Source organism: Peromyscus californicus, unplaced genomic scaffold (genome assembly GCF_007827085.1).
Source record: "Peromyscus californicus insignis strain IS unplaced genomic scaffold, ASM782708v3 Scaffold_22__1_contigs__length_63687245, whole genome shotgun sequence".
NCBI lineage: Eukaryota > Metazoa > Chordata > Mammalia > Rodentia > Cricetidae > Peromyscus > Peromyscus californicus.
In genome coordinates this window covers 35,875,106-36,163,463 of record NW_026294525.1, presented here as the reverse complement: position 1 = coordinate 36,163,463, position 288,358 = coordinate 35,875,106, and the positions used below count along the sequence as shown (strand labels likewise).

Genomic DNA, 288,358 nt, shown 5'->3' with positions numbered 1-288,358 from the left:
AGGATTTCTATTGCTTCCATGAAGCACCATGACCAAATTAACTTGGGGAGAAAAGGGGTTAATTATCCACAGCACTGTTCATCATCACAGAAGTTAGAAGGGGAACTCAAACAGGTTCTGATCCTGGAGGCAGGAGCTGATGCAGAGGCCATGGAGAGGTGCTGCTTACTGGCTTGCTTCCCATGACTTGCCCAGCCTTCTTTTTTACTTAGAACACCAGCCCACAGATGGCACCACCCATAATGGGCTGGGACCTCTCCCATCAATCACGAATTAAGAAAATGACTTACAGGCTTGCCTAAAGCCCTGATCTTATGGAGGCATTTTCTCAATTGAGGTTCCCTCCTCTCAGATGACTGTAGTTTGTGTTAAGTTCAAATAAAAACTAGACAGCAGAATATCTAAATCTGAAATAGTAAAATGGACATTTGGGCAAAAGAAATTAAGAAAATGAAGACAGAAATAAATAATGTACAATATATTTATTTGTAACTCAGGAATTCAATAGAATTAATTAGACTTCAGTTAGGTGTATAGTTATTCAGCTGAAATCATTAGTGGCCAATAAATCAAAATGCAAAGGCACAAAATGGATAGAAAGAACCAGAAAAAATTATAAAATAGTGACTATAACATTTAATTGATTTTTAATATGGAATTATAATTTCCAACATGTAATGAAATAATTTTAGGTTACTTAGTAATGGGTATTAACAGTAAAGTATTAATAAAGAAACTTCCTAAAGCATGATGTAGTTCTGAAGATTCCACAGTCAACTTCCAAGCAACTAAGAACCAACCACCTGCAAAAATGGAAATGCATATATTTGAGGATAATTAAGAAAGTATAAATACTATCAGAATATCAAAATACATAAATGAATTATTTTTTCTAATTGTGAAATTTACAATACATTAGTAGTTATTAATGACTTAGATTTGGCAAAGTATGTAAGAAAATATATTGTGTTGGGAAGTCTGACAGTACAATGAAAAGCCCCTTAACTGAGAATCATAATGATTATAAATTTATCAAGTAATACTTCAGCTATACCATTAAACAGACAAAAATGAATAATTTCTAAGTATTATTTAATTTCAAAAAAATAAGATACAGGGTGAAATTCTTTCTATTCCTACTTAGGACATTGGCTTATTGTTTGAATATTTTCTGAGAGGAAGACTTGTTTCTATCGGACTGATGTCAAAACGGAGTTCTAGCAACTCAATGTCCTTGAGATTCAGAGTCAGTCTGTGAAAAAAATGAACAGAAAATCATAGCTCTACTCTACTCAGCTGTCTCTAATAGTAAATCTATTTAAAAATGTTTAAATGCACAATAGTAATGAAATCAGTAGGTTAATATTTTGGTATTTATATGTATTTGTGTTCCTGCCTGAATTTGTGTATACTGTGTGCATGCAGGATCCTGCAGAGGCTAGAAAAGAGCTTTTGGTCTCCTGGAACTAGAGCTAAAAGTATTTATGAGCTTGCGTCTTCACAGGTATAGTGAGTCTTCTCAACTAGTGTGCCTTCTTTCTAGTCCCAGTAGTTTAGTATGTTTAAGGAAGGCAATATTACATGGTAGAAACACAACACCCAGAGAGATTAAAGTTAGAGAATTCTTGAATCTGCTTTGGCATTAATAGGAGGTTTATAATTTGGAGACAATTTCAATGATCCTTTCAAAACAAAGTGATGACAGTGTCACTTGTTTCACACAGATGCTATGGACATCACATGAAATTATGTGTGACTGTATTTAATTTTCATCCTATAGCTGACACAATAAACATTCTGTGACCACCATTCTCTGTCCCTGCTCTAGTTCATCTCAACAATGTCTACTACTTCTTTTTATACTCAAATCGTTGTACATGAACACTAAGTTACACACCTTCAACTAAACAGCAGATGGGAACACCATGAGGTAGTGGGGAGATTCTAAGAGCCAGAGGAACAGTGAATTTGCTGTGAGACCGCATCCCCAAGGAACGTTAGATGTTACATGCGTGAAGTCTCACCAACATGACTGTCTAAACATGAGCTGAACAAGGACAACAGCAATAGATGTGCTGATGTTGATGGAGGGGGTGGAATGAAGCCCAGGAAGTCTCAATCCTACATAAGGAATAGGTAATGCGAGAAAATGGAGAACTACTCTTCTTTAGCGATGGCTATCCAATACCAACCAAACAGCCCTGACAACATACATATGAGTATATTCTTTTTTTTTTTTTCAAGTTTTTGTTTGTTTGGTTGGTTTTTTATTAGTAGTAGTAAGAAATTTTCTGTTCATTTTACATACCAACTACAAATTCCCCTCTTCTCCTCCTCCCGCCCCTCAGCCTTCTCCCCCACCAACCTACCTCCCATCCTCACCTCCTCCAAGGCAAGGTCTCTCACGGGGGGAATCAGAAGAGCCTGGTACATTCAGTTGAGGCAGGTCCAAGTCCCTCACCCCTGTACCAAGGCTGCACAAGGTGTCCCACCATAGGCACTGGGCTCCAAGAAGCCTGCTCATGCATCAGCTTTGTGTAGCTTTGGAGCCTGTCCTGGAACTCACTCTGTAGACCAGGCTGGTCTCGAACTTACGGAGATCCACCTGTCTCTGCCTCCCGAGGGCTGGGATCAAAGGCGTTTGCCACCACTGCCCAGCTTAGTATATTATTACTGACAGGTTCTACTTATATATTTAGAATATATATATATATATATATATATATATATATATATATATATATATATGCCCATATGTATGTAACAACAATTAATGAATATAAAAAAAGCATAGGAGGTATGTAGGAGACTTTGAAGAGAGGAAGTAGGGGAGGAGTTATTTAATGGTATTAGCCTCAAAAATAAATAAATGGTTATACAAACATTAAAAAACTAAGAGAGTGTGGGGAAAAACTTGAATAATCAAAATAAACATTCTATCACTTACTTATCTGGAATGTAGAATAAAAATTATCCACTTGCCTCCTGCATTTGTATGCAGTATTGCTGTTGGGGGAGCAAACACGCCACATCATGTGCGTGGAGGTTAAAGGAAATTCCAGGAATTGGTTCTCTCTTTCCATCATGAGATCTTGAGCTTGAGCTCAGATCATCAGGCTTACACAGCACACACTTATACACACCTGTGGATCCTCCTTTCCACCCTTACCTTAAATCTTCTCAGAGGTGTGCACATTTTAAGTACATTTACATTATTAAATTATATATAATGCATTATTATATTACAGTGAAAATGCAGTAATTATTTATACAACTATTCTATTGCTCATTTAATGGCATGCTAAGTTTCTTCAATTTTTATAACTATATTCAGTTTATCGAAAATATAGTAGACACGTAATAATCCCTGTTGAGCAAGTTATTAGATATTCAGATCTCATGTGACTTTGACTCACTTAGTTTTCACTTATACTTCAAAATCATACCTGTGATTTTATTTAGGTTAGAAATAAACTTTGTTGAAGTAAGAAATGCTTTTTCCCGCATTTTGAAGTCGGTGTTTGAAATTTTATCTTCTCCTTCTTTGAGTTGCCTGTGTGGGAAACCCACAAGAAAGGCTTTTGAATTCTTATAATTTGTGCGGTATATTGCGGTTTCACAAAACTCCATGAGGGTTAGAGTGTCCATAGTGAATTTTCTTTCAGGTGCTGAAGAATACCAGGACCTAAAGAACACAATTAAGCAGCATGGTTTTTTTTTAAATCCTTTCTAAATAAAAATTAAATTCCAAATGTTTGTTTCCCTCCCATGTTCTATTCCTCAGAACTATTATGTAATTTGATGTTAGTTTATTCATCAAAATCTATAGTTTTAATATAGAAGGTTATATCCCATGACAACTTTCACATTGTGCTTGTATGGAAAATCTCATGTGTGAATGAATACAGTTGCTCGGGGAAACCGGAAGAAGACAGTAAATCTCCCGGAGCTGGAGTTACAAGCAGTTGTGAACTGTGGGGTGTTGGGAATTGAATTCTCGTCTTCTGCAAGAACAGTATGTGCTCTTAACTACTGAGCCATCTCCCCAGCTCCTCAAATTTAGCCTCCATGGTTCCCCATTGAGTATCTTCTCTAATTTCTATATATTCACTTTTGCAGTATCAATTATTTTCTACACAAGAGGCTTGGTTATAATATGAATATAATAAAGTTAACCAGCGTAATGAGCAAACATCCAAATATAAGAGAAATGTTCATTAGAATCATGGAAAAGGGGAACAAAACATGTGGTTAATGGCAATATAAATATGATATATCACAATACACATTCTAGGATTTCATTTGAGACTACCAAAGATGAAAGTAGGCTTAAGAGTGAATAAATATTTTTAAAAGAGTGTGAACAAATATCAACTAACCATCATAAAGTCTTGAAACCTATCTTTATTTTAAATTTGGGCATATTCATCAGAAATAATTATTAGTTCCGCACAGATTTTTTTCATTGAGATGAATCATGTATAAACTCATCTTTCAATAATCATAATCCAGTTGGCAATAAGAATACATAGGTGGGGGTTGGGGATTTAGCTCAGTGGTAGAGCGCTTGCCTAGAAAGCGCAAGGCTCTGGGTTCTGTCCTCAGCTCCAGAAAAAAAAAAAAGAATGCATAGGTGGGATTCTAATATGACTGTCAGTAAAAAGGATAAATCTTCCTATAACTAAATAGTATCAGAAGTTATCACTACAAATATCTCTTGTATTGTCCAGCACATAATCCAAAATATTCAAAACAATTAAAAAATAACAATTAGATGAAAATCAAAAAGATACAAAGATTCAATGAATATTCTATTCCAGTGCTGTCAGACATGAACTTTAAAGTAGTTTCAGTAATAAAAACCCCAAACCATAATATATTAGATCAATATCTATCAAGATATGGAGCTATAATTTTTAAAAAAGGATTTTTTCATGAGAAAGAACTAGAAACAAGAAATTGTTGAATAAAAGGCAATGAGTTCTAACAGAAAAAAACAGCTTTGTGAATAATTCTAGCTTTCAAATTTAGCATGTAGAAAAATAATTATTTTAAACTGATTATTTAAAGATAACTTTTCTGAAATGCATCTATATTTCTGACATTTATTTGATGCTCAATATTTTTTGTTTATGAATATCAACAAATTCCTAACTTTGTAAGAAAAATCAAAGGAGTAAGAATTAATAAAAATATCTCAAAAAACATGCAACAAACTCAGACACATGAGACTTCCAAATATCAGACATCATTATAAGCAAAAATAATGTAACAAATGGGGAAAAATCAGCAAAAATAAGTTTGCACAAACAACTACCAAATAAAAAGAGATTTATAGTTTCCATAATCTTCACATGGAATTAATTCCTACTGAAGAACAAAAAATATACAGCAATAAAAGTACTTTAAAAAATTGTCAACATTAAATGTTTTCTCTAGAAAGGAATCATTAAAGAATGAACTAGAGACCAAAAACAAAGAGAAATCAGTATTTCAAAGTTAATGTTTTAGACCAGGTTTGGATTTGGGCTACAGGATAGTGCACCAATTTGAAATGTGGCTCAGAATCTTACTACTTTTCTCCTGTCAATTACCTTACACAGATAGTCATCTGTAACTGTGGGTTCTGCGTGCACATGTTCAACCAGGTAACAGTAAAAATAAAATCAGGGGGAAAATGCAGTTCTATTGAACGTGCATAGATATTTCCCCTATATATTTCTTAAATGATACAGAGTAACTATTTCTACACCATAGCTGAACTGGAAATTATATAAAGCACTCAAAAAAAAAAAACACACGTAAGTTACATGTAAAGTTACATGTAAATACTATTGATTTTACAAATTATTTAAATATCTATTGCTTTATTTTCTCCTGTTGTTTTGAGACAGACTTTTTCATATAGCCCAGGCTGAACTCATGGTCTTCCTGTCTGAGTTATGTAAGTGCTAGTCACAGCTATGTGTCACAATACCCAACCATGTGGATATGTGTAATTATAGAGTCTAGAACCAACTTTCTATGGATAGTAAGAGAAAGTGTGTTTGCATGTGTGTGTGCCTGTGCAGGTGTGTGTGTGTGTGTGTGTGTGTGTGTGTGTGTGTATGAAATCAGAAATCCAACAACAAAAATGATTTCATGCTGCATCCATAAAACATTGCTTATGTCTAGTGAGCTATTTTATTTTAAATGATACTTTCAGAGAATGTTATGAACCTTTTTTGGAAAGATGTGAATATATTCAATCAATCTTTCATTTTATTTTTTGCTGGTGTACCAAATGATTCTTAACTGAATAGCAGATTAAATGGAAATGATGCTTCCTCAGACATTCTAGAAAAGAGGAGAACTGAATACTATGACAAAAATTTTATACACTATTGTTTACAGTGCCAGGAAGAAATAGAAAGGAGGTTGTATCACCAAAAGCAGTTATCTTACACATCAGTGAACTTTGCTAATCCAATTTCGACAGCTGCCTGATAGGCCTTCCACACTAGAAGGGTTGCTCTGTCTTCACTTGTGTTATAAACAGAAACACTGTTGAGAGTAGAAGCTGGCTTCATGGACTTCAAATACTGCAGAACAAACAACAGGATTTATGAGAATAGAACTCATATTAAACCAAAATAAATTGAGTAACTGAGCTCACAAACTGCTAAAACAGATTTACTTTGAAATACTACTGTAGTTAATGGTATAGAAATAGGTTTACTATCAAAATAAATTTAGCACTTGAAAGTGTCATTTAATTTTCTTGTTTTACATTTATATTTTTGTTAATTTACTTGCATAGACAAAAAGAATTTGAAAGTTACTATATCAATTTTTAGTTTTTTATGAACACAGTCATGCTAATTTACTGCTAATTATCCATTTAGCAACATTTCAGAATACCAACCTGAATTCCAGAAAAAAAGATATATCATTCTATACTTGTAGTTTATCTCCTACATAAACATTAGGTTCAATAATTTTCCAATTTTAACTGCAGTAGATGCTCTGCTCTGTCTTCATACATGCCACTCAGATGAAAAAGCTGAAAGTAATTGCATTGCTTTACCTGATAAAACTCTTTGGCTGCATCCATAGCATGTGGGAATGATTTCCTGCATTCCTCTACGGAATAACAGAAGTCATGCTTGTGTTTCTCTGGAGATAGCAGCAGTATCTCATATGGTATATTCTTCAAAAACTTTGATTCTACTGCAGCAAGGAAATTCATAACAATCACAAAGAAGTTGATGCCTGCAATGTAACAGAGGAAAAGCATCTGAATTACCCACTGCCTATTCAAAATAGCAATTAACAAAATAATTAAGAATCTGCCTAAATAATTTAGTCACTTGCACCACAAGCCATTCTATTGAAACTGTTGGTCCTAGGAAACACAAGCGACTAGGAGAGCTTAAGGAACTTTGGTAGAGGTAATTAGCACACAAATCATATCTGTTTTATGCTGTTATTATGCTATTTTTAAAATTATTTATTTTATTTCGTGTGTGAGAGTACATTGCTTGTATTCACGTAAGGGCACTGTGTGAATGCCTGGTGCCTGTGGAGGCTAGAAGAGGGCACTGGATGCCCTGGCATTGATATTACAGATGGTTATAAGGCACCACATTGGTGCTGGAAATGGAATCTGCAAGAACAAGTGCTCTTGCTGAGCTACCTCTCCAGCGTAAGATGAATTGCTAAACAGTCTTATTAATAAAAACCAGGAGCCAGATATTGGGGTGAAAGCCGAGAGATCAGGGAACAGGAAAAGCCACAGCCAACCTCATCTCACAACTCCTCAGCTTCCAAAGAGACCTACTTCCTGTCTACTCACACCTATTTGCCTTTCTGTTCTGCCATCTCACTTCCTCTCTCTGCCCAGCTACATCACTTTCTCTTTCTGCCCAGCTCTGCACTTCCTGTCTGTCTGTACAGACCTCCAGACTTTTATGGTTAACTAGTGTTGGAATTTAGGGTGTATGTCACCACACCTGGCTCTGTTCCCAGTGTGGCCTTGAACTCACAGAGATCCAGATGAATCTCTGCCTCCCAAATGCTAGGATTAAAGGTATGTGTTACCATTGTCTGACATCTGTGTTTAATATAGTGGCTGGCTTTTCCCTCTGATCCTTAGATAAGCTTTATTGGGGTGTATAATATATTGGGGACATAATATATCATCACACTCCAGCACTATTATATTGGTTTCATTACTATCATTTTATAACATAGCTTGAAATCTGGTATGGTAGTAATTTTAGCATTGCTTATCTTGGTCAGGATTGCTTTGTCTATCCAGTGTCATGGAGACTTGGATTGGGAATCTATAAATTTCTAGTGGTGGGTTGGTCATTTTCACAGTAATAATTCTACCAGTCCATGAGCATGGGAGGTCTTTCCATCTTCTTATTTCCCCCTCAATCACTTTCTTCAGAGATTTAAATGTTTCATTGGAGAGATTCTTCGCTTCCTTGCTTAGGTTTTTCCCTAGACATTGGATTGTTTTGAGGCTATTGTGAATGAGATATGAATTTTACTTTGAGTACACTGTAATAGAACTAAAATAATTTTTTTTCTTATAAAGCATGACCATCATTTTGAAATGAGCATCTATACTATTCACCTTTAGAACTTAGTCTTCAGTGAGTTTTACTTGTGAAGGGGTCTCTGACGGCCATTAGGTCTATCAGAATCATGCTATAGTGACGTACTTCTGTAAAGCCCCAAAATGACTGAGCTAGTGTGAATGTGAACTCACAAGCAACCTTTTTTGTTTATTCATTTTAGCAGAAGAAAGGTTTAGCAGAGGAAGGAGCTGACAGAAGCTAAATTTAGAAATCAACGTATAAGAAAAAGGATTTTACATCAGGAGGATAAAGAAGTAAATTGTTCAGCTGCTTTCAACATCTGGCTGTGCTGTGGAAATTCTAATGCTGTAGTCAGGACTGATTTGAAACATGCCTTTGAAGGGGTTAAATATGGCTATGGAGTATAAGTAGAAATAGAACACACAGTCATTGGTAGAAATAGTGTTGAAAGGATGTAGAACAAGCAACTCAAATCCTGAGTACTTAAAGAGAAATAAACCTATCATTTTTAACACTCAAGGCAGCAATGGGCTCTGCATCATAATTCAGAAAAGGCTACAGTAAGAATGACCTTTATATTTTTTCTTCATTTGTTTAGTAACCAAAGGAAACTGGAGAGAAATTTGTGCATCTTCACCAAGGAAGTGACAGTATTTACCTCAGCTAATCCATCCCACACCATAAAGAAGCAAGCTTCAGTAAAAACGCATAGGGCAAATGGAACACTTACCTCCCCAGCCACTGTTGAATGCTATACAGCTAGGAGATGCAGCATCATAAGCACATACTGAAATATTGGAAGGGTCTGAAAATCTACCTGCAGAACAAAAAGAGTAGGTAAAAATGTCCAGCATGAATGTTCGGGCTTTTGATAGACACTCATGAGAAAGGGTAGAACAGAAAAAAGCAAATGTAGGAAGGAAGGGTCCTTGCTGTAAAAGGGGCCACATGGGATTCCATCTGCTTCCAGGGGCTTTGGGAGTCGGAAAGCAGACTGAGACTCATCTGTAAATATCCTTGTTGATACCACAAGAAAACTCACAGAATCAACTAACCTGGGCTCATAGAGGCTCGCAGAGACTGAACCTACAGCCAGAGAGCCTATGTGGGATTGACCTAGGCACTCTGTATGTATGTTACAGTTGTATAACTTGGGCCTCTTGCGGAACTCCTGACAGTGAGAAAAGGAGCTGTCTCTAGCTCTTTTAGTGGCTTTTGGGACCCCACCCTTCTTACCAGGTCACCTAGCCCAGCCTTAATACAATGGGGAGGTATTTAGCCTTCCTGCAACTTGACATGCCATGTTTTGTTGATACTCACAGGAGACCTGCCCTTTCCTAAACAGAAATGGAGGAGTGGACTGGGGGATGGGAACAGAGTCAGTGGAAGGGACTGGGAGGAGAGGAGGGAGGGAAAACTGCTGCCTGAATGTGAAATAAATAAATAAAGAAACTTATTAAAAAGAAATCTCTGTGCAGAAGCTCACACTTCCCAGGTGTCCTCTGAGAGTCAAGTCACTCTTCCCACAAAGGCTGAGTGCTTCGTGAAGCAACTGTAATCAACAGAAACCGACTTTCTGTAACCATGTGTGACATTCTAGCATTGTCTCACTCTGTGCTTGTCCTGGGTCTACTCACAGCCAATGAAGACGAGTTGGGAAAGAATATTATGAACTGGGAAAGCTACTAAATTGAGAAAGCCTCAGTGATAAGAAAACCAATTCAAGGACTTTAGAAAATAAGCACTGGATAGAAAAATATGACTAAACATAGGGGGGGGGGGGGGGGAAAGAAAAGAATTTTCCGGAAACACAGTTCCCAAGTGAAGCCTCCCATCTCTAAGTGGTTACCCCATCTTTCTTGTTTCAGTATAAGAAGTGAGTGACTCAGTCAATGTCTTCCACACTTCCCTTTCAAGGACACCATGCAGGAAGTGTCAGGTCTTAGCTTTTCTTCCTGTTCATATGAGGCAAAAATCCAGGCATTTCAGGAAAAGTATATTCTTGGTTTAATTTGTAAGAAATTTCACTCTGATTTCTTAGTGAACTAGTGTTTTGTAATATTTTCTGTAATAATCATAACTCACAAGACAGGAGTATTTGTAGTGCCAATTTCTCCAAGAAGATGGTCAAGCTAGGGCATGATGTCTGGGGATTGTTGATTTAGAGGGGATATTTCTTCTCCATGTTGTGTACACCTGTAGCTTATAGAACAAGGATTTACAATAAAGACTCTACGTCTTCTCATACCAGAAAGTTTATGAAATGTAGAGACAAGTATACTACGTAATAGTACCCACAGACATCATTGACCTAAAACCATAGAAAATTCTTCACACTGGTAGAAAAAAGGTTGTAATAGAGGTAACACTTAAACATATTTCAGAACTTAGTAATGAAAAAGAAAAGTATTGGAAAGTATTAAAAATGTACATACCTGTTTTATATAGCTTTCCGTAAGTTAAGGCGAGAACCCACAGTACATTGCCTGTACCATTTGCTCCAAACTGCACAAAATATTTGTTAGTTTGTGTTATGAGAATCTTATACATCCGTAGTCGATCCGCATAATCCCACATATTAATAATGGTCTTGTTATCCTTTACTGGAAATTCTGTTATTTCTCCACTAACCTGATCCCAAAAAGGAGGATAGATGTTTTTTGTAGCTATAGCTAATTTTGGATTCGGGACCAATCCTACTAAAAAAAGACTCAGGAACAACAAACTGGGGATTGTAAAAGCAGACTGCATCTTGTCACCGTTCCTTGAGTTAGATGCTATGGGTGACAGAGAAACCCATTATATAGCAGGAGTCCCATAATCCTCTCGCTGCTTGGAGGCTGGCAAATCCCTAAGCAAAGCATTTAGAGAGCCACTGAGCCAAGAAAGGGCATTTGCCAATACAGAGTTAATAAATGACTAAGGCTTACTGCAGAATGCCTTAGGTAAATAGTCTCATTATGTTTATAGCAAATAACGAATTGGTCCATTATTCCTCATAATGTAAACTATCCGAGTATGGCCAGTTCTCCAAAGCAATGTCTTCCCTATTCACTCAGCAAAAATAAATATACTCAATATTTTATAAATGTTGTCTTCCAGCTAATACTAACCAATAAATAAAGAAAATAAACGTAAAGAAAGCCACTTTGGATTTGGCAGAGAGTAAAGACGAAAGTATTCTCTATGCCTATGCTGTTGGCTTGACAATCTAAAGGTAAGAAAGGAAGGGAATTAGTGTTTAAATTTGCTTAACCAACTTTTTTAAATGGTTATTTCATGAGAGTTCTAAGTCATTCTACGGGATATACATTGATACTAGTACTTTCAATGTCATGAAACATAGAAGACAGCAAAGAGATTTAAGTACTATTTCCTGATGCTTCTACAGGCTTATAAGTCATGGCTATGCCTAAAAGGTAGATGTGAAAATGTTATAAGTGAAAGGCCATGGTGTATCTGGAGCAATTTTGCATACCTTCTATGTGATGAACGCAAGGCTCAGTTTTTTAAGTTTTAATTTTATTGCATTACATTCATATATAGGTGCATGTGTAATTTAAAATACTAGTTAAATAAATACTGTCAAAACAAAGCTACATTCATGTATATAATATTTATGTGAGGGAGGACAAATACACTTACCATCCAAACAGTACAACTGTCCTTCTCTGATATCCCACCAGAAGTTTCTGCATCATAAAATTCAGCGCATTTTACACAGGGATCACCCAATGACAGAGAAATGGAATGAGATCTACATGAACAGCCTGGACATGAGTGGGGGTAATGAAAGGCGAGGGTTGAGGGAAAGAGAGCTTGGGGGAGCGGGAGATCCCAGCTGGATCAACAACAGAGAGGGAGAACAAGGAATAGGAGACCATGGTAAATAAAGACCACATGAGAATAGGAAGAAGCAAAGTGCTAGAGAGGCCCACAGAAATCCACAAAGATACCCACACAACAGACTGCTGGCAGAGGTCGAGAGACAGCCTGAACTGACCTACTCTGGTGATGGGATGGCCAAACACCCTAATTGTTGTGCTAGAAACCTCATCCAACTACTGAGGGATCTGGATGCAGAGATCCATGACTAGGCCCCGGGTGGATCTCTGGGAGTCCAATTAGCGAGAATGAGGAGGGTTTATATGAGCGAGAATTGTTGAGACCAAGGTTGGATAAAGCACAGGGACAAATAGCCAAATGAATGGAAACACATGAACTATGAACCAATGGCTGAGGGGTCCCCACTGGATCAGGCCCTCTGAATGGATGAGACAGTTGATTGGCTTGATCTGTTTGGGAGGTACCCAGGCAGTGGGACCAGATCTTGTGCTCATTGCATGAGTTGGCTGTTTGAAACCTGGGGCCTATGCAGGATTGTTTGGCTCGGCCTGGGAGGAGGGGACTAGACCTACCTGGACTGAGTCTACCAGGTTGACCTCAGTCTGTGGGGAAGGCTTTGCCCTGGAGGAGATGGGAATGGGGGGGGGGGGGTTGGGGGGAAGGTGAGGGGGACGGGAGGGGGGAGAACAAGGGAATCCGTGGCTGATATGTAGAACTGAATTGTATTGCAAAATAAATTAATAAAAAAAAAAAAAATTCAGCGCATTTTGTGAAAAAAAAGTCACTGAATAAAAAAATCAGTAGCAAACGATAGCAGTGAGCCATTTACCATCATTTAGTAATTCAGGACTACCAGGATGGTTTTCTAATAATGAAAACTAAAATTCTAGATGCAAGAACCTACAAGTTATAAAGCATAAACACACTGCACAAATTGAAGAACAGTTCCACATTGTGAGGCAAACGTGAATATGCTTTTGAAGAGGTAAGAATAGAAGCTAACAACAACAACAACAACAGCAAAAAGGGAAGTGCTTAAATAATGTGAAGATAATGTTTATCTGAAGGGCAATTAAAGCAATTTACTATATATATATATATATATATATATATATATATATATATATATACACTTACAATCTTTAAAACAAAGTATAATGGGGAATGAATAAGAAAAAATATTTTGAGAAACAATACCCAACACACTTTCAATTTTGTTTTAAGTTCCACACTCACAGATTTATTAAATTCAACAAAATCTAAAGACAAGATTATTATAAATAATATTAATTAAAATTCTTTAAAAGATAATTTAATGTTTAATAAAACAACATCATACAGGGTTCTAGCTAAAGGAAAAGTTATATGTAAAATAAATAAACAAGCAAAACAAAACAGAATGTAGAGGATAAATAGTCACGCTGTTTCTTGCACCTGAACAAGGAATTGTATCTATAGAAAAAAACGATGAATGGACGTCTGCTTTGATTATTGCCACTCAGTCTAATTGTAGCAGCTCAGGATGGAAAAATGAGGGAAGAAAAACAAGAGTAATCTAGCAGAAGAACAAGTAATTCTGGTTGTGGGGCTGTTTTTGTTTCCTCTCTGGATTTTCCAAGAGTGCTCTGGTTGAGCTTTGTCTGTTTTACCAGCTTGCATGACTGGTGTGTTCATGGGGAGTGCTTGCTGGTATTGCAGGCTGGACAAGGAGAAGCCAGGGGAAAGACAGTCTGAGCGATCCACAGGGGTGTGGACAGAGAGGGAAGGGTCAACTGCGGCTGGTGTTCTGTCTGCAATGGTAGGGGTATAGGGGAGACCCTGAGAACTGAGTTTGGGGTAGCAGGGAGACAGTGGAGAAGGTCCCAGAGCAGCCTACCTGGTCTGCTAATTCTGTTCATATTGACATGACCTTTGCAGAAAATAATACACACACACACACACACACACACACACACACACACACACACATACACACACATACCCCAAATCCTAGCTGGTCATCTGGCAGACCTGGTCTGTGGTTCAGCAGGGGGTGTCTGCTTGGGTTTGGGGCTTGGACACAGAGATGAGGTGGGAAGGAATGGAAGGCAGGGTTAGAGAAGGTAGGGAGGGTGTTCTGTGGAATCCATAAGAGGTCTGGACATCAGGGAGGGGAAGCTGCAGCTGGTATTCTGTTGCAGCACTAGGGAGGACTCTTGATAATTGGGTCTAGAGTAACAGAGAGCATGGGGAAAGTCCATTGGCAGCCTACTTGGTTTCCTGCTAATTCTCTTCATACCAGCATAACCTTTGTTGTAGAAAATAATCAACACCCCCCAAAAAAAACTGTCAAAAATATTTTTAAAAATTACCAAAGTTATAGAATTCAAAATCACTAGACAAATCAGGTGCATTTGTCCAAAACTTAGGCTGAGAAAAACTTCAGAAAGCTATTAAGCTATTAGCATGCACTAACATTTGAAATGTATAGAATACTGTGAGCATACTTAACCAAGGAGGCAAGCCTTCCTACACTATAAACTATAACGCAGACAAAAAAAAAGAGTCCATATTCATAGACAAGAAGATTTCAATATAGATATGCTACCAGCATTGCACAAAGCTAATTATAGCTTTAATACCACCTAACAAACATTCCAAATCTATTTATTATAAACACACAAGCAAAGCTATTCTAGAATTCAATGCAATTTTAAAAGACTTGGAATAAACAAACAAACAACAACAACAAAAACAAACAAAAAGCAAAATTAGAGAACTCAAGTTTCTTACTCTTAAAAAAACTCATTACAAGGCTATCATAATCAAAACTTTGAGGTACCAATGTAATGGTTGACACTGAACACAGTGGTATAGAAATAGGTTTTTACCTATCTGTTTAATGATGCCTTCCAAGGAAATACAACCCATTTACGAAAGAAAGGTGTCTGTGCTGTGGAATAATCCTCTTGCACACTGTAAAGATTTGTCACTCAAATTGGTTTAATAAAATGCTGATTTGCCAGTAGCCAGGCAGGAAGAATAGGCAGGGTGACCAAACTAAGGATGATGGGAAGGAGAAGGGCAGAGTTAGGAATTGCCAGCAGATGCAGAGGGAGCAGGAAATTAATGTGTCATGCTAATAAAGGAAACGCCATGTGGCAGACCATAGATAAGGAATATGGGGTAACTTAAAATGTAAGAGCTAGTTAGTAATAAGCCTGAGCTACTGACCAAGCATTTACAATTACTATTAAGCTTCTAAGTGGTTATTCAGAGCTGGTGGGCAGGAGAGAAACATTTGCTTACATATGATGTTTCAATGTAGGGTTGAAATTTCCACATAAAACCTGAAAAAGCTTCAAAAAGGATTCTAGACACACAAGAACAGAGTGAATCCACAGCTTCTTGGTAACCACCTTTTCTCTGGTGGGCTCTGTTTGCTGACAGTGAGCAGAGGTGCTGCTCCTTTAAGAGAAGGCTTTTTGGCTCACTGCTAATGGCAAAAACGGATGGCTCTTTTAAGAGGCCCTGCTACCAAACACTTATATGATGTTTATGAGCACTAATGGTGGTAGCATGGACCTAGAAACTTCCCAGAGTTGGAGTAGTAAACATGGCTCCCAGACCTGGCAGTAAACATGCTCCAGCCATGAGACTAGACTCTCAGGGAACCAAGGGGGAATAGTCAGCACCAACATGCCATGATCTAAGTTGCATAGCAGTTTTTTTGCTCATACAGACAGAAAAGTTTACAGATACTCAATAAAGACAGATGCAGACAGAAAAAAAAAAAAAAAAACCTCTAAAAGTGTCACACTGTATTTAAAGATACATGTAGGCTTGGGAGAGAAAAGAAAAGGGATGGGTCTGGATACTGTATGTTATTGTATTGTCTTTAAATTTTTTGACTGGTAATGAACAAATGATAACTGCTGAGAGACATTTGATTATGAAAGTTGATTAGATTGAAACAACCTATGTATTTTTAAAATATCTTGACTTCAAAATTTAAGTCAAAAAATTTGTTACTTTGGGGAAGAGGTTTTGCTTTTATTTCTACAGAAATAAAATATGTGTTCATTCTGGGTTAAGAAAAAAACAGAATTGATCAAGGAAGACACCCTGAAAAGTCTCTGATGCAAACAGATGGCCCAGATGATCCAATGTTTCAGAGCACCTCTGTTATAATTTCCTCTGAGTTCTGCATCCAGAACATCTTCAAGGCTGCTGGCTGAGATGATCCAGCCTCAGAGCATACTCCAGTCAGGACTTGACCATAATCCTAAATTTTCTCAGTGTCCTCCAAAGATGACAATCACCCCCAATCAACAGGAAGTAGTCTAGACAACTATGCCCACATTCCCAACAATAAATTACGGATATCTGTCATTGTTTAGGGGGTTGGTTACAAGTTATTATTGGTAATGGTCATAAAAAATTCTGAACAAAGGAAATTAGATTCAGGTATCTCATTGTAAAAAGAAAAGGGGGATATAGAAATGTTAAGATGAAAGGGTATTGAATCTACTTTAATAAAAAAAAACAACTGTTAATTTTACATAGTTTACATTGGTATGCATTTTAGTTTACTGATACAAATTTAAAATTAATTTTATTATACTATATGTGTATTTCTACTCTTGTTAAAGATATTGTGCTTATGTAGCTCATTTAAAAATACATGTAATTAAAAAATACAGATTAATAGGCAAGTTCAGTTGACTAGGGTGTGGATGTTGGCAGCATTGCTGTAGCAGTTCACTATGGTCTTTTGTCTCTACAGCAATCATGGGGCTCCATTGCATTTCATTGCATCAGTTTGAAGAACTTTCTTGCTTAGCTTTTCTCAGATAGGAATTCAAACAGGATTTGACAGATGAGCAGGAGGAAGAGAAAAAGAAGCCTCATTCTTCTTGGTAGATCTGATCAGACATCTTGGTGAAAGGTACATAAGGTTTGAATAAGATTTCATAAACCCTCCTCCATGAAACATGCTTCAATACTAAAGGCACCTGAGGGTCTGGGTATCATTTCCCCGTATTTGTAATCTATCTGACATTCAGCACTGCTCACTGTATTAACTTTTAGGATAGAATCCATTTTAAATAAGAAATACCAACTCTACTGTCAGTTATGGAGTCAAAGAATAAATGGCTACGGATACAAGGAAGCAGGTTTCTTTTCTCTTGCTTTGTATCACTGTAGTCTAGAGTGCAGATACAACACCCAAAGTGACTTTTTACAGTAGTGTTTATAGTCCATCTCGCAGGAACGAAAAAACAAAGCATATTTAAGTTCCAAGTATCTCTCGACTCACTCACTGTTTCATGCAGCACAGGGACAAAGCTGTGTGAATGGGGTGACAGAGTACAATTCTAGAATAGAATGGCAGTGGAATTCTTGAAAGAAAGAAAGAAAGAGAGAGAGAGAGAGGGAGGGAGGGAGGGGGGGAGAAAAGGAGGGAAGGATGGAGAGAGAGGGGGGGAGGCAGGGAGGGAAGGAGGGAGAGAGAAAGATTTCAAAAATTATTGAGGGCTGGCTTCTTAGTTTCCTTCCCCAGGGGCCCAGAAGAGATGCTACTAGTGGCGGGGTAATCTGCAGGAAAATAATCTAAGTATACCAGGTTCTTTCGTCTGCCCACTTTATTCCTCTGAGATTAAATTCTATACAGCTTCAATTCTGTTCTCATACTTAGCTCCTCTCTGTCCCTTCTCTTCCTGTCCTCTCATAACTCTAACTCTTTTCCATCTCCTTCTTCATCTTCATCCTCATTCTTCTCCATCATGGTTCCTTCCCCTCTCTCCCCCAAACCTGTCTCTCTCTTACCAGCAGCCTGACCCTTATAATACCAAGCAAGCAAAAGCTTCCAAGCTTCCTACCAGAGCCCTGATAGCCAGCTTCATTTGCAACCCACAAAGGGAGTGAATAGAGGAGGTGGGGGTCAGATAAGGCCTGGAATAAGTCAGAAAGGGAATTTATGTGCTCAAAAGATACTGTTATAAGTAGTTTGGTGAAGCGTTACGAGTCTATCGTAAATGTGCTCAAACTATAATCTTACAGGTGGTTAGGTAAAGGAGTCTATAAGTCACTAAAATAAAACTGACTCTATTTTCCTATGCTGCCATATACTGGCAGGGCAGGGTAACTCTGCTATGAGCTAGGAGACCTGCCTTTACAAATACTTCTCTATATCTGGTACTCAAAAAAGTCCTTTTGTTCTGAGTCAATTGCTCTGGAATGACATTTGGGCTGGAGAGAAAGGAGGGTCTGAGCTTCATTTGCACAAGAAATAAAGCTATGCCTAGGAGACAGGAAGTGTCTCAATTCAGGAGACAGCATTTGATCTGTTTGCCATTTTGGCCTAGGATGTGTGAGAAGTATATCAGATAAATGCACTGTTAGGAGTTCTTGGAAGCATACATAGCATACAAGAAAATCATTGCAGGAACTGGATAAAATATATACAAAAGCTAAAATATCACAAAGACTTCTTAAGCCATGGCTTGACCTTCAGAAAAGTTCTTGACCCTTCCAAGTAATAGCTTTTGTCATAGTAGGTGAATTCCATTATATTTTCCTGTGGCTTGCAGCAGAAAGAGAAAGAGAAGAAGAAAAAAATAAAAGAAAGAAAAGGAGTTACATTTCCTGACAAGGAAGAGAATGTGAATATTGGTACCAGATAGTTTTGAAACAGATTATACCTCTCCAAGTATTTTGTACAAACTTTCCAGAGGGAAAACACCCACTCATTCCCTCTTCAAAGAAGCTGATCTCAAAATCCCTCCACCTCCTGTTTAGCCAAAATTCACAATCTCTGGTAATTGTGCACTGTTAACAAGAAGATCCAGATGGAACTCCTCATGATGAATCAGAAATCTCTTCCCCCAGAGTGCCAAGAACAAGAAACCTGGAATGGTGATGTTCCTGTGTAATCCCCCCATGATCACGCATGCCCGGGTGGGACACTTAGTCATTTCCGTGCCATATATCCTATGTAATCCAGAGCATGCGTGGAGTAGCCAAGTGAGCCTATGTGCACATGTGCAGGGTGGTCCTTAAAAAGTTGGCCCCATGTGTCCATCCCACCCACCCTTTTTCCCTCACATGGCCTTCAGCAGGCCTAATCACATCCATCCCTTTCCTTTCTTTAATAAAACTCATGTTAGTGGATTCTGTTGTGTTTCTTGACTTTTCCCTGCAGGGTAAGAGTGCCCTAAAAACCATCAGATACCGGAAGATCTTTTGTTCCAAGTGAAGGGTACAGGACTATAGAAATATAAAATTAGAAGCTTGAGAGATTAAAAACTGACAATCATCAGCTGTAAAGGTTAACTGCTAACAATGGCTGTCTCCTTTACAGCCAGCTCCTTTGTTAACAGCCAGGGGTTAACTTTTAACCCCCTTACCCCTTATAGCCTGTGAGACCAAAATGAACCATCTTAGAAATAAGACCAAAATGCCTTCACCCAAAAACTAAGGCCTAAGATTTTTCCTTCTAGGAATAGGCCAATAGTTACTGAAACAAGTCAGTTCAGATTCCAGAAACCAGGAAGTATAAAAGTACAGAGTCACAAGATAGTCACGAGGTAATGCCTGCCAGACTATGGAATGTCCTCTCCCTGGTTTCCAAGGTAACTGACCATAAAAATGCCCCCACCTGAGGGCAGCCAATAAGAAATGGTGGCAGGCAACCACTCCCTTAGAAGTAAGATTAAGCCATGATTTCTAGAAAGCCCCTAGAAGCGAGCCAATCAGAATTGTACCCGTACTAGCACCCCTAGACGATGTAACCTTGTGATTTTTCCCTTTAAAAACTGAGCTTGCGCTGGGCGGTGGTGGCGCACACCTTTAATCCCAGCACTCGGGAGGCAGAGGCAGGCGGATCTTTGTGAGTTCGAGGCCAGCCTGGTCTACAGCGTGAGATCCAGGAAAAGGCGCAAAGCTACACAGAGAAACCCTGTCTCGAAAAACAAAAAAAAACAAAAAAAAAACTGAGCTTGCAGACACTGCGTTGGATGTATTGGACGAAGTCCCTGCCTAGGCTTGTATTGCTTTTGGATATCCAGAATTAAACCTTGCTTTTGCATTCCGGCATGCTCGTCTTTGGTGGTCTCTCTGGGGGTCACGATCTGGGCACAATAAGCCAACAACTGCCTGGACCAAGGTTAACTTTTAATAGTTGTTTCTACGTGACTTCTAGCATGCACCCCATGCCTGACACTCTGGAAGAGGGCCAGTACCTGCCTCCATTGCCACAGCCTCAGAATTCCAACATTGGCTGTGGTCTCAGCTAGCTGAAAAGCTTTTGTGCACCACGGTGTTTTATTTTTATTTTAATTTTTTATTTTTATTTTTCTGAAATAAACTTTGCTTCTGGTTTAATAGACTTTGGTGGTCTGTCCCCCATTATTGTGTGACCCTGGACCCAACACAAGGAAGTCAAAGAAACAGAGTTTGAAACCAATGTAGACACAAGGTGACATTCTATGTCAAACACACACACACACACACACACACACGACTCCACAGATACAAAAGTGGAGACCAGGAGAGAGTGAGAGAGAGAAGTGAGGGAGACTGAGGAAGGCAAGGAGCGGGGATAGAAAATGGATAGAGGTAAGATCAGATACACACAGGCAGAGTTCTATAACATTTTGAACATTAAATTACATATACCAGCCTGAATCTTATCATGAACATTATTTAATATTTTTAACAGCAGTATACAATAGGTGGAATTGTCCTTATTGTTGAACACAAAGAACTCTTGAAAAAAAGTCATGTATCATACACAAGTTAATTACACCTAACAATTACCTAAAATAGATATAAACTTAGAACTTTCAATCTTCTATGCTTAGAGTGGTTAACATCTGTATAGGATAGTATTGCCAAAGCAATACTGTATTAATTACAATTCCTCATTTGAACCTCAAGGTCCTGGGATAAGAGAACTGACTAGAGTCATTAGCTTTATCTTTCTACTGAAAGCTCAAAGTCCTGAATGAATAAACTATCAGTCAACACTCAGTTTCAGTGACAGATGTGTAACAAGGTCTGTATCCTCTGAGGAGTGGTGAGAAGTTCCAGTCCCAAGGGTAGGAGAAAGCCTGTGTGCAAGCTCAGGCAGTTTGACTATCTAATGTTAGCTGCGTCCTTTGAGACTCAGCCAGAAATAATGCTTAAATAGTATACGAACACCTTGTGCAGTTACTGAAGTCGATTAAACTAATCCTTATGTGAGTTTAAGATTCTAGGAGAGCCTCATTCTTGCATATTGCTGTAGAAAGCTCAAAATAGAGGACTCTGGGTGTGAAGTGAAGATTTTTGTGATAGTGTGATAAATTATTTTACATGAAAGACACTTCAAAATTAAAAAAAAAATGCAATAGGGGGCATGCAGGGTCTTCTGCAAACAAAAGAAAAATATTTTACCATGAAAGGGAAGTCAAATGGTATTTCCCAGTGTAGATTTGCACAAGTCTCAAAGAAGGGGGTCTTTCCTGTGAATTCTGTTTGTGCCCCAGATATGCACTACTGACATACAGTACTAGGTAGCAGGTGTTGGGGGCAGACAGTAGAAGGAGCCACTGAAACTGAAAACTGAAAAGGAAAACAAAGCTGTGTCCTACATCCATTCTCACCAAAGTGCTCATGGAGTTACTAATACATACTGACCCAAGCCGAAATTCTTGACTCTGTTAAAAAGGAACTATTTTTCATACTTTCAATATGCAATTAATTTTGTGTAAATATCACTATGAGGAAATTCAAGTTGATTGTGTAAGCCTATCAAAATTATCCTAGTGTCTTTGGATGCTGGTATTTTGTATTTGGAAAAAAGAAATCATCAATTAAGAAAGTCATTGACATCCTTTGTACCCCAACCAAACTCTGTGTGTGTGTGTGTGTGTGTACACATGTATACATATCCCTAGATCAATGGTTAGAGTTGTCAAAATTATGTGAGCTTATTTAGAGTCATAAAATTGTGTTTGATTATGCTTTTTGCAATTCGTGGTTGTACTTTAACATTAACATATTAAATGTATATTTCATTTTGTACTCTTTGCTGTCCTTTTATGCTCTTATTGGAAGATTTTTACTACTATGAGATTATGTGTAGGTAGTTTGCATTTCCCAAGGATTAAACTCCGTGAAACAGTGATCATAAAATACTTGTTTTAACAAGAGGATTTTGAAACCCATACTATGAGAGGAAGCCCATGCCTGACATTGCCCAGTGTGCCAGGACCCAGAGGCTGCATAGCCCAGAGGCCTTGGATAAAAACAAACTGGACTGGCAGAAAAAAAGTCAATGAAATGATGCCTAATGATATTCTGCTACACTCATAGGTTGGTGCCTAGCCCAATTGTTATCAGAGACGTTTCATCCAGCAACTGATGGAAACAGATGCAGAGACCCACAGCCAAACATTAGGTGGAGCTCTGGGAATTCTGGGGAAGAGGGGAAGGAAGGATTGTAGGAGTCAGAGAGCTTGAGGACATCATAAGAAAACCCACAGAATCAACTAACCTGGCTTCATATGGGCTCACGGAGACTGAACTGTCAACCAGGGAGCCTGCATGGGACTGACCTAGGCCCTCTGCACATGTGTGGCAGTTGTGTGGCATTCTATGTCTTATTGTAAGACTCCTAAACAGAGAGAGCAGGGACTGTCTCTGACTCTGTTGCCTGCTTTTTTGGACCCTTTCCTCCTACTGAGTTGCCTACTCCAGCTTTAATAGGAGAAGAGGTTCCTAGTCTCACTGCAACTTGATATGCCAGGGCTATCTGATATCCATGGGAGGCTTGCCCCGCCCCCTTTTTTAAGAGAAATGGAGGAGGAGTGGATGGGATGGGGTATTGGTCGTAGTATTAAGGCAACTCCACATAGTTAAAAAGGAAGTTTATTTTGTGGGGTAACTTACAAGTAAAGGGATAGGTTACAGTGTCTGGAAAATGTGTAGCATAGTCCAGCATTGTTCTCTGGAAAACTCTGCTCAGTCTACCTCCAGCGTCCAGGATCCAGGAACCAAGAGAGCCATCACATCCGGATCTCGGGTCTTAAGGGCTCCTGTCTCGGCCCCACCTTGAAAGCATGACAGTTACTGAAACCTCAATGGGAGTAGTACTTCCAGGTCAAAGCTAGAACAGCTACCCAGTACAGTGGGGAGAGGGACTGGGAGGAGAGAAGAGAGGGGAAACTGTGGTCAGGATGTAAAAACAAACAAACAAATAATATCTCAGCAAAGCTGTTTCTAGGAGAAAGTGCATTGCATTAGGGATATTGAGCCTCAAAAAAATAAAATAAAACAAGTAAATATACAAACAAATTGTTGGATTTATAAAAGCAAACAGTGAAACCTACTAAGGATTTTACAATAGGGCAGAAAGAAACAATGTCATTAAGATCTTTGCTACCAGGAGAAGAAAATTTAATTCTAATTAACATCACCTACCCTTCTGGATTACTCATGAGTCTGTCTCGATGATGATGGTGCTGCTACTGGTTCACATGAACTCTCATTGCTGAGTTGATGGTGGTATCACTGGGTCTGTAGATAATCCAAACTGAATCATACATAAAGCTCACACACTATTAGTGATGGACTCAGGCGGACAATTTAATAGAAAATGTAGATTAAGTTCTTATAAAGAGACAGTTGAGCCGGGCGGTGGTGGTGCACACCCTTAATCCCAGCACTCGGGAGGCAGAGCCAGGCAGATCTCTGTGAGTTCAAGGCCAGCCTGGTCTACAGAGCGAGATCCAGGAAAGGCACAAAGCTACACAGAGAAACCCTGTCTTGAAGAACCAAAAAAAAAAAAAAAGAGAGAGAGACAGAGAGACAGAGAGACAGACAGTTGAACTCCATCACAAACAACCTTATTTACATTATACTTCAATTTGGGCCAACCATCTTAAAGATGGGACGTTTTTTGTTGAACTTAGGGGTCAAAACCTGTGTTCCAAGTTGGATTCACGCCCCCCTCCTCTGACTCCACTGCCTCAAAAGCCAAATTAAAAGTAGAATGGAAAAAGATTTTGGGAAGAGGGCCAAAAGACTCTAGAAACGCTTCAAGTCTGTCTTTATAGTCCTGAAGTGGGATCAAAGATTAAATAGAGTACCGAGGACCTGTACAGCTAAGCAGAATCCTCAAGTTGTGGTCTGCCAGTCCACCATTAACCCTGTTGTCTGGGATTTCGTCTTAACCTGCAAGGTAGTCTGACAAGCTGTTGGAACTGTGTAAAGCCTCTTTCCAGGAGACAAGTTCTCCCTCTGAAGATTCCTGGAGAAGTTCCCCTCTCTCTAGGGTCCATTGTTACAACTGTCTGATAGTCAGACTGAAGGGTGGCCTGAGAAGATTTTCGTTTCCACCAGGCAGGTTGCAGCTTCATCATCTCAGAATTGTCCAGTGCAATGGTAAGGGATGCTGCCAGGAACAGAAGGGAGGCTAGAGCAGTGTGAAGAACTGTGTAGCAAAAGGTGAATAGAAGGATGAAAAACGACAAAATAATTAGGGTCTTTTATTCCAAATAAGTCAAAGGAATTTAACAATCCTTTAAAAATCTGTATTTAAAGAGCTGAAAGTGAATTAGAACATCCTTGATTAGTTACCCAAGCTCCAAAGCTTGGATATTTTGTTATCACAAAGGCTTGTGCCCCAAGATTAATTTCCCTTCTTCGTAAATCCATGGGAAGAAAATATCACTTCCAGAGGGAGGGACTGTGCAGACATTTACAATGTCTCTCTATTGTAAATAAGTGAGTTTATTCTGACCTAAAATGAGTTTATTTTGAGCTTAGTGAGTATGAGTGAGTCTTCCAGAGTTCTGTCAATGCTGGGCACAAAACACAAAAGTAAATATGTCTACAGAGATGAACATCAGAGCCCAGGATGAGAGTGTTAATTGGGGGCTGCAAGGGGTTGATTGAATAACCTGTCTGCATCATGGTAGATTATAACAGCTTGCTGGACACTAAATTTTCCAGAAATTCACCTGACACTTATGGAGCAGTCATACGAGCTAAGCATCATGCTAGGTGTTACTACCATTTATTTATTGATATTTATTGCAAGCCTGCTCTCATATCAAGAGTGTGACAAACTGTTGGGAGAAATTTATCGTGTTTTTCATGCATTCTGCTTTGAAGAGTCCCATTTTGATCCAAGTGTCACGAGTCCATAGCACCCAAATATTGTGAAAATATATTAGCCATGTCTTGTGAATAACTCGAGATTGGCTTCACTGGGGAAAGAATGGGAGATGCATTATGCCTTTGGAAAAGTGTGAACACAAATATTTGAGTAGAAACATAAGGCATAAGCCATGGTCATGAACCATGCCTGTTCCCAGTATTCACTGTGCCCTTCTGTCACAGCAGTGTACCTCATTTTTATTCTAGTATTTCTTTCTTAGAAATGCATAACACACTTTTCAGATCCATAAACAAATACTTTGCAAATGACACACTTTTTAGCATCTCTTTCACCTAGATGTTACTCTGTGGTATCTGAAATAGGAAGTGGGAGGAGAGAGACACAGGGAATCTATAAATGTATTATTCAATATTTCAGAGGCATACAATCATTTAACTCTAGTTAGATGAAACATAAATGTCAGGTTTTTTAAAGTCATGTAGGGTTATGGGCACTAGCAGTGGACTCTAGGGTTATGGGCACTAGCAGTGGACTCTGGGGCTATGAAGCATAAGGAAGCAAACACGGATCTGTGGCATACAGAGACTTCTTTGATTATAAATCTTACAAGTTGCACACTGGGCCACCTTACTCCAGAAGCTATAGCAAGGCCTACTGTTGGAGTCCAACTCCAGTGGGGTTCAGGCTCCAAAGAGGATGTGTGGCATCATCGAGGGAAGGTGACCAACAGGATCTGAGGGTCAATCAGGATGGCTGCCAGTTTATTGAAAATGGGCTACACCTTGTGTATTCTATAATTGCATTGTGGCTTAACCACAAGCAATATTGAAAGCATACTTCATGATTCTGGGATGAAAGGGGTCATCAATGTCACTACAGTACTTTTCTTGAAGCATAAAACAGTAAATTTTGCAAGAGTCTAAATGCCTTTTGTTCTCTAAGGTTCAGTGACCCCGCCAGCTGTCCTCTTAGACTTCCTTTTGCACAGTCGCAGCCCACACTTCCTCCTGCATGGTCTCAACCCTTGTGGTCAGGAGGTGTCGGACAATGAGTCCTGTGAAACAAACCCGTAAGAGCAATTTTCATTCCTCGAGGGGCATGATGTAGTGCTTGTACTGTGTAGCACAACAAGCATTGAGATGTTTCTTAATTGCATTCCTTTGTGCCTTAGTCTTACAATATGAGCCTGTTCTCCTCATATGCTCCCCGAAGGGAAGGTCCTGGTATCTTTTTTGTTTATTTTTTTTATATATCATTATTTTTGCTCTGTGTTCATTGGTGTTTTTCCTGCATGTATGTCTGTATGAGGGTGTCAGAAGCCCTGGAACTGGAGTTACAGACAGCTGTGAGCTGCCATATGGGTGCTGGGAATTGAACCCGGGTCCTCTAGAAGAACAGTCAGTGCTCTCAACCGTTGAACCATCTCTCTAGCCCCAGGTCCTGGTATCTACTCCTCTTCCATTATACTATACCATTATGATTCCTACAATGTATGTTCCTGTATATGGTCGAGGCAGATCAGGCCAGTCTAATGTCTTAATGGAACCTGTTCCCATGGGGCATACCAGATCTTGTCACTCATCCACTAATCCTGGGCACTATTCTATATTTATTAACTGAACTCTTGCCCTTAATGGCCTCAGGCTTTGGTGAAGTGTTTATTTAATTATTCTTTATCAATAAAAAGATTAGGAGTCAGATATCGGGTAAGAACCTGAATGATCAGAGAAACTGTGGAGAAGCCACTAGTGACCTCCTATCTCTTCTGTTCCTCCATCCAAAAAGGGTTGAGATCCTCTCTCGGCCCTGCCTTACTACTTCCTGTCTCCTATCTGTCCTCAGTCCTCAAAATCCTCTATGGTTAATTTTGGTCAACCAGTGGCTAGCTCCGCACTCTGACTCAAACCAAACTTTATTGTCAGAATGTTATCAAAATATCACACAACACTCTGGATCCGGGCCCACTGATTCTCTTGATTGTATGTTTTTGTTTTTTTTTTTTTTTTTGGTTTTTTCGAGACAGGGTTTCTCTGTGTAGCTTTGCGCCTTTTCCTGGAACTCGCTTTGGAGACCAGGCTGGCCTCGAACTCACAGAGATCCGCCTGGCTCTGCCTCCCGAGTGCTGGGATTAAAGGCGTGCGCCACCACCGCCCGGCTCGATTGTATGTTTTTCATCCTAGGGTTCAGGTGTGTCCAGTTAGTAAATCTATTCCTGGTGAAATCGGGGGGTGGGGGTAGGGGCTGGGGGAGGCCACACAGGGGAGTCCTGTGTGGGGAGTAGGCAGAGTTATCCTATCTAGTTCCTCCATGGTGGTGGGGAGTTTTTCCAAAAAAATGGTTTTGTTTAAAGAGACTGCCATTGCATATATTTTCATCCTTCACCAAAGCTCATACAAAATTTCCCAAAGGACAAACATAAGGAAACTGCCATAACACATCGTGAGAATAATTAAAAATATAAGTAAAAAGATGATGGAGAGTTGTGATCCGCAATGTCAAATGTGGGAACTTTGTCAAGCAGCAGTGGTCGCCATGTGGTCCATGCCAGCCAATCTTATTCCACTAATATATACAAATTTGGGGTTTCCAGTTATCTGCTTCAGTAAATCCCATAACACCATTTGGTGTGAGGCAGCTACCTTTTTAAAATTTCCCATAATATTTTTATTTTTTATTTTGTAAATTAAAGCACCCCCTCCACACACACACACACACACACACACACACACACACACACACACACACACACTCAACAAAGCTATGCCTATATAAAGATTCCAAACTCCACAAGACTGATGGATTAGACCATGACAATTTTGAAGAACTAGAATGTTTTTGATCCAGAAACAAATGATCTTGAGCAAACTTTAATTTGTCTTAACAGCCATCCATTACCCACGTGTGACTGACCTAACATCACTGTGACTATCCCATGAAACTTTGAGGCTATATTAGCAGACCACAAACCCCCAAACCAAGAGTGCCATTGTCATCCGACAGCTACAGCAGAGGTCACCTGCTTTGTTGCTCCCATCAAAGTGCTTGAAAAATGTTCCAATTTGTGATTTCCTCATAGTACACAGCTGTTAAAGCTTCACAAACTGTTACCAGACTGAAACACAGAACCTAAGTTAAACAGCATTTCTGTTTCTGGGTCAACTGAGACTAGAATTCTGTCTTCTATTTTACCCTGTTGGTCTTGGTGTCTATTTCTGTGCTGGTATCATGTTGTCTTTATGACTATGGCTCTATAAAGTATCTTCAAATCAGGAATAACTGTCCATCCACTATTATTTTTGCTCAGGATTGCTTTGGTCATGTGGGACCTTTCTGGTTTCCCTATGAATTTCAGGAATTTAATTTCTAGTTCTGTAAATAATGTAATGGGTATGTTGATTGAGATTGTATTGAAGCTGTACGTTTTTGGAAGAATGATCATTTTCACATATTAATTCTCCCAATCCACAAACACAGTATGACTTTCCATTTCTAGTGTCTTTCCCCATTTCTGCTTTTTGAGATATGAAGTTTTCGTTGTAGAAGTATTTCACCTCCTGGGTTGTGTTTATTCCAAGATATTTGATTGTCTTTGATGCTACTGTAAATAGCAGTGTGCCTATGACCTCTTTCCCAGCATATTTGTGGTTGGTGTATAGCAAGGCTAATGATTTTTGTAAGTTGATTTTTGTGGTGATGCCCCCGCAGGCAGGCAGGGAAAAATGATTCAGGAAGAGAGAAGAATGAAACTCAGCTCAGCCTGATTTTATTATAACTGGTGCTGGACCAAGACTTCTAGACTCTGGCGCAGACCATTCTACTTTAGTCATATTTAAGTACAACAGCAAGAATTCAGATAACAATTAACTCAGTCCCAGGTGCACAACAGTTTAAGACATGTTTACATTGAGATGCCTTACAAAGTACATCTGGTTTCTTTCACAAGAATGGGTACTGTTGACTCAGAGATAGTGCTCAAGATCTAGGGTCTAGAGAGCTTGATTGAGATAAACACATTGTCTGTGGGTGTCGGGGTTGGCCTGGCTATAAGATAACATAGAAGTCACTTAGGCTGTTGTAATGCACAAGTGACATCACTCATAGAGTGGGTTTTATGCTCTAAAAGCAGTGCTCAAGGTTTAGGGGGAAAGGTCATGGATAAGTAAAAACATAGTCTGGGGGATAAGGCAGAGCCTGCCTCATTAGACAGCAAAGGATGGCCAGGTGGCAAAACTACATCATTCCTAGCATCCCAGGAAGAGCAGCTCCACATCTCATTCCATTGGTAAGTTGTATGTTTAACATTCCAAAAGGTAAGTTGTATGTTTAACTTCCTGGCTTCTCCAGTGCTTAGTTGTGTGCGCAAGGCCTTTCTGCCCACTATAGATTTTGTACCATGTCACTTTGCTGAAATTGTCAATTGTTTCTTGATAGTTCTGGCAATTTTTTTCCAATCTCTTATTATAATATCATATCATCTGAAAATACGGATAATTTAACTTCTGTTCCTGTTTGTATCTCTTTAACTTCTCTCTTTTCCCTTAGCTAGGATATTTTTCTTTTGTTTTTGAGATTATAAATACATCATTTCTTCCATCCCTTTCCTCTCTCCAAACCTTCTCATACACCTCTCCTTGCCCTATTTCAAATTAATGGACTCTCTCTTGTTGTTACATGCATGTGTGTGAGCATGTGTGTGTGTTCATAAATATAACCTGCTTGGTCCATATAATGTTACTTGTATGTTGGTTTTGGGGCCTGATCATTTGGCACTGGACAGCCAATTGGGACTCTTTTCTGGAGAAAACTGTAGGCAAATTTCTAAACAATCTTATTAAATAAGAAATACAGAGCCAAATACAGAGGTAATAGCCGGAGAGATCAGATCAATAGCCATGACTAGCCTTAGCTTACCACCAGCAGTAGCTTCCACAGAGAGAGCTTCGTCCTGTGTAACCTGTATTTTTATTGCCTTCCTATTCTGCCTTCTCATTGGTTCTAAGCCCAGCCACATGACTTCCTCGTCACTGCCTGTCTATACAGACCTCCAGGTCTCTATGGTTGGTACTGGGATTAAAGGCTTGTGTCACCACTCTTGGCTGTGTCCTTGACCACACAGAGACTCTGCCTGCCATGTGATCAGATTAAGGGCATGGGCTACCACCATCTGACTTCTGTTATGGCTATTTGAACTCTGATCTCCAGGCAACTTTATTTATTAACATACAAATAAAATATCACATTTTAGCACAAATAAAGTATCACCACAGGAAACTCTTTTTTCCATTCAGCATTCCTTAAATGCCTGTAGTTCTTTGTGTAGGGTTAAGTCTTGAAAGTATTTCCCCCATCCATTTGATATGTCTATTCTTGTTGTCCTTTTTCAGCTCATGTTTAGGCACTCACGTTGATGAGATGTTATGGGTGACATTACTAGGAGTCATTGCTCCAGCTAGTGCCTCTAGCAGAATATTGAAAAGGATCAAGATAGTGGACAGCCATGTACTCATTCCTGATTTTCATGAGATTCCATTGAGATTTTCTCTATTTAGGATGATATTGGCTGTGGGTTTGTTATATATAGACTTTATTATGTTGGATTTTTGAATTCTGTCAAAGGCCTTTTCTGTACCTACTGAGTTGATCATGTGTTTTCTTGTTTGTTTGTTTGATTTTTGTCTTTAAGAACTGCATTTTGCATTAGTAAAATACTTTGATCATTGTTTATATAATAGTAGATTTTATTTGAATACTATTATAATTGGCAAGAAAGTTGGGATTCATTTTGAAGTGGATTCTATAATAACAGTTAACATAGAGAGACATTGTTCTGTACAATACTGAAATAAGATTGCAAATATGTGGAAATGCTACCCATGCCCTCAGATGTCCTCAGCTGCCCTCAGTACTGAAGCAATATTTTCACAGAAACATCTCTAGAGTGTGTCTTAGAGCTCCATCTACAAACCACCCTGTTGTCTACTCTTTTCTTCCAGAGAAGAACAAGGGCTTCTCCTAGTTACTGGGCAAACATAACCCAGAACTTTCTCCAAACCCAATAACATATTCTGATGCAACAAAATGCAGATCCAGTGTAGACAGACACACTGAAGGGAGTAGTGGACTACCATGCCTGCCATATCCATATCCTTATCAAATGATGGAATGTAGACATCCTCTTTTCCTTATTTCAATCTCAAGTGCCAGGAAAAGGAACAAACAAACAAAGGTCATCAAGGTGAGTGTGGAGGCCATTTGTACACGGCATCCATTTCCATTTCTCTAGGGTGATTATTTCCCTCTAGATAATCTCAGTTCCCTTTTGACACCCTGCAAACCTCCCCAAATGCATTAGAATCAATCATAAAACAACAAAAGAGAGAATATCAAAGAATGTCCTTAAAAATACAAGTCCGTAAATAGCCAAGAAAATACCCCATCTTTGAAGGTGGCCATTTTTGTAATTGGTCATAAGAGGCTTGTCATCTCTACTCCTATTCTGGCCTTTGAGGACTATGCCAAGAGATTATTTCCAAAGTGTGTGAGCTAACATACACCTCTGTTGAATAACTTCAGACTCTCAGCACTTTCTCTTTCTTTTTCAATTGTAACTGTTGAGTTTAGGAACTGGTGAGATAATTCTCTGGATGTCAGGCATGTTTTCCCAACCTCCTTTGTGGAGAATGCATCCTAACCAATGTGCTTCACCCAAGCCCCACAGCTCCTCTCATATTTCCTGCAGATGTATTATAAGAAGCTTCAGAAGGTAATTGCTCTGGTTCTTGTTCAGTGGAAACACCTTTGTGATTCCAAGGAAGTATGGCACTTGTATTAGCAGATCACAGTATGAAGCAGAAACCAACAGAAGAAACCGTGAGTGGCCCACTCCAGTGAAGGGAAACAGTCGCCTCAATTCACTCCCTTGATTCACATGAAGCCAGGTTAGAAAGAGAGAAATCAACATGTACTGTGCTGTTGTCAAAGAATACGGAGCAAATCTTACAAGAGAGTGCACATGAGTTCCTACAGGCCTTTCCACATGGCAAGACCAGAGCCTTTGACAGTTCTTCCATTGTGCTATTGAGTATCCTGATGAGGAGCTGGTATTATATAATATGACCAAAGTACTGCCATAAAATTAGACAGGTGGGAGCTGGAGATATGGCTCAGTGCTTAGGAGGGTCTATAGAGAAAAAAAAAAAAAAAGAAAGAAAGTTCCCAGCACCCATGTCCAGTGTTTACAACTTCATCTAAATCCAGAGGATTCTATGCCCCCTTCTGGGTTCTTTGTGATTATAAACCCACAAATATACATATAATTAAAATATTTCTTTTAACTCAGGCAAGTGTCTTGTAAATAGGTAAGTAAATCCACAGCTTATATGTCAACCTTAGCTCATGGTTGAGTCCTCCTGAGCCACCAAATTCCAGCAAATTTCATTGTACTCACTGTGTTCTTTGCATAGATATCACAAGCCTTGGTGAGAGGAGTTTTTAGAAGAAGAACAACAACAAAAAAAGAAAAAACAAAAAAACCTTGGTGCTCCAGTAGTTCCAATAGCATAGGGTAAGCCTCCAATCCCAACATGCCAATTTAAGAGATGAGTAATGATGAAAAATAGAGAGGATATTTAGCCAATGTGGCCACACTGTGAAGATGAACAGATACAGAGTGCCAGTTACCCCAAGTGGATCTTTGGGAAGGGATCAAGAAGCATACATAAGTAAGTAGACCTGATCATCAAAATGTGCTCTGGTTGACCTTTGCCACAGTTCTGGTTCTGAAAGGAGGTCGTGAACATGTTATCATGATTATTGCTTCAGGGAAATCATCTGTTTTTCCTGGCTTCAACTGGGTATAGTCTGTCCTGCAGGCACATTCTTTGTCTAGGGGTTGTGTGAGTCTCTTGTCATGAAAATGGTTTTTAGTTCTGCCTATAGATCCTCAGGAAGGAGTGGAGTCTTGTGAGCCCTTCACCTCTACAGGGGGCATTCCTTGACAGATAAAGGACAAATGCATTCTCTCCTAGACTCCCTGACCACTTAGAGAGCCCTTTGTAAATAGAGTGGGTAGGTGGATATTCCAAGGCAGTCTCCTACTTCAGAGGAAGCAGCTTCCCACCCACCCAGCAAACTCAAGGTTCCACCATAGAAAGCACAAGAGTTCAGTCTGCAAACACAATAGACTATATCTGATTTTGACTGAGGAAAAAGTGAAGAAAGCAGAGTGGTAACAATGTCTAATGTGCTTATCTAAGCTTTCTTGTCTGGATCCAGCCCTTTGAAGTATCCTAAGAGTTTATTCTTGGTTCCATAGAGGGGTAGGAGGTTTGCTTGTTTGTTTGTTTGTTTGTTTGTTTGTTTTGTTGTTGTTGTTGTTTTGGTGGGAGGGGAGGAAATCATTATTTTACTCTCTTTACTTGGGTTTGATAGATCCATAGCTTGATACTTGTCAAGTTTTAAAGAAGTATGTGAGTAGTTAAAAATACATCCCACTTTTCTATTAGCTGGTCATCCGGGCCTTGTTTTCTCTTTAACAAGATCCAGTCTTGGCTGAAAGGTGCTAGTGGGTTCTCAGGATGCAGTCTTGTCCTAGAGAAAAAAGACCAAACATACAGACTAGATCGTAGTCGAGCTGTTACACATAATGCGTCCTTCTACTTTCATATTCAAAGCACGTGGAAAGTATCCCCATTGCAAAAATATTTTTCAAATTCTCCATAAATAATTCCATAGGAACTTAATTGCAGTCCACTTCTAAGAGCAAAGAAGGGAGACAGGCAGAATCGTTTTCCATGTTTTGTTTGTCTCTTGATGAGTATTTTGTACTAAATCATTGTTAGGGTATGGTTCATTTCCATCTTACCAGTAGACTGAAGGCTCCAGGCTGCATATAGTTTCCTGTGGTGATATTTTATTTGTGCTGAAATGTGATATTTTATTTATATGTTAATAAATAAAGCCTGCCTAGAGATCAGAGGAAATGGCCAGCTATTTTTAAATAAACATAGATGTCAGGCAATGGTAGCCCTTAATTCGATCACGTGACAGGCAGGGCTCTGTGTGTTCAAGGCCACACTAGGGAACAGCAAGCATGGTGACACACGCCTTTAATCCCAGTACCAACCATAGAGACCTGGAGGTCTGTACAGACAGGCAATGACAAGGAAAGGAAGTAGCTGAGCTAAGAGCCAATGAGAGGGCAGAACAGCAAGGCAGTAAAAGCATGGGTAAGACGTTTTTTGGTAGATGCAGAGCTGGAGAGGTAAGATGGTGGCTATCATTATTTCCCTGATCTCTAAGACTTTCACCCCTATATTTGGCTCTGTGTTTCTTATTTAATAAGGCTGTTTAGAAATTTGTCTATAGTTTCCAGTAGATTCCTGGAGCTTTTCACCCTCTGTGCTACTGTGAGAGCCAAAGTTATGTCTTAAGTTTTAATCACTGTGCCTACAAGATCCATGAAACAAAAATGCCTCTGAACTGCAAGCCCCTTGTCCAAGGACAGATAGTTCCTGAAATGCTGGAGGCTATTGTTTATGGGAGATAGCAACAGCCACGTGTTCACTCCCCTAAACAAGTTGCTTGACCCATCTACACTGAATGTACTTGGTCACATGTGGGCAGGCACTATGTCAGGATATACCCTTGCCTCTGACTGGATATAGGTAGAAGGTGTACAGGCAGAAAGGACGTCAGAAAATATGCTTGCCCCTGACTGGACCTCATGGGAAATGAGGTGAATTATGGGTTTTGCCTTCTTAAGTCCCTCAAAATGTGACTTGGGGGCGTTTTCTGGAAAGTTAGAGATGGACCTGGCCGAAGAGTCTGTCATCTTTGATAGTATTTAATCAAAGTTTGCTTCAAATTTGACTTTAAACTGTAGTGATGCTCTTATTCTTGGCCAGTGGGGTTAACATTACCTTGCAGTCAAAGATGAGGCTATTGTCTTTTGAATGGAGTTAGATATGTCATACTAGAAAATTATGTGTTTTAGCAAAACCCATGTCATTACAGAAGATTTTCTCTCCCACTGGAATGTGCTTCAACCCAACTGAATATGCATGAATTAAAAACTAGTCAATACTGGAAGTTTGTAGTAGCCTTTAGTGTCCTGGAAAAGTGAGCTTGTCAATCTTCAAAGCCAGTAATATTGGATTCCTGGAATGCTTGGTGACTTTTCCTGATTTTGAGTTGTTCTTGACACAAAGTTGTCACCTCTGAATTACTTCTTTATTTTTTTGCTTAATATAATTCTAGTCCTCTGAGATATGACCTGACAAAATGTTCACCACCCATCATGAAAGCTTTGAAGGATATAGTTAGCTATATAGCAAGCACGAGCTTCTCAGACAGGACCACCACTCGGTGAATGTTTACTTTCTAGTAAGAAGAAGGGTTCTGGTCTTTGAAAGCCTATTATTGGTTACAGAGATGAGTAGTTATGGAAAGTGCTTGCTGGTCAAACGTGAAGATGTCACTTTGGACTCCCAACAGCTGTATGGAAGCCAGATGTGGATGTACACCCATAGCTCTAGTGCGGTATAACCGTCATGCCTGGAAGAAATGAGGGTATTCTAAAGAAACACTTGTGTCCTTCACTCTGGCTTTCTGAACTGTGGAAAGAAGGCACCCTAAGAACCTGTAACACCCCACCCTTTCCTTGTGCCAGGAATCTCATGCTAAGAGAAAGAGAAAGCTAAAGCCTGGTAGCATAGCTATATCTGCTAGAAACAGCCAGATTAATGAAGCCAGCACAGCTGTTTGACAGAATTCCAGCAAAGCTGAGACAAATAAATGCTGCTATGGTTGTCAAGCTGTTTCTCACTTTCAGTTCTGGTATCTGTGTGTCGCATTCCAGGGTGGGGGTGGGTGGGGGTGGGTGAGGGGTGCCCTTTTTGTATTACAATTCATTTTATGTCTTGTCCCGAAAAAATTATGTCTGAGTCTCTTTAGGAAAGTCCTGAACATACTACCCTTCTGCTTGCAGGGAAATAACCTTATCTGGTCCTACTCAGAAGTCTTCCTCATTCCCTGGAGATTGTGATAAGCACAAAGACGCTAGCAATTTTTTTTTATGAGTCCAAGGCTCCAGGAACTTCTTGGTACATCTGCCCCTAAGCAAACTCAGAAACAATGCAATCCAAACAGCTTAGAAGAAGCTGACAGGCTCCACTGGTTAGGAGAATTGGCAACAGATCAGAGTCCTCCTCCGCCAGTATGCTCAGAGTTTCCTGAAAATGTAGCTTCCAAGATAGAGAAAAGAACTCCGTACAAAGTTAGATTGGCTAAAATAACCTGTTCCCTACATACTACTATGGATAGCTGATGTAAGGATATAAGAAAAGGAGTTAGGTGCCTGAGAAATTTCTCAGACTCAGCCTGACCCTCAAATAGCACTTGGACTACCAAACGGTTAATAATACATTACTCAAAGCATGATGATTCACCTGAACTGGCTCAGATATTTTCCATTAGTCTAGTGTCTTGAAACCGCAAATGCTGTCAGCCTGAGAACAGACTGCCGTTGGTTAAGTATGCGTGCTGTGGCAGAAGTATCCTATAGAGTCTTTGAAGTGGGGTTATGGCGGTGACAGTGAAAACAAAGTCTGTTCTCTCTGTATTTGCTAACTGTAACTGAACCTGCGACCTCAGACATGTAATAGAAAGTCACACACGGATCCAGATGAAATGATATGATCTGTATCTCTTGGAAAATCATGTGTCTGTCTTTGTTTTATGAGATCTGTATACAGAAGCAATCTGATTGCTAGTCAGCCAGAGTTGCAAGATTTTTCTCACTCAATCCTCCCTCTCCAACTCTTTACCTTCTTTCTGGGACCTGGCCATTTCTGGGGCTGGCCTGCAGCAGCCTGGTGCCAGTCAAAGGAAGAAATTGTCTTCTGGGTAGGGGGAGGAATTGGGATTTCACACAGTACCCATGTTGTGACTTGAACTTGTCAAACTATCTTACAGGGAAGACTAGAACTCACACAACAATGGGTTGATGACCATCTCAGTAAGACCACACCTTGACTAGAACTGCTCAGTTATTTATGCTTCTTCTCCTCAACTTAAACTTAAACTGTGTGTCAATACCTAGAAGATGAAATTCTGAGGTCACTGAATCTCATTGTCCGTTTCTCAATGTGTCCATATTGAATATGATAATGAGTAGCCAGATCTGGCTTGTGAGGGTGGCAGGGGCACTGGGTTCACCCTAACTCCTCTATCATTAGGAGACTGGGGTAGGTGGAGAGTTTAAATCCTGTTCGATATGATGATATTTTACATTGACAAGCCATCTACTTGCAAAGTCTATCAGTTTCCGTTGTGAAGTTTCCACAGTCTGGAGGCTATAATTTGGTGTCGGCTTAATTTTCAAAGTTTTTTCATTGCTCCAGAGCTATTTGAATTGGTGCTATGTGACCACTCTGTGGTCAGTCTGGGACATGCACAAGGACTATTCATTTACTCAGTTCTCACAACTGTTATAACACCAATTATAACCAACTTTATGTATCCCCACCCAGAAGTCAGCCCAGACATTTTTAAACAACTTTGTGAGTGACTTTCTGAGTTCCTCCATCTTTCAGCATCTGTAGTTTATTTTTAACAGTTTGGTAACTTATGGCCTATTGGACTCAACAGAATAATTAAAAACATAACAAAAATCATTTGTAAAATTATCTATTCAGCTAAAATATATAACCAAAAATATAGAAGCAAAAAAGAATCAAACATGGAAAGCATGAATTTTTTTGAAATCTGAACTGTCCTAGTTTTTAGTCTTGTGTGATGACACCACCCTGTGGGGGTTAAGATTTACTCTAGGATTTAATAACAGTGTAAACCAAGTTTTCCACTAAGGTTTTTCTTGGTTCTCTCTTGTCAAAAACATGGTGATGGTGACTGTGATGATGATGATGATGATGATGATGATGATGATGATGATGCAACTAGTTTAAATGGGCAGCATTTCATTCTACAAAGTACAGTAGATGGTAGACATGGCTCGCTAGTTGATTCAAGTTACATAGAGACAAGAAAAAAACCACTGTAGTAAAAAAAGTGGCTTGGTGAAAACTGGGATATTTCACGTCATTAATACTTTAAAGGATAAGGCAGAGCCAGCTTTTTAAAGATCCTGCTTCTGGCAGAATAGGTCCTTTCCAATTGGTGGCTGTAAACAAGTTTTCAGGAAAACAGTCTTTAGAATCAACCCGGTACATGTCTAACCTCATAAGAGCAAAAATGTATACCAATTATTACAAAAAGCATATCATTAATCTTAGTTTTTATATTTGAGATTTTAATTATATGTTAATTACATTTCTCCCTTCCCTTTCTTCCCTCCAAACACTCCCATATACCTTTCTACACTCTTCTTCATTTTCATGGCCCCTTTCTTCACCAATTGTTGTTACACACACACACACACACACACACACACACACACACACACACATTTGTATATCTGTTGTGGACCACATGGCAACCATTGCTGCTTGATAAAGTTCCAGCATTTCAATTTTGTGGATCACAGTTCTCCAGCGCCCTCTCACTTTGATTTTTAATGATTCTCACTATTATGCCTTTCCTGTGGACTTCATAGAGGATGAGTTTATACACAATGGTAGCTTCTTTAAACAAAATAATTCTTTGGAAGAAATCCCCACCATCATGGAACCATATAGTGTGATAACTCTCCTTACTCCCATACAAGTTAACTCCAGAATGCTGGAAATTTTAGATAAATAGCATATGCTTGATAAATAAGGTGTATTTGATAATCAAGATTTATAAATTCCTCAGGTCTACTCAGGTTCAAAGTAATATTTGTCTAGCTTCGTCTTTGTTCACTCTAAGCTATAACTATTTGGATAAACTAAGCCATATAAGAAACTACAATACTCTATTAGGAGTGTCTGATTCCCCCAGGAAAGTCTTTTTCCCAAGGTCAGGCATTTAGACAAAAGTCCTCATTCCTTCAGGGGCTGAAGAAAGTTCCTGCTTGCTAAAAAGGGAGTCATTTTTGTCTTTGGCAAGAGGAAATTGTGGCCTTTCCATTAATATATGACTGGTGCCTATTAACTTGTCAAGATCAATGCTAGCTTCTTCAATGCCTGCTCATGAGCCACACCCCAGATCACATGCCCCCTTTCTCTTATTTAATCCTTTGTGCAATTATAGAGTATAAAAGGTGTATTCTTTTCCCAATACATGGACAGCCATCCCAATTACCCTCAGATCATGTCAGTACCTCCTTCACTTCGCCGACAACACCTCCTCTTTGGGACCTGAACCCTGCTGGAGCTGGACTTTAGCACATATACATATATACCCAAATATAATATAATTTGGTAAGTCCATATAATGTTACTTATATGCGTGTGGTCAGGGCTGATCATTTGGCCCTGGACTATCAGCTGGTATGCTCTTCCCTGGGGAGGGTCACCTCTCCGGGTCAGTTGCCTTCAATACTTTGTATATGGTTGAGGTCTTCATGGTACCAGAAGGCACCATGCAAGTTTCCAAAGGAGAGCAGTAAGCAACAGTTCCACCCGGCTATGATGTCACATATATGAATCACATACCACTAATCTTACAAGACAGCTGTAGTCACTTGTGTTGGCATTTCACTGATGTGTCAACAGGCACTTTTTCATCCAAGTGCAGGGAAAGTCCAGAAGCACATTGACATTTCTTCAGCTATGAAGGAAGTATCCTCCTCAGAGATAGTATTGTGTAAAATACCTAAAGAACAATTGAGACATTGAAAAATCTATAAAAGCAGGCAGGGATCTTGTAAACAGGTAGAGCAAATACCTATTGAAAATGTTATCTCCCTAAGTACACATTTCTGCTCTTTCAGTAGAAGCGGAGAGCTCTAGAATCCACCTACCAGTAAACTGCCCAGTAACCTCAAGACTTTGTGCTGTTGGATGCTCACAGTTGTCTGTTGTATACAGATTGGGTCAGCCTTGGAGTGGGGAAACTTGAGCTTTCAACCCCCACGAACAGTCTCCCTCATATAAGCACTGACATTTGTGCCCTTCTAAGTGTGTCTGCTCATCAACATGAAACTTAACAGACTTGTAGCTTTGTCATACCCCTTTCTGAATAAAATCAGTGATGAGACCCAGTGTTGAAGATTTTTAATGGAATATTAGTATTATCATTTTCCTTCAGTACCACATCTCAGTATGGCATAGATTTCACGGATATTTAGTGCTGATTGCTATTGGCCTGCTGTGCATAAAGTTTCTTTAATAGCCCATTTCCTTCCTTCCTCCTTCCTTCCTTCCTGCCTTCCTTCCTTCCTTCCTTCCTTCCTTCCTTCCTTCCTTCTTTCCTCCCTTCCTTTCTTACTTCTGTTCTTGCTTGTTTTTTGAGATAGGGTCTCACTGGAACTTGCTATATAGGCCAGGCTGGCCTTGAACTCATACGGTTGATCTTCCTGCCTCCATTTCCTAAGTACTGGATTAAAGGCATGCCCCCAATGTCCAGGAATATAAAGGATTTGTTTTTATTATTTTATTTATATCTAAATAGCTGCGAGTGCATGAATTAATGGTCACCATGTATGTGAAGATACCTACAGCTGTTTCTTTTCCTTACTCACCAGTTTGTAATAACAAATTCCCTTGGGGCCATAGGAAACTCTGAGGAGGGGCTGGAATGCAGCTTAAGTAATCCTAATTCTATGCTTTCCAAGGTATTTAACAATATCATGACCCAGCCTTTGTGGAAACTACTTATAAATGAGTTATTGCATGGGCAGTAACATTTGAACATGTGTCAACTAGATATGTGTATTCAATTCAGTTTTAGACACATAGATAAGGAAGGTTTGCCTAGTTATTGCACAGTTCCTAAATAGCCACTTCTAATCCATTCTTAATGAAACTACATGCAACTCATATAGATAGATACATGTTTTATTTGCTTTAATGAAGGATGGACAAAAAGAAATAGTAGCATTACCTTACTGTAATCACAATGCTCTTTTTTTTTTTAATATATGAAGGGGGTCATGGCTTTCCCTTGTTTCTAGTTCATTTTTACTTTGACTCATGAAGAAGAAAATAAGATAATTTGGTTTTTGGAAATTAATAAAAAAAATGCCCTGCTTTACAAATTTATTGAAATGATGGGGACACACACACACACACAGACACACATACACACACACACACACACACACACACACACACACACACACACACACCGCTAGATATCCCAGGCTAACAGGAAACTTGCCATGTAACTCAGGCTAGCACACTAGTCTGAAACTTTTGATGGTCCTATTCAATCTGCAGGGGTACCTGAGATTAAAGGTAAAAACTACCCACCATGCATGACTGTCTCCTACAAAACATTCTAGTCAATAGCTTTAGAATACAGATTCTTCTCATCAGCACAGGAATATTCTCCAGGATGATGCACACCCTTGGTCACACCAGTCTCTTTCAGGACTTACTATAAAGCTGTGGAATCAGTAAGACAATAAACATATTGAACAGTGGGACCGAACCAAAAAGCAAGGAGCAGAGCCACACAGTGAAGACTCTTGACCTTTGATGGAGGAACCACGGGACAAATGTCTTTTTAACAAACAAACAGCTTTGAAACAAGTAGCATCTACATGCAGTAGAAGTAAACCCAGACATAGACCTTAACAAAAATTCATCAAGAAAATCGTTGACCAAAGTATAAAACACAAGATGATGGGGAAAGAGATCGATAAATGGGCAGAACACAGGGGACTTTGAAGTCTGTGGACCATTTTGCAGGTGATACAAATGATAATAGTGGTAGATGTAGTGGGAGATTCTCAGAGCTTTGCTGCTGGCTTGATTCTGGAGTGTTAGCACCTGGGCCTTTGATCTGCCTTTTGTGAACTGTTATCTTTTGTGTTCTGTTTGAAGTATGTGAATCTTACATGAGTACTTCCTAAAAGATTCAAAGCCTTTGCAAAACATGGTTGCGAGGTGCTTGGAACACCAAGATGCCACATGACTGAGAAATGCTTTGGCATTTGTCTCACTGGGGAGCTTCAGATAAGAGGTTTTGGTCTATGGAAATTGACTTGCTAAGGTGTAAATTGTATAACAATAAAAAAAGCCTTTTGCAAAGCAACATGCAGTCAGTTTACCAGAAGCTGGCTCCCCTGCCTGTGGCTGCAAAAGCCAAAATTCATTCTAGAGTGACCCTTCTTCTAAGGACCTGCGTGAAACTGAACACCCAACACTATACTTGGCTTCCACATCACAGGCCTTGAAGAAAAAAGGGACCCAGAAACTCTAGGACTAGAGGTTAAAAAAAAGTATGCTCTCAGGGTCAGAGGACTCAGGATTTGAGCAGGGTCAGGGGGAATTTAAACTCCCCATCTTAGGAACAATGAAGTGTACAGTTGCTAAAATGCCTGTTAAAAGAAAAAGCATTGCCGGGCGGTGGTGGCGCACGCCTTTAATCCCAGCACTTGGGAGGCAGAGGCAGGAGGATCTTTGTGAGTTCGAGGCCAGCCTGGTCTAGAGAGCGAGATCCAGGAAAGGCGCAAAGCTACAGAGAAACCCTGTCTCGAAAAATCTAAAAAAAAAAAGAAAAAGCATTAACTGCACAATTAACATAAATATTAAAGTCAGAAATAGAATGATTCCTGAGACAAAAAATAAATGAAGGTAAAAGGCCCTTCTCAGTAGAGAAGAGGGAAGGAAAGGAAATATAAAAAGGAAATTTCTCAAGAAAAAAGGATTTTCCTGGTAGGAAAAGGGAAAATGTTGAATCAAGGCCTACAGATTAAAAGGCCCTATAAATGAAAGCTAAAGGTAAAAATAGAAAGATCTCTTCCCAGTAGATATAGAGAAAGAAAAAAGGCTCTTTCTGATAAAAGAAAGAAATTTATGTGGAACTCAGAGTGCTGCACACTGTTTCAGCTAAGAGCCCACCACCACAGAGCTGTGGCATATGAATTTCAGAGATTGACAGGTGGGGTCTTACTGCTAAGCCTGAACTAGCACAGCTGGACCAGAGCTCAGAATTTTCTTGTTGTTTATTTGCTTAATTTTGGGTTAAATGTTTTGTTTTGTTTTGTTTTCCCTCAGAGTGGAAATAACTCAATATTAACAGTCCCTTTATAGGAAATGTTTTCTTTTTTTCTTTAGTAGTGAGAATAACTCATTATCTATGGTCCATTCATGGGAGAAAGAAAAAAAATGAAAACAAGCCCAACTTCTAATTAAAAACAGTTGTGGTCGGGGCATAAAGTACTAAGCCAAGGCTGTTTTAATTTCCAGAGGTATTAATCATTCACTGTATGGAGGATGTACTCTACTCTTGACTGTCTAATTAATGTTTAAATGAACGTTTAATTTTCATAGTGAATGAGCTAACAGAGCAAAAATTATGATTTTAAATTATATTCTTGGGTATGCTCTTGTCTGTTTATCATTACTGAGAATTTGGCTCTGCTCTTTAAGTTGCTTTCTGGAAATTCTTGGTTTAATTCTGTAAAACCTGAAACAGAACAGGTTGTTAGCTTATTAAATAATGTGTCTACTAAGGCAAAAGCTCATAAAAAAATAGTCTCTTACTGATAAAGAGCTTACAAAGTTGTTTTTCCACTAAATAAAATGCAGGTAAATTGTTTGTTCCACACTGCTAATAATTGGCAAGCTGCATTAACTTGCTCCTTGGAATCTATTAAAAAGGATACTTTTTTTAAAGATTTTATAAAAATATCAATGGGCATACCTGTTGAAATCCCATAGAGATTACCTTTAATGTTTTCTAGACGGTTTACGTTAAAAAGGACTATACAGACAAAAGCTGGTGATAAAATTGCTCAATTGTTATTATTCCCATATTTTAAACATAAAGCAGCTCCAATATGTAAGACAGGAGGTCTTGAATATACTGGAAAGAAAGTATCTTGGCAAACTGTTACTAATGATGAGAGGCCAAAGCTAAAATCACAAGTAAAGAACAGTGAGATTAAAAGTTTTAGTGGACACTGAAGCTGATATATCTATAATTTATCAAGAATCTTGAAATCCCAACTGGCCTTTATAAAAAGTCTCCGCTCAGTTTTGAGGCATTGGAACATTATCTCAGGTGAAACGTTGTGTAGAGTGGATTAAATGTATAGGACCTGAAGGGCAAGTAGGGATATTAAAGCCTTATGTGGCTGATATAGCAATAGATTTATGGGGGGAGAAATTTGTTACAATGGGAAGCTCAAATTAATATTCCTATGATTTTAAAAATATAAAGTGATATTAAAAATGGGATACATTCCTGGAAAAGGTATTGGAAAATCACAGGCTGTACAGGTTGTCTAACAGCAGGACAAAATAGAATTGTCTATCCAAATTTGGAGTAAGGGCCACTGTCATTAACCCAACTGCTCTGCCTTTAAAATGGCTAACTCATATGGGTAGAGAAATGGCCCTTAACTGAAAAAAAATTATGGGTGCTTGAAGAACTAGCAAAACAACAATTAGATGTCTAAGCACATTGAGGAAACTATTGGTCCTTAAAATTCTCCTGTATTTATAATAAAAATGGAATCTGAAAAATAGAGACTATTAACTGGTTTGAGAGGTAATTCAACATGTGGAATCTTTACAGCCTGGAATTCCTTTACCTTCTCTATTACCTAAAGATTGGCCTTTTATAGTTATTGATTTGCAAGATTGTCCCATCACTATCCCTTTACAAGAACAAGATAGAAAAGAAATTTCCTTTCACAGTGCCTACTTATAATAATGCCCAACCTGTAAAGAGATATCAATGGAAGGTCTTTCCTCAAGGAATGTTAAACAGTCCAAGTTTATGTCAATATTTTGTGCATCAACCACTAGAAATGGTTCATAAACAATTTCCTCAATCCATTATTTACCTTTATGGGTGATATTTTATTGACTGTTACTGATACAGATATCTTAGAAAGAATGTTTAATGTAGTACAAGAAATTTTACCCTGTTGGAGATTACAAATTTTTTCTGAAAAAAAAATACAAAATGGAAATTCTCTTTATAATTTAGGATTTAAATTAAGTAAAAGAGAATCTAGCCATAAAAGATACAGATCAGACAAGATCAATTGCACATTCTTAATAATTTCCAAAAATTATTGGCTGATGTTAACTAATTACAGTCTACCTTTAGATTGTCTACTGAAGAATTAAGTAATTAGTTTCAAATTTTGCAAGATGACTCAGACTTAGTAGTCTAAGACAATTAACAGTTGAAACTGAAAAGAAATTGGCCCAAGTAGAACAAAAATTGCAAAATGCTTATGTGAATTGATTAGATCTTACAATTGAATGTATTTTAATTATTTTGCCTTCTACCCATTCCCCTACAAAACACATTATACAAAGGGAGGATAATATTTTTAGAATGGATTTTCCTACCTCACAAACAGAGTAAAAAGTTAAAAACCTACATAGAAAACATTTCTAAATTAATTATAAAGGGAAGAATAAGGCTTTTTCAACTGTCAGAATGGATCCAGCTGAGTTGTAGTACCCTATACTAACGCTAAAATTATGTAATTGTGGTTGATTAATGGTGATTGGCAAAGAGTTTGTAGCAATTTCTCAGGAGAAATTAACAACAAATATCCAAAAGGAAATCGACTTCAATTTATAAAAAGAACTGAATGGCTTCTTCCCCACATAGTGAAAAAAGCACCTATTTGGGGTTCTTATATTGTATACTGATGCCGATAAATTAGGAATGGCTAGTTATAAAGCAGGAAACATAAGTAAAATAATTCAAACTTTATATGCTTCAGTTAAAAAATCAGAGTTATATGCCATTTTAATGGTTTTATTAGGCTTCAATGAATCTCTTAAAATAATTACTGATTCTCAATCTGCAGAAGGGGTTATATTGCATATAGAAACTGCTGAAGTTATTACTGATAATTCAGAATTAATTTTGCTATTCATGCAACTGAAACAAACAAACAGAAATTATCTACTCTATATCACTCATATTTGGTCTCATACTGGATTGCCTGTGCCATTAGCAAAAGGAAATGTAGAAACTGACCAATTACTGATAGGAAATATGTTGGTAGCTTCGAAATTTCATAAGAAACATCATGTTAATAGTGAAGGCTTAAAGAAAAAAAATTTCATACCTGGCAGCAAGCTAAGGAAACTATAAAAAATTGTCCTGCTTATTCTTTGCATATTCAAGTTTCTTCTCTTGCAGGAAGTAATACTAAAAGGTACATACACAAAGAAATGAAATTTGGCAAATTAATGTATTTCATTTAACAGAATTTGAAAAATTGAAATGTATTCATCATATCATTGATACATACATACTCTGGATTTTAATGGGCATCCCCCTTTATTTCTGAAAAAGCTGAATCTATAATTACACATTTATTAGAAGCAATGGCTGTAATGGTCATACCAATACAAATTAAAACTGATAATGCCCCAGCTGATGTTTCCAGTAAAATGAACCAATTTTTTTGCACATCACAACATAAAACATATTACTACAGGGATACCTGTGATGTGCAAAAAATGCCCATTACAGCTGCTGAAAGGCATTGGATGGTTGGGAAAAAACTGCTACATTGAGTCAGCCCATGTATTATAAAGAAGTTTTAACATCAGAATGAAAACAAGGGAAGATGAGGCCAAGGGTATGCTCATGTTTCTGTAGGAGATGAGAAGTTATGGATACCATCAAAGTTGATAAAAGTTTGACAGAAGCTTTAAATGCTATAACCCTGTTCCTTGATATGCTATTTGTGGTAACTTTACAGGTAACGGGGACCAACCATATATTGGGCCTCTGTTCCTAATCTTCGAATTAACATAGGAGTAAGTTGGAGAGATATGGATATCCCTGTGGTAGTTAACGAATCTTCTTGGCTACCTGGTCCTTATGACAACCAAGGACCTGCTAAGCCTATAGAGGATCTATATGCTTCATATATCTGGTTTTAGAGGACAAGAGATTAATGCTACTAGTTCCACAAAATCTATTGTTCTGTGAGATGTGGGTTACCAACAAGGAATCTGACTGGGTATATTGGCAACCATGTAAGAGGGAGAAATCTTGAGTGCTAATTAGTATCTCCCATGGGGACAACATTGATTGGAGCCCTATGGCTTCTATTTCCTTCTTCATGGAAAATATTTTCACTCAGAATTAAGGTTGCACAAATAAAGTTCAATGGAAGTGTAGAAATTATTTCTACTGTTAATGAGCTTATTCAATGGGATGGAGTTGGAATGTTGAGTCCTACAAATTGCAATTTGACAATTCAGTTCAGATTAATTTGTGGAAATTAGCAACTCCTTTCCACTCTCTTAAAGCATGGGAAGGAAAGTTAAACATCAAGGATGATAAGTATACTTTGTCTTTTAGGTAAAAATCAAAGTCATCCTTTATAGCATGTGTTGTTACTGAAGGGCCTGTACAGTGCCACCCAAATAATTATAGTATCACTGTGGATACTGTACTCTTCATACCTGTGTTAATTCTAATATGTCTTTAAATGTAACCTCTGATAGTTTACACATTCTTAGAGCAAGGCCAGCAGTCTGGATACCAGTGAGATTGTCCAGGCCATGGCAAGACTCACCTGTGATGATCACAGTGCAGAAGCTCACTAAAAGAATATTAAGATGAACACATTGAATTGTTGGAGTGGTCATTACTATAGTTATGGAAATTACTGCATTGACTGCTACTGCTACAGCAGCTGGATTGGCACTTCCTAACAAAATTAAACCTGCTGAGTTCATTAGAGACTGGCATAAGCATTCTACAGAACTTTGGACTCAACAAAACAAAATAGTGAGATAGTTAATTTGAGACAAGCTGTTATACTATTCTGAGATCAGTTGGACATAGTGGGGGAACAGATAAAATTAAAATGGGATTGAAATGTTACATCCTATTGTATTATACCTTTAAGTTTCAATAATAGCAGGTATGACTGGAAAAAGGTTAAGGTGCATTTGATGGGTCACCCCAATTCCTCTCAAATGATTTATGATTTACAGCAAGAAATTAAGAATACTTTCACAAAAAAAGCTACCTGATATGGCATGAATGGATGTCATGGAAAGCCTTGCAGATACGTTAGCCTTGTTCAATCCTATAAATCACTTTAATAGATTTCTTGTTCTAGAGATTGTTCTCCTTGTTCTAGCAGTAATAACTTTATTGACTTTAAAATGTATTTTGGCTTACTTGCACAAGATTGTAAAACAAAATGATAGAGAAAAAGCTGTATTTACTGTAAGGCTGCATAATCTTCAACATAATTAATTGTAGCCTAAAGAGAAGGGGGAAATGTAGCAGGAGATCCCACAGAACATTGCACTGGCTTGATTCTGGAGTGTTATTAGCACCTGGGCTTTTGATCGACCTTTTGTGAACTGTTACCTTTTGTGTTCCCTACCTTCCATTTGGAGTATGTAAATCTTCTATGAGTGCTTCCTAAAAGGTTCAAAGCCTTTGCAAAACTTGGTTGTGAGGGGTCTTGGAACACCAAAATGTCACGTAACTTAGAATTACTTTGGCATTTGTCTCTTTGGGGCGCTTCAGATAAGAAGTTTTGGTATGTGGACATTGACTTGCTAAGGTGTAAACTGTATACCAATAAAGAAGTGTTTTGTGAAGCAACAGGCAGTCAGTTCACCTGAAGCTGGCTCCCCTGCCTGTGGCTGCAAAAGCCAAAATTCATCCTAGAGTGACACCTTTTTCTCATGGACCGAACCCCTGACACTGCGGGTAGTAAGACTTTACCTAGTGCGCTCTGTAAGAAAGGAACTCAGTAGAATGACAGCACACAAGCCCTTTAAAGGGCAAGTTCCTGTTGCAGACCTGAGCAATTAAAAAGCCTAAGGAGAGAGAATACAGCAGCAGTAATACTGTGCATTGAGCAATCACATACATATACTCATACACACGTATGTGCACATATACATACATATACACATATACATACAAATACACTTGGTCCCTTGTGGGGGGCATTGTTTTAGCCTTGCTAGAGGGAATACAGTGTGTGTGTGTGTGTGTGTGTGTGTGTGTGTGTGTGTGTGTGTGTGTTTCTCTTGAAGAAATCTAGTGCCTTGAGTAGGAAAAGGGTAGCTTTCTAAGACTGCCCCTAGAAAACTAACATGCTTTCTTAAAGAAAATATGCTTCTCTTTCATTAACATTTCCTAACTATAAACACCTAATTTTAGGAAAACAGCTTCACATAACAGATTCCAAGAACCTGGCCAAAACATTGTCCCTGCTTCTTTGGTTTTTAACTGTATTTCTGAGTGGTGTTATTTTACCATGGTTATTGATGGTGCCGTGTGATATTCCACTGTATTGGATATGTGTAGTGGTTTAAATCAGTAATGTCTCTCTCAGGGTCACCTGTTCGATCACTTGGTTCCTAGTAGGTGGTGTTTTGGGTGGTAGTGAAGCCTTGCTGGAGGGAACACGTCAGTGTAAATTGTCTTTGAGAGTCTACAGCTTTAACCCACCTCCAGTTTCTTCTTCCTCTTCCTGCATGTGGATGGTAATGCAATCTCTCAGTTTCACATTCCATGAGACTGACACTTGCTGCCATGTGCCAGCCACCAAAGATGGATTCTTATCCCTCTGGAAATTTAAGCCAAAATAAATTCCTTCTTTCATAAGTCACTTTGGGTCACAGTGTTTTATCAAAGCAATAGAAAAGTAACTACTATCATATTATTACGTCAAGGAAAATAAGTGAGAAATTAGACATCTGATGAGATAATCAATATAATGTTTACAAATAGGGCTTAACATTTCCTTAGAATAAAGGTCAATGTTACTTCCATCTCCCAATGTATATATTTTATTGAACAAATTTATGAATTTAGCTGGAAGGGTATGAAAATAGCCACCTAGTCATATTTCTTAAGAATTATGAAACATGAGGCTTAACAAAAATTAAATCAGTTTGGATTTCCACTATCTTTAAGGTTTGAATATCATAAAGCAGAATTTGTGAAAGGATAATGTAAAAGGTTAATGTTGTGTGTCACTGTGATGGTATCTAGACTCACCTAGGAGACAAGTCTACTAGTATACCTGTGATAAACTGTCCAGGTTATGTTAATTAAGGTGGAAAGACCCACCTTCACTGTGGTGGTACCGGTCCACTGAATAAACAGGAGAAAGAGAACTGAGAACTAGCATTATCAATGTTCTACTTTCTGGCTGTGGACACAAGGTAACAAGCTGCCTCAAGCTCTTGCCACCATGAATTCCTCTCTACGATTTGTGGTACCACAAACTGTGAGCCCAAACAAATCTCTCCCATTATAAGTTTGTTTCCTGTCAGACATTTCCTCCCAAGAACGAGACAAGAAACTATCATACTGTGTGTCTTTGAGGACTATAACTATCATAGGTATCATGAACCCTCTATTCATTTTCTGAGGCTTAGATTTATTTCCTTGTTGACAGAGACCCCTGCAAAAGGAAAAAGGGAGCCTACTTTTGTGTCTTTGTCCAGGGACAGACTTAGCAAGGTCCGGTCTGTGGCTGGAGCCAGGGTTTGAAAGGAGTTCAGCTTCGAGTTCCAGGTAACTTGGCTTTTGCCATTGAAGACACTGGAGTTATCAGTCCCAAGGCTACTGTGCGCATGCTCTCTGATGCACTTGAGATGTCCTGTGTTCCCCTCATACAGCACTGCTTGATAAGCTTCCTGCTGACTTGTCCCACTGCATGATCATTTTCTTCTGACTTTTTCCCATTTCTTCCCTTAGAACTGTATGTACAGTGCTGTGCTGCATTTCTTAATAAACCTGCTTGACATAAGAATCAGCTTGTGCCAAGATTTCCTGACCCCTTTATCTTCTCACTCCCTGGTCCTTCCTCTTAGGATCCTGTCACTGAATAACCACACCAACTGGTCCAGGTGACTTCCTCCATTGTTATTCAACAGAAAAAAAAAAAAAGTGAAAACATAGAATCATGCCTGATTAATGGAAGCAGTCATCAAAATGGATTTAACATAATTTGCCAGTTCTATAGATACTAAATATAAGCAAGAGATGCCTTGTAGCCTAGCGCTATGCCTTAGACTGTCCCAACTCTTAGGATATGTAGCAAAGGAAAACAGAAGCAAGTGGAAGTTTAGACATTCCCCACTTAGCCCAATGCCAGAACATTCTTGTCTGAGCCATTTATAATCAAATAATATGTAACGTTATAGAAAAAAATAAAAATCAACCAAGATATAGAAGAAGGCAAATGATCAATTCTTAAATTATATTTTAGGTATTATAACTATATTGTAGATAAAGAAAAATGGTTTTGTGAAGAGTTAAAAGGACTTTAAACTTGGATATTACACATTTTATCTCTTTGTATGATCCACATTTACTTAAAGTTAGTACTGCATTAGATAATTTTGCTTAGGAGGGTTTTTCATGATGCACACATTTACTTTTTATCAAATTCATTAACGTTGCAGAGTTCTTAAACTGCCAAACCATGCCTGAGAACCTGAAACAATGAAATGGTGCAAATGACAACCCCACTGACCCGTCATACAGCCCATTCAATCTTGATTCATGTGTGCTTTTACGATTTTACCATCTTAAGAAATTTTCAGGGTTGGAACCTCCATCTGCCCGCCGCAGTCTTCAGAACTCCAGGACTGTGTGGCTGTAAACAAACCTCTTCACGCTTCTCTCACGTCACCTCTTGATGCCCCGACCACTTGGGACTTACTTCTCCACTCTGTTTGGAAAGCTTCAGTGGAGAAAAGGGAGAAGGCATCTTTTGAGACACACAACTGCTGAGATTTACAAACTAGATAACTAGCTCCCTCTAGTGGCCATTTCTGTGACCACCTCCTGTCTGGATTTTCATCCTTAAAAAGTTACACGCCAAAGGGACTGGCAGTTTGAATTAAGCAAAACAAAATTTCTAAAAAGCCCAACCAACAAACAAAAGCTTCAGAAAACTAAAACCAAGCATTTGTTTTCATGTATATGAAATACAAATAGACAGCACACAAATTTATTTGCAACTGTTTGTGATTAATAGTTTTTAATATTTGAAAAAAAAAAAGCCATTGAGAAGGCCTGTAATTTTGCTATATACCAAGGACAGGAATTGATTTTACCAACTTTAATTTTAGCAGTCAAGTGGATATTTAGCACCCCAGTTATGAAGAACTCTCACTGCTTTAACTGGTAGGATGAGTATGAATTTTGGATCATTTATTTTTTCAATTGTTTGAATTGAGCTAAGACCACAACAGGTTTCAGTCTTCCATCAGGTAATGAATTGATTCACATGTTGTGAGGATTAATCTTGATCGTCAGCTTTTTTGTGCGGAGAAAAGATTAGGAAAGTGCACCATTTCCGGGTGTGTCCATGAGGGTGCTTCTGGACCGAAGAACTGGCCTGTGGGGAGAACCATGCCACAAGCTGTGGCCCATATGGAAGAGGGGCGATGGAAAAACACCCAGGTCCCTCCTCTCCCCGCTCTTCCTCCGTGGTCCCCTCTCTCCCTGATCTTGGCTGCCATCTTGGGAACTGCTCGTTCCTTCTCCGCAGCCCCCTCCACACCACGATGATCTGAAATTGAGAGCAAGCTAAATCCTTCCTCTCTGATTTGCTCAGGTCTTATAACATAGACAAAAGGGCTAACCTATTAAGAAATAGTAGTAGCTAAAAATTATCTGATGGCAAAAAAGATTATAGCCAGGGTTTTCATGTTTTTCATGGCGAATCTGGAAATAAACAAGCAAAAGTTGAAAATATTAAGAATCTGTCATAAAATGTATGATTCTATTATTAATTGCAGTACCCTCAATTGCATCTTACTAATAAGTCTCATTGATATTACTAACTGATAATAATTGTAATTTTGGAATTACAATCCAAGAGGAAATGACAGGAATAGAGTAACAACCATTCTGCATATTTTGAAGGCTGAGCATGGGGGAAGGTGTATAGGGTGCTTCATGTACATTCATGTCTTCTTTCGACCACACAGAACTCGGTAAGCACGGGTCTCTGTCCCCGATTCAATAGACGAAGAACTAAAAGAGCCTCATTCCTGTGATGTACAAATGTAGATCTAAATTCAGACTAATATGATGAAAATCACATTGTTCACACAATGTATCAACTCATAGACACCCAACTTATAGCTGGACAAAAGGTAGTGTCAGTATTTCTTTTAACACTGCCATGGTTCACATGCCCTGAAAATGATAGATCCAGCATCACATATTGTTGTGAAAGATGCTCCAAAGGTCAAAGCTGACTTCCTTCCATCAATGAGCAAAGCGTTTGACTTCACATACTCACTCAGCTATTGTGTCATTCATGGGACTAGAGAGGGAAATAGACTGAGCCCTGTCTTTATGAACCTTTATGAACTTATTGGGACAGACAGACACACATGATTAAAAGGTAACTTAACTCTGCTAAACCTGAAAAAGGCAAATATGCAATGTTTGGAGCTGTTATTAGTGGAACAAAACTCCCACTAATAACATATCTTGAGGCTGGAGAGATGCTTGCACAGTTAAGAACATTTGTTGCTCTCACAGAAGACCCTAGTTGAGCTCCCAGCACCCACAAAGTGGCTCACAACCATCTGAAACTCCAGTTCCAAGGGTTCTGGAACTCTTCTTAATGTTTACTGTTTGCCTGCCCAGATATACTGGCAGGCAAACAGTTATAATTTGTCTTTGGAATTATCTATTTATGTTTTTCATATGTATAACTGTTTCTTCTGTCAGTAGGCCATCTATTGCATGCATCAAGAGTGGGTGTCAGAAATCCCGAAGCTACGGTTACAGATAATTGTGAGCTGCCACGTGGGTGCCTGGATCTCAACTTTAAATTTAAATTAGAGATAGAAAAGTAAAGTAATTTAATTTGTACATCGTTTAGAGGTGTATTTGTAAAAAAAAAATTAATTACATTGTGTATCTACAGCATGTCACGGAAGACACAAGGTTGTGATATAAAGAGCATGAGTGCCAGGAAGTCATTGAAAATACAGCATCTAAGTAGATGTTCAAAATTATGAAGAGATGTAGTTCTGTAATACATTTTACAGTAGTAGAGAAGAAGAAACTGTAGCTGTCTACTAAGGCAAGCAAGGGCCTAAGGGAAAATGTTTGAACTCCACAGCCTGCTGCTGCAATAGATTTGAGATGACAGACCACAGTGGCTAGGAAGCACAATACATACAAAAACAAGAAAGAAATGAGAAGTAGATGGATTGGAGCTCTGTTTACCAGGGCAATGGTACGTCAAGGGTAACAACTCCTCATGGTGAAAAGATCATCTATCATCGCCCAACTGGAGAGCCTGGTGTCAGAGACAAAGCTCTCCAGACAGGGGTGTATTTACTAGTTCAGACTGACATGTCTCATTTCCTGATAACATTCCCAAGCACTTGGTAATTGCATTTGTTTTCTGTTTTAGTAAAACTCTCTGTTAATACAGGGGTGATATGTTCATCAGTAATTTTTAAAAATACAGCACACCTATCATCAAAAAGTTAAAGTACATGCCTCCATAATCTAGGCTCTCCAAAACAATAGTGATCTATTTGAAGTTTGATCACATGTTAATTGTGTAAATTACTGGGTTTCAGGGCCATATTTTCATCATATACTTAGAGCAGTGACAGATGTCACAGATCAAATTCAACCTGCCTTTCCCACCCCTACCCACAGTACTTCTTTTTCATATGTTTTTCTCATGTGCCACCACCACCCAGCTCCCACAGTACTTCTTAATGTCTGCTACTCTCGATTCCACTTTCAGGCTGACTAGGAAGGGGCACTTTTGCACATGTACTTTATGTTTTGAAAATAAAACTTGAATAACTGTACACTGTTTTCATGTACACATACTGTCTACAACTGTCTCTGAATCCATTTCATATTTGTGTGACTGGTAGATCATGGTGGATACATGAATTGTTCATAATTTTGTATACTTGGAAGAGTGCTCATCCGGGTTCCCTTTCCTTGGTCTAATTTCTGATTTTAGTCTGGAGTATATCGTTCAAGTAATCTGGTGAGAGAAAAGACATTTAATTGATTTTGTCAAATAATATTCTAAATTTTTGTTATTATGTACTCACCAAATGGTTCTCTACAACTCACTCAATACAGGGGTGTTTCAATCTAGGCTTTTGTGTGGCTGGAGAAATGATTCAGTGGTTAAGAGCTCTTGCAGAGGGCCTGAGTTTGGTTCCTAGCACCCATATCTGGTGGTTCATAACCACCTGTAACTCCAGCTCCACAGTCTCTAAAACCCTCTTCTGGCCTCTGAGGGCACTTTGCACTCACATGTGCGCATATCTACACACAGACACACACATACGTAATTCAAAAAATAAATCTATGCCTTTGCAATAGGTGAAAGGTGGTATTCGAATGTTCGTATAATATGCTTCTAGCTTATGAGTTTACATAATTTGCCAATTTTTTCCTTCACTATTTATTTATTTAGACAAAAGATCTCACTGTGCAACCTTGCCTGGCCTGGAACTTGCTATCTACATAGCAGACTGGCCTCAAACTCACAGAAATACTCCTGCCTCTGCTTCCTCGGTACTGGAATGAAAGGTGTACACCACCACACCCAGTTTATTTTACTGTTTATGTTAATCATTATTGGGCCCCCATAAGGCCCAGGCATGAGGCCCAGTGTAACTTCCCAAGCCTCACTCGAGTTTGGTGACCTGTCCTGGGACATGACGTCCGCATGAGTGACTCAGCACTACCTGACCTAGAATCGGCCTCTGCTTAGTAACTGCTGAGATAGCATCATCTCATTGGCCCGCTATCCTCACCCCATCCCCCATCACCCCAACCTATATAAGTTCACTCCTGATACAATAAAGCGAGTTCCTGCTTCCACAAGACTCCTGGCCCAGTGTGTTTCTCTCCGGCGGACAGGAGGAGGCTTGAACTCATCATCCCGCTCAGCCCCAGGGAGAGACTGGCTGGCCCAGTCCTGCCTCCACCCTACCTGTAGGTCAGACCGACAAATCGACAAATCGTTTGTTTTTCAAACTCAGAAGCAGGGAGGAGAAAGGTAGTTGGTGCACAGCAGGCAGGGTGGGGGGATTTTGATCTGTGGATTTAACATTTCCACAACCCAGTGAACATCTCTGGAGATCAGGCCAATGTACAGCATGGGAGGCTGAGCTGAAGATCATGCACCGGACATCTGAAAACTGCCAGCAGCAAGTGGGTCTAAAATGTTCTTACTTTAGAAAAACAGATACTTACATGATGTGAAGACTTGTTAGTTAGCCTGATCTTGGATACATATATCCTTAAGTGTATAGCTTTTATATCTCAACTATAAATAAATTTGGGAGGAATAAAAAAGTGAGAAATAATTCTGATTTGAGGAACTCCCGAGACTTCTCAGAAATTCTAATTTTTTTTAATGCTGAAATCCCCAGTCTTACTATCTTTGAGAAATTTGAGAACAAATTTTAGCAATTTTTATTTATTGTTCACTTTAGCAGTCATCGACTTCTAAATTAACTTAAAGTCTACTTTTGCTTCTAATTAAATCTAATTGATTCTTAGTGTTCTGGAATTAGGTTTCTATTGGACCCAAACACCCTTCTGTTCCAGGACACTGTCACCCTGTCTAAGGTTCTCTTTACAGGAAAATTGTTGTGGGGATGGGTTACATTATTATTTTGAGTACAACTGGCCCTGTGTACCACTGGCTTGAACCTATCTCAAAACTGTTTTCAATTATGTCTCTACTGAACATTTTCTATTCTTTTCTATTGCCATTATTCACCAAACAAGAAAGCATAATAAATACTAAATGTTTACATAGCATTAATATTGTATTTAGTTTTATAAATAATAGATTATTTAAAGTATAACCTAGAGCACAGAGAGTTCTTCTGTAAAAAATAATACCATTTTATTTAAAGGACTTGCACATCATGGATATTGACATTCTCATGGGTCCTAAAGGCAATCTTCTATAGATACCACAGGAAGATTGTACATCTTTTATACATATGACAAAAACTGAATAAGTTATTCAAGTATATGCCACAATATACATGTGAACAAGAGAAATGTGATTAACATATGTGGTCTATTTTCTACTTTTTATAAAAGAAACTTATTTTTCATGGACTGTTCTAAAGTAAATTTATTTTTAAGTTTTGTAATTTAAATGTGAGATTCATGTGGGTGCACTTTGCACAATACTTTTCAACTATAAACCAGAACTCTCCATGTTTGAGGGAGGGAGATATAGAAGAGCTCCTCTGATACTATACTATTCTATAATCAAGCAGGTGGATGCTTGGGGCCTCTTCCTACGAACTTACTATGAATCTTTAACATAGAAAAACAACTCTACTTGTACCTTTTCATGCATTAGAAAAACTCACACCAAGTTTGGTGCTTTCTCAAAATGCACAAAGGCAATTTTAAAAAAGGCTCAAAGTTACCTCCAACTTGTGTATAAATATCATGTACATTAAGTACCATGAGTACTTTGATTGTACTGACTGAAGAGTATAGTTTTTGCTCTTCAATACTAAAGAAGATAAGATTTTTGACATACAGTGTGGAAAACATTTATTTTCAACAAAATATTTCAGACATTTTAAGGAACATGCTGAAGAAAATGTACTCCTTATCTTTCATTAGCATGTGGGATAAATACAAGAAAATATTTATGAGATCATCCTAGTGGAAAAATACATCTCAGCCAGAGGAGAGCAACAGACTATGCCAGAAAATGTTAGAATGTGTTCAAATAAATTGTATACAAAGGACTCTATTTTGTATTTTGCAGGTTTGTGGAACATTGGCCCCTCTGTTAATCAGGGCAAATAATAATGCTATTCTTGTGTCATTGTTTTCCCCCATTATGACATAATTCACATGCACAAAACATCATCCATATACAATAAATAAGAAACAAAACACTGTTAATTCACTGTTAGTCCCATAGGCTCCCTAACCAACCTCTCTTTTCCCTTTACATCAGGTGAATTCTAGTCTGAGATTTGTGTCCCCCATGTTTTTGCTTTATCACATACACGCAGTGATGTTCACTATTCTAAAGGTTAAAGTTGAATGAATTTAAATCTGTTTCCATAGAACCATAGCAAGGACTAGTAAGTGGCATTACCAGCCCACCAGGAAGCACTAGGGTGCCCTCTCACAGTACCAGAACAAGTAAAGAGCATACCCCGGTTTTCACCTTGAAGCGGTGTTATCTGCTCCCCAAATTCACCTGCATCCAGTCACCTGTCATGTGTTGTTGTTCTGTCCATTTCTATCATTGACACCTATAGGTCTGAAATATACTCAAGTTGCTGCATATCTCGGTGGTTTACCCTTCACTGCTGCATCCTAACCATTGTGTGATTTCACTACACTTCCCTTGTCGATTACATTGCTCTGAGGCATGGGCTATTTGCAGTTTGGAGATGTTTTAAATAACGTGTCTAAAAACATATTCCTTCATAGTTTTCAAGGGCACTGCTTTTAAAAAAAATCGAATTTCTGGAGTAAAAATTGGGGCCATAATACAGGTCTATATTTAGCTTCAGTATATCTATACCTACAGTAATAGATCTATATTTAAACTCCTCTCAGGAACACTTGATCTATCTGGTTGCTCCTTACTTTCTTCCAAACTTATCCATATCTTTTCCTTCTTCTTTAAATTTAAGCTGTCTGCTGGTCTCGCAATGCTGTATCTCACTGTGGTTTTAATCTGCGGTTCCTTAGACTGCCTTTGACTCTGAATACATTGTTGCTGCCATCTAGGGGTGCAGAATGGGTTTGTTTTCTCCACCAGCTAAAAACTTATAAAGCAAGAAAGAGGTGTTTCCCTAAATCTTGGGATGTCCCAGCAGAGCCACCATACTCCTCCATACCAGGGAAGAAATTGGAGACACTCTTGGTGGTCTCTCTGTCATTAATGAAAACCATAATAAACAGACTCAAATGGAAGCTCAGTTTGAGTTTAAAAGAAAAATCCTGTCTATAGTGACATGTCAATTTGTATCATTATGCTAATCTTGTTCAGGCATGTTGTTGAGAGTCGTAGCTGAGGCTTCCCTTTCATATAGAGGACACTACCTCACTGCAGACTTCCTGGTCTTCTGGCCATGACAATCTTTCTTCTCCCTCTTCTGTGACTTTCTGTGAGCGCCAAGTCCTTTTCACAGCTCACAGGAACGTGGCCTAGCTGGGGAAGAAAGAGAATGAAGAAAATAGACACACATACACACAGAGAGAAGGCTGGCAGCAGGTGGTCTGGGCTCCCTGATAGAGAAACCACAGCACCCGGGAAGCTCAGGTTGTTCATTATACAGAGTTGAACAGAGAGCTAGGGTCATCACATATTGCTGAACAAGGAGGTGGGGTTATCACATACAAATAAGCAGGCAGGCAGAGGTTATGGTATACAGCTGGATCAATGGAACAGGTTTAGCTAATATCCATCAAACAGTTGTGTAGGAGAGCAATCTTCAGGCAGTAAGCATCACAGAGGTGGTGAAAGCTATGGTGGATGTTTTCTGTACACACTATTAACATACACACATGGACCAGAGGAAGGTGTTGCCATTTTCCTCTAAGCCACATTGGGGGAGAATGCATTTCCATTCTTTCATGGGTCTGAGGCTCTGAGGTCTTTGATGTGGTCATCTCCATGCCAACAAGTACACAAATATTTACTTGGGATGTCATTCACTCAATGCTTCCTCTGCTCCCCACTGTCGTTTTAAAAATATAAGTGGCTCTGTTACCGGGTGAAAAGGTCATAAGACACGACAAAACCCAGTATCAGAGCTTTGTTAGGAGGAAGTAGGAGGGACAGAAGAAATTGTAGCCAGGCCTGGGGGAGACATACATGCAGGAGAGAGAGAGAGTGGGGGGAGGAGAGAACAGAGAGAAGAAAGGAGAGGAGTCTGTGTCCAGATTTTTAAGGATTCCCCTGCACATGTGTAGGTGGGTTTACAGAGCTATGCCACACATGCACTGATTGTGTGACTGTGCTGCTGTGCATTTGCTCGATCACGCAGCAGCAGACTGATGACGTAAGACGTAAGACCCCTTACTTAGCTACTGAACTGCGCATGTACGGTCACACAGCTGGAGGAGTGGCAGAATCCTAACACCCACATCTGAGCCTGATGTGTAGGGTTTGAACAAATTCCACATGGTTCCACTCTTAGATGAAAATCTAGAGGTGGTCAACACCTACAGAGAGGTATGGAGTCAGCATTCTCCTGGATGAACTCCCATATAGACTGTCCAATCCCAAGTGGTTAGCCATAGACACATTAACATATAAGCAAAGCTAAACAGACTCAGTAAGTTTATATTATGTGTGTGTGTATGTGTGTGAGTGTGTGTATGTACTTGTATGTTATGTATGTATGTATGTATGAATATATGTATTATGTATGTGTATGTGTGTATACATACACATTTAAAGAATGGAGGAGTCAAGGAGGTTGGGGAGATGGGAGTGAGTCAGTGCAACACTAATATAGAATGTTGTCAAAGAATTTATATTAGTAGAGAGCTATTAATCTTTGTATATGGGTTCTATTAATTATTCTTGAATAATCTTTTATAAAATAAAAAAGTGAAAGAAAGAATAAAACCCCAGGGCAGGCAAGCTGTCAATCTGGAGGAGAATGGAGAAAATAAACCAGCATGGAGACCAACTACAACAGGAAAGGAATTTTTAGAGAAAGGACAAAGAAGTACAAAGTGTTGAAGAATTTACTGCTTACTTAGGTTCTGGACAGAATCGGAGAGAATAGGACAGAAGAGAGGAAAACAGGAAGGTTCTGTGGATTCAGAAAGACGGAATCTCCCAGTGGCTTAAAGGGACTGCAATGGTGAGTTGGAATCCTGGGAAGGAAAAGCACATTATCTGAAGGTGAACCCACTTTTCTAGGTCCCTTAGCCAGGTCCTTGACCTGCCCAACTGAATTAACTCTTAAGCGGTGAGACAAGAGCATACCTCCACCTTGAGGTAGATTCCATTTTTTCTATTACATTCTCATATGTTCATTTTCATTGTTTCGATAGAATCATTGGCGAAGTGGCTGCATAAGCCCTTTGTCCTTTCTTAAAATTAGCTTGTCTGCAATTAACAATCTATCAGAATTAACTTACAATCTATGAGTTTTTCTTACATATTCTAGATAAAATTGTTTGCTTGAATTCTGTATTACAAATGCCTTCTCCTAGTCAGTGAGTCCTATTTCAATACCCTGTTCCTTTTCAATTCTCAAATCATTGCTAGATTTATTTTTTTTTAGAGTACATGTGCTAGATACTTTTGTACTAAGAAGTTTTAACTGATTGTAAACTGTGTTTTTTTTTTTTTTTTGCTTATTAACAAAGCTTTTTTATTCCCATTTTTGAAGATTATTTAATGGGAGTCACAGTTCCCACTTGAGATTTCCCCAGCACACAGACCCCCAGATGTTGTATATTTTGCTTGTGTTCTGACAAATAAAGCTTGCCTGGAGATCAGAGGGCAGAGCTAGCCACTAATTAACCATAGAGGGCAGGCAGTGGTGGCACACACCTTTAATCCCAGCACTTGGGAGGAGGAAGCAGGAAGATTAGGAGGCCAAGGCCACCCTGGGTTACATGAGATTGAACCAGTCTAAAAGAGAAACGGCCAGTTGGTGGTGGCTTACACCTTTAATCCCAGCACTTGGGAGGATCCTGCCTTTGATCCTAGCACGTGGAAGGCTCATGCCCTTAATCCCAGCACTAGGGAGGTAGAGACAGGTATATAAAGGAGGTGGAGACAGGATCTCTGCCCATTCAGTCTGAGGATTGGTAGAGACAGGATCCACCATTTGGTGTGAGATTTTGTAGAGGTAAGAAGTCTTCAGTGGCTGACTGCTCCGCTTCTGTGATATCCCGGCAAGCTTTACTTGTCAGAACACAAACAAAATATCACACAGCACCTAGCTTTTGTTGTGAGTTAAGGAAAACATCTTGTGTGCCCAGCTGATACCCTAGTTTTACCTTTGTGTCTGTCTTCTCCAATCTCACTGACATGGTGGGGGGATGACTTTTTCACATTTCCTGACATATGCTTGTGTTTCTAAATGTTCCCAGGCATCATTCTTTTGAAACTGCTTTGCCTCTACTTCTACTATCTCTCCAGTTTCTCCCACAAACTCGAACTAAACACATTACAGGCTTTCATACAGTCTCCTTAATGTCTTCCCATGTTTCTTGTGTATTTCTCAAAGTTCCATCTTTCTTTATTACATGCTGAACAACTACATAAGTCTCCTAGGTCATAAACTTTAGCTTACTATGCCTAACCTGGGTTGGTTTGTTTTCAGTTATTATATTTATAATTTAAAATACCTCCATGTTTTTTCCCACACTACGTTACTGCAGGATAAGCTAAAGCGAATCCCCTGAAACTCTGTTCATTTATCTCTGACCAAGATAAGAAACATAAAATAATATCACAATCTATGTGTATTGGCATAAATCCATGCTACTTTAGAGACTCGAAGAATATAGGGTATGGAGTCTCTATAATATATTATTTATTTACCAGTTCCATCCCCACAATAGAGAGGTCTCTGGCAATGAACTAGGTCATACAGCAATCCTAATTATGGCCACTATATCTTTATTAGACCAGCTTTCCAAATCTTTATTATTTACTATGTGAACTTTGATCTGGTGAATACATAAATTTTAGCACCTAAGGAAAGATGAAAACACGTCTGCCAGTTTTACCACCAGGAAAACACTGACTTTCCTCCTTTTTGTCATAACAGAGTCCAAACAGCCATAACCACCCAGAAATATCACAGTAGTCCACTATTTGGAAAATATACTATTTAACATGATTTTAAAAGTGGATTCCATGATAAGATATATACAATTTGGGTACTGGTTGATTCAATCAATCTACAGCGGTCCAAAGTGCTGCTTATCAGGATTTTAAGTTTCCTATGATCTGGGAATGCCAGGGAACCTCCTCTTTCTTAGGGTTTTATTGCTGTGCAGAGACACCATGACCATGGTAATGCTTATAAAGGAAAACATTTAATTGGGGCTGGCTTATAGTTCAGAAGTTTAGTCCATTATTGTCACAGAGGGAAGCATGGTAGGATTCAGACAGACATGGAGCTGGAAAGGTACTTGAGAAGTCTACATCTGGATCGTGGGCAGCAGGAAGAGACAGTGACACTGGGCCTGGGTTAAACATTTGAATCCTCGAAGCTCTCCCCCAGTGACACATTTCCTCAAAGGCCACATCTCCTAATCCCTGTCAGGTAGCACCACTGTGAGCCTATAGCGTCCATATTCATTCAAACCTCCACGTCCTCTAAGGGAAAACAATTAGGTATTGGACTGTTAGTTAGTTCATCCTGGGATGCGACATAAGCTACCTTGGACTGGGTAATTTTCAGATCAGGTGTGTGGTTAGCAGAATTCCATTTCTAGTATGTGACTGACAACTCTGTGGTACTAAAACTCTCTGTGGCAAATAGAGAGAGCACATGGAGTCTTCAGTAAGTCCTAATAGACAAATCCCTGTAGAGTCCCTGGAACACGGTCACAACATTTCATGACAGAACTGTGCGTTATTTGAAAGCAGTTGTCACCATGCTACTGAGCTATGAGAGACACCGAGTATATGACAACAGTGCATTGAGTTATGTCTGACTGAAGAAGACTTCATGGTTGTTGCCATACACACCAATTCATAAAAATCAGGTAAGCCTAACTGCAATCTACCATAAGATACAAGTGGTACATGAGGTACATATGAGCTTAGAAGTGAATGAGCCAAAATGATGCAAGTGAGCTGTATGAACGGGGGATCCAGACTTTTACCATGTGTCCATACTCCCGCTCAGCTCATGAGGAAATTCTCTCTAAGCAACTAATAAAATGAATCACACTGTTATATGGATCAGTAAACATGCTAGATTAATAGAGGCCCTAAGTGGATTATTGATACCCTAATTTCCCATTGGAGGTGAACCTGAAAGGCAATGGTAAGGAGAAATCCTCCCAGTGGGCAAAGCTCCAGGCATTAACCAGTATACTCTTGTCAGGTCTGGCCACAGAGAAAAATTATCTACAGTAAGAATGTGAATAAATTCAGGTAAGTTTATTTATCTCTTTCTGTTTCAGAGTCCTTTGCAGGTAAAACATGGTTTGAAATAAAATCTTTATTATAGGCTTTTAATACACATAAACTGCTTAAAGCTTTCTCAAATAGGAATGAACTCATTAACTTTATCTGTTATGCTTTCAGAATATATATGTATATATATATACACACACATATACATGTAATATATGCATATATACATGTAATAAAATGTAAATATATACACACACACATGCACTGACACACACATATTAGTTCAAATAACTGTAGCCATAAGTTTTCTCAGGTCTCACCTGGCCCAGTGGTCCCATGTTCCTCAGCCACTTATAAAATAATTATTTAGAGGCTTGATATAATTATCAGCTGTGTGGCCTCTTGCTAGCTAGCTATTATAGTTTAACTCAACCCATAACTATTAATCTATGTATCACCACATGTTCTGTGACTTTACCTGCATCCCATTACATGTTGCTCCTAGGACAACTGGAGCCTCCCTCACTCTGCCTTTTTCTTTCCTGTCTCTCTTTGGATTTCCCGCCTGCCTCTAAGCTGCCTTGCCATAGTCCAAAGCAGCTTATTTATTAACCCATGGGAACAACACATATTTGCAGTGTACAGAAAGACTTCCCCCAGCAAATAACATGTGAAATATTAATTCAATTTGGGGAAAATATGTAAGATTACACTTGGGCACTGATCTCATTTCTTAATTTTCATCAATTCCTTCAGTAAAAATACATTGAGAACCAAATACTCCTTTTAAGTATTTAGTTAGTGGTTCACAAACAAAACAGAAATTCCTGTCCTCTTGAAGTTTACATTTGTGTGCCAGGGAGATTAAAATAAACTGGATGTATGAAATAGGTAACAGGTAGACCCAATTATGGAAAAACTAAAACAGGGAAGAAAATGGGAAGGGCCAGGATGAGTTGAGGGTAAAATCTCAGACAAGTGATGGGGAAGGCTGCAGAGAGAATGTCATAGGCAGATAGAAACTTAAAGAAGTGAGGTAGTGACCTTCATGGAGAGCTGAGTAGAAGACTTTCAAAACAGGGAGAAGAACAACCACAAAGGCTTTGTGGTGATTTGAAAGAAAATGGCCCCCAAAGGGAGTGGCAATATTAGGAGGTGTAGCCTTGTTGAAATGGGTGTGGTCTTGTTGGAGGAACTCTGTCACTCACTGTGGAGGTGGATTTTGAGGTCTCCTATATGCTCAAGATACCACTCAGTGTGACAGACCACTTCCTGTTGCCTCTGCAAGATATAGAACTCTCAGCTGCCTCTCTGGCACCATGTCTGCCTACACACTGCCATTTACCACCATAATGATAGTGGACTGAACCTCTGAAACTATAAACAAGCCACCACAATGAAATGTTTTCTTTATAAGAGTTGCCGTGATCATGGTGTCTCTTCATAGCAATAGAAACCGTTAACTAAGACAGGTCTCAAGCCAGGGCTGGTCTTGGCATAGCTGATGGACCATGGGAAGGCTAGAGGGATACTCGCAGGCAGGTGAGAAAAGTATCAGAGAAGTATAAGGGACTAGACCATGGGCGACAGTGTAAATAATTTTAGACATTTTGACTTTTATTCTGAGTGAAGTGGGAAGCTTGTGTGACACATGGTGTGATATGCCTGTTCCGAATACTGCAGTGGAACAGCTTGATCTGTATCAAGAACAAGAATGGGGAGGATATTGCAGGGTTATCAAAATAGACCAAAGGAGTCGGTTGACATTTGAATAATGATAACAGAAGTGGAAGCAGAAAGTGGTAAAAATCCTACAAATATTTTGATGGTAAAACTTTAAAAAATATATTCAATCTCTTGGATTCCAATTTTAGTATTCTAAATTATCAAGGTCCATGTATAGTCTAGTTCCAGGTCTTTCTTCCCACAAATTCATACATTCTCTCCAATTTAGCAGCCACTTCACTACACTGTGATGTAACAACCCAAAAGACACATTAAATGTTGACTTTCAGCTTAAAACAATTTTTACAGTAAAGTCTTGTTGTGAGAATCTAGCCAGTCTGTTTCAAAGAAATTTCTTTTCTTTTTTTTTTTTTTTTTTTTTTTTCACCTTCATAGTTCCTTTCTGTCTTAGGTATTTTTTCTGTTGCTATGAAAAACAAAAAAACAAAAAAAAAACCTCCCTTAAAAAAATCAGTGTAAGGAAGGATGGGTTTATTTGGGCACAGGTTCCAGGTGTAGTTCCTGAAGTCAGGGAAGTTGTGGGGTGCAGCGTTGGAGCAGTGAGGCTCTTGGTCCCACTGCACCTGCAGTCAGGAAGCAGCAGGAGTTGCATGCTGGTGCTCGGCTAGCTCCCTCCTTATTTGCATCCAAGCTCAGGGGATGTTATTGCCTCCCTTTAAGGTGGTCATTCTCACCTCCATCAACCCAATCAACACAATCCCTCACAGGCTTGCTCAGAGGCTAACCTGGTCTAAACAATCCCTCACAGGTGTTACCAGCGGCTTGTCTCCCAGGTGATTCTAGATCATGTCAAGTGGACAAGTCAAGACTAACCTTCCCAGGTGCCATCTGTCCTGGCTACTCAACACTAACCTTCCCAGGTGCCATCTGTCCTGGCTACTCAACACTAGCCTTCTTAGGTGCCATCTGTTCTGTCTAGTTTTATGTCAACTTGAGACAAGTCAGAGTCATTTGAAAGTAGGGAACCTCAATTGAGAGAAAATGCTCCCGTAGGATCCATTTGTAAGGCATTTTCTTAATTACCGACTGATAGGGTAGAGGGTAGCCCATTATGAGTGATGCCTCCCTTGGGCTGGTGGTCCTGGGTTCTCTAAGAAAGCAAGGTGAGCAAGCCACGGGGAGCAAGTCAGTAAGCAGCACCCCTCCGTGGCCTCTGTATCAGCTCCTGCTTCCAGGTTCCTGCCCTGCCTGAGTTTCTGCCCTCGCTGCTTTTGATGATAAACTGTTATATGGAGCTGTGAGTGAAATAAACGCTTTCCTCTTCAAGTTGCTTTTAGTCATGGTGTTTTATCAGAGCAGTAGTAGCCCTAACTGAGACACCATCCCTCAAACATTTCAAATTTCAATATTGAAAATGATTCAATATTAGGGAAGGCAGCTTTTTAACTAGTAGGATTAGTAACTAGGAGCTCTGACACCTATTTTTGCAACATGACTATGCTGTGAAATTAGGTCATCACGACTGGGCCCAACATTGCAAACCCACAGTGGGTAGGAATGTAGGGGGAACTCTTTCTTCCCGACTTCTTTAAAACAGGCAGCCCCCTCAGTGGTGAAAAACTGGTTTCAGTTCTAGTTAAAGAATATTTTTGCTTAATTGTTGGAGAAGGTAAGTTGTTTCACAGTTAATCATGGCCAGAAACACGTACAAGTTAAAAAACAGAAATTTTATTTCCAACTTTTCAAGGTCATGGACAGGTCATAAAGTTTATTACATTTTTGATATCAGAACAACTAGAAGCAGAGTTTGCAGAGGGACTTACATTAAGTTAGAAATGTTAGACATGATTTCCAGTGGAAAGCCCTCGATGATTCACAACCAAAGGAAGAGAGTTCATTTTCTTATTTTAGTCAAACACATGGACTTACAAAAAGTACAAGTTCAATTGTGCTCATATATCAAACAAAATATTCAGTGCTCAATGTTACCTGAAAAATGACAAATTTTATTGGTCCCAGATCACCCATAGTATAGCTTTCCCAGACTGTGTGATTCTCTATGATTTTCAAATACTAAAATGAAGAGACATAAACTTTATAATTTTCCTGCTCAAACAGGTATAAACTGGAAAAAACAGGTAAAAGTTAAACAATCTCCTAAAATTTTAGAAATTGCAGACAACACACGATATTATAACATTATTATTATTATTAAATCATTAAGCAATCTTCAAAGCACTGAAACCAGCATTTGTTATTACTTAAAGAGAAAAAAGAGGAGATAAGAAATCAAAATATAAACATTGTATGAAAGATCTCTAGCTTCGATTATTTATATAATGAAAATTACCTCATGATTTATTATTTTTAGAGACTCTTAAGTACTAAATCATCAAGTTAAGTTCTCCCAACTTATAAATTAATTATGAGACCAGAATCAAGTTCTGCAAAAAGTCTGACCTATGAACAAAACCTAAGACTTCTCACTATTCTCTCTGTAACCTAACTAGAAAAATTCTCAATCTCTTTGTGTTGTTAGAGACAAAGTAATATTATTCCTGTATGTTTAATACATAATAAGAAAACTTATAAAAATGTGTTTGCCCTTAATTCTTACAGACATATAACTATAAGTACTATTCTATTATTTATTCATTAAGAATCATTTTGGCTTCTGTCAACTATATTTATATGGCTCATTACAATTATATTGCCTTTTTCTTCCCATCAAATATTATGGTTAACTAAATGGTTTGCTACAATCTTAATAAGCATCCATTTAAAGCATTGTCAAGAATATAGTTCATAAAATACAAGGTAGATTACTAGAACCTGGGTGATACTTCAGTCAGGGACTCTTCCTTTTAGAAGTAGAAGGAGGAGGTCAGAAAAGGTTCTGTGATTCATGATGGCTTTGGCTGCTGAGATCTGACATTTATTTACAGTGTATTTATAAAACAAATTGAAAATGTGAGGTCAAACTCATTTCGCAGTTCCCAGGGAACCCGAGAAGAAACTTGGGCACTCTAAGTCATTCTCAGATGTAATTAATTTTCCTTGAGTCTTAGTAGAAATGATGATAACACTAGAAAAATGGGAAGAAAATCGCTAGAAAAAAAGGTGAAAATTCAGTGAGAGTTTAGACTTGTAAAATAGGATTTTGCTTAATAATTGAAGTGTAAAATTATTTCCAATTGTTAATTACTGATAGCAAAAGTAAGAGACATAAAAATATTCACATTAAATAAATATGTCTTAAACAAAAAGGAGACAGCACGTGTGGGTTTTAGGAAACAGAAAATTTCAATTCCATATCATGGGTCTCCCTTTGAGCTTTATGTGTTAAAACTTCTAAGGTTGTTTTTGTCTTTGCAGTGGCCAGTCCAGATGCTTCTAGAGTCCGTTGGGGAATTGTTGTTTTTCAGCTAGAAGGCTACGTTTCCTTTTCCATTGCAACATTTATGTTCACTCTCCCAGTGGCTTCCATCATGTCTTGTTACTTTTGATGTTTTTCAGTTTTGAAGAGTTCTATAAGTGAAGAAAAAAGTAAGAGGAATCTATCAGGAGGCAGCCTGCTTGCAAATACTATTTATAGGATCCCTGCATACCTATTTCTTTTGAGAAATAATGGGTGGAGGTGGGGCAAAGCAAGAAGAACCACAAAGTAAAATAAATAGAAAACATGTAAATTATTCAAGAACAAAGTCGAGGTTTATGATACAGAATACAATACTGCAGATTCGTAATGTGCTTGCAGTTGAAAAACATGGTTTCGCATACAATTTTTTTCAGCATCATAACACATCTATTTTAGGACAACATAAAGTGGGAAACTAAGGCCATAGTAAAGTTATGGCCTGGACAACTAGACACGGGATTCTAGATCCAGTCTTCTTTGACTGTGGAACTCACCCTACAGGACAGAACACAAGCAGAGTGTCATTCAAAGAGTAAAGGGGCACCTGCAGACCTTAAACTGAAACAAATACTACAGTTCTCAAGGAACAGCCAGACGACCTAATGCTCCAATTCACATGTAAACAAGCCCAGGTTGGCACAACATCCTACCAAACTCCAAAGAAAAGCAGAGAGAGAGAGAGAGAACTGTCTGTTCTCAGACAAGATATGTCATTCCTTCCCACTAATGCCGTGTTAAATGTGAGAGATAGGATGACTAGCCAAACAAACAACCAACCAAACAAAAACAGACAAAACCAAAAAACAGGAAGTAGGGAGTGCTGCACTAAAATGGTCAAGAGTTACCCAAATCCCAAATTCCTCCGGCTTGCTTGTGCCCAGATTGTAGGTACAATCTTAAATTAATCGCTAGATCTGGACAGAACCCTAAGTAGGCTTTTGCTCCTGAGTGGTCATTATCCTGTGGTGTCTCTTCTCCCTCCTCACCTCCTTTGTCTTCCTATTTCCTCCTTTTGTTCCTTCCCTTCTCTCTCTCTCTCAAACTCCCCCTCTTTTTCCCCTCCTCCCACTCCTTTCCTTCTTCCCGTTCTTAGAGTCCCTTTCTGTCATTTCCTAATTTATGGGATCATTTCTTCATCTGTAAAAACAAGAGGGAGTGAGATACAATAATACAATTGTACAGGATTCTTAACAAAAATTAAATGAGCGACTATCAAGAACCTAAAACTGTCTCATCGGTTGTTACCAATGTTTATAATGTGAGTGGAACAGAAAGACAAAACCTACAGTTTCCTGACCTCTAAGGAGTTTGCAGTTTGATTGGGAGAGAAACAGGATTTCAAATTAGAAAGTTATACAATTTCTCTACACATCATGTTACTTCCCATAATGGTTCAAAAGTGTTTCCTTTGGTTAATATCTCCATTCAGTGCTGGCATGGACTGGTGGATGCGATAGTAAGTGTCCTGATGCAGAATGTGCCAATGTCCCATATTCTCTTGGGTATTATTCCCTCTCTTCCTCATCAACTGTAGTCCCCATGAGCAGCCTTTAGACTCTTTGATCTTTCTCATATCACGAATAGCAACATATCACCCCCTGTAGAATATGCATTAAAGTTTTTAGCCTGTATGCCCAGATTTAATGTCCACTCCCATCACTTACTACCTTTCAGACATTATCTCAAAAAAGGGTTAGCAACATTATTTCTCCCTCCTAGTGTTTCTTTTCATGGTGGTGGAGAAAAAGTAAAATTAAATAATTATACTACAGAAAGGATGGAGACTGAAGAGTTAAGCCTGAGCTCTGAGAATACAACTACGGGCTGCATGTCTTGACAAAACTTTATATTCTATTTCCTTATCAGTGAATGATTTTTGATGATAATTGCTGAGACATAGAGTTGAGAAATATCAAATGAAATAATGTGTCTCAAGGGCTTTGTAAAACATAAAATGCAATAGAAATATTATCCGCTATTACAGTCCTATCGTCACATAAAATGATCACAAGTCTGTGGTGGGGGAATTCAGTCTATCGTCTTGACAGGGATTTGTCTCACTCTCCCCTGTCAATAAACTGATTTAAGGTAGTACATCGTAAAGCAGAAAAGTGGGGGGTGAGGCTATTAGAATAATTACATTATCTCAAACTGAAATAATGACTGTAAGTCAGGTTCATTTCAAAGGGACTTGCTAGGTCACTTCAGACAGCCTGATCTCATTCATTCTTGCCCCGGCTCACCACTCTGGTGAGAACTCTAGTGGACAGAGATGAGTTCACATTGAACAGAAGTCTGTTCCTATCACACTCTCACTTTCCAGAAATCTGAAAGTGTACAGGAACCATTTTGTTTTCTGAAAATTACTTAGGCATTAGAATGCAAATTGATATGAAAACATTTACTTTGAGGCATTTATCACCCATTCTTTTAGAAATAAAAATTCTTATTAATGCAGAGGGGATTGTTTTTACATTGAATTGAAGATCCGCTGAGCCAATTGTTTAGCTGATGAAATGAACTGAGGAATTTGGACTCATACAAAGGAAGTTCCTTGGAGGGTAAAACAAATCATTCATCATTTGAACAGACATTTTTCTTTCTAAAAGGCATAAACTAAGCAAATGACCTTCACTAGAAGGAATACACATCTCCAAAACTAACCTGCCATTCCAGCTAAAAAAATAAAGATAAAGCCAGAAAGTTGGACAAGCAACTCTTTGAACAAGAAGATTAAAATGAAGGAAAATCTCCATTTTTTCATATTTTACAGAAATCAGGCTCAAATATATCTAAAACTGATTCACATTCTTTTATAAAACTGAAATTTCCTAAAGCAGTCATTTAAATCAAGACTATATACACCCCACTTTCCTTGAGAACTGAGAGACAACGTCCTAACACCAAGTCTGAAGCTGAGCAGCCAAATTGTCAGTGAGCATCTTTTAGGGAGGAGTCTCATCACGGCTTCAGTCTCTCTGAGTCTTCTATGGAATCCCTCCTGAACATTTTCAACTGGATTTTCATCCCTATTTTCAATTATGTGCCAATTTTTTTGCTCTCCTTTCTTTGGCCCATTTTGAAATTTAACTATGGGCTGAAAAACCAAGTACCAAATGACATGTAAATAGCTGCTGCATCTCTCTCATTTGTGGTGATTAATTCATCATCCATTATTTTTCAGAGATAAGGCTTATGTTTACGCTCTTGGAGGATGTTTTTACCTAGAGGAAATGTTTGAGAGGTGCCACACATTGTCTATGAAGTATGGAACAGCCATCTGTAGGTCATTTCTTTATTCAAGAAATATTTATCAAGAGTTCATCACACACCCAGTAGTTTCTTAGTGTCTAAAATTAGAACAAAGTGGAATTGTATAAAAAAAATCCCTGTAATCATGGTACTCATCTGTGGTGCAGGTAGCTAATAATCAAAATTTAAAAGGAAAGCATATGTTATTTTATCCGAAAGAAAGAAGCAGTGTCAGCTAAGAGGTTATCATTTCAGGCAAGGTGGTATAGAAGAGACCACCAAAATAGCTCAAGGCTGGTCTATAGGAGGTAACAGGGAGGGCCATGGTAATCTCTGGAACAAAGAATATGACTGGAATTCCTCTTGAGTCTTTGAGAAACAGGAATTCAATGGAGCTTGAACATGGAGAGGAGTAAAATGGGACATCATTGTGGGATATTCTGGACAGGGTTTCTGGGATTGGCATAGCGTTCGGCACCTTACACCTGCCTATTGGTTTGAGAATAAGCATCATGGAAAAATGGTAGAAGAATATGAGTTAGTTAGCCTATTCAAGAATCACAGTGGTCCGTGTGGACCACCAATTGATATGCCTTCAATTCCAGCCCTCAGTAGACACAGACTGAAGGATTATGAGTTCAAGGCCAGCCTGGACAATCTAGTAAGACACTATTTCAGAAGGAAAAAAGTCCTGAAACAATGATTGATAATAGCAGATATTTGGACTAACATGATAACAACAGCTATAGAAGAGAAGTAGTGATATTCCAGAGACTAAAGATAAGACCAATAGAATTTGCTGATACTGTAGGTATGATAAATGAATGAGAATAAGGAAACTACTTTTCTCAGTTTTTCTTCTGTGTCTCTGTTTAAAATGTGGTTCCTAAACATCTCCTACAAAAGAATCACCAGAAAAAATGTGTTTCAGTGGATTATTGATATAACCAAGAACCAATAATTCTTTTTCTACTGCACAGATAAGTTATAGAATATTAGTTGAAGATATTTTACATTTGTTTATGCTGTGGAACATTTGTTTAATGATGCAAATATGAGTTGCATTCCTTTACTTTACATTTGTTTAACTCTGTGAAGTGGTGTCACTTTGCTTGTATAAAACACCTGATTGGTCTAATAAAGAGCTGAATGGCCAATAGCTAGGTAGGAGAGGGATAGGCAGGGCTGGCAGACAGAGAGAAAAAACTAGGAGGAAAAATCTAGGAAGAGAAGACAGAGGAGCAAGAACAAGAGGAGAAGTAAAGGGGTCACCAGGGACCAGCCACACAGCTACACAGCAAGCCACAGAGTAAGAAGTAAAAAATATAGAATAGATATAAGATAAAAGATAAAAGCACAGAGGCAAAAGGTAGATTGGATAATTTAAGTTAAAAAAAAAAAGCTGGCTAGAAACAAACCAAGTTAAGGCCAGACATTCATAAGAAAAAGTAAGTCTTTGTGTGATTATTTGGGAGCTTAGTGGTGGGCCCCCCAAAAAGTAAAGAGTTAAAAAAAATAACCAACAATATTTTGGTGTACCATTGTGAGGTTCAAACTTCCATAGGGCCTAAGAAAGCTAAATAAATAAATAAATAAATAAATAAATAAATAAATAAATGAAAACCAGACACAGCTCCATTAAAAGTTTCTGCTTTACTGCAAGCCCTTGAGCAGCTCATACATGAAGTAGAAAAAAAAAAAGTCAAAAACACCTTCTGTAGCACAAACATCAGCATTCTAGAGCACAGGGGGTTGACTGCAGTTCCTGGTCAAATGTACCTCCAACCAGGCTGAAAGCTTTAGACCTCGGCTTTCACAATCGCAGAAGGGGGCAGAGTCAGCTGATAGAGCTGTGTGAAGGACTCAGCTGTAGCTTAGCAGTTTAAAATTTGCTCACATGGTCAAAAAAGGCTAAAAGATATGCAGTAAAAGAGGTCCAGATGGAAAAAACTCTAAATAGGTTCCAGTGTGTTTTATAATGTACATAGGCTTAAGAAAGAAAGAAAAATGTTATAGACAGTCATAGTAAGAAATAAATAGTTTAAAAATAATAAGGCAAAGTCTTTAAAAAGAGAAGAAAAGTAATATAAAAAATGCCATGTAATGGTGGGAAATACTCAGGGAGTTCGAATCCTCTATAGTATTGTGTTGATTTTGAATTTTGTGATTGCTGCTAAAAGACCTGTAATTAAAAGAGGGACTGATGAAATAAACCAACCTAGATATTTTAAGAATGCCTTAAGTTTAAAATGAAACTCTAAAAATGCATTGCTTTGGAGAAGAGGTTTTGCTTTTGTTCCTACAGGAGACAAGAGGCTGTGGATTCTTTTAGGATTGATGTGGATCAGGTTTGATTAGGGAAGATCTACTGAATCTTGACAGGTGATCTATATCAACAATGGTTGTAGCTGGTCTTCCCAGGACCTGGCTATTATCTCAGTTTTCTTAGTGACCCTTAAAGTTGCCTTTGCCCACAGACAACAGGAAGCAGTCTGGAGAACATGACGCCCAAATTCCCAAGAGATGGAGTTGATGGTCTTTGGTTATTTGGTGGGTTATGGATATTTGTTATCCTTAAGGGGAACATAGGAACATAGAATAAAAAGACAACTATTAGTCTCAGGTGTTTTGCATTAGCATGGATTTTGGTATATTGATACAAATTTAAAGTTATTTTTGTCACACTGTATATGTATTTCTACTCTTGTTTGGGGTATTGTGTTTATGAAACACACTTAAAAATGCAATGTATAATTAAGAAATGAGGTTAGTAGTTAATCTGTAATAGTCAAATTTAGAGTCACATTAGGTATGTTTTCAAGGTTAAACAAGGTATATTTTAGATAGATAGATGGTTTTCAAACACTTCAAAGACCTACAGAATATGGCACTTAAGATGTTTAATAACCTAACATGTTCATGACTGTGATGCACATCTGCTCCTGGCAGCATCAATTTCCCTCATTAAAGGATGATGGGCATTGAAGAAACTACAAATGGAGTTTACTTTCATTGTAGCAAAGCCAGCCATTTGGGCAAGAAACTGCTCTTGCCTGGACTGCTTGACAGTATGCTATACAGACTGCACAAGCAGGACACAAGGAATAGACTGTTGAACTTTGCCAAGACAAGGCAGGACAGTTCTTTCATATTCTTGTACCACAGAAGAGTCTGCCTGATATTTTGTAGGACACAGAGGAATGTGACTGATGAACTTTGTCAGTACAAGGTGGGACAGTCCTTCAAATTTCCTGTTTCATAGAAGAGTCTCCCAGAAACTCTAGGCCTATAGGCTGAAAATGAATACCCCAATGTTGCAGAGGAACTTTGGGTGAATGTTCAGGCAGCCAGATGTCCCTGTTATTAAGTAATATTACATCCTCCTGGAGTCTTTGATGGAGTTAAAGACTAAATAGAGTTAATTTTTCCTTAGCTATGATAGAAAGTAAATTATGTATAAAACTTTGGATTCACTAAGATAGGATAGATAATGGAGTATTTTCCATGAATTTGCTAAATATAAATGGATTGAATATTGTAAATGTAATTCTTAATTGGTAACTGTTTTTGTTGTATAAAGTTTTACTATGTTAAAGTTAAAACCTTTCATTTTTATTTAGACGAAAAGGGGAAAATGTTGTGGCATATTAGTTGAAGATGTGTTACATTCATTTATGCTGTGGAACGTCTGTTTAATGATGCAAATATGTGTTGCATTCTTTTATGTTGCACTTGTGTAACTCTGTGAAGCTGTGTTACTTTGCCTGTATAAAACACCTGATGGTCTAATAAAGAGCTGAACGGCCAATAGCGAGGCAGGAAAAGGATAGGTGGGGCTGGCAGGCAGAGAGAATAAGTAGAAGGAGAAGAAGAGAAGAGGGAGGAGAAACAGGAGAATGAAAGGAGGACATCTAGCGTCAGCCACCCAGCTACACAGCCAGCCATGGAACAAGAAGTAAAGAAAGGTATACAGAATAGAAAAGGCTGGAAGCACAGAGGCAGAAGGTAGATGGGATAAGTTGGGTTAAGAAAAGCTGGCTAAAAACAAGTCAACCTAAGGGCAGGCATTCATGTAAGAAAGAATAAGTCTTTGTGTGATTATTTGGGAGCTAGGTGGCAGGCTCCCAATGAGTGAAGATTAAAAAGAGTTTAAAAAAAATCAACTACACAGATTAGGTAATCTTTTCTCTATAATGTCAGATAGTAAATATCTGTCACAGCTACTTGGCTTTGCTCATATAACACCAAAGCTGCCATAGACCACATATAAACGTACCAATGTGGCTATGTTTTAATACAATTTTACTTATAGGCATTAAAATTTCAATTTCATTTTATTTTTTACCATGCCAGAAAATTCTATCTTGGCTTTCATTTTTAAGGTCTTAGAAGTGAGAACAAACATTTGTTAATTCCTGAGCTACACAGAAACAGGCATTAGGATAGATCTCACCCACAGGCCATAGTTTGCCAATTGTGCTTTCCAGAATAGATGCCCTGCATCTATATTTCAATGTTCATGTAAGTGACTTCCTTTGTGCATAAGAGTATTCATGTGATATGGGCATTTATATGTAAATTTAGATATTAGAGGTGAAGACATGGCATTCTTTCAGGTAGAGTTCTACTCTGTTTGCAAAGCCTGCTCGCTTTCCACAATACTCCACTATTATGAGGACTATTTTGTTAGTAGTTCTTGGTCTTGTGCAGACATGGGCGAAGGAGGAGGTAAAGTGAAAGTGAAAGAAAAACATTGCTTTGCCTAGAAAGCTGTTGTTTCTTACCCATACAGTACATGGTGCTGCTCTGGTAATTACCAGTCTGCTGATGAGAAATCCCCATTGGTGAGGGCAGACGAGTGAAACTCTCTACAAAGAGCAAGCCCTGCAGAAAATAAATTCATCTCTAGGCGGGAAGAGGGGCAAGGTGGTCAGTGCTCACCAACTGCTAATAGCAAATGATATCTCAGAATTTGTCAAAGGATGAAATGACTCTGCTTTTCCTCCTGGCACACCCATAAACATTTAAATTGGAATTCAAACAATCACCAAGTGAAGAATCTTACAACACTCTACCATGTTTATGCTTTCAAAGTAAAAGATCATTTCTCAGAACTATGGGGGGAGTTTTGACAATATTGTGGTTTTGTTTGCATTTTGATGATAACTTTCCTTTAAGATTAAGCATAAAGTGAAATGCCAATCTTTTATAATAGTTTATGTAGAATATGACGTGAAGAGGTTGAAGGCTTAAAGCATAAAAAGGATAAGGTAGCAAAGGCTAGTTATTCTGGTTTAATCACTATGTGTGTGCCTGTACTGAAATACCACACTGTACCTATGATCATGTCTATAAGACTTTAAACAAGTAAAAATAGAATTGTATTTAGCATACAACCCAGCAATAAGAGGAACTAGATGTTGTTTGCCAGTTTTAAATGATCTAATATTTTAAATGATAGGTTTTATAGTTTGGGGATTAAACACTCTTACTGAGCTTAGAACACTCTTGAGCAGCACTGAATCACAGAGCTGATCTTTTATTAGAATTAAAAAACAAAAATACATTTCATCACAGGAGGAGTGGATGGAAGGGCAGAGGGGAGGTGAGGGAGGGACTGGGAGAAAAGGAGGGGGGAAACTGTGGTCAGGATGTAAAACAAATAACTAAGTATAAAAAATATGTTTCATGATGGTAATAGCTGAAGTAACACCTTCAGACATAGTATAACCAAGTGGTCAATCAAGGTTTTAAATATAGAACCCCTACTTTACCCAGCCCTTAAAATAATCCTTATGAGGAACTCATTTATGCCCTATTTCTCATCATACAAGGGAAACTTAGTTTAGGCTGCACATTTAGGTCAAACTAAACTCCATAAAAACACTGCTTTAGATTTTTTCTTGTCCTGTCTATTCTTTCGGTTCCACCTTGGCTTTGGAGGAAAACTTTCCCATAGGGCATCATTTTTTTTTTCACCCACGAAAGTGAGAACTAGATGTAAGGAACAACCTAAATGAGTCTTCCTCAGATATGGGACTCTTTAGGACCAACCACCTCAACGTTCTATCAGGAGGGGGCATTGCATCAGAATATCTCAGAACTGACAGGAATGAAGGTTGCCTTCTAGGTTGACGAAGAAAGTGAAACTCAGAGACAGGAACTACCACATATACAAGCTATTCATTTAGGTTTGGGAGAGGCTTAGACGAGAAAGCAAAGCACTCAGATTTTGTTTTCTGGCTTAGTACTCCTCTCACTGGTTCAACTAGTCTAATTTATAAAGGGCAAGTGATGGCAGATTTTGTCTAAACATTTGGGATAATACAAGGAACATAGCTGAGGAATAAAAAGGAAAAAAATCCATTAGAGATCATGAATCGAGAAAGTATAACATTTATTTAACAGGTAACACCTATGTATTCTGACAAAGATTTCAGCTCCCAGAGGGACACATAAGGAGGAAGGGGGAAGTAGATCCCTGTTTATCCAGGGAATTCACCAGAAGCAATCATAGTAATTAACGAGTAATGCACATAATAAGTCCTTTCTCCCAGATAAATATTAATTCTCTTATCCTGAATGACTTTGCTTTGGGCCCAAAGAAGCCTCCTTATCCATAGTCACAGCCAGTGGCAGGGACAGCTGCATGCAATGACTGGTGGGTACAGGAAGGACAGATGACTGCCCCAACTCAGGGCACCTTCAAAGAGTCACGCCCATTCCCGAGCTCCCTGAGACATTCCCTGAAGCCTTTTAGTGATTGTATGATTGTATCAGAACTCATCTTCTCCCTCTGCCCAAGCCTGTTTTGAGTCCCCCGCCTGGGGTATTTTTCCTGAGATCACTTCCCAATCAACTTGCATTGTGCAAATCAACCCAGGGATCTGGGTGTAAAAAAAAAAAAAAAAACCCTGCTTAATGCAAATATTTCCGCTTAACACCTGTCAGCTACTTTAAATAGCTCTTGAGCTGATTGAACAGCGGGGCACTGTACTCTTGTTTACTCATCATTGCCAAGGAGGAAGAGGACAACACTGGGATCAGATCACCCAGGCAATGCCATGGTAGCAATGCTTTTTAGACTCAGGAACTAGTGACTTAGCCAAGGAGGGATTCTCATCCCCTCCCTTGTCCATAGCTATAAAAATCCCAAGATGGCACAATTCTCAAAGGAAAAAAAAAATGCAAACTAAGCCTCAATGCCCACAAGAGCCACAACCTCAAGACATAGTTGGAGTCTACTATGTGTTAAATTAACTTTCAGCCTATGGTGTAGCGCTCTTATGGATCCAATTTGACAAATACAGAGAATTTAACAAATTGCTCATGGCACACTATGAGCAAGTGGAGGAGCAAGTTTTTAAAACGAGCAGTCATCACTAAGACTGCAGAGGTCTGAACTTTACCCTCATACCACATACATATGGCACTTTCAGAGAGCTGTGCTCTTATTTATAGACAAAACATGCAGAGTTAATGATGATGTTACTAAAAGATGACGTGAGAATCATCAAGCTATTAGAGCAAATTAAGGGCCCATGGAAGGTCATCTATGGGGTCAGTGAAATGCCTTCAGCAGTGTCTTAGAGAAAAGAAATGGGGCTGGCAATACTGTTCAGAGTTAGTTTCTCTGAATCTGACTATGGTAGATCCCATTGCCATTGCCTAGTTTCTGTTTGGCTTCTTAGCAAAATCTCTCTATTTACAATGACTGACTAGCTCAATAATTTTCTACACTTTTATCATCAGATATGTATCAGTAAAGGTTCCATCTCCTACATCTGATGAACAAAGCTGGGTATTCTGGAGACACAAAATCAGAAAAGTAGCACCTCTGTCCTAATGATGACTTGTAATTTTTCACCTGAGATATGCTAAACAGTTCAACAGCTACCACATTCACACACAAAAGAAGCTAGGAATTTATTAACAAATATCTAGGTATTTGGGGGAAGAAGTCACTGTGGTAGTTCATATTTATAGTTCTAGGACTGGAGTGGTGAGGCAAAAGGTTTTTGTAAGTTCAAAGCCAGCCTGGGCTATATAGCAAGATCCTGTCTCAAAGAAAAAGGAGTTGGGAAAACAGCTTAGGAAGGGTTTCATTTGCTCCTCTTGAACTCAAGAGGAGGCTACTGGATATTCAAAAAAAAAAAGCATTCCATACCAAGCATAGTGAGTGCGAGTCAAATTCACCAGTTTATTTTTTTTTAAATAAAGCTCTATATACTACATGAAATAAAACAAAGTTGGCAAAATTTTCTTTCTGCTCTACTTTGCTCCTTTATTTTTATGTATAGGACTGTCAGGCCATGATAGCTCATACTGAAGATTCTAACCTGATTGTCTTTGAAGATGGGAAAGCAAATAAAAATACTCTGTGGACACTCATAGTGGGTAATTTTCAAGCTGATACATGTTGAAATTAACCTACAAAGGGAAATTTCACTTTACTCTCTTGTAGGAAGCTAAGAAGTCTCAATAGTCTAGACCTATTATTTTAATCCGAGGCTCCTTTTGTCCTTAAAGCCATCCATTATGGGTACTGTGTAAGATTGGGTGCTTCCCTGGTCTATGAAATACTCTGCATTATTCACTCAGGGCACAGCTGGGGCAGCCGCTGTACTATCCTAGAAATGCACACGCTGGGAAGATTAGATACCCAAGTTCCCTGTGATTGAAACAAAAAACTTTGATCTCAGGAATTGTGTTATCTGGTACTTTGTAGGATCCATAATCTTAAAGAAAAAATAGTTTCCAATGAATTAATAATGGCTTGAGTCTCAACCCGCTCCGGCAATTTTCACTGCAGTGGTTGGTTCTTTTATAGTCACACTTGATTAGTGTTTGAAATGTGGAGGAATTGCAATATGCATGGTTTTCAAAGCCCTTTACAGAATTTCATTTTATCACTCGGAGAGAGTCAATGAAAACGTAATAAGAAAAGCTCTATGGGATATTTTTATAGAAGTGTCAGAAGCTAGTAAGCTAACTACTTGAAAGAACTCAGATTGTACAGACAGGGTTGGGAGCAGAAGCACTTCAGAGACTCTAGATCTAGTATTTTGACTTTTATATGTCCTTGGAGAAAAAAAAAATCATATGCACTACAAAATCAAATAAGGAGAGGGGGAGGGAACAAACCATATGCTTAAGAATAATTAATTTCAATTTTCCTACAAACCAAATGTGAAGTTTTGAAGATAAGTGTCACAGGAATTGAGCTGATTTGGTGTGTCTAAAATATTGCCAAAAAAGAGAAAAATCCTCATTTCTCTTGCAAGGGAATGCCAGATTCCCACCATATGGAAGTTAGTCTGGTAGCTTAATTGATTCTAATCAGTCCCCTGCAAGTTCATTTGAACTTGTTTTGTCTTCAGTAGAGATGGAAAATGCCACAGCACCTTCTCTACAAACTAAACCACCAGAATTCAAGTCCGCATTTGATTAGCTTGTACTTTTTAATATTTTTATTAATTCTTTATGAATTTTATATTACATATTTTTACCACATTCACCCACAATTCTTTCCCTTAATTCTTCACAGATCATCTCTACCTAAATCTACCTCCTTACTCACCCCAAACTGGTGTCCTCCTGTTTTTTCTGTTTTTAAATTTATTTGCATAGTAATCCATTGACTCCAATTTGTGCTGTGCATACAGTCCTGGGTGTGGAGTCACACACTGGAGTGTGGTTGACCTGCCAGGAGCCACACCCGTAAAGAAAATTAACTCTTCCTCCTCCAGAAGTTATCATCTGTCCAAGGCTCGATGAACCTCTTCCCACTCCACTAAAGTGATGCTTAGCTTGGTCTTGTGCTGGCATGTACAGGCAACAACAACCACTGTGGGTTTATTTGCACAGTAATGCTGTCATGTCCAGAAGACAGTTTAGCTCTGATCCTCCCCAACCTCTGGGTCTTACCATCCTCACACTCCATCTCCCATGATGATCCCTGAGCTTCTTTTGTAGGGATACATGATATAGATATCCCATTTGTGGCTAATCACTTATCAATCACTTATTCTCTGCACTTGGACTATGAGTTTCTGTGTTAACCATTATCCACTGAATAAAGAAACTTCTCTGTGATAAGGTCTGAGGGCTGGTTAAAACTCAGTTATCATAACCTCTTTAAATCCATTAAAACTTTCTTATTCATCTAGTATAAATATAAAAATATTATGATTAGGGCCAGGGCCGAGTCAGAAGAATGTCTTCTGTGAGGCACGAGGTCCTGAGTTTAGACTCCTGGCACCTACATAGAGAGGCAAGAACACTGACCCGCATGAGGAACTCCAGAGCTGGAGGAGGCAGAGACAGGAAGGTCCCTTGCTAGCCTGTCAGCCTGGCTGAATTGATGAGCTCCAGGTTTAGTGAGAGACCCTGCCTCAAAAAATAAAGTGGAATACCATCTTACAAGGACTCCAATTTGCAGTAAGGCTCATTAAGGAAGGGAATGGCTCAGTTGCCTTTAGCCTACTGGCTATGGGTGGGTTAGGACTTCTGTTGGTCTTTTATGTGTTGAACACACAGATTGCAAGCCCAGCGCCACTTTGAGATCTTTGGCAGCAGTTAACTCTGCAGCTCACACAGGATTGAGCCTGTGTGATAATGAGTATTCAGAGACAGGTAATATCTGGGGGGCACTCACCAACCTAAGACAGAGCACCTGTGTGGCCTGGGCAGGCATCTCCATGATGGGTAAGGTGACCTGCTGACGTCCCATGCAACCTAAGTCAGAAGCTCATTTTTTAGTAAAAGGGGGACCTGTAGGGCTCTGGCCCCTTTTTTGGGTAACTGTTGCCTTGCTTGCTGACCTTGACCTTGATATCCTCCCTATGCTAATTCCCTGCTGGGTTCCACCATTCTGAATGCTTAACGGAAGTTCCTTGTCTGTGTATCCTGCATAATGGGCGTTAACAGCTTAGATGCAAGATTGTAAAACATTGGTAGCGAACTTCTGGCCTCTGGAGTTGTCCCATTGTGCTGTAAGCCTGTATTTAAGACCTCCTCCCTCCTTCAATAAATGGCATTCGGCATTAAAAAAATAAAAAAATAAAGTGGAGAGCTTCAAAGATTTTTTTTCAGTGGTTGAGTACTTGAGTGTTGCTCTCACAGAGGACTCAGGTTCTCTAAGTACCCACAGGGTAATTATTATCCTCTGCATTTCCAATCTTTCAAGATCTGACTTCTTCTTGTAGCCTTCCAGGGTACTGCATGCATGTAGTACATAGATATAAACACAGGCAAAACACTCATTCGCAAGCTATGTCTCAAAAAAGGAAAGGTGAAGAGCCCCAAGGAAGATTCCCAACACTGACCTCTGACTTCTACACATATGCTCTGTATTCCAAACAATATGGAAGCAAGAAATTGTGCACTGTACCCTTGTCAGAGAGGTAGTTGAAACACTACCGTACATTGAACTGACCTGAAGTCACATCGGTGCCTGCTACTGCAGTGGCTCATGCTTGCTCTTTGGTCTCTCCACATCAGCCAAATCTTTCCGAAAACCAACCGGCATTCTTGAATGTGGGCCACCTTGATCTGGGTGAAGTTTCTTGGCTCTGTCCGCATGGTGACTCTGAAATGGCAAGGACAAGTAAATTATCAGTCCCAAATAATTGCCTTCTAGAGATACACCAAGGGTAAACATTTATCACATGGCAAGTTCTTTCTGTATGTCTGAAAGAGAACATTCTATATGCCAAATCAAGCTATAAATCAGATGTTTCTCGATGTATTTTAGTAATCTAAGTGTGGGAGTTCTGGGGTAGCCAAGTGACTAGAATAAAAAGATCATTTAGCTTGGGGTTTTGTGGGACTTCTAGCAGTGGGAGTGAGGGTGTTTCTGACTCTTTTGCCTGCTCTTAGGATCCATTTCCTCCTCCTGGGTTGCCTCAACCAGCCTTGATATGAGGGTATTTGCCTATTCTTATTACATCTTGTTATGCCGTGTTTGGTAGATATTGTTGGGCTGCTGTTTTCTGAACGAAATGCAGGAGGAGTGGATATGGGGGAGAGGGAAGGTGGGAGGGGGTGGGAGGGGATAGGAGGGGAGGCTGCAGTCAGGTAAATTGTATGAGAGAAGAATAAATAAAAGGGAAAAAAGTTGCTCTAGATAAGAAAATAATCTTCAGAAACTATTTTCCTTATGAAGTTTATAAAATACTTTACATTTAGAACATTCTTACCTAGTTGTTATCTTTATAGCCAGGCAATGCAGTACTCTGTCATGTATTACATAAGTACAGATCAATCCTGCATTAGCTTTACTCTTTTTTAAAATTTATTTTTATTTTAAAATTTTATGTGTATGAGTGTTTTGCCTGTGTGTGTGTGTGTGTGTGTGTGTGTGTGTGTGTGTGTGTGTGTGTATATCACCTGCATGCCTGGTACTGAAGAAAGCCAGAAGGTGGCATTGGATCCCCTGGAACTAGAGTTACAAACAGTTGTGAGATTTTATGTGGGTTCTGGGTTTCAAACCCAGGTTCTCTTGAAGAGTAACAAGTGCTCTTAACAACTAAGCCATCTTTCCAGCCCCATTTATCTCTATGCTTTATTTAGAAGAAATTTTAATATCTGCTCTAAATTTATACTCATTTCAATCAGAAGTTTGAAAATTTGACAAAGTCCTCTGGCCAATTTGAGAATAATAATTCGTCATAATGAATTCATCACAATGAATTATTAAGGCACACATCAATGGTCTTTGGTAACTCACATAGGACATGTCATAATGTTTGACATTATACTGACACATTGCACAGTTCAAAAGATACTTCAGTTATAATCCCACACTCAAGACCTAAGGGGGAAATTAAACTCCAGCCCTTTGTTTTATAATCAAATCCAGACTAGAAACTTACTAGTTTGAATGTGATTATAAAACATTAACAGATTTATGGTTAAAATTAGCCAGCTAGTTTTGGCCATTTACATTAGCAAATTTGGCACTGAGGATAAGACAATGAACTTGTCTCTAAAGTTCCTCATACAGATTATGTATAGAATTTTACACATTAAATCTTGGTTTTATAGAACAAAAGGCTTATACATCTTGGGAAGTATATATAAAAAAATAAGAGTCCAGTATGATGACCTGATTCATCCAGGTTAACAAAACAAATGGTGTGGCTATAACTGCTGGTCACCAGTACAGTACTCTGGTTGTCATTCTGTAAGTGATTTGTTCTGCTGTCTGTACAGAATAATGATCACACTAAAGGCTACAAATCTGTTGCATCCTTTTTAATCAATGTCCATTGCATGTAATTTTACAATACCCTGTTGCTTTAACTTTTGACTTGCCCACACAGCTTCTTTTTGAACCAACAGGCTATTGACACATCTGGAGGCTGAACAATCCACACTATTGTTTATTTGTTCAGGCCTGCATTTCCATGAAGTGATGAAAATATGTGCAGGATAGTGTGAGGGAAGCTGACCATGAGCTGCAGTTTAGTTAGGGTACCAAACTGCCTAAGCTGAGATAGGAGTCCATGATACTTTGTATACACCAGTTTAGACCAACAGAAACCAACTCAAGTTGGCTCAACCTTAGAGCTTCATGAACCCATTAAATGTGGTTTGAATTCAATGCCATGATGTTTTTTCAGGTAGTCATGTAATATTGTGTGGTAATGACTGTTTCATTCAACAAACATCTATCCCTGATACTGCTGTGTGACCATGTAAATATATGACAGCCTCGGACTGTGAAATACAATGTCTCAAAAGGTTTATGAAGAGGATTAAAATAATGTGGTAAGTCATTTATAGACAATTCTCAAATCCCCTTCCCAAAATCAAAGGATGGCAACTTAGTAATACTACCAGAGAAAACTCAAAGGATCGTTTTGAATATTGATAGTAGATGGAACTATTCACAATCACATTGTTTACATTCGATTCACTCACAAGCCACAAAATGTATGTCAATAACGTATTATGAAATTTTCAATCTGTTGTCAAGCCAGTATCAACACACAGTTTTTGAAATGATGAAGATTCAATATCTACATAGACTCTTGATTTTTAATTACATACTTTTGGAAAATATATGGATGCCAAGATAGATGTTAAATCATAGTTTCTCAGTAGTGATAAATAAACAAGATTAATGGAAAAAGGTAGCTTAATGACTTTTTTCATACCAAATTCAACTGACAACATCAAAACACTGAGGGACCCCTGAGATGACAGTGATAAAGGCACTTGCTGCCAAGCCTGATGAGCTGACCTGAGTTTGGTCCCTGGGACCTATAAGCTCATATTTGACTGCTTTACATTTGACTCATCCACACACCACAAAAGAACTAGGAAGCCTGATCCCTGTAAGTTGTCTTCTGACCTCCGTGTGTACACTGTGGTATGATCCATTCCCTCTCCCTCTCTCACATCCACAAAAAACAAATAAACAAATGTCTTCAATTCTTTAAACAAATGAGTAAATTAAAAATATTTGTGAAAATCTAGCAGTTTGTGGAAATTATGAATACTATACTATACTGCAAATTCTAAAGGAGAAACTTCAGACACTCTTACTTTGAGACCTTTGTCATGAAGTCACAGTGGGAGGAAATAGTCACCCAGTCATAATGGGCCAGTGTTGACAAAGCCCTGTGTTTCCTGGTGCAAGCATTCATAGAAATCGATATTTTAGAAACACGTTAGCATTTCATAAATTAAAACTCCCTTCTACTAGAAGCACTTCCTAAGCAGGGCATCCTCTGGTTGAGCTCTGTGGGGTTTTCTAAGGCTTTACTTCACTCTTAGCCAGGTCCTGTCCTCAGCACCTAACCTCAAAGGTCCCTAAAGTCACTGACCCAACCACATCCTCTCATCCCTTTTCACTGAGTTTTGGTGCCATGAGTCTGGGTTCCCATATCATAAATGACCAATGTCCTGCCACAATAAAATTCCCATGGTGTTATTTCTTCATTGCCCACTTGCCTTCCATTAACCTTCTACTCTCTCATTTCTCTTTCCCTTCTCATGGCTCTCAAATTCTTCTACTCGGAATTTCCCTTTTGCTCCAAGGATGGCAAGCTTCACTACATATTAAACTTTCTTTGAGAACACTGCTTCTACCTTCATACATCGACTAGAAGTGGCACTGGAGACCCACTCACTGTAAATGATGAGAACTGCAATCCAGTTATCCTTGGCTTGATGGTCCACTTGCCCCGAGTTCTGGGCACTGCATCCCTACTTCTTGCTGTTTGTTTTTATGCTCACCATATAGCTATATACTGTTGCTGGAGAGCTTCTCTCCAGGTCCCACCAAGCCCCGCAGTCCCACAACCCACGTATAAAATAATCACTCAGACGCTTATATTACTTATAAACTGTATGGCTGTGGCAGGCTTCTTGCTAACTGTTCTTATATCTTAAATTAACCCATTTCTGTAAATCTATACCTTGCCACGTGGCTCGTGGCTTACTGGCATCTTTACATGCTGCTTGTCCTGGTGGTGGCTGGCAGTGTCTCCTTCCGCCTTCCTGTTCTTTCTTTTCTCCTCTTTGTTAGTCCCGCCTATACTTCCTGCCTAGCCACTGGCCAATCAGTGTTTTATTTATTGACGAATCAGAGCAGTTTGACATACAGACCATCCCACAGCTTGTTGCTATCATTTGTCTGCTAATTTGTCATTACCATGAATCCTGGATTGATGTTGTCCCATCCAGTCTTAGTGTGGACATAATTCTGGGTGACATTCACATCTAGAAGAACACCTCATTCAACATCTCAACTGTATTCCCTCATTACACTCAAACTTTTTTCTACAGACAGCCATTCATTTTATCCATCAAATATGTATTTCAAATCTTGTGCTTTTAAATACACTAATTATTGAAATTATTGAAGACATAATTATATAGTATCCTATATATCTCTGATTCAAACTGTACTGGCCTACTACCTATAGAATTTATAAGTGAAAATTATGATCTTATGAGATAAACTGAGAATCAAGAACTGAGTGTGAACACAGAACCTTGGGCATGAGAAAATTGCCTGATAGCTGACATAAACAGGGGGTCACTGTTTGGCACTACTTGGGCATTGAACCTTCAAACTGAAGGTGGGGGTCCAGAGGAAACTGATACAATAAAAATGTGTGCAAAAATGGATGAAATGACACAGATTTGGAATGCATAGAATTTGGAATTGACGGATAGGTCATGCATCAGGCCTTTGTTACAACGCTATAGTTACATAATCAAAAATACATAATTTGTTCTGTGGGATTTCCAGTGAACCAGCCATAAGAATCCTGACCAATGATATTAAGGGACCATTACATCACTTCTGATGCTATTCTTCGTATGTTTTAGAGACTTGTTTTTAGTTTTAATTGTGTGTATGTAGGCAGGTTGTAGGTCCATGCAATCTCCTCAGGGGCCAGCAGGGAGTACCCTGCATTAGACATTTTACTTTGTCAGTGAGCAATCCTTTCCAACCTGATTTGTTTTTTAAAGAAATCAGATTCTCAGCTTTCGTAAACAACTGCTCTGTCCCAACATCTAAACTATTTCTCTTCAGAACGTAAATTTAAGTGGTAACTTGGAGGAAATGTCCAGGGATATTCGGGGATTTCTTTGCTAGCTTTCTTCCCATGGTTTCTCAGCCTTTGTGCTCTGATAGAGTATAACCACCTTCCTGAGAAATCCTAGGACTTAGCACAGTGACACTAACTAATTCTGGGACTGAGCATTACAATGCTCCAAAACCAACGACAAGAGAGCGAGCTCGCAGTTCATGTCCTGACTGCCATGGAATTTTCGAGAAGTGAATGCAGGCCTCATTGCAAACTTTCTTCATTCCCTGTATGTGAGGGCTTCTTTTTGTTTAACTTATGCTTGAATAGGGATAAATAATTTAATGATCAGAGATATTATTAATTTAAACAGACTAGTAAGAATGTGGAAGTCCTGAAAGTAATTTTTCTTCTTTGTCCTGTGCCTTTATTTGTGCGTTCTCTTTGGTCACATGGCCTCAGCACAATAAATAATTTAGATCACCAAATGGATTAAAAAAGCAAGAAATTTCTCACTATGCATTATAAGACTCTAATTTGATTTTTCTAGGGGAAGTACTTAAGCAAGAAAGAACACAAACTGTGAAACGAATCTAAATCTGACCATTCCTACTGTCCTCGATTCCAGACAATATTCTAAGGTTTCACACAGTTATCCACATAGAGTCACAGGACCCCTTTTCTGCCCAGAATATATCCCTTCTCATATTCGTGGAGGAGGGGTACATTTGCTTCTACTGATTTTAAAAACAACCTTTCAGCTCTTCACTGCCTTATATTGTTATGGAAAGTCTGTTCAGGTCCACACGTTACAGGCCTTGCTCCATCGGCACACCAGAAGCTGATTTCTACCTTTCCCTATAGCCTCAGTTTATAGCTTCCCCAGGTGGACTCTGTGCTGCCATCAGTCTGCTGCCATCAGTCACTCCCCAGGACTCCTCACTTGGACCACACCAGCTGGGTTCTGATGCATACCTAGTTAGGAACGTCATCAGCAGCCATGGCTGCATCGATCTTGACACTGAGCTCTTCTTGGGCCCAGTTTGCTGGACAGACAGTCCGGATTGTCTGTTTGGTCAGGCATGAATAAAGCTTCTAACTATCCACTCCTTTCTCTTGGATCTAAGAATCAACAGTCAATCTTTAGAAAATGAAGATCTAGGGACCTACTTACTGGTATTGCCCTAATAAGAGATAACAGCCCAAATTCCATCCCGCCAAACCACCTCTTCCTCTCACACTGACTGCCACAATATCCAAGCAAAGCCATCTCTATTGAAGCTGTGATTAGAAAACCTTATCATGAATCATATATTAAACATCTTACCACGCTCTCTTGGATAAAACGTTTCAAGTTGCTATTAGACTGTTTTAAATCCTCACTTTCAGAGATATATTTCAAGAGTATATTATAGATCTGACCACCTCAATTCATTCCTCCTTGCTTCTCTAAAGTCCTGTGAAATTGGCTGAGGATGGTATAAGTATTAGAAGCACTGCTTAACCAAAATATTTTTTGATGTAAAAGGAGACTAGAATGGATAGCTAATTTATTCAATTTTTATTCTGAGGAGATGAACTAGAAGTCCTGCAGTTTTCAAAGATGTTTGTCCTGTCGCACCACGTATTAGAAAAGCTTGCAAAAGAATTTACTGTTTTCTGGCTAATGTGTTAAGCACCTATCCTGCAGATGCCAAGGTCGACTTACTTAAGATGTTGATGTCATGAACACTGCAATAGCTCTTGGTGCACAGGCAAATCTTTTCCCTTCTTCCTTGTTTTGCTATCCTGCAAACCTTACAGTAATTACTTTGCATGGTTATGGTCCACAAGTTTCATAGTTTCTGTGTTAATGGAAAAAAATCATAACTCTCAGGTTCTGGGAGGGTAATTGGTGGCTAAAGGGTAGGCAAATCATTTTATTTAGAAATCAAGAAACAGAAACTACAATGGTATGAAAACAATGTGACACAGTTTTGGTGAAATTAGTTTTGAAATAGGGCATGTATGATGAGTGTTTAAACAGGGTCCAGAGGAGCTGTCCTCACTGCAGATGTCAGATGGGACCTGCTGTGTGCTATACAGGAGGTCTGTAATCAGTAAAATTATTTTGAATTTGTTCTTTAAAAGTTACATCTTACATCAGTTCCATTTTCTGAGGACTAAAACACATGCTTTCACAGGAACCTTTAAAAAGTAGAGAACATGACAACTTGATTTAAAACAGTGTCACTTAGTCGTTTGAGCTAGGAACAGTTCTGAAGAGTATGATTCATCCCACTCAAGCATCCACATTATAGAAATGTTAAGCAGCATCCTTGCGCCAAAATGTTGCCAAAACCCAAAAGCTTGCGTGTCTGTGAATAAGTGGCCAACCCAGGGTAAAGTCTTTGCAAGCTGCTGTCTGTCATCTCAGACTGACTCAGTCATGACAACATCCTAACACATGCTGCTCTTCTAACTGCTTTGTGCTCATGGTGGTTGTTATTGTCTTCATTGTTTGTGTGACAGGGTTTCACATATCCCAGTCTGGTTTTGAATTCACTATGGAACCATAGATGACCTTGAACTCCCAATCCTCCTGACTCTATCTTGCAGGTGCTTAGATCATGGACGTGCACCACAACGCTTGGTTCCTGTAGTCCTGTGGACCAGCCTGGGGCTTCCTATGGGCTAGGCAAGAACTCTACCAACTGAGTAACATCTCCACCCTACAAACAGATTCTTGATAATATCTATAAATGTTTTAAAGTGAAATTTATTTCTAATGGACAGGAAAACACAAAAGTTGTCTATAGTGACAGAATAATATGTGATGTTCCATACATGTTATATATTGTGAGTTGTTTGAAGGGTTGCCAGGCACCTGTATGAAACACCTTCTCCGAGTTATGGCTGAATCCCAGGCATAACCTTTCTTCTCCAGGCCACCCCTGCACTGTGTCCCTGACATCCTCCTCAGCTCTTGACTGTCCTTTCCCGTTTTTCTCCCAGTGCAATTTGAAAGGACCCTGCATTGGTATCTCTGTTCGACTATTTTTCTTGTTCATTTTTAACCTCTTCTATCTATGAAATGTAGTCTTTATTGCTTTCTAGACTCTCCCAAGCCTTAAAATCTCAACTCTATTGCTCTCCTCTGCTCTTACACACTCCTGTTCACACTGTACTTGCCCCTCCATCGTCCATTCTTATCTGCCTTCTCCTGGCCTCACTTCTCCCAGACTCCCTTTGAAGCCACATGCCAACAGCTGAATTGTGGTGGTTACAAGACCCTCGGTTCCCACTCATCCATTATTTGCCAGCCCCTAAATTTTTCTCTCACCAACCCCCAATGTTCTGCAATTGACTGCTTGTCTCTGATGTAAATTCATGTTCCCGTTGACAACTCAGTTATCTCAGGATCTGTTTTATGTCAGGTCCTTTCCTCTTATCAGACATGTGATCTCTGCAGTCCAGAAATCCTCGGACTTATGAAGCTCCCTAACCACTTAATCAACTGTGACGGGGCTAGCTGAAATCAATTCCACCTTATTCTCCATCTCTTATCTTCTCTACTGTTGTGTAGATCTGTCTTCTGGCCAGTCGTGGCCTCTTGAACTGTCAGCAGCTCTGATACTAAAAGGAGTTCTGCCCAAAAATGAGCCTAGTATCTTTCTGTCATGGGAGGTGGTGGTGGGGGCTCTCAAGGCTGGTCCCTTCCTCAAGATTTATAATTGTTCATGGTGACTAGGGGAGAGGTGTTCCCAAGACCTCTACCCTCCACAACAATATACAGACAGTTAACTCTTGCTGGAGAGATAGAGCTTTTTCGTTCAGTCCTGCAGCCGCCCATAAATCGCCCTTGTTCCTGCAAACAATCCCTCGCTCCCCTTCATGTAAGTAACCCTCGGAAGACTCATAACTTCACCCAGCTAACATGAGGAGAATTGCTTTCTATTTCTATCCTGGGTGCTTTGTCTGGGGTGAGCAGCGGACATTTTGTTGATTTCTCAGAGAAAGGACACCCAACTACTGGCTTACAAAGTGCTCTGTTTCCTTTTTTTAGTGACTGCCTCCTCCCAGCAATGTGGTCCCTTTCCCTTCCTCCCTTACCCTGACTTTCCCAATCGATGACTCCTCTTACAGGTTTTGTATCCACGGACTCTCCTTCTCTAACACCCCACCGGCTTGGTCCTGACTTCAGTAACACCACTCTACTCTTGCTGCGTCTGTCCCGTCCTTCCCACTCTCCTGGGTCTGCAGAGTGATAATCCGTTTCCTACTAGCCGGCTACACCGAGAGCTATACCTTCACCAGTAACTTTCCACATCACACAGGCTTTTCGAAGACCTTGTGGTTCCTCCTCTCCCTTCAGCGGGACACGGCCCTGCTAAGCACCTCATCAATTCTGAAAATCCTTTGCCCTCAGCCTGCCATCACATTGTTCTCTTCTGTTACCTGGACCCTTGTGCACTAACCTCTTCTTGTATGTATTTTGTTGTTCTTCTGTTTTTCTTTTCTAATAACTTCTAAATCAATCATCTGTACAGCACTGAGTCTATATTTTTTGTTTTGTTGTTTGGTTTTTGTTTGTTTGTTTTGTTTTGTTTTTTGTTTTGTTTTGAGACAGGTTTCTTTGTGTAACAATCCTGGCTGTCCTGGAACTCCCTTGGCAGATCAGGTTGGTCTTGAACTCACAGAGATCCACCTGCTTCTGCCTCTGCCTCTCAAGTGTTGGGATAAATAAAAGCCATGAGCCACCACCCTGGCAGTCTGATTCTATATTCTCTGCAAGGAAAGTTTTGAATATAAAGCACCCATATTTGTACATTAAGTTCTATTTACATTCTCCACAAACAAACATGTAGTATATGTGTTTGCTCTACCAACAGCCCACATGCATTTTTTAAAAAACTCAGTTGAAACTTTGAAAGAAAAACGTTCAAACAAAAGCATTCCAAGTAAAAGATTTATTTTACTTAGTGATATGTTTAGGATATAATAGATTGTCATCAACTTTTAAGTCTAAATTTAGTACTTTATAGTATATAAATTCAACTATTTGCTTGTAGTTCAGATGATTTGTACACTGAGAAAGAATGACTTTCCCTAATAGAAATGAGTCCTCACAAAAATACATGGATCTGAACAGAAAAAGCGTCTCATTGGTTGCTTCCGTGTAGGCTGGGAATCTGGATTCAGTTCCTCAGGCTCACAGAGCAAACACCTGGCTGACTCCATCACCTCCTCAAGCCGGTTTTCACATTTTTAATGTTTGAAATAGCGCAGGTTTTAAAGATTACCCCCTGTTTTCAGCAGTGAAGGAACACAAAATCAGAACTAGGCCTAACAATCTGTCTTCAAAATGATCTCTGCAGGACAGTTCTTTCATGACAGTAATTTCTTAGTCTTTTCCATCAGTGGCTAACTTGAGTATGTACATATGTATTCTCACTACTTGCAGACACTTAGTATAGATTAGGTGAACTTGTGAAAGGTGTTTGAGCACTAATAGAATGCATCTGTAATTTTAAATAGACTGTTTGGCCATCATGACAACGAGCAAATCTTTAAAAGGTGCAGATGAATACTAGAGACAGTCCCCCTATTTAGGTGATCCTACTATATTTTATAGCTTTGTTCTGTAAATTAATAATATTCAAAACACCATGCAGAAAGAACTTTAGAAATTCCTGGCTACAATTTCTTTGCCTTAGTAACCTGTCTATAATGAAGCTGTAAATATATTCCAAAAGTAGACTCATTTTTAGTCATCTTTTAGTATAATTTTAAAAAATTCTAGACAGTGGTTGTATTTATTCAGTTCACCCAGAAAGCAATGTTTTCCTTAAGAAGTCATCAGGGAAAGAATAATGGCATAATGCATAAAAAATACTTCTTCATGTGTTTCATTATTGAAATATAATCTAGACATACAGGAAACAGATTTGTCAGTGAAGAACCTGGATTTTCATGCTGCTATGTAGATAGCCTCCCTTGATGAGTTACATTTTCATACAAATAATAATGGCTTGCACTTATTTTGAGCTTATTAAGTATTAAATGTCATTCTAGGCTTGTTACAAGTATTTGCATAGTGAGATCTTCAGCATTTTGTAAACATCTATCAAGGACATTTTAAAAAAAAACAAATGTTCTTAATTTGTCACTACAGTGCTTATTTTTAGGAATCACCAGCATGCCCAATAATATATGACATTTTTAACTTGAATTTTCAAAGTCAGAAGAGTTAATATTATTTTTCTGAATTTTAAATGTAATAAAACATTGGACTGACAACAATTTTAAACAATAGAAAATTACAATTATCTTCATATTGCTATTGCTTAGTTTCAAAATATATCATTAATTATAATAACCTATTTTTTTCCTCAAAGGATAATATCAAGTAACACAGAATAAAATATGGTGAAGTTCATTGTCACATAAAGGTGTTTGAAAACTTCATTTCATTCTTCTTTATAACTTCAAATTTTGGCTGAAATCTTGATGAACACAATAAATTCATGTTTTTTTCCTCTTGATGTAACTGAAAGGAAAATACCAGAAGTGTGGGGAAACTGCTAATTTTACCTTTTCTTTCTTTTTTTAAAAGAAGCTTTATTTTGCTTATAAGTACAATTTATCAATTTATTGACTGTAGCATATAGTACTTTCAATGAATTAATAAAAGTAACACACTTCAATACAAATTCATCCATGGAACGACCACCTCAGGAAACAGAGTACTAAGGCCCTGGTATTTCTCTCCTGCCTCAATGCAATTGCATTTCAATCTCTTCTCCAAAGCCAACCATCACCCTTACCTGGTTTATTTTCATTACTATTTAGAGCTCCATGCACTTTGAATCACACAGTATGTTCTATTTTCTGGTTGGGTTTTTTCATTATGTATATGTAAAGCAAAGGATAGTCCATGAATGAATATACCAAACATGAATTAAAGAGTTTTTGGATTGATTTTAACTTTTGGATATTATAAAAGATAGTCTATAAATAGTTATAAATATTTAATACTTCTCTGCTTCTTTTTAATTTTTTTTTTACACATTTCTGTTAGATGAACATACATGCAGATTCCTGTAAAGATGCACAATGGTGAAGTTCAATTATCAACTCAGAGTATCAATAAGACACATGTTTGCATTTCTGTGAGGGGTTTTCCAGAGAAGATTAGGTGGGTACCCACTGTGAATGTGGGTGGCATTGTCCCATGGCTTGGGCTCCCAGACAGAATTAAAGTAGCTGAGCACCAGCTGTCCCCTTTCTCTGCTTCCTGATGTGCCATGATATGAGCAAACAGCCTCCCACAGCCATTCCTGCCCCATGATGGATTTTATTCACTCAGACTAAAAAAATTAAATAAAGTGCCCTTCCTTAGGGTTGCTTTCTGATGGTTATTTTTCATGTCAGTGAGCAAAGTAACAAATACAAACATGTTTTCAATGGGTGCATATACATCCAGCTTGGTAGACGCTGCAAAATATTTTCTTAGAAAAATACATTGAGGAGGGTGTGAAATTTTATTATTATTATTATTATTATTATTATTATTATTATTATTATTATTTTGGTTTTTCCAGACAGGGTTTCTCTGTGCAGTTTTGCGCCTTTCCTGGAACTCACTTTGTAGACCAGGCTGGCCTAGAACTCACAGAGATCTGCCTGGCTCTGCCTCCCGAGGGCTGGGATTAAAGGCGTGCACCACCACCACCACCACCACCACCACCACCACCACCACCGCCGCCCGGCCTAATTTTCCATTTTTATGCTGTCCTGGCCCCTAGTCAATGAAACGTCATTGCTACTGAAGGGAGGTCATTGTCTCCTGTTATTCTTCTCTGGAAACATCTGTGCTCACTTCCTAGACTGTTTCAATACACTGAGAGTGACAATCCAAACTAAATATCACACTTATTTGTACAGTAAGTAGTTGAGTATCTTGGCCACTTTTTCTATCACACTGTCCATGTTATTGTTACTGGTTAATATAAATTATATATAGAGAGATATTGAAAATTTTCTGAGGAACCACCATACTGATTTCCAGAGTGGCTGTACAAGTTTGCACTCCCACCAGCAGTGGAGGAGTGTTCCCCTTGTTCCACATCCTCTCCAACATAAGCTGTGAGCAGTGTTTTAATCTTAGCCATTCTGACAGGTATAAGATGGTATCTCAGAGTCATTTTGATTTGCATTTCCCTGATGGCTACGGATGTTGAGCACTTCTTTAAATATCTTTCTGTCATTTGAGATTCTGTTGAGAATTCTCTGTTTAGATCTACACTCCATTTTTTAATTGGATTATTTGGTATTTTGATGTTTAGTTTCTTGAGTTCTTTATATATTTTGGAGGTCAGCCCTCTGTCAGATGGGGGTTGGTAAAGATCTTTTCCCATTCTGTAGGTTGTGGTTTTGTCTTCTTTACCATGTCATTTGCCTTACAGAAGCTTCTCAGTTTCAGGAGGTCCCATTTATTAATTGTTGTTATTTGTCTAACCTAGAGCTAGGGAAATCACCAGGCCCCCACAAGGATGTCCCCAGCTAAGACTCCTAGCAATGGTGGAGAGGGTGTCTGAACTAGCCTTTCTCTGTACTCAGATTGGTGATTACCCTAATTGTCATCATAGAACCTACATCCAGTGACTGATGGAAGCAGATGCAGAGACCCACAGCCAAGCACTTGGCCAAGATCCTGGAGTTCAGTTGAGAGAGAGGAGTCACTATAAGAGCAAGGGAGATCAAGATCATGATGGAAAAAAACCACAGAGACAGCTGACTCAAGCTAGTGGGAGCTCATGGACTCTTAACTGACAGCTGGGGAGTCTGCATGGGACCAAACTAGGCCCTCTGAATGTGGGTGACAGTTGTGTGGCTTGATCTATTTGTAGGGTCCCTGGCAATGGGACCAGGAGCTAATCCTGGGTACATGAACTGGCTTTTTAGAGTCCATTTGTTATGGTGAGATTCCTTAGTCAGCCTTGATGTGGTGGGGGTGGGGTGGGTTTAGTCCTGCCCCAACTTGGTATGTCATCCTGTGCTGACTACTCAAGGGAGGCCTTACCCCCTATGTGGAGTGAATGAGGGGTGGGATGGGGGGGCATGGCAGGGACGGGAGAAGGGGAGGGAAGGGGAACAGTGGTTAGTATGTAAAATGAAAAAAATCTTGTTCATTTTATTTGGCTTAATTTCATTTAAACCAGAAAATATAATCTTTACTTCATTAGATTCATTGAGTCAGTAATAAAATGTAATTCCTTGAAGTCAAAAGAGGATGTCATTTTATGTCCTGGCTTGAGAGACCCTGGCTATCTGGAAACAAAACCAAAACCTAGTAACCAGAACTCTCCTATAACTTTGAAATAACAGTCAGTAGCTGCTAACTTAAAAAAAGAAAGAAGGAAACAAGACATTTTACATCCCCCACGGAAATGCACAAGACAAAGACACTTTGTGAAGACGCTTGCTCAGAAGCAGGTCTTTGAATACATGCTGTCTCAGTATATGATATCTGACCTGGGGTAGCAAGGAAGGAAGCAGACAGACTAAGTAAGAAGTGAAGTGAAGGAATTGAGAATGCTTGGCAAACAATAAAAGGTCCTACCTGCCTGGACTGAGTCTACCAGGTTGATCTCAGTCCTCGGGGGAGGCTTTGCCCTGGAGGAGGTGGGAATGGGGGGTAGGCTGGGGGGAAGGGGAGGGGCACGGGAGGGGGGAGAACAAGGGAATCTGTGGCTGATATGTAGAACTGAATTGTATTGTAAAATAAAATTTAAAAAAAAGGTCCTAAAAAAAAAAACACCCCACCAGTTAATCCAAGTTTCTCCATGAGTCACTGTGTGACTGCCATTCTGAATCATGTTCACTTGCAGCCACAGGAATACAACCAACAAAATCCACACTGTGGGCTGCTTTACAGAAAACATCCTCTTTCCTTCAACATACTGAGAAAAAAAAATAGAAGGAAATACACATCTGAGAAGACATAAAATCAGGTGCCAGTAAGATGGTGGAAAGCCTCTCACTACCAAACTCACACACCTAGGTTTGATTCCAGGAACTCACATGATGGAGAGGACCAACTCCCACAAACTGTCCTTTTACCTCCCCATGTACACAGTGACACATGCGATCCACTCCCCCCAAAATAAAGATTTAAAATGATAAGACATAAATATATGCCAGTCAATTGCAATATATGACTATTATTTAGAGCATGACTTAAACTATAAGAAACATTTTGTGAGACAGCTAGGCAAATTTATGTCTTTACCTGATTCATAATGACTTTGATAAGGAATTACTCCTAATGTTTCAAGTGTGGTATTGAATTGCTTGTTTTAAATATCTCTATCTCTTAGAGTTAGCCCTAAAAGAAGAATTCACAAATGAAACTAAATGAAATGATGTCTGATTTATTTCTTATACACTCCAGTTACAGTAAAGAATAAAGGATACAGATGGGACAAAATTGGCTTTCAGCTGATGGTTGGTGAAGTCAGGGGAGAGTATGTGGAGGTTCATCATGCTATTCCAGTTACTTTTGGAGTGTATTTTTTTCCATTTTAAGTAAAAACTATATAGTTTTTCCTAAGACATGCGATCAAGACAATAATATACTTATATACAATGTACGAAAACATCTACTGGATTTCAGAAAATTTTGTTTCTTAACTCTTTTTTTTAAAAAACATAAAAACAGGCTATAATTCAAAAGTCCAGGGTTATTTTAAACAGTAAAATATTTTCTCTGTAGAAAATAGTAAAAATGATAATATTTTCCAATAAGCCCTTTTAAGCCAAATGATAGCCGGATTATACATATAAATATCGATTAGATTCTGTGATACAGAAGAGACCTATCTTAATCTGTTCAGAGAGCTATGTTTTACTTAAGTGAGATTCCTATTCATTTTCCCCTTCACTGTTTGATTTACAGCAGATATTTTTTCTATAGGCTAATCCATAATCTAAAAAGATTTTAGCCTCCCCTCCTGAAAGTATGGCCAGCATTTTCTTTCATCAGCTTGATACAGTACAAATTCTTATCCTAATAGTGAAATGGTTCACTAAAGCTTGCCCAGTGATTGGGCAAAACCAAAACTTATTATAAGCCTCAGTCATCCTAGGGTTTCCCCAACCCCCCACTCTCCACCCCCCGCTAGGTAGCCTCCCTGGATCTGTGGGTTGCAGTCTGATTGTCCTTTGCTTTGTCCAATCATACCACAAAGATACATGCTCAACTATGTTCATAACAGCATTATTCATAATAGCCAGAACCTGGAAACAACCTAGATGCCCGTCAACTGAAGAATGGATTAAGAAAATGTGGCACATATACACAATGGAGTACTACTCAGCAGAGAAAAACAATGACATCATGAAATTTGCAGGAAAATGGATGGAACTAGAAACTATCATCCTGAGTGAGGTAACCCAGACTCAGAAGGACAAACATGGTATGTACTCACTCATAAGTGGATAGTAGATATAAAGCAAAGGACAATCAGACTGTTTCTTAACTCTTAAGGTGAATGTTGGTGATTAGTATAAGGATGGGGTGAAAATGCGAGATTGTCTATGTCCTTAGAGAATATGACTCAGTATTTCTCCAGAAGGACAAAAGAAGCCACGGGATGGAAGCTTGCAAAGAAAGGGTAGAGCTAAGGTTGTAAACTAGACAGCTGGACTTGGTGTTTGTTTTTTAAGGAAGGGTTTACATTCTCTCACAATTTAAGAAGGGTATAGTCCATTGCAACAAGAAGGCATGGTAGTGGGAGTGTGGGGTGGCTGGTCACCATTATATCTGTAGTTAGAAAGCAGATAAAGATAAATATTGGTGTTCAGTTCATCACCCCCCCCCCCTTTTTAGCTTGGGACCTTAGTGCCACCACACCCAATATGAATAATTCTTCCTTGATTTAACCATTTTGGAGAAATCTTTCACAGACACAACCATAGATGTGACTCTTAGATGAATTCGAATGCCTTCAAATTACAAAGAATATTAACCATCACAAGTTCACTCCCTGTCAACTGGATATCTGAATACATCTCTTTGAAATCATAGCATGCTATCATGACCTCACAAAGGTTCATGTCTTTCTCATATCCAAAACATATTCAGTCCAACTTCATAAGTCTCTGTTGTCTTTAACAGTCCCAGTATTGACAAAAGTCCCTTCTGAGACTCAAGATGAAAATCTTAACTACGGGCCTCCATAAAATCAAAATATAAGTGTCATACTAAGATAGGATAAACATTCCCATTCCAAAATGGAAGAATGGAGGGATAGAAGGGAAGACAGGACCGAAGCAAGAATCATTTAAAAGATATTTCAAGACAGCATGTGTTTCAGAAAATCCCAGTTCCAAGATATGAAACTCTGCTGCAAGACCAAGAAAAGGTGCTAGACCAAGGACTGTCCAAGCATGTCCTGGACAAAAGAAGTAAGACTGGCCGGGCGGTGGTGGCGCACGCCTTTAATCCCAGCACTCGGGAGGCAGAGCCAGGCGGATCTCTGTGAGTTCGAGGCCAGCCTGGGCTACCAAGTGAGTCCCAGGAAAGGCGCAAAGCTACACAGAGAAACCCTGTCTTGAAAAACCAAAAAAAAAAAAAAAAAAAAAAAAAAGAAGTAAGACTGGAAATTGTCTATTTCAAATCAAGAAGAAGGTGTTTACATGCTAAGTTAAGCAGAGGTGGGCAGTGAATAATCAATCAAGTATGTATACCTTCTCAAAAACGATTAGCATGTTCAGAATTAGGAAGATGTAAGCCCTGGAACAAAATGCTCAACTGACCTTCTTAATGACTTTGTTATATAGGGTTGGATGTGTGCCAGGGTCATTGAAAGGCAAAATAACATAACCAAGATGGCTATAGTTCTACCAAGTTAGACCCATACAACATGCTATGGAATTTGTTCAAAAGTGTGTATATCTTGAGAGAAAATGTCAGTCAATATTGTTTGTAGTAACTTTGTCTTCTTTTTGTTTAAACTTCAAATTGGATCTGAAGGGAGCAGTGCCTCTCAGTGAAAAAGAAATCTGTGGCCAGCAGGTGATACAAATACATGGTGTGTGTTTTTCTTCAAAACTGACTGTTCATTAGATGATTTTTTTTTCAAATACAGATAGCACAAGAATTCTTTTATATTCTCAACATACTGAGGCCATCCCATTTTATCAGTCTCAAATGTCATGTTTCTAAATGAATTTTCTGCTTTCCTTTTACTCGCTTATTCAAAATAATCAGGTCTGTCCTTCTCCAGCTGTGTGTAATGCATTTAGAGCTTCAAGCCTTTGAATAAAGGGGAGACAGTGTTTTCAGAATTCACATTTGCAGATCACGAGAGGCTTTGGGAAGAACAAGCCCGCCATGTGGACCCTGTGATCAAGGGGCTCTGGGCTGGAATGACAATAACAGATCATTTGCCATGGTGACTGAGAGCCTCTGCATATTAACCATCACAAGTTCACTCCCTGTCAACTGGATATCTGAATACATCTCTTTGAAATCATAGCATGCCATCATGACCTCACAAAGGTTCATGTCTTTCTCATATCCAAAACACATTCAGTTCAACTTCATAAGTTGAACTGAATTACAATTGCCAGGGCGGTTCCTCCAAACCACAGGTGTCAGCGGGTGCGAACATTCTTCACCGGAGCGCCCTGCATTGTTTGCTTTGGGATTTGGAATACTAGTGTTAGTTTATTTAATGAAAGGTCAACAGTTCTCCCAAGGAATGCTGGAGAAGTCAGCTAGCATGAGTGCCTCCTGAAGACCTTCAGCTACTAAACTTCAAAGACGCCATTAAACTACTATATTCCTCGTTAAGGAAATCAGTACTCCAGCGGAGGGGTTTGACAAATGCAGCCCCCATGTCTGAAAGGCTGAACCGATGACTTTGAACTGAGGGTTCTGGATGAACAGTCCATGCAGAGGCTGTCTCAGAGCTCTCCTTATTAGCATCAATGCAGATCCTCCATCAGTCATCCCGAAACTCTTTCCAGGAAATGTCATCAACCAAGAAAGATGAACTCAGGAACATGAACGAAAGGATGAGGTGGACACCACCTCCAGACACACTATCACTTATTCTTCTGAGGGAACAAACATCGCTTTGAGACATATTTTATTATCTGAGGGACCTTTTAATTTGCATAATAGGACACCCTTTACTACCACATGCTTCCTCATCAAGTACCAGTTTCTGTATTCCAGAATGCTTTATAAGCTTCAAGTGTCTGAACTAGTGTTCATGATGCTGGAAGGTACTTTTCATGTTACTAGAGGAGAATGGTTATCACAAATTTCACCAAGCTACAAACTCTGTGATATACGAGATATACTGGTGTAGTAGTGGCACAATTATTATAGGAGTAACCAACCACTTTTTTAAAAAAGTGTATTTAAGGCACACTTCATAAAAAGGAACCTGTACCTGCACTGATAAAGCAGCCAAGAACCTGAAATTCAATAGGTCATGGGCCTAGGGGAAGACCTAATGTTCTTATTCTGCCAAAGGAACATAGTAAAATGATTCCTAATGACATATGGCTGTACCCGTAAAACAGAGCATCACATCATTAACCCTTATCAGAGAAGCTTTTTTTTTTTTTTCAATAGACAGTAATTAACAAAGAGATTCAGAGGTGGACAGTCTGCAGAGAGTAAGAGACTTAAGAGCACTCAGCCCTACATGGGATGTCATCAACAAATCCTTCCCCTCAAAGTTTATTGATCTGTGCACAAAAGTAGGCAGGAAGATTGCTAAGAGGCAGAGATGGATGAGTCCAAGGAAACAGTGTCTTCCAGACACAGGGTCCAGGACTGACACATATATGAAGTCACAGAGATGACAGAGGACATAGGACCTGCATAGGTTCAAACCAGACAAAATCCCAGCACGGAGAAGGGAAAACGGATATGACATCCCATCCCCAAGAAGCTATTTGCAGTTGATACCCACTGGAGAAGAGACAATCAGTTTTCTCTCAGGAGGTGTTACTGGGTATATCAGCTACACTCCAGAGCAGGCCCCATCCCCAGTTGGCCAACAAAGCGAACTCCATGTTTGTTTGCTTGTTTTTGTTGCTGTTGTATGTGTGCTTTTTGTTTGGTTTTTAGGTTTTTGTCTTTTGATTGTTGTTTCTTTGTTTTCTGTTTTTATTGTTTTGCCTGTTTGGGGGAGGGTTACTTTTGTTTTGCTTTAAGAGAGAAAGAATGTGAATTTGGGTGGGTAAGGAGGTGAGGAGAATCTGAGAGGAGTTGGGAGAAAGGAAAGGATATGGTCAAATATATATGAAAAAAATAGTAATTTTTTTAAATAGGAAAAAATAGAGTTAGAAAGCAAGTAACAATGTTTTCTGATGTGACCTCAGTAAGGAAGTAATCCCATGTTTCTTGACTACAGACCTACAGATAAGTTTATTATGTAACATCTTTATTACACCTTCACCGTGCATTTTCTACTGTGAGTAAATAGGCTTCAATGTCCACTTCCTGATACAAAATTCCTGGATGACCTTCAGTAATTATATTCATTCCATACTCCAAGTCAAATGAAGTGGAGAAAGAATAATGAATTAGCACAGATGGTTTTGGCGTAATGGCATCCTCATTGTGAGAGGTTACTACAAAGATGAGAAAATCACTTATTCATGCCTCTGAAAATAGTTGAAGTTAAGAAATAATTAACTACGTTTCCTGATGTGACTTCTTGAAAGAACTAAGTTTGACATGCTTCTTGGTTACAAACCTAGGGACAAGTTGGTTATATACTTCCTTTTCTACACCTACATCATACATATGGGTAAACAGGCCCCTGGAGCCACCGATTTAAGCAAAGACTCCTAGATGATTGACAGTGATTCCGTTCTTCCAGAATTCAAGCTGAAAGAAGTGGTGAAAGGTCCATCAACGACCACAATATTTCTGAGACATTAGCATCCATATCTATAAGTGGTTACTGCAAAAAGATATTATTAGAGTCTTTGAATACGGATTAAAGTTAGGAAAGAGTAACAATATTTTCTTATGTTACTTCATGAATAAAATAAATTCTATGCGTTGTTTTGCCTCAAAAGAATAAATAAAATAAGGTATTTCTCATTTGACCTCTGTGGTATTCAAGTTTAAATTTTACACTGGCCTTAAAAATTAGGTTATTGCCACGGGGTTCTGGATACTAGGAAGAAGGAGCGGGACCATGTGTGAGAAGGGATGGTGAGTGTGATCATGCACAATGAATGCATGTGTATGAATGTCACAGAAAAAAAAAGTTTGTTTTCATAATTAGCCAAATAACGCACATCAATAATTACACAGACATTCAAGTTAGGCTATAAACAACCAACCAGGAGGCTGACTTGGGTAGTAACTTTATATGACCACCAGATGGCAGTCTTCCCCACCATGTCTAGCTATTTGCAGCTCACTAAGCAATGACATTATATCAGTGTATTGGATTTGAATGTGGGAAATCGGCCAAGACTCTTTGGCTCTGGGATTAAATGTCTTTGATTTGAAAAGTGACTTCCATGGGCAAAGGTGCTTATTTTTTTTTCAGTCATACACACACCTTCAGGACAAAGACTATTTACATGAACTCCAGGCCACACTGGAACCTCCCAGGAGGGCAGGGAGCACCTTCCCTTGGTTGTGAGGACTCCAGGAGGCTGGTAAATGCACCGTTGAGTGCCTCAGAGTATTGTATTTCTGAAATCACAGCCAAGTAAGAAATATTCAAATGCCACCCATATCCCAAGTACTCTTATCTCAGCTCCGAGAATATTTACTTAAAACATTTTCATTTTCTTGGCAAACAGCTATGTAAATACGTTTAATTTTACCTTTTTAAAAAAATGCATATGTCCCCAAGACATATGACTCATGTGCTGGCTGTGAGGATTTTGCTCTCTAACTACATAGGCACAAATATATCACAGACTAATTCAAGAATTAGAGGCTTAACACTGTGATCACTGACATTTGCATTCGGGAATTACAAGCAATAGCAAATTCATCGACTACCTTCACTGCAAGAGAGAACTTGAACGCAATTTCTAACTTACATATTTATACCTCTAACAAATGCCTACTTCTGACATGAATCAGTATTAGTGAAGTGCTCAGTATAGGAACTCACATAATCGTAAGATGCTGTCTGTATTTTATACAGGGAATAGATGGGGGAACATCTTGGGGAGGGGCACCGAACACAGCAAGGGATTGGGCTTCCAGGAACGTGACATCCCGGGGAGAGGGGAGAAGACAGTGATGTGTGTGTGTGTGTGTGTGTGTGTGTGTGTGTGTGTGTGTGTGTGGTCTCTTTTCCCTTTGGGCTTATCCTATTCACGCTAGCCAGCAGAGAAAAGTGCGAAGCTAAGGCCGAGTCCTACCTGGCATTGTTCCCTTTCCGCCCCTCACCCCTATGGAAAACAATGCAGTATGCTCTACATCTGGAGAATGCAAACTATTTTTAATATACCTAATATAAAGCAAGTGTAGGAATTCAGTATAAATTTAAGTAACAAAAATACTCATTACCCAGAACTAAATTCACAGCCATCCACAGAGAACTGGACTGTAATCCAATTTCCAAATAATGTAGCATATGTGGATATAATCATGCATAGAAAAAGAACGATTTTATATGGATGGGGAATTGGGGACCAAATCATTCAGGTAAACAATGTAACACAGAGAGGCCAGATAATAGCAAGTTCCACCTTACTTTGGTGGCAAGGAGTCGTGTTTTTCCACATGAAATTAGGGTTGTCAATTTATCTCCTTTATGTAGTACCTCTGTAACTCCTATTCCACTGCACACACAAATTCCAGACTTCTGCCGGAAACCATGAAGATTATTCCGCCACCCCACCTAATGCCTCTCCTGCTATGCTCAGTAAACCTCAACTCTGACTGCTTTCAAGTCCATCCTACTGGGCCGTGTGCTCCTGGCAATGTTTCTGCTGGTCCAACTTTTAATTTCTATGGAGTCCTCAATACATGTGTGACGAATTAATTAATCAAATAAGTAACTCATGGGAGTTTTCTGGCTAGGCTATTTTTGGCGAAATTCCAAAATGTCTGGGAAACACATGCCTGTTCACATGTTCGGAGAAGTTCTGGGTATTGGTACACTGGATTAGCTTGTATTAACTACAGCTGCAAGCTATCTCACAGTCAATGGCGTAAAATATTATGCTCTGAAATTCCCCAAGGTTGAAAATGGTGGTGACACTGTTCTACCCCTTGCCTTTACTCACACGTTCATTTCACCCTGCTGGTCTGGGTCCTGACTTCCTCAGCTTCTCCTATTCATGGAAACAGTTTTAGGGTCTCCTAGTTATCCCATGACACACCTCTTCCCCTTAACTTAATCTCATCTTTCTATATACAAGAATATTTGGGGAGTATGAAGAGAGTATCATTTGGGATCTAGGAAAAAATGAAGGGATGAATTTTCCTTACAAAAAAAAGGAAAGCAATGGGAAATAAAGAGCAGGAAGAAACAAATGATGGTTGGACATTTATCAGATATGACTTATCGCTGTCTCCAGGGCTAAGAATGAAAGGGGATGCTTCAGAGAATGAGCTCAATTGCCGTGCAAGCAAGAAGACCCGAGTTTAGCCCACAGAACCCACATAAAAAAGCTGCAGACCAGCAAAAAGCCTATAAAGCATAAAGAGAATTGTTTCCGAGCCTGATGACCTGAGTCTAATCCCCAGGACCCACATGGTAGTAAGAGAGAATTGTCTGACTCCCGGTGACTGTCCTCTGACCTCTTCATGGGTGCTGCAGCACACATACAGGGACACACACACACACACACACACACACACACACACACACACGAGAGAGAGAGAGAGAGAGAGAGAGAGAGAGAGAGAGAGAGAGAGAGAGAGAGAGAGGGAGAGAGAGAGAGAGCGCTTAATTTTTTAAAAAAAAGTTGGTTGTGGTGAAATGTACTTGTAATCCCAGGGTTGTAGACACAGAGAGAGCAGAATCCCTGGGGCTCACTGGCCAATCAATCCAGACGAATTGGAGACCTCCAGGAGAAGGAGAGACCCTGTCTCAAAGGAGATGGATGGCCTTCCTCAAGATAATACCTGTGATAACCTGGCTTCCATTCGTGTACATTCACATACGTATGTACACACACACACACACACACACACACACACACACACACACACACACACACACGCACATGCACACGCACACACACATGCACGCACACGGGGGTAAAGAATAAAAAAGAAGAAAGGAAATTGAAGAAGGAGGGGCCTCTAAGACAGAAAGAGCCTAGGCAGCCTACTTCATTGGGCCCAGGCTATGAACTGTAAGATTTTGTATGAATCATCCACCCAACACCTTCCCAAAATTCACTTCCTCTAAGATTCTATTGTACTAGGAGGTAAAACACAGAGTGTCTTTAAATATTGTGCATTTCAGGGCTCACGTTTAGCTTGTACTTATTGCTGCTACAGAGCAGGCAAGCAGCATCCATTCTCTACAAGGCATGTCCGATTGGCCAGCATCCACAGCAATTTTCTCTAAGTTCAATGTGGGCCATGCCTAGAGGCATGAAAGGACAGGATTGGAAAGGGAGAGGCACAATTTTCCCGGGGAAAAGAAGCAGGAAATTAATTAGAGTAGCCGCAAGAGAAACTTAGTTTGTTGTCGTTGTTTTTGTTTTTTTTCCTGCTGCTTTGTGTGTCTTTGCTGGATATGTAGGAAGAGCTGACCATAAAAGACTTTTAAAATCACTTTGAAACACCTATAATATTAGGTGCTGGAAATTCAAACATGTTCAGAGACCATGAAGTGGAGCTCAGACAGAGAAAGGAAATACTATGTTTGTGACCGATGCTACAGTGAAAACTGTTAGTTGGTGACCTCATATAAATGACAGCAGGTGGTTTGTTGGGGGCAAAAAAAAAAAAAATGCTGCTAAAATAGCCCCTCATTGATTGGCGCATAGCTAAAATCTTATTGAAGGTCAAGTTCAAACTGTTAACAGTCATTGTCCAGGAATCATTTTGAAATGCAGCAAATGTGATTTAATCCAATCCAACTGCATAGCCAATCCAAATGTTCCCCCCAGGGCTGTTCTTAGCCTAACCTAAAATCAGCTCTTTTTTTTCCTGACTTGCTAGGGTGGGTACAGCAGCATGAATAACTCAGCCACGTCTCCTTTGTTCTTCTTAAAACCAAGCTAGTGTGTGGTCACCAATGGCTGTGAGAAAGAAGAGAGTTTGTTGACTAAAGCAATCTAGGTAGGACATAGTGTTACCTCTCCAGAGACTATCTACGAGTTACTAGGACCTCACACTATAAACTATAAATCCTTTACTACCATGTTTTTAAGGGAGGGGGAAGAGATAATTTAGAGGGAATTCTATGGTATATGTTTTTCTTATATTTCCAACAAGTGCTCTAAAATTCAAAAACATCTTTAAGAATTTTGCTTTTGTAATCATGCCTGAATATATTTCCTCCCTCTCCCTTCCATCCTATAAAAAGATAATTGGGTCTGTTTGCTTGCCCACCTCCAAAAGTACTTAAATTTTATAGATAACATCTTAGAGAAAACAATAAAAACCTAGGAATACCGTAGCTTGGTAGAAAACTCAGTTTTAAATCTGAAAACCCAGAATCCTACTTTACTATTTCTCAGCCTCTTGTTTATAGGCACAGTGCACACAGCAGAAGTTACCATCACACAGGCCAGCTTACCACTTGCTGGGAAGTTAATACTGCACCGTCTTGTGCATTTTATGTCCCTCTTTAGGAGTCAAGTAAGGTCTAACCTTTATTTAAATGTGGACTATCATGTAAGATGAATTGCTAAACGGTCTTATCAACAAAAACATGATACTGGGCCAAAACTGAGAGATCAGAAAGCAGAAAGAAGCCAGCCACGTTCTTACCACTAGGAAATCCTCAGCCAGAGAGACCTGCTTCCTGTAAACCCATGCCTATATGCCTTTTTGTTTTGCATCTCACTTTCTTTCTCTGCCCAGCTACACCACTTCCTGTCTGTCTATACAGACTTCCAGACCTTTATGGTTAGTACTGGGATTAAAGGTGTGTGTGTGTGTGTGTGTGTGTGTGTGTGTGTGTGTGTGTGTGTCACCATGCCTGGCTCTGTTTTCCAGTGTGACCTTGAACTTACAGAGATCCGAATGGATCTCTGCCTCCCAAATGCTAGGATTAAAGGTGTGTGCTACGAATGCCTGACTTCTATGTTTAATATAGTGGCTGACTTTTTCTCTGATCCTCAGATAAGCTTTATTAGGGCACACAATATATTGAGGGACACACCATATCACCACAATATCATTTTTTATTTCTTTTGGTATCTCTTTGGATCTTGGAAGTAGCTGATACAACAGCAGTGTTTGATGCTGCTCATCAAATTTCACTTAAGTACAGAATTAGAATCAAAGAAAAAGGAAGAGTCTGCCAGACAGAGGGTGCATTGGACTGCATAACAAAATAAAGATGCATAATTGGGGTGAAGAGACTAGGAAAATGGCTTGGTTTGGTAAAGTGCTTCCTGGGCAAGCATGAGGACCTGAGCTTAGACACATAAGCATGCACATTTGTAAAACTGGTGATAGGCATACTGCATTTGCAATCCTAGTGATAGAGAGGCAAAGACAGGTGGATTCCTGATGCTCACTGGCCAGGCAGCCTAGCTGAATTAATGAGCTCCAGATTCAGTGAGAGAGCCTGTTTTGAAAAACAAGATAGAGAGCTTTTGAGGAAGAGACTGAAATTGACCTCTGACCTCCACAAGCACACATATGCTCACCTATATGTATGCCTAATTGAACATGTATACACGTAGGAATGCATAGATATAACACACACACACACACACACACACACACACACACACACACACACTATGGATTGAAACAAGAAAACTAATGATAGAGGACAGATTCACAGCTTGAAGTATACGAAAGGCATAATAGAAAGGATTCAGGTAAGAATTTAGTAACCTTTATTGTATAACCACTGTTCCAGTTTTTGAAGTGACCCATGATGTCATTATGGTCACTCTACCTCTCAGTTAATCCTTTTCTATGTGAATTCATTATTCCAACACATTTGATCAATGAAATAATAACTTGAAATTCTAAATGGAAATAGCAGTACTGACTAGTTACAATATCAGGACAAGGTCACATGATGTGCTCAGGCCAGAAGGAAGACAGAGAAATCATTGAAATCCATCCATGCTGGTTGCTCTCAAGCAACTAACAAACTGGCATTTCTGAACAATGACAAAAAAATTAATTAGGACAGAAAAAAATAAATGAAGGCTATTTAATTGTATAACCAATCACATCAAGCACTGGGAAAAATGGAAGATGGACAAACGACGTGATCCACCATGACAGCAAGAGAAAATTCCCCAGAAAACTATCATTTGATTTGAGATTCCAACTATAGTTCTGTAGCGTTGAAAACTGAGTTAAGTTTACGCTGCATGTCCAAAATCCCAACACAGAAAGCTGAAGCAGGAAGATTGTGAATTCTGGCCCAGCCTGGGCTATACAGTATGGATCTGTCTCAAAAAAATATTAAATTATATTAAATTTAAAATCTGACAAGAACATTCTAAGAAAGGAAAACTAAAGACAAAGTTGTTTACGGATCTAAGTGCATAAATATCTGATAAAGTATCAGCCAACCAAATCCAATGCATAACCGATAACATCTTTTTCAGAATAAAGCAGTGGACTGGCTCAGTTTGTAAAGTTACTTGCTGTGTAAGCCTGACAAGCTAAATCCAGATCCCTGGAACACACATAAAAGCCAGACACAGTAGTCCAAGTGTCTGCAATCCCAGTTCACTCCAACAGGGAGATGAGCAAGCAAGACGGATTCCACAAGCTCAGAGGCCAGTTAGCCTGACTGGAACAGCAGCAAGTTGCCCGGTCCCAAATAGGGTGAAAAGGTAAGCAATACTGGAAAGTTGGTCTCTGACATTCACATCCTCATGATGGAACACGTGGGCCCACAATCACACACGTGAGCAAGCATGTGTGTGCATGTGCAAGTGCATGCCCGTGCTCACACACACACTACACACACACACATACACACACACACACACACACACACACACACACACACACACACGAAGAAATAAAAGCAGAAATTCGAATAGACACTTGTAGATCTGCTTTCATAGGCTCCTTATAGCACTCAAGATATAAAATTGATCCAAGTGTGCACTGGTGGATGGCTGAGTAAATAAATTATGTTGTTTACATGTGGTGAAATATTATCCAACCTTAAAGGGGAGGACATTCTGACGTATGCTTGCAACATAGATAACATTAAAGGCATGATGTCTAGTGAAATAATGATACTAAAGGCAGAAAGGGAGTTACCAGAGGATAGGAAGGGTAACAAGGAAGGGGTTAGGCAGGTTAATTAGTGGGAATGTACTAGAGTACACAGAAGGATTAAGTCCTAGGGTTATTTTTGCACAGTGGGTCCCCACAGTTATGACAATTTACTTTATACCGTTTCAAAATTGCTACGTGAAAACACCAAAAATGCTATATGTTTGAGGAGCTGGACATGCCAAGCCCCTGATTTGATAACACATGGTGTCCTCATGTCAACATCCCCACCATATTCTATGAATGTGTGAAGCTATCGTATATGAATCAAGTTAACTAAAACATGCAAATATATTTCTTCTTAGATTTTTCCCCCCAAACTCATGGGACATGTGAGTAAAAAGCCACATGTTTAAAGGAACATATTAAGTTTACTAATATGGTACAGCCCAAGGAAGATAATTTAATGGAGGAAAGCGAGCTGCTTTCCTGATGAAGGTCATCACGCCAAGTGGCCCAGCGATAAGTATTCAAAGGCAAGAAGCACCATCAGCTAACTGCCATCTCCAGGATAAAATGGTGATACCTTAGCTCTAGTGAAGGTTTTACATAGGAGCCCTTTAAATTTGAGTTTCCCAGTTGTTTGCTAATCGTGTGGGCATCCAAAACCACAGAGATGAAAGTCTGAGCCTGGGGAAATGCCGTTCCTCTCAATTTTTCTCCCACCCCAAGCCAAACTAAATGAAAAAGTCTGCTTGACATTTAGAAATGAATAGATGAGAATGAAAGGAAGTAAAAATGCTCATGTTAGAAATATTCTTGGTGTTTAAGAGGAGCAAAAGAATGAGATTTCAGGAGAAGGGGTAAGAGTGAAATGAGTGTTCTGAGATGTCCTATTCATTCCTTCAAGGGAAAGGACAGAATAAAAGGTTCCTAAGATAGAGTCTCTTAAGGAAAATGTACAAGTGTTGCTTAGCTACTCTGTGGGCAGATGCTGAATTCAAATAAAACTACAGACATCTTATTGTACCCCAGGCTTCCTGACACACGTGTAAGGATGAAAAAGTGGATGATTAAATCAATGCCTTTCATAATTTTCAGCCCAAATTTCTCAGGTGCACAATGCATTCAAAAAAGCAAATCTTTTACTTGGAATCAGTTCTGTTGCGAACAATGTGGAAGTTGTAGAAAAGAAGCCTATGGCTTTCAATATTATTCGAGTCATTTCTCTATGATGCCCGGAGGTGTTTTCTCGGGTAAAGGAACAATTCACTAGGTTTTGCTTACAACGATATAGTATGCTATCCCTTGACATTTCATTTTTGGCCTAGAGCCAAAGAGTAAAGACAAATAATTGAGATCTAGATATAGAACTTTTGTTAAATTCTTGAACTCAATCATGAATGTTCCAATGTGTGATATCAGGTGAAAAGCCCAGGGTTGCCCATGAAACACACTATATATAGATTGCCTGGAAAATTGCCTCCTCACAAATAATGGAAGCCCCATCTTGTTCCTTTGGTTGTCAGAATCATCTGGTTATTTACTCAGGAAGTTCAAAAGGTTTCGCCCTTTGAAAATTTTCAGTGGAAACAAATTTTGTCTGTTGTCTCTTCTGATTCTATTGATTTTGCAACCTCTTCTGATATCCACTTCTCTTGGACACTTCAAACTGCATTTAATCCAATGTAGGAGGGGGACAGATGGACACAGTGATATCTGCATTCATATGTTCATTGCAGTATTAGCTACACTAACCAGATGTAGAAACAATCCAAACGTCCATCCATAGATAAGTAGATAAAGAAAATAGCAACACACACACACTCACACACACACACACACACACACACACACACACACACACACACACACACGATGAAATTACTCAGCCTTCAGCTTTTAAAAAGGAGGGTTTTTTGTTTTGTTTTGTTTTGTTTTTTCTTTAATTTGCAGCATAACTAAGGAATCCAGAAGGTATCATGGTAAATTCAATGTCCACCATAAGTAAGTGAAGTGATTGCTGTATGATTCTACTTATGTGAGGCATCAAAAACAACTCAAACTTGGAGTTGGAGTGATGGTTTGGCAGCTGAGAGTATTTGCTGCTCTTGGAGAAGACCCAGGTTCAAGTCCCAGCACCCACTCAGCAGCTCATAACTGTCTGTATTCCAGTTCCAGGGGATCCAAACACCTTTCTGACCTCCATAGCCACCAGGTACACATGTAGTGAACAGAAACATACGCAGACAAAACACTCACAAACGTAAACAAAAAAGTTTAAAAAATTAGAAAGAGGAGAGAAATTGTAATTGCAAAAGGATGTAAGAAAGTGTTGACAGCCCTAGGTATACTGATTATCTTGATCACGGTAATTGGTTTTATGTTTCATAGGTCTTTACATGTGTCCAAAATCATCAAAGTGTGTATGTTAAACACATGCCATTTCACTGCATAGAAATTATGTTGCAATGGAACCTCACTGGGTATATAAGCCACACCTCAGGGTGGGCCCCATTTCCAACAGTAGATGACCAAAACAAAACAAACTCAATGGTGTTTTTGTAGATTTTTTTTTGTTTTATATTGCTTTGGGCATTTAAAAAAATCTTACTGATCTTTTGCTTGTATATTATGGTTTTAAGAACATAAAAAACAAAGAAATTATACTAAATAATAGTATAACTAGTAGAACTTATGTCAAAGGGACTTCTGAGTTTGGAGATATTTAAACTGAGTCTTCTGCTTAGCGACACACACACACAAAAAGGAACACTTATTCAAAAATGACTCAAAAACATCTAACTCCAGACAACTTGCCCTCTCACCGAGGGGCAACAATTTGTTAAAATGCATCCAAGTCTTTAGTATGACTATAACCTTGACTGATAATTCTCTTTATAAAAAATGTACACAAGAAACAGATCTTAAGTATGAAATAATTTGTAGGGAATGATAGTGAATCCACCAAGTGTACTGCTTATCTGTTTGTTTTCTTTGAAACGTGCTCTCCCTATGCCGACCAGATGAGTCTGAACTAGTATACTCCAATGTTCCATTTGTCTAGGCCTATTAAGTAGTTGGGATCACAAGCTTGTACTACCATGCTCGGTTATATAAAGCAGTTTTGAAACAACTTAAAAAACAGTCTTTAATGTTTGTGAAATCTGGATGCTATAATTTTATGCAAATGAAACCAATGGCAATGTTGGTATGATAATAGGATACATCCATTCTACTCTGCAAACTTCAAGGGCTGGTATGCAGTATTAACATTGTATGTTAACACTGTACTCTTAAGATGGATTCAATTTTAAATTCTAATTCTACCTGTTCAACTACACACTATCCAGTTCAGCAGGTGGGGAGCAGAAGGAATGATACTATGGGTTTTTGCTTGTTTGTTTTGATAAAAGAAAAAAATGTAAGCAAATTCAATCTCCTTTTTTATTGAGTCATTTAGTGTTCCTATTTTTCATTTATAGTTAGTGGGTCATAGATGATAATCATTGTGCACTACCTGCATGCAAAACTAAAGCTATTACACAGGACACATGCATTTACAGAGATGCAGTTAATAGCATTAAAATAAGAATTTTATACTTGAATTCTGCATTGAGGTAAAGAATTTAACAAATGACATTTATTTAAAAAAATATGACAGTGCTTAGACCTAGATCCCCTCAAACTAATATGGGTAGATTTTTCAAAGATTTGCCGAATTACTAACATAAAATTTAGAAGTATATATTCCTGAAATTATTACAAATAACAACATTGAAATGACTTGTCCACACTCAGTATATAACCAGTTTTTTTTCATTTTTTCCTGAATATTTAACTTTCAATTAATAACTACATGTGAAAGAAAACCTCAAGATATTAGTGGTACAATGAAGAGACATTTTTCTTTTTCACATGGTAGTACAGTAGAGATTGGCTGCCCGTCATTGACGTGAACTGTAGCATCTTAGGGACACAGCTTGAACTCTCTTTCTTTTTCTATTCATAACCTCCACAAAACACTGGTTCCCCTTTGGCCAAGATGGCTTTTGTAGTTCTGTGCATCCTGCTTCCTCCAGTGACTCACTCGCCTTCCATGTTAGCCTCCCTCAGGAACAAATCTTGGAATTTACATACAGCATTTCACACTTTGTCCTCCAACCAACATACATGTAAGAAGTACTGGGAAAGATAGCGTTTATATTAGAAGCCATGTTAAAAAATGAATTCTATCTTATTAGGGAGGAAGTCAGAACCAAATGGACAACTGGAAATTAATATTTTAGCACAACCATCACTCTTCAATATAGCACAGTGCTGCGAAACATCTGTGGGGGCCAGTGAGATGGCATAGCAGACAGAAAGATGTGAGATGTGAGTATAAGTGCATACTGAACAAGTCTGAGGACCTAAGACCAATCCACAGAACCCACCATGGAAGTGGAGAACTGACTCTTGAAAATCATCCTGTGGCATCCACACACACACACACACACCATGGAACCAGTGCACACATCATATACACACAATAATAATAATGATTCCATTTCAAAGAAATGTTTGAGAAATTTTGTCTTTACAATTTGGCTCAGATGAAGTAAGATCAACCACCAATTTAGAATATGATCTAGAAATGCCAATTCTAGTCATGTTCACTAAGCATTATCCAGTCTACTTATAAAAAATATGCTAAAGGAGCTAATAAGGATATATTGCATATAGATACAGCCTTATGCTAAAAAATTACTAGCAATAAATGAAAAACGGTACCAGATTTAGCAATAAATGGCAAATAATAGAAGATTTATTATCCACCCAGGACATATAATGTGCATAGAAAATGTTAGTTGTATAAGATATTAACCTAAAAGAATTAGTTATGAATCAAGTTGAGCAGGGATAAGGTAAAAGAATTTAGTTATGAATCATATTGAGCAGGGGTAAGGAAAATAGAGATTTGTCAAAATTAATCATGCTTTGAACTAGGCATCTTTATTTCACATTGTTCTGTTTCTCTTTAAATATATTTTATGTAATATTCATTTATGCATATAAATTACTCATAGGATAGTTATGTTTTATAATTACATTAATTTAGTGAAAGGAGTGTGAGACAAGCTGGAAAAGAGGGTCTGGGTTGGATTTTTCTTTGAGAAAGTCTCAAAGAATAAGTAAAATATTAAGTTATATGGGAAAGGCTAGGGGTATGGTTCAGAGGTAAAGTGCTTGCTTAGCATCTACAAGGTCCTGAGTTCAATCATCAGAGCTGCAAAACTAAATATATAAAAACAAAAATTACCCTGGATTATGTAACAGGAGCCTCAAAAGAGGTTAATGCTCATAGTCTACACTGAATGCAAAGTGTGTTCTTTACATTCACACTAAAGGAAACCAGAGGGACCCAAGAGACTTTCACCTTCATACTTTCTGTAGGATGTATTTCTATACTTTTCTCTTAATCTCTCTTAGATTTTCTTTTTATCAGACATGCCTATGGCACACCCCAGCACGCACACCATACAAACACTGCACCAAGTGCTAGCTAGCTAGGGAGCTAAAATGAAGTAAGATATAAAAATAATAAACCTCAAGGGCAAACAAAAGCAATTGCATAAACCAAAGGAACCTTTAAAATGCCACATTATGAAGACAGCTTTCACAGAAAGCCACAGTTTCTCATAAAATGAACCTCTAAGTAGACCTTTAATAACTTGACTGTGTAATGTGTTGATGCTTTCTTGACTGAAAATTTGATATTCAGAAAGTTCACACACAAAATTCTTTCATACTGAAACATTTGAATCAAAAGCCAGACTGAAATACACAAGAGGTCAGATTTCAGTGTCCAGGCTCAGTTCCACTCCAGATGTTTTACTCCTATTAGGTGATGTCCTGAGAGCTAAAAGTCCATCTGCAAATGAAGAAGTGTGAACAGAAAGAAGTGTAACAAATGCTAAATCTCATTCTGGTTAGTTAGCATCCTTTGAATTTGGCTTTTGTGGCAAATCCATATCCTAGATTATTACTTTTAGTAAAAATCTCCTTCTAGCAATACTTGATCCTGTCCTGAGCTGCTGTGAGTTCCAAATCTAGGGATCACCATGGAGAGAGGTCTGCTTCATTCAACAGAAAAAGCATGGGATTGTCCAGCCTCTGCACTGCACAGAGCTGATACCTTCCTTGGTATCCGTAGTTCAGATCTGACAAGTCCAACCTCAAGCAAAGCGACTGTGCTTGGTATTTACTCAGACCGAAGATGGATGTGCACTGTGTAGAGCTGATAGAGAAGCAAAGTCATCATGAAGTCATTTATGATGAACCGTGTAGCAGCATCAGTTTATTCTGAAGGAAAGATGTCAACAGCAAAGACATTCAGAAAGAATCTCCACCTCACTCTCAGTTCCCCCCATAGGGATTTTGCTGTGTGTGCCATATATCTTAACGAGACATGACATTGCTAATAAGGTGGTAGACTTACAGGTAAGTGAAAAACACGCTGTGACAAGATGAGGAATTTTGGAAAATTTGTGAAATAAGGTTAGGATGCCAATTAAGTCACCTTATTTGCTGAAGCCCTGGCCAAGCATGACTAGACTACAGGCTTAAAGATTGAAGATAAAATTTAAACTGTAAAATGGGCCTTACCCCCAGATACACTGCTGAATAGAAAGTTAATTAAACTATAGTAGACGATGAGAACTGCTGCCAGTGCCTTTGATCTCAGTAACAAGTATTACAGAATGCACAAATTGATTTGCAGGTTTTATTAGAACATGAAATGACTCCTGAAGTCTGAGTAGTGTGTGTATCAGCAGAAACCATGCAGGTCAGAAGACTGTGGGGGTGGTACATTAGAGGTGCCAAAGAGAAAACAAACAAACAAGAACCCCCCCCCCCAAATAAAACCAAAAAAACCTGCCAACTATGTGTGTTTTCTCAGACAATGCAGTCCTTTAGAAATACAGGGAGAAAAAAGCACTTTCCAGACAAGCAAAGGCTGACTGAGAGAATTAAACATCTCTACACCCACCTTATAAGAAATGAGAGTAGAAATGAAAAAAATTCTAGGTAAAACCACTAAGATCTAATTGCGAAATACTCTCCGACCACCAAAAAGGTGGATCAATTGCTTTTAACTCTGATCTAAAAGGTAAGTGACAAAAGATTTAAAATAGCCATAGCTACAATAATCTGTTAGTGGGCACTATAAAAAGTTGTAAATAGTGACATCAATAACAAGATGTGCTCCCAGGAAGAATAAGAATAGGGTTTTTGTATGTGATTCAAGTTAATTGCTGTCAGCTTAAAATACTCTGTTATGATTATGAAATATTTTATGTAAGGCTTGGTAAACCCAAAGAACATGTCTATACTAGGTAGAAGAAAGAATCAAAGCATATCACTACGAAAATTATCTAGTCACAAAGGAAGACAGGGAGAAAAGAACAAAGAAATTTTACTTAAACTGCAAAGAAAAATACTGGCTGAATGTTTAGAGATGATAAAAAAAACATTCTATGAAGACTAACCAAACTAGAGCAGAGATGGTAATGCTTATATTTTACAAAATAACTTTAAACTTAAAATTTGTCACGGGAGGGAAACAAGGTCATTGCATAATTCATCAAAAGGCTGTAATAATTTTATATATACACTCACACAATACTGGAGCTCTTAAATATACAAAACAGATATTAAGAGAACTTAGCAGATAGACAACAGTCAATAACAGAAGGAAGATTTAGTCCTGTGCTATCAACATGGACTATTCATCTACTCATAGAATCAGTTTGGAAATAGTATATTGAACCATCATAGAAACCAAGTGTACTGAAGAGACACAAATATAACAGTATATCTCAAAATGTCAGAATACACATTCTTCTGAAGCAAACATTCTCCAGAATGGATCATATGAGGCCACAAAACATTTGCATAACATTTAAGAAGTTTGAAGGTGAGAGAAGAAGCTTAGGGATACCATACTAGCCTGAGGTATAAGGATTTGGGTTTAATTCCCAGCACTTAAAAAAACTCCTGAGAAGATTGAAACTATGTCAAGACTGTTTCCTAAGTACCTAGTATTAAACTAGAAGCAGAAAGAAAAATTAACATTCTTAGATAAAAATGGACCAAAGACGAAATAAAAAGGTTATCATCACAATCTTGAAACAACAGAAAATGAAAATGCAGCACATCAAAATTTATGAATTGAAGCAAAATTAGTATTAAGGTAAAAGTTTATAGTCATAAATGTCTGCATTAAGAAAGATAACATGGGAGATGTGGTGGCCAATGCTTATTAATTCAGCACTTAGAAGCCACAGGCAGAAGGACCCTGAACAGAGGAGTCTACACAACTAGTTTCAGACTAATAATAAAGCCCCATCACACCCCACACACAGAAGAATGATGTAAAAATAAAGAGAGCAATGTCAAGTGTACAGCCTTCCTTTACATCTCAAAAAATCAACTAAACCCGAAGTTAACAAAGAGAAACCCTGTCAGAATAGAAACAACCGAAATCAGGGCTAGAGAAGTAAAAGGACAAATCAATTAAACTGAAAACTGTTCTTCAAAGAAAAAAATGAACAAACTGTACCTGGATGAGAGACTAAAAAAGGAAGACCCAAATAAATATAATAAATAAAAGGATATCTTAAGGGATAACACAGAAACACAACGCATCATGATGAATCACCATGAACAATTATAACAACTGGAAAGCCAGAAGGAATTGGTACAGAGTTAGACATAGACACATTCAACCTATTGTGACTGAATCATGAGAAAATAGGAAGGCTGACCTGGCCGGTGATTAATACTCATCAATAATTAAACACTTCTCGCTAAAGAAAAGTCCAAGACTTTCACTGGTAAATTCTATCAGACATTTAAGGAAGAATAATGCTGATTTTCTTTAGATTCTTTCAAAATATTTGAGAGGAAAGCATAATTATAAACTTATTTTACAAAGCCAGGATTTCCTGCCACCTAAGCCCAAGAAGGATACAGGAGCATAAGAATACTCCAGGCCAGTTTCCCTAATGTAGATCCAGATGTTCCCAACAAAATATTAGCAAAGTATATATACAATAATACGTTAAAGGGCTCAGAAGCCTGCATCAAGATGGACTTGTAGTGCATCATCTCTTAGGAGGCAAACCTTGTGGTAATTGTGATAGGCATTGGGCTTCTAACTACAAAATTCCCCAATTTTTTTCAAATTAAAGATTTTATTGAGCCAGGGAGATGGCTCAGTGGGTAAAAACAGTTGTTGTGTAAGCATGATGACCTGCATTCTATCTCTGAAACCCATGGTAGAAGGAGAGACCCAACTCCTGGAAGTTGCCCTCTGCCTCCAATCACACACTGGATCACAAGTGTGTACCCGCAACACATACAAAACGATAACAATAGGAATAATTGTTAAGTTGTTAAGTTTTTTTTTAAAAAAACAAACAAACAAAAAAGAAGGGACTGATTAGCCTGGTTTCTCGGCCTAAGCACACCTTGGTTGCTACTGAGAGGAAATGGGTCATAGAACAAGAATTGTGATGTTTCCAATATAGTGTTTACTATTTCACAGTTGCATCCACAGTGTTTTCTGAAGTTCCATAGGATGCTGGAGAAAACCATCTGGCATATCAGGATACCATCTTCTGGATGTTTTAAATCTTGGTGCCACCTTAACCATAGTTTTTGTGTGATACAGAAATGGGTCCCATAAGATAATATTGGAAAACAGAAATACCCTCATTCTGTACATTGTAATTGAGTAATAGATGGCCAACAGTAATCTAAGTACAATAAAGGATTCATGGCATGTAAGCAAGATAAGCCACCAAATGGCCCTCTAGGAAAAGAAAGAGAAGGGAAGGAAGGGAATACAGAAAGTTGATGGCCTCTCGGTTTCATTTCTGTTGTTGGGAGAAAATACTCTCACGAAACGCACTTCAAGGGCTCACTGGCCTCATAGTTTCAGGTTAAAATCTATTACTGTGGGAAGATAAGGACAGAGAAAGAATGACACATGGCTTCTTGCTTGCTTGCTTTCAGCTTTCTCTCTTAGGCTGTCCATGACCCCCTGCCTAGGGAATGCTGCTGCTGGAAGCGACCTGAATCTTTACATCAGTTAATAACCAATCACCCCTGCCTGCCCCCCAGACGTGCCCACTGACCAACCTGGTCTGTATAATACCTCATTAAGAGTCTCTTTCTAGGTGATCCTAGGTTGTGTTGAGTTGACGGTTAAACTAGCATATTGGTCTTTGTCATGATCTCACCTAAAAAATTAAGGACATCAGTGTCTAAAGTTTATGAATTTCATTCCCACACTATCCAGGTTCACTTTCTAAACGTCCACACGTGGAAGTATCAATATGCCAGCAAGGACTCATTTGCATGACTGCCCGAGCACCAGTGAACAAAGCTGCTGCCAGTTAAAAACAGTAGCACAGAAACAGTTTGTTAACTTGAAGATCAATGCCAGAAACACAACTCTAAAACCGTTGACAAATCCCACTATAATTCTAAATTATACCACAAGGTTATTTCTCATCAACGTCACTTTTGCAGTAGCATGAAAGATGGGAGCTATTATGTGACAGTCTCCTGCACAATGGCTCCATGACCAACTTCAACTTTACTCAAGATGGCTGTCTGCCAGGAGCCGCTAATGGCTACGTGTGACAAGATGATAATAAAAATGAAGAGCCCGGAATGATCAGTATACAAAACATTTCAGCAAAATTTCCAGCACTTTTAGAGGAAGTTGTGACTTTTTCCTTTCAAGTCCTCTGTCACTCAACCACATAGTCTCATGTCTTTTGTTAATTAATTATTTACTAATATGACAGTTGCTTTATTCAGCTTGAAGGGGAAAACTAGAATTGATAGTATATTGTACAGCATTTTAATATACTAATCAAATTTATTTCTTAAGTGAGTTACATGAGAGCATCTCCTTGCTGAGCTTTTACAAGGAAACAGTAATATCACTTTGAACTCCAAAATGCGCCGCTCTGCAATCCAATTACTTATGTCCCGATAGAAAATACTATCACAATTAATCTTGGAATATTTTTTGGGGTGGCGGTGGTAAGTCTATAACATGCCACAACTTTTCAAACAAGACATTTTTCCATTAGAACTTTTCTGTCAGTTTGTGATTATTTTGCAGCCAAAGTAATGAAAACCTAACACCACCATAAAAAGAATCATCTTATTTTAAAAAAGAAAAGTGGGAAATAAAAATATCTATACTTCAAGTCCAAAGAACATTCTTTCATTCCATAACAAAATTTCCATGTAAAACTTTCTGTGATATTGTAATAGAAGTATCTATTTTTTGCATAGATTTTAAAATGGTTTGAGAAAGCAAGAATTTTTATTCTCTTAAAGGGAAAACACAGAGGGGTGTCATTTAAGGGCACTGAGGGAAGTGAGTCTTGGAATCAATGAAACCTTGTGACTAGATTACTTTTGATCCTTAATAGGAGTTATATAGTGCTTTCTAGCTTACTGAATTCTTTCATGTAAACTCTATGGTTAGCCCATCAAAAATAAGATTTTTGCTGTTTCTGTCTTTGACTGAGTTAACTTACTAACATGATCCTAAACAAAAAGCGGTTACTTTTTAATACCCAAAATCAGTGGTGGTTCCCCCAGACAGGTGTTCCTGAGCAACACTTTTTTTCTGCATAGTAAACTAAATTATTATTAAAAGTGATTTCAAACCAAAACCAAGTATTTATCCTAGGTTTGCCACCATCTTTATCATGTATGACATATGAAGGAGAAGGAAAAAAAACCAAAAACCTCTGCTTGCAAATGTTTAAAAATATGTCACTGAAAAGAAAACTCTCTTTCCTTCACCTTTAGTTCATTGTCTCTTCCCGCAGATCTGCACTGTCTTATATATTCCCACTGGTCACAGGCTTGATATGCAGCTATTCTGAATGAGGAAATATGTGTACAAAATAATATACAGAGAACTTGTAAAACTTTAAAAAAATACAAGTCATCACTCACAGGCCACATACTACCACTAGAAAGTTCTGAAAAGAGACACAGTTACACAAGTCCTACACACCACAAGAAACTAGGTTGAGTACACAGAAATAAGGAAGACCTTCACTAGTTTAGAAAAACAGGGAAGTGGGAAGAATAATCCCTGTGGTAAGTCCGACAATTAAAAACTTTTACAATTGGTGAATTTTAACTGAGTGCTTACTGGGTACCTAACATAGCATGTACTCTATCTCATTTAATAATTATAAAATCCCTGAGGTAGGTCTCTGCCTAAATCTGGGTGGGTCTGCTCTAAAGCTGCTCTCCACTGCTTTGTGTTTCTCTGATGGTTCTTGGCAAAATGGCAGCTAATGGCGCGATTGAGAAGCGTCAAAGGCTGTAGAGTGCAGAAGTCAACCGAAGTGTCAAACATCTTCGGTAGCCAGCTGCTCTTCTGGTGGAGAATGCAATTCTGCAGGCAACTTGGAGAGAAGGAAGAAGCTTCACACTGAAAATGCTAAACTAGAGAAAGAAACCGAAGGACTGAACAGGAGCTAATTCAGGCAGAAATTCAAAATGGAGTGAAACAAATACCATTTCCATCTGGCACTCCTGGGCAAGCTAACTCTAAAGTTCCTGAAAATACGATACAACCCACAGCAGGGACGGCCATCTCTTCTGGTACAGAGGAGAAACATGAAAGAAGGAAGAGAGGAAAAGAGATAAGGTGAGAGAGAAAATCGAAAAGAGGGAGGAAGAAAGTGCTGCCAGCTCAGAACCATCTGCAATTCCCCTTCCAGGGATTCTGAACGCCCCCTTCTGGCCTCTCGGGCACACATGCGGTGCATACACATACATGCAGACAAAACACTCATGTACTTAAGATAGAAACAAATATTTTTGTAGAAAGAAAAAAAAAAGGAGTAAGAGGAATAAGAAAAAAATGCAGTAATCATTTGTAACAAGTGCTGACTTGACCAAATCAATAGATGTTTCGTCTCTGGATCTTCAAATCAGTTGTGCCATTACTGCCAGAGAAGCTGATGCAGGTTCTTAGAATGTAGAAGAAACAGACAATAAAGAACCATCCCCAAGGACCATTTTCAGTGGAATGGTGAGTCATGTTCCTCTAGAACCGTCACAGAATAGGAAGATGATTTCGCTTTGGAATCTGCCACAATGCAGGAGTACTGTCTCAAGCCAAGAATGGTGTGTGAGTTCACCAGAGAGAGGGGAAATTCAGCTTCTTCTAATGGGTCCATTCTGGAGAATAATTATCTCTAGTACAATGCCTGGAGCCTGAAAAGGAGCTGAATCCTAGGAAGAAGATGTGGGAGCAGATCCAGCCCAATATGTGTAATGATGATGAGTGTGTGGTCACATACAGAAGGGGTCCCTTAAATGTGAGGAGAAAGGGATGTGCAGGGCTCAAGCCATGGCAACAGCAGAATTAAACAAGATAACATGCCCTGTTACTGGAAAGCATTGAGAAAAACCTTAATAACAATAAAAGGGATACATTTGTGACTTAAACATAAAAGCAGATTTAAGGGGTACATCAGGATCAAATCCATATCCTGTTTTCCTATAGCCGCTTACCAACATTTGACTTGTCTTCCCTTTTCATTTCTTTGGAAGATTAAAACTTCCTAACTTCCCTTTAATTTGGGGCAAGAAACATTAAAAAGGAGTAGTTTTGAAGGTGTGTATGATTCAGAAGAGCCTATGATTTATGTGATTAGACTGCAAAGATATACTTCTTAACTGTCTCCTGAATAATTGTCACCTCAAAGTTAGTGTGAGTGGGTTACACATCCCCAGACATTTGCCCAGATTCACTGTTTGTCTGGTGCAAATGCTCCCTAAAACACACTCTTGGGAATGCCCTTCATCCAAGGTAGCCTCTTATGGGAAAGTGCTGAATGCTGGTGTCAGCCAAGACAACAGCACTCCTTGTTAATGGGTGTGTCTCCCTGTATCTTCCCAATACTCCTCCAACTCTGTCATTAGCTTTTGAGCATACTATTTTCTTGCACATTTAAGATTTTCAGAAATTGTTTGTGAAGTTACTTTTATGAATAATTGGAGCCACCTCCAATGACAGCAGGAGTGTATATTTTATTTTGTTCTGATGTCTTCATTTGTAAAGGCTTCTACTAAAGAAGCTCCTTTTACTGTAGATAGCAAAGCTTCAGACCAACTCCAAGAACCCCCATACATCTAATTACAGGATGCTCCAGTATGCCAATGGGACATCTACTGAGGTTTTCAAGAACTCTCCAAGTGAAGAATACAGTTAAAACTTATACTGTTTGCCTCAAAACTTCAGTAAGGCAAATGAACAAACATAAGTGGTCTCTTCAAGCTCTCAGCATTTCTGTAGACTCAAGACTAAATTCACATGTAAAACTATTGTAGAGAAAACAATCACAGCTTTCCTACATCTCTTTATTACTCAATGACTTTATCTGTTAACTATTTTCCAGGAAATATCAAAGCAACAAAGTTTTCATCATACCATGAGTATAACAAAAAGAAAATCAGAGTGAATAATAAAGGAGCAAGGCGGGGTGGGTTGTCAAACATGAACAAGAATGCGGATGCTGACCTCATTGACCAATTTTGAGGCACAAGAGGGTCAACTACAATGGTGGCAAGTGATGGCATACTATTGAACTTGAAGACCATTTCTAAACAATGAAGACATTTTTCTAATTCCAAATGTGAGGAACTGCTTCTCAACTTACGTAGAAGGTATGGAAAAGCACCCTGTATACTTGAATGCTAGCTTACCAATGAAAACCCACTTGCAGAGAAACCTCCAAATATTCTCAAATAAATTTTCATTGCTACCCATCCAGGACTAAGCTTTGTCAAGTGACCAAAAGCAGCATAGAGCCACAGAGATTAAAATTTAGCTTCCCAAAGGCAGATCATCAGGCCTGATGACTTTTAATCTGTGAAACATATTTAAAATCAGTTTAATTTTTTCTATGATATCTTGATATGAGAAGTCTAACAAATTTTCAGTTATCTTTCTATAGGCCCATTATATTTCATCCTTAGCTCTTCTAATAACCACTTATGTGTGTATGATGACCACAAGAAATTTCCAGTGGAATTTTACACACTTCATGTACCTTTTGACTTGTTTGTTTGATACAGTAACTAACAGTGTTTCGTAAATATAAAATGGATCAAGAATTATTAAGTAACACTTATCTTTGTTTTAAAACACTCACTTTAACAATGATGAGCTAAAAATAGCTTGTAATTGAACACAGAGTCAACATCTTTTCTATTTCATCTCAAATACTAAGAAAGTTTTTTCCTTTCTTCAGATAACTAAAGTGTGTAAGATATGTTCAACAGGTCCACTAGAATAACTGGAACTTGCTGATGGTTTATGTGGCGGTTTGAATGAGAATGGCTCCATAGCCTCACACACCAGTGTACTTGGCCTCCAGCTAGTAGAACTCTTTGGGAATGATTCAAGGGTATGACGTGTTTGGAGGTATCGTGTCACTGGGGGTGGACTTTGTGGTGTCAAAAGATCCCTGTCATGCCCAGTGTGGCTCCTTCTGTCTACTGCTGGAAGATCAAGATGTGAGCTCTTAGCCCTTCTTGCGATCATTCCTTTGTTTTTCTTTGGACTCTAACCCTCTGAAGTGGTCAATCCAACTAAATGCTTTCTTTTATGAGTTGTCTCGGTCGTGGTATTTTGTCACTGCAATAGCAAAGACAGTTTAAGAGGGAGTTTCCCCAAATTTAGAGATATATTTTCCATTGTTTTTAGAACCTTTGTCTGGAAAACAGCACAAAGAGGCACACAAATGCACACGCTACTCTGCTCCTCAGTGTAGATAGTTAATGATGTTTCCATCGACACAGATTATTCTTTTCTCCTTTAATGGAAGAAGTGTATTTTCAGAGTGAAACAAATGGTAACTAACATTATTTATATTCCAGGGCTTCATCTCCCATGCCCTCTAACTTACTTAAATGCCATGCTGTGTTTCCGGATTCGTTAGTGACTCCAGGCACATTTCTCTCCTCCTTGCCTCTGTCAGCCCAGCAAGCTGTTCCCCCTGACTTCAAAGTGCAAATATTTTTTGCTTCATCATCAGTTTGGCAGTCTAGAGGGAGCTTTGGCTTACCTAAAAAGAAGCCATATTTTGCAAAGAAAACAATAAAATAGAGACGCTAATCAATGCTTCCTTTCAGAATATGTATTTCATTTTTAAAAAAGACTAGGGGGAATTTCTTTTACGAAAGAATACAGGCAGACTGAGAATGACGCCTTCAAAGAGTATTAATCATATTTTAAAATCCAACTTGATTAAAAATGACACAATTACCCGGATTATTTATATATTTATATGATTATTCAGATCAGAAATCTAAAAGGTCCAAAAATATTAGAATGTTTTGAAACAGAAGTTCCCAAGTTACTCATTTTGTTTGCAGTAACCTGATGATGAATGCTAAAGTTTTATTCCTATTGCTTCTCTTTCTTCTGGAAAATTCCACCCATTTGGCAGCCTGAGACTTAGCTCCTAGCACATCGGCAGACTTCCTTGCTTAACAGGTGGTCAGTTCTGAGGAGTCTTTCCATTTGAAATAGAATAAGGCTGTGCTCTGTTTGAAATGTAAATGTTCAGGGCTTCAGACACACACCATCAAAAAATAATGTGGATTCCAATTCACTTTGCAAACGTCTGTGTCCAAGTTGCTTTCTAAATTCTAGTTGACTTCTACCTCAAGAGGAAAATGAAAACTATAATCATACTTAGGTAATTGTTTCATTTCTTAAGCTGATACATCAAATGAAGGTTGTAATAAGGAACAAAATATATAAAATGTTTGTAAGTAAAATATATTTATTTTTGTTTTATTTTGTTTGTTTGAGTTTTTGTTTTTGTTGTTTTTCAAGACAAGATTTCTCTGTGCAACAGCCCTGGCTGTCCTGAAACTCTCTTTGTAGAGCAGGCTGACCTCAAACTCATAGAGATTTCCCTGCCTCTGCCTCCTGAGTGTTGGGATTAAAGGTGTGTGCCAGCACCACCAGGCAAAACATGTATTTTTAAGGATCTCACAGAACTGGTCAAATGCTTTGAGTTAGCGGTTCTTTGCTTTCTTTACATTAAACAGAGAAAAAAGTTGTTTTAAACTCTTGACGTTGTACTCGCTATGAATAAAATGAATGAAAATTAATATCAAAAGGGGGACCTGCCATTTGCTTGGCTGTGTCTGAAATGCTGTCCTATATCTTTCTTGCATTCCCCTACAAGCTTGCTAGATAGATCGTATCTAGTTTCACATGTAGAGAAGAAGCACAGAGGCGGTCCAACATGCCCAACAGCCTACAGTTCACCTACTCAGGCATTGCCCTCTACTGCCCAGCATGCTTATTGCACACACTTAAGGTTTTTCTCTGCTCCATTAAATAAAGGTCCTTAGACATTAACTTTAAATTCCATAGCAGTCACTAACCTCACATTGGATGTTGAAACTATGAAAGTCCTTATTTACAATTTACTTTAGCATCACTTGAGACAAGAATGGACTTCTTTTAAGTTACACTATAGATTTTTTTCCATTATTTTTTACTTTTTCACAATTAAAAAATTCATATATTCATAACCCTTACATCTCTATTCTCTCTCCTCCTTCCCCAGGGAAACTTCAAATAACAGTGTGTGTGTGTGTGTGTGTGTGTGTGTGTGTGTGTGTGTGTGTGTGTGTGTGCATCACATCATGTAGAGATGTACATGATCATATTCAAACGTGTAATTTTGTCTGTGATTTGTAATAAATGGTAAAATAATGCATATTTTGCCTCACAATTTGCTATTTTCACTTACTATGTTGTGTTGAGCCCTATTTTAAAATATACCTGTACCTGCATTAGTATTTAGAAGAAGCTTCATAGTATAACCTTCTGTGGCATATCTAACTTTTCTTCATTCAATAAACATCTGGATTACTTCAATACCTTCAGTATTTACAGCAATCTAAAAATGATTTTCTTATGAACATGTAAGTTACAGTTTCTATAATACAAATAACTGATTAATGAGACTGCCAGGCTCAAATGCACACAGGTAAGTCATTCAAGAATCTGTGTCCTCATACGCTGGGTGTTTAAGCCTCACCTTTATTTTCATTTTGTCTTGAGTGAATTCAAATTTCTCATGTAAAAATTTGCATATTCTTGATTTTCCATGAGATTAGGTGTATTTCACACATTATTGATGATTCACATTTCGGGAAGTTTCTAATTGTTTGAGTTTTCCTCCCCAACTTACAAGGGGAAATAGGTTCATGGGCCCATACTGCAAAGAAAACCTTCATTGGCTTACTGAGGCTCTTTAAGGAAAAGTTCCTGTAGCTAGGCCCATGGCTTCTTTTTTGTTTTCCTGCTTAATGATCAAGCTCTTGAGGTCAGCCTCTGGAATACCGTGGCTGTAGCACTTGGTACATGTACAGCCAGATTCACTCTTGTGATGTCATTATGAAGATTCTTTCTATGTGCCAATGCACCTGCTAACAGACTCTTAACATGGCTATTCCTTGAAAACAGCCATTCTATCTTTCAAGTCCAAATCATTAAAATGTTCACACTCTCAGAGAAGTCTAAACCTGTGAGAAGGTCTCCTGATTGGTAAAGATCTGATTCCTTCAATTATCTGGCTCACTAGAAGCAGGGGGAGAAGTTCAGCTCAGTCGAGAAGGAATTCTTACTCTACAGGCAGTCGAAATTTGTTAGCCCCCTCCTGGCTGCGTCAATCATGATATACTTAGAAAAAAGTTACCAAAGTTAAGTTAAATTGATGTGATAGTGCTGGGTAAGTTCCAGAGTTCAATGTCAGTTTGAATATAAAGATATACTAACTCCAAGTAAGTATTTGAAGCCCATAAGTAACTTTGTATAAGTAACCATGATTTGTATGGTTAAAATATAATTAAGAAGCTAGTGATGATTTCAAGATTTTGCAGTAAAAGAATAAGAACTTTGGCCTGCAGTATACTTCCTTGGGGTCTAAGACAAAGAATGTAGATTTTTAGAACAGTTTCACACAAGGAAGCCAATGTGAAGGCACTGAGACCTACTGGCTAGCTTTTGGAGTAGTGTCTTATGTTTCTGATCACCAGACATATCCCTGACATCCCACTAGCTGCCAAGTTCTAACACTTGACTCTTCCAAAAGAAGGATTTACATTTTTAGAGTATGTTGAACCTCTTTATCTCATTTTTTGTCATTAAAATTGGAATACTGTTAAAAATATTCAGAGATTTAAAAAATATTTATTTAAGAAATATTTATCTTTCTATGACCGATACGTTTCTACAATTCTAAACTTCCGCTTTAAGATTTTTAAAATACCCTTTCATGACAACAGGCAGATTATGAGTATTTTCATCACAGGCATGACATCTGGTATCTTTTTGCCTGCCAAGATCTATAAATGGCTTCAAGTATCACTCTGTAAAAAAAAAAAACCCATCTTATTAAAGAAGCCAGAAAACCTGAAGCATAATTAATACAGCAATGACTCTGTGTGGCTCTAATACCAGCTGCCATATCACTCACTATATGCTATAGAAAAATATTTAAGGTGAACTAAAGTTTAAAGTAAGACACTCATAATGATCACATATATTCATTTTTAATCTATATCATTCCGTGTTCTTATATAGCCAGTGACTTAAATAGCTCAGTTAAGTGTTGCCGAGTAACAAATCACCCCAAGATCTAGGGACTTTGCACAATGCTATTTTGTTATTTGCACCACTCTGAAGCAACCAGGCCCAGCTCCGGTGGATATCCTCTGGGGCGCTTCATCCGTGATGTCTCGTCCTCAGCCTGACAATATGGTGAAGACACATAGGCTCTGCTAGGATGGTCTGACAATTGAGTATCCCAAACATCTTTTCAACCCAAAGCCAACTCTTGTGACTGGCTGACCAGGCCTATCTTAGAGAGCACAGGAAAAACTGACCTCGTATGGTTCAGCAAGAGTCCTGGACCAATGATGCTTTCACTGCAGTTCAGTTGGCCGAAGCAATCCCAGGGAAAGTGCAGACCCAACGGGGAAGGTGTATTCGTTACTTTTTTCATTGTACGACAAAAAGACGAGAATTGATCTAAGGAAGGTGGAGTTTATTCTGGTTTACAGTTCAAGGGGATAAATTCCACCATCACAGGGAAAGCATCCTAGCTGGAGCAGGAGACTGACTAGTCACATCATATGCACAGTTAGAAAGCAGAGAATGGGCAGCAGGAAGGGGGAGCGAGCTATAAAGCCTCAAAGTCCTCCCTTACGAACCCTCTTTCTCCAGCCAGGCTCCACAATCGAGCCAAACATCACCAGAACCTGAGAAACAACTGTTGAAATATATGAGCCTAAGGGGGATATTTCACATCTAAACTACAGGAGTAAACAATAGAAGGGTTTCAAATATGGCAGGGCAGGGGACTAGTTTTGGAGACTAGCTACCACAGAGTGTCGCCTCTAGCCAAAGATGATTCCTGTTCCTCCCACTTTCAAGATATACTCACCAGCCTTCCTAAACCCCCAAAGGCCTGTCTCCATCCAGATCATGCCTTGAGTCCAGGGTCTCTTCATGTCTTCATGTAAACCAAATCCATGAAAATAAACTGCATTTTTCAAACAATAGATGAGTTGCTTCCCTTAGAATCTGATTTATAAATAAATGACTACCCTTTTATTTTAATGTGTGTGTGTGTGTGTGTGTGTGTGTGTGTGTGTGTGTGTGTGTGTGTGTGAGAGAGAGAGAGAGAGAGAGAAAGAGAGAGAGAGAGAGAGAGAGAGAGAGAGAAAGGCAGTATGCCACATCTGCACTGCTCAGAGGCCAACAGAGGGCATTAATTCTCTGGAAATGAAGTTACAGGTAGTTATGAGTTGCTTAGTATGGGTGCTAGACACCAAATTTGGGTGCCCTCTAAGGTCAGCAAGCATTCTGAACTGTTTCTACAGCCCCAAGCAACTTTTTTTTTTTTTTTTTTGGTTTTTCGAGACAGGGTTTCTCTGTGTAGCTTTGAGCCTTTCCTGGAACTCACTTGGTAGCCCAGGCTGGCCTCGAAGTCACAGAGATCCGCCTGGCTCTGCCTCCCGAGTGCTGGGATTAAAGGCGTGCGCCACCACCGCCCGGCCTGCAACTTTTAATAAAAAGAATGGATTTGCCCATTGAATCACAAGGACATTTTTTTTTTTTTTTTTTTTTTTTTTTTGCAGAAAGCCTGTTGGCATGCATGAGTGGGCTTGTTTCAGTGTCTTCTGGCACCATCTCATTTTTCTTCTTATGCCAGTGCCACACTGTTTTGATTACTGTACATTTATTCATGATATTATTTTCCCGATACATTACTTCCTTTTACAGAATTACTTTCACTATTTAAGGTTATTTATGTTGCCATTTACATGTAGTATTAATTTGTCAACTGCTAATACTAAGAATTCAACTGGAATTTTTATTTGAATTACAATGAATACATGGATTAAGTTGAGAGATAGATAATCAACATTCAACAACACTGAATCTTGTGATCCATGATTGTGTATGTTTTTCTATTAATTTGGCCTTTTAAAAAAATTTTAATTATTCTGTTTTTTTCAGAATCTCAAAACCTGGCTTCATTGATTGCTTTGTATTTTTTTTATTTTAGCTGTTATCTTTATTTCTTAATTCTTTTTTTTTTTTTACTCTTTTCTCTTCTACTGAATTCTTAAGGTAGAAGACATTATTGTGATAAGGAATTAAAGCCATGAATGTATGTAAAACATCATACTAATTGTACTATAGAATTTTAATGTTGTACTTCGTTTTATAAAACTTCAAATTATTTTCTGATTTCCTTTGTAATTTCTGTCTTTGATACATGAATTCTTTAGAAGTTGCCCTTGTGAGCCAAATTATCAGGTGTTTTTCTAAAATTTTTGTTATTGATTTCAGTTAATCCCATTGTAATCAAAGAATTTACTACCTATGGTTTGTCTCCTCATTGTCTAAATCTGCAAACAGTCTTCAATGTTCTAGCCTTTAAAGTGATAAACTTAACCCTCAGCCATCAATCCCTCCTGTACTGATTCTCTCATGGAATTCCCCGACTTTGAAAGTGGGCGGATTTTAAGAACCAGTTTTTACTAGCAGAATAAAGCAGCCCTGGGAGGATGTGTTTGCTGGAACTAGTTTATAAAGAGGCTTCATCTCCTTGCCAGCTGCTAATCAGTTGACAGCTCTGTGAGGAGCCCCAGTGACCTGGCTTTGGACACAATGACAGGAAGCAAATCATCAGTTGAGGGAAACCTTAGCTGGGGCCTTAACTGAGAATCATAAGAGATCCTGAGCCAGACTGTCCACCTAAGTGCCTGAATTCTTGGACTCACAGGAACTGTGGAATAATGAATATGCTTCTGTCCATGTAATGTCTATTGGTATATTTTTTTTGTCAAAAATAGATAACTACTATGGATGCTAGTTATATTTCTCAGTGAATATTCTAGGACTTACAAAGTAAGCATGCTTTTGAAGTAGGATGTTTAATAAAAATAAATGCAACCAATTTAGATCCACCTTTTAAATTTTTCCTATAAGCAAACTCTTTTCTCACTTTCTCTCTGTGTTGGTCACTGTTCTATTGCTCTGAAGAGACATCATCAACAATGCAACTCTTATAAAGGAAAATATTGCACTGGGGGCTTGCTTCAGTTTAAGGTTCAGTTTGTTATCATGGCAGGGAGCAAGGTGGGGACATGGGGGCAGTCATAGGGCTGAAGCAGTAGCTGAGTTACATTCGGATCTCCAGGCCAAGAGAGAGAGAGAGAGAGAGAGAGAGAGAGAGAGAGAGAGAGAGAGAGAGAGACAGAGACAGAGAGACAGAAACACAGAGACAGAGAGAGACAGAGAGAGACAGAGAGAGAGAGGAACTGGGCCTGTCATGTGTTTTGGAATATTAGTTATAGATGTGTTACATTTGTTTATGCTGTAGAATATTTGCTTAATGAGGCAAAGATGTGTTGCATTCTTTTATGTTGCATTTGTTTAACTCTACAAAGCTGTGTTACTGCGCTTATCTAAAACATGATTGGCCTAGTAAAGAGCTGAACAGCTAATAGCAAGGCAGGAGAAAGGATAGGCAGGGCTGGAGGGCAGAGAATAAATAGGAGGAGAAATCTGGGAAGAGAATAAATGAGGAGCAAGAAAAGGAGGAGGACATCAGGGGCCAGCCACCCAGCCACACAGCAAGCCATGGAGTGAGAAGCAAAGAAAGGTATATAGAAATAGAGAAAGAGTAAAGCCCAGAGGCAAGAGATAGATGTGATAATTTGTTATAAAAGCTGGCTAGAAACAAGCCAAGCTAAGGCCAGGCATTCATAAGAAAGAATAAGACTCCATGTGCATTTATTTGGGAATTGGGTGGCAGGGCCCCAAAGAGCAAAGAGGAAAAGGGAAAACAACCAACTACAGGCATGGGCCTTTGAAACTTCAAAGCCCACCACCACCGCCACCGCCACCGCCACCGCCAACAAGGCCAGACCTCCTAATCCTTCCAACCCTTCTCCAACAGTGCCACTCCCTGACAATTAAGCATTTAAATATATGGGCCAATGGGGGGCATTTTTATTCAAAACACCACACTCCCTTTTTTTTTTCAGTTGCTGTTACAGGCATGTTCTAATTTCCAGCTATAACTGTGAATTTACCTATTTTCCTCTAACAGATTTTTATTTTACATGTTTCAAACTATTGAGTACATATACATTAAAACCATGGTATCTTCCTAAAGAAATGATTTCCTCAGGATGAAATTTCTTTTTCTATGCTCAGCTATATTCCTGGCTGTGATATCTTATTTGTCATGTGCAGTTTCTAAGCTTTCTTTTGAACAGTTTTTGTTGTTGTTGTTTTTTGTTTTTTGAGACAGGGTTTCTCTGTAGTTTTGGTGCCTGTCCTGAACTAGCTCTGTAGACCAGGCTGGCCTCGAACTCACAGAGATCGCCCTGTCTCTGTCTCCCGAGTGCTGGGATTAAAGGCGTGCACCACCACCGCCCGGCTTGAATAGTATTTGATCCTATTTTAACAGTACTTACCATTCTCATTCTTTGAATTTGAAACTGTGCCTTTATGCTTCCCATGTGTTTTCTGTAGGCAACATATGTGAAATTTCATTTGTTTACTTAGTCTAATGGTCTTGTGCTGGAGACGGAGTACCTACCTACCCACGTGCGTTAAAGTGTTTGCAGAAGTGATGGAGTTCAAATGTACAACATTTTCAAAATTGTTCTTTTTGTTCTTGTTGTCCCTTATTTCTTGCCTTTCGTTGATCACAAATACTTTCAGGGTTTGCTTTACCTCTAAAATTAGATTATTTGCCCCCACTTCCTCCTTTTATTTTCAAAAGTTTACAGTTTATAATGCCTACCTGTGACAGGGTGATCAACTGATATTATGGCACTTTTGACCTATGGGATAGTCTTCATAATAAGACCTGAGACAGTATGAACAGGAAAACATATTTTCAGCTGAAACTTTCAGTACTCAAAATATCAAAAGAAACAAAAGGTTGTTGCATGTAAGTATAGGCTAAGAAAGACTAAATTTTTATTCAAATAATTGCACTTAAAATGAAAACCACGTTGCCATTTGGAAATAATATGCCAACTATATTATTATTTTGGACGATAGCCAAATATTTCAGGGGCTGGGGAGATGTCTTTGTGGTGATATTGTGTCCCCCAATGTATTGTGTACCTTAATAAACTTATCTGGGGTCAGAGAACAGAACAGCCACTAGATATAGAGGCCAGAAAATGGTGGCACTCTGCTGTGGATATTGCTCTATATAAATAAAGCACTGATTGGCCAGTGACCAGGCAGGAAGTATAGGCGGGACAAGGAGAGAGGAGAATTGAGGAAGGAGGAAGGAAAGAGAGACCAGTGGAGCCACCGCCAAGACAAGGAAGATGTAAAGTACCGGTAAGCCACGAACCACATGGCAAAGTAAAGATTAATAGAAATGGGCTGAATATAAGAGTGAAAACTAGACAATGATAGGCCTGAGCTATGGCCAAGCAGTTTAAATAATGTAAGAGTCTGTGTGTTTGTTTTATAAGTGGGCTCTGGGACTGGCGGGACTTGGTGGTGGGAGCTGGAGAAAAATTCTCCAGCTACAGCACTCACACCTTTACTCCTAACATTCTGGAGGTAGAGATCCATTCGGATCTCTGTGAGTTTAAAGCCACACTAGAAACAGCCAGGCATGGTGACACATGTCCTTAATCCCAGGAAGTGATGGCAGGAAGCAGAAAGGTATATAAGGTGTGAGGACCAAGAAATAGAGCCTGGTTAAGCTTTTAGGCTTTTAGCAGCAGATCAGATGAAATCTATTCTGATGATCTATTCAGTTTGAGAAAACAGGATCAGCTGAGGAGTTGACAAGGTGAGGAAGCTGTGGCCTGCTCTGTCTCTCTGATCTTTCAGCGTTCACCCCAATACCTGGCTCCGGGTTTGTTTTTATTAATAAGACCTTTAAGATTTTTGCTACATTTGTTGGTATAGGGCCTAATCTGTGTTTGGACCCTTTACATCCTCTTAAAAAACCAGGCACAGCTGCAAGCCTGGCACTGGGGGGAACAAAGAGAGCTAGGTCCCGGAGCTTGTTGACCAATCAGGCTATCCAACCAATGAAGTCAGGTTCAGAATATGGTAGAGAGAGATAGAGGACATCCATTGTCAACCACTGACCTGCACACACATGTACACACACACAAACATGAACACGCACTAACACAAAATAAAAATGTAAGTCCTGGATGAAGAACTGGAAAACAATGAATTACCTGTGTGGTGAGTGAGACGGGGGCTCAGCAGCATTGCTGTGTGAGCTCTGTTACTTTCAGTCTGTTTGATGTTTCCATTATCAATTGGGAATTGTTTGGTTGATAAAAGGAGCGGGTATTTTTCATATTCCAAACATCCCTTGGGCTTTCTAAACAGGATTACTTGCCAGTGAGTACATTTTCACTTCAAGGTGTGTATGAAATGACCATGACGGCTGGAATTTTAGAGTTTTCTCAGAAGGAACAAGTAGTTTTCCTACCACAGGATTCACCAGAAATGGCTCTTTGTATAACGAAGATCATAGCAATGCTGTGCGACTTGCGATTACTGAGGCTGGAATCTGACAAATGCAAAATACTTCTGGGTGGTTTTCTGGAGTTTTGTCAATTGAAATAAAGAAATTTCAAAGCATTCTCAAAGCTGGAAGGGCTAATAAACTAATGAAATAAAAAGCATGTGTATACATGTATACATATGTTTCTCTGTCATAGTCTCTGGTGTGTGTGTGTGTGTGTGTGTATGTGTGTAAGCCAATAATCAGAACAGAAAGCCATTCAAATATGAAAGAAAAGGCCTCTAACCAACTTCTCTACAGCACAAGGTAAATGATATTGGGACTAAAATTGGATTTACAAAATGAAAATTACTTTTCATTTTTTAAAACTCCTCCTCCTCAATGGCAGATATATGTAGAAACAATGGGTGTCTTTCTGTTCTTTTACATTTAACCTGTATCATTATACTTAAAATTGATTGTCTACAAGGAGCATACACTTGGTTTTTTCTGATTTTGGCATTTAGTAACTGTTTACTCATTTCTATTTACTGTGATTATAGATGCTTTCTGGGGAATCTAGTTATCAGCTGAACTTTGAATGTTTTTCAGTTGTTTAACCTTTTAAAAATTACAGTCCCTTAGAGACACCAGAATATTGAAGATATGTATGACGGTAATCCCGTTTGTCATATATAAACCATTTTTTCATTAAAAGGAAGCCACCAGAGCATAATGCTTCATTTTCTTTATGTGTGCAGTTTTGCATCTTATTTTTAGTAAGTGACGTATGATAGTATTTCATCCAGCCAGACTACTTTGAAGTGTTTATTAAAGCCTGGTCCTAAAAGCCATTCAGATGGAAAAAAAACCCTTTCTTTTAAATGGTTGAAGTGAAAGGAAGGGAGAATAAAAAATAATACCCTTCAGAGGGTGGCCATGATGCCTTTGTCAACGACCAAGTCTGTCAACTCCTGGAACTGTCTTTGGGGCCTAATAATCAACTTCTACATTTTTCCCAGACACTAAATATTTGCCTTCAAACATCAAAGATACAAGATTGAAATAATGAGCATTTGGGAGCATATAGTAGATTCCAATGTAAGTTAGGCATCACATCCTTAAGTCCAAAAGCTAGAACCGAGGAGCTGTGATATTCAGACATGGCTTTCTGGCCCCTACATAAGTTTGAAAACTGAAGGCATGAAATCCAGCATCCTCCAGAGGTTATAGATATGGCATAACTTCAGAAGGAGTAAATGCTGTGGCTTCTTCCTATCTGGACCTTCTTGAAATTTCTTTGAAAGGATGTTGCAGTGTCACCGATGAGGGAGTCCTTGCTCTTATACTCACCTGCCAGTTGCTAAAGATCACTGATTTTGATGGCTGCTTAAGTATTACTTATGTGTCCTTACACGCGTTAGGAAAAAAAAAAAACCTGCCCATTTTTGCAATTGGTTGACTTTTCAACTACTCAGGTAAATGAGATATAAAATTGACACATACAAATTATGTGTTGTCCCAATTACTATCCATGACTTCTCAATATTACCATTAGTTCTTTTGTTATTGTCGAAATTGTTATCCATTTCATGATTTAGGGGGTATGAGAATGATGTTTTTCTGGAACGCCTCTTGTAGCTTGCCTTCACAAATAGAACTTTCACTCAACCTTGCAGCCAAGCTAATCCTATGCTTTGAGATCATTTAAAACTATACACTGTGTACTCAGCTTATTTAAATATAACTTACCTTTAAGAAAACAAGGTAATGAATCTTAATATACTTTGGACTCCCCATGAAAACAACTTTTACAAGTGAGGCTGACCACGTAGATTTGATCTTAAACTCATTCCTTATTTCTCCTCACAACCACTCCAAGTCCCTGATACAGAATAATGTACACGTCTCCCTTGTGACACTTTGTGCCACAGACTAAGGACAATGTGTCGTTTGTTTTTGCTCTTTTGGGGGACCCGCCACCCAGCTCCCAAATAAATCACACATGGAGAAGGCTTATTCTTAATTATGAATGCCCAGCCTTAACTTGGCTTAGTTTCTAGCCAGGTTTTCTTAACTTAAATTATCCCATCTACCTTTTGCTTCTGGGCTTTTTCCTTTTCTTTCTTTCACTCGTACCCTGTGGCTTGCTATGTGGCTGTGTGGCTGGCCCCTAGCATCCTCATTCTCTCGCTACTTCTTCTTCCCAGATTTCTCCTATACAGTCTCTCTGCCTGCCAACTCGGCCCATCCTTTCTCCTGCCTTGCTATTGGCCATGTAGCTCTTTATTAGACTGTCAGGTGTTCTAGACAGGCACAGTAACACAGCTTCACAGAGTTAAAAATGCAACATAAACAAAAGTAGCACACCTTAAAATAATATCCTACAACAACAATGTATGTGTGTATAAGGTGTGATCCAAGGCCACTGTTACAAGTGACCCACAGAAAATGCTGAAATAAACTTGTGGACATAGGTTGATAACAACATATCAACATTTGTTGATAAGAAAAAAAGGATAGAAAGAAAAGAAAAAAAGAAATAATACCTACTGAGTTGCTTGAACCTAAATTTCCATTTATGGAGTCAATTGTTTTTAATCTTGCACAGAAGCAGATTTATCTAACTTAGGTGCCACTTCCTATTACACATACACAGAAGGTTCCTACAGAATAATGACAAAATCCTCTCTCCCCTGTGAAACAAAGACAAGGATTGTGTGAGACAAAATTTCTACAGAGAGCCAAAAGTACAGACATCCTCCATCTGATCAGTCTATCGTCAAAATGATAGTTACTGAGCACTCTCGGGGTTCAGCAAATTCCTCTAAGTGCTCCATCGCTCTTGCTCACAACTTCATCATCTTTTAGAAGGCACTGAAAGCCCTTCTCCCAGACTGATTTTTCTCTATGCATTAAAGAATGATAAACTGCACCTTTAAGTGGAGGTTCACTTCAGAGACATTCCCTGTAACAGCATTCCTACCTCCAGTCTCTCAGTGACTTAAGTTTTGAACTGTTCCTGAAGTGCACATTACCTCCCGGAATGGAGACATACAGGCAGCTTGTTCAAATCAATATTGGGATAATGAGATTAGCATAGTCTTTTGGATTTCCAGTGGCATGGAGTCAATCATCAATCACCTCTTCATTCATTTTGCTTTGCTCATTTACTTAGCAAATAAAATCTAAATCACAGAGAAAAGATATGCCATACTTTGAAGAATAAAACACCTGCCTTGAAGGACTCAGATGAAAGATAGTATTTCTAATGCAGTATGGTAAGATGTAATAAAAGTCTGAATAGATGCCTATAATTTACCTTTCTCAAAAAAAAAGAAGAAAAAAAAAGTAAGCCTGTCAAACTGAGGCTAAATCAGGTGAAACTGTTTGATGTAGGACCAATCTTGTGACCTCTCTGGCCTCTGGTTGCTCCACTGATGACAGACACTTAGAAGAGGCCACTTTTTTAAAACTTAATGCCCTTAAAGATACTACTCTGTATAGCTTTACTTCTCAAAAGAAGGACTTCCATAAGGAACTGTTATAAAAGAATATTTCCTGGAGCCTAGAGATGGTTCAGCAGTTAAGAGCACTGGTTGCTTGTCCAGATGACAGGGGTTTGGTTCCTAGTATTCACCTGGCAATTCATAACTGTCTGTAATTCCAGTCTCAGGGTATCTGACATCCTCTTCTGGCCTGTGAGTGTACCAGGCATCCAAGTGACACACGCATACATGCATGCAAAACACCCATACACAAAATTAAGATAAAAACAATACTTCCCTCATGGTAACATTCTCTATTAGAAATTTGTCTCCCCAGATCCCATTTTGCTTTTTCAAGCAATGACCCCACTCTCATATAGGGTACATCCTTCTACTCAGTCCAGGTATTGTCTGCAGAGCAGAATGTGTGGTGCTGACTTGTCAATCAGCGTACTACAGTCTCTTCCCCATAACACACACAGCACATGTGTACCCACACAACCACCCACTCACACACATACACTCACCTTACATAGAAACACAGTCACTGGCTCACAACAATGCACACACACATACACTTTCACACAGAGACCCATATAGTCACACACACACACACACACACACACACACACACACACACACACACATGCATACACACACTAACACAGCACACAGGTGCTCATATACATATATATTCTCTCTCTCTCTCTCTCTCTCTCTCTCACACACACACACACACACACACTCTAACACAGCATACAGGTGCTCATACACACATATACACATATACTCTCTCTCTCACACACACATTTATTTGCACACTTACAGTCACTCCTCAGGGATTCCTATGTGACCCAAAACAGGCTAATCAGTGACCATGAAACTCAGTTCTGTTAGTTTGAAGCGGAAATCTTTGCCTGACTATCCAAATGACGCTAATAAGTGACTCTTAAGAAAGAACTGTGGTAGCACCGGGAAATTTCCTCCCGGAAGTAGAGTCAGATCTATACTGGAATTAGCCTCCACCCAGTGCTCTGTTGTCTTCTCAGATTGTATATGATATTGTTATTACTTCACCCAGGTTGGGATGAGATTTTTAGATCATCAAATTAGAAAGCCAGTCACTCTATTGTCATTTTAGCTATCTATCTCTTTGTACTATCTATAGTACATGTAAAAATTATATGCAATTCTGTCAAATCTTTGGTTATTAAGGAAGAAACTGTTTCTCCAGATTTATACCTCTGCACATCTTAAGGCAAACCTTTTGTGATCTTTCTCACAGGCTTTCCCCCTGGCTCTCTCACTCTTGCTCCCCAACATCTGCTTTCTCGTTTCTTTTTGAGTCAGTACCTTACTCTGGAGCCCTATGATAGATAGCCTTGAACTTGCAACCTTATCACTTAGCCCAGGCTAACACCAAACTCAACAATTCTCCTGCTTCAGATTGTGGAGGATTACAGGTAAGCAATCTTATACTAGCCAATTTTGCTTTTTTTCAAATCTGACATGGTGTGATATATACCACATGAAAGGATTTTAGAAACCAAATCTACAATGTTTCTGCTAACTCTTATAAATGAACAATTACAACCAGAGAGCTGGCCCCAGTCTTCTCTCACTTACTCAAATATCAGTGCCTTAAAAATAGTAACAAAGATATAACAGTTAGGTAAATATTATACATATTGTCATTTTTATAGGAGAAGATGAATGACTCTCTGTCATAACTAATGTTTCACTACATATTCTCAACCATCCTTTGTAATTGGGTACTAAGCCCATCATGGAAATCATTAACTGGCTTGGGTTTGTAAATATTGAAGGCATTGAAGAAGTCCTATATTCTACTGCCCAAATGCCCTTGGTGAGGGTAGGGTCTCTTGAGAAACAGCTTTGTCAATAAGATGCAGACATTCCAAGAGAACATCAACAACTCTGACAGCTGTAAGTATCCCATAAGACACTTCACATTTTTATTTGTACCCTAAGAGGACCATCTCTAAAGTGCACTTCTATACATAACACTGAAAAAATAACATTCCCTTTTTTGAGGTAACAAAGGGCTGAAGTAGTCTGTAATGTATGCTTTGCAGCCTACAGATCTGAGAAGTAAATAGGATCACCATCCCTCCAACAGCTTGGCCGTCTGTTCTCGCTTCAAGAAGCTTCAGGGAATATTCAGTGGAATGGAATGTAAACAACATTATCAACTGCTGTGAGGACTCTTTGAAGCAATCAGAAAACACAACAAAACTTTATGAATATAAAACCAGTATTTAGAAAAAGGATAGGCTTATTAATATTTAAGCTCATTAATGTATTTTAGCATTTATTTTCAACTAGTACATAAAAATATCAGTGTTACACATATGTTGTTTTGACACATGTACACATTATATATATTTATATTAGATTACATACTTTTATCTTCAAATATATATCATTTCCCATGGAAAACCTTCCAAAACTCTTCCTTTTCAGTCCCAGCCATGTATAGTTCTTTATTTCATCGTAGTTATTTTACTGTGCAAAAATGCACCAGAATTGCTTGCTTCTGTATAACTAACTGTACCTTTGTTTCTTTGTTAATCTTCCTCAGCCTTCTCATCCTCCCCTTAAAACAACCACTTCACTGCCAAATCCTAAGAGACGACTTTTTAGGTTCTGGATACAAGTGAGGTCATACATACAAGATACAAAAAATGACAGCTTGTGGCTGACGTTTGTTTTTCCAGTCCCAGCTACAGTATCACAAAGGGCAGGATTTAGCTCTTCTATGGCCGAATAATACTCCATTGTATATCCGTACAACATTTTTAATCCACTCATCAGCTGACAGATGCTTGGGTTGCTTATGAATGCTGGAAGCTGTGAAGAATGCTGCAGTGAACACTGGAAGGCAGGCATCTCTTCAGCAACATTTCCTCAGAGCAAACACCCAGTAGAAAGATTATTTGATCATAGGAGCATTCCATTTTTAACTTATTGGGGAAAGCTCCACACTAATTTCGTTTATGGAAATAATTTGCATCCCATCAACAGTATGTAAAAAAAAAACTCTCCTTTTATTCAAGTCCTGCATACACTTACTATTTCTTAGTTGATTCTCCTTTTTAGTTGCTTTTTTGTTGTTGTGGCTACTAAATTGCTAAGAGTTCCTTACAGATGGAACTGCGAAATAGTGCCTTTGGATGCACAGTTGGTAAATATTTTCTCCCATTCTATAGGTTGTCTCTTCATTTGGTTGTCTTATTTGTTGTGTAGAAGAGTTTCAGTTCACTGTTACTCCATTTATCTATTTGAACTTAAGTATTTAAAATGAATTTGCCTGGGTCACATGACTGGTAGGAGTGGATTATATTCTAGGTGATATTCTAAGCATTTTTCCTAAATGTACTTGCTTAATCCTCACAGAAGCTCTCTAAAGCTTATTATTTATCTTTGTTTTTGGAATCAGAAAATTGAGGAAAAGGGAGCTAAGTGCTTGACCTAAAATTAACACTTACTATGACTAAATAAAAAACAATCCAATCCTTCGTAAAAACACAGACTAACAAAATTCATCAAAATCATCTTTCCAATCTCTAGAAACAAAATTGTAACACTCTAGCAAGTGTTTATAAAGGGGAAATGATGGAATACTAATAGATGGGTAGTTAGGTAATAGATTATCTGTAACTAGACTAAATAATTGATAAATTTATTGAAAAGAAAGATATATATCTATAGATAGATAGATAGATAGATAGATAGATAGATAGATAGATAGATAGATAGATAGATTTATTTGTAATAGTCAGGGCCTGGAAACAACCTAGATGACCCTCAACCAAGGAATGGATAAAGAAAATGTGATATATTTACACAATGGAGTATTGCTCAGTGGTTAAAACATGACGTCATAACATTTTCAGGCAAATGGATGGAACTAGAAAAAATTGAACTCAGGTCCTTAGGAAGAGCACCAAGCTCTCTAGACCACTGAGCCATCTCTCCTATCCATACTCAGTAACTTTCTGTTACTGAATAACAGGAAGTCAGAGGTACAATATAAATTCTAATCCCTATTCCACAAGAAAAAAATGAAAACTATTTCCTTTCTCACTGTTAACATTTTCATTTAATCTATGGATGAGATTCATAGTTATTGCCTTATTCCCAACTACCCAGACCTTTAAAGGTAACAATTTACTGGTAATTACAAGGCATTAAAATGCATTTCCAGATTGTGGCATTCTACTTGAAAATAAGTCCTTTAAAAAATTTAGCCCTGAACATTTTCTTTAAGAGATCCAAAAATATAATGACCCCAGTGGAGATCCTCTATTTAGTGTGATCATACAATACATTTTAATAATTTATAAATTCTGCTTAGACAGGGCCATTTTATTTGATCCTTATTAATTCCTGTTTTCTCGCCCAAAGTAATGAAATATTAGAGAAATGAAATGTATTTACTTTAAAGGAGTCTTAATATTTTCAAATAAATTTCAAAAGCAAAAGAAAATGGCATTAATGCTCAGATAAACCTGTAGGAACAAAACCACATTGCCAGTGTTAATAGTTTAAGAATGTCTTAGAGTCTTGGTGATTCTTAAGGCAGTAGTCATATCACTGATTGGCTCCAAAGCCTTTGAAGGCTTCCAGTTTTTAGGAAAAAACAATAGTCCTTCTGGTGGCCTGTGATAACTCTATGTAGCCTAGGGACCATTGTTCTGTTTAGTTTGGTTAGCTGTGTCTACATATTCCAACAAACCAAGTATGATTAGTATGCAGGAGAGAAAGATGTCTGAGAGAGGTTTAGTTTTGCACCAAATTGTGTGAATCATGTGGATAATTAAAATATTTCCAGTGCAAGATTTTTTACAACATGAAAATTCATTCTCTTGTCCGATACTAGACCAAGACTAATTAAGCATCCCTTAAGAACAGTTATACGCATGTTCAGAATACAGTATTTGCTGTGCAAAGTATCTTAGATCTCAGATAAGACATGTATATGGATAATAATACTATCAAATAAATCATCAAAAGGAAAAAAGGAAATTGCTAAGGAAATCCAATGAAACAGTGGTCATTTTCCCTTGGTTCATTGATTCAAATTGTCCTCTGTAAAATTCTCCTCAAGGCAGTGAGAATTATCCAGAATTGTCAGTACACTTAGAGGGAACCAAGCAGGTAAAGAGGAATCTATACTGGCTCATGCAGAGCGGTGGTCCTGCTCAGCACACACAGCCTCAAATCTGCTAGGAAATGGTACAAAACACAGTTTTCCCAAAAATATTACACAATTTTATTTTGCATGCAAAAAAATGTATACTTGTTTCTAAGTTTGTTACAGTTTCTAAGCCCAATATCCTTCATCTAAAACAAACAACTTCATTTTGAATTATGAAATGTGTAAGTTAAATGTATAAACTTTTCTCTTTGGTGAGGCCATATTAATTCCGTGTGTGTGTGTGTGTGTGTGTGTGTGTGTGTGTGTGTGTGTGTGTGTGTGTGTGTGTGTGTGTATGTGTAGAAATGAGCAATATATATTTTGGAATACACACATATAGATGAGTGTGCTATTTCTTATGATTTTCTCTTTCCAATCATGCAAGAAGGGAGATGATACTGTATTACCAATGGCAGAAGCAAGCTCGGTGCCCACGAAAAGAACACAAGAGAAAAAGCATTGAAACTGATGCTCACACATCACCTTTCCAATCCGTATCATGGTTCTGCAGGCCAGAGGCTGGAGAGCTGGTTATGTCACAGTGGGTCAAAGCAGTGAAGTCTAAAAAGCTATAGCGTTTTACCAGTATTGTTTAGAAAAGACACTTTTTTAAAAAAAAATGCAATATACTTATCAATATAGCCTGATGTCCTAAAAATTCTGGGAAATGTCCATTTGGCATGTGTTTGCTTCTCTCCAACTGTTCCATTTTGAAACGGTTCTCTGAAAAGCCCATGTCACCAATCAAACCAGAATTACCGCTTCCCTCTAAAAGACAACCCTCCCGAAGACTGATTATCTTTTAACTGTGATTCGAGATTTAGTTTTCAGAATAGGAAATAACAGTTTCGCAGAGTGGTCTGGCCAAGCTTTACAGAACAGCTTCACTCAGGCTGACATGTGCTTTTATTAGCTATATTTCCTGTAGCTGCACAGACAATGAGAAATCCATTTCTGTGAGCAGAGCCAATTATAATAGAGCAGGTACATTTTCCCCCTGGCCTGGTCATGATGTCAAATGCGTGATTAGAAAGGTCTTGTGCTTTTAGCTAAATGAGGCTAAATTTCTTTCCATTTGCAAGAACAAGCTATTCCTACCTCTCCCTGCACAGCCTCTTGGTATCTTAATTCTTCTCTCTCTACGGCAAATAGAGTCATAAATATAACACCCTTGAGATGGGGAAAACAATATTGCTATGTTTATTTGCAAGCAAATTCGGTTAGTTTCAGGCAGGAGTAGTCGGCCCCACCACATGGAATTGGTGCGTTGATGGGTTGTGTAATGCAGGAGGCAAGAGGGACAGGTTTCACGTGAGGAATGGCACTTCATGGATGAACATGGGTACCAAATGGTTAGCCAAAGAGAGGCCACTTAAGAAGAACTAGCAAGGATGCCTATTAAGGGAGTGCTCATGTCAAATGGATGGAAGTCAGGCAGAGATAGTGCCCTGCAGAGCTAGGGGAAGGATGATGCCAACCTGGCAATCAGGTTTCTGGGATGCAGAACTGAGATGGGGGTGGGGTTGGTTCCAAACAGAGGAAGACAAAAATAGAAGCCAAGCTCCCACTGTATGGAAAATCAGGCCCCATTAAATCAGGCATCACATCATCCACTTTGGGTGCCACAGACAGAAATTTATAGTACATGGCCAGAAAAACCACTATCATCCAACATACAAGAAGGAAGTCTGGAGACTCTCCCTGTTTTGTCTCTTTAGAGGTTTTCATCTACAACAAGGCATCCTGTTGATATTTTAAGATATTCACAGAAACAGTTTTAATCTCAATTTTTTAATATATAGTGTGTAAATACAGAATCGTAAGTGTGTGCAAAGTGTAAGCTAGATGAAAGGGTTCTAGTCATTCACTGTAACCTAAATTTATAGTCCAGGATACTGTCATCATCCCAGATCCCACTGCAAATGAGTAACAAATACAGGGCAAAACCCATATTCTCTTAATTTTTCAGAATATTGTTTTAAACCATAGTTACCTAAACTCAGATGAAATGTTCAATATTTTCCACAAAGACTTCAGTTTGTTTAAAGCCTAAGAAAAGACAGTTCTGTTAATAAAAGAACTCAGGTGGGAATAAGCTAAATTTTAAAGGTCAGCAGTCAAGTTATGAAATGAAGATTCTTTATTAAAAGTAGGAGAGGAAATGCAGCCAGGGAGAGACATTTTTTGGTTTTGTACTCAAATAGACATGGTCTTAGCTGCTACTTATGGCCTTCATCACTATCCACCTGGTCCCTGGCAGCATCGGGTGCCACAGTATCCCCTTGATTGACATTTCTTTCTCTATCCTTGATCCTACTACCATGGTCTAATCACAGCCCCACACCAGAACGAGACCTATAAAAGGAGAGTTGGTTCACAACACTCCCCCATTCAACCCTCCATCGACTTCACATCTCACAGTGTTAACCCACTGTGACAACTATATACAGACCCACACAGCACAGTCTTCTCCTGCTTCATTTCAGCTTACGTTCCCTCCATTCTAAACTTGAAGAGTTGTCAGAAATTACCAAAGAGATTCACACGTCGTTACTGAGAAGATTCAGCTGAATGGACTGTCAAACCACTTAACAGGATGGAAAATCAAATATAAAAGTTCAGATTCTCCAAATGATCATTTAATTTCATTTTAATCAAATTATCACAAAGTATTTGTTTTGTTTTAAATCAATGAGGTCCTTTGAGAAGTTCATTAAGCAGAATGAGGTAACTAAGAGTCTACATTGCGACTGAAAAAATGAGAAAGAGAAGACTATGCATACACACATATACACATAATTATGTATATATATATACATATGAATGACATAATAGACCTGCTACATTATAAGTTTCTTATACCTGTATAATACAGAGTTGGTAAATTAAATCAAGAAAATGTGCGGTGATTCTGGGTCTAAAAGTGTTGATTTCTGTTAGATTCAAAGAAATAGTACTCAGAGAGGGTTCAGATTCAGATATTGATGACCATCAGAGTGCAGAACATTCATTTCCTGTTCATAGCTGTGTGGTGATATTTTATTTGTGCTCTAATAAATAAAGCTTGCCTGGAGATCAGAGGAAAAGGCCAGCCACTATAAGTAAATACAAAAGTCATGCGGTGTTAGTACACGCCCTTAATCCTATCACTTGGGAGGCAGGGATCTGTCTGGATCTATGTGAGTTCAAGGCCACACTGGAAACAGAGCCAGGTGTGGTGACACATGTCTTAAATTCCAACACGAGTTAACCATGGAGGTCTGGAGGTCTGTACAGACAGACAGAAAGTGACAGAACTGGGCAGGAAGAGGAAGTGATGTAGCTGGACAGAGAAAGCAAATCAGATGGCGGAACAGCAAGGCATATAGGCGTGGGTAGACAGGAAGTAACTCGCATTTGGAAGCTAGGGAGTTGGTGAGGTAAGGTTAGCTGATTTCCTAATTCCTTATTTCCCTGATCTCTTAGGTTTTCACCCCCATATCTGGCTCCGTGTTCTTTACTTATTAACACCTTTTAGAAATTTGTTAGACGGGCAGTGGTGGCATACGCCTTTAATCCCAGCACTCGGGAGGCAGAGCCAGGCGGATCTCTGTGAGTTCGAGGCCAGCCTGGGCTACCAAGTGAGTTCCAGGAAAGGTGCAAAGCTACATGGAGAAACCCTGTCTCGAAAAACCAAAAAAAAAAAAAAAAAAAAAAAAAGAAATTTGCTTACATAGCTGTCACCAGACTTAAATACATCCACGTTTATTCCCAAGTGCACTACCAATGGTTCCTTTAAAAGTACCAGAACAGATTTCATTTCATAGCTTTTGAAGTTTAAGATTAGGAAAACCTGTCGTGGCTGTCATATCTACATGGAAATATCCTAAGCTGACTGAAAATTAAACAAGAAGAAAAGGAGTAAGACATCAAAGGATGCCAACAAGGAACACAAATTAAGTTTCCACATACATTTTTGGGAATTACAGAGTGCCAAAAACAATTTGAAATTGAGGGCTGATGTTTTTCATTAGCAGTTTTTAAAAGCCTTGACATACAGAAACATGAATGGGAATAATGGCGTTGAGCATGCCAGCTCACATATGAATGAATACGCAGATAAATGCAAAGTATATGGTTCTTCACCAACACAAACACACATGCTCCTAAGGGACATACTGAGCAAACGCATAAAGTTTATCCAGAAACAATTCGAATCTTGCTTTTGTGTGTCACTTCAAATTAATATTGTAATAACTTTGAAAGACCTTTTGAGGGAATTGTTAGTCAACAAAGAGTTTTTAAAAATTAACATTTGTTGGGCGAAAGAGAGTGTTCAGTGTGTAAAATGTGAAGTGCTTGCTTTCCAAGAATAATGACCTGAGTTTGAAATCAAAGCATGCATATAAATATGCAAGCATGTCTGCACAAGCCTAGAACTGAAGTATTGGGGCTTGGAGCCCAGCTGCTCTGGCCAGTCAGTCTATCCAAAACTGACAAGCTCTGGTACAGTGAGAGATTCTCTCTAAAGACAATGAGAGGGACAGTGATAGAGGAGGACACCTGGTATCTTTCTGTGTTGTCCTCATACTAGCACATAGACATGTGTACTCACACTAGCACATACCACATACATGCACCACATACCCATCAACATTTACCATGCAACAGATACATAACTTTGGCTCACTTTAGTCCAATAAAGCTCAGACTCCATCCTTACATCTTCTCGTCTATAACAAAAAAGTAAGGATGTTTAATTTCTCAGTAGTATTTCTTTATTCATTAAATCTTATTTTGACTCTCAGCACAGAGCTAAGGTAAAAAGGAGAATAAGGACAAAGAGCACATATTCTCAGGCCATTGTTGTATATTCATATATATAGAAGGATTCAACCATGCCCTTTCTTCATGGGAAATTTCTGCACATTACTTGGCAACTGTACTTTTGAGCTGAAGCCTACTAATTAAGGCCAACACCTCTAGCTACCACCCTCAGCTCATCTGCTCCAGAAAATGAAGCTACTAAACAAAGTTCTTTCTCCTCTCTCAAGTTCACATCTTCACTCCAGAGAACCTACCTACATCATCACTGTGACATTTCTAGAAGTGCGGGTTTTCTCTGTTTAATCCTTGCCAGGCAGGGGAAAGCTCCAGGCACAGACTCTTCAGACTTTTTAGAAATGGGTCAAGTACAAGTTCCTATTATCCTCAAATTTCCATGGCCCAATGGGAAGGCCCCAAATAGATCACATGAAGCCACATAACTTAGCACCAGAGGACCAGAGATGAAGACTCAACTTCCTTTACCTATAATGTTCAGCATAATATTATTAAAAATGTAGTCAGCAAACTCCTGCAAAATGATATTCTCTCCTGCTCTGCTAACTTCTCCACCATTTTCTTACTAGGTCTGAGCTGAGAAGAAGACTTTAAAGTCTTTACCACTTTAAAGATGGTTGCTCCTGTGTCAAGATGGGAGACTGGCTAATAGTGCTGGACATCACTATAGATTCTAAGTCCTGCCTAGTCCAGAAACCCACTTTTAAATGCATGAAGCTGCATTTTGTTCTTAGGTTTGGGGCCATCAGTATGATTCTAGAGCTATATATTAGGTTATATACATGTATATACCTATACATGTGTCCACCCTCAGCTCATCTGCTCCAGAAAATGAAGCTACTAAACAAAGTTCTTTCTCCTCTCTCAAGTTCACATCTTCACTCCAGAGAACCTACATCATCACTGTGACATTTCTAGAAGTGCGGGTTTTCTCTGTTTAATTTTATTGCAGGGACAGCTAATATGGAATCATGCATATATTTGTGCCTGAACCCATATATGCATGAATGGTGGAAATATAAAATTGATAGAACAAAATATTAATTTTATAAAGCTGCTGCTGATCTTAACTTGTTTTTATTTATTGTCTAATGAATAAGACATGCCTTCATATAAAATTCATAGAAGCACATACCAACATATGAACACATAATAATGAATATTCATTGAAGCTATGGTCTTAGTTTAAAATGCCAGTGCTGGGGTATGGCTGAGTGATAGAGTGCTTACTTAGCGTACATGAGTCCTTGAGTTTGATTCCCAGCACAGACAGGAAAGAAGAGAGAGAGGAAAAGGGGGAAGGTGGGTGAGGAAAGAGAGAAGGGGAGAGAGAGAGAGAGAGAGAGAGAGAGAGAGAGAGAGAGAGAGAGAGAGAGAGAGAGAGAAAGAGAAGAGACGAGAAGAAAATGCTTGTCTAACATACATGAGTCTGTGAGTTTGACCCCCGGCAAGGGAAGATCAGTCTGAGGATATAGCTTAGTTTTAGGGTGCTTGCCTATCATGTATAAGGTACTGAGATGAAATACTAACATTGTCAAAAATAAGTAAATAAAGTACCCTTGTAAAATAAGTAAATTGATTTTTACATAAAAACAATGTAGTAAAGCATAGTAAAACCCAAAGCATTAGTTAATAAATAGTATTTATATGTTTTAAATAATCCCATAGTAAATAACCAGTGAAGTCAATCATGCACAAAGCATAGACACACAAGTATACATATATACACTCTATGTATAGATTGCATATATACATATATCCACATATATGTTTGCATGTATGAACTTAATATGACTCCAAAAAAGTTCACACATATGCAAAATAAACTCTTTTGAAAAGCAGTTGTAGTAAAAAGAGTCAATGAAATGTATTGATGACTGGTATGTGGATAAGTCTTAAAGAAATGTATTTCCAGGCTTCTAAAGCACAGAATCTAGTTGAGGAGATAGAAAGGTAAAAGAACAGTTTAGCAATCTATAGTAAATCAGTAAGTGTGGTAGGAATGTGTGTGATCTGTGGTAGAAACCCAAATTAGGAGTACCAAGCACAGGTCTGAGTTACATGTGGGGAGGTAGAGGAGAGCCAGGGAAGTTTTAGAAGTCTAGTTCTAAGCCAGACATGCCCATGCACAGTTCTCGGGAGACAGGTGCAGGAGGACTGAGAGTTCACAGCTAGCCTAGGTTACATAGTAAGATACTCACGTAAAAAAATAAAACAAATAATTGTAGCTTTAACACTTAAGGATAATTCTCTTTGAGTAAAAATACTTTTTCTAAATTTATTAAAACTTTATTTAAAAGAAATTTCAAATAAAAACATCATACATTAAAATTAACCTGATCCCAGTTCTGGTCTACAGAGCAATTTCCAGAACAGGCTCCAAAGCTACACAGAGAAACCCTGTTTTGAAAAACAAAAAGAAAACAAAAAAATTAACCAGACCCAAAGTATATACACCTCAATGGACTTCCATACAGAATAGCCATTCCAAAGCTGTGAAGCTTCACTCTAGATTTTACACTTTCAGTATCAAATACATTTTTATGAATTTATGCACCCCCAAGGACAACCCCCCCAAAAAATCCATGTCAGAGTTAAAACTAAAAATACTACGCTATACCCTCTTTCATGACTCATGTCCGTTTCCTGTATTAAGTTCTAATATCTACCCTTACTTGTCCTCCTTTGTACATATTGTACTATATGAATATCTACATTGATTTGCATATAAATATATATTATCCTATAAGCCTCAGTCTTCTTGTCTATCAACTAAGGATACTAATAATATGAAGAACAACATTAAAAAGACTTAATTATTATAGAAAATCTAATATAGCCACAACCAATGGTTAGCAGTAAATCATAAACACAACAGAAGAACTGCCTACAGCACAGTCAGCTGGAAGTCACACAGATAGAGGTATCTCTTAAGATGATAAAGAAGTCAGTAAGACGGATAATTAACTTGAGTATGGCATGAAAAGAAACAAAAAGAGTAGTTACAGGTTGGACTCAAAAGTGCAAGGCAGAAATGATGGGATCCTGTGCTGAGGAAGTGTGAAATCCCAGCAGTGTCCAAGAGACATAAAGGGAGTGGGATCAACAGGAGTAATAGTTGCTGAGAGGAAAGAAGAAAGAAAAGAAGACCATTTCCAGATGCGTGCTTTACACTAGTCAATCGATTGTGCTGGTATTTCCAAAGATGAGAAATTGATAACGGAGATTGAATGTTAAGGAGGGATTTTTTTGTTTGTGTGCTTGCTCTTTCTGGTTGTTTCCTTTGTTTTAGACGGCACAGTAATTGTTATACTGTGCACTCGTACCCAGTTGCTGTCTCTGGGAACACTCAAAGTATCCCAAGCCCTTTTCTCAGCATTGGGCCAAAAAAGGCAAGTCCTGAACATGGCAGACCCATATTTATGAGTTCTGTGGCAGTACCAAGTGTCTCCTCAACCTGATGACTTCCTTGACCTTTAAGTATCCCGCAGGTGGAGTTGCAAACTCCCTGCACATCAGGTAGAGGCATGTTAGTTTGGTACTTCTCTGGCATAGGACTTCTTTAACGGATGATCTTTGGGCACATTTAAACAGATTGTTTGCGTTTTATCATTTGTTTACATATCTGAGTACCTGTGCCTGTGTGCGTATATGGAAGGGTACCAAGCAGACTCCTAAGAGGGCCTGGGAGTCCCTAGAGCTGCAGTTACAGGTGGTTGTGAACCATCCAGTGTGAGTACTGGGAACCAAACTTCACTCCTCTACAAGAGCAGCAAGCACTTTTAACTGATGAACCATCTCTCTAGCGCCTTAAACAGATTTTAGAAGAAAATTATGATATAACTTCTAGTGAGTTCATGAATGAATGTATATAAATAATTAATTCCACTGAAAGTCATTTGATATGTATAAGACATTTGTGCATATGGGGGCTGGAGAGTAGTTAAGAGCCTGGAATTGGAGCTAAAGATGGTTGTGGATGACCATGTGGGTTCTGGGAATTGAACCTGGAGCAACCAATGCTCTTAACTGCTCACGTCTGGCCAGTTTTCCACCTAGCACTTCCTTTATTCATGTTCAGCCACCTTTTCCATAATTTTCATTGTTGTCTTCTACATGTGGTAATTTGCATCCCAATGGGTCGCCCTTCAAACTCAGGCAATTTGAAAATGATGACTTATTAATCCGTGCCATGCTGAAAGAACAAGAGATAAGTATCTGATTTTTTTCTTTGTATAGTGTAAAACTTGTACCTCCTAACTAAAAAATGGCCATATTTTCTGAGAGGCTCCTCCATTTGCCTTTTTTTTTTTTTTGACAGATTCAAACGGGATGTTTTTCAGGATGTCTGTTTTCCATCCTCAATGCCTGTGGTCTTTGAAAACTGCTATAATGAAAATCTTCTCCATTTAGAGAGAAAGAAGATTTACAGCTTCTACAATGACGTCTCTTTCAACACTCCTAATACCTACAGCACATCCAGGGAACGCAAAAGAAAACAAAAACCACAGTATTTGGGATGGAATCCTGTCAGTTATGACTGAGTGTCTGCCGCACTCATCTCCTTGTAGCCCTGGAGCCTGGATGTCTTTAATAAGATTCCACTGTCACAGCTAAGCTCAGAAGTGACAGGCCAGTAGCAGCAGCTGCACATGTGTTCTTTCTGCATGGCGCAGAACCCTGGCTCTCTTGCCTTTTGCAGCCCCAGCTCTCACTCTGGGGCAGCATTCCTATTTCGCTTGTTGCACAAAACTTCGCCATCACTGCCTCCCTGGCTCCTTGCCTTAACGTCTCCTGTGGGTGTTCTTGTCCACGGAAGTCTAGAAATTCCAGGAACAAGTGGACACAGGGGGCATTAAATGGCCAAACAGAGTTCATGAAATGCAAGATTTCTGGGCCCAGCTACAGTCCCTAAAGATGTGGAATATCTCATCTTTCAACCAAAGGTTTGTTTTTCCTCTCTGGTTATAGGTCCTTTCATCAGAATATAGAAGTTACATTTCTCCTTTGTGGTACCCAAAAGCTATAGCCATTTATATCCATGACAAGCAAAACCCCATCGAGGCTATGTTCTTCCAAGCTACCTGAAACTAGTTCTGACACAGAAACCATACCTGCGACAGGAGTCTACCCTACATCATTCCTCTTCAGGACACAGTGGCGGCATGGTTTTGTTTATTCAGCTACATGGTAACATGTATCTTTCTAATTAAAACTCCAACTGCATAGAATTTAAAGGATTTTTTTTCACATTATGTCATCAGCATAAAAGAATTGTGCAGATCCCCTACAACACTCCACCTATGTTTAGATGCTGTACATTATTACCCATATATGAATATCGTTTCTAGCAAGTGGTAAAATCCATGTAAAACTATGTTGACCTTGATGTAGTTGTCCTTCCTTAATATCCTGTGTCCCCTCATATGCTTCTGCCTGTACCTAAGTCATAGTCTTCAAGTTTCTACTGACATTTCTTTTGTCCTTGCTGGGGTATTGCCAACACAAGAGAATAGTTGGTAAACTTACCATGGAAAAGAATTCTTTAATTGCACCTAGTTCTTATGAAATGTCCCCATATATTCTTAATTTCCAAACATCTTAGATGAACTAATAGTGTTCCTAACTGACCACAGATGGATTTGACTAATTCTTAATCCATTTTAGATTCTTACTTTTAGCCTACCTATACATTCGACGGTACTTAGCATTGCAAGAAATGATCTAGTTAATGACCCATTAAGAAAGCAAAAGTAAACCCATATAATGAAGCATCTAGCAATCTTTTCTGTGCATATAAAAAGGCATTTTAATGAGTTAAATGAGTCTGAATATTTAAACTCTGAATAACTCTCACAAAGTGTTCTCCAAATTTAAAGCAATATCCCATGTAAAACCCCAAGACTCCCAGACTTGTTTTAAATGGTGGCTCCCTGATGTTAAACATTAAAAAATCTTAAACCCAATTATTTCAAGAGCATAGATGAGAGAAAAGCATTACTACAGTTATCCCAGGGAATACAAAAGATGGAAGCGTGATACTGAGATAATAAGAAACCATTGGTTTTAAGACTTCCTGGGTCTGTTACACAGAAACTGACAGACCTGTTGTGTTCCATCAATGATCCACTGAGAAAATCCCAATCTTCATGGTGGGTAAAAATTATTGAAGATGAGGAGACCAGTAGGTCTGAACATATGTAAATGGTAATGTCAGTGATGTTTTCAAGAGATTTCAGAGAAAAGCGCTTTATTTTTAGGCACATGAGAATTGATGAAACTAACTGAAACAAAGAAATTATGCATTCTTCTCAATGGGCCGGTGAGGAGCCCACTAACACCACCCCTGATCCACCATCCCTGTGTAGTAGGATATTTTAAGGTGTGTTACTTTATGTTGAATTTCTTTAACTCTGTGAAGCTGTGTTACTGTGCCTGTGTAAAACACCTGATGGTCTAATAAAGAACCGGCCAATAGCAAGGCAGGAGAAAGGATAGGTGGGGCTGGCAGGCAGAGAGGATAAACAGAAGGAGAAATCTGGGAGAAGGGGAAAAAATCAAGGAGCCAGAGAAGGAGGAAGACTCCAGGGGTCAGCCACCCAACTACACAGCAAGCCATGGAGTAAGAGTAAGATTTACAGAAGTAAGAGAATGGGAAAAGCCCAGAAGCAAAAGGTAGATGGGACAATTTAAGTTAAGGAAAGCTGGCTAGAAACTAAGCCAAGCGAAGGACGGACATTCATAATTAAGAATAAGCCTCCATGTGTGATTTATTTGGGAGCTGGGTGGCATCCCCACACAAAAGAGCAAAAACAAACAACATCCCTATCTTCTGCTCTAACTTTTTTTTTTTTTAGCACATGCAGTCTGTCACAACAGGATTGCATCAAATCCTTTCAGCTCAACCAAAGTTGGAGATATTAGAACTGAGTCTGTACTTGCTACATAAGAGTTACTTGTTTTTATTTGTTGATCTTGAGAAGGGATTTCCCTGTACAGCCTAGGCTGGTCTAGGGAAACCCTTCTGTCTCTACCTCCCAAGTGATACAATGACAGGTGTGTCTCATCTCTCCAGCTTTTAATAGCTCTTTAAATGTATACCATAACTAATACCACCTAGTGTCGTCTTTCAAATTTAAGCTGTCACTCAGCTCTTGTTCCTCAAATAAAAGTAGTTCTAGAACTTCATAACTCCTTACCAACCCCAAGCCATCATTGTTCAGAGCGGGATTCAGGTCTCAACACCATGAACTCACCTGGATCTAGTTAGAGAACAACAAATTACTATGTAGATCTTGAAATCAGCATACATCAATTTAGTCATTTTAGTACATGAGATAAGTACTTTTCTCCTAACAAAACACCTAAATCATTTTCTACCTTTAGAAGATATTTTAAAAAATTTTAATCTACTTTAGTCTATGAATGTTTTCTTGGTTTAGGATTTTTAAATCTTTAATTTTGGGAAGGTAGAAGACATCTGTTATTTTATATCACCTTAACTTTTTGCCTCTAGTTTTTGAGGTAGCCAGACCTGATAGCCTTCTTTACTGCTTTGGTTTGTTTGGATGCTTTTTGTCTCTTTCAAAGCTCATGCTAGCAACTTCACACTAATGCAATAGTAGGAGGAGGTGGGATGGATTGAAAGAGCTTAGGTCAAAAGATACAGCCATGCAAAAGTGTACTTAAGAACTTTATTATTAAAAGTCTTGAGGGATGAATTTCCCCTCTTCCGAATTTCTAGTTTATGAGGAAATGGTGCTCTTCTTTCTGGAGGATGCAGGAACAAGATTCCATCTTGGAACTGGAGAATAAACTCAATAGCAACTTGATGCTGCACTTCCTAGCCTCCAGAATTCTAAGACCAGAATATTTGTTTTCTTTGTAAGTCTTCTAGTCATGGATTTAAGACTAAAACATTCGTCAACTTGGCCTATAGTTGAGGCAACCAGTAAACTGGCTGAGTCAGTCCAACTTATGTCTTTTCTCTTTTTCAATTCAGTCTAGATAATGAGACAGCATTCTTTTCTAGTATTGAAACTGAAATATATGACGCAGGAACTCTTAGAAGTCCTGTGATGTGTGCGAACAAAACTAGCTGGAGAAAGTAAAACCAATAGAAAAAGAAAAACAAATATTACTCTAGCTATTGTCAAGATCCCTGCTCCCACTGGTTCTAAAGCTTAGTTGTGCCCTCAGGTTCCCCATGGGCACAAGAGCCGATAAAATTGATTTAAAAGGTAGAAAATAAAGAAAAGGGGTATTCTGGTTTGCTTCTGTTAGTGTGATAAACATTGATCAAAAGCAACTAGGAGGTATTATCTGGCTTACAGGTTATAGTCCATCATGAAGAGAAACCAAGACAGGAGCTCACGGCAGGAACCTGAAGGCAGGAAGTAAAGCAGAGTCCATGGAGCACTGCTGTCTACAGGCTTACTTTCTCTTACTTCTTGAGCTCCCTTTCTTACATAGCACCAGACCCCTTATTTAGAAATGGTACAGCCCACAGTAGGCTGCACCTTTCTATATCAATTAGCAGTTAATAAAATACCCCAAAGGCCAATCAGATGAAGGCATTCCATCAACTGAGGGTCATTCTTCCCAGGGATATCAACGTGACAACCAAAGCTAACTATGACAGGGTGAGGAAGGAAGAGAGGGGGAGGGAGGAAAGAAGGGGAGCAGTTGGGGAAGAGATAGAAAGGGAGGGGAGGGAAAGGTGGGTTATAGATTTGAAGGTGGTTTATTTGTGGTACAAATCTCTTAGCTATTCAGGAGGCTATGGCAAGAAGAACATGAGATTGAGGCTAGCCTGGGTTATACAGCATCACTGTCACAAACAAACAAACAAATCACTTTCCAGCAGTATGTGGCCTAGCTCATATACAGAGATTTAGCTATTCAAGGCTTTTATTAATCCCTAAACATCTTTAAATCATATTTTGTCTTTTTATTCTTGCTATAATGTTACTATAAATTTATTATTTTAAATAACATAATTTTATTATCTTAGAGTCCAGCAAGTCAGAGGTCCAACCCAGATCTGATTGGGTCAAACTGGCATATTGTCAGCTAAGCTGTTTTTTTCTGGACCATCTAGGGAAGACCCTGTTTGTCTGTACTTTCTATCTTTGGAGATATCACTTTGTGCCCAACTCCCTCCTTCTCTCTTTGAAAACAGGAACATTGTCTCTTTGGGAATTCTTTTTTAACCACATCTCACATAATGCTGTCCTCCACTGGAAAAGTTCTTTGTGAAGACTTCTGTAACACTAATTCTAATTGGTCTTAATAATAAAAACCTGGAGTCATGTATTATGGGATGAAAGCTGAAAGATCAGAGAGGCAGAGCAGCCAGCCACTAGCTCTTACCTCTACGAAATCCTTAGCCAAAAAGAGGCTGAGCTCCTATCTCTTCCTACCTTATATTCCTCTCTCCACCTAACCATATCACTTCCTGTCTCTCTGTAAAGACCTCCAGACCTCTATGGTTAACTATTGGCTAGCTCCACCCTCTGATCTTCAGGCAAGCTTTGTTTGTTAGAGCACAAACAAAACATCACCACAGACTTCAGTGCTTAAGTAGATCTATCTGGATACTGCAGGATAATCTCATTGCGAGGTCCAGGATTTTAAGCATATGTGAAAAATTCTTTTGGCATGCCTTGTTATATCCTGGTAGGTTCTGGAAAGTTAGTCTTTGGGTGGGTGATATTATACTGCCCACTGACAAAAAAAAAATAGGAAAACATCTATTTCCCACTTTGAAGCAGGCAAGAATAGGAAATAGCTTAGTCACTTGGAACTCTACTTGGCTTGGTTATACATACATCCCTCATACACATCAGGCACTTGGCAACCTGAGACCTTTAACCCACACATATTATACACACACACACACACACACACACACACACTTCTATGAACAATGTACACAGTAATCTGCTAGCAATATTCTATTCTCCTTCTGCCTATATATAATTAATATCAGATGCGTGCTAAGAAGGGTCATACACAGTAAGCAAAGCCTATGTAAGCTTGTCCATTGAAGTAGACAACCACCCAAACTATGTCCCTAATCACCACAGGCATGCCTCACAGGCCAATAAGATGGAGGCATTCCATCAGTTGAGTGTCCTTCTTTCCAAGTATGCCAAGTTGACAACCAATAAATGAAAGCCCCAAACAATAACAGGGCCCTTGAATATCTTCACTCATGTGGCACTCCATCACTTCTAAGGGTATTTTTTTTATCTGTTCTATTGCTTTGCTTTGAATATTGTTTTCTTGCTACTCTTGCAAATATGTGTGAGTTTTTTTTCTTTATTCTTGAAATAAGATGCCAAGAAGCTGGGAACACTAGGCCTACACCCTGACCACCAGTGATAGTATCAAAGTAGAAGAATCAAAGAAACCCTTCACTTTAGCTAATCAGTTTTATTTTGGAACTGTTTTGTTTTGTCATTTTTTAAAAATTATTCTTCCAGATAGAAAATTTTTGCTGGTTTTATCTTTTCTTTTTTTTTTTTTCTTCAAGAAAATGAGTTTGGTGATCCTTAAGGATTCTTTTAGCATACAATTAGAACAGTCTTTGAAATATGCAACTGCAAGCATATCCACATCCATCTATGAGTCTTGATGTTCAATGCTCCCATCGTTCCTGAATATGAGGAATGCACAGGAAGTATCTCTTTTACTGTTTTGTTTTCCTTGTGCTTCTAGCACAACATCTGCTGGGACAGAATACACTCCTTCCATATACCACAGAACCTAAGCCACACACACAAAAATCCACATATGTCCTGGGCAAGGACAAGCTCAGTTCAGGTAGCCAGCAGGCAGTGTTTAAGATTCAATGACATCGAATACAAATGATGCTGAACTATGGTCTACCATCTTAAGCAGTTGTGGATTTGATAATTCCATAGAGATCCTGTGGTGCCTCTAGGTTTATTGATTTTATTTTTCAGTAGAACTGTTAAAGATTACAATTCTAAGAGGCTTTATGTGGGCAGATGCTCACATTCTCACACACAGTTCTGCCAAGATATTTTTACATCTTTCTGCACATAAAACAAAATGAAGACATGTGTTAAGAGATGCATGTTACCAGTAAACTCCTACCCGCCCCCAGATGATGGGAGTTTATTGTATGCTCATTTCCTGGGTGAAGTATTAAGATAATTCTACCTAAGAAAAATGAGCCACATTTCCAAAATAAAAGGGAATTTCTTCTGAGGTATCTGATTGATTTAACACGTTTAATTGTCAAAACCCACTGGAATGGCAGCTTTCACAGTCATAGCCAAGTGTCTTCACTTCTATTTCTAACTCAACACAGATTTCATGCCACATCTACTGGTGAAGCATCAGAGTACAAAATGCTGCAACGGTTTCTCCTCTGTTGATGTTCATTCATCCCGCATGCATTACACAGGCTTGTTTCTAATTGGTAGAAAAAACAGGAAAGCAGGGAAAAGGCAAACTCGGAAGCAACTCGAAACTTATTGTCTCAAGTAGAGAAAAATCTGTGAAATCACAGTCTTACCTTGGGAGACTTGGGTAGATCTCCTGTTCTTTCTTCTGCGAAACTGAGCAGGGTTAACTTCATTTCCTCTGCTGAGGGATGCTTGGGAGGGCGAGGTGGGGGATGTGAGAGAGAACTTTCATACCTCCTCATCATGTAATATTGTTCTTCAGTGATCTCTTCTACCAGAGTCCTAACTTCAGTTGGTCCTGTATCCATAGACAAATTACTACTACTAACTAACTGAACCGTCATATTCAATCGGGCCATAGGAATTTCCCAACATTCCCTGGGGTTGGCAAAGTCACTGACAAGTAGGTAAGAGTCTGTGATATCCTCCTCCAACTGCAGTCCTGGAGTAGCTGCCAAAATGTCATCTTTAATGAAGAGATCTCTCACAGACACCTTCACATTGAAGGGCCAGCGGAACTGTGTACAGAGCTCTGAAAGTTGGTACTGTTTCTTATCATGAATCACCTCTACAAAACCTCCTTCCATGTACAGAGGAAGCCGTGCTGCCTCATAGGACTTATTGAGGATTTTTTCACAGGCCAGAACATTCACTGTTGTTGTTCCCTCAAAGACGACTTCTGTGGTCTCTGAATGATGCACTAGGAACTGGTCCCCAACAGACACAGAGGACAGCTCTTTGTGAAGTGTGTGGAAGGCTTTGGTGGCCACCACGTGGAGAGTTTCCTTCTCAGTCTTAGATATCTGCAGGTCATAGGCCGTTGGGAACTCCCGGGGTCTCCTTTTGAACTTGCCTTTGTAGCTACTGGGGATCAAGAAGTGTCTTTTAGGGAAATTGCTTCGAATTTCTGAAGCTAGGATCCTCGAAGCCTGGTACTTTTTGTGGATCACAATGGTTTTTCCAGGCTGTAAGATACTTGGGGGCAGTTGGTTCCCTTGAGACACTTCGATGACTTCAGCTACTACAGGAAACTCTTTGCTGGTCATTTCAAAAAGATCTTCTATAGACAGCAACTGAAGAAACCAGTTAGCATCATAAGAGTCAGTAATATCTTTGACTTCAACATCTAAACTGGGGAGAAGCCGCACTATGTCCTTTTGAACTGAAAATGAAAAAGAAAAAAAAATCTGACATTTTGTTCAAAATGCTTTCTATGAGATGGTCTCCTGCTCCCATAGATAAATTTCATTTAGGAGGGGAAAAAAGAACTCAAATAATCATGATATAATTTTCCTTGTGTGAGACTTTTCAGTTTTGAAACTTTATCATAGACATTATTCAATCCCTTCTTATACCCCTATAAACCTTACCAAAAATCACTTCCTCCTTACTACTACAAATGGTAATCTGTGGTAGTATTGTGTTCCCCAAAATATTGTGCACCCTAATAAACTTATCTGGGGTCAGAGAACAGAACAGCCACTAGATACAGAGGCTAGAAAATGATGGCACTCATGCCTTTAATCCTAGCATTCCAGAGGCAGAGATCCACTTGGATCTCTGAGTTCAAGGTCACACTGGAAACAGCTAGGCATGGTGACTCACACGCCTTTAATCCCAGGAAGTGATGGCAGAAAGCAGAAAGATACATAAGGTGTGAAGACCAGAAACTAGAAGCATTTGGCTGGTTAAGCATTTAGGCTTTTGAGCAGCAGTTCAGCTGAGATTCATTCTGGATGAGGACTCAGGGGCATCCAGTCTGAGGAAACAGGATCAGCTGAGGAACTTGTGAGGGGAGGTAGCTGTGACTTGTTCTGCTTCTCTGATCTTCCAGCATTCACCCCAATAACTGGCCTTAGGTTTGACTTAATTAATAAGACCTTTTAAGATTCCTGCTACAGTAATCACTCCCCTGACTCAAATGTTACTCATTCTTGCAAGTGTGCATATACTTTATGACATGTATCATACATACATATAAAGCATATAAATAGTTATGTGTGAGAGTCTTATTATTTGATAAGTTATTTATTTGATTTTTATTTGATAAAATTATATTTTAAGTCATGATTTTGAGACCAAGGAATTATTTGTAAAACTATTATAGGAACCAGTCTGATAATTTAGGCAAAGCTCATTTGTAAGGCCCCAAATATAACCATTATACAAATCTTATCCTTCAGGGTAAAACAACATAACAAAAAAGCCCACAAAAAGTAATATACTTTAAGCATGGCATTAAAGACAGATGTTTTTTAAATGTCAACGTTAACTTTTTTCCACCAGTGCTATATTTTTCCTAAATAGAAATGCTGTTATAGGGTGGGTCACAGTCAAAAAATACATATAGTAAACATAACTGTGTCACTGAGAACAAGTGAATTGCTATTCTAAGAACTCTTTGAGATTTAAGAGTCACTTAGAACATTGTGTTCATAGTACCTAATTGTTCTCCAGATTGTAATCTCAAAATATTATTACAAATATTCTCAAATTAAAAATGATTTTATAACAGCATATATTTTGACACCTTTCTAACACAAGTTTTATAAGCATTTTCTTAAATTCATATTGTTTCCCCCCTGTCTCTAGTTACTGTAAGTCAGTGTTCTTGTTTGGTTGTTCAGTTAGTTATTGTTTTTTGAGGGGGAGTAGGTTAGTTGGAATTGGGTAGAGCTGTGTGTTATGGGGTTTCTTATTGGTGTTTGTTTGTTTGAAGACAGGGCCTAACTCTGTAGCCAAGGCTGATGACCTGGAACTCACTGTATATTCCAGACAGGCCTCACCATGTAATGATCCTCTTACCTCTTCTACCCAAGAGCTGACATTATAGACATGTGACACCACATCAGACACTTTACCTATGTTCTTGAAAATTAAAAACATGAGAGCTTAGAAAATACTTTCATGAGAGCTTAGAAAATATTTTTCTTGTACACCATTACATGTTATTTTTATCATTAACCATTTATTCAGCCTCTGAAAATACAACCCATATAATGTGTGTCATATCACATATATTCTTTATAATAGAGTTTATAATGACATAGCATAAAAATATTGTTTTATTTAAAAGCAAAAAAGTTAAATCAGTGGTGACCTCTATAATTAAGTGCTATATAATTTATAGGCTCATTTAAAACAAGAAATAACAAAGAGGAGAACTCTAAGGAAAAATATATCTCAAGTTCTCTTATTTTTCAGTTCATTTTATAAAGCTTATAAGAATATATGTCATGAACTTCTTAAATCCATGCAGTTTTAGAAACTAAAACCTTGTTAATTAAATAAAAATGGCCAGTTTTCAGCATTTTAGAACAAGCTGTAGATGGCCATTTTGGTTTCATACTATTCTTTAAATACAGAAACAACGAGAGATTGGTAGACTAGATGTCATTTGGAATTTTGAGGTATCTCTGAATTATTGCATCAGAACATCAGGGCCATAATGCAAGCCAGGTCCTTACCTATGTTGCATCATAGTGGGTGCAGTGTGCAAAAAGTAGCTTTCTTACTTTTGGAGGTTGCCACAGGCTCTGAAGAAATCTCAGGCCAAGCTGCCTAACCCCTGTGTTCAAATTTTCTGTGTCCAATCACTCACCTATCTACAGTACTTCTATTTCTTTTTTTAAATGTTTTTTTTTTGTTTAGCAATTCAAGGTTTTCATACATTGCATTTTGATCATGTTCAACCCCCTATCTATTCCCATACTCATCCCCTATTCCATATCCAGCCAACTTTGTGTCCTTATATATTTCTTTAAAAATCCATCAAGTCGCCGGGCGGTGGTGGCACACGCCTTTAATCCCAGCACTCGGGAGGCAGAGGCAGGCAGATCTCTGTGAGTTCGAGGCCAGCCTGGTCTACCCAGTGAGTTCCAGAAAAGGCGCAAAGCTACACAGAGAAACCCTGTCTCGAAAAACCAAAAAAAAAAAAAAAAAATCCATCAAGTCAAATTAGGGCTGCCTATATATAGTTGGCTGTATGGCCATCCAGTAGAGAATATTAGAGCGGCAAGAAGCCAAAACGCTAAAAGAAAACTGAATTTCTCTTTCCCAGCAGCCATCAATTACTGATAGCTCCTCGGCCAGAGATGAGATTCCATGCTCACCCTCCATCTCTGTGTTATGATTTGGGTTGGCTTGAGTTTGCACAGGCTGTATGCATGCTGTCAAAATGGCTGTGCCTTCATATGACAGCTGCCCAACTGTGTGCAGAAAGCACTGTTTCCTTGTAGCCACCCACTGCCTCTGGGTCTTACAGTCTTCCTGCATCCTCTTCAGCAATGGTCCCCAAGCTATGGGAGGAAGGGGTGTGATATAGATGTCTCTATGTAGGGCTGAGGACTCCACAGTCACTTGTTCTCTACACTTGGGCCAGTTACTTGTCTCTGTGTTAGTCTCCATCTGCTGCACAATGAAGTTTCTCTGATGAGAGTTGCGAGACGCCCTAATCTGTGAGTATAATAAAAAGTTGCTGTGAGTTGGTCCTTGGATTTCTAACTCTTCTGAAGTGATGCTAGTCTGTATCATTTTTCATAATATACCAACAGCATTGGACAAAGCAGTTTGATTCCTTCCACTTAGATCTATTTTCCTCTTTTTTTTGTATGATTTTTCTCACTTTTTTTGTTTCTTTTCTTTCCACACCACCCACTGCTCACATACACATGCCTTTTAAAGTGTCGTGGCTGTCATTCTCTATTTACACCCTTCACCTACAGTTCTCTATAACTTACGTGTTTATGCCTTTAAATAGCATCTATCTGCTACTGTTCTAGCCAAGTAACTCCCCTCAATTCCACGTCTCTATTTAAGATCTCTATTTGCACACATAGTAGGTGGCTCAAAATTAAAATTCTTGAAGTAAAGTCTGCCCTTCCCCACAAAGCAAACATTATCCAATTCTTTCTCCATCTTCTTTATATTTCTTCATTCTACCAATCCCAGAGACACCTTCAAATTTCCTCTTTTTCAACTAACTGAGGAACCCCACCCTAATCAAGACAATTCTTGTCTGTGTCACATCATTTCTTACCTGGTTAGTTGCAAGTCTTCCCAACGAGTCTCCATAATGCCAGATTTCAAAAGAGTAGCCAGATATTCTTTTTAGGTGTTAAAATGATTATATCTACCATCTGTTCATAGAACCACAGTATGAAATAAATCCAAGTCCTTACCTGGTCTTCGGTACCACTTTGATCTCATCTGCTAAGATGCCTTGCCCTAACTCATTGCCCTCTCTCTGAGCTCATGTCACCAATCCTTTTCCTTTGCCATGCTCTGTCTCATCTACCTGTAGGTCCTTTGGCTAGATATGTTCATGGCAGACCCCACTTCCTCTTGAAGTCCACTCAAACATTGCCTGTTCCATGCGATCTACTCTAAATGTCCTGCTTAAAATGATAACCCGTGCCTGCCCTGTGCTCTTCTCAGTTTCTGCACCCTCCATGCCTTCCTTTACTTTCAATCATTTCACAGAGCTTACATTTTCATGATGACCATTTCCTACTATTAATTGCCACAATGTATAAACAAGATCAGAAGTCTTTCACTGTTTTGCCCAACAATATATTCCAGTCTAGAATGATGTCTCCATCATAGGAGATACAGAATCAAATGAGAGAAAAGCAGATGTCATACTACTGTCCTTTGAGTGAACACTAAAAGTAGTGATTAAGTAAAGTATACTTCCATTTAAAATTACACTAGGTAAAAATAGTTTTACTTTCAAAGCACATAGACTCCATTTAAGTTGAGTCCCTTAAAATTGCAATTTCTCTCATTCAATGGTCTACTCTATGAAATGAGCCTTTGTCAAATTTCTATAAAATAATAGAGATGTAAGAGTCTAAAAATATTGGCAAAGGGAACTCTTTTAGGCCCAACACTTTATTTTTCATCAAAACAAAAACAAAAACAAAACCCACTGGCCAAAATCACTTTGTATGTGCCTAAATACACAGGGAAATAGCATAGGCAATATGCTTTAGGTCCATCAGAGAATGGGGGTCATAGGGAAATAGGACACCTAAAACTAAAGTGCAGATGATACAGAATCACAGTTCACTGCAAGCAGAACTTCTGCTGGAGTCCAGACACTAGTAAGAATGTTAAAGGGGTATTGATTAGTTGCTGGAATCCAAGTGTGAACTGGAGACTAACCTTTACGGGCCGTGCTTCACAGGGCCCCTACTCGTTCCTGCACCTTCTTTCCAGAAAACTCACCGGGTTCTCTAGGTGAAGACTAGAGAAAAAACCCCTTGTGCATTTTGCAAGGTGACGAATAAAAGCTGCTACCAGAGCCTCTGATCTCCTCGGAGGACTGGTCTAGGGACAATTATTTTATCAGAGCCTAGCCAGCATGTGGGGTTTTACCAAAGCCTAACCAACTGGAAGGAAGGACTTAGCCAACCGAAGTCAACTTTACTTCAGGTTTTACACGGGAAAAGGGAAATACCCAGCAACCTCTTCTGTTTCCACATAGGGGAGGGGGAATACCCAACTCCAGCTCAGGATAGAGAGACTGTCATCCCCATACGGCACTGAGACACACTCGTGAAAACCATAGCCAAGAAACACAGACTCACTGAGTAACTAAACCTTAATCATAAGATAATGCAGTACCTCACTGGCCAAAGGTTTTAACGAGTCCTATACTATAGCAGGATTCTGAATGAAAGAATGATGTCTGAGATCCTAGCTATGAAGGAGTCTCTAAAGAAAGGCAAGCAGGGCTGAGCAAAGACACCACGTGAAATTTTAGCCTTTGACACAGCTGCAGCACCCACAGTAAAAAAAAAAAAAAAAAAAAAACCTTCTCTCTAAACATAGAAGCATCTCACTAGTCACTATTTAACTTTGTTTCTTCCACTTGAATCATCTTGTCTGGCTTCCCATGGTGAATAATTGTACGTTGTAGAAGGCAAAGGGCAACCTGATGAAACAAAGCACCTGTCACAACCAAATTCAAGTTGAATTCGTGCCTGTAATCCCAACACTCGGAAGATGGAGGCAGGAGAATCAGGAGTTCATGGTCATCTTCAGGCCAGCCTGAATTACCAACGAGACCCTAATTACCAACGAACCAATAGCAGTCAGGAAACAAACCAAATTCAAATGTGGAAGAGATTTTCGAAGTATCTGACCGAGTATTTAATGAATGATTGGTATGCAAAGAGACACATTGAAGAAAAAAAAAAAGATGGGTAATGCAAGAGAGAGGTAGGAAGTCTAGGGGGAAAGGAAACTGGAACAGAAACAAAGAATGACTTGATGGATTACACAGTAGACTAGATACAGCCAAGGAAAGAACTGAGAAGTTGGAAGATAAGCCAATAAAATGTACTAAAGTGAAGGCAGAAGGATTGAAAAGAATGAAATACAATAGCCAAGAATGGTAGGACAGCTACAAAAGATGTGTCACACATGACATGGGAACAGTAAGAAGAAGAGAAAGAGGGAACAGAAGAGATGTTAGAAATAACAGAATGCCTTCCAAAATTCATGAAACAGGCAACGCTAAAGACATTATATACCACAAATCTCTGCCTAAGAATATTGTGTTCAAAGAGCATGAAAACAAGATGTGAATTCTTTGTTCTGAATTGAAACCTTCCCGTTTTAGCAGAAGGCTCACAAAGGGTGAGCAGGTGAATAAAACTTGACATCCTATGTTTTAAATGTGGGGTGGATGTAACTATTCTTATGTGAGTACAGTTACAGCAAAGAATCACCCCTAGATCACTCCTGCACTTTCATCTTTCTCAGAAAACAGTGTCTCATGCTTTTATTTAAAATATCCATAGTAGGAGAAGGAAAATCACATTTTAAATAAATTCATAAATCATTTTGATTACCCAATTACATTTTGTAAAATATAGTTCTGGTTGTTTAGTGTATATGTGTATGTGCACTTGCACGTACAACTGTGTATGTGTGTGTTTGTGTGTGTTATGAGTTCTTTTAAGAAGCACTTGTTATTTTACAATGGGAAAAATGCAATCTTCTTTCCTGATAAAAAAGGATATAGAGAGAATGTAAGCTGAGTTAGAAAATGTCACTTGCTGAGGCGCTGTCTTTGACTTCAAAATGACAGACAGATAAGACAGCAGTAACTCAGCGTGAGAGGCATTCCTGGAGGTATTTGTTGCAAATTTTCTAGTTTGAAACTAGACTGAAGCAGAAGCAATATGTACTTGACAACCATAGTTTAGACTTCCCAAATTTTCCTTCTGGGTAAATATGAATTATTCTGGCCGGGTATGGTATCAGGTTATCCAAAGGGAGTTGTTATGAAAAGCAATTTGATTCCATTTTCTCTAACAAACCAAGACTGGTTCCTCTCTCTGTGTGTGCCTGAGTCATTTCCCTTCTCTCTCTTTCTCTCTCTCTCCTTCCCTCCCCCCTCTCTCCAAACGTTATTCAGAGCGTTCTGCCTTTCTGCATGACCCACCAGAGAGGCCCTCATATCTCAGTCTGAGTTTTTAGGAGCCACTAAAAAATATCTTCCAAGAGAAAACAAACAATTACATTTAATCTTGGTCGATGTTGGGCAATGCATGTTTCCTTGGATACATAATTTTCACTTGTAGAATACTGAACATTTGCTTGGGTGGTCTTACTGAGAACATGAAGGCAGGGGAGTACCACGTGAAACAAGTTCTCATAAGTTACACAGCCATGGTTTCTCCCCACTTACATTTCTCCTATATTGTTATTTAATAGGAGGGTCATTACTTACTCATTGGGCAGTTTCACTTCGTAAGCTTGATTTCTTTGTCAATTGCCTTTTAAGGTACATATTTGCTTGTTTCACAAAAGCGCTTTTATAAATTCTGTGGCTGTATATCAGCCAGTGAATTTGTTTTGTTACATTCTTGGAATGGATAATCCTCTTTATTACACCACAGTTATGAGTCTTACTGGTGATTTCTGAGTTCTGAATTTTTCCATACTCTTAAATTAAAATTTACTTTCTAGCTCAACTATTTTAACCCAAATTTTCTTGGTACTTATTTTGTGATTTTTTAAAATTTATTCAGATTTATTTCAAGTGAACAAGGGTTATACTCTGGTGTTTCTCTAGATAGTCTCCTCTAACATCTCATGTTCATATTTTATTTATTTAATTTCTAAAGTTTTTAAAATTTATTTTATTTATTTATTCATTTGTTTGTTTATATTTCAATTTTTCAAGACAAGGTCTCACTATGTAACTCTGGCTATCCTGGAATTCACTATGTAGACCAGCCTGGCCCAACACTCACAGAGATCTGTCTGCCTATGCCTCCCAAGTATTCAGATTAAAAGTGGACACCCACATAGCTATCTGTGACTTCAGTTCCAGGATGCCCGACACACTCATTCAGGCAGAACACCAATGCACATAAAAAAGTAGGTACCGCTGTGCACAGCTAACACTTGTTCATATTTTTAAACATTAAAAAATATAGATTTGTTCTAAACATTGAGATTTGAAGAAAATATCCCATAACCCTCATTGAGAAATCAAGTCATTTAAAAACGAAGATACATGTTCTTGCTACATGTTTATTTACAACACTATTTTACCTTTCATGCTTTGAGCTTTTTTTTTAATCACATCTGAGAAAAACATGTTATTAATGTGTTTTATACTGGATGATATATTTCAGTATATTTTCTATTGGTTTAGGTTTTTTGTTTTGTTTGTTTTTAAGACAGAGTCTCCTTTTGCAGCCACACAATGATTATTTATTATTTATTTTTTTTATTTTATAATTTAATTTAATTTTACATATCAGCCACGGATTCCCTTGTTCTCCCCCCTCCCACCCACTCCCACCTCCCCACCCCCCACCCCTACCTCACAATGATTATTTTTACATGTAAACAGGATTAGGCTAGAATTCCTGCTTAATTAAACCCTAATCTAAGTTTGACTGTGAAGATGCCGTGTCTACGTAACCAACACCTGAACTCAATTGAAGGCCTTCGATCAAGGGTTTCCCAGAAAAAAAGAAATTCTGCCTCAAGGTTCCAGCATTAATTGATGCCTGAGTTTCGACCCTGTCTGCCTGCCCTGCAGACTTAGAACTTATCAGTTCCACATTTGCAAAAGTCAATTCTTTTACATAAACAAATAATACTACGTATTCTGACCAATTATATGTGTATAAGTATGTATATATATGTGTGAATATATATTTCTCTGAAGAATACTAACAGAAAAAATTAGTATTTGGTAGTATAAAAACATATATACACATAAAGAAAATATTTACCACCTTCTGCTTTCCTTTTGATACTTCTGTTAGCAGTAATGAAATTGGTGAAACAGAAGCTAACTAGTCTATTCACAGGTGATATCACGTCATGACAGTATGTTCATGGATATATCAAGAAAAGCACCGCTAACCAAAATAATCCTTTAGTAAGAATATAGACAATAACAACTTCAGTGCCATGAAGCTAGCATTCTTTTTAATCATTAAAATCACAAATATGTCATCATAACAAATCAAATAGACATATGCTGGGTCAGAAAAGAAAATGTTGTTACCTAAATAGGATCTGGTGTAGGTGTTATTTAAATATTTGTTCATAAACAATATCTTATTGCTTTAATCACTCACTCTTGTACTTGACTTACTGAGTACTTATGAACATTTGTTGTATCGGAAGCTCTAAAATAAATGTAAATACCTTAGAAATTTCCTTATTCACAAAAAATTATTTTACTAAAATACTGTTGTATATGTAAAACAAATTAATATTTGCAATAATATCATTCAGTCCATTCAAAATTTACAGTAGGTCTAGCTAAAATTTTGGGCTAAGATTAATTAAGTAAGCAAAGAGGTTTATGAGTAAAATATATCTTTCCAATCTTCTTGTACCTCAAACTTACCCCAAGGATAAAATAGTAAAACAGAGAGAAAAGAAAACATACAAACAAACAAACAAACATGAACAAAAAAATCCAAAGAGTTAGAGTCAACGCATTTGACATCTGCAAAGTGAAGTAAAGGAAGGTAGAGATCTTCTGTAGGAAAGTGAAATGGTTTGGTAGACTAAGCCAAGAAATGAGCATGTGCTTGAGGACACAGACGTGGGTACAAGTATGTCTTTCTTGTTCTGCAGAATTCCCAAAATGCTTAGAATTTGAGACATACAAGTCCTTTAAATGTGAAAATGAAGCTAGGGGTTAAAACCAAGGACTTTATTTTAATGTCTGAATATTAAACTCAGGTCTCCACACTATTCTAGGGATGATGGGAAACCCCCCTACTACTTCTCTGCACAGGAAACAGGAAAGAACCTCAGAATCTGGGGTAATGGAAAAAAGTGTAAGTCTGAAAACAAAAGTGTGAAGTCTAAAACCATAGGGACCATGGTGAGTCCTTCAGCTACTCGTCACTCCCATTCAATAATTTCATAACCCCACAAGACACTGGGGCAATATCTCAGTGAAACTAAATAAATTTCATAGAAAAAAAATCATAGAACCAGTGCAAGTAATTTCCAATGAGCCAGCTATTAAGGAAAAGCCTAGAACTCATAAACACAGAGACTGTACATAAATGGTACCCCAGCTGAAAGTTTTTTAAAGTTGTCTTGCATGTAAATAAGGACACACGGCAAATAGCAGGCACTAATGAAGTCATTTAATCAGAATGATTTATCTAAACTTGAAGCAAAACAAACAAACAAACAAAAAACAAAACAACACAACCACAACAACAAAACCCCCAGGAAACCAAAGGAAGGCTATAAAATACAGGTAATAGCATCAAAGCTATGGGAAAATATAAATATTTATCTGGAATAAAATAGCTTACTGCACTCTTAAAGCTAAACTGGGCCAGCCTATTTTAAATGACATATAAACTAATTCCAAGAAATTAAAGATACGAGATCTGAAATTTAAAATTCATCATTATGGTGGAACTGTGGTTAAGAGAATTTCCATGAAGGTAAACCAAGTCAAGGAGACAGAACAGAAGTCTTAGTTTGGGGTTGGGGCTGTAATATGCAATTGGAAGTTAAAGAAAGACAGAACAGAATTTATTACCGAGAAGACATTATCAAAAGACGTCTTTTCAGAAAGGAAACACCTAAATTTCCAGATCCAAAATTGTCATGACTATGAAAGAACAGTCCACCACAACCCACAGTGGAGACCACAGGATGCCACAGTCTCTCAAAGGCAATCACGGAAGAGGGAGGAACAGAGATTTCAGGAAATCGTTGTCCACCTAGAATTTTATAGTGGCTAACCTGTCTGTCACATGTGTGGGCATGGGAGATAAAAAATTTTCAAACCTGCAGTTTCTTTACTTATCTTAGGATGTGTGTAGAGGATGGGCAGAAAATAAAGGGGAATTTCCGTATTTGATTAGAGAAACAACTATTCAACACAAATGCAAGGCAGAGAAAGGCACTGTCCGGATGGTTTGTAATGGAAGCCCCTATATAATATGTCTATGGCAGCAGATTAAGGCGGGAGTAAGGATGAGAGACCCCAGAAGGAATGCCCTCAAGGGAAAAATAGAGATCGACTGACATCTTCACTCTGGGAAATTGCATTGGCTGGGTTTCTTTTTTCTCCCTTTCAACAGAAAGGTTGGAGATGTAGGGAAGGATTGAAAAAGTCCAGTCAGGGAACAACAAGGTCATCATGACAGGAAAAGAGCAATACTCATCATAAACTGCTTGAGTCACAATCATATTAACAAAAATACTGGTGTTGAGATGTGACACCATGCACTGTGAGCTTGGAAATGGGAAATAAGAAGAGGAGATACATGCCCATGGCCATATGAGAAAGTTAGTCATTACTATCTAAAATGGCCCATGACTTGAAAACCATCAATGTTCCTATTATTAGGGAATGGGAAAGCAATTCCAGAAAGCAGGGAAGAAAATACTAACAAGAGTTACCTCAGAGTAGGAGAAGGTAGGGGAAATTTGAGAACCGTCAAAGCCATAAGGTTTCCATGTGACTTTGTCATATCTTTCTTGGGTATTACTCAGCTTTTTGATTTTTATAAAAAGTTGAAAGTATTTTTAAAACTAAGTGACAGAAAGAAAGGAAACTGCATAGTGATGCCTAAGGCCTTAGGAAACCACAAATGGGAGTATTTTTATCCTATTCACTTATCTAAAATACAATATCCAAAGCTATCTTTCTGAGTCTCCTTTTTACTTAGTGGTTTTAACCATCTGCTTCTTGCATGAGTAGATGTCTTTCTATAACTTCATGAAGACTGAGCCCCCAAGCTTTGAGCAGCATTAAGCTTTTCTCTGAAAGGGATCTGTATGATGCTGAATTTCATTAGTTAAGAAGTAACTAATTATTAATCCATGCATCAAAACATAATGTTAACAAAGTCAATATTCAAGACCTCTATTTTTTATAAAGCAAACTTAAATTTGTAAATATTGAAATTTCCATGTGCCCAATCACATGAATTTCATATCTTTTTTCAAAGGCAGAAACACTTTGTGGTAGTTTGAATGTAGTTGGCCTCCATAAGTTCACAGGAGTGACACTATTAGGAAGTGTGCCTTTTTCGGAGTAGGAATGGCCTTGTTTGAGGAAGTGTGTCACTGTGGAGAGTGGACTTTGAGGTCTCATATATGTTCAAGCCATGTCCAGTGTCCCAGATCACCTCCTGTTGCCTGTGGGTCAAGATTTAAGAACCCTCAGTTCCTCCAGCACCATGTCTGCAAATGCTGCCTTGCTTCCTGCCACAATGATAATGGTCTAAACCCCTGAACTGTGAGCAAGCCACCCCAATGAAATGTTTTTCTTTATGAGTTGCCATGGTCATGGTGTTGCTTCACAGCAAGAGAAACCCTAACTAAAACACACATATTGAAATTATTTATATGAGACCAATAGTTACAGATTTGGGATAGTTACTTATCCTGAGACCATGGTAACACTTTGACCAATCTCTGAGCATGTCTGGTAGCCAGGAAGATATTAGGCCTAGAATGGAATTTTGACCAGAAACCAGGAATATGTTTTTCCCTTTAACACAGCGATTCTCAGCCTTCCTAATGCTCTGACCCTTTAATACAGTTCCTCATGCTGTGGTGACCCCCCCAAGCATAAAATTATTTTCATTGCTACTTCATAACTATAATTTTGCTACTGTTATGAATCATAATGTAAAAACTGTGTTTTCCGATAGTCTTAGGTGATCCCTGTGAAAGAGTCATTTGAGAGCCAAAGGGATTGTGACCCACAGGTTGGGAACTGCTGCATTGTTTCTGCTGCTTTTCTTTTCTCTGGGATATAAATTGTCACATTAATAACATATTAAAGACCAGCTTTAAGAGTAAAATATTTGTATTCCCTCTTTTTAGTACTTACCATGTTCTTTTTTTTTTCTTTCAAGAAATCAGTATTTCATAGCTCTTTAGTGTCCCATGATTTTCCATCTTCCTCTAAGGTTACTGTAAAACATCCTAACCCTCCCAGACCAGTTCTTTTTTAACTGTCACTTTGGGGGAAAAACACTCAATTCTAAGGGGCTTACACTGATGCTCAGGCACAGCAGAAGCAACTGTACAGTGTCTCTTGAGTTCAAGGAGTATCTAACCTCAATCAAAAAAAAAATAATGCAAAAGAAAGCCACAATGGAGTGAAAGCATCACTTCCTTGTCATATTTAGGGGAAAACACCTATCACACAAAAGTTTCTTTTTTTAATGGGGCACTTGTGGCAGGCTCCCATCCTTTTTTTCATGATATATTCTGCAGTCTATATACATGCAAGCTAGTCTCTGACAGTGCATATCCTGAGCTGGCAATATAGTTAAGAAGTAACATTGAAATATTTTCCAAAAAAGAGGCCCAGCATAAGGAACCTGAAAACTTAACTCTAATACATAGTAGGAACAGGGCTAAAACATTTCATGAAGGATGTTTAGCCAAAGGTTGTTCCTTGGTTAGCAGAAAACTCTATTTAAAATAATCTACCTAAACAATTCTTTTAACAAACCCTTTTCTTATGCTGTCCATATTTAATAAATGTATATCCATTCAACCAGGAGATGAAATCAAAGCCTGAGAATAAGGTTGATCAGTTGACCAAGTTCCCATCCAATAGACTTCTAGACCCTGCAGATGGTACATCTTGTACATACTCAGCACATCTGTGTTTCCTGTCTTTCCCATTGCTATGTCCACTGAACAGAACTCTAATCCAACTGAATTTCCTAATGGAATTGCTATGCTCCTATGTTCTGCCTCTCCCAGCTTAACAATCTTTCTTGATTAGAATAAATCTCAAGTTTATCTCTTTGGACAGACTTCATGACCTTATGTGGATGGTTACACACACACACACACACACACACACACACACACACACACACACACACACTCGCCATTCGTATTTTTATGTTTATCTCTGTCTGCTCTCTTTTTTTCATAAAGCTGTGCTGAATTTCCACTCACTTGCTTACCCACTCTCCAAGTTGCCTTTGCAGTGGGTCTTTAAATTTGTCTTTGCATCATTTTACTACTTCTCATCCATCTATCAGCCCTTGATTCATAATCCGAATTCATTAAAAGTTCTATCCCCTCTGTCCACATGTTTGGGTTCTAGGTTTGTTCTTTTTTTTTTTTTTTTTTTTTTTAAAGATTTATTTATTTATTATGTGTACAACATGTATGACTGCAGGCCAGAAGAGGGCACCAGATCTCATTTAAGATGGTTGTGAGCCACCATGTGGTTGCTAGGAATTGAACTCAGGACCTCTGGAAGAGCAGTCAGTGCTCTTAACCTCTGAGCCATCTCTCTAGCCCCCCTAGGTTTGTTCTTATTTATAAGCATGTAGTAGGTACAAGATGATAACTTTAGAAAATTCACTGATTTGAAAATAAGAAAATGCTATCTATTATTCATGACCAGTAAGAAAAACTCAATCATCCATCTCAGTTTCCTGTTTTGGGACTACTAACAGAACACTACTATGAGTTCTAAAATTTACAGTGGTCTCAATATTTTATAAAATCAAACCATGCAAACTGTTCTCCTACCTTTAGATCAAAATGAATTGATCAAATTTTAATTAAATCTTTTAGCATGATAGAATTTAACACACAACTCTAAAACCTGTCAAAAGATTCACATAATTTCTTTTTGTAAGTGTATAAGAACAATAAGGGAAGAGAAAAATCAATTTTGAGACATTTAAGGAGGTATCTCTTGACATGCTTAATTATCTTAAGTTCTTCAGTACTACTTTATTTCACTTTGGAAACAACTTTATGGGGCAAACACAACTCGTTCAAAGCTCCCCTTTTGAAAGTTATTGAGCCTTGGGTCTCACCTATATTAAGCAATTGTCCTCAGCTGTATTCTGTGCTCCTTTTTTCTTATTTGAGACAGAGTCTTGCTAAGTTGACCAGGATGGTCTTGGACTCTCTGTGTCACTCACCCAGGCAGGCCTGAACTTGCCATCTTCCTTCCTCTGTCTCCAGAGAAGCTAGGACTATTGGGCATGCTATCAGGCTTGACTAGAACCAGGCTCAGAATTCTATAATCCACTAATTGCCTCATTTACATACCATAAGCTTGAAATTTTGAAGTAGTAATATCTTTGGAGTAACAATGCTTTATGCAGATACTTTTAAAATATAAAAAAAATCAATGAAGATTGCATATTGAAATACAACAGTTTGAAAATTAATTTACCATACCTTCTTCCTTAAGTCAGAGAATCTATGATAAAAGAAATTGTGACTAGTCATAAGAGGCTGAAATTTAAAAAAAGTTGTCATGAAATAGAAGTCAAGGACACTGTGTGAAAAAACAAGAAAGCTGCTTTTGGATGCTCATTTTAAAAATTAACTCTTAATAACCAGTAAAAAAGAGAACTAGCATTTTAGTCTACCTATAGCTGATAGTTACAGCATCCTGGGCTTGAATAGCATTATACAGTTTATAATATAAACTGCATACTCACTACTTCATTTGCTCCTTAAAAAAGATCTGTCTGTGGTTTTCTTAAGCACAGATGAAGAATCTAAGAGACTTAATGAACGATGGGGACAGAGTCCCATTCTTCAGTTTCTAAATCCATTGTGGGATTCTGCACAAAGCCACACAACGCTCACTCACCCAGGGTATCATTATCAGTGTATACTTACATTTCAGCACACCTTGGATTTCATAAACAGGCTTGAGAATCAAAGTCCCATAAAAGTCTTCAGGGAATGGATTGGGTGAGTCCCACTTATTTGAGAAATTTGTAAGTTTCACAGTCCGTGTTCTGTTCTTGGGAATCTTCCATTCAACAATTTCTTTTAGGGTATAAATATGTTCATCCTCACACTCATAGAATTCTCCTTCTTGTGACAATGGCAAAGTAAATGAGTGACTCTGATGACTCCTTACCACACCACAATTCACCAGTATTTCTCCATCAATCTCTTCCACTGAGTTGAGCCTTATTGGCTCACCCTGCTTTATGGTGAGATTCTCTAGTTGTATATCCTTCAGGTGATAAAAACAAGGATGTCCCAGTCTGCTGGGTCCGATTTGAATGGTTCTTGTGATTTCTTCCATTGTAAGGTATGGAGTTTTATCAGCCATGACCTTAAATAGACCTAAGAAGAGAATCATGTGATTAGAGTTATTACAATGAAAGTTCTCATAAGAAAATCACAACGATAAAGTCATAAAGCAAGCATAGTATAACTTTTAAATCTTAGGTGCCTATTTTAAGTGTGTGGGCATGAGTCTGCTGATGTGCAGACATGTGTCGAGGCCTAAGGACCACCTTAGGAACACTATCCTTTGAGACAAGGTCTCTTTTTGGCCTGGAGCTCACCTACTAAGCTCTTCAGTGAGGACCAGGACCCAACTCCATTTTCTTGAAACCAGGATTACAGGCTCCAGGCCAGCTTTCTTACCTAGAATCTCGGGGTTGAACTCAGGTCCTCAAGGTTGCCATGCAAGCATTTTATTGACTGAGCTATATCCTCAGCCCAAGATGCTTATCTGAATCTTAAAACTCTTCTATGAAAAATGTCAGCATATACTTCTTAGCTTATTAAATCATCTGAACAGGAACAGAAACGGAAACAGGGAAAGTTTCTTGAAATACCAAATACCCTGTCCTCAGAAATGGGAAACCCAGCTAAGATGTGTGCTGTCTTAACTACCAATGTGATTTTAAGAAAGGCATTTAATCTCTCAACATTTTTCTAATTTTTAAAAAGAGAAGATTTGATTAGCTTTTCCATGAATATATTCTCCTTTAGACACACCAATTAAAAAGTGGAATACATTTCCTGCAAGGAAATAGATTCAGTCAGGTTTTGATTGAAAAGCTGTACAGCTGGAACCAGAGAATTAATGTACTAAGTGTAGTTGAACCATATGCTTTAAAATACATTTTATGTTGTGTATACCATAATGAAAAATCATTCTAATTAATGTGTGAGTTCTAAGCTACTTTTGAAGCACTATGACTCTCCAAAGGGTAATTTGACATGTAGAATGTCCAATTTTTCTTTCTATAGAATTCTCAGATGAAAACACACATTAATAAATCATAACATAATGTATCACAGTATATCAGCTCTCTTCACAAGGCTTCATGAAATTATGTTGGCTTAGAATGTTGCTTGGACTTATTTTTGTGCATGTATATACATATGAGTTGTGAGTGTGAATGTATTTCTCATGTGTGTGCCCACCTATATGTGAGGGTGTACATGCATTGGTGTCCATGTCTGGGGAAAGGCAGGAATTGACAGAAGGTGATGTCCTCAACCCCTTCCACTTTATTTATTAATGCAGGTTCTCTCAAATAAATTCAGAGCTCACTGTAGCTAGAGTTTTCCTGCCTGGCCCACAGTCAGGACAAATCTCTGTCACCTGCTAGTCCCACAGCTGCTCAGACCCAACCAAGTAAACACAGAGACTTATACTGCTTAAAAACTGTATGGCCGTGGTAGACTTCTAGCTATCTAGCTCTTACATCTTAAATTAATCCATTTCTATAAATCTATACCTTGCCATGTGGCTCATGACTTACCAGCATCTTCACATGCTGCTGTCATGGTGGCAGCTGGCAGTGTCTCCCTGTCTCAGCCTTCCACTTCCCAGAATTCTCCTCTCTCCTTGTCTCGCCTATACTTCCTGCCTGGCCACTGGCCAATCAGTGTTTTATTTACACAGAACAATATCCACAGCAGTTCACTGATCATTTAGTCTAACTAGCTTGTTTGCTCCAGACATCCCTTGAATTTGCTTCCCAAGTACTGGGATGGCAAACAGCCACTATGCCTGCCCTGATTTTTTTTACTTGGGTTCTGAACTTCGGACCTCATGCTCATTATAGCAAGCTCTTTTCCCACTGAGCCACCTAACCATCCCTCAGGACTGAATATCTTCAATGAATTATTCTTTCTTTGTATTATTTCTCTATTTTCAAAAAATAAAATATAGTTACATCATTTTTCCCTTCCCTTCCTCCCTCTATCCCTTTGTCTGCCCATCCCCCACCATTCTTCCTCTCAAAATCATGGCGTCTTATTCTTTAGTTGCTTTGGGTGTGTGTGTGTGTGTGTGTGTGTGTGTGTGTGTGTGTGTGTGTGTGTGTAAAATTACGAATACAGTCTTCTCAACTTGTTTACTCAGTAGTACATGATTTCAGGGCTGACCAATCGGCATTGGATAATCAACTAAAGGCTCACCCCTGGGGAGAACTCTTTCTTTCAGTTTCAGCATCCCTTAGTCGTCTGTAGTTCCCTGTCTAGGGATAGGTCTCTGGGTATTTCCTCCTTCCGTGCTAGCAATGTCTATTGATGTTGTGCTTCTTCTGGTCTTGTTTAGGCAGCCATATTGCCGAGGTATCATTGGTGAAGGTGCCCTGTCCTTTCTACGAGACAATTTCACAGCAGTTTGCCTGGTCCTCTGACTGCTACAGTCTTTCCACCCCATCTTCTGTGATATCCCTGAGCCTTAGGTGAGGAAATTGTGTTGTACATCAGCTTCTCTAATTTTTCTACTGAAGTTTCAGTGTTTTCATTATCATAATAATTTATATCTTACTAATTTCACATTCTGTATTTTTCTCAATATCACTACCTTGGATTTTTACTATTTGAAGCATAGTTTTTACATGCTAAGGAATTGCTTTCTTTGAGCTACTTTTTTTCTATTTCTGGGCATGTGTGCTTTGTATTATATTCAGAAATGTATTTGTTAAATAGATTTTTGTATCTGCTATAGAAAATAAAGACAAAATGCTTGTTTTCTCATATAAAATGCTTAATGAGTATATAATATACTAGCATGCTCTAAGGAGAGAGCATATTTGTAAAGCTTAAATGATATGGCATGGAAGAATATCTTGGTAGTTTACTCAATAAATGTATTCTAATTAAATTTATCTATATAACAAATTCATCAAGTTGTGGTATCTTGTATGTGCATTTATAATTATTTTTCTAATTCTTCTGATAATTTTTCTTTAATTATAAGTCTATGTTTGATCACACCAAGTGAAAAGAAATTCAGGTTATATTTAGATATGAATTCTTGAAAAGGTACCAGTGCCTTGTATGTAGCAAGCAGACACTCTATTACTTAATTAAAACCCAATCCCCTGTACTTAAAATCTTTCTATATCAAAAATTGTTCATCTACCAAATGATATACATGAAGACTACTTGAAAAAGAAGCATTTTCTTTGGAAGATTTTTGTTGTTTTTTGTTTTGTTTTGTTTTGCTTTGTTTTAGGGATTCTTATATCAAGTAAAAATCCAATACATTGTATTCTTGAATTTGCCATACTACTTGAGTCTGTGTGTGAGCATGTGTGTACCCACATGTGTTTAATCATTTGTTTGTGTATAAAGAGTAACTAGTAAGATTTCACAATCATTATAAATAGAGAGAAAGTGCCAAGAATTTTGTGAAATATGTATTTAAATAGCTATCTAGAAGCTCACAAAGTAGTTTTAGCTATATGGATGACATGAGCCACAGAAGAATTATTTAGAGTAATCTTTCTTAAAGAGTAGAGTCATCTAAGGTAATAACAGACCTAAAATATTAGGGATTAGAAGTTACCTGAACCCCATGGGCTACTGTTATTTCAGGAAAATCACAGTCCTTATTCCATCTTATTGGATGTCTTACTGCAAGAAGAAGTTGTATCTATGAATTTGTGTGTTTTCTCTTAGAAGGTGACATAGAACACAGTTTAACATACCAAATGCTGGGATACAGGGAAACTAGTTGACTAATTTATCTCTTCACCTATTGCAACCAGTCCAAAGAGTTCCTCCTAATAAGTAGCCATTGGTGTCATGTAAAATGGGACAGGTTTGCTTTTGCTGAGAATGACATCACATTGCATATTTAATTTACAATGTAAGAAGCTAAACATAAAATTAAACACCATCAAGACAGATCTGTTGTGTATTTCATCACCTCTATCATCTTTTTGCACAAAGAATTTAAGAATTTGAAATAGAGAAAAACAAAACCTATTCTCCTCACTCCTAGTGAAGCAGCGAACTTGCTGTTCCTGTCTACCTACTTGTCTGAACACTGGGTTCAAATATCGTGTTCATTTATTTTCAGGTCTGTTTTTCAGACAGTGGGAAACAGTCTTGGTCTTTAGCAGTGGCAGCATCTCTTTATAGAAGGTTATCCACACACGTGGCTCCTACAGCTATAGTCCCCTTAAAGCTTCATTTCTGTGATGAACTGTCTAGAGAAACTTGAACAGCTCTGTCTATTGGTCTCTTTGATACCCTACCAATCACAATGTTTAGGGATATGACACCAATAATTTCACAAATTAGTGGCTTCCTATATGGGCATGCTTTTTCTGAATAATGTACGCAATTCTTTCTTCACATTTATCTATTATCTATCTGTCTGTCTGTCTATCTATCTTCTATCTATCTATCTATCTATCTATCTATCTATCTATCTATCTATTGTGTGTGCATGTGTGTGTGACACACATGCTGTGGGAAGCATGTAAAGTCAGAAGCTAACTTGGAGGGGTTGGGCTTTTACCTTTTTACCAGGTGGGCCTCAGAGACTCAGGTTATCAAGTGTGATGACAATTACCTTTCTCTGTTAAGCCATCTCACTGTTATTCATAAATTTGGAGAAAAAAATTTTTAGAATGAACATGACACTTCAGAAAAAATACATAAAAAAATGAAGTAAATTAAAGTGTTGAAGTGAGTTAATAAGTGAATTTATTCTTTCAAGTCTATTATTTTACACTGTGAGGGAGTTATAACTTATGATTTTTTATTATATTTATGTGCACATATTTGTATTGGAGCGCCCATGCCATGACATGTGTGAGGAGGTCAGAGGACAACTTGCAGGAGTCAGTTCTTTCCTTCTATGATGTGTGTCCTCTGGGTCAAAGTTCAGATCCTCAGACTTGGCAGCAATGGGCTTTACCCTCTGAGCCATCTTGTCAACCCTTTACCAATACTTAATGATGTTCAAAACACTAAGAAGTGAGACATTTTCAGACATATCCAAGTCTGAACAATTTTTTCATATGCATTATTTATCTTGATAATTATCTTTTGGGAACAGTAAAACAAACATCACTACTGGAAACATGGAAAAGGTCACAATTTTCACAGCCTAATCACGGCTCTAAAAATCTCTAATCAGAGCTGTGACATCCAAATTCTGCCTCTAGCCACCAAGCCAATCTGTCTCCCTGTCACACATATGACTTACAAGGACACTATTCACAAGAACAACGTGTTTATTCTGAGTCAAAAGGCATGTTTGCGGCTCTCCCAGGTGGCCTTCCCTTCGTACAGACCAGCCAGCCTCCCCTAAACTCAGAAAGACAGGATCACTCATTGGTAGTTCTCTGTGCACAGTTTATTCTCATCAGATAGTTTTTTTTAACCTTTTTCTCTTCTCTGTAATCAATTTTCACAGAAACAGAGTGTACATTTAAAAATTATGTCTCCTCAAAATATATCAGAGCATGACTGTAAATCCACCATATAAAATCATTTAGAAGATTACTGAATCTTTCCACTCTAGTCTAATTCTCAAACTTTTTCCTAGTTGCAACCAAATCTATTTCCTCCATCTCCAACATAAATAATGTTGAAATAAAATTTAGCTACTTTTTCTCATTATCTTCTCATACCAGCAATATTAGAGTTTTTAACTTATTAGCAGCTCACCATGGGCAACAATTTGTATGCACGATACAATTTCATTTTCAAAATAGCAACATAAAATAGTTCCCATTAATAAATCATGAACATTTCACAAATACAGATGTGAACTTTTGAATAAATTTTCTCTTATCATAAATGTATAGAAACTTAGTAGATTTTTTGGCTTTCAAAAGTACAAAGGCTTAATCACAGTTATGCATTTCAACTTTACATCATTATGACAAATCACCAGTTGCCCAGCTTTTCACAAGCTGACACAGGTTGCTTCCAGGTGGATATCTATCTTCCCTTTGGAGTATAGAAAGACATAGAAATCCAACAAGAGAAGAAAATGAAAATCACTGATCTTTAAGCCATTGTCTGGTACTAGTCTCTGGTATCAGGTGGCACTCTGCCCCTCCTGTAGTGATGTGCAGAGGAAGGACTAGGGACTCAACGAATCAGGTGAGCTGACAGAACTGCCCAGGCAAGTTCATGGACATCAGTGTGCTGTAGGTCACCAGCCACACTGAAGCAGATTTTTAAATATATGATTATAGGTTTCAAATACAGTGATCCTCTTGAAATGGGCAAACGTCTTCACACATGCCCTACAAGAAACCATGTACTGAAAATAATTCCATCACAAACACATGGGAACAAAGCTAAACAGGACAGAGCTGGCATTTCTACTCCCATCTAAGTTTTTCCTCAGCCACATGATGAGGTAGAATAATAATACTCCAGCCTAATGAAACAGGAAAATAGGCTGAACATTCCTTAATACTTCAAAGTTAACAAATACAAACATATAGGTACTGTTATTATAAAGAAACTTTTACCTCTGAGATACAAGTAAAATCTAATATATACAAACAGAAGCAGATAAACTTTATCTAAAAGCATATATATATATAAAAGCATATATATATATATATATATATATATATGATGTAGTTTAAAATATTTAAAGGAATGATGTCTGCAAAGGAGCTGGCTTGGAGATAGACTGTCCAGTATAGATATCTGTGAATTTTGTCTTACCATCAATAAAGCAGAGGATTCCTTGAGTCATCTCTAAAGATGGTTTGATTTGCAAATTCCTAAACATCCTTGTTATTCAGTATTTACCTAAAAGATCTCTCACTTTATATGTTCCTTGTTGCTTTTCTATCATTTTGTTGCCTCCCCAAGACATTCTGTAGTAGAGCATAAAGACTCCACAAACTTAGTGTTTAGTAGAACTTCGAGCATATGAATCTATACTCAACCTCAGGTTGCAACTATGTACATGGAACGTCCCGTAAAAGAGAAAGCTTAAAGTCCTTGAGCAAATGCCAGAGTACACAGGAATAATACCATGAGAAACTTCTCTAGATTTCCTAGTTGAATACTGGATAATTATAGAACACCATGAGCCAATGATGGAGTCCTATAATTTTCATAGAAAAATTTTCATGAGTACTTCTCATCCTCTTGACTAAGATCAATTGTGGAAAGTCTCAAAATGACCCCGGAAAGGAATGGGAAGCAAGTCCAAGTTTGTGATCTGGAAATGCTGCATGGAAGTTCAGTTGAGTAGTTGAGAGGGAAGAGAATACATCAAAGATAAAGATCAAGCTGCAGATTAAGCCAGGCTGTAGAATTCCAATGTCCAATCATCATTGTATCAATAATTGCACTGAGATAGTCTGCAGTAGCTATAGAAAGCTTTTAATATTTCTTTTAGCCTGCAGTGAAGAGTACATCATAAAACCTTTCATGTTTTTCTCTTTGGTTCAATTGTTGTATGAGGTAAAAGAACACCACCATAGCACCTCTTCCTCAGAGGCATTTAAACTCTTTGGAAGGACATTGTACAAGTTTGAGATGTTTAGCCAACAACTGAATCTCAGCTCAGATGGTATAACTTGACACCAATGGCTAAGGCTCTGTTGTAATAAATGTGCCATACAAATTTGTCTATGTTAACATTCTCTTCCTAAGTAGTAAGGTAAGGATGAGTAACAAGCCTGAACTCAGAGACTTCATGGCTGGACATAATTTCCACAGACCATACACACCTCAGAATATAACATTGAGTTTTGTTGGAGGAACTTCAAAATGCTATAGATTTGTTGAGTTTGAGCAGGAGAACTCAGGCACATGTATGGTAAGAGTTAGGTAGTTTCATGTGGGGATTGCCAGTTCTGAAAACTGGGGTTCATTTCTGGCCTAGCTCTTTCCTCACTGCATGTGAGAACATAAACCTTTGTAGATACAATGTTGTCTTCTAAAAAGTGCGGGAAACGATATCACCTACCTTATAAAGTCATTATGATATTTAAACTAAAATAGGTAGCATGTTTAGACAATACATGAAGAAACTGGTTATTATCTCTCTTGTTTCCCTTCACTTGGGTTCAAAGCCATTGCAGGGTGATTGTAAGGTCAGACAGTGTAATATCACTACAAGTTCAGTGCCAACCAAAGCCCACTATATATTCCAGGCCGGTTCCAATAGACGAAGACAAAAATGTGCCACTCTGGCCCTAGCATACATAGAGCAAATTTTCCCAGCAATGATAATTTCCACAGATTTCACCACAGTGTTTGAAAATGGCAATAAGCCTCGGGTGACATGTTTAGGTGGCCCACCTCTGGAGAAGTATTTCGAGGTTGCTCTCAGGAATCTGAACCTATGCTTTGATAAAAGGCTGAAAATTTAACCACCGTAATTTTATGCTCATAAAGAGCAGTGGTGGGAAGAGTACAAGGAAAGATGTAAGCACATTTGAATGCACATGCTGTGCTACTTGGAGTATTCACAAGGTGTGCATTATGCACAGTTACCCAAGTTGCCCCGAACAAAAGAAGCCACAAAATGCCAAGGTGTTTTTGAAAATGCGTTTTATTCAGGACTCTGAAAGGGAGGTAAGGCCATAGATGGGGGCTACCCCTCCCTCTGTTTTAATGATCTTAATTTGCTAATGGAACGTTCGTGGCAAGATTTCGGGAGCCACGCGGAGCTGATTGTGCTGTTTGGTATTGATGTTGCCTGCAAATTAAATGTACCTAAGTAGCCACCTGTTTGTGCTTATGATTATGTAAAGCCCATATGTTTCCCTCTCTACACATGGGAGGTAAATATTGAAAAAATTATTCTGGTGTGAAGGGTGAAAACAGCAGCAATTCTTTTGTAACTGTCAACATATGCCATGGTGTTTCTGGGGAACGTGGTGCTTTGTTTGACATATTTGCTGATTTTTGCCATGTAGTCAGTGTTTTGTTTTGTTTTTTTAAAATCTGTTACCCAGTTACGCAAAAACAATTAAAATCCGTTTACATTAAATTCAAATTAAGAGAGGTATAATTTTCTGAGGTAACCATAAGTTTTAAATGGATGTTGCAGATTACGATGTAAATCGTTTGATTTGCAAGATAAAGAAAACTGAATGACTTTCCCCAGCCTAAAACAGAAACCTTTCTCTCCAAGCATAGGCCTTCTTTTGGTTCCAAACAACAGGAATTTTCAAATTCCACCTAAATTTAACACTTTCAAGCGTGGGTAGCCCATGCACCCCATGGGATTTGCTAGCCTCAGACAATTCAGGCCATCTAAGAAACAACTGAGCCCAAGATCTAGGCAGTCTTCCTGTGGATACAAGGCTGCCTAATTCCACTGGGGTGTTTTCAGGACTCCCTCATCATCCTACCCCCAGCTCAGCCCCCAACCTATACCTCCCTGCTTCCACTCCCTCCCCTGAGAGTGCTAATTGCTGACAGTCTTCGGGGCCTGTGGGCATCTGCCCTGCTCTTTGGGGGATGCTTGCCCTGTTTTCTTACCCCACCTCATCCTGTGTTACAGTTTTTTGTTCACTTCGGCTGAGGTGAGCGTGCGGTATACAAAGGACCAGTACAGGACATATATTTTAAATGCTGACATTTAATGGATACAAGTGTCCACTTAACATTGTGGCTATTTCTGCATTGGAACATAATTGAGGAAAAACGACATTCAGTTGTCAGTTCCCAGGGCCTCAGACTAAACATTTGTGTTTAGACACAGCTTTTTATAGTGCTGCAGCTACCTTGTTACATCATGGTGTGTGTGTGTGTGTGTGTGTGTGTGTGTGTGTGTGTGTGTGTGTGTGTAAATTCTTTATTAATGTGTAGCCAGTTTACACTGTTTCATATAGTGAAGGCACAGTTTTAGTGTTTCCTGATAGCTAATTTCAACTTCAGGAATAAAACTAGACTTTAAAAAAAAAAAAGACAAAAAGGATTGAACTTGCTATTGTGATCACTTTACACAAGAAAGGTTAACAAACTAGGCTTTCTCTATGCTTTCTACCTAGGGCTTATAACTAGTAAGGTTATTGACAGTCTAGCAGCCTGCTTCAACTTCCCAATAAAAATTTCACTTACAAACAAAGATGACTGAAAAAATATCAAAATTACATCATCAAGACTAAGAATAAAGGACCAATTACTTTTAAAAAAATGAAAATAAGGAAGACAGTTGAACCTGAAAGGTCTTTTTAGGCTGAGCTGAATTTAATAAAAACTCCCTGTATATTTTTAAAAGGTAATCATAGTAAGCGCAGACAATCATCGCATACCTACTGTGTGCTGTGTGTCAAGGTGGATGGTAAACTCTTATGACGTTCATGTTTTACAGCTCAGTGGATGAGGAAACTGATGAGTTGAAGAATTTAGCCACAAGTTCATTAAGACTTTTGAAACTTGTGAAAAGACACTGTGTGTCTTTTAAGATTCATCTATGCAGATATATTCACTATTAAAATCACTTACATTTTCACTAGACTGAGAGGGTCTCTTAATTTTTGACATACACTTTTGAATCTTTATGTATGTACAGGTAGAAAGGTTTTTCAAAATATTGAGACATTACTATGTAATGTATTTGTGTAGGCTTTCTCTCTTTAGTATCAAACCATGATGAAACCTAATGTTTTTAAGAATTTTTCAAAAATAAGACTTCTGATGGCTGAATAACATAGTGTAACATTTGTCATTACTTACGATTACTTTTCAGCTGACTACATTATCTTGTCCTAATAAAAATTCTGCAATGATCATTGCTTTCGAATTTACTCTGATATGCAGAGCGTTGGATTAATTCTTTAAACATGAGAAGGCCCTTTTCTCTGTACACTGCCATTCTAGGAAGGCTGAATCAAGGCAAAGACAAGTACAGTGCAGTCCTAAATCACAATCTCTGCACATGTGCAAAGTGAGGGTTTGCTAGTTGATTGACAGGTGGAACCTGAAGTATATCAAATCTTTTCAGAAGGGCTAGGCATTCTATTGCTGAATTTAATTTCAGACAGTGTATGATTTCCCCTTCAGTTGGTTGGCCATTTTTTGAAACTTCATTCCCACAATCAGAAAAAAATGTAGCTAAATTTTACACATGTGGAAGTTTTCATTATTGCCTTAATTTACATCAGTGACTACAAACTAGATTCCATATGGGTAGGAGTCATTTGAATTACTTCTGTCCACTGGTCGGCTCTCAGTTAACTTCCCGCAAATTTGTGTTTTTGTTGACATTGATTGTGTGTGTGTGTGTGTGTGTGTGTGTGTGTGTGTGTGTGTGTGTGTTTGTAAAAATTGAGCCTAGAGCCTCACACATGCAAATCAAGTGTTCTGTACTAATTTACACCCTCAGCCCTATTTTTCTTTATTTATTTTTCTGGGGGAAAGAGTCTAGATAAGATGTTCAGTCCAGCCTTCAATTCACTCTGAAGCCCAGGAAAATCTTGACCTTGGTGATCCCCCTGCCTCAGATACCAGTATTATAGCTGAGATTACAGACCTGCCTCATCATGGCAAGCTTTTATTGATTTTTTTTTTATATTTTTAGTTTTAACCAGTCTTGTAATTTGTAATCTGAAAGCTGCTTCAAATATAATTAGTCTTAGCTAAATATTAGCTTTTTCATTTATTTCTATTTTTTTTTGCCATGTGTTAGAAGGTTGATGATTCAGTTTGATATGCTTTTTCTGAATTGTATGTAACTATTAATGGAGAGACAGTTTGTAGATTAGAAGATTCCACATAATAAACATCTTAATTCTCCACCCCAAAGTAATATTCTGCTTCCATAACATGAAATATAACTTATAACTTTATATTAGGTACTAATATGTGTAGAAAAATACTTCCTCAGCATTCCATTTTGAAAAATATTTAAATATTATTGTTCTTTTGTTCTCCAAAATGAACTTTACAGTTGTATCTTCAAGGACCAATATTACCATAATTAATATTATAAAACATAAGTTACATTTATCATTGAGCCAAACATAAACTAATTCAGAATCTATATATTCACAATAGTCAAACGTCTAATTCAAATATTCAATATATCTTGTTATTTTTAATACACTTTTCCACATATTTTGTGGTTCTTTGAAAATGTGTTTCCCCTTTTCTTTTTCTTTTTTTTTTTTTTTTTTGGTTTTTCGAGACAGGGTTTCTCTGTGTAGCTTTGTGCCTTTTCCTGGAACTCACTTGGTAGCCCAGGCTGGCCTCGAACTCACAGAGATCCGCCTGGCTCTGCCTCCCGAGTGCTGGGATTAAAGGCGTGCGCCACCACCGCCCGGCGTGTTTCCCCTTTTCATATAACTACCTATTGTGTGTTGAGTGTACTTATTCCTTAGCCTCCTACCTGCCTTTATTCACCTTATTCCCTCCTCTAGTTCCTATCATCCCCTTAGACATTTCTATTTCTCTATTCAGGTCACATATACATACGTGACCAACTCAGGTAACTATTCAATATTTAATCCTAACATATACTAAACAATTATAAATGAACTCATAGCTGCATGTTTTTATTTATAAATATGCATTTACGTCTCTGTTATTGTTTTACACTTTTTTTTTTTTTTGGTTTTTGGTTTTTTTTTTTTTTTTTTTTTTTTTTTTTTGGTTTTTCGAGACAGGGTTTCTCTCTGTAGCTTTGGAGCCTGTCCTGGAACTCACTCTGTAGACCAGGCTGGCCTTGAACTCACAGAGATCCTTCTGTCTCTGCCTCCCAAGTGCTGGGATTAAAGGCATGAGCAACCACCGCCTGGCAACACTTTTTTTTGCAACTCATCATCTTAGAAAACTTAAGAAAATTCTTGACTTTTTCTTTCATTGGATTCTATTAGTTTTTCTGTATATTATTATTATCTGCAAATAATGGTCATTATCTCAATGCTGAAGGTTTTCCAACTCATTGATCCTGAGCATATTTATTTACCACATTTTCTAAAACAATACCCAACAAGATACAAGCCTCCTACCTGCCTTGATGTCACATCTGAAGACCTGTACGCTTGGTGGTCCACACTCTGCTGTCTGTCTCAGACCTCACTACTCTCTTTGATTCTAGATAAATTATACGTTTAATTAGAGGGGTTTTCTTAAAGATTATTTTGTTTTATTTTTATGGGACAAGGATGTCAAGGATTCAATGATTGCTGAATCGTGTTCTTTAAGCAGGTAGGTTTTGTTATACTAAGTCATGTTCTAATAAAGCTGTTAACTTAAAAACATAAGGGGAAGACAAACAGTTCAACTTCAACCTTCAAAAAGCAACTAGGTTGGTCCCTCACATGTCCCTGGTAGTAACACAGACTGGCAAAAATGATACAAAATGTGCTTTAGCAATATATATATATATATATATATATATATATATATATATATATATATATATATATACTGTACTAAGGTCTGGAGATATAGATAATGGTAGAGTAGTAACTTAGGAGATCCAAGGAACTTGTTTTGACCCTCAGCATCACAACACACACACAAACACACCCACACACACAGTGCACACACACACTACACACACACACACCACATACACAAACACTGCACACACACACACACCACATACACACGCACTACACACATACACACACACACACACACACACACACACACACACACACACACACATGACTTCTTAGTATTCAGAAGGCTGAGATAGGAAGTACATAAATCAAAACCAATCTGAGATATATAATAAGACCCTGTCTTAAAACAAACAAAAATTTTTAAAAATATTGTTATTTTTAAGGCAACAATTTCAAGTCCATGAAATTGCAATAGTCAGTAGTAAAAATAAAGTATTTGTTTAAAAAGATTATTCATTACAATAAAAATGGCATCAATGACCATTATCAAGATAAATTCAATAAATATGGAATATGAGAATAAATACACATATGAGAAATACAATAAAATATGCTTTGAAGAATATTTATTGACACAGGCAAGGATATAGAAATGAACTTCTGTCTGTTATGTGAATTCATGTGACTACCTGTGGGTGGATATTTACTGTACCTATAAGATAATATAAACAAATATATCATATACAAATAATTTTAGATAGCTCTAGTATGAAAATTACAGGGTTTTTTATTACTTTCCTGGCATTCTTTCCATTGTCTAATTTTCCAGAAGATGTGTTACATGTATAATTAGGAGAAATTGATACACTTTAAACTTGGGGCATAAAAACTTATCCATCGATGTCTACAGCAGTTCTTCCTTGGAATTGTTAAAACTTGGAGAAATCTAGAGGGTTTAGGGGGTAGACAATGAATATACAGACAAAGAAATATCAGGCCCCGTTAAAAAGAAATGACTCATTAATCTATGAAAGGCTATGGAACACCCTTAAATACATTTAGGGAATGAACAAAAATACAGCCCGCAAAAAAGGGCCGTATTACCACATAATTCCAACATGTGACATTCAGAAAAGTTAAGACTACAGAGTCAGTACAGGCTGTGGGAATATAGAAGACTGAGAGGTGTGCAGAGGACTTTCAAGGCAGTGAAACTATTTCATATGATACTATAATAGTGAATAGATGTCATTCATTCATCAAAACCCATAGTTTGTGCAACACCAAGAGTAATCAAATAGGAGCTATGGACTTTGATAATGACCTGAATGTGTAAGTCCTTCAGCTATAACACTTGTATCACTCTTATGTGAATGGTGAACCTGGTGGACACTGTGCATATTGGTTTGTGGAGTCAAGGAGGATATGAAAACCAGCTTGTGCTCCAATGACTCTTTCTAAAAGAAGCAAGATATAAGGCCGAATTTGTACTATTTTTTACAGCTATACATTATCGTGGAGGATGTTATAAACAACCTCTAAATGCTTGAAATATCATTGAGTACGAATAAAATAGCATACTATACTGATGTTCTGTTAAGTGTGAAGCGACTTGAAGAACAGTGTCCACAGTGTTTAAGGGCAAGCTAGTTGCTCTCATGATGGTTTTTCCATGGCGATGCTGGAAAGAACATCATTAGGAGAATTACACGTACAGGAAAAAATGAACAAAGAATGATAAAATAGAGCTTAGAAGGAGACATGATCTATCAAAGAACACCATCAGCTGTGGATTTGTGTGGTGATATTTTATTTGTGCTTTAATAAATAAAGTTTGCCTAGAGATCAGAGGAAATAGCAAGCCATTTTAAGTAAACAAAGTCAGGCAGTGGTAGCACACACCCTTAATCCTATCACTTAGCAGGCAGGATCACTGAATGTTCAAGGCCACACTAGGGAAAAGAGTCGAGCTTGGTGACACACGCCTTTAATTCCAGTACCAACCATAGAGTTCTGGAGGCCTGTACAGACAGGAAGTGGCAGAGCTGGCCAGGAAGAGGAAGTGATGTAGCTAGACAGAGAGCAAATCAGAGGGCATAACAACAAGGCAATAAAGGTGTGGGTAGGCAGGAAGTAACTCGCATTGGGAAGCTGCAGAGTTGGTGAGGTAAGGTTGGCTGGTGGCTTTCCCTATTTCCCTGATCTAAGTAAGGCTCTCACCCCTATATTTGGCTCTGCGTTTTTTATTTAATAAGACCATTTAGAAATTCGTCTACAGATTTGCCCATTTTCAAATGCTTGTTTTCAAAACAAAATTCTCATCCAATGCTTAAGAATTAAAAAGACACATGGGTGGGAAGTAAAATATTATCTTAACCTAGAACTTCCAAGTCTACTTTGTCTTTAAGGTGATAAACACTATTGCTAATCCAAGGGTAGAAACTTACTGTGTTTTAAATGTACAAGAAAATTGACCCCAAAATTAAAACAGAAAAATACAAAAGGCTGGTTTTCTTTTGCACGTCCATTTGTATTTTCTCACATAGTTTGTACAGAAAACTCCCTTTGGTCAGGAAAATGTTTTATATAGTAGCCACAACTGAGTTTATTTTGATTCAGTGAGAATGGGAATGACATGGCCTAATAGAAATTGACCTAATAGAAAATGCGGGGAAATGGCTCCTGCTTCTTTGGGTAGCAAGCTCTGTAAGGGACAGAGTTCTGTGTGGGGCTGCTCTCAATTCCACTTCCTCCTCACAGCCAGGTGGAATAAACAAATCCTTCCTTACACCTTGCTTCTTTGAACAAAGTCCCCTCCAAAACAAAAGATTGAGATAGTATTCATCATAAGTATACATTTTAAATATTTTTGCATAATGTTTTATCAGATTGTTTTAGGAAGTCACACTTTAGTCAAATGAAAAATTACTTATGATTATAAATCATTGATGATTGTAAGATTATAGTTATTCCATGAATTAAATATACTAGTTTCCAAATGAAACAATGTGAAAATTTATTTTGAAAAATGTTAATGAATTGGGCATTTCAACACCCAGGCAAAAGGTATATAATTATTTGATAATTTTTTTATCGTTTTTATCATGATCAATTTTATATAGAAGCATTTCTGTTAGGCCAGTTTTAGTCACTAGTTATTGTTAATTTTTTTTTAACTTTTCATATGCTCAAGAAAAGCATACAAGATGTTTTTTGTCTTAAGCTGCTGAATTTGGAAGTGTCTTTTATGCAGCACTGCATAATACAGCAATGTGACTACGAGAAATTTTTAAATTATTCATGTAACTCATTTCTATTGGACAGAGCTAGTGCAGATTTAATAAAAACATTTACTAACTATATGACTTTGGGCAGGTTACTCTGCCTCCCATTACCTCGAATGTCTCATCTGTCAAATGTAGATTGATTCTATAACTTACATATAAACACACACATATTCAGAACACTGTCTGCCACACCATCATCTCACCTCCATGGAGTGTGGAAAGATAGCCTAGAGCATGGGGTAGCAAGGGATATGCCATCTCTAAGCTTTACTTTCACATTTCTTACAGACCTTCTGTCTCCTGAAATAGGATTCCTTCACAGTAATACAATTCATAGACTAGGATATAAAAATTCAAGGAGAAAAATTTCTTCAATCTAGCCTTGTAATTTTAGCAGCGGTTTTATGGATGGATCCACTGCTCTGCTTGAGCATATGGTTTAGAGACACAATGTAAAAGGCAAAAGATTTATAAAATTTCAAGGGAAACCAGAGCATAAGAGATACAATGTACAATTGCTATTTGGGAAAAAAACATCATTGTTCATCATAAAGATGTAGGGAAACATTTTCTTCCAGGGTATTTCTCATGACTAACCAGGAGATGTTTGTTATTCACACTTCATCATACCACAAAGGAGGAATAAATCTTTCTAGAAAGTAATCTAAGAATTTGGATCCTCACTATAAAGCATATATGATGTGATTTACCAATCTATGGGGATAATGCAATCAGCTACCACGGATCAGGATATATTTTTGTTGTGTTTGGCAGCAACAGCCAAGTTTTTGAGCTCAGCAAAGAGAGCTGTCTTCAAAAAGAACAAACTGTGCTTCTTGGGCAGTTTGTTTATTCCCACAGAGAAATGGAATATTCACTTTTTATCTTTTAATGTCTTTGAGCATTTGGGAGGTGACAAAATAGAGACATATGGAGACGTTATGTTATAGGATGTGAACTGGTGTGTATTGAAAGTTTGCTTTCCTATCTACCTTTCAGCAAAAAAGATTTGCACCTGTTCCCTAAAACTGTCTCTCCTAAATCTCTGTGAACCTTTCCTGCCTTGACGCTTGCTGGAACCTAAGCTTTTAGAGGCCTGTCTGCTACACCGTTCTTGGCACATATGCCAGTATCTTTTCCCAGTGGATTTTATTTATTTACAAATGAAACCTTGTGGAATCCATTCATTGGGTCTCCCCAGAAGGTTTCAAACACTAGCTGAAATTGAGTATCTGTGTTTAAGTATTTCAACACATTTCAAAATGATGAAGCAGGAGTATCTAGAAACTGCTTCCTACATAAAACAACAAACTGCTTCTTAGAAGAGGGATTTTTTTTTCAGGACTCTAGAAATTAACTGGAGTTGGAGCAATCTCAGAAGAATCCACAAAGGTAACTGAACCTCAGGAAGTGGAGCCAACATGGTGTTTGAGCCTGCTACGTCCCCATTCTCCCAGAGTCCTCATCCAAAGCACCATGGCAATTTTGAGAACCAGTAGCCTGAAAAATAATGCTATGGAAGGATATGGCTGATGCTTTTTCAATCCCAAATCCAGAAAACTGCAAGTATTTAGTATATCTAGTAACTCTCTGGAAGGCCACACCTAAGAGTCATCTCTGTTTTACTAATTTCTAGTTCATTCCGTGACAAAAAAAATTCTCCTGAAAGCATTTCTCAAACACATTCTCAGCTGCCTGCAATGGCAGGGGAGAACAAGGGTATAACGGAGCAGTCTTTTCAAACCTGGGTATGTGCGCTGTCTTACGGACACCAGGATGCTTCAACAGAACCGCAGAGAATTTAGAAGGCCATATACTCATGTACAGCTCTGCCCATGTCTAGGATTCTGTGCATAACCAAGATAAACCTTGGAGACCACAGCCTCCCGGTCCTGTTTTTCTTTGAGGCTGTACCTGAACAGGCTATACCTGAGTTGTGAAGATACACCCCAAATAAAGGCAGAAATCATTCAACAAAAACTGAAGACTTGTAAGTTTCAGTTAAAAAAAAAAAAAAAAAAGGACTATCAGTTGTCTACAAAGCAAAGCATTCAGTAGCCACACATGACAAAGAAAGTGGACTTCAGTAAGAAAAGAATGCCGGCTAGGCGGTGGTGGCGCACGCCTTTCATCCCAGCACTCGGGAGGCAGAGGCAGGCGGAACTTTGTGAGTGCAAGGCTAGCCTGGTCTACAAAGCGAGTTCCAGGAAAGGCGCAAAGCTACACAGAGAAACCCTGTCTAGAAACAAACAAACAAACAAACAAACAAACAAAAACCAAAACAAAACAAAAAAAAAAGCTAAACAACTAGCAATAAGAAGCGCCAATGAAAGAAGGACAGGACAGGACTTTTAGTGCGTCTACATGCAGTTCTTTGAAACATTCGGATTTTGGGGGTGGGTGGGATAACATAGGAGTAAAGGCGCCTGTTGCTGATCCAGGTAACTTAAGTTAGATTTCTGGATCCATACAGCAGAGAGAGTGAACCAGCTCCTAAAAGTTGTCCTCCAAACTCCACATGATCACTGTGGCACGTATGTGTCCCCCATAGGCACTCACACAAAACAAACACACAAGAAGGTATTAAAACATTCCGTTTTTAGCAAAAAGAATGAATCAGACAAAAAAGAGCATGGGGATGGGGATGGGGAATCCATTGAATACACTAGAACCTGTGCCTGAGGAAGCCTGGACAATCAAACTAAATAGAGAAATAATTTATGTCAGTTACTTTAGATTCAAGGAAATTGGGTATATAGAGATAAAATCATGAGAATGCTGTCTTGCAAAACCAGATAACTGGTCACAGTTGTAGATATCTGTGTTGGCTCAAACTGAGGTACAAAGTATGAAGAAGACAGAAAGTGGATGTAGCAATAATATCTATCAGATGCAAATACGCACAGAAAGAGGAGAATCATCGTAGTATGAATAGAGGCAGAGAAAAGCACAGATGAAGAAAAACTCACAAAACCTTCAAAGTTGGATTTTTTTGAGTGAATATCTGTAAGACACTCAAATTAATTAGTCCAAACTATATTATTATGGATAAAAACGCTACTTGCAATCTTCAGGACAAGCACTAAAACCAGCTTAAAAGTCTTTGTTTTTTCAAGTTTGGATTCCTAAATGTCTATGAAGTGTGTGAGCTCAGAAGTCTAGTCTGACATTAAGTGCACATCTGTGAATTAGGAAAGAAGCCTGGGCGGAAAGTGATGACTGAGTGTCTGCAGATACAAATGCCAATGAAATTCGGTGGGAGAGAGAAAGCCACAGAGGTACAACCCAGGAGACAAGAAGATAGAAAACCACTCTCAGGAAGTCCAAAATACCCACCAAAAAAAAAAAAAAAAAACCCTAATTAACCAGCTCATGAATGACTGGAATTTTGTGAAAGCCTACCTCATGCAAGGCAAGGATGACAACACCAGCCTTTCTAACCTTCCACTCCAGAAGAGGAAAATACCCATCTGCACGAATGCAGCCCACTGTAGCCATCCTGTCCCACTACAGGTGAGGACAGGCTCTTGTGAAAGTCACAGTTCAGAGGCACAGGCTCAGTGCAAGCATGAGAACTACAGAATTTACCTCCTCAGCCTGCACCTTGTCATCATGTCACCATGGGAGTATGTACCCCAGCAGCTGTCACTCATGTCTGGTTATGAAGAAGAAAATTATAATGCTTACACACTCAAAAAGAAACACGCACTCTGGTGAAACAAAATAAGCACCAGAGTCAGGCTCACATATTTGAATCACTGAGACAACAGATGCCTTTCATGGGCTGGCTGCTAGATTTGGTCTCAGCCAGAAAAAAAAAAAAAAAAAAAATCTCATAATCTAGAAAAACAAGGAGGAAATAAAACAATGTCTTTCAAATCCCAGAATATTCAAGAACTACGAAAAACAAAAGGTACAAAATATTCATAATGGGAATATCAGATAAAAGAACAGAAAAGAAAGTTGAAGAAATAATGAGAAATATTTTTTTTTTCCAAATTAACGTTAGACATAAAAGCAGATTCAGCAAAATCAGAGAATGCCAAGCAGGGCAAAGGCCAAAAAACTGCATCTTAGCATATGATAGAAAAATTGTAAAAGAATTCAGGGGGATGAAACATTTATGATAGAGCAAATAGGCATGGAATCTACTGAAACTGTCCAACAAGAGAGAGGAGTGAAATTCACAAAGCATTTAAAGAAAACGACCAACTGACCTGATTCTGTAATTAGCGAAATTGTCCTTCAAAAATGACAGAAAATCAAAAATGTGACTGATAAAAATCAAGAAACTGCGCTGTCAGTAGAGAATTGCCTCACAAAGAAAGTGCTGACACTTATTCATTGTGTGTACGCATCTGTGCATGGATACGTGTGTGTGCACATGTGAGTGCATGTCATTCATGTGCATGAATGGGAGTGTGTATATATATGTGTGTGTGTGCACATGTGAGTGCATGTCAATCATGTGCATAAATGGGAGTGTGTATATATGTGTGTGTGTGCATGGGCATATCTGTGCATGTATTTACACGTGTGTGTGTGTGTGTGTGTGTGTGTGTGTGTGTGTGTGTGCATATGTGTGAGTGCATGCACATACAGATACATGAGCTGATGTGTATACGTATGTGTGTGTGTGTGTGTGCATGGGCACATCTGTGCATGTGTTTGCAATGTGTATAGGTACATGTGTCTATGTGTATAAAAAAAGACACAAAGAAACTCTCCTTTAAGAAACTAGAAATTGAAGCAAATATATCGAATAAATGAAAAAAATTAACTTAAAAACAGGAAATCAATAGATAAAAATCAACAAAACCAAAACCTGGCGCCTTTAAAAGATGAAGAAAATAGAGTAACATTTAGCTGGAGTAGCGAAAACAAAGAGTAAGTAGACACGAACACCTTAAATCAAAACAGACAGATCCCTTTAGATCCTATGAGAGACACTGCAAGTGTGGTAATGGACCACGTGAACAAGCATGCTCTCACATCTTGCTAACCTGTTTGCAAAAGTCACTTTCTCAAAACACAAAATCTGCAGAAACTCACCAAAGAAGAAATAGGTTCTCCCAATGGACCTATATTTATTAAAGACATTGAATTAATAATTAATGAGTTCCAGACCTGAAAATGCCATGGCCAAATGGGGTTCACTGCTAAGTTCTTCCAAACATTTAAGAAAATTATGACGTATCTTATAATTTTTCCTAAAGATAAAAACAGGGGGATACTTTCTGATTCAATGTAGGATAAGCCCAGCACTATTCTAATGCCAATATAATAAGAAAAGAAAACTATACATCAATATCTCCCACTATTATAGATGTAAGAATCCTCAAAAATATCATCAAATTAAATCATACCCTAAGGGATTATGCTGCACAATCACTGTGTTTTATAACTAACGCAAGAATGCTTTGACATTTAAAAATTAATTAATGTAATTTATCATATATAGAAGCTAAAGAAGAAAAATCATATGATCACACCAATAGATAAATAAAAAGCATTTGACAAAATCCCATCCCCACTGAGGGCAAAAACAGTAACACAAACCTCAGCACTTTAGACTACAAGAATACTTGTCAACACACTGGAGGGCTTGCTAACTAGAATGAGGGGGATAGCCACCATGTCCTCTTTAACCTCATTTTCAACATTGTGCTGATCATCAGTGGTAGAAGGCTGAAACAAAAGTGTCTTTGTTCACAGATGACACATTTGTTCGTGGAGAAAATATTAAAGCATCAGCAAAAATAATCCAAGATAGTCTCTAATGAAAACATCCCTGAATAAAAGGGCAATTAGAGCAAGGAGAAAAAGTTTTGTTTTGTTTTTAAGTAATTGCTTTTATAAGAAATAGTCAAGCTGAATTTGAAATTTAAAACATCCCATGAATATCCTCAAAATGATGAGCCGGCAAGATGGTTCAGAAAATAAAGGTGCCTGCCATGAAATGTGATGACCTGTGTTTGATCCTCAGGATCCACATGATACAAAAGAGAATTAATTCTTACAAGTTCTCCTCTGACCCCTACATGCACAGCTTGGCATGGGTGAAACCTCCCCAATAAATAAATTTAAGTGTAGTAAAAATTAAAATCTCTAAATGCAATAGGTATAAAATATTAAAATATATATTACTTCTCTATGAAGAAGAGTATAAAATTCTGATAAAAGCAAAACTGTGTAAATGAATAGAGTAATGTTCTATATTTATGGCTAGAAAGTTTCACAATTATAATGAAATATCAGTTATTCCCAACTATATCTGTAAGTTATAAATCCAATCAAAATCTTGGGTAGTTATTTATGAATATTAACAAAAACTGAGTTGATGTGGAAAGGCAAAGTACCACAGAATAGGTAATGTTTTGAACAATAATAACAAGTTCAGAAGAATGTTGCTACCTGACATCAAGACTTATTATCAAGTATCAACATACTTTGATACTTTACAGAGGAAAGTGGTGTTAGTGAAAGAATACACAGATTGACTAATGTGACACAATGTGGAGCACAGGAATGATTTCAGAGAAATACAGCCAATTAAAGAGAGCAAAGGAAACATAAAGCAGTAGACATATTCTTTGCAACAAATGATTCTAGACCATTGCATGCAGAAAAGTGAATACAGGCATAGAACTTACACCTTACAAATATTAACTCAACATATATAGAAGGCCTAAATGTGAAACCCCAAAACACCAGGTAACAGTTTAAGAGACCCTAGATGACACTGATTTTGGAGATGAACTTTAGGTATAATCATAAGACACAATCTAGAAAAGAAACAAATGGTAAGCTAGACTTCATTAGAAATGTGTCCAAAAATAACACTATCAAGACAATGAGAAGAGAAGCCAAAGATTTAAGAGAAAATATTTGCAAAATCTAAATGAGATAATAGGTTTTTATTCAAGATATACAAAGAGTTTATAATGTAAGAAAACCCGTAACACATTTTGGATGGGCAAAAATCTTCAACAGATACTTCACCAAAGAAAGTATGTAAAAATATGTCCATTATTACTTTTGTTCCATCTGAGAATTTCAGATTAAAACAAGACATCGATACCCTAGATGTGCATGCATTGAATGACCTAATGTAGACACCGGTAGAGCCAATTCCTGGGGAGAACGTGGAACAAGATTGCTCATTCATTGTTCATATAAGTAAAAAAAAATGACAAAGTCGTTTTGCAAGATAATCTAATACTTTGTTAAAATAAATATACTATTACTACATTTACTATGTAATCTAACAATCATAGTGAAGTGTGTATGTATGTGTGTGTGTGTGTGTGTGTGTGTGTGTGTGTGTGTGTGTGTGTGTGTGTATGGTTGGTAGGTTCATTGGTCAATATGGTGTTTTGGAGACTGGGTCTCATTATAGAATTTTCTAGTCAATTTTGTTATGAACCCAAAACGTCTTTAAAAAATCCAAAGGAAGTAAACTGGAATGCTAGAAAATACCCATATACAAAAAGTAGACAATAATGAAGAAGAAGAGTAGAAAACATGAAAAAGGGGGCAAAGTAATGGTTATAAATTCTTTATTGTCAATTATGATAGTAACTAAAAGTGGATAAACAATGATTAAAAGGCAGCTTGGCATGATAAAAGAGAAATATCAAAGCATAGGCTATTTGTTACAAAAGCCAGACTTTAAATTTAAAAACGTAAGTAGTTTGAGAGTAAAAACGGTAGAAGATTGACTACGTAACTAGTTGCAAAAAAAAAGAAAGCAAAAATAAAGAAAATTGGAATAACTATTTTAAATCAGACAAAATATAGAAGAGCATGTTGGTGCACACCTGTAATCCCAGCTCTCAGTAGGTTACAGCAGGAATTTTGTAAATTCAGTGCCAAGCTTAGCAAGAGAACAAGACACTATTTAAAAAAAAATCAACGAGTCAAAATAAATTTTAAAAATTGGATCAAATTTATCGTTAAAAATGTTATTAGTAAAAAAGAAGGTTATATGATGTTAAAACAGATTCTCCACTGAAAACTGGTAACAATTATACATATAGATACATATCCCCAGACATCAAAGTACATTAAACAAAAACGTATAGATTTTCAAGGAACTATATAATTCAATAATAATAATAATTGTAGTATTTAGTATCATAACTTCTTTTTTAATACATATAAGTTATATATGGTTTGATGAGCATGTTCTACCCCTCACCCTGTTCCACTGGTCACCTTTTCCTGTTTGTTCCCTTTTCCCCTAAATATCTCACTTCTACTGTCATTTAATAACTACATACATGAATCCAATAATAGATATGTTGTTATGAAGGCTCAACCAGGAAATGAGTTGATTTGAACACCTCTATAAATGAACAAGTGTCTTTAATGTACTTCTATAAGAAGAGGATATACATTTTTCTATATTGAGTACATATTTATAAAATAAGTCTCAGTATATTTGTAAAATTCACATTTCAGAAAGTATGTCCTCTAACAATTGAATTAAATTAGAAATCGGCCACAAGAAGAACTTTGAAGAGTTAAGCAAATAAGACAGGATGCTTTAAAACACCTTTGGGGAATCTTCCTGTTGTTTAGTGTCTTCTAAAATGCGTTTATTCCATATTTTAAAATTGTCATCATAGATGTCTTTTACTCCCTTTGTTTGGTTTAGTTGAAAAAAATTTTAAGCTGTGATAAATGTGATGGAATTAAAAAGTTTCTAAACATCAACAGCAAAGAAAACAATTCAGTAATGAGACAATTCATGAATAGAAGAAAATCTTTGACAGCTACACAGAGGATTAAAATCTAGAATACACAAAGAACTAAAAAAAACAAATCTAAATTCCACTCAGTAAATGGGACAATGTCACAATCAGAAAGCTTTCAAAAGATGAAGTACAAATGATCAATGAACACATGAATGAAATGTTCAAAATCCTTAGCTATCAAAAAAAAATACAACAGCATTGAGATTCCATCTCCCTCCTGCCAGAAAGGTTATCATCAAGAAAATAAATAACAAATGCAAATTTTAATTGTTCTAGCCCTATGGAAATCAATATGGAAGCTCCTCTGTAAACTAAAACTAGGACTGGCATATGGCCCAAATACATCACTTCTAGGTATATGCCCAAAGTGTCTAAGTCAACATACCACAAAGATGTTGTCACCTGTATATTTATTGCTACACTATCCACAGTAGGCAAGTTACAGAATCATCTTAAGTGTTCATCAACAGATGAACTGATAACAAATTGTGCTGGACATGCACAGTGGGGTATATTTTACCATGAAGAAGAATTAAATTGTAACATTTGCCAAAAGACAGACACAGCTGAAAGACATGACAATATTACACGTTTTTATTGCTCAGTTATTTGTGGATCCTAGAATTTCACACAGATATGTAAAACTATACATATATATATATGTGTGTGTGATATATTATATTCAACATATGTATATTATATATGTATTTATATAGAAGCAAGAGTTGGGGAATGAATGGGAACAATAGGAAAGGTGAGGAAAGGGAAAGAAAGTGAATGTATTCAAAGTACATGATATAGTCTATGAAGTGAAGCCCATCACTATGCAAAATGAACATATGTCAATAAAAATTCCCATTAAAATATTATAGGAATTTTAAATTTTAAAATATAATCAGAGTTTAAATGAAAAATTTTTAATATGGAATAAGCATATGTTGCTGTGGAGATTTATGAAAATGCCTTCGATTCTGATCATTTCCCCAGTGATATTAATGAAGAAACATTTATATAGGATTTTGAAGTATGTTTTGGAAGAAAACATTCCCCAACCATCATTAGTCACCATATTCCTCTATTTTAATTCTGACCCTTGTAATAAGAGCCACTTGTAAACATGTCTTTAAACTTTTTACTCAATTAATGAAAAAATATCATGCTAACTGGCAGCTCAAAGGAAGTTCCAAATAATCATAACCTAAATTAGACTTTAGTCAAAAGCCAAATGTTTCTACTAGTCCAGTAAGACACTCCTTTGCTATCTGAAGATTCTGAACCTTTTTAAATAAATGAATGTTTAGTCTGAACATCTTGTTCTGATGACTGAGAATTACAGCAATAAATGATTTCACTTCTGCTCCTAGTCACCTTGTTATCTCTTAGATCACACTAGTCCAACAAGCACAGAAATAACTTCAATTACATATGAATTGCAATAAGTACAATAATTAAAGCATAAAAATATAGTGATTTAGGCTAGGTCTGGAAGCACATGCCTCTAATGCCAACATTTTGGAAACAGGGGTAGGCACTCTGTGTGAGTTTAAGGCCTGACTCCTCTACAAAGGAAGTTCCAAGCTAGCCTGGGTTACATAGATATATGAGACATGTATATGTAGAATATATGTGGAAAGAGAGAGAGAGAGAGAGAGAGAGAGAGAGAGAGAGAGAGAGAGAGAGAGAGAGAGAGAGAGAGAGAATTACATCTAAATTTGCACTGGTTCTCAACCTCAGGTTAGTACCACCATAGAAGTTTTGAGAAAACTTCATGACCAGACTTCAACCAAATAAATCAGGATGCCTCATATGTCATGACTTTCTAGTCTCCCTAGAGGAGTTCACTGTGTAGCCATGTTTGAAAACTATGTTATGAAAGATCAGGAAGGCTATAAAAGAATAGGCAAGCTTTTGGTTCAAAGGGACAGAGAATGGCACTTGGAAAAATCTTCTCCTAAATATATCTAATTTATTTTTACTCTCCAAACCTCAGGTTAATTATCATATTCTCTGAAGAGCATTTTTGGACTCTCCCAATGATATCCATAAGAATCCTAATAATAGTAATATAAGTTATCACTATTTTATATACCTTGATATATTCCAGATGCCATAACAAGCACTTTAATTATGTTTTAACATTATCCTTCAGACACTAGGAGTCAAGTAGTAGTAGTAGTATTTCATTTTACATTTGGTAAGTAAATAACTTGTCAAGGTAACACAACTAAAAGCTGGTGGAGTTGGCAGTACAGCTACCAAATCTATGTGCTGAAACATGACCTACTGATCCTATGTAGCTCAGGTATATATCAATACTGTGAAGCACATTACATTATAATGCTTTTGTGATTTTTCATTCACTACCCATTTGCTCATTCAATTGACAGGTGTTGAGTTTATTCTCAATGTACTCGATGGTGGAAATATGAAGTCTGGGAATTAGTAGTGTAGAGCACACATCAACAAATAAGTTGACTGGCCACCTTCTTTTTATATTAAAGTTTTTGTTGAGTCAAAACCATGGTCACTGGTCGACTGGTGTGATAGCTGTAGTGACCTTCATGTCACAAGATTGTCGCAGGGTAGTTCTGACAAACAACCTGGCTACAAGGCTTTAAAATGTGATTTATAGGAAGTTTGACAGCCCATAGTCTAGAGAACAAGACAAGTGAATCACTAGTGACTACCTAACGATATGCATGCTGTGGGACTTACACCGCAGGAACATAAATAAGAAATACATATCTAAGGGTAGGATGGAGGGCAACCAGTTCCTATAAGGCACGGCATTGGAAAGCTGGATAGAGTTACCTAGATAAAAAGGAGCAACCAGATCAGTAAGATCCTGTGGGCAGTGAGGCAATGAACTAGAGTAATTGTTAAAAAAGAAAATAAATAAAGTAGATAGGTTTAAATGATGCTAATTAGTTTTATGCCCCTCATGAAAATGTAGTTTTGACTTTTTTTTCACTTTTATCATTTTATTGGAGAGGGATATATGGGCAGGTTCTTGTTATGTGGTCCAGATTGTCCTTAAAGTCATGATCGACCTGTCTCAATGTGCTGGGATCATAAATATGCACTACCATGATCAGCTAACAGATTTACTGACTCTCGTTAGAACATCTAGTGATGCACACGGCAAAATGCATTCCTAGGGACTGGAAGTTCTGGTATGTTATCACAAAGTCAGATGACTAAGGCTAATAATTATGTCCTGTACATTTCAAAGAGCTAATAGATAGGTTTTTTACATTTTTCACCATAAGAAAAAATTAAATAATTGAGACTCTAGAGGTCTGTAGCTTGATTTAAATATTATGTATACATTCATGAATGAAAATATCACATTCCTTCATTAATATTGTGTTTATGTTGCTATGTATCATTCAAAAATAATTTTACTTTAAAGACACACCAAACACTTGTAAACAGTCATTTGTTAACTAAAGTGCCTAGTTCCCATATAAAAAGGCCTTTTGTAGTTCTTGAATTGATTGACCTATAAAAATTCTATCTTTTTCAACCCACCCAACTACACAGCCTATCCCAGGCAGTTATCACCATTGCAGACTTGCAATCCCAGGCAGGATAATCTTGAGGTCAAGGCCAGTCTGGTTTAGTTAGTGAGAACCTGTCTCAAAACCACAGCAGCAGCAACAACACCAAAAGCAGTATGAAAGTTGTCATTTTTCTTTGTTTTCAATTGTTTTGATTACATATGACTATTAATAATTTGTGAAGTGGTTACAATCAACTGTACCTGGAAAATTCATGGGCAATTCAAAGGGCTTCTGGGATGCCGAATCTCTAGTATTATCTTCACAAATTTCAGCCATGATCTTCTTAATTTTGAGACCTGTGATTTTAATCACTTCTCCTGTTGACAAACAGCATTCGTTGCCAAACATTTCATAAATAGACCCTGAAAAGAAAGAAAATAATCTTTTTTTTAAAAGGTTAAACAGTGAAAAACAAAATCCATGTCAAGAGCCTCTCATAAAATGTCTTCACTCAATTCTTCCCTTAGCCACCTAATAAACAGGAATTAAATCTGACTCTCCCAAAATGTACACCATGTACCATGAAACATTGGATTTTCACTTTATCCACTGGGCAAAGTATAAACAATCTTATTTTTCATTATTTTAAATGAATTTATAGTTTGCTCATCACCTTTATCTCATTTATCCAAGGTCAAACCACACGCAGGTCTCCCGCTGCCGGGATTTATGGCACATTTTTTCCAGGTCACAGAATTAGGCCTATATGAGTCAACAGCAATTTGAGTAAGTACTGCAAACAGGGCTATGATACAATCCAAGACCCAAAGACAGACAGGCTTGTGCACCAGGGCTTCATACTAACAGCTCCCTACTGATTTTTCAGATCTGGTTCACTTCATCATCGTGAATTTAAGTCTCCTTAGCCATTTTTATCTGTTGCTTTTTGACAAGCTGGAGACAGTGCTCAATACCTTTATGGCAATAGGTGGCAGAGCAGCCCAGCAAAACAGAGCAGCGTCACTGTGGTTCACGATTTCAGCCTCCTTCTTGACAAACCTCTCATCCTGGATACGAACGTTAAGGTTTTCATTCATTTATTTTCTTTCCATGTCTCCCAAATAGAAGGAGAATGGGCAGTGAAACAATCAAACTATGAACATCAGGGAAGATGAGGTCACAGTTCTGAATAGTCAGCCCTAGTCATAAAGAGAACAACTCAAGGCAGCTTCTCTGGACAATGGCATCACAAATGAATGGTAGCTTACAACTGGCGTAAGGAGCATTGTACATCCCTCCATTCACGATGGCTCAAAGCTTCTTGATCAAGGTAAATATACAGCTACGAGGACAAAATGCTAGCTCTGTCTGCCTTCTGAATTTTTCTCTTTTGAAAAGTAAATTTTCTATTTCCATTTTTTTCTTTAGTGCCCTCGCAGACTCTGGTCTGATATATAGGTATAGGTATAGATATAGATATAGATACTATAACCCTCTTATGGCATTCATGGCTTTCATAAAAGTTTATAAAACTGGGATTTAACCCAGTTCAAAACACTCTATGACTATATCAATGTCTCAACAGGTAGCATGATATAACACAATCAAAGAATCTGAAGGTACTTGACTTACATAGGGAAAATTTACAAAGCAGCACAGCCACCTCTAGGCAACCTAGGAAAACAGATATTCTGACCTTCTTTGTTCTTCCAGAGTACCTCTGTGGCCAGATTTTACCGGAGCCCAAAGAACAAGAGAGAGGCTAACAGTCTCGTGGAGGTGAGGCTCCCAAGCCAAGTGGAAATGGAAGTCCAGCATGTGACCATCCTGTACTGAGAACATCAGTCCTGAGGATCAGCTTGTCCGGTCCTCAAGCTTTGAGTATCTGATCCACAACACCCATTTGCTTTCTCACACTGTTCTCTTAACTATTTTGTTCTTGTACCTTCATTAACCTGAGTACATAGAGTTACCAGTCTCAAGTCCTTTTTTTTTTAATAAGCTGAGAGACAAAATAAATAAAGAAATCCATGCAACATTTACTGTCAGTGAACTAAGAACAGTTATATGCTATGATAAATCACATGCTAACATTTTATACCATTACCATTATATCATCCTGTATTTAATGTTTTGTGAGTTTGGTTTTTATTACTCCCAATTCTAGTTTAAGGTTCACTAGAAAAAAATATGATTACAATATATCCAGCCCCCCCCTTTTCTCTCAGTCAGTAACCTAAGTGTCTTAGGCCTTGTGAGTGGCAGTAGGCATCAGGGATAAATGTATAGTCTTTTCCCTCGGAAGCATGTTCCTGCAAAGAGTGGGAAGGTAGGCAGACCATTGAAAAAGACCAGGAAGAAGCCATAATGTAGGAAATGCAGAGTGTTGTGAAGTCTCAGAAGCATTTCATTCTGTGGGAAAGAGCAAAGGAGAAGGCTGGTGTGGACTTTAAAGGAAGGGTCACATAATGCAAAAATGGGCAGAAGCAATAGTATTAAAAAGGTCCTCAGATATAAAAAAAAAAAAAAAACTGACACATTCTGGAAACTTTAAGTAGTTTCTTGTGTCTAAATCATAAAGTAAAAGAAGTGAAGTGTTTTTTAGTTTAGTTTTGTCTTGTTTTAAGAAGGAATAGGTGGAAGGAGTCAAAATTATATAGTTTTTTATTAAATGTATAATGCACAAAACAAAGGTCTGAAGTAACTTTAAAGTCAGGGAATCTACATTTCCAGTTATCAGGGTCCCAGAACAAATACCAATTTAATAAGAGGTCATTTGTACTCTAGACATTAACTACCCAAACTGTGGTCCACCGTGTCACCCGGGAGCTTGTTAGAATCTTGGCCAGAGTTGCTGATTCAGAACCTGCATTTTTAACAAGCTCCCCAGATGATTAATAAGTACATTAAGGTTTGTAAAGCACTGGTCTGCATGTACACAACTGAAACAACCTGTTTTGATATTGTGGCAAAACAAATCAGAGGAACATGGGCCACCCTCCCAGAGAAAACCTTGGGTGTCACTGAGGTGGGGAACAGGAAAAGGATTTGAGATATGTAAATGTTAAGGAAAGATTGTTTTTCTTTATCAAGTGAAATAGGACATAATTTAACTGAACACCTTGTAGCTGAAAGTGTTGCTCTTAATTTCTGTACAATGAGTGTCTATTCTTCCATATGATTTATAGCCAACTGAATGGCAGAAAATGCCATCTTCTTTTACAGGTTCAAAAGGATCCAAAATTCAAAAGACAAATTTGTGCAAGATTATATATCAGTTTGTAAGGGCGAGAAGCCAGAGAATTCTGTGACAATAAAATTACGAGTTCTAGCCAACACATTAAAAGTTTCTAGTCTCATCCTAAGCATCTTTCTCTCTCCTTAAAAATAAAAGGGAAATTCACTTCTTTTATTAATATTAGGATAAGAACATCATGCAAATGCTAACAGAAAATTCCTCTTTTAACATGTGACTACCATTTTGTTTCTAACCAGGAAACTTCTCTCTCTCTCTCTCTCTCTCTCTCTCTCTCTCTCTCTCTCTCTCTCTCTCTCTCTCTCTTTCTCAATGTCTTGTGTAGTCCAGGCTGGTCTTCAACTCATAATGCAGCCCAAGAAGTCCATAGACTTCTGATTTTCCTGCTTCGTGTGTCCCAGGTGCTGCCACGCACAGTCAACATGGTGCTGGAGATCCACCCCAGGGCTTTGAGCATGTGAGGCAAACACTCTACCAGCTGAACCACATCCTCACCACTTCTGTACTTGAAAGGCTGCTCAGGGGCCCCCAAAATGAAGAAGTTGTGTCAGTGAGAGATAACAAAGCCATATAGCTAGCTACTTGTAGATCCCTGAATCGGGCAAGTTTCCCCTTACTTTGTTCTTACCAATATAATACCTCCTAAATATACTTTTCCCTGAGTTTTAATATAATGATGAATTTTAAAAATAGGCAACTTCCATGAGCTCAGAATAAACACATATGTGTGATTGCTTCTTAAACTTTTGCTGAGATGTGTGTCTGAAGTATGTTTGCTTATGCACAGACATACATATTCAAGTAGTTTTCATTCCATTTTAACCAGGAGACATGTATTTTGAATATGCAAGTCTCAAATCTATTAAATCTTTACAGACTGATTCTTTCCAAGTCAGAGCATATGTATTCAGGATAATGCCAAACATCAGAGCAAACTGGAACAAAGCAGCCTGTTTTCAGTGATCAAACATTGCCCCTGAAGGCTGTAATGAAAGAACCATGTGCCTTTGAAATCACCTTTTCTGTAATGCTACTTTGCTCGATAAAAACGACACATTAATATCCTTTTATAAGCTCATCCCTTGCTTGACAATTCATATAAGAAATGCTATGATCACATAGGAACAGCCGAAACGATTGGTTCTATAGACTTCCATTTCTCCTCAAAGTTGAAAATGTTTGGCAGTCAGGAAAGAGGAAGCTCCACTGTTTATAGGTTTTTCTGCTCAGTGTTCAAACACACCATGCCCCAAACTGTGCCTGTCCTTCATTCCTTTACCTCCTCATCAACCTGTCCCTGCTCAACTGACCCTGAAGATTCAGCTAACACTCGTCCTCAAAACCTCCTTACATCCAACCTAAAGAAATGTTCATTCCCTCCTGTGTAACCAGAAGTTTTCCTGTGTCCCACCCCGCCCCACAGTCACTCACACCCAAGTAAACACACAGAGGCTTATATTAATTAAAACTGCTTGGCCATTGGCTCAGGCTAACTACTAACTAGCTCTTACACTTAAACTCAGCCCATTTCTGGTAATCTATATGTCGCCATGTGTTCTGTGGCTTTACCTATATGCCATTACATGCTGCTCCCTGGATGGTGGGCTGGCATCTTCTGACTCAGCCTTCCTCTTCCCAGAATTCTCTTTGTCTGCTTATCCTGCCTATACTTCCTGCCTGGCCACTGGCCAATCAGCATTTTATTAAACCAGTGTACAAAAGCATTATCCCACAGCACTCCTGTGTTCTACTAGCACTTTGTACACACTTCCTCACAGACCTTTGGAGATTATCATCACAGCTTGAATTGGGGCAATTTCTTTTTATTATTGACATCATGTACATTTGGGGATTTATTATGATTTCCTAGAAAAAAGACAACAAGTTAGCTAAATGTACAAACCCTCCCCTCCCCCACCCCACCCCTGAGAGCTACTATATAGTTTTTGTCCGTACTAGATCCCTCGTGAATGTTTTCATTACTAACCTTTACTGTAAATGTTAACAAATTACAATGATTGTAACTGTCTTTCTACATCAGTATGTCTTACTCAAGGGTTGGTGTGAGGTGTATTTTCTCTTGATGTGTTTCCTATCAAAGAGACAAGCACATGTCAGATTACCAGGCTACTTTTTAAGGACTCTAAAGAATGTAAAGGGCAGATGGTTCTTTGATATGATTTCTACTTTTATTTTTCCACATTAGTTACAAGGGATTGAACCTATGGCCTTATGCGTGTTGGGTAATGCTGTGGGCCCTTTGTACACGGTGTGAAGATATAGTGCTGCGATGGATTTAGTCAAGAGCTGAATTGCCAAGTACACAGGAGCTATAGGCGAGACTTCCAGTCAGAGAGAGAGGAAGTAGGAGATGAATGTAGGCATGGGAGAGATGCCAGGAGACACAGAAGAAGCAGGATGAGTGGTGCATGACAGAGCATAGACTAATAGAAATAGGTTAAGCTATAAGAGCTGGTTAAAAACAAGCCTAAGCTAAAGCCATGCTTTCATAATTAATAACAAGTCTCTGTGTCATTATTTGGTAGCTGGCTGGCAGGGCAGAGAAAGACTTGTCACAGGGTAATCATTCCACAGCTGGGCTACATAGCCCTACCCAAAAGTGTTTTTTTTTTTTTATTTTGAGACAGGGTCTCACAAAATTGCCCTGGCTGGTCTAAAACTCACATCCTCAGTATCTTGAGTAGATGGGATTACAGGCATACACCACCAGGCTTGACTGCTACTTTCCATTATATTTGGTTGTATATGCTGGACTTTGCAGTGGAGCTCATGTGAAGATTTGTGATAGATATGGATGTATTAGGAAGTCTTACCTGAAAAATATGGTTTCTAGTATATGACAATGTATAAGAGAACCATACTGGTTGCCTATGGGTATATATTTTTGCTCCTTGTAAATATGTTGATGATTCTATGGTCAAGAACAGTATACATTATTAGGAAGCAGCATATCCATAAAGGAAGCCTCTAAGTATGAAATTATTATATTAGATATGTATCCCTAAGCATCATGTTTGATAGACATTAAAGATATTATTAGAGAGAGCTCTTTGATTTTTTTCTAGATAATTCACCATATGAATGAAGCTTAGAAGGAACTATGACTGGAATAGATATTTTTTATGGCCAGCCTTCTACAAAAGGATATTCCTATCTACTCCAAGACCAAGACAAATTCTTTCCCACCATCTGAAGAATCTCCCTAAAAGTAAATGGACATGTTGTTCCAGCACAACGTTGAAATCACTGGGTACATGAATTAGCGAGCCCGTTGCTTACCTAGCAGTAGAATAAGACCCTGACTTTCCTCACCCCAACATATCAGTCAAAAGGGTAGTAAAAGTAATGACAAGTGCTCTCAAAATTATTAGTGAATGGTCTCCACAGCCTTGAAGAATATGGAATTCTCCTAGTTAATTAAGGGTTAAAATATTATCCAGGAAATGAAGCCTAAAAATAGAAGTGTACAAGACATTGCAGTGTATGTAGGCAAAGTTTTGAAAATCTGGATTTGGGGCCGAGGTAGTGGCACACACCTTTACTCTCAGCACTCAGGAGGCAGAGGCAGGTATATTTCTGTGAGTTGAAGGCCAACCTATTCTACACAGCAAGTTCCAGGTCAGCCAAGACTACATAGTGAAACCCTCTATCAAATAAAACAAAATAAAATCAAATCTGAACAAACAAAAGCAATGAAAGACCTTATGGATTGGAAAAAAAACTGAACTTTAATAGAAAAAAAGAAAAAAGATTAAAATGTTAGTAGGACCAGTGATTTAAAAAAAGAGCTGAATTTTCTGGCTAAACTGAGTGATACAAATTCAATCATAAAAATTTTACTTATTGTACTAATTGGGGAGGAATAATTCAGTTTCTTAAATGGCAAAGTCTGTTAATTTAACATAATTTTAAAGACTGAACTACAGGGTTTGCACATGCTCATTATTACTGATGCAGTCTTTGAGCTCTCTATGTCAATGATTGCCACAGTAAAAAGATGGAGGAGTGTTCGGTATGAAATGAATATTTCTCCTATATAGTCCCAAATCCTTTTGTATTCTATGATAATGGGACAGATTTGTAGTTCTTCATCACCTGATATTAGTGTTGAACATATATCCCTACATTTTACTCAAATTTCAAGCTTTTTTTGATAAGTTTTTTAGGAGTTGGCTCATTGTTTTCACAAGGATTTGGTTTCAAAATGGGTTATGACTATTAAAAGCCTGCCTACGTTTTATAACTGAAATGTTAACCAAAGCTACTATAGACCAAAAGTCATAAAGCTGTTCTCTACTTCTCACTTAATGAATATGAATGTACTGGCTATGTTGATTTTCCAGGGCCTCAAATGTACTGTAAAATGTACACACAATACATAAAAGTAAAGCTTTACCATGGTATACATTTCCCAAAGGTTATTAGCATTAATAAGGCACTTAATTGGCAATTATGCTTGTGAATTATACTATAGAAATCAAGAGTAAAGTTTTTAGAAATTTTTACAGGCATTTTGAAGACAAGGTTCATTGAAATAACTAATAGAAATTAGTATTTTGTATGTATTTTCCTCAATTTTTGTAATTCATTTTAATTGCAGTTTATCAAAATACAAGTGTAGAGTGGACTAGAATAACAAAATAAATTGAGTCTTCACCATAGAGAAGCATCTCTTGAGTATTAAGTAGAAGCATATGACTATAGCCAAACAGGGATACAGAGGTAGTCTCAAGAAGTTCAAGAGTCAAAAAAGAGACCTAATACATAGAGAGTTCATTGTAGTTGTTAACTTGTATCTCTTGGTGGTACCAGCAGCATAAGTGCTCTGATTATACACATTTTAATCAACAGGACAGTAATAGTTCTAACTGCAAATTATTACAGTGAGATTCTGATTCCCACATTGTTCTCTTCTGAATTGTATTGGACATTACTTGGATGCTATAATGCATGCTATATGTATTTATATAGTCATGAACAGGTTTGGCCAGTATTCTCCATGAGTGAGATGACAAACATCTGTAGTATATTCCACCACTTGGTCCTACTATCATGATTCAGTTATTACACATTTTCAATGGACTCAGACATGGCCTAATAATCATCTTCTACATAAAGTTCCTGGTGACCCTCCATCATTTAAAGATTGCTTACCAAGGATGATTTATCTCCAGACAGGCTTGCTCTCTGATTTGACTTGTTTCCTTTAACCTCTTTTGGATGTTATTTACTTTTGAAGATTGTAATCCTTGGGCTAATTTGCTAGCAAACTCTTTATCAAAAGAAATATAGCAAAAGAATATAATCACCCATTCACCCATTTATTCTAGAGCAGTTGTCTACACTAAGGCATAAAAATCTACTTTGATAGTGACCATAGATTTATATAGCTTAAAGATAGCTACAGTATGAAATTAAATCTAAAAATCTGTTGAATTTTAACATCTCAATGTGAGCTTGTAACTCAAATACAACCTCATATTACTAAAGTACTACCATGATAACTCTACAATCACAGTTCTACTGAGTGACTGTTCAAACTATCTCTGAATCTGTTCATTGAAGGAATTCCATTTATTTTAAGTATTTAAACAGGAATAATTTATGGTGACTTGTTTTATTTTTTAGTAATTCTTGTTGCTAAAATACTCTTCATTATACTAAGAATCATTTATGTTCCTATAGGATAGGCATATAAACTCTTTTAGCCCTTGGGATAATATAGAAAACAATGACTTTAAGTCTTCCACATAGAAACTTTGAAATGTTTAAAGAAGGCTGTCACCAGTTGTCTATTCCAAAAATGAAAGTTGTCAAACCCACTGGGGATGTGTCAGAGGTTTGGTTCATTGTAGGTGGCTTACTGGGTAACTATTTGAACCATATCTTTTATGAATATGAAGGTTGTCTTGGAGGTTTACAATATGACAATATGGTAGTACCTTGCCTTTCAGAAATATGTGTGCTTATATTCCTAGAAAGGAAGTTAAAAAGAAATACTAAGAAGAGTCAGTCATTTCAAGGCAGCCATTGACTTTGTCAGTTGGGATGATTAATCTTCACAGTCAGCTTGGAAGAACTGAAATTGCCCAAGAGACACCCCTCTTGGTGTTTCTTTGAGGACATTTCCAGAAATATTTCACTGAGAAGGGAAGACTTGGCCTGTGGTCTCCCAAATGAATTTGTTAATACACTCAGAAAGCTAGTTGGGCACACTCATCATTGCTGTCGCGCCCTCCCCCATGCATCCCCTCAAAATACTTCCTTCCCTGAAAACTACTTCTTGTCAGGGATTTGGTCACAACAATGAGCAATGTAATTGACACAGCAACAAATAGCAAAAATAATTCCTATAGTTAAAAAAAAAACATTAAAATAACTGAAAGCCAAGTAGTAAATTCAGAAAAACAATATCTCATCAGCAGCCAAATTCTTCCTCTAAGTACATTCCTCTGTTAATGCCTAAGCATGAGGATTACCCACTCATGGAAGGTAACAACATTTTTTTTTTTTTTTGTCATTCTTTGGTTGTGAGACTCAAACTTTTTGAATGTTGGGAAATCATAATCTTGAAAGTATCATTTTTATTGAAAGATAAAAGTTTTTTCACAATTACCAAAATCTTTTCATGTGAATGTAATGATAAAAAAATGGATGATTATTACACGATGCATTTTAGTCCAAGAGGGATGCAGCATGTACATAAAGGGATTTCTTCCAATGCTGAAAAGAAAATAGGACAACAATTTCTCAGTTGCAAAGAGAAAGAAAATAAATACAATACGCCAGTTTTTACTTCAAAAATCAGCTCTTGCCGGGCGGTGGTGGCGCACGCCTTTAATCCCAGCATTCGGGAGGCAGAGCCAGGCGGATCTTTGTGAGTTGGAGGCCAGCCTGGGCTACAGAATGAGTTCCAGGAAAGGCGCAAAGCTACACAGAGAAACCCTGTCTCGAAAAACCAAAACAAACAAAAAAAAAATCAGCTCTTTATGTCACATCAGGAAAAGAAATGTTTTGGAGATCAAAGTTTCTGTGCTACAAGACGTTTCTTACTGTGAGAAGTAAAGCCTAGGTCATGAGGAAAAAAGTCACAGAATTTATCTTTTGCTGGTTGATTGAGAAGAGAGCAAAGGATTCTGGTCTCAGAGTTTGTGGCTCCGTGGCTGAGCATAGGGCCATGCTACAGCCTCAATGCTGAGCTGGTTTTAATGTCTCACTCCTCTCTCATTTAGAGAGTTCCAGTTTCCCATGCACTCACTTCATGTGTGTATTAGAGTGATGGCTTTAACTTGATGAAAAATATTGCTTTATTGATCAGATATTAGTTGTGGAACATTAGGGTTTGGTTTTCAAAATGACTAGTCATTCATAACAGACTCCCAGAAAGGCAATGAGAAGGCATATCTGCAATGCTACCTTTAATTGGAGATGCGGAGCATTGAAACGCTTGACAGATACCGTAGGTTTTATCGCTCTTTCTCTTCCTTTTAAAATTTGATTTCCGCCGGGCGGTGGTGGCGCACGCCTTTAATCCCAGCACTCGGGAGGCAGAGCCAGGCGGATCTCTGTGAGTTCGAGGCCAGCCTGGTCTACAGCGCGAGATCCAGGAAAGGCGCAAAGCTACACAGAGAAACCCTGTCTCGAAAAAAACCAAAAAAAAAAAAAAAAAAAAAAAAAAAAATTTGATTTCCTTTCTTTTGTAGATTCTGATTCACTGACGTTTTTCATTGGTTTGTTTTGATTAAACACAAAGAAGAGAAGGTTAGAGGCCTAACATGTCCTCAACACAAGGAAAATTAACCCATGTGTGGTGACACACACCTGTCACTTCAGCACTGGGGTGGCCGAGGAAGGCAGATCACAAGGTTGAGACAAACCTGACTGAGATAGACAGCAGGAAATTGTGTTAAGACACAAAGCAATAGACATACATATGTATGTGTGTATATATATAAATATATATATACATACATATATGCTATGTAATTTTATAAAGTACAATGCTCATTATGAGTTACATAATTACATTTTTTATAGTTTCAATTTATGGAATTTTTGCAGTGATTAAATCTAAAGTAAACTGATTGGCAACATCACTTAGCAATTTAATTTAGTTTTGCAGATCAAATTTTTTCTTATAAGAATTTTTCTCATTGTATCAAAGCCTACAATAAATAGAGTGTCTATATCTTTGGAAGAATGATAACTCTTTAAATTTGTTATTCAGATTAATGAGAAATTTGAAATGCATTTTTATGAGACAACGTCCCGCTACTCTGTCCAGGCTGCCATTGGATTTATATTCTTTCTATCATAGCTTCAAAAGTAGCTGGGATTAAAGGCCTGGAGCATAATACCTGACAGGAAAACATACATCAAAAATCTAAATCATATTTTAAATGTTAAATTTCCCTTTCATGAAAGAACTGTCCTGTCTCCATATTCTACCAAAAATTTTAAAGAATGACTAAAGCTTCATACCAAATTGAGTTGGTAGCTGGATTGTGGAGGAATTGTCCATATCTGCTCTTGTTAAAGTCTCTTTCTATCATGGAGAAGCTAATACCTTCTAATTCTGAACATTAACTCAGAATCTATATAAAGGAACAAACAAGAACAAAAGATATATTTCCTTTTTTTAAAAAAAGCTCACATTGTTGCAAACTGGAGAGAAAAGTCATACAAATATACAAGGAAAAAACATTAAGGTAGAGAACATAGGGAGACATTAATATGTGGAGGGGGAAGGCAGTTTAAGCAGAAGGAGGAGGAGTGAGAAGAGATAACATGAAGAAAGTTTGAAAATGTCATAGGAAAACTGATTATTTAATAGGTTTACGTGAACGTATACATACAATATATGCACATACAGATTTTTTTATTGTCCTTTAAGACAAGACATTTGGGGATGGGAGAGGTGGTGCCACAATTAAGAGCAATGGCTGCTCTTGCAGAGAACACCGTTTCAATTTCCAGAACCCACATGTTAACGTGCAAGGATCTATCATTTCAGTTTCAGAGGATCTAACATTTCTTCTGGCTCTTGTGGGCACCAGGCACACATGTAATTCACAGACATGCATGCGGGCAAAACACTCATATACATAAAAAGGCATTACAATAATTTAAAAATAAAAGCAAGAAATTTATATAAATAATATAAAATATCAACTGGCTCTTAGATCTTACTAAAGAATTCAGAGAATTTTGTAATGTATAATGGATACACACACACACACACACACACACACACACTTAATGGAGTTAGTGCACAGGGTAACTGTCTAAAAAAACTGCAATGGAAAGCATCATAACCCTCCCTTCAAATAGTTGGTTGGTCAAGGAAGCCTAAGGGACCTCAGAAACAATGCAGACTTTTGCCATTGTCTAGGTTGCTTCCTAGAACTTGAGAGTAAGACCCTATTGATTAAGAAATCACAATTTTTTTATTTTTATTTTTTGTTAAGAGATTTTCCATTTATTTTACATACCAACCACAGATTCCCCTGTCCTCCCTCCTCCCTCGCCTGAGCCTTCCTCCCTAATCTACCCCCCATTCCCTGACTCCCCATGGGAAATCACAAAATTTAACCACGGGACTTGGAGAAATTGAACTGGAACTTATGTGGAGGCATATTTCCTGAGGACTGTATCTCATGGTTTCAGAAGGTAATGCACAGGCTACCTAAGAAGAGGAGAAATCAGTAATATTATTGTGGTGGCTTGAATGACAATGGCTCCCATAAGACCATATATTTGTGTGCTTAGTTATCAGGGAGTGGAACTGTTTGGGAAGAATTAGGTGTGGCTGTGTTGGAGGATGCATGCTTTCCAGCACCATGCCTGTTTGTTTTCTTCCATGATGATCATGGACTAACCCTCTAAATCTGGAAGCAAGCCCCCAATCAAACGCTTTCTTTTCTAAGAGTTGCCTTGGTTATGGTGTCTCTTCATAGCAATAGAAAAATAACTAAGATGCTTACATAGTTGTATTGCCTATGAATCACAATGATAACTGACCTGGCAAGATATCCCCTATGGTGCAATTGTGGTACTTTTATGTTGGAGGTAACCAACCGCTGTCTAATTGGATGTAAAACTCAGTTAACTGGAAGCGGTTCATGCCTGGTACTATAAACCTAGCTTACTACCCGTGGTTGGAGAGGTCAAAGACCAGAGGAGAATCTACTAATGCTATTTTCCTAAGCCAATATAATTTCTAACTATATTATAAATACTTATCATTATAACCACAGATAAGTGAAGATCTCAACCTTCATAAAACATGCTTCTTCGTGCAGCAGATGAAAACTATTACAGAGATCTACCTCTGTTCAAAATACAGAAAATAAGTGATTATGGTGTGCACAGCCTCCATTGGGACATCTGCACTGTCATCTCTACACTTAATGCTTAGAGAACATTGAGTAAGAGGAAGCAGAAAGATTTTAAGAGTCAGAGGACCACGATACCTGCTTATAGTGCCTTCTGGATGAGACAGGGAAGCTGCACCCATCAAATCTCAACAATAAGGTTGCCTAAACGAGACCTGCGTAATGACAACTCTGGTGAATATGCCATCATTGATGTGGAAAATTCCACAAGCCCCAAGCCCTAGAGGAAGACATACAGAGAAGCAATGGCTGCCGATAGAGGAAGACTCAATCTTCTACAGGAAAGAACTCCCTGATAGGTTTGTCCGATCCCATATAGTCATCCCTAAACATGTACATATGAGCAATACTGAATGGACTCAGTCGGTTGTGTATGTGTGTGTAAGGGTGTAAGTGTATGTAAATTAAAAAATAAAATAAAACTAGAAGACACTGATGCCAGATAGAAAGAGTTTTAGCTACAACTAAGATTTTTTCTTTTTATTTTTGATATATCTGTTAATAGCCAAGAAAAAACATGGTTTTCTCTTAAAAATGAGATAAACATGGTTTTCTCTTAAAAATGAGATATGAACACTTCATTTTAGAGAAAATTTTTTCGCTTAATAAACATTGTCATTCTTGAAAAAACTATCAGTCAATAATTGATTTGAATGTAGCGTTTTGCCAAGCCATTTCTTTGTACTAAAACCTATGCTTTATTCTTTGGGATATAAAATAAAGGATTGAAGCTCTGATTATAAAATCCACTCTAGCCGGGCAGTGGTGGCCCCGGGCGGTGGTGGCGCACGCCTTTAATCCCAGCACTCCGGAGGCAGAGGCAGGCGGATCTCTGTGAGTTTGAGGCCAACCTGATCCACAAAGCGAGTTCCAGGAAAGGCGCAAAACTACACAGAGAAACTCTGTCTCGAAAAACCAAAATAAAATAAAATAAAAAATAAAATCCACTCTAAGAACATTCATTCAACTGATGAAACAAATCTAAAACAAAAGTTCCTTAAACAAGAACTTCTTATTGCACATTTATTTATTTTGTTTTGTGCATATGTATGTTGTGTTGTGGGTGAATACACACCATGGTGGGCATGTGAGAGCAAAGGACAATTTTTGGGAGTACATTGCTTGCTTCAGTCCTGGAGAATCAAACTCAAGTCATCAGGCCTGGTGGCAGGTGTCCTTACCCACTAAGGCAGTGTTTCTCAACCTGTGGGTCATGACTCCTGGGGGCTGAACAACCCTTTCTTGAGGGTAGCATATCAGACATCCTGTATATCAGATATTTACATTATGATACATAACAGTAACAAAATTACAGTTATGAAGTAGCAACAAAATAATTTTATGGTTGGGGGGGTGTCACTACAATGTGAGGAACTATCTTAAAGGGTTGCAGCATTAGGAAGGTTGAGAACCACTGCACTAAGCAATCTTCCTGGACCCAAAATAAGAAAATCAATTTTCCTCTATTAGGTAACAACTCAGTGATAAGTAGCAGAGGTTTATGAGGCATCTTCATAAAACCAAGTCTTTCTTATGTGCTGTCTGGTCTCTCATCCATCACACATGTTTGAATATGATCCCAAAATTCTTATCATAACATCTACAAACATGGGGGAAATGAAATAGTTCTTTCATTTAAGCGGCATGCAGAAGACATTTCACACATCAAACACCTTTACAATTCAATGGCCAAAGCTCGATGAAGTGGCCTCAATTAAGCTTCAAGAATGCAGTGAGCTATTACCTTTAGCTGAAAGTCCTGCAGAAAGGGAGGTATTGTTAGAGGGCAGAAGACATTTGTGGAACCAAAAGCCAGGAAGAAAGGCATTTAAATATTACATTATGTGAATTAGGTCATACTGCACCTATAAAATCTTGCATTGTCATATGGAAAGACAGATGTGTGTTTTACTTGAAACACTAAAGACAGGAAGTCTGTTGCTAAGGGTAAGAGGACAGAATGAGCTTCTAGAATTGATGACTGAGAAAATAATGGGATGGGGCAGAGACAGAAACAGAAACCATCATAAAGGGACTTTCTCAGTTCCTTCTGGAGCTTTACTAGGAAAATGTCAAAAGTAAGAACGTCTTCTCATAGGGGTGTGGTTTGCATAGGAGTATGTGTTCAGTGTGTACAAGGACCTAGGTTAAATCCCCAGTAGAAAGAGAGAAAGGAACAGAGAGAATGAGAGAGGAAATAAGGAATGAAAGAATGCCTACTCTAGAGCCAGGCTGAGATCTGGAAACTCCATTGATTGACCTCAGGTGAATTTTTCATCTGCTAAATGAAGTTAGTGCCTCAGTTTTCTTAACTTTATATGAGAAAAATAGAATTATCTGCAATAGTTGTTGTGAAGGTCAAATAAGATAACTTTAAATGTGTATTTTGTATATGTATCTACCACATTCATGTGTGGCGTGAGTAACGGAAGTTCTCTGATAATGGACAAGATACACTGCTCTCTTTCATGGGGAAACTGGCTGAGAAGAACAAGGCAAGGCGTAAGTCTCTATAGCATTCATGAAGAATCTGCACTTGAGGTGGAAAGTAAAGAGAGGGCTAGAAAAAATGTGGGATACAAGGAGAATCAAAGTAAGGATGCAGAAAAAAGTTATATGGAAACTTACTGTTTTATATACTGTTATAATATAATATTATATAACATATATAATATATTGTATATAATTATATAATATAATATTGCATATATAAATAAAGTATAACATTTTTAAGAACTTTGAACAGAGGTACCCTGCATGAATGGATAATGCTGTTTGCAGAATCCATGAGTTATTAAACAAAAATCCCAGTGTTGGATGTGAATTGTTGGTCACTGAGGCTCCAGAAGTCATTGCTCTTGATTGCCCTCAAGAACCAGATGGTAAGCCCCTATCACTAAAGGCACACATACTTTAGTTGCAGGACATTGAGAAATCAGGCTGGACCTGAGCTGGCTACTTCTTCCTTGCTTGACTAGCTTTCATAGTGCCAGAAGGTGCTATGAAAACTCCTAGATGAGAAAAGTCACCAACTATCCTACCAGATATGAATCTTGAGAGTTACAGTACCCACCTGCGAGGCATGAAGCACTACTGGTGTAATATGGTTATGACAATTATGGGGGTAACCAATCACTTTCTGGTTGGCTTTGATGCCCTCTTCACAGGGGAGAATTCATGACAGATACTGTAACCCTAATCAAAAGCCTATGACTAGACAGTTCATAGGCCCTAGGGGGAAACCTATCACTGCTAAATGCATATAGTGCCGTATTTCCGTCTTGATAATTATGTTTCTATCCATAGATTACTGAGGCCCTCAGCTTTGGTCAGACAAGCTTCTCTGCATTTGACAACAGTTAGTGCATAAACTCATAAATGAGTGCTGAGAATGGGACTGTTGAGTTCCCAGACTTAAGTGAGGCATCTCTATTACCTCCTTCAAGTCTCAAGGAACATGCCAGACGGGGTTGGAAATACTGTAAGAGCTGGAAGATGGGGAGGAGTACTATGAAGTGCTGTCTTCTGAATGTGGCACGGCCATTGAACCCATGAACTCCTAGCAGCCATGTTTACCTACACAAGACCTACCCGAGATGGCACAGAGACTCCTAAAGTCCTTCCTGTTCATGAGGAGCTATTGGCTGCAACGATTGTGGAGAGCCATTTTCTTTCATAGCGAACCGTAAGTTGCCCTGTGCTTCAGTGAATAGCCTTTCCCCCTCCATGGTCAGGGAAGCAACCCCAGTTAAACTCAGTGAGTCATAAAAACAAAACAAACAAGCAAATAAATAAACAAAAAGAAATGAAAAATAGAAGGGGAGGAGTTGATGAGAAGAAACGGGTCAGGAACAGCGGGAAGGGCAGAAGAGAGGGAGGGTGATTGTGGTGAAAATCAGCAAAATACTTGACGTTCACGTGTGAAAACTGACAAAGAATAATAAAAAAAATTAGAAGAAGCTTTTAAATTGACTCTGCTGATTTATTGACTTACATTTTTATTTATTTAGTATCAATAAATTAATTAAATATATACATTTTCCAAATAAAAGAATTATGTCGTTCACTTAGTGCTACATTGCTGAATAAATATAAATTGTTACTAGCAATCTACATGAAATTTTAACAAAGTGCAATATGTTAATCAAATAATCATATAAATGCATGTTTATAAAATACAGTTACAATGAAGATGATACTAGGAGAAAGGATCTGAAATTTTGGACTCAGAGAATATTATTATTATTATGTTTTCTATAAACCATCCAACAGGATCTTATTACCATCCAACAAGCACTTATTGAGTTCCAGACATATTAATCTTACACTTGCTGTAAAATCTTATTAAGAGGCTTCTGCCTCTGAGAAGATAGACGTGCATTTTCCTACCCTCATATATTCCAGATCTAAATCTGAAAAGCTAGCAACCTAGAAATGCCAAGTGGGTAGAGATGAAATATGTTCAAGCTTCACATGGTTATATAATCTTAGCCCTCGTGGTGCTGGGTCCGGAAAACCTTGAGTTTAAGTCCACCCCTAGCTAGGCATTAACAAAAGGTTGGAGACTTATCTTGGTATATAGCAATACCCTGTCTCAAAACAAAACAAATTCCTCATCAAAAGCCTATTGGCTCTAGCCGGAAGATCAGGAAGCAACATGTAGACAGTAGCCACTCTACTGTAGACAAACATCCCCCTCCCCCCAAAAATGGCTGTGTTTCACCCATGTCAGCAAAGGATGAGTAGATATCGTGGACTCCTTTTCTTGAAAAACTGTCATAGACACCTTGTACCCACCCTCACCCCTATCCTTTGCTTGGGTTGTTATCAGAAGTAGAGCTCAGTGCTGGGACTTTCATCTTATTGAGGTAGTACTAATTTCCCCAACCCTGTGTGGAAACCACACGAACTTGTTGGGCTCTCATTACCTCCATAAAGCACTGAAGTGTTCCTTCTTCTCCCACTGGGGTGATGTCTAGTGAAAAATCAGGAATTTTGTCACTAGCCAGCAATGAAAAGCATCTATGTTCCAAACAGTGTAAGTACAGGCTTTCACAGACCCAAAAAGCTGTGTTCTTACAGATCCCTGGGTAGTGTCAGTGAAATGCCAGGGGTCCTTATCTCTTCTCTCTCCCTAAAGTGTCCCAGGAGGTTTGCTTCAACTGTAATAGAGGAAAATTCAAAGAAGATTTGGAAAAGATATGCCAAGCAAACACGTATCAGAGAAAATGGAAAGTGATATGTATTAAAATAGAATTTGCAGCAAAAGTATCTAATACAGACAAAGAAGAAAGAGAACAAGATGGTAAATGAGTCAGTTTGCCAACGGAATATGGTGATGCTCGGTATGTCAGAGAGCTGAAAAATTCCCTGTGATAACTGAAAGGAGGAAACAGAAGTCACAGCTGCACCTGGAAACTTCAGCACGCTCCCTCAACAATTGACCAAAGTGCTAGACAGATTATCAGTTGAATCACAGAGATTCAGCAACAGATTCCAGTCTCCAGGGAAAGAACATTCTGCCTAACAACGGCAAAATACACTGTGTTCAAGTGCTCACAAGGACAAACATGGAGATAAACTGTGCCTTCAAAGAAGCTCATGGGAGTGGGGGCGATGAAGAGATGGCCCATCAGTAAAGGACACTGGCTGCTCCTCCAGAGGACCTGGGTTCGACTCCCAGCACCACATTGTGGCTCACAACCTTATGTGTGTCCAGGCCAAGAGATCTGATACTCTTTTCTGGTCCCCATAGTCACCAGACCTGCAAGTGGCCCACAGTCGTACAGGAAGGCAAAATAGTCATACACATAAAGTAAAATAAAATTACAATTAAAGAAAGCTTGGCAAACTTAAAAGAACTGGATTACAATGGTCTATGACCTCAAAGACATAAAGTAAAAATAAAACCAAAATGTTCACAGGAAATTCTCTTTTCACTTAAGAACCAGACACCATACAGTCAAGTCATGGACTGAAATAAACGAAAATGAAAAATACAACTTGTCAAACTTCGGGCGAGACAACTAGATAAGTTCTGAGAGGGAAAGTTTTAGCAGGGGTGACTTATTTTAGAAGACAGAAAATGCCTCATATCAGTAAGCGCCTATTACCTTAAGATCATTTAAAAAAATAGAGAGAAACAATAGGAAAAAAATCACTGAAGTAAATAAAAGATTGAAAATTGCAATGAGAAGATGGAGGAGCGATACATTATGAAGGAGTGGAATGAAATGGGACAATGTTATACACCCTCCAGATAGCATAACAATAAGAAGGACATTTTATACACAATTTTACCATTTAGGTCAGGTGAACCAATTCCTCAAACATCCTTCCTACCTCTCTCAATATGAAATAGGTGATTTGGTCAGTCCTATACCAATTAAAACTTCCCCCAAAGAAAATGAAGTAGAAGGTGATAGCAGAAGACACCCTGACAGATCTCTAGCCTCCATGTATGCATGCACTGGCATATGTGACGCCCCCCCCCCCAAAATAAATACATATGGCATCCTCCCACACAGGATTGTCTGATAGTCACTGGCGTTCCCAAATGATCTTCTAACTAAAATGACTACCATTGGAGAGAACTCATCAGGAGTAGATTTGTAAGGTAGATCTTGAGGTGTTCTTTTTCTGAGAAAGCTTTTGGAAGAGTCATCAGCTTGGAGGGTGACAGGAGACATTGGAAGCAAATGAGATGTACTGTCGGGCGATGCAGGCATGCACAAGAACCTAACTACAAAAAAGCAGGAAACTAAATACAAAGAAATGTGTAGGTTGAGACTTTAGGAGACCAAGAAAACACCAGGTTCTATTTCATTGAAAGGAAGGGTTGGGAAAGAAGCAAAGAAAATCATCTGCAATGTATGTCTCAAAACAATCACCACCTTTCAGCAGGGTGGTCCATAGGCAGCTGCATGAGAATCAGAAGATGGATTTTTTTAAAAAAATATAAATTTCTGGGCTATCCTCCAATATCCACAGAGTCTAAAAGTAAAATATAAATTTACGACCTATAATTTTATCAATGTATTCCTTGACAAATTCATACATGTAGTATAATAGTGTCTGGTCACACTCACCCCTACACTCTTATCCTCCTCCCAAATCAACCTCCAGCCCTTCCTCCACCAATGTTTTAAAATCCCCAGACCATTCAGGTGTTGTTTCCAAAGCTTGCATAAATGCATTCACACCTCCAGGGTCTCTCTGGTCTCCAGATGCTGCTATGGAGAGCTGAGGGCCACCCATTGATCTCACAAAGAGCTGAGTCCCTCCTCCCCCCATCACTCAGATACAACCTGACTACAGGCACATAGCATAGTCCCACATTAACCAAGCCTGCTGCCTGGGATTGTGACTTTTTTTCCCTACCTGGGAAACCTTTAACATAGATCCCCTGCTGTGTCTGGCAGAACTGAAGCATCTCTTCAGATCCCCCAGCATGACCTGCAGTGTTAATAAATCTGTTACTCTGAAGGACAATTCATCTCAGTGACTTTCTCTGCTCCCTCTCTTCACCATCCATAGCACTCAGACATGGTAGATTGTAAGTTAGTTAGTTCTGTAAACACTGTTCTACATCACAAAAAAAGGAAAGGGGTATCATAGTACTATATATCTGCCTGGAATAGCATAACGATTCAGGTATGAGTCAAAATTGTAAGATTGACATCAAAACAGACTAGAATAATTAACTCTATACCTTGATTTTCTTCACCAAGAATAAGAATGAAGCACCTGAAAGATGTGTAGAAATAAATGTTTATGCTTATCGTAAGACATATGTAATTTGCCTAACATATTCTAGCATAGAAAATGAGATACATAGATTCAACAGTTTTAGCTCCGAGTGAAGGTAAGGGAAATACTGTTTAACATTTGAAGTGCATTAATTAGAAACATAAACGCACGGCAGGGCTGCTTAATGTGAAAAAATCTTAAGCACAAGTCCCAAGCTACCAGAAACGTCATCTATTTTTTATCTTATGCTAACAAAGGTTTTGTTCGCTAAGATCACAATCATTGGATGCCCACTTCATGGGAGAAATGAGTGGTATTCAAATATGTTGATTGGCTCCAAATAAGACCCTGGCACTCCTGTTCCTACAAAGGCTCGGAAAAAGGTTGTCTAGGGAATTAATATTGGCTCTGGCTTAGTCACTTTCCTGTTGCTGTGACAAAATGCCCTGACAAAAGCCACTTCAAGGAAAAGGGGTTATTTGGGCGCACAGTTCAAAAGTACAGTCTCATGTCCCAAGGCAGTGAAGCCAGTAGAAGCTTGAAGCACCTGGCCAACTGGCATTGACATTCATTGCTGCCTGTTTCCTGATGATCAATGCCAGGTGGCCAGGTGCTTCAAGCTCCCCTTTTATAGTCCGGGATCCCAGCTAGAGAATGGCGCCACCTACAATGGATAGGCCTTTCCATCTCAATGCAATACCCTCATTGCCAAGCTCACAGGCCCATCTCCCAGGTAAATTTAGATCTGTTCAGAGTAACAGTCCCTAGCGGTCACAGTCCCTGTGCTTGACTCTGTCTCAGTGGCTGAGTCAAAGCAATTTTGTTCTCCAATCAGAATAGTACTTAAACCCGGGGTAAACACAGCTGCACAGATCTCGGAAGACTTGCCCACGAGAGGTACTGTCTGAGAGTTTCCAAAGACTAACAGCTGGGGTGGCATCAAACTGACCCAGAGGCCAGACGACTGTTTTTATCCTGATTGCAAACATTAAAAAAAAAAAAATTGATCTAAGGCTTTCTTGAGTTCTACTAGAACAGTATGTTTACGGCATAAGTGGCCATCTACTTCCAAGTACTGAAGGTTATCAATATCTACCAAGAATCTAATGACGATGAATGGTTAAATCAATGCTTCTCACTTTGCCACAAAAGTCATTATCTCTGGGAACTCTGGCATAATGTTTATCACTTGTTATATTATAATTTATTTATTCTTTGACAGTCTCTCTCACACGCACATGCTGTGGATCTTGACCATGCTCACCTCCCACTGTCTCCTTCTGCATTTATTTATCATAAAAAGAATTAAGTTGGTATTCTCCACTAGGCTGCTTTAACAAACAGGAGTGGTTGAATTTCACTGAACAGGAGCCTGTGACATAGTTCTCATCGCATGCAGGCTGTCTTGTGTGGTTTCTCGCCATTTTGAAAAGGGCTCTGCATTCAGATAACAACTAGAATGGAAGCCAACAGCAAAAATACAATGCTAGATAGAGGCCACTTGTCCTGTGAATGGAACCCATCAATAGTTAAACCGGACTGTCAATAGTTTTATAACTTACCAATGAATGTTTTTCTTTTCTAGTAAGAATAGAATGTTCTTAACAGCAGACGTTAAAATTCCATCCTATCATTAGTGGAGTAAAACACTCATTTAAGCTTTAAAGCATATATTATAATACTAACTTGCTAAGTATTGTATTAAAAGGAAAAATCTTTTTCAAAATACTATTTCTGTATAGAGAAAGAAAAGTTCTAAAGTATATTATGGGGAAAATTCAGGTGGTCAAATTAATAATTGTCAGAAACAGTATCAATCCAGGAATTGTCTGACCTCTCGAACATCCATTATCATATAGCATCCCTTAAAATACTTTTGCAACTTTTACCTAACTCCATCAAGGAGGTTTCTGCTTCTTCAAGAGTCAGGACCATGATATTTCCTTTTTTAACAGCATATGAACAGGTGAGATACCTCTCACTATGAAAGTAATTGCGAATATAAAAAGGTATTTATCCTTCTCTTCATTAATAGTAAATGAACACAGTCACTAGTGGATCAGTGAGATGTCTCTCAGCTGGTAAAAGCACTTACATGCTGGGCAAGTCTGGGAAACCTGGGTTTGATCCCTAGAACACATGTTAAGATACAAGGAGAGAACTGACTCCACAATGTGGTCCTCTGAGTGCCACATGGGCACACATGGGTGTACACACATACACACACACACACACACACACACACACACACACACACACACACACAAATAATAAAAAGAAAAAGAAAACATAACTTACTTGACTCAGATAAGTCTTTATCTCTTAAAATAAAAAAAAATTAGTTTGGGTGATTTAGGATCTTTTCTTGTTCTAAAGCAAGGCTCATTTACAATAAAGAAAGGAGAATTTGATAGGCAAATTGTTCAGAAGAACAATATTAAGAAAAAAATAAGGTTTAGATACTCATGTTATTCATTTTAAAAATCAAAGTGGTCTTGCTAATGACTTCAAAATTAACACAACTTCATTTCAAAAGTTTTAGGGGGAAAACTGTCTTAATGTGCCTTAAATGTTTCCTGATGCCAACAGTGAGGGTTTAGTTATTCTTGTTGTTGCTGCTGTTGCTGTTAAGGCACTTGGGTCTGTGGTTAGAATCCAAACATCTTTCCTGGGCAGGTGTTCATTCCTAACTGACTCAAATGCTGTATCACTAAAACAGTTCTTTGAGCCTGGAGAAAATCAATCTTCATCCCTCACTATTCTTTCTAAGAATTAGAAATTCCAATTACATAGATTAGGAGATAATTGGACTAAGAAAACTTTTAATCAACTATTTTTCTTTAAAAATTACAAAAAACATATTGTCAAATGGTGATAATTATCTTGTGAAAAATTGTATTCTATCTTTTTACACAGCTTTGATTAAAATCTCAACTTTTCAATTGAAATGTGTATTGGAATTAAACCAAATGAGACGTTTGAATTAACACACGAAATTTTGAACTTCAGGAGCGTGGATGCTGGATAAAGACATTTTCCAAATCAAGTCTTGTGATTTTCCCAGACTGACTGGGGCTGCATTCTCACTTACACACTGATTTACTCATCAGTTCATAGAACCCTACAAAGCCAGCCCGGGTCAACAAATATAGAAACATAGCTAATGCTCTTGAGACAAAGGCTTTTCAGTTTTCCTTTAATAATTTTATCCAGTGGTAAATAATTGGCCAAGAACTTAGACCTGCTAAGTTGTGTGCAATTCATCGCTCTAACGAAGTCACATATTTCATGGCTTTTGCAAACACAGCAGCTAATAAAAATAAAATTGTATTCATTTTGTTCTTCACGGTTCCTTTATACCTATTAGATAAAGAAAGCACACACAGCCAATCAGTTCCCAGCACCCCCTTTGGCTGCATTTTATCTCATCGTCAAGGCTGATATTTAACAACATATAAGTGAGAAATTTTCAAGTGTGACTACCCCCACTATAGATGTAAATAACATCTACATTTGGCACATCTCCATCTAAGTAAACAACATTAAAAGTACTGGCAGTAATTTTCTTTTACAGTTGGAGGAAAAAAAAAACTGAAACTACCTCTCTCCAAGCTTTTTTGCTTGTTTGTAATGCACCTGTTTTAGAGCTCTTTCCGAAATTATAAGACCTGTTTAAGATAAACTTTAGGGAGAAATGTATTCTACTCAAGCATGCGCGCGCGCGCGCGCACACACACACACACACACACACACACACACACATACACACAGGCACTAGACTTTGAAACTTCGTATGCTTTTGTTCTTATTTTAAATGTAATATCTAATTATATTAAAGTATAACTTCATATTCATATTGACCAAAATCCTAAAGTCGCAAATATTAGCAAATGGAAAACAAAAATTGTTCCAAAGTTTGTAAAGAAAAAAAAAATCAAACATCATTCAACGAAGAAATGTTCTTTTTAAGAATGTAACCTGAAGTAGAAGTTTGTACATTGTCAAATAAATAAAAATCCCAATATGTTTTTGAATTGATTAAACATTTAAAGTGGTCAAATTCTAGCTCACAGTCATATGTTGCTCAACTATACACCAGTCTCACAGGGAAAATTAATATTTATTTAATAATTATTGCTTTTACATTTCTTAAGTCCTCCACTTTTAGTGCCTGTGACTATAGGTTCCTGAGCCTCAAGCACAGATCCACATCTGAGAATTTAACAGAGCACATAAACATGGGAAAAACTGCTTCAGAATATAAATAGGGGCCTTGAATAAGTCTTTACAAATATAAGCTTATTTAGAAAAATACTAGTTTTCTTCGGCCGATTTTTTTTTAATGTGACAGGCAATGTGTCATTAAATTTCATTCCTCTTGATTTACTATAAACTAATATCAGTGTTGAAATTCATATTAAAAAGTAAAAAAAGCTTTGGGCATAAATATACACAATCTGTAAAATGTGAATAGATGTAACTAGAATATCATTCTATAATTTTCAAATTTTCTCTGATTTCACTGCCATGGCCTTGATTGATTAAATTTAAGTAGAAAATTATTAAGCTCAATTATCCATAAAATGAAATGTATGTGGGGACTCAAATAGGCAGGATTTTACCATCTGAATTCTCATATGCACATTAAATCCATAAAATGTCTATGTATATAAAGAATAATTTACTAAATATTATCATTCAGTCTACTAGTCAACAAGTTTTAGGGTGAATTCTTCCACGTCAAATTCCTCAAATTGTAACAAAATGAGTAATCACGTATTAAAAGACAAGGCAAATATGGAGCCATTTCTTATCCCTTATGAAAGTTTCTTAGCAATCAAACCTGAACAGACAACTGCCATTAGTGTGTGGTTATGAAATTTTCTTGAATTGATGATTTCTATGTGAATGCCAATCATGTCAAGATTTCTCATTTAAACTCTTTAGGATGCAAAACAAGAATCAACTTTACTGTAAGTTTAGCTCCTCGAGAAGGTTATTTTAGCAATAATTGACCCTGAAAATGGCTCTCATACTACTAATAATTTATTACTACCTCACAAATGATTTCCAAGGATCAAAGAACCAAAAACATAAGAACTAACTAAATTGTTATTAATATGTATGTGCATATATACAATGGGTACTATAGCTGTATGCAGAAAAGCACATATAAAGTATTCATTAATAAACTTCATTATATTTATATATTAAGTATTGTTTAACATATTTCATTACATGTATGTCTACATATTTATGTGGAGAGATGCATATATAAAATATGTACATTCAATATACTTACATTTCTAAATCTACACACACACTAGTTCTCATCCCACAGTAAGTCCTTAATACATTGACGATCATTATTATTATTACCATAATTACCGTAATTACCACTGTGTAATACACTGTCTGCTGAAACCAAGTGTTTCTTGCTCACACTCTCTCAGTGCACTGTCCTATATTACTTCTTTTCATCCCTAATCTGCTGTACTGTTGGCCGCTTGTCTTCTGAAATGTACTTGGCTTGTTAGGTTTCGGTTTGCTTTTGCTTTTTGTTTTACAAGGCCCTCTTCCCACATCTCCCATGTTGGTGTCCTTTGCAACTCATATGATACAGAGTCTAGTGCAGCCCCTGAAATAAAAGGCTCTCCCCCTCCCCCGTCCTGCAAATCTGTGACACCAGGCCTGTCAGCTCTGACCCTTCTTGAGTCTCTGACATACATTTCTGGCTGCCTAAGGATTATTTGTAGCCACAGGTTTATAAAGGCTTCAAACTCATTGGGCTGCAACAAATAGATTACCGCTGACCTCCATCCACCACCACGCTGCTAGTTCAGTAACTCTAACATCTTCCTTGTTGGCTGACTACCAGGGGCTCAGAAACCCAGATGATTCAAAACGACCACGAAACTCAGTTTCAACGCTGCTCTTAGCTCCTAGCTGCTAATCTCTTTGATAGTACCGTTCAGTGTACCTCTACCAGAATGGATGTGTGCCTTAAACATTCCAGATATTTATTGATTCCCCACACCCTGTAGTTTTCAAGTTAATTCCAATGAACACATTTTAATTTTGTGATCAGAAAAGATAGCTTGCTAGCGGTGGCCGGGATATGACCAACACTGCAACAGCAGATACTTATTTCCTCGTCGCTGCTGGACTGGAAGTCCTCGATACATGTATGACTTATTTAGATTCTGCCAAGGACATGCTTCCTGGCTTGCTTACTGCTGCCTTCTCATGACACTTTCGTGTGATCTTTCCTGAACGCACGTGTGTAAACACAGAGATAGAGACAGTCTGACAGACAGAAAGCTTGAATGATGTCTGGTGTCTCTGCCTTCTAGGGATGCGACTCTCACCAGATCCGTGCCCCACCACGAAGACCTCAGTGGAGCCTATATAGAAACTCAACATCTTTTGCATAATTAAAGAGCCATTTAAAATATGATCACAGGTGGCCTAACGATCCACCATTCCCGGGTGAGACCACATATGGAATTTTATTTTATTTTATTTTATTTTATTTTATTTTATTTATTTATTTATTTATTTATTTTTTGGTTTTTCGAGACAGGGTTTCTCTGTGTCGCTTTGCGCCTTTCCTGGAACTCACTTGGTAGCCCAGGCTGGCCTCGAACTCACAGAGATCCGCCTGGCTCTGCCTCCCGAGTGCTGGGACATCTTTCTATCAAGCAATTGTCTCTCGTTCTAGAAGTTTCATTTTGCTTAGTCATCTTCTCTTTAGGCTGCAGATTCAGAAACCTCATCACCATTTCTCTGTGAGTGCACTTGGACTCTAGTTCCCGCACCAGGACTCTAAGATTGTTTTGTCCTATGCAGCACTTTTCATGCTGCAAGTTTTAAGAAAATACATGTCTTTTTTTTTCAGCTGACAGAGGTCTTTAGGGCAAGACTGCTTCATGGGTTTTGTAGAAGAAGAAAGACAGAGGAAGAAATGAAGAGATATGCTTTTAGGAAATAATGTCCATGACTTCAACATATGTTTGCAAGAACAATAAATATTATAATAGTTATAATATTCAAAACATGATGCTTAAATTTATTTTTACTTCCAGGAGTAAAAACATTCTCTTGACATTTAACAATTGCTGTAAGAAACACTCTGCATGTTATATTTATGGATTTAGAAAAAATTATGCTTTGACTTCTGTAAATTTGTGTTTATGGTTTCACCATTTTCTTCCTTGATCAAGAATCAAAATAAATGTCTTCTGCTATCTAAATTGTGTGAAGAAAAATTCTTCACATTTTTAGCTGAGTCTTGCTTATTCAGTTTATTATCTCCAGAAACACTATGCAAAAAGACTACTGAGGTTTTCCATTACTTCTAGGGTAACATTTCTGATCCCATCATTCCCTCTGTCTAGCCTCATAGATTCTTTATTGTCCCCCAAATATGTTAATACATTTGTCCCTTAAGATATTGCTGGATAATAATAAACCATCACTTGGAAAATGATAGCTTTTTTAAATTCTGGAGTCTAGAAAATTGTCAAATCTCGGAGTAGTCTTTAGAATCCTTCTCCTGCCCACATCAAAATATAAAAAGAAAAATTTTATGACTTTGGGTTAGTCAACACAATAGCAAATTCATGAGCCATAAAGGGGGAATAGTTTTTTATAAGTTGGGTTTTATTAAAAGTTAAAACCTTTTTCTTTAAAGGAAGACATTTAGAAATGAATAGGGTGATCATAAAGAGATAATATCTGCACATTGAAAATTGGGAAACCTTGGCACATCAAATGCCCAGAAAATGCAAAAAAATATATAATTCAATAATATAGAAAAAAACAACTCAGTAAAGAATTGGCAAATGATATGAAGACAGGTTTTATTGAAGAAGAAAAAACATATTGCTAATCAGCACAAGCTAAAGTGTCCATCATTATCATTATTAAGAAATTCAAATTACAACAAGAAGGAGGTGCAATAAAAAGGTAACACTAAGCTTCAGTGAAGATGTGTTCAAATTGGTTCTTTATGCATAATGAGTGGAACATTAGCCAAAATATCTCCAAATGTGAAGCAATCTGAGTGTCTTTCATTGGCCTTAAATAAAGAAAACACGACGCATTCCATACAATACAATACTATTAGGGGCAAAAGGAAATAAAAACACAGTTTTACAACATGGACAAACCACAAAAGCACGATATAACTGAAAGATGCAGGGAGAAAAAGAAGACGTGATGCTTGATTCATATATGAACTGTTTATGGAAGGCAAATATTTAGACAAAAAGCCCATCAATGGTTGCTTCTGACTGGAAAAGCAAGTGGGGATGGCTGGAAAACCATTCAAGCTAGCTCTTTGATGTGATAGAAATGGTCTTAATTAGGTGGTGATGGGACAATCTTCTCTATCAACTTACAAGAAACCACCAACTTGTATACTTGAGAGGGGGTTCTGTAGAATGTAAATTATACCTCAATAAAGCTGCAAGAAAAAAATTGAATGGAAAGAGAACCCTGAAATTAAAAGTTCAAATGCATGAAGGAGATAGACATTTTGGTAAAACCTCAAGAGCAGAATATGGAAGACAAAGGGTGTGGGAAAATTATATGTTTAGCAAATTCATAGACAAGTGGTTTAGCTAAACGGATGTGCAATACAAGAGTTTTGCAAAAGATGAAGAGAATTCTAGCAAAGCTTTAATGAGACTAGCCCACAAGTTTGTGTAACAGTGAGAAAGACACGGCATAGATCGGGGAAAGACCAGTAAGCCAGAAACGTAAATAACGGGACAGAGAGACAATGCAGGGCTTTATTGCTCACTCAAGTTTCTATTTTGACAAAAAAAAAAAAAAGTGGAATGCCATAGGAGGGTGTTTACAGAGGAGTGACATTTTCTAATTCACATATCAGACACACAAGTGACATATTCTATTACACATATCAGACATGTGAGCGACATGTTCTAATTTGTTTATCAGACACATGAATCAGGATACAGGATGGAAGGCAGACTTCGGGCTTCCAAGGATGCAATCAGGGAAGCAAGTCTAAAAATTTTGATAATCTTGTCAATAAATTGAGGCAATAATTCAAAGTAGTGCAAAAGGATAAGATTCTAGAAAAGCTTGGGGAAAGGAATGGCAGCATCGACATTTCTCCTTTTAAAAGTTAATTTGCACTTTTGTGAAAATTAGGTGAGAATACATCAAAATATTAACAGTATTTTTTGCTCGAAGTGTTATGAATAGTTTTATGTCTCCACAATTACCAAAACGCCCAACCATATGCATGTGATTTTATAAAGTGGAAAATAATTCTTAAAAAAAATAGAATTATAATGAACTGAGTATTTGCCAAAATTTTAATCACCACCAAAAACAAAATGACGGCATATATAAAATAAATAGTGGTAATGTTAGCTAAAAAGAAGGATAGTCACAGAAGTCACAGAAAGTATTTCCTAAGTGCTAAGTGGCGAACTCACTTTGCTATGACTAGGCGGGAATGGTTTTATTCCAGTAAGTTCCCTGAGAATGTGTGATTCAAATATGCTAATGTCTGATTATTTATAATTGATAAGGACTTCACCCTAATGGTAAAAAATATAACATTGTGTCATTGTCCCAGTAAGAAAGATTAGGTTATGGTAAAGGTTGTGTATGCTAAAGAACCTCAAAATAGTAGTGATTTCAGCAATATGACATGCAGCTTAGTATCCTGCACATTCAGTAGAGGCAGATGAGGCCAGGATCTCTTAATTGTCATTACTTAGCAACTCAGACTTTTGAGGGGGGGATTCCATTTTGACAGTCTACAAGGATAAAATATGTAAAATTATACACTGAGTCTTAAAGCGTACATTCCTAAGTGATAGTCACTATAGCTCATACTGTCCCCAGTGTAACTAAGTCATATGATCCCAAGAGGTGAGGACAAGACAGGTCTCCCACACATTCAAAAGTAGAATAAATCAAGACCTTGAAATTTTTTTCTCTTATCTGTTTCTTGATTATATACTATTTTTCAAATAATTGAAGATGATATGATTACAGAGATCAACTTTTCTTTCTTTCTTTCTTCCTTTCTTTCTTCCTTTCTTTCTTTCTTCCTTCCTTCCTTCCTTCCTTCCTTCCTTCCTTCCTTCCTTCCTTCCTTCCTTCCTTCCTTCCTTCCTTCCTTCCTTCCTTCCTTCCTTCCTTTCTTTCTTTCTTTCTTTCTTTCTTTCTTTCTTTTTTTTCCCCGGTTTTTCGAGACAGGGTTTCTCTGTGTAGCTTTGCGCCTTTCCTGGAACTCACAGAGATCCGCCTGCCTCTGCCTCCCGAGTGCTGGGATTAAAGGCGTGCGCCACCACCGCCCGGCCAGAGATCAACTTTTCTATATAACTTGTTACCAATTATCCAGGGCTTGAACCCCAAATAGTTCGAATGTATATGGTAAAGGCAGCTTTAGAATTGTTATCTTCTAACTGCTTCTTACAAGGCAGACAACCACCTTGCAAGATGTCTACAAGAAACTTGAGAATTGGAGACCGCAGAAGAGATGAAGATGGACACACTCCTACTAACCCATGCGTCTCAGCTGAGTGACGTCAGTCATTATGTGAAATGACTAAAACTAGAAATAGGAAGGTTTTTGCCCATGTGACTTGATGTCTGTTCACTCCGGAGCTCTCATTTTCTGTGTCTTCTCTGCTTTTTAGAAAGTCTTTCCTCACTTTCTCGTCTTCCATGCAGCCCTGTTTACATCAGCCCCACACGCTGGTGCGTTATTGACCTTCCATGCTTTTGACCAGCTCTGTCTTCTGCACCTCTCCCCTCAAGGGCTCGCCTTCAACCCTCTCACTCTCACCCCTGCCCCCATTTCTTAACCACTTGAAGCAAGCTCTTCACAGGTTTGCACTTGCTCTGTCCTCAGCAAGAACGTGATTTCCCCGGGCATTTGCAGCGTTCATTTCCTTCCGGTATTCAGACCCCTGTTCAAATTTCAGTTCATCAGAGCTGTCATAACCCAGGGGAGAAATGTTGGGGCCTTGATTTACATTTAAGGGAAATGAACACTTCAGCCTACGTTTGGGAGTAGGAATGTAAGGACGTGCTGATGTGTGGGAAGAATAAAATTAAGGGCTGAGTCCTGATCACCCTAGCAAAAGCATACCCCTCCCCCTTCTGCTGTGTTGACTCTATTAGCATAAATTTAAATGCATAATTTCTCCAAAGACAGAGGAGCTTTTCGTTTTGTTCCTATGTCTAATTCTGGCCTCTTGGACAATAATTCCTAATGATGGATTTTTTAAATTTGTGCAAGATATTCCATGCTGATTCTGTATAAAACATGTTTCAATGAACCTTCTCATATACTTCTACTTTTTTGTTCTTTGTAATTATATTTTGAAGTTAATTTCCAAAGATCTGGTATTGTGCACATTTTACTATGCTTATAGAATTACCTAATTGCCACACGAAATCCCAGTGAATCTTACATACCCATCACCTGGCTCATCTTGGTTCTGCTCATGCATGCCTACATGTGGATGATTTAGTTGTTTTTCACTTGGTTTTGGTTTTTGATACAAGGTATCACTATGCAGCCCAGGCTGGCCTCCAATTTGAGATCTTCTTACTTCCTACTCTTGCCTACTGAGTGTGGAATATAAGAGTGTATCACTTCATGACCATTTTGTCTCCAAAGTACATTCATCCACACACAATAAACAAATCAATGTAAAAAGACTCATATGGCATATGAATTACTCTTCATTTTTGCTAATTTTTACATTTTATATTTACTTAACTCAATGTTGACAGGGACTAGAAATCAAGGACATTTACATCGTGTCTACCACATTTACTATGGATATGTCTTTGATTTGCAGTTTATCTTTTTCCACATTCATAACTTGGGTCTTTTTTTGCTATATAGATTTTTAAGTTTTAAAAATTTTTTTTAATGTATTTATATTTCTTTTACTTATATGAATGTTCTGCATATATTTCTGTCTACGTGTCACACATGTGCTTAGTGCCTTAGGAAATTATAAGAGGGAGTCGGACCTCCTTTAACTGAACTTACACTAGGTTGTGAGCTACCGGGTGAGTTCTGGGAACCGAACCTGTGATCTCTGCAGGAACAGCACAGTGAGTGGTCTTCACCACTGAGCCTACTTCATAGCACCTGGGAAATTTACTTCCTTAAGTTCCTAGTTTGATACTCTATAAGGATTTTTAGTGAGTTTTTGTTAAGGTCTGAATTGTTACTGAGGTTTGTTGTTTTGTTGTTGTTGGGGGGGTTGGTTTTGGTTTTTTCTCTCTATTCTAACTGTATTGTGTATGAAGCCAGTATGATTCAAATTGGCTGGGTTTTTGTTTTTGTTACTGTTTTTGTTTTGTTTTTTTTTTTTGGTTTCGTTTGTTTTTTGGAAATGGCTAATAAGCTGTCCTTACTAGTATCACTATTTATGTAGTGATAATAGTATTTATGATTCACAGGATTACTGTGGGCTACTTGTCTATCTAAATCTGTTCACCTTATCTTTATCTCAACCTTCAGGGTGAGGCAAATCCTCATTTTCGTAACACAGAACTAGACAAATGCTGCATGCTTAAGTCAAGGATAGGATCATTGCTCCTGTTTAGCTTACCCAGGAAGCAAAGTCCTGAGTTTATAACCTACAGCTATGCCTCACATCAGTAGGACAAGTGTACTTTCCAAAAATGAATAACAAGCAGTATATTAGAATGTTCTAGCATGGTTCTTATTACTGTGGTTTTCAGTTAAAAGAATTTAGTCTACTACCAGAGAACCTCACATCACCTGTTAGCTGTTTTCAATTTCAACTTCTCTGTCTTAAAGTAGGGCATGCTTCATACTGTAAGGTAAAGGAAACCTCAGACTGTTAAAAGAAAAGGCCATGATAATTCCTTGTTCTCCAATGAAATGGAATAAAGTTAATTAAAAGCAAAAGAATAGCTAAATTAAGTCCAATGTGAATAATCAGCAAATAGCCACTGAATTTAAAAGAAAATACATGGGAATTAGAATTGAGATAACGAGAGCTAAAGTGGTAATTTATACCCCAAAAGGTAGCCCAAAAACTAACATGAGGATCCAGGCTGAGGCCAACCTGGCTTATTCTCAAACAACAAAAAGGAATTGAGTAGGGAAACTGAGTCAGAAGGATGAGTGTGGTCCCAGGCTAGGCTACAGGACAAGGTCCTGTTTGAAATTGTCACATGACAAAAGCACCTAGATAAACATTTTAATACTAAATATGTTTATCAAGAAGGAAGTAACAGTTTTAAATGATTACAGTTCAACACAGAGAGCTACAGAGAGTCCAAGAAAGCAAACGGAGATTCAAGAACAGAAACCATGGCACAAGCCTTTGATCCCAGCACTCAGGAGGCAAATCTCTGAGTGTCAGCCCAGTCTAGGCTACAAATAGAGTGCCAGGACAGCAAGGACTACACAAAGAAACCCTGTCTTGACAGACAAACAAACAAACAAACAAAAAGAAAAAAAAGAAGAAATCAATGAAAGACACAAAATAACAAAGAATATTAATAAAACCAAACTCTTTTCTCTCCAAATAATTCCATTTTGGGGAGTTCTTACAGATGAGGTCTACCAAATTTGCAAGGAGTTAAAACTAATTTTGGAACATTACCTTAGAAAATAGAAGACAGTAAAAATCTACAGAGCTCATTTCAGAAAGCTAAAGATATCTTAGATCTAAAATGTCTACTGGCTAACTTAATTCTGATTAAATGTGAAAATCCTGAATATAAGGAGTATACAGCATGCCTTGATGCCCCAGTGGACAAAGTGGACATTCTGATTGTGGCTAGCCATGGTCAACTGAGACAATGGAGGACATCTTGTTGGTCCTCATCCAGGATTCTGTAATACTAATTAGTAGTTTCTGTTCCTAGAGAACCCTAGCCACTAAGCAGGGTGCCCCAGACCCAGGTTACCAAAGCTGTTAGCAATACCCGTGAGGAAGCTATTGACTGACATCAGCCCCAAATGGGAGCAGTTTCTCAGTTCCATTTGCATTGTGCTACCTTCAGTGAAAAACTGGGTCCTATGTAGCCCTGAGAAGCTCTGGAAAGGTTCTTTACTCTAATGCCTAGTCACATGGAAGGAACGGGACACTCCAACTGCCCTGACACATGGCCTCACACACATATAACAAGTTCTCACCCCAAGCTCTTTAAGTGCCTCCCTGATGAGTATTTAAAGACAATTAATAAAGTGTGTGTGTGTCTGTGTGTGTGTGTGGTGTAGTTAAATGTAACTCAAATAAACAGACTAAAGAGATAAAATCATACTATTAGCTTAATGATAAATAGCATTAATTTAAAAGACCAACTTAGAATGTAAATACCTATAAAGCAAGGAATAGAGGAATTTCTTTAAGTAAAAATTGAATGCTAACACATAGAACTTAATAAAGGAATTTTAGATGATTTTCTTTATGGCTAGAATAAGACAAGGATTCTCACTCTCAGTGCAGCCCTGCCCTATACTACAAAGGGAAGAAGAAACACGAAAATAGCTATGATCAAGAATAACTCTTGATGACTTCTAAGGATAGAAGTCTCTACTTAGCTGAGCCAATGAAATAAAAAAGACACACTACTAGAATTCATGAGAATTCTTCAATACATTGATAGTCTTCCATCGCATCTTCTGTTTTAGTGGGAGAGAGCATAGAAAGCAAATCAAAGTGTTATCAGGTTACTATAGCAACACGAGCACATGTGTGCTCGTGAGTGTGTTCTAGAAAATGGCCTAGGATAGATGACTACTCTGCTGACATTTCCTAAACTCTAATAAAAGATCTAGAAATTGTTTTATATTTTGATCCTTTTTAAAGATTTATTTTATTATTTTTAACTATATGAATGTGTGTATGACTGTGTGAGGATATTTACATGCAAATGCCGGTGTCCACAGAGGCCTGGAGTTGGAGTTTCAGGTAGTTATGAGCAGCCACCTGACACTTGGGTCCTCTAAAGAGCACTATGCTATCTGCACCCATGAGCCATCTCTTTAGCCATTGTTATCAGTAACAGATCATTTTCCCAGCTCAGAGGACGTTGCTAAAGCACTGAGAACATAATTAAAATCATTACTTTTTTAGAAACCCCTGCTCAAAATGGCTTTATTGGAGTGGTCCTAGCATAGCCAGGGTCTGTATTGATGTCCGTGGCCCATGTTGCTGCCAAAGGCCACATGGATGCCTGGGGTCTTAGCTGCAACCCGTGATTACGTGAGTGTCCAGGGGTCGTGCTGCAGCCAGGGCCATGCTGATCTGAGTGGCCTGTGCTGTCACCTGGGGCCATGGTGACATCTAGGACTACTGCTGAGAGCCACATCTGGGTCTGTGCCTCCACAGCAGCCAGGGTTGGAGTTGATATCCGTGGCCCCTGTTGCCGCTGAGGGCTGAGGTGCCTGGACTCTGGTCAACCACCTGAGACCATGTTGGTGTCTGAGGGCCATGCTGCTATCAGGGTCATACTGATCTGAGTGGCCTGTGCTGCCACCAGGGCCATGATGATACAATGCCCGGGCTGCTGCCAAGGTCCTTGTCTGGGTCCATGTTCTTAAAGCAGCTAGGGTCTGTGTTGTATTCATGGCCGTGTTACCACAGTGGGGTGGGTCACAGGAATCAATCATGTTGATATCCGAGGGCTGTGCTGAGCTGGCCCTGCTCCTCACTGGCCCTGGCATAACTGGCCCTGCCCCTTGCTGGACTGGAACAAGAGAGCTGGCCCCTACAGTCAGGAAAGATGTCCCCACCCCTTACCACAGGCGTGCACCTCAACTGGGCAGCACACTAGAACTGACCTTGTTGTTGGGGATGCCCGTGAGCTGGACCTGAAGACAGGAGAGCAGGAAAGATGATCCTGCCCTCCCCCACCCCTGTATGCCATATGGTGGCATGGATGACATTGTACCCAGAGTCCCCCAAAGACCACCAAGAGACCGAATCTGATGCAAAAGCAAAGAGTCTCTGTATTGTTACAAGTTAACTCGGGACTCTGTCCACCTCATGCAGCAGCAAAGCGGGAGAGACCTCGAGTAGCAATGGGGCAGGGTTTTTAAAGCAAAAGGGACTTGCAGCCTACAGACTACACAGGAACAGACTCAGGATTGGTTTATGTGAGTGGCAATCGTGTTAGTGATTATGTGGATTCCCACTCGCAGTGTAGCCCTGCCCTATACTACAAAGGGAAGAAGAAACACAAAAATAGCTATGATCAAGAATAACTCTTGATGACTTCTAAGGATAGAAGTTAGTAACTTCTAATTGGCTAGAGTTAGTTGGGGGTTACAGTTAACCATTTTTGGGCAGGCCTGAACAAGTCCCAGGCTTTGTCCTTGAGCTGCCATAGAGACTGGCTGGCCTAGCACGTACTGACTATGGGGGCTGACTTGTGGCCCAGGGTTTGTCTTTGACTCATGCATGTAGCTCTAAGTTGGTGAAGGCTCCCAGACTGTAAACAACTGGCTGAACCTTGAGCGGTCAGAGTATGTGCAGAAAGGGAGCTACTGCAAGGACTATGTCTTTTGTTCATGGCCCTCCCAGAAACTGCTTGCTCAAGTCTCAGGAAACTGAAATTGAGGCCTGATCTCTGAGAGGAGACTGAGCAGCCTGTCATGGAGTCTGCTTGGTCCTCTCAAGTGAGGGAAAGGTGCCATCCCACCCCCGACCCCCACACACCCCCTGCCCACTACTTGCAGCTGGTGAAAGAGCTGGCCCTGGGGGTCACAAAAGTGGGAGAACTAGCCCTGCTCTTGACCAGCTGCAGCACACAGGAGAGTGGGCCCTGTACCCTGCCAGGGCAGCACTTTAAAGCTGACCCTGTTTGGGGGAAGACACAGGTGAGCCAGCCCTGAGGGCAGGAAAGCAGGAAAGCAGACACCCTCTCCCGTTTGACCCTACAGCAATCAAGAGAAAGGGCCTGTGCCTTCTTGGGCAAGACCATGGAGCTGGCCCTGGTGGTGTGAATGTGGGAGAGCTGGACTGGAGGACCTAAGAGCAAGAGAGCTGGCCCCCGCTCCTCACTGCAGGCTGCTTTGGGTGGTCTGGAGAGCTCACCTGGATGGTGATGATGGGGGAAAGCTCCAGGCTGACCAGTCCAGCTACCATCCAGGCCCAGAACCAGGGCTATGAGTTGGTCCACCCCAACATCCACCTAACTGTTGGAGCATCATGTGAATGGGATGCAACTACAGATCCGAAACTGTAGAATCTCTATGACACAGGACAACAACAGAATATCCAAGAGGAATCCCAGCGAGGGCCCATTATGAATGGTGTAGGAGAGGCCAGAGGCCTGAAACCAGATCAATAATTTATGGCAACGAATACTTGCAAGTGAAGAGGAAAGGACTAAAGGGTGGACTGTGTGACCCATTGAGCATCACTACAGCTACAACAGCTACAGCTACCACAGCCATGAGACTCTTCTGAGTTTGTTTTGGGATTTTTGTTTTGTTTTTCTTTTTGTCTTTTTGTTTTTGCTTTGCTTTTTTTTTCTTTTAAACTTTGGTTTGGGGAGATTTCAAGGGCAGAGGTCAGATGCAGGGGCGTGGGGAGGAGGGTAGGATAGTGATGCATGATGTGAAATCTGCAAAGAATCAATGCAAGTTAAAAAAATGGTTGTATTGGAAATGCTACTAACTATTTACATAAGAAATGGCATCAAGTTTCTCCAAATCTTTACAAGGAAAGACTGCTAACCAAGAAGTTTAGTGATAGAGCAGTTGATTATTATGGATGAGGCCATGGGTTCACTTCTCAGAACCACAAAGAAAATGACATGAGAAATGCAGACAAGTGGTAGTTTCGCCCGCTGTGGTGTGCATGCCAATAACCCCACTGCTAAGGAGCCGGAGGCAGAAGGATCACATCTGAACAACACAGTAAGACCCTGTCTCAAAGCAACAAAAATGCAGTTCGACATCCAACCCAATTTTATATGAATCCTGCAAGCAATTGGACAAGCAATCAAAATTTTAAGCCAATAGTGTTCTCTAAAAGAGATACAAAATTGTTTTAAATATAAAAAAACCAATTCAGTGATACCTAATTAACTTGATCTTGCCACATATGCCAAGCCTTGCTTGAAATTCAAAAAAAAAACATCAATGTAGAAAAATAAACTTACATAATCATGACAAAAGCTGCAGGGGGAATATTTGATAAAACACACTCTCAAGATTTTTATTTTAAAAAGCCATTGCTAACAAGGAGACAATATTCTGCAACCTGAAATGAACAACCTTAATGGCGAGTTACAGATGTTTTGTGTGACTGTAAATCCACCAGGGCGCTCACGCTCACTGCTAACCTTGCTTGATTTTATGCTAGAGCAGTGTTTCAATGGGAAGACGAAAGTCCGAGGAAGAAGAAATCAGATCTTACAAAATTTGACGTGCCTAAAAATAATGAAGAGTAATCTAAAAAGTGTCTATTAGAGACGTATTTTCCTAAATTTCATCAAACACAACAGACAAAAGTGAAAATATTGAAGGATTCCTAGTTTGTTTGCTGTTGTTTGTTGGCTTGGTTTTTGTTGTTGTTGTTTTTTAACTAGGTTCCCATATTTTAGGCTGGCCTGAAACTCTTTCTCCCAAGATGGCCTTCAACCTTTAGCCTCAGTCTCTCTAGTACTAGGATTACAGGCATGAGACTTTGCAGTTGTTTAAGATACAATTTATGAACCTAATGGGGTGAAAAAATTACTCAGAATAAATGTGGAAACAATGAAAATACCAACAAAAAATTTACAAACACTGCGGGCCAAAAAGGAAAGGCTTGACTTTCGAGGCATATCCAGTTCATAGATCAGAATTTTTATAGATCGTAACATCATTAATTTTCAATGATGCTAATTTTCTCTAAATGATATACTGCTAATCAGAATTCAGAGAGGGTGCCTGCAGAGGCTGACAAGTGAATTCTAAAATGTATTGAAGAATAAAAACACATCGGAAAGCTTATTCCACAGCAGTAGTTTCAAGTTTGGCTGCACTTTCTAGTCATCAGGGAGATGTCTAGGGACAGTGACACCTTACCTCTTACATAATTAAATCGGTACTCGTGAGAAGACATCCAGACACTGATAATCTTAAAAACATGTCAGATGTTTCAAGCGTGCAATCAAGTTTGAGAACCACGGCCCTGCAGCATATTCTTATACAGCATGTAAGATGAATGTTCAGTAATGCTGCAGATCCACATGCATTAAGACTAATAAACTGTGTAATGAACAGTTCTGTGACTAGAGAAGCAGAGAAGCCACTAGAAGAGACCTTGGTCTGAAACACAATGTTTATGACTAGGGAACACAATACAGGGTTAGCGAAAAGAGCTTTGCAGCCAGGTATGGTGTGGGACCCCTCTAATGTTAACACTTGAGAGCTAGAAGCAGGTGATCCCTGTGAGTTCAATGCCAGCTTGGTGCATAGAGTGAATTCCTGGCCAACCACGGACACACAGTAATATGTAACAGTAATATGCTGTCTCATTTTTTTTTTTTTTTGTCTTTCAATGTTCCTGTACTCATTAGCTCTCTAGATCTTAGCCCTCATTTCACACCATATATAAAACAATCAATTTCAGGCAGAGAACTGGTACAAAGGAAAGAGTAAATAATTGAACTTCAAGAGGCTAACATAGTATTTTCATAACTCATGATAAAATAAAAATTTTCTTAGCAACACATAATAGAAATGTAATTGTAAATTGGGCACTCTAAGAGTAAAATTGAAAACCTCCCCTCATGAAAAGGCACTCAGAAGGAAGAAAATGAAATGCTGAGCTTCACAGGTGAGAAGATATTCACAACAGAAAGCATATTAGCATATATATATATATATTTATATATATATATATCAAGTCATTAATAAAAATTTATAAACCCTTATATAAATGAGCCAGACCTAGGAACCATGTCCTAAAGAGAATATGCAAACATCACAGAATAGGAAAGAAAACGTTCTCGATCTCATTAGATACAAGGCAGACATGAACTACAACCTGGACTCCCTGAAGGGTTCCTACCAGAAAGACTAAAATCAAGACGGCCAATGACAGGAAATGTCATCAGGTGTGTTAGCAGGACCTTTCAGAGACGGCTGGTGGAAATGTAGACTGAACAACTGCTTAGGAAATTTTCCTTTCACCACCCACCCAGCACAATATACACACATTCAACATAGAAATTTCACTTATTTTTAATATCCTTGGGAACATGGATGAATAAGAGAATTTCATGATAAAATGCTACCAGTGACTTTAAAGTAGAAATAATCTAAAACCCATCAGCAGTAGAATAAGTAAACTTTGGTGTATTCATCCAATACTATATTATATACTACTAGAACAAATGGCTTGCACCTATAAGCCCAGGCTTTCAGTATGCTGAAGCAGGAGGGTCACAAACTGAAGACATGCCTGGGCTACAGAATGAGTCCAAAGCCAGCTTATGGAACTTAGTGAGACCCTGTACCAAACAGAAAGTGAGAAGAGGGTTGGGACTATTGCTCAGCGGTAGAGCCCTTGCCTAGCATGCTCAAGGCCTTGGTTTCAACCCTCAGTACAACATAAGGAAAGAAAGATAGAAAGGAAGAAAGAAAGAAAGAAAGAAAGAAAGAAAGAATGAAAGAAAGAAAGAAAGAAAGAAAGAAAGAAATGAAGGAAGGAAGGAAGGAAGAAAGAAAGGAAGAAAAGAAGGAAGGAAGAAGGAAAGAAAGAACAAAAGAAAGAAAAAGAGAGAGGAAAGGAAGGGAGGGAGGGGGAGAAAGTGTGTGTGTGTGTGTGTGTGTGTGTGTGTGTGAGAGAGAGAGAGAGAGAGAGAGAGAAGCAAACCATGATCCACTGCAAATAAATAAATTGTATAGAATAGTATAGATTAACTTTACAATACATGTACACCAACCAAAAGAGTACATACTATAATTTTCCATTTACATAAAGATTATAAGTAGACAAAAGTCATGGAGTATTGGTTAATTTGGGGAAGGATTAGATAACAATTGAAAAGTATATAAGATGAGTCTTCTAGAATACTAGTGGTTTTCTATTTCTTGGGTGACAGTTACATGGATGTACTTATTGTGTGGAAATACATTTTAATTAAGTGATAACATAGTGGTAAAGTCATAAAGAACAAAGACAATGATAGGAACAAATTCCTTTTATAAAAAAATATGAACTACCACTTCTTCAAGTTAATATATAAAATCAAGACAATCTAATAAAGGTCTTCACTAGATTTCTTAAAGAATCAGTTGTTGTTTTTTAAATGTACTTTAAAAGTCTGTGAACAGCTAAGCCAACTTTGGAGCATGTAATAAAAACAAGGGTGTCAGAAAAACAAGGGTGTCAGATGTACCCTGAACATATATTAACCAATTTCACAGCAGCTATTCAAAAAAATCATATGAGTGGGAACAAATAGTTAACAAAAATCAACTAATATAACAGAAGAGGTATTTCCAAGACAAATGATGCATATGTGAGCATATTATCTGATTTGGAAGCAGCAAGATGGTACTGGGAAAATCTGACTGAACATGTCCGAAAAAGGAAAATTGGGTCCCTGTACATCTCATAGCAAAGCATCCTGCAAATAAACTAAAGACCAAATATAAATTCTGAACCTGTTAGGTTGTTACAAAAATTCTTCCTAGATATAGAGGAAAAACTTCTTCCATAAAGCCCTAAAAGCATGAGACAAGAAGCAATTGATGGCTGGCTTAGAAATGTAAGTTCTGGTGTCATAGGAGGTAAGTGTGATAAAAGATGGCCTAATCCCAAATAACCAGTTCACAAAAACTTAAGTAAAATCTGAAGGTGACTAGTACAAACTTTTCAGGGGTGTGGAGGTATGTAGGTGTGCATGTATCAACCTTTTTTAATTTTTAATTTTTTTTGGAGGTAAGACTGAATCATTACTCCCTCACTTGTTCCCACTGGGAACTGAAAACATCAAAACTCAATATATTGGATACACTGAACCAACCCATGATCTATTCTATCCTAATCATGTGCAGAACATGCATTGTTACAGTGAATACAATTAAATCCTTTGTTGCTGTTGTTTGTTTATTTGTTTGTTTGAAACAGGATTTCTCTGTGTAACCCTGGACTGGAACTTGCTCTGCAGACCAGGCTGGCCTCAAACTCAGAGATCCACCTGCCTCTGCCTCCTTAGTGTGGGGATTAAAGACATGCACCACCTCTCCCCACTACAAAATACCCATTTTAAAACCAAGTATTTAAAATCCCGTTCTTCACATATAACTTATTGACTACTGTACTTAAAATGAAAAACAAAACAAAACAAAAAAAAAAAAAAAAACCAGAATGACTGTGTATTTCCACTACACTGAAAAGTCAAAAAATTGGAAGTCTAACTATGGGAAGTCGGGGACAGCCCGTGAGTTCAAAAGCCAACCATTGTTCATTTCCTTGTCATTTGACTAGACCCAATTCCTTGTTTTTCTTTAATTCTCCTGTTTTTGTAAGCAGATATAGATACCTACCTAGAAAATGTTTTCAGTACATTGTATGTAATCAAACTAACTTTAAAATGCTAGAAAACATTGGGGATTTTACGTATTACAGTAAGTTACACCAAAATTCACCAGCCTGCCAGTTTTAAATAATTTTCAGTGAACTTTAACTTTTCGACGCAGATTTTAAAAGGGATTTTGTGGTCACTAGGCACTAATTTCTATATCTTTAAATAAAATTTGCCACTATTTAAGGAGTTTAGAGCGGGCTCACTACAGAAAGAGGAGTATAAACACAAGGCGATTGTAGAAGTTGTTCGGAACATGGCAGCACTTATTTGTAAGGACTGTGCCCTTGATAGTCACATTCATTTTGGGTGAAGCAAATATAGTTCAGTTGTTTTCTTTTGTTTGTTTGTTTGGTTTGGGTTTTTTTTTTTGGCTTCTGAAAAATAATCTAGAAACAAGTATCGACAATGTTTTTTGGATACACCCAAACAATCCATGATCATAGCTCAATCTATTCTATCCTAACCATGTGCAGAACATTCATTATTACAGTGACTGAAATCAAACCCTGTGTTGTTGTTGTTGTTGTTTGTTTGTTTGTGGAGACAGGGTCTCTCTGTGTAGCCATGGTCATCCTGAAACTCATTCTGTAGACCAGGCTGGCCTTGAACTCAGAGATCTGTCAAGTACTAGGATTAAAGCTATGTGCCACCACTGCCTGCTACATCTGACAAAATGCCCATTTTATATTGATTTTTAATACCATTTTATACCCCTCCTCGTTTTTTATTTTTTTAAACTGTGTTACAGTGATTTCCAAGGACTAGGCAGAAGTAGCATATCATTTGTATTGACTTGTTGAATGCCTGTCGATGAAAAGATCACAATTCACATAGTTCGGCATCCCCATTCTTCTTACAGCCTTAGTTTCTCCTTCACCAGCCACTGGGTCTCCACTATTCAGTAGCTCCTTAAGTGTGTGTGTGTGTGTGTGTGTGTGTGTGTGTGTGTGTGTGTGTGTGTATGTGTGTGTGTGTGTGTGTGTGTGTGTGTGTGTGTGTGTGTGTGTGTGTGTGTGTTCACCCTTCCTTTAGAGAACTCAGATTTGTGTTTGTGGGTACAATGAGGTTCGAACCAAATAGCCACAACACTGGGGTTGTATACATAGCCTTTCAAGTATCCTTTATTAAAAATCTCTCCCATGAATTCCCAAGGGACTTTATAAGAACTTTCTAGCAAGTTAAAGAATTAGGAAAATGCTTACCTTCAAAGTAGATGCCTGACTGGATTTCTAGGACCCTGGGGAGGGTCCTCAGGTCCAGGGAGTGGACAAATTCTTCCAGCGATAAAGCCATTGTTCTGTCTTGACTGGTGTATAGATCCGATTTTTAGAAAAGCTCGTGGCTTCTGGATGTCATTCGTCTGCAGTTGCCTTCTTTGCTCATAATTCCTCCCTCAGGCAGACAGAACGTCAAGGGGGAGCCCAATCGGGGTAGAACAGCCTTCGGTGGAGAGGTACTTGTCCACAATGGCCGTTCTTCACAATTTCTGCCTGGGGCAGAGAGGAGATCGCACTGGAGCCAAGCAGGGAGGAACAGAGCAGGGGAAGACAGAGAGGACAGGCAGGAGGCAGAGTGGGTAAAGCCCCCCCCCCTTTTTTTTTGTTCTCCTTGTGGCTTCATTTCCTTCTGACTCTGAGGTAGAACAGGGTGGGGGTGGGGTGTGTTTGTCTGAACCCACACTACCCAAAGTAATGAGGTTGGCAAGTTGCGAGTGCTTGTGCATCCACAGCCGTGGTAAGACTGTGAAGAGACAGTCACCTGTGGTGTGACCACCGTACGTGGCCAGAAGGCAGGAGCAATGTCTTACCTTAAAAATGGCACTCCATCACTTCATCACCCCTCTGCATCCAGCGTTGAGCTTTGTGTTTTATTTGCATACTCTTGGCGCTTTTATATTAAACTTGATTACAAAAGAGGCCTGTGTCAGCTGTTTTTAGAAATCTGATGCTCAGAAGAAGGCTAGAAACCACTTTTATCTTTCCACATTAAAATTTTTGCTGAGCCTTAAAGGAAGGTGGGGGAGGGTGTTATATGAAAAGTGACTCAGGAATTAAGTTAATGGGAACTTTCTGGCCTCCGCACTGCGAAGGCCAGTATTTAAGAGCAGTGATTAGAAGCATGACTCTTGAGCTTAGCCCTTCTTTCGACTTACAGGCGAACATTTCCTCTTCAAGAACTCATGTGTTGATTAAATGTAGATTTAAAAACTAAATAAACTGTCCAAGCCCCAAATTCTACAATTCTGCTCTTACGGTCAAAATTTAAAGTTGAAAATGCCCAAAGCTAAAGGAAAACTTGTGAAAATTAATTTTTAACCATCAAAATTAATCTATTTGTTTTCTTTTTTATTTTTTAAAACAAGATTTCACTCTGGAGACCAGGCTGGACTCAAACTCATGCCAATCCTCTTCCACTCTGTGCTGGGATTACAGGCATGTGTCACCACATCTAGTTTAAAGCAGCTTTGTTGTTGTGGTTTTTTTTTTCTAATTAAACTTTTATTGATTTTTTTTGTGTGTGTGTGGATTTCACATCATGCATCTCGATTCAATTCACTTCCCAGGCCCTTCGAATCCACCCTTTGCCCTGGCAACCTCCCCCACAAGATAAAACAAAATAAAATGTAAAGGAAAAGAAAAATCTCATCATGGAAGCTGTGGTGTGACACTGTGAGTCGCACAGTATACCCTTTAGTTCCTGCATCTTACTTACAAGTGTTCATCGCAGTGAATCAGTGGCCTGGTTCGAGGCCTCTGGTTTCTGCTATACCCTGGATACTGTGAGCTCACTGGGACTCCTCTTGGATATCCAGTTGTTGCCCTGTGTCATGGAGATCTTGCAACTTTGGGTCCTCAGGACCAGTCCCATACACGGGGTCGATGTTGGGATGTGCCAACTCATGGCCCTGGTTCTGAGCCTGAGTGGTTGCTGGGTTGGTCACCAGGATGAGCTCTCTGGAATCATCTGGCTAGTTCACTCTGTACAGTAAGCAGCAAGGGGTGGGGCTGGTTCTCCTGCTTTCACACCTTCAGGGTCGGCTCACCCAGACTTACCCTACCAGGGCTAGCTCTACTGTGCTGCCCAGACCAGATACAGGGGCCACTCTGCTGAGTGCTGTAGCTGGTGAGAGTCAGGGCCAGCTCTCTTGTTCCTACTCTCATGACCTCAGGGACAGCTCTCCCACCTGCCACAAGTGGAGAGGTGGGGCTCCTCTCACTTGCCCACACCACCATTTGGCAGTTGAGGGGTGGGGGCCAGATTTCTCATGCTCATATTCTCAGAGCCAGCTCACCTCACTGGTACCTTCTGTGGGCAGGGTCAGCTCTACTATGCTGCCCAGGCGAGGTGCAGGGCCTGCTCTCCCAAGTGCTCCAGCCAGTGAGGGGGTAGGACCAGCTCTTCCACTCTCATGACTCAGAGACCCCTTCTACTGCCTGGGGAAGGTATCAAGGGGAAGGGGCAAGGGGAGAAAATCTCTCCTTCCCCCACACCAGCTCACAAGTTCTCATGAACTCAGGGCCAGATCTCCCACCTGCTACTGGTGGTAAGAGGCAGGGGTCGGGGAAGCATCCCCATCCCATCCACCCCCACCCACCACCTACCCCCCACCACTGCTCAGGACACCATCTGCCAGATGAGGGGTAGGGTCAGATCTCCCATGCTCCCATTCTCGGGGCTGGCTTACCTGTCAACAGAGTTAGCTTGCTGTGGGTTTTTTTTTTAATGCATTCTATTCTTTGTACTTAATTAAAAAGTATTTTAGAAGTTACACATGCAATTTGAAGTGAGAGTATCTACGTTTTCCAGGTAAATAAAGGAAGATTGGTTGAAGTGAGTAGAGTTGAAATATGTTGACATTGCTTACTCTCCTCACAGAATGGATTCCGGGCTCAGTGCCTGACGATGGTATAGCACCTACCAAACTCTTTCTACTTCTTATAGTCATGGTTGGCCCTTGTTGCAATCTGCCAGCCTTCATTCTGTGCAAAACTAGGGTTAATGGCAAATTGCTTCAAATGTTTTCTGCCAGTAACTTCTACATAATCACTCGAAACATTTTGTCCTCTAAATCTCTCAAGCTTGAATAATCTGTCTTCTGTGCCCTTCTCACCTAAGTCTGGGCCTCTCACTTGACTGCAAACACTGTTTATAGCCTAGTGGTATATTTCATATGGCTTTAAAATATGGAAAGGGCTGCCTCTTGAAAATCATACATTTATTAGAGTTGGTGCCACAGTAAATTTTATTTGGTATGTAATCAGTGCCGGATTTCACTTGATGTCTTTAACTTCTAGCCAAAGCTGGAAGACTCCACTATATCATCAGATGTTTATATGTATTCATTCTGCCCCTTTTCTGCTTTTCACCACAAAGATCCTCCCTGTATCTCAGAATCTGGTTTTCCTGTATTCTCGGTCGTAGAGTTAATGATTCCACCATTTTTTAGGAGTGCCACGCTTAAAGCCATGTTTGAACAGACACATTTCTGACAGCTTCAAAGTCCCTCGAGCTCTATGGGTGACAGTCCTCAAGACTACTTCTCTGACCTTGTCCTGTATTGCCACTGCTGCCACCTTAGCCCAAGTTGTTACTACTTCTATCATCTCAAAGACGTCCTGATGTGACCAGCCACGATGAAATGGGCAAAAGAGAGAAATGACTTATAGTGAAATGAATTCCTGAAGTTCAGTCATGAATACAGACATGGCAGGTTTAATCACAGTCAGACTATTGAACGTTCAGAAACAAACAGACTATATGTCACAATTTCCAATCTGTAGAAAGTAGAATTTCAAGCCAGTAAGAGGAAGAAAGATGTATTTTTCAAATGATTGTTAAATAATTGGGGAGAAAGAGAATTCCAAAATACTCTGTAAATGAAAATTAAGACAAATTTTAAATTGAAATTTAAAGGTAAAGAAACCAAAGTCAGGGATAGGAAGGCATGACTGAGAGTTTAGAAGAGCTTCTCCTAAGCATTAATTGAAGTCTTAAAGGAAAAGGCTAATGAATTTGACAACAAACCTTTGAAATATTTCTATAAATCAAAATGTGATTTTAACAAAAAGTGTTTACTCAGCATAAAGCATTCACTCAACATAAATAATCCGTGGTCTTGATGTCCAAGTAGCACATATCAATCATTGTGCAGAATAAAGGTGTTTGGATACTTCTGCTTTAGACCCTGAGATGGTATCTGATCAACTCTTTTAACAAATTCTTTGGAAAACCCACATTTCTTGCAAAGCAATTGTAAGAAGTAGACAGCCTGCCAGAGAAGTGAGGATAGGAGTCCTGGAGGAAGGGGGATGCCATGAGAAGAACTGGGGGTTATACGTTTCTCTCCTTCCAGGCTTTTGTAGGTTAGTATTTGGTACCAATGAAGAGGCTAGAAGTGCAGCAAAGCCTGGTGACAGAGAAGGAGAAACTGTGTCGAGGTTTTAGCAGCATCTGGCAGGTAGAGACACCGAATACTAGAATTTTGGACAAATGGAACATCAGGACAACTTACAGAAATACTCTGTTCTGCCCTGCTTTCACATTTGGGACTTTTGCCTACTCAAAGGCGTCAGAATGTTGACTGTATGCAACAGTATGAGACTGTATGAGGTACAAAGGGGCCAAACAACACATCCACAAAATGCCTCAGAGGAGACATGGCCTGAGAGAGGAAGGAATAAATGCCAGCAATGGTAGCTGCAGACTCTGAAGGCTGTCCCACAAACAAAGAAGTGAATGGCCCCATCGAGAAAAAGTCATCAGAGTACCTGAACAAGCACACACACACACACACACACACACACACACACATATGTATATGTATATATATATATATATATATACAGATATATATATATATACATATATATGTATCCTTAAAATGGCATCCAGGAATTAAATATATAATTTAAAATATAATATGGATACCATAAAATAAAACAATAGTACGCAGAAGTGGGGAGAACTGGCAGGAGAAACATAGGAACAAACTCACAAGGTAACTCAATTACTAGACTTATTTGTGCTGAATTGAACCACGTGGGACATGATGGGGGCATGTCTACATCCTGCAGCGTCAGATACTTTGAAGGCTAAGATGAAGAATCACATTAGCCCAGGAATCACAGTCTGGGAAACTCAGCAAGATCTTGTCACAAATAAAAATATACTAAAATAAAAAAAGAGGGACTGAAGAATTAGCTCAGACGTTAGAGCACTGACTGTTCATCTGCATGACCTGGGCTCAGTCCCGAGCATCCACAGGGCAGCTCACAACTATAGGTAACTCCAGTTCAAGGGGATCCCATAGCCTCTTTTTACCTCTGTGAATGCCACACGTGCATGTGGTGCCCAGCCATACATGCAAGCAACACACACACACACACACACACACACACACACACACACACACACACACACACATACACACACACATACACGGGCACACAAAACAAACAATAATAAAACATAAAAATAAAATAACCTTGATGAGCATGTTGCAAACTAGAAGATAAGAAGAATTTCCACAGGAAAAAGTATCAAATAAACAGAGTTGTGAAATAGAATAATTAAGAATCAACATTGGGTTTAATAGCAGATGGGATCTATAGTAAGAGGATTAGTGTACTGGAAATAGAGGAGTAGCCGATATTTATGTTATAGAGAGGGTTTTGTTTCTTTTGAGGGGCTTGTTTTCTTTTTATTTTTTTTATTATTCAAAACAATTTTTTAAACTTAAACATATTCTGATCATATTCTTCCCTTTCCCCAAGTCCTTCCAAATCCTTTCCCCATCCCTAACCACCTGACTTTAAGTTCTTTCTCCAAAAACAAACAAAAACTCAATACAATAAACACCTCACACAAACAAAATAAAACTACCCCCCAAAGGAAAAAAACAAAATGAACAAACAACAAAAACACCAAACTGTAAACAAACAGAAGCAGCACGGGAAAAACAAAAGCAAAAACACGTGGAGTCCGTATGTTGGTCAACTACTCCTGTCCTGGAGTGGTTGATACACCCAGTGTCACTCTATTGGAGAAGACTGATTTTCCATCTCCCAGCAGGTATAAATGACAGTTCAGTTGTTAGCCTTTACCTAGTGGCTAGGTTTACATTCATTCATTTCTAAAGAACATAACAAAACAAAATATAATAAGATAAAACAAATACTATCATCTCAAAGTTGGACAAGACAAACCAACAGAAGGAAAAGAGCCCAAGAGAAGGCACAAGCCTTAGAAACCTACTAGTTTGCACACTCTGGAATCCCACAAAAACGCTAAACTGGAAGCCATAGTGTATACTCAGAAGGCCTGGCACAGACTCATGCAGGCCCTGTGCATGCTGTTCAGACTATATGAGTGCATGCGGGCTTTGCTCATGTTGATTTAGAAGGCCTTGTGTTCTTGGTGTACACCAATACCTATGGTTCATATACTCTTTCTGCCTCCTCTTCTGAGGGGTTCACTGAACTCTGAGGGATTTGATGGAGACATCCCATTTAGGACTGAATCTCCAAGGTCCCTCACTCTCTGTGTAATGCCTGTCTGTGAGACTCTGTATTTCCCATCTTTGGCAGGAGGAAGCTTCTCTCATGATGGCTGAACAAGGCACTAATCTATGACTATAGCAGAATATCATTAGGAGTCATTTTATCACTACAATTTGTTTTTTAAAGACCAGTTATTTTTACCCAAGGTCTATGGGCAATCTAGTTGCAGGTTGTAACAGGAATCTTAAAAGTTCTTATTAATAAAAACAAATCTGAAGCCAGATATTGGGGTGAATGCTGGAAGATCAGACAAGCAGAACAAGTCATAGCCACCTCACCTGGACAGTTTCTCAGCTGGTCCTGTTTCTCAGACTGGAAGCCTCTGAGTCCTCATCCAGAATGAATCTCAGCTGAACTGTGATGCTCAAAGCCTAAAAGCTTAACCAGCCAAATGCTTCTAGTTTCTGGTCCTTATGCCTTATATACCTTTCTGCTTTCTACCACCACTCCTTGGGATTAAAGACTTGCTTTCTGGGATTAAAGGCATGAGTCACCATGCTTGGCTGTATCCTTGAACAGATGAATTTCTGCCTCTGGAATGCTAGGATTAAAGGCGTGTGCTACCACTGCCTATCCTGTATGTTTAATATTGTGGCTGTTCTGTCTCTGACCCCAGATAAGTTTATTAGGGTGCACAATATTTCGGGGAACACAATACCACCACAGCAGGTTCTTGGGCACCTAAGCAGTGTTGGTTGTGAGTTCCATCTGGAGTGGACCTTAAGTCAAATTAGATATTGGTTGGTTACTCTCATAAGCTTTGTGCCATCCTTGTCCTAGCATATCTTGCAGACAGGACACTATTGTGGATATGGGTTTATTTCTTTTTTTTTTTTAAGTAGAAAATACGAAGAACATCAGAGACTCTCGGCTACAGTGAATAGGCCTTGTATATGAGAGGAGAGAGAATAAGAAGAGAACCTATATTTTAAGAGATAATGGCTGGTGACTGTCCTAAGCCAAACAAATCATAAACCCACATATTCAGGAATTGTCAGAAACATCACAAAGAAAAGCAAACCATGGCACATTATACATTTCCCAAAGCCAAAGTCAAAACAAACACCTTAAATGTAATCCTCTGGTTATGCAGGAATTGGGTGAGCATCGTCACCTTCACAGGGTCACCAACAGCACTACAGCTTCATTTAATAATGACAAAGCGGCATAGCTTCCAAATATCCAAGGAAAGACTAAACAAATGAAAAGGACCACGGTCAGAGCAAGGGACATTCACACACTCACCTGAGTACTGGCTGGACCAGGTGACTGACTGGGAACATCCATCATGCTGAGAGGACAACATGCAGTTACTCCTGCATATTGTAAGCTGCTGTGTTATACACTGAAATCAATTTGGCCTGATTTACCAACTACACATAATTAGATACTGTATTAGTCAGGGTTCTCTAGAGTAACAGAACTTATAGAATGAATCTCTCTCTCCATACACACACACACACACACACACACACACACACACACACACACACACACGCTCATCAACGAGGCTGGATGTCTCAGCTGATCTTCAGTATATGTTGGAATTCCAAAGAAATAGACTCCAATGCCATCGAAGGAACAGACTTGCTTGTAAAGCAAAGAGCAAAAGCTTCCTTCTTCCATGGCCTTTTCTTGGCTTCTAGCAGAAGGTGTGGCCCAGATTGAAAGTGTATCTTCCTGACTCAAGATTAGGATCAAAGGCATGTGTCTTCCTACCTCAGAGGTCCAGGTGAGAAGTGGATCCACCCACTTCAAACCAAGCAGACATAATCTCTCACGGGTGTGCCTTCCATACCTGGATTGTAGTTCATTCCAGATGTAGTCAAGTTGATCACCAAGAATAACCATTACAGTTATTCACTAATATTCCTATGTATCTTTAAACAAAACACTTATTGCTTAGCTGGCTGGGGCTAAAGGGGGCAAAGTAACCAGTACTATTCCAATTTTTTCAACTGAGCTTGGGAGAGTTCTTGTTGAGTAAAGCAATGTGCACCCACTAGTCTTGCTCCTAAGTACTTGGACTCAATACCTCCCTCTGTACAACTATTCAATATGTCTCAGTAGCTCTTCTGAGGAACAGAGGAAGACCCACCCATGGAATGATGATCGACACTTTGGGAGATTGTTTAGTTGGCAAAGTGTTGGCATGAAGTAGAAGGGCCTGAATTCAATCTCCAGAGCCCACATAAAAATCATGCATGGGGAGTGGGTATAGGGCATGGGCTAGTAATGCTGGTGATAGGGAGACACAGACTTGCAGATCCCTGAGGCTAACTGGGTCTAGCCTAATTTGTGAGACTCAGGCACCAGAGTGTTGTATGGTATTTTATTTGTGTTCTGACAAAGCTTGCCTGGAGATCGGAGGGCAGAGCCAGCCACTAGTTAACCATAGAGGCCAGGCAGTGGTGGCACACATCTTTAATCCCAACATTTAGGAGGAAGAACCGGGAAGATCAGGAGTTCAAAGCTACCTTGGGCTACATGAGATTGAACCAGTCTAAAAGAGAAACAGAGCCTAGCTGTGGTGGCTTATACCTTTAATCTCAGCCCTTGGGAGGATCATGCCTTTGATCCCAGAACATGGGAAGCACACCTTTAATCCCAGCACTAGGGAGGTGGAGACAGGAATATAAGGTGGGTGGAGACAGGATCTAAAGCCGATTCAGTCTGAGGATTTGTAGACACAGGATCCCCCCATTTAGTCTGAGGTAAGAAGTGACTGTGGCTGCTCTGCTTCGCTGATCTTTCAACTTTCACTCTTTATATCTGAGTCCTGGTTTTAATTGTTAAGACTAATTAGGATCGATCTTCACCAGTGAGAGACCGTGTCTCAAAACTCAAGATCCATGGTGCCTGAGAAACAACACCAAGGTTGACTTCTGGCCTCCACACACATGTGCATGCGCACACAAACACACACATACTCAGACCTCCACAAACAAAATGATGACAGAGTTCCAGTCAGTGTCAGGACTTTTAATTTCTGTCCTAAAAAAAAATATTGTTAGAAAGACAGACCGAGAAGCTTAAAGCAAGCCAAAAAATACAGTTGCACATTCCCATGATAAATTTTCTGCAGCTGCGTTCCTATGAAGTTAGAAGTACTAGCTAAACATTTTACTATTAATTATATCACAAGAAACACACTTCAAAAGCAGAGGCTAAAAGCCAGTCTACACTACCTAAATATGATGTCATACTCCTTTGAGTAAAGAATAATCCTGAGATCATGTTTATTAGTATCTCACACTCTTTATTTTCAGAAACTTCCTTCTCATTGTTTATATTTAAAGAAGTAAATATTAGACCCCTCTTGGAAAATAGGGATTCCCCTCGATGTGGACTTAAAAGTGTGGCAGTCATTGGTTTGAGTCTGGAAGGTAACAAACAGTGCTAGTGTTACATAAAAGTATTCAACATCACCAGGGCATCAGGCTCGACTCTCTCCTTCATGAGTTCTGTTTCTCAGAAATCATGCATTTGTCAGGAATCCTGCAGCTCAAGGCAGTCCTCAGGACAATGAGAGCAACTGCCTTCTCTTGGTTATACCAGGAAAGACTGGCATCGGCTCTGATTAATTCCACTAGGATCACACATTCATGTATCAGCAAAGCACTGGACCTGAGAAGGAGGAACTTGTTTATTTCCCAGGTCAGTTCCTGTATTCTGCAATGTGATCTCAGGACTGCAACAGACAGGAATTTGTCACATAGTTTCAGCCATCACAAAGCTCTGGCATGTGAAATCTCTCAGGGGAAAACCAGTGAGCTCTTTCCCAAACAAAAGGAATCACTATGTGGCAGGCAAAATATTACCTACTGTGAGTGATCCCAATGTCATGAACGGCTCCCATTTACAATGTCTTCATCATCATGTTCTTCTGTCCCCGGATGTCTGTGTATTCAAATAAAGATAATATGGATTGTTCTCATAATCCAGAAAGAAAATTAAATTCTGCTTTCAAGACTGTTCTTCACCCTATGTAGCTTCACCAAGCACTGAGAAAAATAAACAAGGCCTTAGAGAGGTTACATTTTTAGTAGACCAATGGTTCTCAACCTTCCTAATGCTGAGACCCTTTAATACAGTTCCTCATATTGTGATGACCCCCAACCATAACATTATTTTCATTGCTACTTCATAACTGTAATTTTACTACCATTATGAATCATAATGTAACATCTGCATCTTCAGATGGTCTTAGGTGACCCCTGTGAAAGGGTCATTCGACTCCCAAAGGGGTCACTACCCACATGTGGAGAACTGCCGTGGTAGAACAGTCACACAGGCTACAAATCAGTCAACGACACAAAGTTGACTACAGAAATGAGCTGGTTACTTCATGGGAACACACAAAGAGGAATAGCTGACTCAAGAGTTTCAAGAAGGAAGCTGATCCTCCGAGACCAGTTGTTCTTAGACTTTCATAAAAGCTACCAGGTAGATGGGCAAGACAGAGACCTCTCTCTGATGAGTGAGTCTGCATGGCCCTTACTGGTGATGCTGGGACAAGGACACGGGTTAAAAGGTGAGTGTTAGGAAGAGGGACCAGACAAATGTCCATTATGACAGAGGTCCTACCCTGACATTTTCCTGGTATCCATAATAACGACAAAACCATTAGGATTAGTCAAAGTATAACCCTTTCACTGTGTAGAGATACTAAATTTCCCTTTCTGATAGTGACAGGTCTATGGCAGAGTTCTAACACCGTTCTCAGACCTTTAAACTGTGTCTTTTTTTTATTTTATTTTTTTTTCAGGTTTTTCAAGACAGGGTTTCTCCTTGTAGTTTTGGTGCCTGTCCTGGATCTCACTCTATAGACCAGGTTAGCCTCGAACTCACAGAGAGCCGCCTGGCACTGCCTCTCGAGTGCTGGAATTAAAGGCATGCACCACTGCCGCCCGGCTAAATGGTGTCTTTCAAAGCTCCGCTGAAATGCACCTGTAAAAGGGACAGGCCCACTTTGACAGTCATTAGGCTTTCCACACATTTGGTACATACTATGTCTGAAAGAAAAAAAAATCAAGGATGTCATTTGCGTTTCCCTGGGATCCCATCTTAGAGCCTCAGAGGATTGAGTCTCTCATAAGCCTTATTAAAAATAGTTCCAAACATTTCAGTAATTTTCCATTAGAAATTAAACCCTAACAAGTTACTAATTCTTTAAAAATCAGATCTTTCCATTTAGATTTCAAACCTGAAAATAAAATCATGTATAAAGAATAAAATATATATTTAAAACAAAATACCTCAAGTTACGTTAAGAATAATTATTTGCCTTGACAAATTTGAATTATGAATTTCAATCAATCAATTCTTTGAGGTGCTAAACCTACTAGCCAAACCTTAAGGTGTACATATGAATCTGCTAATTACTGACAATTTCTTTTTTTTTTTAACCTAATACTGTCAGAGTTAGGATGTAATGTTCATTACAACCAATTGTTATCAATAAAGATATTATCAATTGGCTTCAGATTGATAATGGAAAAAGTGACAGACATAGCCGTTAGACTTTAAATGCAAGTCAGTAATAGTGGTACTCAGCTATCATCCAGCACTTAAGAGGCAGAAATAGGATGATCATAAGTTTGAGGCTGGTTTGGGCAACCTAGGAGAGACCCTGTCTCTAAAATAAAGGAAAACAAAATAAAACAAAAACCTTATAAAAATGACAACTACACACACATAATCTCAATCCCTGTCTCTTTCTGTCTCTGTCTCTCTTTGTCTGTCTCTCTCTTTCTCCCTGTCGTCCTCTTTCCCATTGAATGATAAACAATACATAAAAGAAACCATTATTTATTTCAAATGGGTCTCTGTTTTATGCACGAGGCACATGATTCAGTGTTTGACTACATTTAGCTTCAAAATGGAGAAGGTGGATCCTGGAAGAGGAAAACCTGGGGTCGGAACCTCCTTAAAAAAAAAGTCAACCTATTGAGAAAGTACCTCCGGAGTAAAAATCTGAAAGAAATGGATTGAAATAGTAGGTGCAGTGCTGATTACAGATCTACTTAATAGAAAAAAGAATGACTTCAGATTTCATTACTTTCTAGTGTATCCAATTTTCTTTTCCGTTTTCTTTTTGATATATATGAAAAAGCTAGGAACAAATGAAGTAAAAGCCCATTATAGATGATGATTTTTCAGAAATATTTGTAGTCATAGTTTCAATTACCTTCATGGTGACTATGTTTTCCAATTAAATTCTGAAAGCACCGTGGCGAGGCCCATCACCGTGTGAGCCCACTGTTTTAGATCTATTTCTTCCATCCCAGGAACTGTGAAGTTACCTTTCACAGTATATTGTCAGTCAAGAATATTCTTGAGGTAAACAGTCATAGGCACATTACATGAACATTTATTTTCCTGATGGCGTGGATTCAAAAATAATTTAATATGTATCCATTTCTCACAACGTTATTTTCAGAATAAAATTGTCTGGACTAAAGCAAAGTGTTTAGGGGAATCCTTAAGCCCATGCTTCAAACAAGGTAACCATAAGGCTTTGCAGGTAAAATAAATTTATGGAGAGTGGCCATAATTTTAAGACATAATTAAATAACTATTTTAATACTTTGTAGTTTCGTGGGTAGTCAGCAAACAGGTCACCACTCCATGCTTGCTTCCTGTTTAATACTTAACAGCACCAAGGGGTGTATGCCACAACAAAAACCCAATACAGAGGTATTATTAAAAATTAAAAGTAACCCAACACTAAGATATTATTACAAAATAAAAGGCATCCAACACTGAGATAGTATTACAGCTTAAAGGGCATCCTTTCCTGGATTTTCATCTTTTTTTTCTTTCTGAGATCTTCCTTTGTAAGGTCCCACTCCAAGTTCTCATTAAGGTTGGCCACTATGCCTCCCGAGGCCATCGGGGCTCTCATCTTTCTCAGGCTTTGTATTTGATGGCTTTGGCAGCTTGAGGAAGACTGGTCTGGCATTTTGTATAATTCTACCCATGGATATAGTCTTGTAATTAAACCAGGCTTACAACTTTAGGAAGGAAGACCCTAGAGGTGAAGTTCTCTGCCCCTCCTTATACCGAAGGGTCATGTCATCAACGTGGTTTATCAAGGTGGTATGAACTTCAAGGATCTCACTGCTTTGGGATGGAAGATGTTTCCAGGTACTAGAAACATTGTCCTGTGGGTGCTGGTAAGAAAGGCATGGAGTCTCCATAATGTGATGCTGCAAAGAAAACTTGGACAAGCTGCTCTCAGGAAGAGTTTGGTGAAGCTGATTTTGTGGTATCTTTGTGTGTGAGAGAGAATTGTTATGAAAAGAGCAAGAGCAGAATGTCCCAGCTCTCTGGCTTTCCATGTCCTCGTCTTGCATTGTCTGATGAGCATGTCCCAACCATTGTGATAACATCTGAGGGTGAAACCCTCACCGAATCTGAGCAGAAGCCAGCTACACACTCTTGGCTCTCTATGAGGCCATATTACCTCTTTTCTTTACAACATACCTAGCATTGAGTGTGTGTGTGTGTGTGTGTGTGTGTGTGTGTGTGTGTGTGTGTGTGTGCGTGTGTTTGGTGGTGGAGAGGCTACATGCCACAGCCCAGGTGTGGAGGTTAGAGGACAACCTCAGGTGTTAAGTCTCTTTGTTGTTAGCTACTGTGTGGCCTAGGAGCTTCCATGGATTCTCTTGTCCGAACCTCAAAATCTCACTAGGGCATCCTGGGATTCCAGACTGACTGCTGTGCCTGGCTTGTATGTGAGTTCTACAGATTCCAATGCAAGTCCTCATACTCAAATGAAAAGTGCTTTACCCACTGAGCCATTTCCCAAGTCCCTCAGACATTTTTATTTTCAGATTTTATATATCTTACATGTATAGGTGTTTTGCTTGCCTGTGTATCTGTGAACCACGTCTGTGCCCAGCACCCACTGATGCCAGAAGACAGTGATAAATCCCCTGAAACTGGAGTTACAGACAGTTAGTTGTGAGTCACCATGTGGGTGCTGAGAATTGAACCCAGGATCTCTAGAAAAGCAGCCAGTGCTCTTAACCGCTGACCCTGGTTAAGGCTCCAGGTCCTCTAATGTTTTGTTTTTAACAGTAGTGGAAAATGGACTCGTTCATTGGATCTGGTAGTAATTTTCAGGTTTCTCCACAGCCATGCTCTTACCCCACTTTCCACATCATCTCAGTGGAAAGCGGTCCTCAGCTGTCACCCACACACTCTCCACCCCTTTCTGGGGGAATACATACACAATTTGCAGATTCTCAGTGTGGGAGATGTGTGTCCTCTCCTCTACTACTTTGTTTATTCAATCATGTGTTTCCATTGGCAGAGGTTCACGAATATTTATTTTATGGTTTGTGATAGACTCAGTATTTCTTCTGATTTGTGTAGCTCGGATTGTTTCAGTTTTGACCATTATAAATATGCATATCTATAAGCATTTTTGTACATCCTCATATGTACCCATATTATAATCTAAAAATAATTCCATTCTGATAACAACTTCAGCTATAATACAATACTTCATTTTCACTCTAAATTTCTGATTTGGCTTGTTTTATACCACTTTGTGGGAATCCCAACTCCCACCACCAACACACCACTCAACTCTTGTTTTTTCAAATATATTCCCATGTTCAGAGTTCTTAAGCAGTACATAATCACCTGTGTCATGGAATAGTTTAGAAACAGGAGAACAAATGTCTATTAGGTTTCCTTCTGCCTTTGCCCCTTAAATTTTCATTCATTTTCTAAACTAGTATAAAACCACACTTCGTTTCTCTTGTCTTCCAACAGGGTTACATACTTCTATCACAGGGGTTGTTTGTTGACCCAGTATTAATTTCATCCTGAGGTACGTTTAGGCACTGGTTCTCAACCTATAGGTCACAAACCCCTAAAAGACTAGAATATCAGATATTTACATTTTGTTTTATAACAGTAGCAAAATTACAGTTACAAAGTAGCAATGAAATAATTTTATGGTTGGGGGTCACCACAACATGAGGAACTATATTCAAGGGTCTCAGCATTAGAAAGGTTGGGAAGGACTGCTTTAGGCATCATCCCATTTACAAGTTCTGGATCACTTAGCAGTGAGATTCTTAATTAACTTTTCTATAATACAGAAGAGATTCATGAGTTTTAAATTATAAATTAATCTGGATATGGTGCCTGTGATCACAGAACTTGGCAGGTCAAGGCAGGAGGATCAGGAGTTCAAGGTCATTATCTTCTACATTGCAAGTCTGAAGCCAACTTGTGATCCATGAGACCCTCTCTTAAAAATTAAAATAAATCCTGAGTTAATAATTAAGTTCTGCTATGAAAAAATATTCAAATGCTCATTAACATATGAATATGTGGAGCACTCAGACCTACAAAAATTATTTTTATCTCAGGGATCTACTTGGAAGAGGAGATGGAAAGATTGTAAGAGCTAGAGGTTGAGACAGCTCCAAAGAAATGGCATTTTCCATACACAACAGTGCTGGGAATGTCTTTCTGTATTCTGTGGATGTGTATTGCTTTGATTTGGTTGATAAATAAAATGCTGATTGACCAGTAGCCAGGCAGGAAGTATAGTTTAGGTGGGATAAGCAAAGAGGAGAATTCTGGGAACAGGAAGGCTGAGTGAGGAGTCGCCAGCCAGACACAGAGGAAGCAAGATGTGAAAGCAGAACTGAGAAAAGGTACCAAGCCACGTGCCTAAACATAAATAAGAATTATGGGTAAGTTTAAATGTAAGAGCTAGTCAGTGGTAGGCCTGAGCAGTTTTAATTAATATAAGCCTCTGTGTGTTTGCTTGGGTCCAAGGGACTGCAGGGCCATGGGAGCCAGGCAGGACGAGGAAAACATCAGCTACACAACAGGGTTGGTGCACATATGAACTGACAGAGACCATGATGGCATGCACAAGACCTACATAAAGGTTCAACACTGAAAAGGTGAAGTGGGCACACTAGACACTGTACATAAAACACATGGATAAAGAAGAGAGGATGGCATGATTCCCCAGGGAAGAGTCAACACTGTGTAGAGGGTAAGATGTCACCTAGATTCATTTATCAGAATGGATATCACGCCCTCCAATGAACATTGTGGAACCAGGGAACGGAAAAAAAGTGTAAGAGCCAGAGGATGGGAAAGAACTTTGTGAAATGCTGTTCTCTGTCTATAACACAGCCTTCCTACCCATGAACTCAGAGCAGCCATGGCAACCTGCGTAGCACCTGTCCATCACTGGGCCCAATGACATTCCAACAAGGATAGGGGGAGAAGCTCATGAGAACCCCTTGATAGGTGGTTGATGATTGAAGAGGCAAAGGGAATCATATTCCTCGGTGGTCTAGCCACAAGTAAGTTACCTTTCAATAACTCCCTACTCATCCTCATGCAAACAATTCTTCTTAAATACAGTGGGCACACTCACAAAATAATAATAACATGGAAGCAAGAAGGGGATTCATTGCAGATAAGAAGGGGATTCAGTAGGAAGAAGGTGGCAGGACAGAGGGCTGTGATCAAAGCACACTACATGTATATTCCAATTTGTGAAATAGTAAATAACAATGTTTTTCTGTAGAAAAAAGACAGTGATCTTTGCTAAAGCATGCATCTGCAATCCTAGATCTTGGGAGTCAGACTCAGGAGGATTGCTGTAAGCTGGAGGCTGGTACATAACAACTTCTGGTACAGACAGGGCTATGCAGTGAGAACAGGTCTCAAGAAAATGAAGGAGACAAGAAGAATTACTAATCTTTCACCTCTGTGAAGGCTTTCCTCATCTTCAAACTGTCCAACTCCCTCTCAGGATTCCCATGGCCCAAATACATCTTATTGTGTGAATTTTGCACACTTTCTCCTCTATTTCTGGAACACACCTCCTTATGGGGGGAGGATCTGTGTCCAATTCTATAGCATGTGTTCCATGTCTCCTAACACTATGCTAAGACAAGTTTTTTAAAGACAACTGAATAGTATCCACATACTTGTTGTATTTAGTGGAATCTTCTGAAACTGAGCCAGGCTGAGTTCTGCTTCCACTGTCCATGTTTTCCACTCAAAATGACAGAGTAAATAATGACCAGGAGTGGACACAGGCCAAGGCTGGGAGATCTGTCTCATGGAGGAAATTCTCAGAGGAAATAAGAAAGTAAATTCTAGTTACAAATCCTAGGCAGTATTTAATCTGCATTTGAAGTAAATTTTGACCACAAATAGAAAATTGGTGTTTTTCTGTGCTGTAAGATTTTATACCTTACACCTTCCACATGAATCCTAAGTTCTATGTACCAGTATTGACTACTAATGGCAATCAAGAACTATGTGCTTCTACACACTTAGCCTGGAGAAAACATCATTTTCAGATCCCTTCATGACAGGCAAGGGGAAATGGTAGGGACTAAGACAACATGGCCACACAAAGATATGTTTGTGAAGACACTAAGAAAAACCTAGACTCCTTTTTCTTGTCACTTTGTAAACTTTCTGTCATGACTCCCTCATTCAGTATAGCATATCAACTAACCAGTGGAAGAAAGAAACTTCTAAATGCACCCAAACACCATCCCCTGCTATGCTCTGCATTTTCTACTTTCTTTGCTTTTCAAAGTAGGGAAACTGCATATGTTTTTTTTGAAGGTCTATTGTGTTGAAACAAAATAGTAAATATAAATAAAATTTCAAGTATAATATTTTATAAGCATATGTTTATTTTCTACGTTAAAGGTGAACCTGAGGAGCTACTGGATTGTTAATGAACATTTTCAGAATCTAGTTCCTATAGTATCAATGCCCCATCTGTTGAAATTTCATTATAATGGCTCATTACAGTGGATCTTCTTGCCCTATCATTAGGAAGTTTGCTTTGGAAGAACCATATCTTACCCTTTTCAAGCTTTTGTTGAGGTAGTGCATAGGTATAATACAACCCCCCTTGTTGGAAAAACAATCGAAAACAAAATGAAGATGACTACGTGGTTGTGCAGTTGGGCTAAAGACCATATATATCATTGACCAAGAATCACTGTCTCCAAAGTCTAGACGTTGGCATGGACAGTTGAAAGAGCTAAAGTGCCAGGCTCAATTATCAGAAAGATGGACAGCCCCTACCACAAGTCAGACCTTCAAGCTTACTCCTGGGAGACAAGCCTTGGCCCATGGAAGGTCCAGTGCTCTGCTGGAGACGTGAGGATGGGGAAGAACACAACACTGAGACACTGAGACACTGCACTGCACTTTATGCCAATCTTCCAGAAAGGAAACAGCTCAAGGAAGGAGCATGTATAGAAGAAAAATGGGCAAACTTTATCCCAATATTTAAAGGGCAGAAATTCCTAATTTATCACTGGTAAAAATATGTATGAGGACGAGGACTTTAAACAATGTGGGGCATGGTGGAGGACAGTGATGAAGACTGGATAGACAACTATTTTTACTGGAAAGTCACCACAATTTTTGTCAATAAAAGTAATTTATTACAATTGAACATATACATTTCTCCAGTCTTTATCACAGTCTCCCACTGAGCCCCATATTGTCTGAAGCTCTTGTCCTCATGGCAGGAAGGTGTTGCCTATGGAAAAAAGAACATGATCAATGGTGCCCTCGTACTACAGTCTCCATTCAGATGGTTAATGAAGAGTCCTTTTGTCTGTCTCAAGAGGGAATCACATGACCAAGTTTAGAATCATATCTTCTCCCTGGGAAACCAATGACAAGCATAGAATGAAAAACAGAGAAAATGATATAGATGGTATGCATTCATTTAGTGTCTTGCAATGCTCAGACAAGATAGTGTATTACCTCTTGCCATGAAGTTACATTCTAAGTTTGATGCCTCCACATTTGAGTCAACTCTTCAATGTCCATAACATAAATTTTATTTTTTGTTTAAGTCAGAGCCAGTTTCTGTTGCTTGCAACCGATGACTTCAAATGAAACATTGCCAGGCAATGGTTGTAAATGACCTTCAATCACAGCCCGAGATAGAAACCATTCAGTTGATGGGCAGGTTAGAACATCTAAACTCAAGTCTATGGAAGAGAAGATAGCTCCATGGCCAAGATGAAAATTAAGAATTTTATTCTACAGGAGCACTCATGCTAAAATCTAGTCTACAAAGCCTAGGGAAGGGAGATGGGTAGAAGTAAGCAAACAAATCATCTAAAAGAGTTAGCTTTCCAGAGAAAACAAAGCCTGCAGCACAAACTGCTGCATTGCCTAACCTCAAAAATAACCACAAAGTTCACAAACTACAGAACATGTAAGCCCCAAATCTGTGGTCCACAGGTCCAAGTAAAGAGAAGAGAGTCAGTCCTCTGGTAATATTGTGAATCGATTCCACATAGTAGGTGGTTTGGGTGCCAAACTTTGCATCAGTTAAAAATCTTTTGGACACCAATAGCCCATGCCAAAACTAAGGATATAGTTTACAGAACTGACTGACCAGCACAAGATGGGAAGCAGGCAGTAGCATCTTGAATGTATGGCACTGCACCTCGTCTTTCCAAGCCTCCCCCACCAAATCAGCAGTCACAAGTAGTTTCCTGTCACACTTCCTTGGGATGATGGCTGTAACATGAATCTTAAAAGGTTTTATTAATAAAGACAAACCTGGAGCCAGATATTGGGGTGAACGCTGAAAGATCAGAGAAACAGAACAAGCCATATCCAACCTCACCTTGCCAACTTCTCAGTTGGTCTTGGTTCCTCAAACTGGAAGTCTCTGAGTCCTTATCTGAATGGATCTCAGCTGACCTGCTGATAAAAACCTAAAAGCTTAAAAAGCCTCTAGTTCCTGGTCCTCACATCTTATATACCTTTCTGCTTCCTGCCATCACTTTCTGGAATTAAAGGCACATGTCTTTCCCAAGCTAGACATGAGATCTCAAGTCTTGGGATTATAGGTGTGTGCCACCATGCCACCTCACAGAGATCCAGACGGATCTCTGCCTCCAGAATTCGAGGATTAAAGGTGTGCATGTGCCACCATATCCTAGTCTCTATGTCTAACTAGTGGCTGTTCTGTCTCTGACCCCAGATAAGTTTATTAGGGTGCACAATATATTGGGGGACACAATATTACCACAGATGGCTGTTTAAGTACTATTATCTGTCTGCTCAATCCTATTCCTTATAACTCTCTTTTTCTTGGAATAATCAGATCATTCTATACACCATTTGATCACTTTCTAGACCTATATATATATTCATATATATATATATACATAATATATATAATATAATTGAAAAGGGTGAAATAGGATGGACCAACCATAGACTCTTAGCCAGAATTTTAGCATTAGAATTGGTTTGTGCTTGGAAATTGGTGCTAGAGTATGGTCTGTGCCTAATCTGGGACCCAGAGGGGAGCACCCTGCAGTAGACAAATGCCTTCAATGAGTTTTGAAGAACAAAAAAGAAGCTGCTTTTTGGATTTTTTTCCCTGATATCCTCATTCTAAAAGCCTGGTGGTAAAGCAGTTAAATGAATCCTGTGCTCTATCATAGTAGGTTTCAGATCAATCCCTTTGACTTACGTTAGTATGAACCAGCTGTTATCAGACTCATCCCTGACAAAGTCACTCCATAGGTAAATCTCCATTATAAGGTTTGTTGTGAATTTTAAGAATCATGCATGGTTAGGCTAACTTCGGAAGCTGTGTGCCTTCATCAGCTTCCATCACTGCAAAATGTCTGCTACAATTAGGTTAGAAGAAAAAGGGGTCGCTGTTCTGGAGGCTCCAGGATAAGACTGAGTAGACCTATTGCCATGGTCCTTTCGGTGGAAATGCAGGGCAGAGAAAACTTTCCACCCCATCAGTCAGGAAGGAAGGAAAAGGAGGATGGGCTGAGGTCCCTAATTTCTTGGGAAGTCATACTATAACCTAGCACCCACCTCCAAAGACCCACAACTTCCCTTGACAGCATCTAGACCGACCCTTACCACAGATCTGCATCCAAACCACTGTTACCATTCTTCTTTAGTTACTTTCTTAGATATGGCCCAACCCAGGTGTAAATGGAGCTTTATCTTTAGCTACAAAATGTGGGTTTCCTGCTGTGATGAGAATGGACTAAACTTCTGAACTTTAAGCAAGGCCCAATTAAATGGGGTTTTTTTTTGTTTTGTTTGTTTGTTTTGTTTTGTTTTTTGTTTTTTGGTCAGAGTTGCCTTGGTCATGGTGTCTCTTCACAGCAATAGAGCATGGACTAAAACAGAGACAAAAGCATGCTGATCTCTATGAATTCAACAACAGCCTAGTCTACATAGTGAGTTCCAGAGCAGCTGGAACTTCATAATGAAACCCTATCTCAAAACAAGAACAATAAGCATGCAGTTGGAGATCAGAGGAAAACTAGAGCCACAGTTGAAAGCCCTCTGAAAGTCTGTCTTCTCTTTGTGTTACCATAGTGTGTCCATGTTCACCGAACTCTTTTATAAAGGAAGCAAATTGAAATCCAAATCTTTTGACTATGATTTTGAATAATTTCCATTTCATTTTACTCTCTGCTTTGAGAGTAACTACAATCAGTTGTGCAAATCTAACTTCTTCTACATTCTACCAAATGGCCAATTATACTCAATGAATCAGCATTAAATGAGGTAGATGAATATTTGCATGAAATCCATATTATTACCATTATCCCACCCGGTCTGCTCCTGCCCAGACACAGTAATAGAACTGGAATCATTGACCTTGAAGTCATGTAGTCCCAGTTCTGCCCATCACTAGATAGACCCCAAACCATAAATGTATATTTTCTGAATATGGGCTTCCTCCTCTTTTGAGAAAGTTATCATGTGGGACATGTATCTTACCCTGGGTGTAGCTGTAAGACTTTAAGGAGATAAGGTACCCAAATTATATCCATGATATCTCCATACCAGGGAGATCACACGGTGAGTTCAACTGATGGAATTCTAATTCCAACAACATTTTCCAAACAGCTCTGCTGTCCTGTCTCCAGCTCTAAGCAAAACAGTGAGTTCTTGAAGATACTCTAAGTAGGATACTAATATGACAAAAATAAGCTTCCGGTGTTTTTGTGGAAGAGTGACATGAACAGATGAATTGACATTCATCAGTGCCCTAATCCAAGTGTCAATGTCTGGTTTTCCCAAAAGAATGGCCAGTATGGTCAACTCCCCTCTCCTAGTTTAGGTAAATGCCAAAGCTGCTGAGTTAACCTATGGCATTTACCAAAATGAATTCCCACCAAAAACAAATCTCTCTCTTCCTGGCATGCTAAATAAGAGATAAGCATGAATTAAACATTTACTGAGACACTTGACTGAAGTCTCAGGTAGCAGGATGTGTTTGGGGATTTAGTTGGCATTCTTTAAGTGTACATGAGATGAGGGGAGACACACAGGGAATGTTCCTGGGTTTTTTTTCTTCCTTTCTTACCCATCACCCACCTCTGTTACTTTAACAGTGTAATTTATTTTTAAAGAGGCATCATTGGATGGCATAACAAAATTTAGAATAAATGTTTACACCCAGATAAGCACTATTAAAGGGAAGGATACTGAATTCATTTAAATGCATTTGCAAAAGATTGATTTTCCCAGAGGAGTATACGTACCCTCTCTTTAATTATTCTTGAAGTTTTGCCTATCAGTTGACAATTTCTTACTGAAAGGAAGCCAAACAGCCTGGCTGTCCTGACAGCAAAGAGTTATAATAACACTAGAATGAAATCAGGGGTGCCACTCAGCTTATCTGTTCTAATGTCGGAGTTACTCTGCATCAGGAATGTAATATAAGCACATGTTAGTGAACACAGTTGCTCGGAATATATTAAACCAGAAGGTGAGTTCAATGTCAATCTTCTCCAGTTTTTAAAGAGTAGAGTATTCATTCTAAAGTAGCTGATGTGATGGGTTCTACAGAACTAGAATTAAAAACATTCTATTTTTCCCCAGCTGGTCACTGCATCACCTGTAACTTTATTAGAGATAAGTTCTCTATGCTGGAATAAGACTGTTTTCTGTGCACTGGGATGGTCAATCTTTGTGCTAAGAAAGAATTGAGGGGTTCAAACAGTTTGCTGTCTTCTGATTTAGCCTGTGCTTGCATATCCCTGTGGAATAGGCTGTGATGAGTCCCGTCTCTGTTTTCATCATAAGGATAGCCTTGCTTCACTGTGTGCTGTGGGATATCTTTCTGTATGCTGTGAATATGTGTGGCTCCCACTGGATAATAAATAAAGCTGTTGGGGCCTATGGCAAGAAAGTTTACAGCCAAGAAGAAAATTCAAGCAGAGATACAGAGAGAAGAAGGGCAGAGTCAGGGGAGATGCCAGCCATTTCTGAAGGAACAAGATGACAGCAGACCAGTAATGCCATGGCCATGTGATAACATATAGATTAATAGGAATGGGTTAATTTAAGATGAAAGAGTTAGGTAGCCAGAAGTTTGAGCCATAGGACATACAGTTTGTAATTAATATTAAGTCATTGAGTGATTGTTTTATATGCAGCTGTGGGACCACTGGTTCGAGAGATTCATCTGGACTGCTGGGCAAGGCAGAACCGAAGCAATTTCCATCTACATTTGGTGCCCAACATGGGGCAAGAGTTCTCACCTAAAACCTGAGAGAACTTACTAAAATGGAGCTAAGAGCAGCTTATTACTTCGTATGTCTCATGAGGGCTAGGGGTACAGAGTTGCTGCTGTACAGAGACGATCCGGCATTCGAGTTTGAGCACACATGATGGATTCCTGCCACAGAACACAGAGGTATCTCCAATCTGCACAGCGTACTGCATGGCATATTTAGCTTTTGCTAGTACAGAAAAACACAAAAGTTCTGGGCTACATGCTGCTTGATGCCTGATGGAAGTATGCACCCACTGCTTCCCAGATTTGGTGGTGAGCATGGCTCCCAGAGCTGGAGGTAAATGTACCTCTGCCATGTTAAAAACTCAAGCAGGGTAAAGCCAGCAGCCAGGGCTGCTGCTTTGGTCTTAGTCATGCTACAGTTTAAACCAATGGTCAAAAAATGATTACAGATACACAAAACTTCTATATGGTTTACAATATATATAAAAATACACATAGGCTTGCAAGAGAGAGGAAAAGGAAGTTATATAAACAAATAGTTTTAAAAAATAAAGTCTTTAAAGGGAGAGTAAGAATAATATGAAAGTTAAGCCACATAAGATTGGAAATTACACAAAGAATCTGGACACTGCGTATTATTATATTGTATTTGGGATTTTTAACTGCAGAAATACATTTGATTGTAGGGGCTACTAAGTTAAACCAATATGTACATTTTAAAGGTATCTTGACTTCAAAATTTATGTCTAAGGATATGTTGCTTTAGAAAAGAGGTTCTGCTTTTGTTTCCACAGAAGATGAGAACCTATGGATTGCTTCCAGGCTAATATGGTTTGATCAACCAAGACCCCTGAAAGGTCTCTGATGACAGCCATGTCCCAGATGACCCAACATCCAAAACAGCCTCACAGACTACTGCAGACAAAATTTAACCATAATCCTTAATTTTCTCAGGATTCTCATAAGATTACCAGCACCCCCAATCAGCAGAAAGCAGTATGAGAAGCTATGCCCAAACTCTTAAAATAGTGTTGATGAATGTTTATTTTTATTTAAAAGGGGTTGATTATAAATGCAATCTCTTTCTAAAGAAGAAAAGGGAATATAGATATGATAGGATGAAAGGGTAGATAATTGAATCTACTTTTAAAGAGCAACTACTTGTTTGAAATATTTTACATTGCTATGGATTTTGGTTTATTGACACCAATTTAAAGTCAAGTTTGTTATACTATATATACATATATATATATATATATATTCTTGTTTAAGGTATTATGTTATGCAACTCATCTAACATTTCTAAAATTGTAATGTATAATTAAATACAGATTAATAATTAGTCATCTATGATAGTCAAACTTATAGTCATGTTAGTTAAGTTTTCTAGGTATACATACATAGATATATTTCAATTAGGTAGGTAATCTTTAAACACTTTGAAGACCTACAGAATATGGCATTCAAAATGTTTTAACAACAGACTTTTCTGGATGTTGAGACATGTCTGCTCCTGGCAGCACCAATCTACTTCAGAGAAGATGATGGGCATCAAAGAAACTCCATATGGAATTTGCTTTCTTTATGGCAAAAGTTAGCCATTTGGGCAAGAAACTGTTCTTACCTGGACTGCTTGACAGTATGTTGTATAAACTGGACATGCAGGACCCATAGGAAGGTGACCATTGAACTTTGCAAGGGGAGATGGTCCTTCAGGTTCCTGCTTCACAGAAGAAACTGCCAGACATTCTACAGGACACAGGCAGAAGCAACTGACAAACTTTGCCAGAATGGGTGGAACAGTTCTTAAAATTTCCTGCTTCATTGAAAGCTATGCCAGAGACTCTAGGCCTGTAGGCCAAAGATAGGTGTCCCAAAGTTACAGAAGAACTTTGTATGACTGTCCAGGTAGCCAGATGTCTCTGTTATTTCTAGAATTTTGGAAGTTGCTTACAATGTACTTCCTGTTTACTTAGGTAATATTATATCCTTCCGAGGTCTTTGATGGAGTTGAAGGCTAGATATAGTTTTCCTTAGTCATGTTAGAGATAAATTAGATATAAAACTTTAGACTCACAAAAATAGGATAGATGATAGAGTATTTTCTTTAATTTTGCCAAATACAAATACACTACATATTGTAATTGTAATTCTTGCTTGTTAATTGTTTTGTTATATAATTTTACTATGTTAAAGTTAAAACCTTTTTTTTATTGGACAGAAAAAGGGAAGTGCTGTGGGATGTCTTTCTGTATGCTGTGAATATGTGTGGCTCCCACTGCATAACAAATAAAGCTGTTCTGGCCTATGGCAAGAAAGCTTACAGCCAGGAGAGAAATTCAAGCAGATATACAGAAAGAAGAAGGGCGGAGTTGGGGGAGACGCCAGCCCGCTGCCAAAGGAGCAACAAGATGCCAGCAGACCAGTAATGCCACGGCCATGTGACAACATATAGATTAGTAGGAATGGGTGAATTTAAGATGAAAGAGTTAGGTAGCCAGAAGCTTGAACCATAGTCCATACAGTTTATAATTACTATTAAGCCTTTGAGTGATTATCTTATAAGTGACTGTGGGACTGCAGGTGGGAGAGATTCGTCTGGACTGCTGGGCAAGGCAGGAATGGAGAAATTTCTGTCTGCAACTATGTTATGGCCACTGCCAACAGGGTTTCTCACCAACCCCTGATCCCTGTAACAAGCATCTTCCAACCTTGTATCACTCATAGGTCATTAGCCCTATACCTCCCTTCTTAGCACAGTTCCTCTTTGGGGAAAGTGGTTTTTTTTAACACTTATCATGGTTCAGGTTTTCCAGCACCTGATTTTGCCCAAAACATGACTGCCTCTATTTGAGAGACATAATGGTTGCATGTTTTGGTTTTATGAAATGGAAGTATACATTTAAAATGCCAAATTTTATGTTAGACATATTTGCCACCATAGTAACTATCTGTATCTTTTATTCCTTGGTGGCACAAAGGCTCTCTTCCCAGAGGACCTAGCTTCGTCTTTTCAATAGTGCCATTCTCTTATCTTTATATGCCAAAGGCACAGGCTTTCTCCACTAATTAAAAATATGCAAAATCAAATTGACCATTATGCTCTTTCCTTTCTCCTTCAAGAGGTAAAACAGAATGACCTTCACCTTGAATCTCTGTGGGATTATGATGCACTCGGAACCCTTCAAATGCAGCAGCTATTAGGCTTGGCAAATTGTGAAGTTCGGTGACACAGGCAACCAGTCTTCATTCTTACTTTCTTAAATGCTTACCTTTGATCCCTAAATAGCAAGTTGAGAAGTCCATATCTGAAGCCAACATGCAACGAGGAAGCCCACAGTAACCTACAAAGAAAGAGCAATGGAGAAGTGCTAAGACCCTATCAAAAGAGCCACGTGCAGTTTTTGGCTGCTCCCATTGTCTGGTTGTAACTGTATAAGATCGTGAGCTAGAACTACACAGTCACACCCTTTCTAAATCCAACACACACACACACACACACACACACACACACACACACACACACACACACACACACACACACACACACATGGGGGGGGGGAGGAGAGAAACCAGGAGAGAGAGCAAACATAAAGTTTGATCCATACACGTTTATGAAACAGTAGATTCAAGAGCTCCAGTGGTCCAATCCATTACTGCCTAGTACTTATATGAAACAACAGATTCTTCAAACTGTATATAGCATCACAAACTAGAGCCTGGTAGTAAATACCGGAACTGGAGGACACTGGTTTGCTGGTGAGGGGGAAAGTGGAAGAACTTGTAGAGACCAGTAAGGAAGGAAAGCATCAAAAGGCTTGGAGAAAAGTTCAGCAGAATGTTAAGGTACCCCCAAGGGGCTGCAGGGAAACTTGGAGGAGAGATGGGAAACCATTCCTAGAGGGTTAAGAAACAGAGACCCCTCTACGTGATATCAGAGAGGTCAAGTCTGAAGGTGAGCCAAGGATATGTGGAAACAAATGTAACTAATGAACGTGCTCTACCTAAGGAGATCTCCAGGAAGTGTTGAGTGGACCACTTGGCTTCTTCCAGCTGTCCACCCTAAAATGAGGGAAAAGAGAAAAACCAAGATGAAGCAAGAACAGTGCTGGCTAGTTTTATGTCAATTTGACACAATCTGGAGTCATTGCAGAGACAGGAACCACAAGCTGAGAAAATGTCTCCGTAAGATCCAGCTATAGGCAAGCTATAGGGCACTTTCTTAATTAGTGATTGAAGTGTGAGAACCCAGTGCATTGTGGGAGGCGACACCCCTGGTTGTTTGTCCTAGCTTTTATAAGAAAGCAGGCTGAGCAAGTCATGGAGAGCAAGCCAGTAAGCAGCACTCCTCCATGGCCTCTGCATCAGCTCCTGCCTAAGGTTCCTGCTGGATTTGAGTTCTTACCGTGGCTTCCCTCAGTGGATTATCACTTAGGATACATAAACCAAACACTTTTCTCCCCAAATTGTTTTTGTTTGTGGTGTTTTATCACAGCAACAGTAATCCTAACTAACAGCAACAAAAAGTCAAGTTTTGAACGGAATTTAAATAACTTGTCAAAACACAAATGATTTTATAAAAAAGTCTTTCAGGTAGAGAGTGTTCCAAAGAATGAAAATGCTCAGGCCAATGAGCAAACCCCAAATGTGACTATGGGATTATCAGAAAGAACATCAAGGAAATTTTCAGACTAAAAAGGCAGGGTGAAAGACAGAGAAGGCTGTGGGAATATGGGAAAGGAGACAAGCCTTCCCCCTAGACATAGGCTGAAGCATCTTGACAACTGAGAAGCAAGAATTCCCCTCCATTAACATTTGCTATGGTTTGCTACATAGAGAATATTACATTAGGGTAAATACATGCATATAAATATTTTCCATTAAAACAGCATTGATCCCGGCTTAAGCCCTGAATGTATATATCCTTGGATAGGGATTCTTTCTGTGAATCTCAAAGGAGCAGGTGAACTTTTGTTTACAGTAAAGATTGTCGTGTTCCTGAATCCCTGAGCTGTAAGTTTAGCTTATTGATTGTAATCCTGTCGGGAGCCTTGAGGGAACTACCCTGTCATCTCATTTTGATTCCTTATCCTTTTGAAGATCACAACTCACAAGTAACTCAAATGGAACATACAGTTATTACAAGGACAATGAATGGGGACCCTTTCTTGAGCAACCCACACCCATGCTTGGGAATAAGTCTTATTTTCTTTCACAGAAACTTCTTACTTTTAATCCCCATGCTTAAAAATCTATATTAAAATGTATCTGCAGCCAGTTAATTGGCTCAACATGTTGGCTGCAAACCTGAGTTTAATCCCTGGGACCCATGTGGTAGAAGAAGAAAGATGATTCTGCAAGTTGTCCTCTTACCTCCACACGAGTGCCTAGGTATGCATAAACACACACACACATACACACACACACACACACACACACACACACACACACACACACACACACACGCTCACACACACACAACATCCACAACCCCACACATATACTCACACAAATCTTAACTTTGCTTTATGATGGCTTTTCTAAGTCATAATGAAGGGGTCCCTAAAACTTTAAGGGAACTCCTCAGTCTGCTGTAGGTGACAGCATGAATCTCTAGCTTTGTCTCTGTCACCAGATTTTTTTTTTTTCTTCCCTGCTATGATAGGGTCATATGTAGCCGAGGTTGGCCTCTACCTTGCTGTGTAGCTGAATATAATCTTGAATTTTTGATTCTCCTGCTACCAGCCCCTGAGGGCTGAGTGTTAAGATTACAAGCTTGGGCAACCATGGCCAGTTTAAGGACTTATCCTCAAGGCTTGCCTCAAGAGATCCGTTCAATTCAATAGCGGTCCACTCTACCTAAAAGCATTGTCTACGCAATCTCACTGGTACACACTAGGTAAAAAGTGGTTTATCTTGAGAAGACTTGTGGGTGTACTGGTGTCTAATAAGGTTGGTTAATGCACAGAAAGACCAGGAAGCTTTTTATGAATTGTATCAGAAAAAGAAAATCAAACTTAAAAGAGGCCGTTGAACTCTTGAACTTCTAAATGCAGACACTCAACAACCACAGACATAAATGACTCTTACTGAAATAGAAAAGATGACTCAAAGAGTAGAAAGAAGGGCCCAGGTGGAGGTACTAAGGCACCGAGGACAATCCTCAGGAAAACAGAACAAAAGCTCATCCAAGCCCTGTACCTGACTGAATCCAGAACTGCTCCAGAGCAGTGGCATTGTGTTTCCCTTTCACCCCAAATCAGCCAGATCTTATATTGGAGTAGCAGAAGTAGGAGAATCAACCCATGAAATACATTAGGAAATCCCACATAGAAACCTCTTACTTTATAAGCTAAGTTTAAAAAATTTTTTTTTCTAATAACACAAGAAAATAGAATCAAGGAGATAGTTCAGACATCGCATTTGCCACACAAACATCAGTATCGGAGCTCAGATCCCTGGCACCAGGATAAACGCTGAGTAAGCATAGCAACCCCTGTCTCACCCCAGTGATGCTCAGAAAGCAGAGAACGGGGATCTCTGGAGGAGTGGCTGTCTAGACTAGTGGAGACAGCTATCTGGGGTTGAACTGAGAGACCCGAGCTCAGTGAATAAAGTCAAAAGTGATCAAAAAGATCCCAAATGCCTACCTGGTCACAAGTAAGCGTGTTCATCTGCCTGCACACACACACACACACACACACACACACACACACACACACACACACACACACACGGATACATATACTAGCACACAATACACACTCATGCAGCAAAAAAAAAAGAAAGAAATTATGAAGAAAGGAAAGGAGCCCTGACTGTATTACAGAGTTGCTATACCAACTACATTCTTGATTTACTATGCTGTACAAAATGCTGTGCTGTTAAATTCCTCTTAATCTGCTTTTCTCATTCTTCCTGCCAGAATGCAGCGGTCATAAATGAGAACAGAGGGCCTCAAAGGGGTAAGGATGGCAAAGAAAAGGAGAGAGTCCCTTCAGAAGCACCGTTGTCTAGGAACTCGGATTCTAACATCGCAGTTGTAAAGGGGGCAAACTTACTGAGAATTTGGAAGAATCATTTAGTTTGCACAGTTGAAGAAGAGCTCAAGTTATTGTGTGTCACACTGCAGAAAAAATATTTGAGAACACAGATATTAGGGTCTGGAGAAACTCAAGGGTAGTAGTGGGGTTTTTAGGAAATTAGAGGGGAAGAACAACATTGACTGAGAAATTGGAAAGAAATCTTTAAGGTTTGGTATGGGAGGAGGTCAAAGGACATAAAAATTCACATCACAAAGGTCAAGGTTACCTGCCCTGCCTGTGGCCTTCACAGACTCATTCTTGTTGGTTACATTTGATGCTTTTTCTATCTGCAGAGCAAAGAACTGATAACTCCAGCTGGCCCTTACTTCTTGGTTACATGGCTTTTTTGACGTTTCTTTGCTCTCTGTATAGGAGCCACAGAAGGCCAGGTCACCGTTAAATGTCTTATATGACCCTTCAGAACCGCTCTGCCTTTTCTGGGAGAAATGTCTTCCATGGGCTCAGATATCTAAAACCTCGGTGCCCAGCTGGTGGCACTGTTTGGGGGAAGTTTAAGAAGTGTGGCCTTGATAGAGGAAGTATGTCACTAGGGGTGGGGTTTGAAAGTTCAAAGCTTCCATCCACTTTCAGTCTGCTGTCTCTGCTGGGCTTGAGTCTGCAGATGGAAGAGCTCAGCTCCTCGATCCTATCACACCATTCCTTGCTGCCCTATTTCCCAGCCTTGATGGACTTGTCCTTCCAATAAACTGCCTTCTACAAGGTGTCTCAGTCATGTTTCATCACAGCAACAGAAAAAATAATTAATACTGGTCCTTCCGGTTATCGAGATAATTCAACCAAGCTCAAGGATGCTTACTATCTTCCACATATTGAGTCAAAGAGGTTAAAAAAAAATTAAGGAAGAAACTTGGCAACCACTTATCTGAGGAGAAGCAAAACAGACCCACAAGGAGGCCAGAAACAGAAAAGTCCAGCATAAAGGCCAAGTTAATCCTGAGGGCTGGGGCCCTGGCGAAGCAGCGGGGCCACCGGGATTTTGTTACTGAGTGCTCATGAAGAAACACTCTGGACTGGACTACATACAAAAGTTTGGTTCCAGAGGGACAAGGGACCATCATGGTGGAGAAGCATGCAACAAGCAGCAGGAATGATCGAAATAGGATTCTGAGAGTTTCAAACTGGATCACAATAACATCGATCTGTTGGAGCTGTATCTCTTCCTAAGTCTGAAGGTCCCGCACACATCATGCTCCTAGGGATTTAATGGAGTGGATATGGGGAGATAATTGTGCTCCAAAATTGTGAATACTCTAGAAATGAAAGGGGTTCTAGAGAGACACTTTGTACTTTATTTCCTCCTCAGAAATCCCCATGTCTCATGTTATAAATTAAAAACTTGGCATGATACATTTAATTGCAATTTCTTCCTCGGCCTATGTAAAGTTCAATCTGAAACAATTTCAGAGCATTTCATTTTAATGACTGAAATGTGTATTCAATTCCTATAAAAATCCAGAGCTCCATTCCAAATGCAGTTGACATTCTCCAGCACATCATTTAAATTTCTCTTAGTAATTTCCTGCCTTCTGTGAGACAGTGATATTCTCTTGCCTCAAGGCATTTTGCATATTTTGTGGATTTTAACATTTC

The 288,358-nt window shown here is 38.6% G+C and overlaps 1 protein-coding gene and 1 pseudogene across 1 annotated transcript; one reads left to right on the top strand and one right to left on the bottom strand.

Annotated features, from left to right (window-relative positions):
- Positions 1 to 68,211: 68,211 nt before the first annotated feature.
- On the bottom strand, positions 68,212 to 255,833 carry Themis (thymocyte selection associated). Its single transcript, XM_052750638.1, has 6 exons — positions 255,743 to 255,833; positions 210,794 to 210,955; positions 181,315 to 181,773; positions 164,274 to 165,325; positions 84,547 to 84,699; positions 68,212 to 69,967 (listed from the first exon to the last, which is right to left on the bottom strand). Exons 1-5 carry the CDS (start codon positions 255,831 to 255,833, stop codon positions 84,568 to 84,570), a joined length of 1,896 nt encoding a protein of 631 aa, XP_052606598.1. The 3' UTR covers positions 68,212 to 69,967; positions 84,547 to 84,567.
- LOC128118720 (protein AMN1 homolog) lies at positions 140,135 to 140,688 on the top strand (annotated as a pseudogene).
- Positions 255,834 to 288,358: the final 32,525 nt, after the last annotated feature.

Excerpts from the sequence above, each read along its gene's own strand:
- Themis (XM_052750638.1), bottom strand. The coding sequence starts at position 255,833 with ATGGCTTTATCGCTGGAAGAATTTGTCCACTCCCTGGACCTGAGGACC. Across the intron at positions 210,956-255,742 it reads GTCAGGCATCTACTTTGAAG|GGTCTATTTATGAAATGTTT; the intron begins GTAAGCATTTTC and ends CTTTCTTTTCAG. Across the intron at positions 181,774-210,793 it reads ATTGCCCATGAATTTTCCAG|GTCTATTTAAGGTCATGGCT; the intron begins GTACAGTTGATT and ends TTCTCTTCTTAG.